The sequence below is a fragment of the Heloderma suspectum genome, chromosome 4 (genome assembly GCF_057233095.1).
Source record: "Heloderma suspectum isolate Gila_16-S chromosome 4, 16-S_ref, whole genome shotgun sequence".
Classification (NCBI taxonomy): domain Eukaryota; kingdom Metazoa; phylum Chordata; class Lepidosauria; order Squamata; family Helodermatidae; genus Heloderma; species Heloderma suspectum.
Genome location: NC_139461.1, coordinates 78,244,072 through 78,496,835, shown reverse-complemented (window position 1 = coordinate 78,496,835; position 252,764 = coordinate 78,244,072). Strand labels below are relative to the sequence as shown.

The window sequence follows — 252,764 nt, the reverse complement described above, 5'->3', positions numbered from 1 at the left end:
AGGGCTTCTGCCCTGAAAGGTGGCCAAGTAATATTTTAGATAAATAAATAAATAAATACCACATTCACACATTATAGTGTGATCACATACAGCTAATACATGAAGCCAATTGTACAAGAAAGCAAAATAGCCATAGCCATAGGACAAGCTCCTAATACACCTACTGTGATACCATCATCATCAGAGCGGCTCTGCTAATCCGGTAAACACAGCTTTGCGTGAGAGTTCAGTGACACTGGTAAGACGCTAAATGCCTTTGTAGCATCAGCACTCTCTTTTTGCCCTGTTGTTAGTCAGCAGTATTAAAGGACACATATCCTGTTCCCATTTTCAAGTGCCACTCCCCTATTCATTTCCTTAAGACCTCATTTATTAATTTGCCAAAGTGTAGCATGCTGACAGCCTGCCTCTCTGCACTCATGACACAATAATTAATCAACATGATAACTGAAAGGACTGGAGCAGGTGAAAAGAACAATGCGGACTACGGAGGTTTGACAAGGTTTGCCCACTACTACCTGTACATCCCTCTTTCAGCGGGTTGGTATTTCCTCCAGAAAGGAACCTCTGCCAGATTCTTTAGCATGATGGCAAAGACACTCTGTTTTGATCTTGATCTTGCTGTTGCTTGTGCTAAACCCCAGATAGGAACTTTCCTTTGCCCTGTTGCTAATCCCTTTCTCTACCGAAACTAATCAAACAGGAAGGCATTTTTTCTTTCAAAACAAGGTGATTCTAAAGCATGGGATCTATATTAATGCCATATACAGCATATATTTATTTTATTTCATTTACATCATTTCTGCTTTGCTTTTCTGTTGGCAAATCTCCAAAGGGAGCTAGCAATAATGATAAAAAAAAAACAATATCAGCTACTGCATGCCATTTTAAAAAGTGCACACAACAGAAGTATGGGCAGCAGTAAATGAGTCAGCTGGCATTTTCTCCACTGAAATAAATAACCGAAATTACTAAAATTTGCCCTTCACATCTTAAGGGTATTCCTGATAGGAAAGCCTAATTTTATTTCTTCACTATTTTCCAACTGAATATTTTTCTTGTGGTCACAATATTCACTTCTTCGTGTATTAAATTATCTGTTTAATCACAACATTCATAGATAAATATTTCCATTGCAGTGGTTCTCAATCCTGCCCCCTCCCGCCCGTTGGAACACTCAAATATTGCTGGGTGTCTTGGTGGACCACTTAATAAATTTCTTTTGTTCTACAAATCAAATCCTATATATAACTCATATTTTAATAACTGCAATGTGGTGGATATACCTGCTTTGGTGCGCAATGTTCTGTGAAGTTGGGAGTAATGTTGGTTAGCTTTAACCTCAGGTCAGGTTTAGCACTGATCCTGCTTCTGCATTTTGGAAGTATAGTTAGGGCCAGCCCAAGACACTTTGCTGCCTGAGATTAAGACAAGATGGTGCTCCCCCCCATGCCATGTAGAAAAGCCGATGAATTTTACTTCCTCCACCACACATGATGGCCATTGCAGAGGCATGCACAGTTCTGTCCTTCAGCACCTCACAACTGCTCCCCACCTTCCAGCATCTGATGCTTGAGATCCCCGTCTCACTCTGCCGAATGGTAGGGCCATCCCTGGTTCCACAGACCACCTGAGTGGACCACAGTTTGAGAACCTCTGTTCTAGAGGAAGTAAATAATGTTGACATGACAGGGCCAAACTGCACATTCTGTGGGAGAGTCATGATTGGAAACTCAACTGTCACCTAGTGGTAGTCGTGCCATCAAGCTCCAAAACAGATGGAGAGAAGAGCAGCAGGGCTATTCCATCACCTTTGCTGAGAGACCAGCTGCCTTTGGCTCTCCCCAAATGTCACCAAGCTGCAGCCATTCCATCAGGCTACCTATACCGTTTCCATTCCAGGTGGTTGTGATCAAAATGGTAACTTAAAAGAACTAGTCCCTGGGCTTGCTTTTTCCTCCTCCCTCCCCATCCTTTTCTTCTTGTGTATTTTGCCTTTTAGAATGTAAGCATGAGAGCAGGGACTGTCTTACTACTGATCTTTGTAAGCTACTCTGGGATTCTTCTCAGCTAAAGATTTAGCTAAAGATGCTTTAAATAAAGTTATATCCTTGTTCTTTTTGAACAAGGATATAACTTGTTCAAAAAGAACAGAAGGAACAGAAAGGGAGGTGGGGTTGCACTGTATGTGAAAAATACATATCTTTGCACAGAAATACAGGAGGATGAGCTTGGTAGCCCCATCGAAAGCATCTCGATCAAAATAAATGGAGCAAAGAATAAAAGGAACCTGGTGGTCGGAGTCTACTACTGGCCACCCAATCAAGGAGAAGATGAGGACGAAACTTTTGAAAAGCAAATTGCCAATGTTTCAAGGAAGCATGATATAGTAGTAATGGGGGACCTCAATTTCCCCGATATTTGTTGGGAGACAAATTCTGCAAAACATGGCCCCTCCAGGAAATTCCTGACTTGTGTGGCGGATAACTTCCTCCTACAGAAAGCAGAGGAAGGAACTAGAGGATCGGCTATCCTTGACTTGATCTTAACCAACAGAGATGACTTAGTGGATGAAGTAGCAGTTACAGGAACTCTGGGGGAAAGTGACCATGTTATACTTGAGTTCTTGGTTCTAAGGGAAGCAAAAGCCGAGTGTAGTCAAACGCGTACCCTGGATTTTAGGAAAGCTGATTTTAATAAACTCTGAACAATGATAATTATTTATTTATTTATTTATTTATTTATATTTCATTTCTATACCGCCCAATAGCTGAAGCTCTCTGGGCAGTTCACAAAAGTAAGGTCCCATGGCAAGCGACTCTAACAAGAAAAGGAGTCCAAGATGGGTGGGAGCTTTTAAAAAAGGAAATTCTCAGGGCACAATTACAAACAATTCCAACAAGAAGAAAAGGTGGAAGACAACAGAAGAAGCCAATGTGGCTTCACAAAAAGCTTAGAGATGACCTGAAATCAAAAAAGCACACATATAGGAAGTGGAAGGAAGGCCAAGCGACAAAGGAAGAGTACAGGCAGGTGGCTCAGAATTGCAGGGATGGCGTCAGGAACGCTAAAGCCAAGAACGAGCTGAGGTTAGCGACGGATGCTAAAAGCAACAAAAAGGCTTTCTTTAGCTACATGCATACTAAAAGGAAGAGGAAAGAAATGGTGATTCAGCTATTAAATAAGGATGGCAAAATGATAACAGATGACAAAGAAAAGGCAGAGGTGCTCAATTCCTACTTTGGCTCAGTCCTCTCCCCAAAGAGGGTCTATGACCCCCCTGGCAAAGGCGAAGTACAGGCTGAAGGGGCAGCATTGCAGCATGAGTTCGATAGGCATATGGTCAAGGAACACCTAATTACTTTGAATGAGTTCAAATCTCCAGGGCCAGATGAACTGCATCCTAGAGTAATAAAGGAACTGGCAGAAGAATTCTCACAACCACTGTGTACTCTCTTTGAGCAATCATGGAGGATGGGTGAAGTGCCAGATGACTGGAGGAGGGCTAATGTTGTCCCTATCCTCAAAAAGGGTAAAAAGGAGGAACCTGGGAACTACAGACCAGTCAGTCTGACATCAGTCCCTGGGAAAATTATGGAGCAGATGATAAAGCAATCCATCTGTAAGCACCTTGAAAACAATGCACTGATTACTCGAAGCCAACATGGATTTGTCGAGAACAAATCCTGCCAGACAAATCTGATCTCATTTTTTGATCAAGTAACCTCCCTTGTGGACTGTGGGAATGCTGTAGACATAATATACCTCGACTTCAGCAAAGCTTTCGACAAAGTGCCCCATGATATCCTGATGAGCAAACTAGCTCAAAGTGGGCTCAATGAAACAACAATCCGGTGGATCCTCAGTTGGCTACAGAATTCAACTCAAAGAGTGCTTATCAATGGGACCTTCTCAAACTGGGGAGAGGTAACGAGCGGGGTACTGCACGGCTCAGTCCTGGGCCCGGTGCTCGTCAACATTTTTATTAATGACTTGGAGGAGGAGGTGCAGGGAATGCTGATCAGATTTGCAGATGACACAAAATTGGGCGGGATAGCTAATACTTTGGAAGACAGAAATCAAATTCAAAGTGATCTGGATAGATTGGAGCGCTGGGCAGAAAAAAACAGAATGAAATTTAACAGGGATAACTGCCAAGTTCTGCACCTAGGAAAAAGAAACTAAATGCACAGTTACAACATGGGGGATACCTGGCTCAACAACACTCCAAGGAAGAAGGATCTTGCAATTGTAGATCACAAGCTGAATATGAGCCAACAATGTGATGTGGCTGCAAAAAAAGTAAATGCTATTTTGGGCTGCATTAACAGAAGCATAGCTTCCAAATCCCGAGAAGTACTGGTTCCCCTCTACTCAGCACTGAATACTGAATACTCAGCACTGAAGGCCTCATCTGGAGTACTGTGTCCAGTTCTGAGCACCACATTTTAAGAAGGAAGCAGACAAACTGGAGAGATTTCAAAGGAGGGCAACAAAGATGATCAGGGGACTGGGAACAAAGCTGTATGAGGAGAGACTGAAAGAACTGGGCATGTTTAGCCTTGAGAAGAGAAGACTGAGGGGAGATATGATAGCGCTCTTCAAGTACTTGAAAGGTTGTCCCAGACAGGAAGGCCAGGATCTCTTCTTGATCATCCCAGAGTGCAGGACACGGAATAATGGGCTCAAGTTACAGGAAGCCAGATTCCGGCTGAACATCAGGAAAAACGTCCTGACTGTTAGAGCAATATGACAATGGAACCAATTACCTAGGGAGATAGTGGGCTCTCCCACACTGGAGGCATTCAAGATGAGGCTAGACAGCCATCTGTCAGGGATGCTCTGACTTGGATTCCTGCATTGAGCAGGGGGTTGGACTCGATGGCCTTGTAGACCCTACCAATCCTACTATTCTATGATTCTATGAAATCATCTGTTTAGTAAAATAATTCTGGGTCACCTAAAGAGGTGATATAATTCTATTCCCATGCACTGTTTCCCTGATCAAAATCCCACTCCCTGCCAAAGCTGCTATTTCCTCTGCTGGGGGCCTAGGAACGGGGAGAGGGAGCTTTTCTACACAAGGCTGTTAACCTGCTGCTAATCTGCTGCATCTGCTTTTGGTTTTGTCACAGAACTGAGATCTGAGCACCACACGAGGAGCATTTCTTTTCCTGCTTTTCTGCTATATAATGGCTAGGTGACACTGTGGCATGGCGGAATAGCAGAAATATACAACAGGAAATCCCACTCTCTTCCACATTCACAATTAAATGCTGCATTTTTCCTGCTCTAAAAAACTCCCCCAAAGCGCTGGTTAGACACAGAAGTTAAACTGGATGGTCACGACTTCATCTAAGGAACCCATAAATAACCCCCGTAAACAATCGTGAGTAGGGGATGATGAGTGCACGATAAATGCCTCATGCAGAAAAGCCGAGGTGTTTGTATTCTGCATGTCCTTTTCCCCCAGTAAGATTCTTAGCAACATTAGGTATGGGGTGGGGATTTCAGTCAGGAAAAGTGTAGGAGGAAAGTGTTAAATATCCTGCCCCCCTCAGTGCCACTGCCTCTAGCCAATTACCCATATCCCCTGCCTTGCCCTTAACCTTTTAAAAAAAGATGTCAAGCGGTTGGATCAGAGATCTCCAGTAGTTGAAAGAAATACAAAATGAAATGCTGACATTGGGAATGGACCACCATCAGAAGGGCTGTTCAACCCTCTTCCTTCCTGCCTTTTGTTTTTCAAAATATTCCTGCCACCTCAGGCCACCTTTCTCTTTAGAAGAAAAATACAGAGTGTCCTCAGATATTTTCCTCTGTGGGTAGAAAAGTAGCTCGGAAGAGGGGTGATCTTAAGCAGAACAGATATCAGGACAGGTAAGGATTAAGCAGCCCCTCCCACTGTCTGCCATTCATTCCCAATTTCAGCCTTAACAAAAAAGGTTGAAGGATGCAGTCAGATGTAGTGTCTGAGAAAGAAGGCAAGGAGGCTTTTGACTCAAGCTTATTTAAGCATTAACAGCCCTAACCCAGCTGTTGCCTGTGGATAATGCTGTCACTTGAATGTTCAGAAAATTACCATGCTTGGATGCACACGTTTAATATATTTAATTGAGGAAGAGTCCTTCAAGTTTGGGGCTTACAAAGGGAAATGAAGATTTGTATCTGTCCCACCCCTAAATTATATGCTATGCTTCATTATTTTCCCAAGCACATGTGGCAAAACCTTTTAGACTGCAAAACTATATTTTTCAGGGTCTTGCCAGTATGGAGAATCACTCTAGGCAATAATGGATTTGGGTATCATTTATTAGGACCAAACTAGGTATATCACAAGAGATCTGTAAGCAGTATTTTGGATAGTTTGTGGTAGTTCTGTTTGTTAGGTCAAAGCAAACATGAAGGGCTGCTGATTTGACACAGGGTGGGGTGGCGGTTGAGGAGTTTAGACCTTTCAAATTACCCCCCCCCAAGTTTCTATTGTTACTGTATAATGCACCTATTCCCTACTCACACCCACTGTGAAGCCAATAGCAGCTTTGTGTGATGTGAGTGTGTGTGAAAGAGATTTAGATCAGGGCAACAGCCTGGGGAAAACAGTTAAGCGCGCGTGCACACACACACTGATCAAATCAGCAGCCCCTGTGTTCAACTAAAATAAACAAGACAAATAAATGTGGGGAATCCTGATTGCAAAAACCCTGCATTATGTCTAATTTGTTGTAAGAGAGTTTCAAAGGTATTCTTTAGCTTCCACCAAAGGACAGACACCTGATTCTTATGAAAGAAACCCAAACTGGTTATTTTGGGATGTACCGCAATGCCTGGACGACAGTAACTCTAGATGCAATGAAGGGTGACATAAGTGTTGGCTGAGACACAGCCTTAGACAATACACTCTGCCCAAAATGAAATAACTGCCATTTTTAACAAAGTGGGGCTATTTACAAAAAATGTCAAGAGACAAACAATCATATAACAGCAACCCCTCCCCCCAATCATCCCCTCCCCCTCAATCATGAAAAAGGCAAGCAAGCTTGTGTCTGTGCTAGGGCCTTCGAAGGATTACTGTTGAAACCCACAAACGAACCACAAAACCTTTTTGTGTATGTACCTGATGCACTGAAAAGCAACAGCATACATGCAGCAGAAGACAGAGAAAACTCTAACCACATGATTCTGCTTGTGCACAGAATTCCAGGCCCCTCCATAAATTCCTTCCCAAATTCAAAACTGTCTGTGTGAAGAAAGGTATGGTTGAGAATGTAGTTATGCTGCTCTACTCCTCACTTTAGTCAAATGTTTGAAGAGGGCAGATGAACAAGCAGCAAGAACAAGGAAGAAGAGCAGCAGGGGTAGACAATTTTCTCTATGACATACCGAATGCATTAAAATAATTTCCACTGATTCACGGAGGCGTCATACCTCAGATTTAATATTGGCAGTATACAGTGTAAACGCTTTTGGCCTAGACGACACCTAAAACATTTAGAGCACAATCCTATGCACGTTTAGACAGAAGAAAGTCCTACAACCTCCAGCTTAGGCATTGTAGGATTTTTTTTCCCCTGTCTAAACATGCATAGGATTACATTCCTAGATTATTATAATAACAGCTCAATAGGTGCTTACATTCAAAGTGCTCATATTGACTTGTAAAGTCCTATATGGCTTGGGACCCAGCTACCTGAATGACTGCTTGTTCCTACATGAACTTGCCAGCATGTTACTCATCATTTGGGACCCTTTTCTGGGTCCCCGCCCCACCACCTTTGGAGGTGCAATCGCTGATTGAAGAGGGGGCCTTCTGGGTTCAGGCTCTTGCTTGTGGTGACTTGGAAAATTATATGAAGAGTGTTGGTCGTCTGCACTCTATAAAGAGTACATTGTAACAGATGCATCATCTCTTGTCTCATAAATATTTAAGACACAATAAACAGCGAGTTTCATTACTGCAGGCCTGTGTGGCAGATTATGAGGCTAAAAATGAAAGACCAAGTGACTTGAACTACACAGAAGCTTCAGCACAATGGTTGTTTATGGGTTGCTTGAAAATAAAATATTCTGATTTGTTAAGAAGACAAAGGGGGAAGAATCCCATTTAGAAATTTATGGCTAACTTTAAAAAGGTGATAAGATTATCTTGATTAAAAAGTATTTTTATATATTTACTTATTTATTCAGAAGTTAATTCTAGCCCAACTGAAAGTAAAGGCTAGATAACCCTAAAAACCCAACGGAAGCATGGCGGAAGTGGCATAGTGGAGCCAGGGCTCACAGGGATGCTAATGTTGTCTACCACCCCGCTCAGGCTTCCTTGTTCCCCTCTGAGTTTAGCTCCAATCCTCACAGTAGCTTGAGGGAAATGAATTTTCCAGCTATCAATATATATGTCCCTTGTTGTAATGCGAAGTATTTTGAGGTGGTCATTAGGGATATATGACATCGTGGCCATCCAGAAGCCACCCCGGAGCTTATCACAGGAAAACTGGATTTCCTGAGACTGCTTAAAGTTCGATTATTTTCCTTAAGTCAGGTTCTCTGTAGTATAGTTGCTGTGTGCCCCAACCTCCGCATTTACCTCGGGTATGCTAACCCTGCCCAGGGGTGTGCCTTTCACCATGACCCTGGTCAAGGGGTGTTTCCTGTGTGTTTCCCATCCATGCACAAAGCAATTAGTGTCTACTAAGAAGTAACTTCCATTGTGGTCACTGAGGCTTGTCTCCTGAATGTGCAGATCAGAATTTACAGAGGTCCCTCCCCCCCCAATGAAATAGCACATTTTAAAGCACTAATTCCCTAAAGACAGGGGAGGAAACCTCCCAGGATTTTATCAAAGGAGAAAGCGGGGGGGGGGGAGCCTCTCTTATTGGTTGAGCAGCCCCTGCCAGTGAGATAACTTTCATTGCAAAACCCCACCCAGACATATGTTCTGTGAAGTGACTTTTACTGGTGCGATACACTCACTTGTGGAGCCCTGCGCGGAGCAAAGCCGATGCCTTGAAAACTCCTGGTAAGTTATGATTGGCTTCTCCTTCCGTTGTTGTAGAAAACCCCCCTTGGTCTTGAACAGGCAATTAAGACCCATTAGCTTTACAAAACACCTGCTGCTGGTGGAGATGAAAACTGCTAGAACAGGTTTGTTGTTGTGGATTAATACAGCTGCCTGCAATTTTGGACTATCCTTGGAGGTTTGGCTGTGGAGACTACAATGATGAGTGCCTGCACTTCCAAATTCACCACTCCACCACTGCATGGAAGATCATCTAACCTCATAATGTCAGCTTGATCTGGCCATCCAAATAAATAGCCTTTCTGCATTTTTAAAAATGTTTTAGTCTGTTAAGAGTCTTCAGGGAAAGGGTTCCATAACTTGTAAAGCAGCTACCAAGAATACTTACTGATCAGCTACTGTATGCATTCAGTTCACAAATGACATCATTAGAAACATGCACTGTATTCATCCAGGGCTGAACCCTCCAGGTTTAAGGGGACCCTGAGGAAAGTGTGTTATATCAGGTGGCTGAGATGGAGGCACTCGCAGCCAGAAGGAGCAGCAGGTGACTATAGAGGTGATAGCCTCAAGGTGGCAGATCAGGAAGTAGAACTGGCTGGGACAGCAACATACTTAGTTAATACTGCTGTACAGCGCAATGCTATACATGTCTACTCAGAAGTAAATACCATTGACTTCAGTGCGACTTTCTCCCAGGTAAGTAGGTATAGGATTGTAGCTGTATAGGATTGCAGCTGCAGAGGATTCAGTGATATTCATTCACTGAAAGGATATTATAACTCTCTTCTCCTTCAAAAATGGCTATTCTGGAAAGGACAGCAAAAATATGAGCTACTTTATTAAAGACTAAAACTTTTGATTGGACCTCCATTAACTACGTTGACCTTGAGTGTAAATACTTGTGATGTATTTACGCATCAAAAGCAAAATAGGTACTTTAGGTAGAACAAGCTTCCTTGTGCTGTTCTTCACGAGGCTACTCAGGCACATGAAGATGTTATGTTTTCAACAGTATGCAGTTATCGGCTTCTGTACTGAAGCTGTGACTAATCTAGCTAGGGGAAATTCTTTAATTGAGGATATGTGTCCAGAATAGTAATGATTAATATTTAAATTTATTATAATTTCCCCCCATACTGACAAGTTATTGAATATTGCTTTTTCTCTTGGTGTACTTTTTTATATTTTATGAATAGTGCTGGCCCTATCATCAGGTAGAGTGAGGCAACTGCCTCACACAACAGGTCCTGGAAAGCTGTGGTGGCAGCCATCCAAGCTGTTCCTTCTGGGCACCGTAGACATTTCCCTCTCTTGGAGAACAGCGCTGTGTGTGCTATGTCTTCTGTCCTGCACCCCTAAACTAGCTTGCTTCTCTCAGTGGAAGCCACAATTTTGTTGCCATGCCAGTATTGAACTAAGATTCACCTGCCAATCCAGTTAGCTTCTATATGTGGAATGGCGGGGGCACCATCTTATCCTTTGCCTTAGGCAGCAAAATGGCTTGGGCTAGCCGTATGTGTGTGTGTATAAAGTATGTGTATCCATTGGCAACTGGCCGAACAGAACACAAGATCACTTTTACTTGGGGGTGCCCAAGGAAGGCTGTAATATGGTGGTAATTTTTCAGGCATACCAAGCATGGACTAAACTTGAATGACTGATTTAGGGGCTGAAAGACTCTAGTATCTCTTGATTTCATTATCTCATCACTGAGTCTTTCAGTCTACCCCTTGCACTACTGTAATGATTCAGAAGGTCTATTTAGAAGCAATTACTGCAATTTAAGAAAGCAACATTGCAGGCTGATCTCTGGATTCAGGAACAGAAGACTGAGCCAAAGGCTGTGTAATAATGCAGTCATCCATAGATCCCAAAAATATTTTTTAAATTATTTTCTAGCCTAATGGGTGTCCTTCCCAAATCCCCAATGCAATTCATCTAAAGCAGGGGTGTTGAACCTCTTTCAGCCTGAGGGCTGAATTCCATTTTGGAGAATTCTCTGGGGCCACATACCAGTGGTGGGGCTGAAGGCAAAAGGGAGTGGGCCAAAAACACCAGCATATTTTAGATTAAACTCTTACTGCCAGTAACTAAGCTTTAGGAGAGACATTTTGCCAAGAACGACGGCCTGTTTCCCACCATGAGACTGAGACCAGGCCCAGGCACCATGTCCCAGGTATCCACCTGGAATGGTGCATTATCTGCCAGCTCCTTGGCCCTGTTGCTCAAGGCCCTGCTCAGCCCCTGTTAATTGAGAAATAGATAAGAGCTGGGTCTGGTGGGAAGATCCTGCCTCTTCTGGACGAAGGTGGTCCCTTTGGGGGCTGAGCTGGTAATTGGCTAAGGGAAATCTGCCCTGGGTTACTGGGCCTGGGCCTTAAAAGGAGGTTGAGGGAGCGGTGTGGTGTCTCCCTTCGTCATGGTGGTTTTGGACCTGCTGTCGGCTGGATGCTATCCTGTGGCCCGTACCTAGGTATGTGAAAGGACAGGCTAGCTAGTGTGGTTATTTTGCTTGGGGGTACGGTATAAAGGCGCTCTGTGTAGGCTTTGGTTTTCCTTGCAAGTTTTCAGCTTTGTAATCCTCTATACAACATACCACCTTTAATTCTCCCCTTCCCTCTATCCCTTCCCCTATAATAAACAGTTATCCATCTCCAAGTTGGTGTGATCCTTTCTGTTCAACCTCCGTGCTAAATTCAGTGTCTCTTGTCAGGAGAGGGAGGTTACTGGGTGTCTTTTGGGGCTTGAGGCCAGGTTTGGCCTGGCCTACCTTGCAGGGACATTGGGGTTAGCTCCAGTGTTCTTTGCACATTTCAAGATCTTAAAATGGGGGGGGGGGGACTACACAAAAGCTGGGAAACCACAAACGATCAGTGGTTGGGGAAAAGAGAGTATGGCCCTCTGAGAAACCTCAGAGAGCTGGATTGGCCCCTGAGGTTCTTCACCCCTGATCTAAAGATAGCAGAGGAGGTGTGCATAGGGCCCTGAAACAATAGTACAACACATATGACCGCACTAGTACCCTAATCCTAATAGTTCACTGAATGCTCAGTCTTTTATCTGTCTGCTTAAGAGGTAAGTACCACTGTATCGGATTGCCGTCTGAACGTCCGTATCACTTTTTTAAGGCATCTGTAATATTTGTTTATGCTGTAATACAAAGCACAGTGTAAGGTGTATCATCCGAACTGTCAACCCCGTCATAATGGAAAATGGTTGTTTTTTATCTGCTACTGTCTTAAACTGTTTCTTTGACTGGGATTATTATTTACGGGTTATTGTCTTTTATTTTTTAAACCACGTTGTGTGTCCACAGACAGAAAAGTGGAGTAAAAAGATAAAATCAAAACCAAATCGAACCAATGGGAACTGGTGTAAGTATACTGCATCAAGATCTAAGATTGGATACTACTTGTTGCCTGCAACCTGTAGTGTTGCTTTTCTCTTGATCTACAGTGAAGAGATTAAATGCACTTTATATTAATGCAGGAAAAGGGCTATAAAAGTATTAACAGGCAGTAACACTAACAGCAACATTAAAATGGTGTTTGGAGTATATCACGTTTGTTTTCATGTATTGGAAATGTGGCTTGCAATGGTACAAATCTTCAGAAGTGTTTGGTACACCTGGATCCTAACTGTGCCAAACATAGTTAACTAAAGAGCTCTCGTACATTGCAGCGAACTCCATAGATAATTTACAGCACTTGGGTGTCTATATGGTAATTCCATGCTTCTTGTTCTGCTAAATTGTAAACCATTTGAAAAGTTGTGGTTATGAAGCAGTGCACAAATATAATAAATAATCAAATGATCCTTTGCTCAATGATTTGGGACTATATCCCTTTTCCTGTGACATTCCATTTCTTGATTTATTTATTGCTGTTATATCTCAGCTTTCCTCTAAGGAGCTCAATGATGGTACATAGTTTCCCCCTGCCATGTTATCCTCACAACAGTCTTGTGAAGTAGGCTAGGCTGATAGTGACAGGCCCAAGGTCACACAGTGAGCTTCATAGCTGAGTGGAAATTTGAACCTGGATTTTCCCAGTCCGAGGGCTTCTTCCCATGGAGCTTTTATCCTGCTACTCACGGAAGTTTGCTGGCCCTTTAGATGATGTTGTGAACCTCCAGGGTGTCTCCTGCACTAAATGACCTTGATTCTGTTTTAAATAGATTGGAGATAATGAGTTATCAAATCATCCTGTTACGTTCCGCTTGAGTTCCCTCCGTGAAAAAGGAAAAGCCGCAAGAAGAGGAGCTAGACCAATGAAACATATGGAAGACTCAGTTAAGGGGGAGAAGGAGGAGGAAAGGGGAGGGGAAGGAAGAAAGCACATGTAAAGGGAGTCCGCTGTGATCCTGCATTTAAAATGGAAGCAGAAAGCCCCATTTTAAATGCAGGATTTTAGGCTGGTGTAGAGATGCTCTTAGTCTGATACTGTAACCAGACCACCACACTAGCTTACATCAGGCGTTTGGAAACTCTTTCAGCCCGTGGGACAACTTCAGTTCCAGAGAAGCTCTCGGGTTACTTTCCAGTGGCAGGTAGGGCTGAAGGTACAAGGGTTGGGTCCCCAAATGCAAAACGTACCAGCGTATTGTAGCTTAAATGCATACAATTGCACAGTAAGCCTTACTAAACTCAGTGGGATTCACTTCTAAAGAAACATGCATAGGATTGGGCTGAATGTCACACATAGGAGGGACAATACAGTTTGCTTTCAATGGATATGTCCAGAGTACAGCTCTGCCATTACAGAGGGGGAACTAGATCACCTCAGGTGGCAGATTTTGGAGTACCCAGCTGTCATGCTCCCATTTTTGGTTGATGGAGGACAAAGGATAGCAAATTACTTGAGGAGTCAAGTAGGAGGACAATATGTGGAAGTAGTATCTCTTTAGATTTTACCTCTCTCCTGGCTGGCTAAAAATATACCCCAACATTTATACATTTTGAGAAAAGTTTTGTATTATTTATAGCTCAGCCAATTCTGTCTGAAGGCAGTCACACGAAGCTTCATATGTTGAAGAAATTAGAAGTTCTTGAGATTAGTTTTGTATTTTCATAATAAATGAAGGCAACCCATTTCAAGCATCTTTGGAATATTCTTAACAGCATTGATCTTTTTGTAAATAAATAACATTTTAAATGGCTGCAGTAGAAAGCAACACTTTCCAAAATGTTCAGCTAGCTTTTAACAAAATTACCACAACTTTTTGTTGCTGAATTTTAAACCCACAATCCTTATTGCCTGAAACCTTTTATCTGTTCATTACAAAGCAGACATTAGCAGTACCATTACTTATGACTAAATTGCTAAGGATCATTGCTTAAGGCTGCAATCCTATACACCAGGGGTAGGCAACATGGTGCCTATGGGCACCAATGTGCTCTCATTTCTTGGCACCCACCAAGGTGCCCTATCCCTCGCTCCCCCCCTTTTTTTTATTAACACATTTTCTTACCGACAGTTAGGACTGCTGTGACATAGGTCTCTGTTGGTGCTAAAAACTGTGGGTTCAAGGGAGTTTAGTGTGTTGGGGCTCAGACCCCACCTCTGCCTTGAACTCAGTCTTTTGGACAGGTTACTTGTCCTCCCATGGCTGCCATTTTGTGGTGGTGCCCAGGATAGTTTTTCAAATTGCCAAATGTGCCCATGGCCCAAAAAGCTTGCCTATCCCTACTATACACACTTACCTGGGAGTAAGTCTCATTGAACTCCATGTGATATGTACTGATGCACTGAAAAGCAATAGTATACAGCACATATGCAGCAGAAGATAGAGAAACCTGTAGCCACATGATTCTGCTTGTGCACTGCATTCCTAGCCCCTCCATAAACTCCTTCCCAAATTCAACATGGTCAGTGTGAAGAAAGGTGTGGTTGAGAATGCATTTACGCTGCCTTACTCCTCACTCTGGTCATACGCTTGAAGAGGGCAGATGAGCAAGTAGCAACAGCACAGAAGACGAGCAGAATGGTCAGAAAGTTCTGGGGAATCGGATTGGCAGTGGGCCCTGTGCAAGGAGGAGGGCCTCAGCAGGTGCCTGATGGTGCTGAACCCCAGCAAAGTCCCCATGTGCAGTAGTCCATTCTGACAATGAATGGGATGTGGACTGGTCATGTACAAATCACCAAAAAAGAGGAAATGCATCGCCAAAAAAAGGACAGTGCTATACATGCTAATTTGTATGTATAGATGCAAAAATGTAGAAACAATTATTGTTAGAAACACAGCACTTCTCACCATAGTGTGGACGATTGTGACCAGGTGACCTGTGTGCCTGCCTGTTCAACCTGCTGCCCAGGCGCCAACTGCTGATGGACAGCCGTTCTTATAGTTTATCTTTAAACTGGAATTGGATAGGACAGCCCTTCAAATAGAGGACACCGTTAAATAGAGGATGGTCTTCTTGCAGTACTTTAAACTGAGGACTGCCCTCTGTAAAAGAGGGCACCTGTCATCTATACACTGAAAATCGCTAAAGCCTTTGGTCCTACATAACTTAACATTTATTCTTGGTGTTTGTTTTTGTAGAAAACAGACCAGACCCAAATGATTATATATTTTTTTCTGTAAGATTATTCTTGTGTTTGTGGCGTCCGCCGTTTAAGTGCCAGCAGTGCCAGCAAAGATGCATATCTTGTAGGACTGAGATTCAAGATTTTTAGAGTGTGTGCTTAGATATTGTCAGTGGCATTTAACAACCACATGGAGCCTTTGCAAGCACAAGTGTCAATTTGCATGGCAAAACTTGAGACATATTATCCTTAAATGCCTATCTGAAGGGAGTGATTTTAAGCACATTTGTTGTGGAGTAAATCCTACTGAACTGAATGGGACTCACCTCTGGGGAAGCATGCATAGGATCACATATGCTATTAATATGATTTACATGAATTAATAATCAGACACAACCATATAATTACAGATTACAGGGCATAAAACTGGGATTACATATAATTTAGAAAAAAAGAGAAATTATGGAAAAATATTTCCCATATCTGATTGTTTATTATTTTGGAAAGGTGTGTAATCCAAAAGTTAAAATGCACACACGTTATGCCAGAATCGATGTCATCATACATTTGGCTTAAAATCATTAGGTTGGATCCAGATAGGCAGTGCACTCCTATACATGTCAACTTAGCCCGATCGAGTTCAATGGAATTTAGTCGCTGTTAAGAGTATGTATATAAGACTGCACCCTTAGTCTGAATCCAATCCTTAGCAATTAGGAGGAAAATGTGTCTTTTTGTTTTCTATATTTGTAAAATAAACTGTAATCACATTTTTACATTGAATTTGGATCAAGCGTTGGCCTCATGATCTATTTTGAAGTCCAAGATTTGTCCTTGAAAGTATAATGGGAGATTACCTTTGAACAGGTGTTGAGTACCTTACCTGCTCCACTAGTAGCTCTAAGACATTTGACATTAGCCTGGTGGGTTTCATGACAAGGGGAAGAGAAATTATGAACAAAGTCTCAACTTCTTCCTTCTCCACTGCAACAATGCTCATGGAAATTTAAATTTAACATACTATGAAGTGGGGGTTTGGGCATTTTTATGGCAAGTCTCATGGGATTCTGTGTTTCATGAACCCATATATTAGCGGGATACTTGGATCAATTGCTATAAGCACAGCATGAGAACGATGAGCTATGATGCCCACAGCCACCAGGTTGCCTATTCAAGCCCCAGCTGCAACTTGTCATGTTGTCCAAACCTGGGCAGCAGGGGTTGTTTGAGGGTTAAACAACCCTCAAATAACCCATGGTCTGTTGTAGGGTTATTTGAGGGTTGTTTAACCCTCCAACAAGCCCTGCCTCTCAGTTCAGACACAACCAACCATGGCAACCCCCTGCTGGGGGCTGAATATTCAAAATGGCTGCCCGCACATGCTGCCACCCACCATGGTTTAAATAAGCCACGGTGAGTTGCAGCACGTGCAGGCAGCCATTTGGAATGGCCGCCTTTCCTTTTGTGTTTTGTTGTGTAACCATTAAATAAGACACGCTGGGCTGCGGTGATAATTGTGCGAACCAGACCATCACCGCAGCACAATCCTGATTTATTTAAGGACAAATTATACATAAGTCAAACATACATTGAGAGCCAGTGTGGTGTAGTGTCTAGAGTGCTGGACAAGGAGTCGGGAGACCTGGGTTCTAGTCCCCACTCGGCCATGAAGCTCACTGGGTAACTTTGGGCCAGTCACAGACTTTCAGCCCAACCCACCTCACACAGTTGTTGTGAGGATAAAATGGAAGAGGAGGAAGATTATGTATGCCGCCTTGGGTTTCTTGAGGAAAAAAGGTAGAATAAAAATAAATACATCAAGGTTTGTTTTTTAAACTGAAATTTTATTGAATGCTTGGAAATATATTACAATTGTTTTCCAATGGACACAATACATTGAACATCTCATCATACTTCTGCAGTCTTGACCATACCCAACTAAGAGAAATGATGATTTTAATATTTTTATTTATACTGACGACTTCACATGTTTATGTTGCTCACTGTGTCAGAAATCCTTCTGGAATTGGTGGAATTTACTTCTGAGCAAACACGCATAGGAGGATTGGCTAGTAGGTCTGTCAATGGCTATTATAATAAGTACGCTATTTGGATGGAACCTCCATGTTCAGCAGCGGTATACCTGATGCTGGCGAGGAACAACCTGCATTTGCCTTCATGCCCTGCCTGCAAGCTTCCCAGAAGCATCTGATTACCCATTGTTGGAAACACAAAAATGCATGGGATGGATGGACCATCCATCCATCCCTCTCTCGATGCTTATATTAAGACTAACCTCCGCCGTTTAAAACAATGTTTTGAAAAAGCTGCTTTAAAAACCCTTTTTTTAAAAAAACAACTTTTTTTTTTTTTAAAGAAGCAACCTCTTACTCCCACCCCCTGGAGGAGCAAACGGGAACTCACAACGGGGTCCCGCCCACGATTTCTCCTCTTGGAAGCGCGGGCGGCCGCTCCAAGCAGGTGTCCACCCAGGGCTCAGGGCGACGGCTTCGATGCCGGCAACGCGCAGGCTCGCGCAGCCCCGCGCAGGCGCGCTAGCGGCAAGCCCTTGCCTGAAGGGCTGCGGCGTCCCTCCTCGGCGGCTGCGGGAGCGCGGAGGGCGGTTGAGCCGCGGAAGGCTGACGCCGCCTGAAAGGGCGGGAAGGAGCGCGCCTGCCTGCGCTTTGTCGTTGCCGCCGCCTTTTCTGCTCGCTCCCGTCCTTCACGCACGGAGGCGAAGCACGGTGCGGGCGAAGGACGGAGCCTGCTGGGCGGGTTCCCCACCTGCCCGCGGCTATGGCCGGCTCCGAGCCGGACGGCGGCGGCGGCGGCGGCGGCGGCACCGGTGAGGCGCCGCCGCCTATCGAGGACTCCGAGTTGGCGCTGGCCGGGATCAACATGCTGCTCAACAACGGCTTCCGGGAGTCTGACCAGCTCTTCAGGAAATACAGGTACTCGCCGGCTGCCGGTGGCGGGTCTGCTTTTGAGCCGGGGTGATCTGCTCGCCCCGGAACCCTGTTTCCATGGCCTGCGCGTCATCGTAAAGTCGCAGGAGCGAGAGCATCATTGAGCCTAGTGCAGAGTGCCTTTCTGCTTAAGCGCAATGAGTTCCGCAGAATTATTAGTGCTAGTAGCATAAGAAGGCCCGTGCCGCAAGGACGTTGCAGCTTAAATTGGGGGTAGAGGGAAAGGCATCTATGGAAGGGATTGATACTCAACCCAGGTTTAGCCCCTCCCTCCAGGTGGCTCTGTTTTTGGAATTTAACGCTTGATTGGCTGTTTCTTTTGGGGACATGACGTGAGAAGCGCTCCACCTGCTTCTTTTTCTGCTGTTACCCTGGCATGAGCACTTGGCTTTGATAATCTATTGTTCTTCCTTTGCTGCCTTCGCTGTTATTATCCTCATTGCTCCACCTAGGTCTTAATTGGGGCTAGAATTGGGGTTCACCCTGGAACCTCCTTTTAATGTCAGCACTGAGCCCTTGAATGTTTGAAGTAACATGTTCAGATTGGTCTACCCTTCCTACATCCAGCACTCACTCATCTGGAGTTGGGCTTCCAAATTACATGAATGTCTGCTGCTTCATTTATTGCTATCCTGCACTTCCTAGACAAACTCACACCCTTCCATTATGCCTTACTTTACTTGGGAAAACTCCCATCATTGCCACCTTCCCATTCTATCTACTCTTTTCACTAATGCATCTTTGGATCTCCTTTTTTTTCTTCAGTACACATGTGCTGAAACTCTCTTCGGCCCATGTGGTTGTATCATAGAATGGATATATACTCTGAGGGCTAGCCAATTATTAGCCAGATTCTGACTTCCAATAACTGATAAGCATCTGATCTCTTCCTTTCTTATGCTATCTTTTTAAATTCCTCTTCTGTGTCCTATCCTTTTCTTTGAATGTGTGCACCTAGCCCATTGCCGCACCCAAATGTACAGTAATGCGATGTAGCTAGTGGTGAAGCAGTGAAGCCACTTTGCACATCCTTGAAGGTGCTCTGTAGTTTTGAAGGGTTCAGAACTTGGCTTTGGCTTTAAAAGCAGGTCCTGGGGCTGACCTCTGACCAGCTAAGCATTGTTTTAAAGGGTGGGCGGGGGGGGGGGTTGCTCCTTTTGTAAACAAAGCGCATCATCCACCTAGTACTGTTGCTGGGAAAACTTCATTCATTTATTTGGGGCTTCTATAAAAGTTCCTTTGGAGTGGATAGAGATCACACAGTGGCAATTCTGTTATGGAATGTGCCCAGTGTGATGCTTCATGGTAATTCAGAGTTATCGTAGTAATATCTGTGGAGAACAAATACTTCTCTTTTTGAAAGTAATGTTATTTCCATACTTGGGTCCTTTGCAGCCTTCCTGCAATCACCTGGAAGCAGCATTACAACAATGGTTCTACACAGTACTTATTATAGTGCTATATTAACCTGCAAAGCCCTTCCCTCCTGATCAAGATCTTTCTGTAATGTTTATTCACAAGCAAAGGACCCTTCTGATATTAATTAAAAGCTTTCTGCTTTCATGCGCCACCCCTTTTCTGCCTCCCTTTGAGTGCAGCAGTGGGATTACTGATAAATAGGCATACTTTATTGGTTCACCTTTTCAGTATCTGTTTCCTGTTGTGTGTGTGTGTGTGTGTGTGTGTATACGCGTGTGAATTACCAGTTTCTTCTTATTTTTTATTTCATGTCAACATACAAAGGGGATGTTATGAGAGGAAACTGGCAATTAAAGCACCTTCTACCTCCTGCGTGAACAGGAGCTGACACTTTGGGGCAGTTAACAGGCCAGTCAGTAATCCAGCAGCTGTACTTGGCAGGAAGTAAAAAAGAAAAGAAAAAAAGGAGCAGAACCTGTAAGCAGGGTGCTTTTAATTAAAGGCACAGGAGTTCTGAAAATCCTCAGTAGCACTTTGCGTGTTCACATCGGACAGTCTGGTGTTGCGGCTGGGGTTTAAATAATTAAAAAATAGTCACAAATCATATCTGAGAAACGGAAAGACAATACAGTTCACTGTACAAAACAGTGGTTTCCCCTACAACATTGTGTCTATCATCCATGAACAAAAGATGGCAACTCTGGAGAAAATGAGTAAGGTTTTGGAAACAATTTCAGTATATATGCTATATAACTTCTCTTGCCGACAGATTACATAGTCTCCTGCAGAGGAGTCATAGCTCAGTGGTAGAGCATTTGCTTTGCATGCAGAAGGTCCCAAGTTCAGGCCCTGGCACCTTCAGGTACGGCAAGGAAGGAATCCTGCTTGGAGTCCCGGAGAGCTGCTGCCAGTCAGTGTTGGCAATACTGGACCAATGGTCTGACTCAAAAAGGCAGATTCCTATCTGTCCTTGTAACCTTGGCCACCCTCTGTGTGCTATGCTTCCTTGCCCCTCAGAACTTGGCATATGACAAAACTGTCCATCACTTAACAGTTCAAACATTTTTAATAGAACCTTTGAATAACAGTATTAAATGAAATAGGTTGGCATAATAATCCAGGGTACCACTTCACAAACACCAACGTAATGAACCCCCTTCATCCAAACATTTTGGTATAGGGGAGACTAACATAGTTCAGTACAGGGCATATTCAGTATACTATATCTTCTGTAGTTTATATTTATTCCTAAATAGTCCTGCTTTCTTCTTCATATGCTCTTAAATTATACTTTTATGCTCCATCCCATCTCCTCACCCCCTCATGGGAAAATGGAGATTCTGCAATGCAGCTTTTCTCCTGATCCTTCCAAAAAAAATCCACTCCTGGGAAACCATTAGTTCTTCTCTCACTATAGCCAGTGGCATCTACTTCTTCACTTGGCCATAAATGAATGCAGTGTGCCCTGTAGTTGACCTTCCTTACTTAGCCTCTCTGCATGAACTTCTCTGAAACAAGACACCAACCCTACCCCCCTGTTTCTCCTCTTGATCTTGCAACTATCTTTGGGTGGGCTGCCTTTTTCGCTCACTGCACAGTCAGGCCACAATTGTTTATTCATTTTCTTACCTGTCTGCATTTCTTACTTTCATCCCAGTTCACTTGTCTTCCCACCACTAAATACCTGCTGGACTTCAGGTACAGCTGCTCCCTACCATATAATGTCTAAAATGAGAATTGTTGGGAACTTCCAGACTGTCTGGCAGTGGCAGCCTGGAAGAGATGGAAACTGTTGCCTCTAATCCTGGGTGTGTGTAGGGAGGAGGGGCAAATGGTGGTTCAGTGGTGAGAGGAAGGCACTCTGCACTTGCTCAGAGGCATGCATTGAGACCGCTCCCAGTAATAAAAATATATTTATTTGGCTCTGGCTGAATTCTCCCTCTGTTCACTAGTGAGTATCCACAGGGTTCAGGAAATATTGACTGACACCATTGATTGGACACCCTCCAGGTACTTTATTTAGCTAGCAGTATTGCCATGTCTTGCTCATGAGATTCCCCCATAGCCAAGAAGAAAGTCCAAGAGATGCTGCCATTGGTGACCATTAACCCCCTTCATTGTTCTCATATCTGCTCCCCCTCCCCCCTTGGGGATCAATTCAGTGAAATGACTTCTTGATACCAAAACCTTTCTAGCTCCCCCCCCCCCAACTCTACCTTGCCCTACAAATCTGTCTGATAAAAATCTGGACTCTCCTCTCCTTTGTGTGGCAGATTTTCAGGTGTTTCTCATAGAATCATAGGGTTGAAAGGGGCCTACAAGACCATCGAGTCCAACCCCTTGCTCAGTGCAGGAAGTCTGATTCCCAGGCGGTACTAACTAGTACTAACTAGGACTGGCCCTGCTTAGCTTCCGAGATCAGACAAGATCAGGCGCATCCAACCCTTTGCTCAATGATAATCATTTGAAGTAGTATTTCTTATCACACTGGTATTTCCTGCACAGTTGTTCCCTATCGTTATTACACTCACATTACTTCCCTTTCCTGCAGCTTTAGAGCAGTGTGAGTTGGGTTCCCGGGCATCCTCCAGCTCATAATTTTATTGGTACACAGAATTACACACTTCATACCATTCTCTGAGTCAGAAGTGCCTTTTTTGCCTTTCTTCATATTTGGGACATTGGAGCAGAAGCGCTTTTTCTGCCTCATCACTTCTGGATTGGGAGTGATGCCATGGAATGGAGAAGGAATGGTCACAAGGTTCCTTTTTAAACTTCCTTTGTTTACCATTGATCTAGCATTGACTTAGTTGATGATGATTTCTTTCCCATTCTATAATGTAATGCCTGGCTCATAGTATTTCCTCTGATATCATCAGTCATTCTTATTACCTGCCATATTTTGCACTGGGGAAGCTTTCAGTCATTTCTGCTCATTGACAGTGTCTGCCCTATTCCTGCAACCCTGTTTAGTGCTCCCATGTTGCACCTGGGTAAAGAGGCCTGTGATCAGCCATTTGCCACCTGCATAAATTGCCATGTCATCTCTACTGCTCTGATCCCATTTCCCACCTCCCCTCCCTATTCACTCTCCAATCTTTCATCTAACCCTCTTATTGGTGAATTCATTTTCTCCTCTTTCCTTCCTCCCCCTCCACCAGCATGACTAAGATTGTATCAGTGTAGTTTCTTTTATTCTTCTTGGATACTGATGAAGAGAGAGACAGGCTTAAACACAAAGGCTATGTATCTTGTTAATGAGACTGTTCCCTTGCATTCTGCAAGCATTTGCTGGAAGGGTGCTGTTGTCTTCTATTACGCTCCTTCCTTCGCTTTCAGTTGGTAGAGCAGATTATCTGCTTAGTTGGCTTTCCCCTTACCCATCTCCCCCCCCCCCCCGATGACTCTTTTCCAATATAGGATTACACAGATATTTTTTGCTAATCAGAGTAAGTTTTTGTACATGTCCTAAAATGTGAAGAAATATATCCTTATATGCTTGAAAGCGCATTCTGCTGATGTAAATGAGATTTCCTTTGGAGTAAATGTTCATAAGAGCACTGTTTGTCCTTCCTGTTTCTGAGTTCCTCTTTGTAGCACATAGACGAGCAAAAAATTCAGTTGTCAGACCTCCGTCCCATTCAGACTTTATTTTTTATGTGCATTACATTTATATCCAACCTCTCTTTGATCATGGAACATCAGGTTCCTGCTTGCCTGGACTCTGAAATTCACAGCTCACTTCATCAAGCACCAACCCTCGCTGCTTTTAAGTAGAAGTCAAAGACCTTTTTATTCTTGCTAGAGTTGACTGGGATCTGATTTCATAGCTAATCTCATTATTGCTGCTGACTTAATATCTTATTATGGCTTTTATTCTGTGTTACATTGTTTATAAATGTAATCATTTTATTGTTATGAGCTGTCTTGACAATCAGGCAGAATAGAAATTACCCCCCCCCCCGCCGAATCAATCTCAAGGCATATCTAGTATACCATATTTACCAAATCAGTTTTTATGCCATAACTGGATTGCAAAGAATGTGTGTGTGCAAGGGAGAAAGCTGGGAGAGTATGACTTGTAAAAGCAAATCATTGTTGTTTGCACCCAGACCTTTTGGGTGGATACCATCTGGACCTGGTGATTTTTGTTCATTCTTGGACCTTGTTAATTTTTTATTTGTCTGTAATGCCTCAGTTCTTCAGATTTCCTTTTTAAAATGTCCAGGCATGGATATCTGCCCTATAACTTCTACAGTTAACATAGATGCAAATAACTCTATCTCCTTATCCTCCTCTTAGCATGCTTCTCTAGCAGGATTCCTACTTTGAATGTACTTAAATATTATTTTATTGTTGGTTTTATTGTTTTTAGCAATATGTTCAAATTCTTTCTCTCTCTCTGCGTTCCTTGTCTGGTTGCACTTTTGCTGAAATTCTTGCTCCTTTTTGATTTCCTTATTTGGGGAAGACTTGCATTTTCTGAATGAAGCCTTCTTGCCTCTAATAACTTCCTTGACGCTGTTCGTTAATCACACTGGCATCCTCTTGGACTTGATGGTACTGCTCCTGATCTTCAATATATGTTCTAGCTCAGCTTCTATTTTTGTGGTTTTGAATAACCTACAAGCTTTGTAGAACGATATGACACACTTGGCTTCCCCTTCAACTTCCTTTTTACCACTCCCCTTATCTTGGAGAAGCTTCCTCTTTTGAAGTCAAATGTGACTGTGTTGGGCTTTCTTGGCAACGGTCCACTTATAAATGTATGTATGTCGTGAGTAGCATCTTGTTTGAATTAATGATCATGTTAAAGCTAATCCGGAATCTAGTAATTGGAAAGGGAAATAAAAAATCTTGGGGGGCAGGTTTCAATTACTGCCGATTCTTGGTTAGTTAAGAACATAAGAAGGACCATGCTGGATCAGACCAAAGGTCCATCTAGTCCAGCATTCTGTTCATCAGTGGCCAATCAGCTGTCCACCAGGAACCCATGAGCAGGACATAAGTGCAACAGCACTTCCTAGTTGTAAAAAGGTGTTAACCACTTTCAGCACTTGCTAGTTGTGTGGTTGTACTGAAGATGGAATTCAAGTTCTTCTGAAAACATACTTTGAGTCCCTACTCTCTTTTTATTAGTGCTTTTTTAACCTGGAGGTTTCTGACAAATACTCTGGATATAAAGTGTATATCAAAATGCTGAGTGGAAAGCAAAGGAGGAAGATGAGTAATGAAGAATCTGTATATAGAAGCATATGCTCAATCCAATAGTATAATAATAATTGCAAGCATCTTAGAGGCTGGGAAAGCACTATTACTTGAATAAATCTTTCTCATGTTGCAATGCAGTGTGCAGCAGTCATGAGAAAGGAAAATTCTCTGTTAGAAATCATTAGGGCGAGTATCAAAAATAAAACTGCCAATATTAACACCTTTATAGAAATTTGTGGTGCGACTACACTTGGAATACTCTGCATAAATCAGGTTGCTGCATCTCAGAAAGAGTTTGAATAGGACAACCAAAACAACGTGATTCACTCATAGGTGGCTGTAGTTACTGCTGCAGCTACATTCTTTCAGGCACTGATGGCCTGAGATGAGAGGCTTATAATCTTTCATGGGAGTAGTAGGAAAAGAGCAGTGATTCTTGGGAAGTTCAATAGAGGAGGGAAACAGCGTCTGGAAGACAAACATTTTTTTAAAAGTGAGGAACCATTAAGGGTGCAATCCTAAGCATGTTTAGACAGGAAAAAGTCCTAAAACTCCCAGAATTCCCCATCTAGCAAGGAGTTGTGGAACTTCTTTTCTGTCTAAACATGCATAGGATTGTGCCCTAAATTATCTTAACCAGAGAGCATGAAACTACAATTTGTTTATAGTTCCGTATTTCCTCCATAGGCATAATGGAAGAAGCCAAATTTGAGCCCTCTGCTTCTATGAAACATGAACATTGGCTGCTCTGTGGATGAGGAATCTTAGGTGACGAACCTAGGAGGGACTTCTTAGGGTTAGATATAAGGTCGTTCAGGAGCAGTCCATTGAATTCATAAAAAATGTTTATAGGCAATTATCAGAGGTAAGTTGCTTACTAACTGACTAAGGATGCAATCCTATGGCTGCTAGTCAGCGGCTAGATGACCATAGGATAAGTCGGTTCCCTGAGAACTGACCTCCACTACCTCCCGCACTGCGTAGGCAGTGCAGATCGGCCCCATGCTCCATGCTTGTAAGAGCAGCGTGGAGTGGGGAAGACGGGGTGTTCCTGGGGGTGAGGCGAGGAAGTGCCAGTATGACGAATCCTATGTCTCATCTGGCCGCCGCTTCCTGTGCTCCGAGGTCCTGTGGCTAGACAGCTGAAATCAGCTGTCTAGCTGCAAAAGTGGGGCGGGGGGACTGAGGAGGAAATCTCTCACCCTGCACTGTATAGGTGGTCATCCCCAGAGTCGGAGGTGATTGTCAATCCTGATAAGATTGCTCCCTAAATGATTTAAATGTGACACTGGTCGTATGTAATCCCATAAGTGTAGAAGCTTTTTCATTTCTATACGTATACATATTATATATAATTTATCTAATATTATAGCAACATTAACTATTTGAATTAGTGTTAGTGCCATAATGACCATAAATTCTTCTTATTGGGATATGTTTTATCAGTAGTAGAATCTTGGTTTTTATTCTGGTTGGTTTTGTGTTGTGTTACGTTGTACTGATATCTTTGGTTAAGCAATAAAATCTGATGATTGTGCATTTTACCATTTTTGGTGTACATGATCATAAAATGAGAACTTTCCTTTCACATGTTAACCCACTAGTTATATACTCCATGCTGAGAGTTAAGAACTGTAGTGTAAATTCTTCCATAGAAAAGAGGTGCCCTTACAGCATGAAGACTTTGGGTTAGATCCAGACTTAGTCAGACTTAGAGTAGACCCATTGAAATCAATGGGACTTAATAGTAGTCACTGAGTTGGCCTAATGAAGGTATTGCCCTAATATAGATTTCAAAATTATCTATGTTTTTCCTGAAATTGTCTTGTATTAACAACCACATAGAATCATAGAAAAGGAGGGTTGGACGGGCCTACAAGACCACTGAGTCCAACCCCCTGATCAATGCAGGAATCCAAGTCAAAGCATCCCTGACAAGTGGCTGTCCAGCTTCATCTTGAATGCCTCCAGTGTGGGAGAGCCGACCACCTCCCTAGGTAATTGATTCCATTGTCGTATTCCTATAACAGTCAGGATGTTTTCCTGATGTTCAGCCAGAATCTGGCTTCCTGTAACTTGAGCCCATTATTCCGTGTCCTGCATTCTGGGATGATCCAGACGAGATGCTGGCCTTCCTCTCTGTGACAACCTTTCAAGTACTTGAAGAATGCTATCATATCTCCCCTCAACTGTTCTCAAGGCTAAACATGCCCAGTTCTTTCAGTCTCTCCTTATAGGGCTTTGTTTTGAGTTCCTGATCAACTTCATTGCCCTCCTCTGAACCCTCTCCAGTGTGTCTGCATCCTTCTTAAAGTGTGGTGCCCGGAACTGGACACAGTACTCAAGATGAGGCCTAACCAGTGCTGAGTAGAGGGAGACTTGTACTTCATGGTATTTGGAAGCTATACTTCTATTAATGCAGCCCAAAATAGCATTTGCCTTTTTTGCAGCCACATCACATTGTTGGTTCATATTCAGCTTGTGATCTACAACAATTGCAAGATTCTTCTCACTTGTAGTGTTGTTGAGCCCATCTTGTAACTGTGCATTTGGTTTCTTTTTCCTAGGTGTAGAACTTGGCATTTATGCATGTTAAATTTCATTCTGTTTTTTTCTGCCCAGCGCTCCAGCCTATCAAGATCACTTTGAATTTGATTTCTGTCTTCCAGGGAATTAGCTATCTTGCCCAATTTTGTGTCATCTGCAGATTTGATCAGCATTCCCTGCACCTCCTCCTCCAAGTCATTAATAAAAATGTTGAAGAGCACTGGGCCCAGGACTGAGCCCTGCAGTACCCTGCTTGTTACCTCTCCCCAGTTTGAGAAGATCCCATTGATAAGCACTCTTTGAGTTGAATTCTTTAGCCAACTGTGGATCCATCTGACAGTTCTTTCATCTAGCCCACTTTGAGCTAGTTTGCTTATCAGGGTATCATGGGGCACTTTGTTGAAAGCTTTGCTGAAGTCGAGATATATTATGTCTACAGCATTCCCACGGTCCACAAGGGAGGTTACCTGATCAAAAAATTAGATCAGATTTATCTGGCAGGATTTGTTCTCGACAAATCCATGTTGGCTTCGAGTAATCAGTGCATTGTTTTCAAGGTGCCTACAGATGGATTGCTTTATCATCTGCTCCAGAATTTTCTCAGGGATTGATGTCAGACTGTGTGGTCTGTACTTCCCAGGTTCTTCCCTTTGGCCCTTTTTGAAGATAGGGACAACATTAGCCCTCCTCCTGTCGTCTGGCACTTCACCCATCCTCCATGATTGCTCAAAGAGAATAGACAGTGGTTCTGAGAGTTCTTCTGCCAGTTCCTTTATTACTCTAGGATGTAGTTCATCTGGCTCTGGAGATTTGAACTCATTCAAAGTAATTAGGTGTTCCTTGACCATATGCCTATCGAACTCAAGCTGCAATCCTGCCCCTTCAGCCTGTACTTTGCCTTTGCCAGGGGGGTCATAGACCCTCTTTGGGGAGAGGACTGAGCCAAAGTAGGAGCTGAGCACTTCTGCCTTTTCTTTGTCATCTGTTATCGTTTTGCCATCCTTATTTAATAGTTGAACCATCATTTCTTTCCTCTGTGTTTTACTATGCATGTATCAGAAGAAAGCCTTTTTGTTGCTTTTATCATCCGTCGCTAACCTCAGCTCGTTCTCAGCTGTAGCCTTCCTGACGCTATCCCTGCAATTCTGTGCTACCTGCCTGTACTCTTCCTTTGTCGCTTGGCTTTCCTTCCACGTATGTGTGCTTTTTTGTTTTCAGGTAATCTCTAAGCTTTTTGTGGCTTCTTCTGTTGTCTCCTACCTTTTTTTCTTGTTGGAATTGTTTGTAATTGTGTGTTTAGAATTTCCTTTTTAAAAAACTCCCACCCATCTTGGACTCCTTTTCTCATTAGAGTGGCTCGCCGTGGGACCGTACTTATCATTGTTCTGAGTTTATTAAAATTGGCTTTCCTAAAACCCAGGGTATGCATTTGGCTACACTTGGCTTTTGTTTCCTTTACAACGAAGAACTCAAATATAACATGGTCGCTTTCCCCCTGAGTTCCTGTAACTGCTACTTTATCCACTAAGTCATCTCTGCTGGTTAGGATCAAGTCAAGGATAGGGAGGAAGTTATCCGCCACACAAGTCAGGAATTTCCTGGAGGGGCCATGTTTTGCGGAATTTGTGTCCCAACAAATATCGGGGAAATTGAAGTCCCCCATTACTACTACATCTTGGTTCCTTGAAACATTGGCAATTTGCTTTTCAAAAGTTTCGTTCTCGTCTTCTCCTTGATTGGGTGGCCGATAGTAGACTCCGACCACCAGGTTCCTTTTATTCTTTGCTCCATTTATTTTAACCCACATGCTCTCGATGGGGCTACCAAGCCCATCCTCCTGTATTTCTGTGCAGTGATATGTATTTTTCACATATAGTGCAACTCCACCTCCCTTTCTGTTCCTCCGGTTCTTTTTGAACAAGTTATATCCTTCAATTGCTGTATTCTAGTCATGAGAGTCATCCCATCAAGTTTGAGTTACACCTATCAAGTCATAATTTCCCTCCTGTATTAAGAGTTCATACTGTTTGTTTCCCATACTCTGGGCATTAGTATATAGACATCGAAGACCATGTGGTTTATAGTCTGGCTTTTTTCCTACATGTTTCTGAAGACTATTATTGGGCTCTATTCGAGCTGTTCTCTCTGTTGCGGTGCATGAGCCTTCGTCCATGGTTACCCCTAACTTTACGTCTCCCTTCCCTGTAGGATTCAGTTTAAAGCCCTCCTGATGAAGTTCTTTGTGCTGTGAATAATACTATACATTGTTGTTGTTCAGTCGTGTCCAACTCTTCGTGACCCCATGGACGATAGCACACCAGGCCTTCCTGTCCTGCGCTCTCTCCCGGAGCATGCTCAAGTCCATATTCATTGCATCATTGATGCTATCTAGCTATCTCATCCTCTGCCGTCCCCTTCTCCTTTTGCCTTCAGTCTTTCCCAGCATCAAGGTCTTTTCCAGAGAGTTTTCTCTTCGCATTAGGTGGCCAAAATATTTGAGCGTCAGCTTCAGTATCTGTCCTTCCAATGAGCAGTCAGGGTTGATTTCCTTTAGGACTGACTGATTTGACCTCCTTGCAGTCCAGGGGACTCGTAAGAGTCTTCTCCAGCACCACAGTTCGAAAGCATCAATTCTTGGGCGCTCAGCCTTCCTTATAGTCCAGCTCTCACAGCCATACGTTGCTACTGGGAAAACCATAGCTTTGATTATACGGACCTTTGTGGGCAAGGTGATGTCTCTGCGTCTTACTATGCTGTCTAGGTTTGCCGTAGCTTTCCTCCCAAGGAGCAAGCGTCTTTTAATTTCATGGCTACAGTCACCGTCTGCAGTGATCTTGGAGCCCAAGAAAGTAAAATCTGTCACTGCTTCCATTTCTTCCCCTTCTATATGCCAGGAAGTGATGGGGCCAGATGCCATGATCTTCGTTTTTTTAATGTTGAGTTTCAAACCAGCTTTTGCACTCTCCTCTTTCACCCTCAACAAGAGGCTCTTTAGATCCTCTTCACTTTCTGCCATTAGGGTGGTATCATCTGCGTATCTGAGGTTGTTGATAGTTGTCCTGGCAATCTTAATTCCGACCTGTGATTCATCCAACCCGGCGTTTCTCATGATGTACTCTGCATATCAGTTAAATAAACTGGGCGACAATATGCAGCCTTGTCGTACTCCTTTCCCAATTTTGAACCAATCGGTTGTTCCACGTCCGGTTCTTACTGTTGCTTCTTGACCCTCGTACAGGTTTCTCAGGAGACAGGTAAGGTGGTCTGGTACTCCCATCTCTTTCAGAATTTGCCACAGTTTGTTGTGATCCACACAATCAAAGGCTTTAGCATAGTCAATGAAGCAGAAATAGATGTTTTTCTGGAATTCTCTTGCTTTCTCCATGATCCAGCGAATGTTGGCGATTTGATCTCTAGTTCCTCTGCCTCTTCGAAACCCAGCTTGTACTTCCGGTAGTTCTCGGTTCACATGCTGCTGAAGCCTAGCTTGTAGGATTTTGAGCATAACCTTGCTGGCATGTGAGATGAGCGCAATTGTGTGGTAGTTTGAACACTCTTTGGCATTGCCCTTCTTTGGAATTGGAATGTAAACTGACCTTTTCCAGTCTTGTGGCCACTGTTGAGTGTTCCAAATTTGTTGGCATATTGAGTGCAGCACTTTAACAGCATCATCTTTTAGGATCTTAAATAGCTCGGCTGGAATACTGTCATCTCCGCCAGCTTTGTTGTTACTAATGCTTCCTAAGGCCCACTTGACTTCACTCTCTAGGATGTCCAGCTCAAGTTCAGTGACGCAACTATCAGGGACATTAAGACCTTTCCTGTATAGTTCTTCTGTGTATTCTTTCCACCTCTTCTTAATCTCATCTGCTTCTGTTAGGTCCCTGCCTTCTTTGTCCTTTATCATACCCGTCTTTGCACAAAACGTTCCCTTGAGATCTCCAATTTTCTTGAAGAGATCTCTAGTCTTTCCCATTCTGTTGTTTTCCTCGATTTCTTTGCATTGTTCATTTAAGAAGGCCCTCTTGTCTCTCCTTGCTATTCTCTGGAACTCTGCATTCAGTTGGATATATCTTCCCCTTTCTCCCTTGCTTCTCACTTCCCTTCTTTCCTCAGCTACTTGTAAAGCCTCATCAGACAGCCACTTTGCTTTCTTGCATTTCTTTTTCTTTGGGATGGATTGAGTTGCTGCCTCCTGAACAATGTTACGGACCTCCGTCCATAGTTCCTCAGGCACTCTGTCTATCAGGTCTAATCCCTTAAATCTATTCCTCACCTCCACTGTATATTCAATATGATATGATTTAGGTCATACCTGAATCGTTTAGTGGTTTTCCCTACGTTCTTCAATTTAAGCCGAAATTTTGCAAGAAGCAGTTCATGATCTGAGCCACAGTCAGCTCCAGGTCTTGTTTTTACTGACTGTATAGAGCTTCTCCATCTTTGGCTGCAAAGGACATAATCAATCTGATTTCGATATTGACCATCGGGTGATGTCCATGTGTAGAGTCGCCTCTTGTGCTGTTGGAAAAGAGTGTTTGCTATGATCAGCGTGTTCTCTTGGCAAAACTCTATTAGCCTTTGTCCTGCTTCATTTTGTACACCCAGGCCATGCTTGCCTGTTATCCTGGTGATTTCTTGATTTCCTACTTTAGCATTCCAATCCCCTATGATGAAGAGGACATCTTTTTTTGGTGTTAGTACAAGAAGGTGTTGTAGGTCTTCATAGAACCGATCAACCTCAGCTTCTTCAGCCTCAGTGGTTGGGGCATAGACTTGAATTACTGTGATGTTGAATGGTTTGCCTTGGATTCCTTCTGAGATCATTCTATCGTTTTTAAGATTGTACCCCAGTACTGCTTTTCCCACCCTTCTGTTGACTATGAGTGCTACTCCATTTCTTCTAAGGGATTCTTGCCCACAGTAGTAGATATGATGGTCACCTGAATTAAATTCACCCATGCCTGTCCATTTTAGTTCGCTGATTCCCAAGATGTCGATGTTCAGTCTTGCCATCTCATGTTTGACCACCTGCAGCTTACCTTGATTCATTGATCTGACATTCCAGGTTCCTAAACAATATTGTTCTTTACAGCATTGGATTTTCTTTTCACCACCAGACACATCCACAGCTGAGTGTCCTTTCAGCTTTAGCCCAGCCGCTTCACTCTTTCTGGCGCTACTTGGAAATTCCCTCTGCTCTTCCCCAGTAGTATATTGGACACCTTCTGACCTGAGGGGCTCATCTTCCGGCGTCATCTCTTTTAACCTTGTGATACGTTTCATGGGGTTTTCTTGGCAAGAATCCTGGAGTGGGTTGCCATTTCCTTCTCCAGTGGACCACATTTTGTCAGAACTCTCCTCCATGACCTGTCCATCTTGGGTGGCCCTGCACGGAATAGCTTATGGCTTCACTGAGTAACGGAAGCCCCTTTGCCACAACAAGGCAGTGATCCATGAAGGGGAATACTATACTTACTATACTTAAAGTCAAGGACACCAAGAGTAGCAAGCTAGCACCTTGCATATTAACATCTGACCAATGGAAGTATGGCAAAGAAACTTCAGGTGCTTGGCCTGCAATGAAATCTCTAACTTGGATCATGAAAACATAATCTCTTCCCTGATGTCAAGAGCGGGAGGAGGATTTGTCAATGTCAGCATGATACACGTAATTTTTCAGTAATCGACAAAAGACTGATATAGGGGGAGGACAAGAATGGTGGGCATCTTATAATCTCTGCCTTTGTAGATCAAAATTAACAGTGGCTTAGTTCCAACTATTGTAAGGCTTATAGGCAATTTTTCCTTCTCAGCAAACTCAAAGAGAGACTCATAGAAATGGTAAAACAGCCCAGTGAAAATCTAGGGTGATTTGAACTTTCTTTCTGCCACCAAAAGTAAAAAGGTAAAAAGGTAGAATCTGTTTTTTAAAGCATCCCTGGATGCTGGTAAAAGAGCAAGTAGTAAACTTATTATGGCCATAATGCAAAAGGTAACGTGTGTACACATGTTTTGTCCTGTCCCAGAGTTCTATGACCAGTTTGGCAATTGTGTGGGATAGTTTTTAAAATTGTAAATTGAAGCAAATAATGAGTGCGCGCAAGTCGCTCAATGCTATGGAAGAATTGCACTGACAATTAGGTATAACTCTATACCGCTAATATGAGCCTTCCTTTGGGAGTCCTCCCTATTTCTCAAGTCTCAAAACTGCTTTTTGAAGAATGGATTGGAATGTGAGCATAAAATGATCATGTAGGCCTAGTATCCTGGGTTGGAAGTTTTGTCAGAGCCAAAGCAATTATGCCTTTTTCACCATAGACTTATTAACCAATCCACTACATAAGAAAATAAGAAGAGTCATGTTGGAACAGACTAAGGGTCCATCTAGTCCACCGTTCTGTTCACACAATGGCCAACCATCTGTCAACCAGGAACCCACAAGCAGGGTATGAGTGCAACAGCACCCTCCCACCCGTGTTCCCCAGAACTGGTGTACATAGGCTCTCTGCTGCAGGTACTGGAGGTAGCACGTAGACTTCAAGAATAGCAGCCACTGATAGCCTTTTCCTCCAGGTATTTGTCCAACCCCCTTTTAAAGCCATCCAAATTGGTGGCCATCACTACATCCTGTGGTAACAAGTTCCATAGTTTAATTATGCACTGTGTGAAGAAGGACTTTCTTCTACTACCTACCTGCTACTCTTCTAACCTGCAAAATTCTCTACAGTAACCTTTCTCAACCTGGTGTCCCAATACATCTGGAGGGCTTTAATTCCCAGTTTAGCTGCCTGGGGGATCCTGGGAATTGTATTCCAACACTTCTGGCGGGCACCAGGTCGGGAAAGGCTGCTTTAAAGTCCGTATAGTTCTGCATTCACACAACAGCCTTGTCACTGATAGAGTGCTAGTGTCCTATCTTTTCAGCAGATAATTCTCTTCCCCAGATTTCATGCACCATAGAAAGTGCTTTACTGAAGCTGGTTTGTGCCCTTACTGTGTTGTTTATTCAGGCATGTAGGAATTTTCAAAACTAGTAGGCAATGAGCTTTCACATTGTACACCTTCTTTGCTAGCCCTCTGAGCTATTTGTTTCTGCCAAGAGGTTAGTACATTCATTTTGATTGCTTGTCTCCAACAAATAATGCCTAATTAAAATTTTTGTTCTCAAAACAGTGAAAGGGTTATTCTGGATTTTGTTCCAAGTTGGTGAGAACAGAATGTAATAGTTAATGATTTCAGTGAATAATAAACACCCGAGTAAATGTAGACAATGGTGCAGTTTATATCATTGTAGTAGCAGTAGCGTTGATTAAGAGTGATTCTTATGTCCACCAGCCAATGAAATTATGCTTTTATTTTAGACTAGAACCATGAGATAGATTGGTCTGGGCTAGAACTACTTGGACTAGAAATGAAATCATTTAGCTCTTTGAACTGTAACTGTTCTGAACACCCAGTCATAGCACATTTATAACCTGCAGATGGAACTTGATACGCCATATAGATGTTTTTTAAAACTCTTAATAAATCTACACTTAGAGAGGAGCTACAGCGGCTTCACAACTCTTTGAACTAATGGAAAGGAAAAGAAATAAAGCTAGGCTAACATTTCTGGTTCTGTGTCTTACCGTCCCTGTATTCATGTTTGGTTGGTGTTTGATTAGCAGGCATGTGGATTTTCTGTGTTTGTGTGGACTACCATGTTAATTTCAATGGAGAACACATTTCTTTCCTCATGTGTACTTGGTTACATGAGTCTGCTTCTTTTATTGGAATTAATGGGGGAGCTCATATGAGTTAAGGGGCTATGTAAATGATTGGAATCCATGTGTCCATAAGAAGCAGTGGTATCATGATGGCTGTCATCAGACCATATCTGGACCTTGGCTTGCAAGCTCTTGCACAATCCTCTGTGAGTGCTTCCAGACTCCTCCTGGTGCTGCCAACTAAAAGGCATTGTATAGTGATTCCCCCTTCCCTCTTTACTGGTTTGTTTTTCTGGTAAGCAAGGGTTACAGATATGAGGGTTATAAATGGAAGAAGTTGTCATCTGAATCCCTTCTAAAATTCTGTGTGCTTGTGGCACGATGACTGCTCAATAAAAGCCTCATTTGGAAGCACCCTGTTACGTTTCCTCTGTTACTGCCTGTTGAAGATCTTAGGCTAATATGAGCCCCCCCCCCCCCATCCAAAGGCTGGTAAATATGCATCCAAGGAAGAGAAGGAAAGGAAGGGGAAGCCTCCTTCCCCAAATAAGGATAATCTGTGGTCAGTATGTACCTTATGGGCAGGACTGGCAGAGGATCTTGTCTACCTTTAGAGAACTTTCTGTTTAGAATATGTTGATAAAGATAACTGCTACTCTATAGTCTATAACTTCTCAACTTTTGGTCAAATCAGTAAAATGGCTGCTTGGCAACACTAGGTAGAAGTAAAAATTGAATCCATATTTCCCAAATTTAAATCAGAAGAATCAGCAGTTTTAATCCATTGTAACAAAAAACAGCAAAGACTTGTTGCAAGTTAAAGGGTAACACATTTATTATGGTGCGGTGGCTTAGTGGTTAAGACGCTGAACTGCAGACTGGAAGGTCGGCAGGTCAGCAGTTCGAGACCCGAGTGCTGCGTGACGGAGTGAGCTCCCGTCTTCAGTCCCAGCTCCTGCCAACCTAGCAGTTCGAAAGCAAGAAATTGCAAGTAGATAAATAGGTACCGCCTCGGCGGGAAAGGTAACAGCGTTCCGTACACCTCGGTGTTCAGTCATGCCGGCCACATGACCACGGAAGCGTCTTCGGACAGCGCTGGCTCTTCGGCTTAGAAACGGGGATGAGCACCACACCCTAGAGTCGGACACGACTGGTTGGGGACACCTTTACCTTTACCTTAAGCTTGCATGGACTGCAGTCCACTTTATCAGAAGGATGCAGATTTTTTGCAGAACTGGCTTTCCAATTACAAAACTGCAGAAGCTTTCACTTGTTCCCATTTCTGTGGCAATCAGGAAAACTTTATTACAATGCCTTCATCTTGTCATTAAATCTTTATGTGAAAAAGGATTACAAAAGATTGGATGTCATTGAATATTCTTAGTGTATAAAATTTTGAGCATCACTTGAACTGTCTTAAAAACAGAACAACCTAGAAGAATATTGTTCCCTTTAATAGTGAACTCAGCTGGTGAGTGATCACAGGATTGTAGCCAAATAGGGCCACTCACAAATGAGAGGAAGGTATCAGAATGCTCCAAGTGAACCCCATGTCTTGCAGAAATGTCAAAAAATTTTCGGGAAAAACCCTAAAGGGGCAGAACTACTCCTGAACTACTCAGTGGGGACCAAATGTGCTGAGGGTCTGAGAGAATGGGGAAGGGGAATGGAGTGGAATGCAGTATCCTGCAAAAGGCTATTGCTGGATGGATGGAACACTGAACAGGAGCACTCCATACTGTAACATCTTGTTGCAGATCCCATGTATGTTGCTAATACTACCACAGTTCTATATAAGTTGTTTCTATAAGAAATCATCCTACCTTCAAATATCTTTACATTTTTGGTAAAGTAAAATATATAGCAAGAGTACCACCAGTGCTTTAATATTCTAATGTTTCCTATATATTACTGTGTTTCCTTCTCTCCTCCCCTTTCCTCTTTTTCTTCTTCTTGCAGGAGAGGATTAGGGAATATGGAATTGCTCTTTTTCTAGCCACTAAATCCCATTATGAGAATCTTTAGTTCAAAGGCATGCCTTATCAGGAAAATAGTATTGAGTGTAAACCATCAAAAAGGCTAGAAATGATAAAGGCATTAATATCAGCTGCTTTCTCAGAAACCCTTCTGGTAGCAATGGGAAAAATCAACTGACAGAACGCATCTTTAAAAAGAGACCACCGGCCCACAATTTTGGGGAAATGTGGGGAAAGATACAGAATACTAAGTGCTTGGGGTGATGAAATTATACAAGAACAGAAGACTGTATAGAGTATAGAACAGGAACCAATTGAGGAATTGTTGTGTGTTTGAATGAAATGCAGACAGTTGAGGGGAGCAACAGTAGACGTTGACTATAATCAATCATATTATAGTTCCTTGGAGGAAAAAAGGTGGGATAGAAATGCAATAAATAAATATATAATGGCTGATTTATGAGTCTTCACAGTGGCATGATTGCGTCTTCCATACTGCTGAATTCCCTATCATTCTGATAATGTTTGAATTATAGACGTGCAGGAGTTAAGATGGAGGGGGTCAAATGACTTTCAGCCATTATAAGCTCTTTACATTCAAAATGCTGCTAAAATCCAGATCATTTGTCCAAACAGTCTGAAATTTCACATGGAGCATCTAGGTGTTTGAATGTCATGATCAGACAGTTCTGTTGAGAAATGGCTGAAGTACAGCAGTTCAAAATGTTCACCTTGTCCATTTTTCTTCTCTCCAACCCTTCTTGTCCAGGCATAGTGTAACTATTTAAAATGCATCCTTTAAAGGCACTCAGAATTCAAGGGATTAGGACAGGTCTTTCGAGCTTGTCTGGAAGATATGATTTAGATACATTCTGTACCTAAATATATCCAGTTTAGGTATATGAATTTTCATAGACTTGTGTATACATTTGAAGCAATGAAGATGACCTCTCAAGCTGCTTTTATTCTTGCTGATTGTTGTGTGTCCTAATTAAGTTCCTGAAAAAAATTGTTCTTGAGGCTAATTAAAATTCAAGTGATCCCTTGTGGAATAGATGTTTCCTTTTGGCAATTTTTTGGCAATTAAATATTTTGTTCAAGCCTGAGCAGAAAATATTTAATTGGCTGTTTAATGTAACGTATGTAGCACTACTATTTCTTTCTTTGTTCATATCTTGGTTATTCTGATATCGGTTTGTCATGTAATATTTAAATGTATTATCTTCTGACACATACATGATGACATGAAACTAGAGAGTTAAGATTACAGGGACCATCTAGTTTTGAGCCACAGTTCTTCAATGCCTGTAAAAGTTAAGGCAAACTGGCTTAAGTGATGAGAGTGAGTCACAGGTTTCTCCTTTTTTGCCTTAAGCAGGTATAAAATTATGTGTTCACTTATTGATTCTAGTGTGGTCTAGGGTAAACCTGGTCTTGGACTTCATCTGGTTTCAAATGGTAGCTTTGCAGGTCAGTGTTCTGATCAATAAAATAAGAAAAAATAATACTTACCGCATAGGGTTACTGAGAGAGAACAAAGCAGTGCTGGGTGGGCTGGAAACATTGAGCTGGAAAGAAGATGGAGGAGCAGGGTAGCTGGCAGAGATGGGATAGACATGTTACAGGCTTGTGAGGAATCATGGGAAGGTGGGAAGAAATGATTTGGTAATTTCTGCCCCCCAAGAGTGCAGTAGCATAAGATTGCTGAGGTTCAGGAAGCTACTCATCCAGGTTTGGAACTCAGCAGTCTAGTGCTATAGAATGTTGCTTCTGCATGCTAACTTCCTAGGTGACTAGGAAAGTGCTCCTCTAGTCCCAGTCCCAACTGGTAAGTCCCCTTTTTCAAAATCTTTCTCTTCCTGTGGAGAGTTTGGGTGGGGGGGAAATGCATACCTCATATGTATGAAGTTTTACTTCTTTTTTTAAATAATTATCTTTCTCAGTATGAGGTGGGGTGTCTATCAAGTATGCAGAAACCCCTATTTTGTCTGTGAACGGCCCTGTTTTGCTGCCCTATGGACAGGCATGGAAACATAAAATGTCCTATTAGAAAGAGTGATTAGGTAGAGGCACAAAAGGAATGTAAGAAGAGCCTTGTTGTATCGGACCAAAGGCCTATCTTGGGTGGGGAACTATTCCAACCCTGGGGCCAGATTGACTCCTAGGAAATCCACCAGGGGCCAGATGACATCAGGAGCTGGTCCTCCCCCTACCTGATGGTGATGTCATCTAAGTCCCATTCTCATCTCCAATCACATCTCCAATCACTGATCAGATATAAGAGCAAGCTTTCTCTTGCTAGCCCTAGCTTTCTCTAGCACTGATAAATGGGGATTAAAGTGCTAAACAATGGCAAATGGGTGTGATGTTAGGAAGGGTCTGTGCCTGTTTAGGAAGCCTTGCAGGTTGGATCAGAGACCATGGCAGACCAGAGGTTCCCTGTCTCTGGAATCTCTAGGCCAGCATCCTGTTTCCCTCAGTGGCCAACCAGATGCCTCTGGGAAGCACACAAGCAGGACATGAGGGCAATAGCCCTCTCCTGCTGATGTTCCCCAGCAACTGGTATTCACAGTCATGCTTGCCTCTGACCCTGGAGGAGACATATAGCAGTCATGGGTAGCAGCCATTGATAAGCCTTATCTTTCATGAATTTGAATTTGTCTAGTCCCCTTTTAAGACATCTAAGTTGGTGGCCATCACCATATCTTGTAGCTGCAAGAGGCAGAGGCCTGAGTGCAAAAGGGTATGTGGAAAGTATGGGATAAAAAGAAAAGGAGGTAGCCAAAAACATAAAACAGGGCCTAGGCACATACAAGTTACTGCACTGAATATCTAAGAAGTACAGACAAGACTGGATAGTTTTCAACAGTATCCTTCTGACAGCAGAATGGACACCACTGGTGGATTGAATTGGGAGACCCTATGAAGCACATTTGGGGAGTGTGCAGGGGACCTGCGTAGGGGGAGAGGGGAAGGGAAACTCCTTTTATGCAAGTGGAAGTTCACTTGTACAACACTGGATGTAGCCCACGATCTTGATTCTCCTTGAGAATTGATGGTGTTTGAGACTCATAAGCATCTGGTGATTTCCATCACTTAGAAATCCTGGTGGGTATCAGTAGAACAGCTTTGGCCTGGTTCTGTTTCTTTAGGTGCACACGGAGGGAGTTTAGGAGCTGTTAGCCCTATGCTATGGAAATATTGTGGTATTTTACAGAGCTCTATATTATCAGATGATTTTCTAAAGTATATTTTTGGCAATGTTCGCATCTCCTCCTTGTGCCATTAAACCTCCTGCAATACTTAATTACAAGGCACTTCTAAAACAAATGAAAATCAACTTCCGTTTGTTCTGATGTTGTTACTCAGTGTGTTCCTTGTCCTAAAGTCACCTCTGACGGTGTATGTTTTGGTTCTTTGTGATCTTACCTTACCGCACACTACGTTACGAAAGTATCTCAATCAGGGCAGGCTATACCAGTGGCAAGCACCCACTTGTGCTAGATGGCAGGTGCTGGAGTATCATTAACAGCAGATGAGTTGTGCAATTGTCTTGGACAATATCTGCTTGGGGAACCGTGATTTAGTCCCTCTCTATCAGATAGTCCCTGATCAGCACTCATAAAGGTAATTGGGCTGCCCATTTCATAGGAGATGCACATGTGAAATCAGTCGAGCACAGATCAAGATGGAAGTGGACTAATTTAATGCCACACATTTGTGCATATGCAGGAGGATCCTATCCAGTGAGAAAGTCACATTCCCTGCACACATCGATCTTGCTAGAGAGAGGTGGCTGGTTTTGTAGCACTGTGTGATTAACAGAATTTTTTGTATTAAGGATTTAGTTGGATACTGTGGAGCTTTTTTTACAGTATGTCCAATAGCTGGACAACTTCTCCTTGGAAATAAACTTGTGCAAAGCAGATAAATGCTAACTATACATAAGAAATAGCCTGAAAAAGCTTCATAGCCACAGTCCCGCATGTAGTTATGGATGCGTAATCCATTGAAATCAATGACACAGCCTGGTTCTAACTACATTTACTAAGAAGCTACTGAAAGTAACTGTGTAAACAACACTGGGTGCTAAACAGCCCAATGCTAACTGTTAAGTGCATATAATAAATATCTGGATATGGGAACTATGATACTCTATAAAGGTCACCATGGTGACTGTTCAACACCATAGAATTTCTTTTAGTTTGTGGTAATTGAGACCCTGATCTCCTAGCTGTTCTGTGAATAGATTGTCTATGGCCTTTGTTTCTAGTTCATGGGTAAACTTATGCAATAGAGAGGCACCTTTATTATAAGTCTTCTTAAGCACATGGATAAGAAGATAAAGAATTATAGAAGTCTTTCACTTTTATTTCTAATATTAACTTTCTTTAATGTAATACTGTTGTATACTTGTGTAATTAAAAATTAGGGCTGTAGTCTACCAAAGCTAGAACTCCAGAGTGACTCCGGCCGCTTGCGCTGTTGAAGAAGCAAGTCAGTTTTCAATCTGAAATATATTTTGCTTCAGCAGTGTGACTAAGGTGGGAATGTCAAAGAAACCTGATTCTGGCTGCAGACCTGATTTTCTCATGTGTTTCTATGCAGGCATATGCCTGCAACATGGGTAGGGCTAAGTGTGGGGTGAGACATGGGTGAGCACGCAAGCCCCAGTCCCAAATGTCCCTATATGCCCCTCTGAGTTAATACCTTTACATGTTCAGCACAAAGATCTGAAAAGGAGCAGGGAGTGTGATCACGGGAGCTTTGTAAGCAAATTCAAGTCCCTTTTCAGAAATTCATGCATGAAGATCTTTAACTTAGGTGGACATGTCAAGATTTTTGGCAGTAGCCTTGCATGCTCGCCCACATTCCATCCCCAGTTTAGCCCTACATGTGTTACAGGTGAACACCTTCATAGAGTTACTGGTTTTGCTTAGTTGGATTGCTACCTAGAGCATTACCCTATTTGCACTAAATTCATGTAGTAATTAATTTCAGTTAGTCCACGCTAAACGCATGATGTGTTCTTTATTTTTAAATGAGTTGAATTTGATGCTGGGAATTTTGCAAATGCAGCAGATATACTTTTTAAAACTAAGCATACTGTTTAAAAGTGAAACATAATTTTGTATCTGGAATAGTTATTTCATAGAAAGGTCTTTATTGTGATCCATGTTTTGATCTGTCACAGTGTACTGAAAATTAAGGAACAATGCTGCTGTCTTTTCTCCCAAAATACTTAAAAATATTGGGTGTAATTCATTGGCATTATTCAAAGATGTTTTATCAAATTATTTGACTTCTTTTCTAAGTAGTAGTAAGGAATGTTGCATACATATAGTAACTTTGCCCCCCCCCCCTCTTTTTACAGAAACCATAGTCCATTAATGAGTTTTGGAGCCAGCTTTGTCAGTTTTTTGGTAAGTGAGCACAAAATATTCCTATAGTCATCTGTATTTCATTTCTTTAGGACAATACAGTATATGTGATGCAGAATATATATTTGTATTTATATTATTGCCACTATTTATGAAAGTGAGTGGCTTTAAACTTGTTTTTTACAGATGCCTGTAAATGCAGCATCTCAATTTATGCAAAAGAATGTGCACTATAATTCATAATTTAGGCCTGTGAGCAAGACACTAGCCATAGTTTGCAGATTTGGACATCATGGCAAACTATCCTTGGAGAAAATGAAGTGAAGGGGGAGGAGGGTCTGGTTCATGATGAGTGAACCAGGCCTTTGTTTTTTCTCTTATCGTGTTAGTCATCCAGATGGAACTGTAGTAGTATTAGCAAAAAGTCATCTTGAAGCACATAAGCACATATCCTTTTCCCTCCCACAGGATCCAAATGCCAAATCAAGGAAAGGGATAAAAAGATCAGTGTAGGAATCCTTATGCAACTCCTGCACTAGTCTGAGGAGTGGAGTTAGAGTACTGGCATTGTTCCCAGGAGTTTTGATTATGCTGTACACTGTATTGTGTTCAAACCTTTCTCTGAGGGGTGTTTACGCTGCCTTCTCTCTTCCCATGGTCCGGCATTTCTGCACACTTGCATGAATCCTGCTGTTGGAAAAGAGATGGTCAAGACTGAAGACTGGGCTGGGTCCAGGCTTGGTCATACTGAGAGCCAGTTTGCATAGGCTCTTCGGTTATGTGAGGGTTGATTCCTGCTCCAGCCGCCCACGTTCGGACAACATGAGAAGCTGCACCTGGGTGGGTGATTAGGCTGATGCTGCCTGGCATGTGCTGAGGCTTAAACAAACCACCACGTTTAATTCACAGGCCTGTTTAACCCACGGTGATTGTATGAACTAGGTCTTAGAGTACATGTATTGAAATCAGTGGAACTTTTTTTTAAATACCTTTTATTCTATTTTTTATCTTTATAAATGAAATAAACAGTACCAACAACCTAGTCATTATCTACAGTTTCCAACAATACAGTATTCTTAGGAGGACACAGCAATAACGAAAAAGAAAAAAAAGAACAGAAGAAGGAAAAGGAAGAAAGCAAGAAAGAAAAAGAAAAAAATATAAAAATTACTTAAAAGGTTTAAATTTAAACTACATTACACACAAACTTCAAGTATCATTCTACTTAAAAGTTATACCTATAACATTGCCAGTATTACAGTTCAGTACAGCATAGATAATCAACCTTACATTTCAATATCATATCTTCAGTGTTATAGCAAGGGAGCAAGCCTACAATTAATTTCCAATAACCATATATTGCCCTTCAGTTAACATATAATACTAAAGCTTAACAATTTAATCAGCCAAAATATTGTTAATCAAAGTCTCATAATAATGATAGTAATAATAATAATAAGGAAGGAAATTAAAAAGGATAAGTAATAATAATAACAACTTTATGCTATCTATATTTTAGATAGTGTCATTTCTAAATCTGTGTATGAATGTATACATATCTATACACACACAAACAGGAATTTTATTATACAGTATATCATGTCCAATGTAAAAAAAGAAGTAAGAAAAAGAGAGAGAAAAAAAGAAGATATATGTAAACAGTCCTCTGGACTGGCATACTGCCTGGATCTTATAACCCAAATAATAATAATAATTGAAAGTTAGTCATGATCAACTTAATTCCCATTGATTTCAGTGCATCTACTCCAAGTATAACTAAACCTGGACCCAACCCACTGTTTTGTTTTAGCTGGAGTGTTCTGTGCCTCCTACAGCCCCAGTGCCTACCCCACTCCTCACCACCAGGGTTCCTACTCCACAATTTGATCATCTAGGTCTTGCCGTGAACAGGACTGTTATTTTTTACGTATGTACTTAAACTTGCAATCCTAAGCATCAGGGCTGGCAGCAAGGATAGGCAGGTTGGGCACCTGCTGAAGTCCCACACTCCAGCAGGGGCCCACTAACAAGAGCCCCCTGGACTTGCTCCTCCTCCTCACCATTGCAACCTGCATTTTCATCTACCTTTTGCTCTGACCCAGACAACAGTGGTGGTAAGAAGGAGGAGCAGTAGATCCCACTGCCTACTTGCTCACAGATTCTCTACTTGTCAAGCAAGCGATAGCAGTGATGAGAAAGAGGGTCAGGAGCACTAGCAGCTGGTGACAGTGGCTGTGAGAAGATAGATTCACTGAAGGAGGGGGCCCATTGAGAGTGTCTTGCCCAAGGGCCCTCAAAAACCTGGAGTCGGCACTGCTAAGTATACATACTTAGTGACCAGCTGCACTCCTTATTTCTATCTAACTTAGCAGTAAGATGCAATGAGCAATAGTATTTTAGATTAAAAAAAAAAAGAATAAGCAAGCCCAGCCTAGTAGTGGGAAGGTCTGTCAACAGCTGTTAGCCATGTTAGCCACTCAATTGAACCTCAGTGTATAAGGCAGCATATCCTCTGACTACTAGATGCTGGAATAAACAAGATGGTCATTGCCTCAATCTGCTTGTGAGCTTTAAAAGGCATCTGGCTGGCTTTTGGAAGCAGGGTAGTGGGCTAGACAGGGTGGGCAACTGGTAGGCCAAACCATCTGGAGGGCCACAAATCCCATCAGCCCTACCCAGCATAGCTAATAGTGAGGGATTATGGGAGTTGTAGCCCTCCAGATCTTTGGCATACAAGTTGGTCATCCCTGGACTAGATGGACATTGGTCTGATCTGGCAAGGCAAGCTGTACTGAATTCAATGGGGATTCACTTCTAAGGCAGGCTTCCCCAACCTGATGTAACCCAATGCATCTGGAGGGCAACTCCCATCCTCCCCAGCCAGCATGGATAGTTAGGGTATGCTGGGAGTTGTAGTCCAACACATCTGGAGGGCACCTGGTAGGGGAAGGCTGTTCTAAGTGTTGACATCTGGCCTGTAGCTGCCATGTGCTGTATCCAGTATTGGTCCTACTTAGCGTTAACCCATTGAAATGAATGGGACTCAAGTTAGACTAACATTGGATACAACCCTGTGCCTTCAGAGAATGCACTTCTTTTAAACTACATCAATAGGCTGCTGTCTTCTGAAGTAGCCCCACATACACAAATAGATGTTTCCGTTTCTCTCACTGGAAGGGAAAGGGGAAAGGAAAGCCAAAGTCCTGTGGCCTTGGAGCGTTTACTGCTGATAGCTGCTGATGTGGGAGTATCTGAGAATTAAATATGCTGATATTTGGGTTATAGTCACTTTATGTTATTTGCATTGGAAGTATTTGAATCTTGGTCAGTTTTGTACTCAGTGATACAGTATCCAACTACTTAATCTGAAAAAGGTGGTTCATTGGTAGTGGGTAACGTACACATTTTCTAACTTTTGTCTTCATGTTAGCTATACTGATTACTTTTAATCTTACCACGGATCATCATCTGAAAATTCACACATACGTTAAGTGACTGGTCATGCTGTGGTGATAATTGCCACCCTGTTAGACTGTGACCTGTTCCTCTATTCATATACTAAAGTTGTTGTTGGTTACTGAAATACTAAAGCAAGTGATAGTAGGTTGCTATTGTGGCATGAGATTTTGTAGGCAAGAGGCTTCTTTGGGTTGTATCCAATAGTGTCATTTGGCCAGTGGAAGGGAAGCACTGACAGGATGCATTTCCTTGTGGAGTGTTGGGGGGACCCTCTTGAGCAGACTTGAGATGTTCACAGGAGGCTCCAGGGGGGAGGAGAGGACGGGAAGTCCTGTTATGTAAGCAGACCTCAACTTGCATGAGAGTTGCAAATTGCAGACAGGCCACTTAACAAGATCAGCCTTGGATGGCCTTCTCTCTGTTCCATTAGCCAGGACAGCTAGGCTGGTGAGGACAAGGGAGAGGGCCTTCTCTGTGGTGGCCCCCACTCTGTAGAACTCCCTCCCTAGGGAACTTCGCCATGCCCCCTCTTTAATGACCTTCCGCCACGCATTAAAAATGTGGTTGTTCAGGCAGGCATTTGGGGTGGGTTAGGGTATTTTTAGAAATATGATGTTTTTAATGTAGAATTTTATTTTAACTGTTTTATTGTTGTACATCGCCCAGAGTGGCTGGGTGACCAGCCAGATGGGCGATTAATAAATTTAACAAACAAACAGACAAATAAATAAAGAGTTAGATTCAGCCCTTCTTTGGGATGCCACTGATGATCAAGCATCCAATTAAATAGCCTCTTGCCTATGAAAGCTCATGCCACAATAAATGATAGCTTTTAAGGTGCTGTAAAATGTTTGTTTCACATATATTGTGAAAACAGCATAGGGCTTTGTGGAACCTTTCCCACGTCAAAGTGGCAATTCCTGGGTTGTTTAACCCAGGAATTGTGGGGACAAGTGGAGTGTGCAAGCCGTTTCTGCTTTTAATTAACAACCCCGTAACACCCCATTCCTGGGTTGTTTCATGACATGCAAACCCCAGAACTCTGGGTTGTTTATGGGTTAAACAACCCAGAGTTAACCCAACAACAAATTGTTGGGTTAATTCTGGGTTGTTTAACTCATAATCAATCCAAGATTTCAGGGTTTGCACATCACGAAACAAAAGCAGAAATGGCTCGCGTTCGTCTTGCGCACTCTGCTCATACCTGCAATTAAACAATTTTTGCTGTGATGCGTGAACCAGGTTGTATGTTGTGTGTGTGTGTGTGTGTGTGTTGTAGTAGTAGTAGTAGTCCCAATTTCCTTCCATTGTTGAAATTACACAGGAAGCTGAGAAGTACAGGGATATGTCTTGTGTGGACAAATCCCACTTACAACTATGTTGTTGACACCTTATACATATATATTTTTTGTAAACCTTAATGTTTGTTAGTATCCCATCAGTATTATAAACTAGTACATAGGAACCTATGAAGAGTCATGCTGGATCAGGCAAAGGGTCCGTCTATTCCAGCATTCTGTTTACACAGTGGCCAGCTGCCCACAGAAAACCCACAAGTAGGGCATAAGCGTAACAGCACCCTCCTGCCCAACCTCCCCAGCAACTGGGGTACATAGGCATACTGCCTTGATACTGGAGGTAGTACATAGACATCAGGACTAATAGCTATTAATAGCTTTATCCATGAATTTGTCCAGTCCACCTCTAAAGCCATCCAAACTGGTGCCTATCACTATATCTTCTGGAAGTGAATTCCATAGTTTACGCACTGTGAGAAGAAATTCTTCCTTTTATCTGTCCTGAGTCTCCCACCAATCAGCTTCACGAGATGTCCCCAGGTTCTAGTATTATGAGGGAGTATGTCAAGGGAAAGGCTTAGTACAATACCTTTTTTCCTTCAGTACCTCTTCTTGCATTTTGAGGGCACAGTTGGAAATATACTTTTCTCCAACCTTGCTTATCTGAGCTGGATTGCTGAACAAGTGTAACATCCCAGCACAGCACTGTTGTACCTTGAAAAGCTTCTGCTTAGTTACTGTTCTAAATATAGCTGCAGTACTTGGCATGCCTGTGTCATTCAAAACTTCCATTAGAAAAAGCATTGGGAAACTTGCGACATGAAAGTGGAGGTGCATTTATCCTATCCAAAAGTAAAGGGATTCTGCCCATGTTATTTATTTATTTACAATATTTATATACTGCTCCAAATCAAAGATTTTGGAGCGGTGACTAACAAGATAAAAGAATAAAACACCATATTAAAACAGTTACAACATTAAAAAGAAACAGATTCTGAACTTAATAAACTGGGCTGGTCACTCAAGGAAGGCCTCGAAATAACAGTGTCTTCAGGAGGTGCCGAAAGCAAAACAACGTTGGCGCCTGCCTGACCTCCAAAGGCAGGGAGTTCCACAGGAAGGGGGCCACTACACTGAAGGCTCTTTTCCTGGTGAACTCCAGCTGAGCCATGGGTCCATGTGGAACCACCAGGAACATGCTCTCTGCTGACCTTGGTGACCTGGCAGGTTGGTAAAGAAGAAGGTTCTCTCTCAGGTATCCTGGTCCCAAGTTGTTCAGGGCTTTGTACACTAGTACTACTACCTTAAACCTGGCTTGGTAGCAAATAGGCAGCTAGTGCAGTTCCCTCAGCTAAGGAGTTACATGCTGAAAAGGGGCAGCTCCCGACAATAGCTGAGCTGCTGCATTCTGCACTAGCTCCAGCTTCTGGATCAGCCTCAAGGGCAGCCACACATAGAGTGCATTGCAGTAATCTAGTCTTGAGGTTACTAATGCCTGTACCACTGTGGCCAAGCTATTCCTGTCAAGGAGAGGCCACAGCTGGTGAACCAGCTAAAGGTTGTAAAAGGCACTCCGTGCTGCAGCAGCCACTTCAGCCTCCAGTGACAATGATGGATGTAGGAGTACTACCAGACTATGAACCTGATCTTTCAGTGGGAGCGCAACCCCATCCAAAATAGGCAATGAGCCTATCTCCCAAACCCGGATACCACTCACCCATAGGGCTTCTGTCTTGCCAGGATTCAGCTTCAGTTTACTGGCCCTCATCCAGCCCATTACTGAATCTAGATACTGATCCAGGACTTGCACAGCCTCTCCTGATTCAGATTTCACAGGGAGATAGAGCTGTGTGTCATCAGCATACTGATGGCATTTAGCTCCAAATCCCCTAATGACCGCTCCCAGCGGCTTCTTATAGATGTTAAACAGCATTGGGGACAAGATGGTACCCTGAGGCACCCCGTAGCTCAGTGGCCAAGGACTAGTCACCCAGTGTTACTCTCTGAAAGTTATAATTTGACTTTGAGGCATAGTCATTAATATGGATATGTTTTTTTTTTTAAAATTGGAGAATCTCTACAGATACTGCTGTAGCTTGTAACAGTAACTGAAAGAATTTATGGAACTTAATTCTCTTTTTAGCTAATACAGTATGACATCATTTTTAATTCAACTCTATATGAAGCATCCAGTTATGTTAGGAGAAGCAAAGACAGGGACTTAGTGAATTTCTGCTTTTCCTTGTCTTGATGCGTATTAAGTTACATTCACCATGTTTATAGAGTGAGGAGGCAGCAACCTTTGTATTTCAGATGTATTTTATCACACGTTATTTTATTTATCGTATTTTAATTTGTGTATGTGTTACGCCGGCACTTTTCCAGCTGCACTGGCTGCCGGTCCATTTCTCGACCTGATTCAGAGTGCTGGTATTAACATTCAAAGCCCTTAACGGCTTGGGGCCAGGTTATCTGAAGGATCGCCTCCTCCAATATGTGCCTGCCCAGACATTAAGATCATCCTCAGCAGTCCTTCTCCATGAGCCCCTGCCAAAGGAAGTGAGGTGGGTGGCTACTAGGAGGAGGGCCTTTTCTGCTGTGCCACCCTGGCTGTGGAATGAGCTCCCTAATGAGGTTAGCTTGGCACCTACATTGTATTTGTTCCGGTGCCTGGTGAAGACCTTTTTATTTTCCCAGGCATTGTAGCTTTCTAGTCTTTTAGCTTTGCTGTTTTAAATCTATATTTTAAATCTCTGCATTGCTGCTAGGTTGTATTCTGTTTTTATTCTGGTTGTATTGTTATATTGTGGTTTTAATGCTTTAATATTTTATATTGTTTTACTGTGTGCATTTTGGTTTTAATTTTTGTGAACCTCCCAGAGAGCTTCGGCTGTTGGGCGGTATAGAAATAAATAAATAAATAAATAAAATTAAAATAAACCTGGGAAGTATAGCAAGGAGTTAGCTTTTAGGAGGTACACTTTCTCTGTCAGGAATTATAATTCAGGTTTGTTGAAATGAAACTGTTAAAATAATTCCATAAGAATTCTGTCAGTCCATCAAAACTAAAAGCCAAATATGAATATTCTATATATTGAGATGCTACTATAACTTCATGCTGTATTGGTAACCTGTAAACAGTTATTATATCAGTCGTACCCGAGAAGAAAAGAACGGAGCTATAATTTCTAGCAGACTGGGTCCCATATTCTAGAATTTTAAAATGTGGTGCATAGTAAAATGTCTTCCATTATATATGAAGTTGAAGAGTGCAGTTTTCTAAACACTGTGGCCCCATTCCAATAGTCTAACTTTTAAAAATAATAATAGCAGTCTCCTGATGCCAGCTGATGTAGCATTTGAGCTAACTATAAGTAATATGCTAAAAGCGTCATTTTTTGATGATGCACTGGAATGGACAACTTGTTAAGCACTAAGGGCTCCATTGGGATTATCATGCATTCAAGCCAGTTCTTGGTATCTTAATTACATATATCTTGTGTATTAGTTATGAATATGGTGGATGTCAAATGACAATTGAGATGTTCTTGCTCTACAGCAGTCTTCTCCAGCCTGATGCCCTCCAGGTGTGTTGGATTACAGCTTCCATCATTGCTGGCTAGCACGACCAAGCTGCTCTGTAGTATCTTTACTTGGGAAATAGTTGCTCTAACAGTGAATCACCTCTCTTGAGAAATTGTCTCATACGGATTTAGACATCCTAAGTGTTGAAAACCAAGGAGATGAGATTCATCTGTCCTGGCTCCTTAGCATTTTCTTGTTGCATTTTGAAACCACTAGGCCAAAGGAAGTCTATACTATTGAACACTGCTTAGGCTGCAAACATAAGCGTTCAAGATTTATAATTATGGGGCACTGTTAATTGTGATCTCGACAATTAGATTATGTGTGTAATGATTAGAAGAAAGTCTTCAGTTAATTTTATACTGTTCCATTGGGAAGCGTTCATCCTACTTCCCTTCTACGCTGCCTTGTTCAGTGCATGACAATAAAGACAGCATGTCCTAATTTTTTAAGTTAACGTCCCATCTTGTCTGTCAGTAGGGATGTACGAAAGTGACTTACCTTTCACGGATTCTGTTGATGGGGGGGGAGGCGTTCCGTCCTTCTCCCCGGAAGCCTGGCCGGGGGGGAGGTGCTCCGTTCCTCCCCCCGGAATCCTTGAACAGCCGGCTGTGCTCCGCAGCAGCTCTGCGGAGCAGCCGGCCAGGCCAGGCCACAGCCGTCCGCAGCCGCATTTCCAGCTGCGGAGGGCTCTGGGTAAAAAACAAACAACCCCCCCCGTGTATGCAAATGGCGGCGGCTACAGCCGCCGCCATTTGTGTTCCTTGTTTTTACCATCTTAATCTACGTAAATATTTATGTAGACAATGACGGCGAAAATAAAGGGGAATGCAAATAGCGTAGCGGGCGCTTTTTGCGTCCCTTTTTGATTCCCCGTTTTAGCCTACGTAAATCTTTACGTAGGCTAAAATGGTGAATCAGAAGGGGACGCAAATAGCGCTTGCTACGCTATTAGGGTTCCCCTTTATTTTCGCTGTCATAGTCTACGTAAATATTTACGTAGATTAAGATGGCAAAAAGAAGGAACGCAAATGGCGGCGGCCGTAGCCGCCGCCATTTGTGTATGCGGTTTGTTTGTTTTTTTTAACCCACCCAACCATGATAGGCTACGTAAAGATTTATGTAGCCTATCACGTCTTTTTTTTTTTTTTTTTACACAAGCCTGGAAATGGTGGCGGTGGCAGCCGGTTGGAAGACTGGCCGCCGCCGCCCGGAAGATCTGCCCCAGGTGAGTCTCGTCCCGGGCGAGATCCGTGTGGGGGAGGCAGGCCATTCCGCCACAGATTTCAGTGGGCCGAATGCACTGGCATTCGGCCTCACCGAGATCCGTGGCAGAATTCTCTGACATCCCTATCTGTCAGTGGCTTTTAAATGCAGTGCTCTTGTGTGAGATGGTTATTTCTTAGATAGTGAGCTTATTTCAAGTGCTTATAAAACAGTTTATATAACATCCTTAGTCTGTGAAACAGTAAGCAGGTTTACATCAGCACATCACTTTACGATTCAGTGGTCTTTCTTTTTATATTTTAACAGAATGCCATGATGACTTTTGAAGAAGAAAAAATGCAGTTGGCATGTGACGACTTAAAAGCTACCGAAAAACTGTGTGAGAGTGAAGAAGCAGGAGTTATAGAAACAATAAAAAATAAAATTAAGAAGAATGTAAGTGCAGCACTGCTAATACGTGAATGAACGCGTACTGTGCTTATATGGCAAATGCTTCCTAGATATCTATCCTCAGGGGCTTTTTAGCTTATAATACATGTTTACATGACTTTCTCAGATTCACTTTTGTTGCTTTCAATCATGACCTCCTGCTAATTAACTCAAAGTGGCATACATGGTTCTCTTACCCTCACAATAATCCTGTAGGTTAAGCTCAAAGAGTGACTGGTCCAAGATCACCCAGTGAGCTTAATGGCTGAGTAGACTTGAAACTTAGTCCTTCCAGTCCTGGTCCTACATCCTCTCTCCACAACGCTACACTGGCTTCTAGTTTCAGATCTGAACCATTGCTCTGATTTACTGCGTTGTGGAATTTTCAAGATGCCTGACTGGTGTTCACTCAAATATACATCTTTTTCCAAGCTTTGTCCTTGTACTTCACTACTCCAGGCAGGGGATACCAAAGCTAGTTGTCTCAACTTCCAAGTACAGACAAGTTCTTGTAATTGATGGACAGCATCCTGGGTCCTGGTTGTCCAGACCAAATGTAGCATGATTCGGCTATTCACTGTAAAAAAAGCTTTCTTTTAAGCAAGACTAGCCATTTCTTTGGTGTGTATTAGCTGCCTGTTGGTAGATAACTGGCTTTTTTTCTTTTTGTGAAGTTTGTTCCCTGTTCCTGGTTCCATGTCTGCCTCCTTTCAATTTGCTAGGCATCCAGAGTCATTGATAGTGGTGGCTGATACCTCCAAATGGTATCTACAAGCCCCTAGCTCTGATAAGTGAATTCTATAATAGTTTCCCTTGGCTTATCCTACCTGCTTCACACCACCTCTGCCCATGGAAGCCCCTCCCCCATGATCAAAGGTAGTATTGTTCTTCTGAATTCCAGGTACTGGGGACAGGTGAAGAGAGCTGTCCACCCTGCTCCCCCCAATGTTTTCTGCTATTATATCAGTAGCTTTGGATTGACTCCTGCTGGCAGTAGAATGCTGTACTAGGTGAGGGCAACTTGCCTGAAACCACAAACTGAGCAGAGAGGGTGGCTTCTGAGCCCCAAATATCAGAGCCCCCAAAGTAATTTGCTCTTCAGTTCCCCCCCACAATCAATTCCTCTCTACCCCCCTCATGAATTAAATCCTTATTGTCTTTCATAACCCCTTGCCTAGTTCTTCAGTGCAGCCCAATCCTCTTTTCCACTGCCTTCATTTTAGAGGCAAGACTTGGAGAGCAAAGAAAGTGTGAAGGGCAGCTGTTATCGGCAGCTGCCATCAATTACTAAACTGGCTTTTAACACCCACTTTTAATATTGCTTCAACCTATTGGTGCCCTCTTCAGTGGTTCTAATCATGTATAAGTTCTACGTATGAGGAGAGCTTTAGTACCCTGGAAAATCCGGGCTCTAAATCTTGAGGAGAACCTCCACAGATAGAAGAAGCCCTCCACTGCACACAAGTTGCCCTCTAAGTGTAGAGGGCGATGAGAGTGGCAACGAGAGTGTGCTTGCCCCTACTCCATGCACGCAGTTTGTGCATGATTAGAACGACTGAGCATGACTTGAGTTGCAGATTCGTACAGACATTTGCAGCATCATGACTCAACAGCTATGTGTGGGTCTCGGCTTACCTTCAGAGCTTGGCTACTCGTTCTAAACAGACTCTTAAAATTCAAAATGACATTTAAGAAGCTAACTTTTTTTTGTACTTAACAAATAATTATGATTAGTATATTACTCTCTCAACCATTAAAAGCTGATAATGTGTTTCCACTTCAGTTACCACCACCTGTTATATACATGTAGTCAGCATGTCTCCTCTGCTAAAGGAGAATGATTAATTTTGGCTAGTATCCCATTGGTACTGCTTATCTTTGCTAGTTCAGTAGAACTAGTGCAGTTCACTGTGTAGTCTATAAATAATTTAAGCTTTGGTTCCCTTTGAGAATACACTGCATTATTAATGTTGAGTGTATAAAGTCTGGGCAGTTCGTTTAGATTTGCTATTCCATATATTTTCTAATGGGAAAATGAGGAGTAGGTCTCTTATTTTTCAGTTCCCAGTGAGCTACTGCATCTCTACATAGCATGTTGGCTTTAGCAGAGCTGTGGGGTTGGGGATAGGGAACCAACAGACTCCCATATTAAGCAGCCTGTTCTTCTCAGGATATTACATTTTTGTAGAAGACCATAACCCCCTCTGACATTTAAAGAAAGAGGTGATATATTCTATGTGTGGCCCTCCAGATGTTGCTGGACTACCACTCCCATCAGCCCTTGCCATTGGATATGCTGGCTAGAGCTGATGGGAGTTGCAGTTCAACAACATCTAGAGGGCCAAACATTCTGCACCCATGTACTATTGCAAATTAAAATATGAAGTGGACTGCGGTTTTATTTAAAGGGTATTCTCTTGTATTGCTACTAACTCTGTGGTATTTGATACTTCACAGTTCTTTCTATGGTGCCACAGAATGACAAAATGATGTCAAACTAAGCTGGCAAACTCCAGAGTGACACGGATGGGGCGTATGCTTGCTTCATGTTTCTACCGTACTGTTTAGGGGTCTACATTAGAATTGTGACTCCCACTCCCTATATGAAAGAGGATGCTTTCAATAGTGAACTTGTTTTGTAACAAGTGGGAAATGCACAATATTTGCTGTTTCAAAACATATCAACAAAGTTTTATCCATGTGATATGAAATTGTCTTTAGAAATGGGTATAGTTCCAATGTTCTAGGATTTCTACACATTTTTGTTTGTTTAACTTAACCTGATGGGAAACATTTCTGTGATCTTTGTACAGCCCCACACTGCTTCTGCACACACAGAATACTGTTTTGGCAAACTTCTAAAGCTACACTAGGCTTTTAGCTGGTGTCCTGTCCCCTTAATCTGTGGACACGGTCAAGCGGTGTGGCTTCTACCTTCCCGCCCAGTTCTCTTTTGAATGCCACATGGGAATATCTTTAGAACCTTGCTGCATTCACTAGAGCTTTGTGGGGGGAAACCTATTTTAGTTTTTTTTATTCATTCTTTCTCTTTGCTTAATGTTTCTTCTTCTTTGATCGACTAGGAGCTGCATTACAAGGGAGTACACATTGCCTGTGTTAGGAGAATTTAAGATGCATATGATGTTTCCAGTTTTCTCCCATGGTTTTCAAACAGGTTGATGGCCGAAAGACTGCCCCATCCATGATTGATCGACTCCAGAGACAGATCATTGTAGCTGACTGTCAAGTTTACCTTGCTGTGCTCTCTTTTGTAAAACAAGAATTATCAGGTCAGCTCTGGCTTCTAATATTAATGTCTTAATTTTTTCATGGCATTTGGTTGGAAATTTTGTTGCATTGACTGGGTTCGGATGATCAGACAGGGAAAAGAAGCCACCGTTGGTCTCCCCCCATGAGTGCCAGTTGTGCGATTGCGGTATTCCTAATTACCCATGACATGGCGCAGGTTAGTGTGTTATCCGAACCTGGCAAGGTGTGCAGCAGGGTGGCTTCTAACTCCCCTGCAACCCATGGCTTATTGTAGAGGTTGTGGGGTGTTTAGAAGTCACCACTGCTGTGCACCTTGCTGGGTTCAGACATCATGTTAACCTGTGCTGCGTAGTAGGTAATTAGGGTAATCACATGACTGGCAATCACAGGGCCAAACGCAGCCTTTGAGTTCCCTAGGTTTTTCTTTCTCTTATGTGGGAAGAAAGTACTACATTTTGTTGATCAATTTTACTTGAAGGTGACCTTAAAACTACAGTTTACCTTCTAGTACCTTCCGGTAAAGACAGCCTGGCAAAAGGAAAATAAACCTTTCCCTTTCCTTTGGATAATGTAGCTTGCTTTGTGTATGGTTTCAGTACATCTGTTACATTTCAGTAACAGGCTATTTTTATGGGTTGTTGGTCTCTGTTAACATTGTTGGTAGAAAAAGAAACATACTGATATTAATGAATTGCTGTAGTAACAGTGGTTCTGTGTCAAGACAGTGTTTTACATTACTGTCACCTTAGATATTGGGAACAGCTTAAATACATCTAGTCCATGAACATATATCAGTCCATGAACGCTTATGCCATAATAAGTGTGTTTGTTTTTAAGGAGCCAGAACACTCTTTGAAGCTTTACCTTGTGTTTTTTTGTAAGTTAGTATTTTATCTCATAAAGCAGAAAACCTACGTAAGGTTGTTCTGAAGCATACCCCACGTTCCTTATCTGTGGCTGTGCGGTTCAAGGTGGTGAAAGGAGTGTTATAACAGGCTTGCATGCTAGATATTCTTCCTTTTCTGACCTGATATGTTCTTGTATACTGGTTTTGGGTCTCCTGGCACAGCATTAGGTCAGATCCTCTAGAAGGTGATGAAAGTCTCCTCCATAATAATACCATATACTTACAAACTGCTTAATTCCTTTTATCTTTTCTGGTTTAAAAATCACATATTGGCTTTGAACATGTATATGACTTGGAAAGCTCCTTTGTGTTGTAAGTTTGCCTTGTCTTTGGCTCTAACAAACAAGTTATATTCAGTAAAAGAATCTTGTGGCACCTTAAAGACTAACACATTTATTCTGGCATTGGTTTTCCTGGACACTGTTCACTTCATCACATGCATGAAGTGTTAAATTGGCAGATCTATATAAAGATGCTAGGGAGTGTGGGGGGGACAAACAGTGTTGTCAGAGGGAACTGAAATGCAAAAAAGTACTCAGTGATAATTACCGTAACAGTTGCTATTCACAAAAAGGTGTTGGGTAATAACACTGACCTCATTGTATTGGTGAGCTGATTAACGTATGTAGTGTGATTAAAAAACAACAACCCTTTGACCTTATTCAAACCACGGGAAATACAGTTGAATCTCTTCATGAATTGTACTTCAGCAATTTCACATTCATAGGGGCCACGGTGGCTTAGTGGTTAAGACGCTGAACTGCAAACCGGAAGGTCGGCAGGACAGCAGTTCGAGACCCGAGTGCCATGTGACAGAGTGAGCTCCTGTCTTCGGTCCCAGCTTCTGCCAACATAGCAGTTCGAAAGCAAGAAATTGCAAGTAGATAAATAGGTACCGCTTTGGCGGGAAAGGTAACAGCGTTCCGTGCACCTCGGTGTTCAGTCATGCTGGCCACATGACCACGGAAGCGTCTTCGGACAGCGCTGGCTCTTCGGCTTAGAAATGGAGATGAGCACCACACCCTAGAGTCGGACACGACTGGTTGGGGACACCTTTTAATTTCACATTGGCATCTGTTTTTGTTCAAGAATGGCCACCTTAAGTTCATTCACAAATGACTATAGTCTGGGATTCTTACTCTATAGTTGCTCTGTTTGAAAAAGCTTTTCTTTCTGACTGAAATCTTTTTTCCCCCCTCAGCTTATATAAAAGGTGGGTGGATCCTTAGAAAAGCTTGGAAAATCTACAATAAGTGCTATACAGACATTAATACACTTCAGGAATTATACCAGAAGAAGATAAATCGGGAATCCTTGACTTCTGATGCTGCAAATGATAATCATGTTGCTGCAGAAGATGTAACGGAGGATTCGCTAAACAGACTGAAAGGTGCTGTTAGCTTTGGATATGGACTTTTTCATCTTTGCATATCCATGGTGCCCCCAAACCTGCTCAAAATCATCAACCTGCTGGGTTTTCCTGGAGACCGCCTACAGGGCCTTTCTTCACTGATGTATGCAAGTGAAAGTAAGGACATGAAGGCCCCTTTAGCTACGTGAGTAGCTATATTGCAATGCTTTGGTAATAACTTAGTACTGAAAGTAAGTGAACTGCAAGCCAAAATACGTGAGAAAACAGTCTTGGTTTCTTGTTTTTGTTTTAAATGGAAACATCAGCAGGGAGAGTGGCTGTAGCTCAATGGTAGAGCAGATGCTTTGCATGCAGAAGGTCTCAGGTTCAATCCCCGGCATCTCTAGGTAGGGCTACAAAAGAATCCTGCCTGAAACCCTGGAGAGGCTCTGCCGGCCAGTGTTGACAATTACTGGGCTAGATGGATTAAGGGTCTGACTCAGTATAAGGCATCTTCCTAAAATTAGGAGCAGCTTGATGTGCCATGGCTTATGACACTGAAGACTAATAAGAGGACTTGAATTCATAGTGGAGGGTTATTGTATCCTCTAATGATTTTTAGTGAATACAAATTCTTACACTTGAGATGAATGCTAATGAAACAAACAATTTGTAAGCTGTTGCTAATTTTAAACATTTTACTAGTCTTCAATAACTTGGTACAGAATTTCTAATTTAAGATGAGGATTTGTAAAAACTTTTGTATGCTTCTATGTGTACCAGTGGTGGAACACCCTGCTTGAAACATGAATGGTTTGAGTCAGAGCCCTGTTGTGGTCTGCAGCTGACATATGGAACTCCTGCATTTAGACTTCTCTGTTCATTTCAGTGGAGGAGGGGGTACTTATGCACACACAATTACTTTACACAATTGGAGCCTCCCTTTTCCTTTCAAATGAATGTGGGTAACCCTGTGGCAAAGGACCTCTGTTTTGCTGATTCTGCAGCTGCAAAAAATCTCTGGCTTGGGGTAGAATACTCTGAATGCAGCCTGCATCTTATATCAACTAATGCAAACCAGTTGAAATCAATAAACTGTACACCTTTAATGTTTGTAGGAATACTCTTTTCGTTGTTAAGAAGAGTTCAGTCAGCACTTAGTGTTAAATGTGTAATTGGAGCTTTTTTTTCCTGCTTTAGATTACAGCTATAAACCTTGAGTAAATTTCTAACTTGTTTCTGTTTTGGTGCTGGTAATGTGATTTAACCTGTTAACTCACATTATAGTCAGAATGCGCAACGGGTTTTTCTGGGAAATTGGATACCCCTTTTCTTAGTATCAGAACTCCAGATTTAGAAATCAAAGAACAGTGCTATGTTCTTCCATTCTACTTTAGTTGAATAAAGGTAATCTTACTTACTCCCCCCCTCCCATGTTTGGATACAATGGGTTGTATTCAATGTTAGTCCTACTTAGACTAACATGGAATACAACCCTACATCTCAATCCTGAATTCTGGGTGTACTCCAGCTCACTTCAGTAGCGGGGGAGCTTTGGTATGTGCTAGGGGATGCATAGTGAGGGCTTCCCCTTCCTCCGAAATGAAGATGAAGGCCAGCTATTGCAGGACATCTGTCTCCATATCGAAGTACACATTTCCCTTTTTGCACTATTCTGTTAATGAAGTGTGAAGGGGTGTGTGTGTTAATCTATCTCAGCTTTGTCCCCCAGAGTTTCTGTAGAACAGCATGCTAGACCTGGGGGATGGGGGGGGGGTGGAGTTGCAGTAGTATCTCCCTCACCAGGTGCCCTGGCCCACAGTCTACTGGGTTTGAGTGTGTATATTTAAAAGTGGGTGCTTGGGACAGAATAGGGATTCTGTTGATGTACCGCCCACCCCGTTGCCCAACAGTCTCCCTTCCTGAGCTAGCCGGCGTAATCTCGGCGGTGGTGATGGAGTCCCCCCGGCTTGTTCTGCTGGGAGACTTCAACATCCATGCTGAGGCTGCCCTGTCGGGATGACCATGGGGCTGTCCCAAGTGGTTTCTGGCCCCACTCATACAGCAGGTCACACTCTAGACCTAGTTTTCTATGCTGCACAGGATGACAGTGATCTCGGTGTGGAGGGACTTTCTGTTGTTCTGTTGTCATGGACAAAGCACTACCTGGTGGGGTTTAGACTCACTGGAACTCAGTGCCTCTGCAGGGGTGGGGGACCAATTAAGCTGGTCCGCCCCAGGATGCTGATGGATCTGGATGGTTTCCTGACAGCTCTTGGGGATTTTCCTGCTGCCTCGGCAGGCGATTCTGTTGAAGCCCTGGCTGATCTCTAGAATGGGGAAATGGCTAGGGTGGTGGACATGATTGCTTTTGAGCGTCCCCTCGTATGGAGTGGAGCCAAACCAGCACCCTGGTTCTCTAGGGAACTGGCAGTGATGAAGCGAATGAGACGGATACTAGAGTGACGTTGGCGGAAAACTTGGAACGAATCCGATCAAACATGGGCTAGAGCTTATTTGAAAGCCTACTCCGTGGCAGTGAGGGCAGCAAAGCAGTCTTTCTTTTCTGCCACCATTGCATCTGCAGAGAGCCGGCCAGCGGAGCTGTTCTGAGTGGCCAGGGGCCTTCTACGTCCTGGCCCATGTGATAAACATTCTGACCACTCGATAGCCCGCTGTGAACGACTTGCTCAGCACTTTGCTGATAAAATCGGTCAGATCCATTTTGACTTGGATGCTGTAGTTGATGCAGATCCTGTGGATGTCACTTTGGCTCCTGCTTGTTCAGTGTTGATGGATTCTTTTCAATTTGTGCAGCCCAAGGATGTGGACAGGATCCTTGGAGTGGTGAGAGCCATCACATGTATGCTGGATCCTTGCCCCTCCTGGCTTATTAAAGAGGCCAGAGGAGGACTGGCTGAGTGGATAACGGGAGTGGTTAATGCCTCTTTGGAACAAGGTATTGTTCCATTATGCTTAAAAGAGGTGGTTGTGAGACCTCTGTTGAAGAAGCCTTCCCTGAATCCCACCATACTAGATAACCATCGTCCAGTCTCTAACGTACCATTTTGGGGCAAGGTATTAGAATGTGTGGTGACCTCCCAGCTCCAGGGGTTCCTGGATGAAACGGATTATCTAGATCCATTTCAATCTGGTTTCAGGCCTGGGTATGGGACGGAGACAGCTTTGGTCGCCTTGGTGGATGACCTATGCCGGGAACTGGACAGGGGGAGTGTGTCCCTGTTAGTTCTGCTGGACCTCTCAGTGGCTTTTGATACCATCGACCATGGTATTCTTCTGGGACGCCTTGCTGGGATGGGACTTAGGGGTACTGTTTTACAGTGGCTCCATTCGTTCCTAGCGGGGCGAACGCAGAAGGTGCTGTTGGGGGATGCCTGTTTGACTTCATGGCCGTTAGCTTGTGGGGTCCCTCAGGCTTCTGTTCTGTCCCCCATGCTATTTAATGTCTACATGAAACTGCTGGGAGAGGTTATCCGGAGTTTTGGAGTTCGGTGCCACCAATATGCTGATGATGCCCAGCTCTTCTACTCCCTTCCACCAGATTCCAAGGAAGCTGTTTCTGTCCTTAACCAGTGTTTGGCATCAGTAATGAACTGGATGAGGAAGAACAAATTGAAACTTAATCCAGACAAGACAGAGGTGCTCCTGGTCAGTCAAAAGGCAGATCAGGGAATAGGGATTCAGCCTGTGTTGGATGGGGTTACACTCCCCCTGAAGACTCAGGTTCGCAGTTTGGGGGTGCTCCTGGATTCAGCCCTAAGCCTGGTTGCTCAGGTTTCAGCGGTGGCCAGGAGTGCTTTTGCACAGTTAAAACTAGTGCGCCAACTGCGCCCGTTCCTGGAGATATCGGCTCTGGCCATGGTGACACATGCCTTAGTTACATCCTGTTTGGATTACTGCAACGCACTCTACTGCAATCCTGTTTGGATTACCGCAACAGCCTATGAAGAGTGTTCGGAAACTGCGGTTGGTTCAAAGAGCTGCTGCCAGACTGTTGACTGGGGCTGGTTACAGGGAGTATACAACTCCCTTGTTAAAACAGCTTCACTGGCTTCCAGTCTGTTTCCAGGCACAATTCAAAGTGCTGGCTATGTCCTATAAAGCCTTATACAGCTCCAGTCCAGGTTGTCTGAAAGACCATATCCTCCCTTATGAACCTGCCTGTGTCCTTAGATCTTCTGGGGAGGCCCTTCTCTCAGTCCAACCACTGTCATGTTTGGTGGGAACCTGGGAGAAGGCCTTCTCAGTGGCTGCCCCACGGCTATGGAATACCCTTCCCAGGGAGGCTAGGGTGGCTCCCTCCTTGATGTGTTTCCAGAGGCAGGCTAAAACATTCTTGTTCCAGTAGGCCTTTAGGACATAGCTGGTACCTGGGGGTAAGCTGCTAAAATGCTTTTTAATGTTTTAATATAATTTTAATTGTATTGTTTACATTTTATTTTAACTTTTGTATATTCTCATATGTTTTAATTCTGTGTGTTTTAATTTTTGTAAGCTGCTTTGTGTCCCAGTACTGGGAGAAAGTTGGGGTATAAATATAATAACAATAATAACAACAACAACAACAACAACAACAACAATAATAATAATAATAATAATGAAGTCCTATGTGCAAGATGTTGCCTTCGGCTGCAGTCATAGACCTTCCTGTGCACAGCTGGAGGAGTATGAATGTTTTTTACCGTAGCCAATCATGTGGCTGACTTTCAAACCACTTTTAAATTGAGTGGCGGGGAGGGAGGGGATGATTTGCTTGTTCCAGTGGGTGTTCAATAGCAATACAAATGTCTGAAACACCTCTAGTAGCATGTATACTATTCTGCCTGTGTGTGGTGTTGTAGGACTGTGACCTTAAAAGTAGGGATGTACAAAAGTCACTTACCTTTTCAAAGGGTGACATTCGCGGTGGGGGGGGGAGGCGCACCATCCCTCCCCCTGAAATTCTCTCCAGCCGGCTCCACTCCACGGCGATTCCACGGAGCTGCCGGCCGGGGCTGCCCGCAGCCGGACATCTGGCCACTGGGCAGCCTGCACAGGGATGCAAATGGCGGCTGCCGTAGCTGCTGCCATTTGCATCCCTGTATTTTGCCGTGATAGGCTACGTAAATATTTACGTAACCTATCACAGCAAAAAACAACAACAGCGAACGCAAATGGCGGTGGCTACGGCGGCCACCATTTGCGTTCCCCCTTTTTTTTTTGGCCGTAACAGGCTACGTAACGTAGCCTATTACGGCAAAAGAGATGGGCGCAAATGGCGGCCACTACGCCATTTGCGCCCCTCTTTTTTGCCGTAATAGGCTACGTATAGGCCGTAGCTGCCATTTGTGTTCCCTTTTTTTTGCCGTGATAGGCTACGTAAATACTTACGCAGCCTATCCTGGCTTCTGCAGGGACGCAAATGGCGTCCCTGCATTAGCCGTGATAGGCTACGTAAGTATTTACGTAGCCTATCACAGCTATAATGAAGTGAATGGTGGCCGCAGCAGAGGCCACCATTCGCAAAGTTGCACAAACGGCAGCAGGTAGGTGTCCCATTTTGCGTGCCTTTCGCGGGGTGGGGGGTGCGGGGGGGCTTCGTTCCGCCACGGGTTTCGGGGGGAATACACTGGCATTCGGCCTCACTGAGATCCGTGGCGGAATTCTCTGACATCCCTACCTAAAAGACATTTTGTTTTTAAGGGATTTACTATTCCAAATATCCACTCTTCTTGCTGTGATTAAGGTGTAAATTAAGGTATTAACATAATACTGGCCTAACATATATGAGACAGAGAGAAGAGTTGGGTATCTAATCTTGTGTTAGCGTTGCCTAATTACAGAACTAGTTCGTGCCATTATCTTTTTGTGTGTGTCCTTTCAGATTAGCCTTGCTGTGGTACCATACTGTGGTTCGTCCTTTTTTTGCTTTGGATGGCAGTGATACTAAAGCTGGATTGCAAGAGGCTAAAGAGATTCTTCAGAAAAAAGAAGCTGCTTATCCAAACTCATCTCTCTTTATGTTCTTCAAGGGAAGAATACAGCGTTTAGAGGTACTGTAAGCTTTCTCTGTAGTGATCCGGTAAGATTAATTGAATCTAAAATATTTCAATGAAATACTGTCAGTTCTACAGGAAAAGGTGTTTAAAAAACAAAACAAAAAACAAGCCACCCAATTAATGGCTTTGTCTTGTTAACCTTAATGTAGCCAGGAGGATAAGATTTGGGGGTGTGGGGGAAGGGGTGAACCATGAGACTGAGTTTCATTTTTTCTATGAAAAAATAGAAACTTTTTACAGCACGTTTTTAGCTGTAATGTGCCCATGGGTGGGCAAAATGTGTAGGCAGTTTTGGATTTCAAAATAGTGTTTCATTTGGCAAAATGAGAGTAGTTCTATCTGGCTATTGTTCTATTGGCAGCATTAGTTCCTGTCGGTCTAGTGTCTTCCTGCCCCCTTGTGGGAGAAGAAATGAGTTGCTCTGAAATTGTACATAAGTAACAAGCATTAAATGACACCAGCGTGACTCAACTTACTGCTGGTAATTCGATTGTATCATATGAGACAAAACAATGGTCTTTTGTTAGTGTTTTATAATGAACTACTAGTTATTGAAATATTAATGAGCATATGCTCATCTAGTGTACATGGACAAAATGTAATATGTGAAGCATTGTAAGAACTTACTACCTAGTTGGATGTGAAAGTAGAATGCAGATTGAGGTACCTAACAATGGGGAAAGGGACTGGAGAAGAGGATTAGGAATGCTCTTGTTCATGTGAATATAGCCCTGTTGCTGCTTCGTGTGTGTGTGTGTGTGTGTATGAATGTTTCATGCATAGCTGTCTTCTGCCCTTCATCCCAACTGTACATATTGCTTTGCTTTACTGGGATGGCTCTGATGGATATGATCACTATTTATTGGATCAATAATTAAAAAGCTATAATTCTCAGCATATGTATTATGTCCGAAACTGACATAGGCTCGAAGTGTCACTGTCCCTCTAGCTTACACGTTTTAACTGCTCCGGTCAGAGGGTTTGAAAGCCTTTGGCTAGACAGATGACTGCTTAGGGAGAAGAGGTATATCCTAGAATCTGAATTCAGAGGTGCATGGCAACTTTTACTAAATTAAACTGCGTGTTTTTATGCCATGGGATTTCAAATGATGCCTTGATGCAGACTCGTTGAATGATATTGCAGGCTTTTGCTGCAAATGGGGACAACTCTTGTTCATTATACTTGTATACTCTTGCATTCTTTGTTACTTATAGGATTTAGAGTTCTGTCACAAATCTGTACTTCCTTTAACAACCAAAATAATACATTGTTTTGTCATAGAACATGAAGCAAAATCACCCGCACTAAATTAAAATATGTTAATGACACTTACTGTTTTTTGGACAGTAGAAGTACATACAACTAGTAGGGCTGTCCTGGAAATGTTTAAATTTTGCCTTTAAAAAAAATAGTGCATGTACTCAACCCTGGATCACATTCACTGATGAGTGAGTGGCATCCTCTGCAGGCCTTGTGCTCAGGGAACTATGTGGGGAACTCGCCTTCCTCCCTTTTATGTATTGAATTCCAAAATGGTGGTTGTGAGCAGCATAAGGGACTGAAACAGTTTCCTGTAAGGATCCCCAGGGAGTGTCGCTAGCAGCATCATTGCTGGCTGTAAGAGTGGGGCAGATGGGTCAGGGGCACTGTGGCATCATTGTGTGTTGCAGGGGTGTGTGCTGGGGCTGTCGCTGTCATCAGTTAATTGGTTCCCTCAGTATGGCATTTGAGCCTGCAGCCCATGGGGGGCAGTTTTTCAGGGATGTTTCAGGGATGCTGGGGGGATCTGCTGTTCATATATCACTTGGGGATTTTCCAAATGGTATGTTGTCTCCTTTGCAGGCTGAGTGGGTACAGTGTACAGCAGGGATGGGCAGAAGGTAGATCTGGATCTTCTGATAGATATCTGGATTATTTGATCAGCAAAGATTTCTGACTTCCAGTTGTTTAACTATGGCCACAACAAAATGGCTCCTCTCCTGCCCTAAACCATACTGTTAAAATGAAGAAAACTTGGGGTAACCAGAAGTGGAAGGACTGTGAGCTGAGTCCAGTTCTGGTACTGAGAACAAATTCTGTGAGCTCAGAATTCTTCAATACTAAGCGTATGTCTTTTTCACCTGGCTTCGGTCAGTGGATCTTGGGCTTCTAGTAAAAAACAAAATGCTTCCCATAAGCCTAAAGTCTTCCCAGCCCTGGTATATGGTACCTGATCAGCCAGTGTAGTGTAATTGGTGTGTTACAGAAGAGTGAACTCTTCTAGCTGTTGCTTATATCAGTGTAGCATTGTGACCTGGCTGTCTTGGAGACATGAGGACAAAAAAAGTAGTAGACTGGAGTACTGAATGGTTCACATTAATTTGAATAACCAGTGGGTTGTCTGACAGATAATCATTGTAGTTATGTTTCCTCACTTCTACACGGTTTTAGAGAGCTTTGAATTGCAGTGCTAGAATTTGTATTTATTCACATTCGCATTTTGATGATAGACCCTTTTTTCCCCTTCTTCGTAGTGTCAAATCAACAGTGCCTTGACCTCCTTTCATACTGCTTTGGAACTTGCAGCTGATCAGAGAGAGATTCAGCATGTCTGCCTATATGAAATCGGTATATAATAATACTAATATCTTTTCTTCTTTCTACTGTGTTTAACCACCGCTACTAATATCTAAACAAGATTGTGTTAACAGTACACATTATATGAAGAACCTTGCATTTTCTTTATATGGAAGCCATGTAAATAACTTCATGATCTTTACCTAGTGAAATTGCCCCTTTCGTTGTTCACAATTCATTAGTATACCATGCCTAATGATCTATTGGTGCATAAAGATTCTTTGAAATATTTGTTTATATCCTTCAACTAACTTGCATACCTCAAAAGTTAAAAATTAATGTTCAACTGTAGCTTTGACTGTATTTCCCAAGTAAGTGTGTGAATAGCATTGCATTATTAAACGACAAATACACCTCCCCCCCCCCCCCCCCGTTTTGAAAGGATGTTTTATGTATTAACTTCTTTTGGAACATAGACTGTTTTGGATACAATTAAAATTAGAGTTGTTTGATTTCAAAGAATATACATTGATACATTCTTTATCAAATGTTTGAAAGTGTAACGTTACCGTAGTTTTGTGGAGTCCTTCAGGCAGAAATCATACAGGTTTTACCTAGATCAGTGAAGGGCAACATGCTGTCTACCTGGAGATGCTTCCATCTGTTTCTGAAATGGTCTATGGATACACAAGGGGCCTGTGCTGTTTGTATGCTAAGGGATCAGGACTTGTTCAGGCATGGAAAGATACTTGTTCCTTTTTCAGATTTGATTTAGCTGTGTGTAAACCATGTATAATCCATTTCCTTTCTGCATTTAAAAATGTTTTGCTTGTTTTTACAGGCTGGTGTAGCATGATAGAAATGAATTTCAAGGATGCATTTGAATCCTTTGAGCGTCTTAAAAATGAATCAAGATGGTCCCAATGCTATTATGCCTATTTAACAGCAGGGAAGTATCACTACATTAGGATTGTTGTGTTGTGAGTGGATGGATGGATGGATGGATGAATGAATGAATGAATGAATGAATGAATGCATTGATTGGTGCAGCAAGAAAACTTACCCACAGATTTACAAATCACAACAAATTTAACAGTGGCAAATGTACATTGTGTATATCTTTCTGTTTATTGTTAGAACAAACTTGTGGGCCTGCATTGTTCTACCTGCACGATGTCTTGTATCTGCATTTCCATGTACATTATTCATTTATAAGGTGGCTAAGGTTTTCTAGGTGCTCTACCAAGATAAAAATCAATGCACAACTGGCTTGCAGGTTTGTTGTTGTTCAGTCATTAAGTCGTGTCCGACTCTTTGTGACCCCAAGGACCATAGCACGCCAGGCCTTCCTGTCCTCCGCTCTCTCCTGGAGTGTGCTCAAGTTCATATTCATTGCATCGGTGATGCTATCTAGCCATCTCATCCTCTGCCGTCCCCTTCTCCTTTTGCCTTCAATCTTTCCCAGCATCAGAGTCTTTTCCAGGGAGTTTTCTCTTCGCATTAGGTGGCCAAAATATTTGAGCTTCAGCTTCAGTATCTGTCCTTCCAATGAACAGTCAGGGTTGATTTCCTTTAGGACTGACTGATTTGACCTCCTTGCAGTCCAGGGGACTCGTAAGAGTCTTCTCCAGCACCACAGTTCGAAAGCATCAATTCTTCAGCGCTCAGCCTTCCTTATAGTCCAGCTCTCACAGCCATACGTTACTACTGGGAAAACCATAGCTTTGATTATACGAACCTTTGTTGGCAAGGTGATGTCTCTGCTTCTAATAAATGTTATACAAAGAGTATGGGGAGAGAAGAGGCAAATTCATGCACCAACTCTTCATAAAGTTGTGCTATAAATGGCCACTGAGAGGAAACAGGATCACTGAGAGAAACTCTGCAATCCTAAATGGAGTTGAATGTGGGGGAGCACAATGAAGTGGCCAGGGCAGACAATTGTCTTAAGATAATTGGAAGAAACTTTTTTTTTTTTTTACTTTATTACAGTGTGTCAAGGAGCCACCGGTGATGTGCATGGTGCACAGAATGTTTTCAAGGAAGTTCAGAAACTCTTTAAAAGAAAAAACAATCAAATAGAGCAGTTTTCAGTAAAAAAGGTCAGTTAACATAAACTGGGTGGGCTCTGGCTAGTATCCTATTGTGCCTGTGTGCTTGCAGGAGTGACCGCTCACACAATGGGGCTGTTGCGCTTTTAAAATGAACGCAAATGCTAGTTTCTGGAACAAGGTTGGTCTGCAGAACTTGCAGAAGGGAGCTCTGCTTACCTGTCCTGATCCTGAAACGAGTGTTTCCACTGGTTTCCAACTTATTTTTAGAAGTGTGAAAGCCCCGTTACACAAACGGTCACTCCTGTGAGTGCAATGGGACCAGCAGAGGCAGAGCAGTTCTGTTGGATACGGCCCTTAGTATAATAATTATTACTGCCATCTATACTGCCTCTCTAAAATGTTGAGTAGTGAGTAGTCAAAAAAGTGATCCAGTCAAAGAAGTGGGCACAATAACCCTTGTTTTTTAGATAGGATCTGAAAACCAGCTCAGTTTTGGCATCAGGTAGCTTTGGGTGGAGGGAAGAGTGTAGTTGAGTGAGGCAAATGATTTAACAGCTAGTGCACCATGGGTCTCCACATAGAAGTCTGGGTTTGACCCACAAACTGTCCTTTGTTGACAACTAGTTAGGAGGTTTTTTTCTCTCTGCAAGCCAGGTTGTGATTCTTACAGTGCAGCCCTAAATGGAGTTGGAGGGAGGAGTACAAAGTGGTGGCCAGGGCAGGAGGTGTGGGGAGGGGGGCTTTTTATTTTTTTTGTCCTGTGCAGTCCTTAGTTTTTACCTCCTCCCCCCATTGGTTTCAGTGGGGAGGCAATTAATTCTGCCAGGCTGGTGGCTCTCTGGCAGATGAAAGGGCTCTGTATCCAAGGCCACCCCTTCCTCTCCCCTTCTCTGAGAGCACGTTTTGGGGCTTATTTTTGGAGGTAACATTGCTGGTACAGTTATACCCATGGACAGCACTGCAAATGTAACTGGGGCCTACAAGGTGGACGTGGCCCCCTGCTGGTGAAGCTCCTGTCCTCACTAATGGAGAGGACCTCCACCCTGACTAACTCCCCCTTGGATGACTGTCCAAAGCAGAATTGCTCATAGGTAGCAACCTGATCAAGAAAATGGGTGAGCACAATGTAAATGCTCTTTCTTGGTATTTCACTGTTTGCATAAGCAATGTGGATTTTATTGCAGACATGAGGATTTTCATGAGCTTGCAGGCTTTGAGACTCTTCATGTTATAATATTCTTACATAGTTCATACAGGGAAGTGCTTTCAACTCTAAATCCACAAGATCTGCATTCCATATACATAATTATGAAAGTTGCAGTTGGCTGTAGCTCTCCAGTGTATGTATCCAAGGTTGACATTTTGTGTGTGTGCAATCACCGCACGTTGCAAATGTGGATTTCACATGAATTCCTACACAAAGAGCTTTCTACGTAGAAATTGTATAATATGTGAAGCAGGCTTCAATTGCATCATTCCTTCCACTTCTGAGTTTGGGTAGTTGAGTGCCTATTGGTTTGGAAGTGAAATGGTACCACCACCAAATAAGGTAGTGGCTTGTACATAGTCAGGGAGACTCTTTAGGTATGCAGTAGTATCTTTTTTTTTAATTAAGAGATTTATTTGTAAGTCTTGTGAGCGTCCAGGATGGGATGTTGAGGGCATAGAAATAAGAAAAAACTAGAATAACTGTGTGTACATGGAACTCCTGAGTTCACATTGAAAGCCAGAGACAGGAACTCCTGTATTTGTTGCTGCCTTTTGTTTGCGGAAGGGATGATATGTGGTTGCCCAGTCGTAACTATGCTACAGTCCTTGATTTCTCCTTTTCTCTGATTTTCTCCCTGATGGAGGCAAAAAGGGTTTAAAGAAACTGGAAGACAATGAGTCTAGAAATTAGTCCTAGAATGTTGAATGTGTTATGGTATCTTTCAGGTGAGGATTAGTTTCTGTGTTTTTGGTGGAGGGAGAATGCGTGCCAGAGGTTAAACTGTCCTCCTCACACTATACTCGTTCCCTGTACTCCCAGCTATATAGCAATCAGTTACACAGTTTCAGGGCTAGCGGCCCTCCCTGATCCTGAGCCTTTTAGTGCTATGTAAGAAGGTTGAAAGGGAGTGGAAACTTTGAAGGGTGTTGTCCTCTGTGAGTCCCAAACAGCTCTGCAAGGTTCCTGTTCAGCCTGGTTGGAGGTCTGAATGGGAACATGATGTTGTGGGTCTCCACTTGTCTTTTAAAATTGCTGTTCTTCAAGATGAATTTTTAAAAATTTTATGGTTTCCCCAATTGTATATTTCTAAAGCCTTTATTTACATGATTGTGTTGAAAGCAATTACCCTTGGCTTAGAGTGAAAAGAAAATAACAATTTTTACTGTTTGCAGGCAGATAGGTTTAGGAAGCAGAAACCAACCAAACAGCTCTGTGTACTGGCATCCATTGAAGTATTGTATTTATGGAAAGCTCTTCCAAACTGTTCCTTCACCAACCTACAGCACATGAGTCAAGGTACAAGATGTTTCTTATGTCTTATTTTTTTGCACCCAGTGTTGTTTCTTCCATACGACTGCACATTTTCCCATCGATTTTCTGTCAGCACTGCTAGGAGTTTGTGCCAATTTGAAGGCAGAAACTGGTTTATTCATCTAATGATTGGCATGCTATAAACTATTGTGTTTAAAATAGTAAGCACTAGGAACTGGATAATAACTATAAACCAGATTGTGAAGTTTTGAGTAACGTCCTATGACTACCTTCTAGAAAATATAGTTGGCAGTACCTTAAGTCCATATTTTTATTGTAGCTAATGGTTTTGGTGATATGGTTTGTTTACATTTTTCCAAAATACCAGTCATGCAGTTGTGGGAATACAGGCTTTGCCTCCATCAGCATGAGCACCATGCTGTAGAAGTGGTAGAGGGGATGGATGGATGGATAGATAGATATGAAAGTAAGATTATAGATAGCTAATCTTGTTCTTGGATTTTAAACATACATAGCAGCTTTACAGTGGGATTTTTTCACTATCTTTGGGAGTTAGAAAAACAAAACACAACCATAGTAAGGACCCTTTCACCTTGAACTATCACAAAACAATTCAGGAACAAAAAAAAGTGGGCAACATGAAAAATACATACCCATTTGCCACCTGAGAATTGGGTGGTGAGTTGTGGGGGCATACATTTTGAGTCAGCCCTAATTCACAAGAACGCAAACTGGCATAACTTTATATGCTAGCTCTTAATTAAAACAAACAGCTTTTAATTCAGAAATACCCAAACTGTGTTGTAGCTGGCTTCTCAGAATAAGAGAGGACTGTTTCAGCTTTGCTCCCCCCCCCAAAAAAAAAACCCCAACTACAACACCTACTCAAGATAGTAACAACGGCTGGTCATCTTTGAGCCTGTGGAAGATAGGGAGACTGAAGATGTCAAAGGGAAGTTGCTTGGGCTTGTAGACTGTGTTAATGCACCCAAAGGGACTCAAAGTATAAAAGATACAGAAAAACCAGACACAGAAATACTGTATTTTTTTTAAACTATTGATCAACAAATTGTACTTCATTGGTAAGGTTATGTGCACTGTGTGTGTGTGTGTGTGTGTGTGTGTATGTATGTATACCCAGGCTGCAAACTAACTCCTGGATGAGTCAGTCAGTCAGTCAAGAAGGTGGAAATGTGCACAGCAAATAATGGGAAGACAGTGGATTAGCACACTTTGTCCAGATGTTGTTTGAACTAGAAAGAAATCTAAAAAAACAAGGAATTGGGGTGGCTTTAAAGCCTCCTCAGCTTTAAGGCCTACCTCAGGTTTGAGAATCATAGTTCTAGCATGGGGGATGAGGAGGAGTAGGCTCAATATATAGCTTAAAAACTATACATTTCAACCTATTCTTCGCTTTGTGTCCTGATAAAGCTTGCCAAGAAGTTGATGATTCTACTGTTGTTGGTTTGAAGAACTTGCTGCTTGGAGCCATACATAAATGCTTAGGAAATGCTGAAGATGCTGTTCAGGTAAGTCTTAATAAGAGCAGAGCAAAAAAAGAAAAGAAAAAGGTAAATTATCTTGGTATCTCTTTAAGAGTGAATTTTGTGAATTAGCAAGAAAACATATTCTCAGTACTGGTGATATAACAAATGAGTATTCAGAGTTACATAAAATGAAATATTTAAAGTGGGGGTGAACAACTAGCCAGCACAGCAGATGGTGTAGGCCAAAACATCTGGAGGGTCACAAGTTTCCTACCCGTCATTAGAGAATGGACACTAGCGAGCTGCTTCTCTCATTTATAGTAGAGAGAGAAGATCTGACTGGACCCAAAAAATGAAGAGGAAAATAGAGTATTTGTTTCAGAAATGAGAACATAACCAGGATATTTTCATCTAACATACTGCTGGTGCCATTCTGCTGCCTGGGTCTCTAGAAATGGTATTCCTTAACGAACATTAGCAGTGCAGTCCAGTTGTTTTCCTCTTTATCTGTTTGGATTCCTGCAGTGCGTTGTATGTGGGGCTACCTTTGAAGATGGTTCAGAAGCTTCAGTTAGTTCAAAACAGAGCTGCTAGGTTGCTAACTGGGACTGGCTATGATCATGCAATGCCAGTGCTATGTCAGCTGCATTGGCTTCCAATCTGTTTCTGAGCCCAGTTCAAAGTGTTGGTGTCAACCTTTAAACCACTAAACGGCTTGGGACCAAAGTATCTAAAGGAACGGTCTCCTCTGGTATGTACCTGCTCGGATCCTTAGGTAATCTTTGGAGGCCGTCTTCCGGGTGCCCCTGCCAAAGAAAGCTAGGCAGGTGGCTACAAGAGAGAGGGCCTTCCCAGTTTTGGCACCCCACTTTTGGAATACCCTCCCAAAAGAGGTTCTCCTGGCACCTGTGTTGTTATCTTTTTGGTGCCGGGCAAAGACCTTTCTTTTCTCTTAGGCATTTTAGAGATCTAGTTCTAGATTTTTATGGCTGTTTTATCGAACCTTGTGCTGTTCTTTGTATTGTATTCTTTTAAATATTTGTGTGGTATTTTACATGTTTGTATGGCATTTCAGTCATTTAACTGTTTGTAATCGGCCCAGAGAACATCAGTTATTAGGTAGATTAAACATAAATATATATTTTTTTAAAATCTAAGCACCTCTCAGACAGCACATCTTCTGGAATGTGGGTTCCATTCTTCTTCCCTTTCCTTGACCTCTTCTGCTTGCCTGCTTCTCAGTCCATTGAAATGTACTGCAGCTGCAATGGATACACTTGGCTGCCAGGCAATTTCCCAATAGTAGGACCTCTTCTCTCTTGCCTACCCCTCCCCACCGATGGGAAATTGAAATTCTGGAGAAATCTGCTGGGACAGAGAGCTTGCTTGCTGTCTGTTCTTTTCAACCAGAACAAGGTGCTCAAAGAAAACATCAGGAGAGGGGAGTATCTGGACAGCTTAGACTACTCTGGAAGACCTAACCCTAATCCATTCCTATTTTAAAGGATCAGTGATACCACTAGCAATTTCTTCCAATGTATTTTTTTATTTGGTGCATTGATCAGTTTAGAAAACTAACTGGCAAATTAAGAGGTTTTCTAGTTGGAGGTTGTTACAAACTGTAACGAGAAACTTTGTGGCTGTTGCAAAGATTTATTTTGTTTTTGGAAACTGCTGTGTGTTGAAAATGTTAATTTTCTTTTGCAGTTCTTTCAGCGAGCCCTTAAAGATGAATTGTGCCGCCAAAACAACTTGTATATTCAGCCATATGCTTGCTATGAACTTGGTTGTCTTTTATTAGAAGACCCACAGGTAACAGTGTGAGACATTTTGCTTGGGATTTGGGGTTAAGTGCTGCTTACTGCTTCGTATATAAGCATAATATGGTTACAAATGAACTGGAATGTGCATTTTTTTCTTCTTGCCTCCTTTTTTTGTGCTGTTTATAGGGCACATTCCTGTATTCTGAGGCTTGTGTTAAGATCAGATTTGCAACGTAATGCTTTCATAATTCAAGTAGCAATTGGCCCTATATGAATTCCTGATTGTGTGGTTTTTCAAGGTCCTGTTTGCCAATCTCTTTATCAAACAAAACAAGGGTGGTTAGATCATATATTGATCATGTGTACCCATAACATATTAGTATGAATATCCCATTTAATCAGTACAGTAAAATCAGAGTCCATCTAATAGTGTTCATTTGTTCAGTCACTGCAGCATCATAGGTGTAAAAGGTTGCTTGTTGATGTTCAGTCATTAAGTCGTGTCCGACTCCTTGTGACCCCATGGACCATAGCACGCCAGGCCTTCCTGTCCTCCGCTCTCTCCTGGAGTGTGCTCAAATTCATATTCATTGCGTCGGTGATGCTATCTAGCCATCTCATCATCTGCCGTCCCCTTCTCCTTTTGCCTTCAATCTGCGTTAAATGATGCACAGGTTGCCCTAATGATATTATCAGATCAGCTTGAATAAACTGTGGATGGAATTGCAATGTAAGGTCTATCCATTCCTTTTGTCAGATTGCACTCTTCCTGTCTGCAAATGCCACCATACTGCACTATATTGACTTCTGCACTATATTAACTTTTGAGGCCCAATTTAGAAAATAAGCAGGCATTCAATAGAAAGTTACGGAATCTTGCATGCTGTAGACAGTTTAATTTGGATTGCTGGGCCCTATACCTGCAGTATTAGCATGCCAGCGTAGTTTAAGTTGATGGCATGCTAATGCTGCAGGTAGAGGGTGATGCTCGAATTAAAACAAAATCAAGTTGGCTACATTCTGCCCTTCTTGGATAAGTCTTTGATTTTGATTTTAATGCCCAGCATTACTTCAAAACCAGGTATTAGCTGGTTACAAATGTGGCTTGGATTCTCTCCTGCTTTCCTCCAGCACATCTAAGGAGGGAAACAGAGCTGTGGTTAGCATCACAGGTGAGGTCAAGAAGTAGAGGCTGAGCAGCAGCTTAGATAAGTTCTAAGTAAAAACTGGAGATATTCATACTCTCCCCCTCCCCCACTTCTTGCATTTCTCTTTATTGCCATATTTAAAGAGAGAGTCTTAAAATAGCTTCTAATTAATCCTCTTCAGACATGCATCTAGGGAATGGACTTATTGCTATCCAGCAGGTTCATGAAAGGGCAGCACGAGCTTGTTCTGAACACACATAAAATAGAACACAAAAAACCACTGGCATGGAGATGATGGATGTATCAGCATTTCTTATTCATCTTTTCATTTATTTTGATCCCTCTGAAAAGAAGGAAGGACTCTGTCCCATTTTTATACCCTTAAGACACATCAGTCATGTGGGCAATGGGTTGCAAAGATCTGCTGTCTAGAATATGTTAAGGGTGTATATTAGCAACATTATTTGAAACGGCTGTATGTAGCTCAGTGGTAGAGCACATGCTTTGCATGTGGAAGGTGGAGCATTTTCAGGTATGGCTGGGAAAGACTGCCACCTGAAACTCTGGAGTTCTGCTGCCAGTCAGTGTTAAATAATCTTTAGAAATGACTGATACAAATGAGTATTTTTGTAAAAATATTAATGCTGCACCCATTAATTAATTGTTTTAAATTGATTTAAGCATTGGGTAATGGAGGATAGGACTTCTGGCTAAAACTCTTGTCTCATCATAAAGTTGAACCTCATATTTCAGGTATAGCATGGATTTTTTCTGATTTTTTTGTTTACAGATTTGTTCATCTTTTATTTGGAAGTTGTTGGCGTTGTTAAAAGGGACAGATTCCATGTATTTTGAGATACCTGAAATTTCCTGAGCAATGCTACTCAGTAACCTATGTAGCTACCTACATTGTGGTAGTAAATATTTTCCAAGTTGATCTTCATCAGGTTCTTCATATCAGAACCTGAATTCTTACTAGACCATTATAATTAAAGCGTTTTTTTTTGAAGATGCATAAAAATTTATAAAATGATACTTTGCTTCCTCCTGCAGACAGTCCCAAGAGGCAAAACCTTACTGCTTCAAGCAAAGGTAAAATTCAAAATGAATTTTCTGTTTCCGTAAGAAGGGGCTTCCTTTCCGCTGCAGGATGGCCTGCAGGAGTGAGGTTATTATAGTCAGTCAGTATGGGAAGTAAAGAGAAACCTGTAATCACATCCTTACTAATCCACGTTGTCTTTTGAGGGTTTGTAACCATGTTAGAAAAAACAAAATACCATAGCTGGCTGGGGAATGCTGGGAGCTGTAGGAATGTTTTCATCTAAACATGTATAGGATTGCGCCCTAAATGTTTTGTACCATCCTTCATAAGTTCCCCCCTTTTGTGTAACATGGATCAGGTTGATAAAATTGTGTTTTTCCTTGCAGGAGGAATTCACAGGGTATGATTTTGAGAACAGATTGCATGTCCGCATACATGCAGCATTAGCCTCTCTGAGAGAAGTGGTCCCCCAGTGACAAACCAGAACACTCAGCTCTTCCTTGCATACAGTTTAACAAAGCTGTTGGGAAAACCGGCTTCTCTCCGGAAAAACCACCTGTGCCAGAGACCCTTTCCACAACATGTAGAGCTGGCGACCGAAAAATGTTACAGTCTCAACAACTAAGGATAGAATTAACCAGAAAGGTTAAGTGACCTTGGGCTCAGTCCAGTGGAAAGTTCTCCTGCACAAGCCCTATTTAAATAAGTGGGAGCTAGAAGTTGTAGTTGTGTCCTACCCCTGTGGTTCACTGGGGTTTGTGCTGGAGAACTGCCCTGTCCATAGAAGTCCTTGTGTTCTAATGCTTTTGGGTTGTCTTTTTTGTTCTGTTTGTTTGTTTTTAGCTAAGCCGACCATCTTAGCCTGTGATTGTACAAATGAGCCTATAAATAAGCACACTTTGATTTCCTAAAATGATATTGGCTCAGTTTCTGCAAATAGTGTCTCTGCAGATAGATTTATTTATTCTTTTATAGAGGGGAACCACCTGTTCATTTGAAATGTTACTGTGTAATTAATTGTTTCAGACTGTACATAGGCAGAAACGGATATAATCTTATTCAGAAGCCAACAAAAACAGAGCTGGAAAGAAGCAGGCCTGGCGGACTCGCAGCACAACAAACCTGTTCAAGTTTTCTTGATCGTTCAGACATCTGTAAATAACAGAACCTGCCCTCATATTTATGTTGAATTGTGAGAATATTTAGAAACTTTCTTCTATTTTTCAGCCAAATGTTTATTTTTTAAATCCTTAATTATTGTGCTAGGCATCTTGTACCTTTCAATGGCACTGTGGTCTAATAGCCTTGCTGTTGCAAGGTCTTTACAAATTTATCCCTCATGTTGCTAAAACTTATGTTAAATATAACAAGAGTTATGTGGCATTCCAAAGCTGTGGTGTCACTTATCTTTATTCCAGTTTTAGAGATTTTAAAGTAGCATAACAATGTAGAATTGCACTCACTTTTTCTGACTTTTAAAATGGTCACACATTATCTTAGTGTTATCTTTTTAATGGGTATGGTTTTTTAAAAAAAAACACAGTTTTTTGAATAGCGGTCTTTCCTAAATACCTGGCAGTTGTATAGCTCTGTGAAGCTGGCGTAGTTTACTTGCTCTTTCAAAGTTGTAATGCCTTACTTTCACTCCTGGTATCTTATCTATTGATCTATCTAGCTGTCTAAACTTTGATTCTGGCAAATCTGGCTCTGCAAAATGCTGTTATCTTGTTTGCACTTCACCTGAGTTGACTGGCTCCAGTGTGCTCATGGCACACTGAGAGTGTAAATTCATTGGCTTTCATTCATTCATTGTAATGTAAATGTAATTTACATTGTAATTTACAATGAATGTAAATTCATTGGCTCAGTAGGTTTCCAGAGAGCACATGGAGTTACATGCAAGCAGGGGTTTCTCCATTCACTTCGAGCATTGGGTGATACCCTGTATGGCGCAGCACATATAGAGCATTCCCCAACATGAATAGGCCCACTCCTTGGGCTGCCACATGTGGACTGGAACTACCAAGTACACACTAGAGCTGCTGGACCAGAGCTGCTCTCTTTGCTCCCAGGTGCTAAAAAGCACTTCATGGTTGCTGAATCTGCAACATTCTAAAAAGAGGTTGAATGGTAGGACATATAAGACAGTTTTAATTCTATAGTCACACAGTGAGTTATAATCAGTGGTGTCGTTCTGCCATTGGAAGGGAACCGCTGGTAGAATGGAATTCCCCCTTCTCTCTGTGAGCCCCCCAGATTTGCTCTGGAGGGTTGGGGGACTGTCTGGAGAAGATTTGGGGTACATGCAGGGGGGAGGGGAGGATGGGGAAGTCCCATTGCACAAGTGGAACCACTCAGGTAAGGATTGGATCCAGCCCTATATACCGTGAATACATTTCAGTCTTGACTGTCACACTGAGCCTTGATTTTCTTGCTTTGGGTGAGTCCCATTTCTAAACTGGCAGCTTCCTGATTTTCGTTGCATTTTACAGACATGGTGTCTGCTGTCATGTTGGCATACGTATGAAAACATGGCATGACTGTGTGTGTATGTGTGAAAATTGAAGAATGTGCGATACTGCTTCTGGACTTAGTGTGCAGTGATCTGTTGGGACACTCGCAATACACTTTCACACTATGTAAACCAGGAGTTGTAAAAGAGGAATGGGACAGAGAATGAATAATAGCAATGCTAGAGCAGGAGTCTGTATTTGCCTTGCAACAGAATTGTTTCTCCCCTAGTGGTCACACTGGAAGCCAGTGGGCATAGAACAGAGCAGCAGCAGCACCTGTTTCCCTGTACAACATGACGACACAAGGGACTCAGAGTGCAGATTGCAAGAGCAGCCATCTTGCATCTGAAAAATGTAAGCAAACCTAGGAGGGGATTTAATCCTTGGACAAGTGCGAGAGGGTAAAAATGCTATATACCTGTGTGGAAGTAGTTTTGATCACTAATTGTGATTTATAAATAGACATAATATACTTGAATTATTTTTCTGCTACAGTTCCTTATTGGTGCAAGCAGTTGTACCCTACCTGCAATCTTTCTTTTAGACACGAACCGCTGATGTTAAACCAGGTCAACATTGTAGACTGCAATAGAAGTAAGCTATTTTACATACACGTGTACCAGCTTAAATGACTTGTTGATTACGCACCAGTAAATGTGTGAGCAAGGTTATTAAAGTTACAAAACTGTTGTACTGTGACTTTGGGGCCTTAGGAGGGCCTCCTCAGAAGTAATCAGAGTATAGATAAAGCCGTAGTGACATGAACTTGGGCCTGTTCCTATCACCAGGCCTGTTCTGGAATGCATTAATCTTGCGAGGAAATTAACCTCGCCTTGTACATTGACAATGGCTCAGTGCCACTTCCAGCTGTGTATTTCCTCCACTCTCACCCCTCCCATGCACACCTCATAGAAGAAACCTCTATCCTGTAATTGTCAAAGATTTTTATATTAGATTATGCCAGTGATGAGAACAATCTCAACTGCATTTTATGTAATTGGAATATGTTTTTATACTTTATACCTCGGAGGCATGGTCTAATAGCAATAACAGATTAAGCGTTCTCATTGGTTAACATATACGTATGTATGTATCTTAAGAATTTACCAGGTCAGGTATATTTTTGTTGTTGTTGATACCTTTTTATTGCATTATGACTTCAAGTGAATAACTTGAATTTTTACATGTCACTTTAGATGTTTACTGTGGTGTGCTATAAATGTCATTAATTTACAGAACTTGTAATTTTTTTATATTTCTGCCAAGTACAATTAAGAACAAGATTTGGGTTTTTCCCTCTTTGTAATTATCCTTTAGTTAAGTAGCTTCCTAAAGATAAATATGTCAAATTTTTCAAGGGCACCTGGACATTGATCAAACCAACCGGTGTAACTTATGGCCAGACTTGATGTTATGCAGGTGTGTCTCCCAATAGTTTTTGTCCAATGCAGCTGCAGGGGCTCTGAATTTGATCAGAACAGGGATAGGGAGGTGTTTAATCTTCTCTTGATCATTATTCCCTCCTCATCCCAGTGCTTTTTCTCTCTGTCATGGGAAGCAATACCTGAGCATCTCTCCCCTCCCTGCCATAGGTGGGAAAGCAGCATGGGGAAGTGTTTTGTTTTGGAGAAGGAGTTTAGTCCCCCTAGTGCTCTGATCAGATCTGGAGCTCTGCCCCCATAATTGCATTAAAGTAAAAACAACTGTGGGGAGACACTCCCTGTGTTAGGTCTAGGTTAAACTTTGGGCCTAGTTCTCCACCGAGGTGGTAAGCCTGTGTCTGGCCTGTACTGCTTCAGTCTACAGGTGGGGGCTCACATGACTGAATGCTTCACTACATTTTTAAAAAAAAATCCCTCCACATAGAAAACTAGCTTGTCAGGAAAACATTTGTAACATAGAACGTTTTCCCCGATAACTAGCTTTCTAAGTACATGCCAAATTCTGGTTTATGTTCTTAATAAGAACTAGGCCCAAGTCTTCTCGGCTGCAGCTACCCAAGCATCTGTTCTTCCATCATGTTAGTTTCTCCAAATTTTGCATATGCATTATATGTACCATATTCATCTTGGAGCTGATTCACACTTAGCTATGAATATCAGTGTACAAAATACATGTGGTGGTCACATGCATTTAAATTGCTGTTTTTTTCAAATATATATGAACACAGGGGCTGAGCCTTTCACTCTAGCCTCTTTGATGTATCCTGCAGGGCAGGGGTGAGCAGCTGTAGGAGGTGTGGGGACTAGGGATGGTGGAGAATTTCTCCCCGAAACTTTGGGGGGCCGAGCGCCAACGTGTTCGGCCCCCCGAACAGTTTTCGGGTAGAAATCCTCTGAACCCCCCCGCCCCCCCCCGGGACGGGACTTACCTTCGCTGAATGTCCCTACCGGTGGCGGGTCCGGCCGGCGGTTCGGCGGGTGTTCATGCGGGGCGGGAGCGGCAGCCGGTCTTTCGACCGGCGGCTGCCGCCGCCATTGCAATAAAAGAAAACAAAAAAAAAACGCCCCCTGATAGGCTACGTGACGATTCACGTAGCCTAGCACGGCTAGATTTGCAAAGTCAGCCGTGATAGGCTACGTCAATCGTCACGTAGCCTATCACGGGTGACTTAAAAAAAAAAAACGCGTACGGATAATGGCGGCCCCCATAGCGAGCCGCCATTCCCGTTCCTTATTTGGTCGCTGTAGTCTACGTAAAGATTTATGTAGACTACGGCGAAAATAAGGGCAACGCTATTTGCGTTGCCCTTATTTCCGCCGTAGTCTACGTAAGCATTTACGTAGACTACAGCGACTAAATAAGGAACGCGAATGGCAGCTCCCTATGGGGGCCGTCATTAGCGTACGTGTCTTTTTTTTTTAAGTCACCCGTGATGGGCTACGTGACTTTGCAGATCTAGCTGTGATAGGCTACGTTAATCGTCACGTAGCCTATCAGGTTTTTTTTTTTTTAAACTTTCGCGTTCGCGGCCGGGCGAGGCGGGAAGCCTCCTCCCCGGCCTGAATTTCGGCTGGGGCGAGGCGGGAAGCCTCCCCCCCCCCCGGCCTGAACTTCACAGGGGGAGCAGCGAAGCGCCTCCCCCCCACCGCGAACGTCCTTTGACGACAGGTAAGGGACTTTCGTCCACCCCTAATGGGGACCATTTTTGCCCCCCTGGTGTCTGTTCCTGCCCCCTAGTGGTTTGTTGCTGAAATTTGGTGGGACACCACTCCATAGCACTAAAAGGGTTAAATTTAGCTTGTTTGAAAACAAGCTAAATTTGACCCTTTTAGCACCCTGTAGCACTAAATTAACCATTTGGGGGGTGTGCACACACACACACACACACACACACGCGCTAGCCACTGCTGAATTTGGCAGGGGGTGGGCGGGGGCAGCCAGCTATTTAAAGGTATATGTGTCATGCACAATTAATGTGCTTCTGTGTGTATTATATACTTGGATATGGATGTACAGTTCAGTGTATGAATCAGCTTCCAGTTATGGCTTGGACAAGAGTATTTCATGTGTACTTGAAAGACCTCCATTCTGTTTTTTTCCTGTGCAAAATACTGTACTTTGTTCTATTTAAAAGATGTGTTCAGTTTTTCTCTGATGCAGACACTCTCTGTTCTGCCACTAACTTTCAATGTTTTGTTTCTTATTCTCTCCACATTTGTTCTTAAATAAAATCGGTAGTACCTTGGTCTGACTTGGCCTCTTTCTTTAAGAATACCATCCTGATGTGTCCCTTAATACTAACATATCTGTGTATTAGGAGGGTTGTTTGATCAAACAAATAGACAGGCGCGAAGAACCTTAACAAATTTTGAGAGGGACGGGGGGGGGGGCGGGAGAGTGTGTGTTACTGGTGTTCGTGGTTCCTTTCACCCAATACATTTCTAACACGATTTAAATGTCCATGTATGAAAATCTGAGTGCCCTGTGCGATAAAATGTAGGCATGCTCATACTACCCACTGTGCACAACACGGGTTTGGGTATAGGCAAGGGTGCGCTCGTTTCTCTTCAATGCGCAAAAGAGAGAGGCATGTAATGTACGACACTCGGGAAATCCGTCACGTGTGAAGCAGGTGTTGGTCCTGCTCGTATACCGTTATGTAAAGGACACGATCTAGCCGCAGGTAGGCCTACTGTCTTCAGCGGAGAAGCTAAAGCAGCTGCTCAGCTGTTCTCTGGGGGACAACGGGGCTATGACGGCTGCGGGTGGGTCGCGCGAGGACGCGCACACAGACGAACAGGGTACTTCAGCGGGGGCCACGCCAGCTTGCTTTGGCGCTAGCCGCCCGGGGGTCCACGCTGGCCTTTGTGACCTCATAAATGCGTGCGCTCTAGCCCGCCCACCAGGAGCCTCTCGATATAAAAGCCCCGCCGGGCCCTTCCCCGGCTCCAGAGGAGGCTCCAGCGAGGGGCGAGGAGGGAGCGTTTGCGCAGCCGACGAGCGACATAACGACAGGAAAGGTCGGGGGCTTTTTCACAGCGGCGGCGATTCGGGGGCGAGAGAGCCCCCTTGTGGCTCGCGGGGGCCGAGAGGAGGGGGCGTTTCCCTGTGCGCGCGTGCATGGGCGGCAGCGGAGGGTCCCGCAGAGCGCGGGAAAGGCGTCGGGGCCTCCCCGGGGGCAGCAGCTTGCGGTCCAAGGCAGCGGCTTGGGAAGGCGCCTAGTGGCCCGGCGGGGCGCTCCGCTGGCGCTGTTGGTCGGCTACCGCGGGGGGAAGGGGGTGCGACGTAGCCCGCAGCTGAGTAGAACCCCCGCGCTTCTGATCAGAGGCCCCTTCGGGGGCTCAGGGTGGAATATCAACATCGTGTCGCTGATCTGCACGTTACTTACGAGGAATCGGACAAAAGCGCGGGGTGGGAAGCCTTGGGGACGTAAGAAGAGCCATGCTGGATCAGTGGCCACGCCAGCTGCCCCACGGGAAACTTACAAGCAGGACATGAGCCCACGGTCCCTGGCAGCTAGTGTACATAGGCATGGAAAGGAAAGGTTCCTCCTGTGCAAGCACCGGGTCATTACTGCCCGCTAGAGGGACGCTGCTTGCGGTGGCGTTTTCGTGGCAGACTGTAGCGGGGTGGTTTGCCACTGCCTTCCCCAGTCGTGACTACTTTTCCCCCAGCAAGCTGGGTGCTCATTTTACCCACCTCAGAAGGATGGAAGGCTGAGTCGACCTGAGCCGGCTACCTGAGACCCGGCTTTCGCTGGGATCGAACTCAGGTCGTGCTGCCTACCACTCTGCGCCACCTCGGATACCCGAGGTAGTATCCCATGTTAGTCCTGCATAGAGTATACCCATTGAAATGACTCAGTCTAATCTGTAGGACTGACATTAGATACTACAGCTTAATAACTTTAGAGCAGAGGTGGGGGAAACCTTGCTTTGGTTGAGGGGTGCAATGCCATGGGGTAACTATGTGGGTGGAGGGTGAGGGCCAGAGCCAAACCCCCATTTTCTTTCATACACTTTCTGTCACCCTCTTTTCTCTTTATCCCTGCCCAGCAGGCTGCCAAAGGAGGGACAGATTGCTCTTGCCAGAGGTCTGAACTGTTTGTTTGCAGAGGACTTGTGAAATTAAGCTGAGGACCATATTTTGCCCTCATAACTTATCTATGTTTACATGTATTTGTTACATTTTCATCCCACCTTTTCTCCAAGGAGCCCAAGGCGGTGTACATGAACTACCTCTTCTCCATTTTATCCTCACAACAATCCTGTGAGGTAGGCCAGGCAGTGACTGTCCCAAAGTCACCCAGTGAGCTTCATGGCTGAGTGGGGACTAGAACCCCGATCCCCCGAGTCCCAGTCTAACACTTTAAGGACTACACCACACTGGCTCTCAACATGGTGCTTTTAAAAGAACGATTGGGGCACAATTTCAAAGGATTGCTCCTAAGGGAAAATTCTCCGAGGAGTTCAAAACAGATTAGTAAATCATGATGTTTCAGAAATACTCTAGCTGTGATTTTATGAACACAGTATATGCTCACCCTGAAGAGATTTTATCCATTGTGGCTATAAAGGACTTTGTTCCCACATAAAAGCTGAAAATGCTCAAAGACATGCAATTCGTAAGTGGGTGCGAGAGTGACAATGCCCTACGGTCACGATCTCTCCTCTCAGTGTATGGCAGCCTTGCCCAAACTGATGCCTTCCAGAAGTTTTGGACTTCAACTCCCATTAGCCTTGGTCAGCATGGCCAGTGGTCAGGAATGTTGGGAGGTATACTACAAAACAATCTGGAAGGCTTGTGTATGGTGGCACAGTCATTAACAGGCCTATCCTATCCATGTTGACTTGCAAATAAGTCCTAGAGTGTTCACTGGAATTTATTCTTTAAAAAAGGCCTAGGAATGCAGCCTAAGTAGTGAAAGATTGGCTTTGGGATTGTGATTAAAACCTTCAGCTTAATGTGAAAACTTATGAACTAGACCAGGTATTTGATGGGTGGTTTCTGGATACATTTGGAGTGCGTTTCTATCAGGATGCCTGTCAGCCTCTGAACTCGGAGGCTGACGGGCATCCTATGCAGAGCGGGAGGAGCACAGAGGCAATCTTCGCCTCCATGCTCCTCCCGCTCTGCATTTTTTGCTGTATGGGCTTTTTTGCCCTTCTAGCTCGGGCTCTGTGGAGCAAGAAGGAAGGTGGTTGGGGAGGCCAGACAAATCTGTAAGCTGGCCTCCCCAGTCCCCTCCCTGCCCACAGAACTACCCCCTTTCCCTCATCTCCGAGGTCATGTTTGTGACCTTAGAGAGGCAGCCTGTGCGGTTCTCTCTGCACCGGCTGCAAGGGGGTGGGGATGGGGAGCTCGGACTCCTGGGTCCGAGATCAGAGGGCTGTCTCCAGCCTCAGATCCAGGAATCCAAACTATCCTGTGCCCCCCCCACCCCAGATGCCATCTAGGGGTCATAAGATTGCTCTCTAAAGCTGTGTATGGTTAACTCGCGTTGTAGAGACTTCTTTTCTGGAAGCCAGTGGTGTAGTGGCACATTTTGAAATGCGGGTGCTCATCATGACAGCCCCCATAGCCATGCCCACACTGTGTGTGTGTGTGTGTGTGTGTGTATAAATATTATAAAATATTTGTGTATGTGTGTGTGTAAAGACCCCAGCTCAAAATTTCCAGGAGTTTCTTTTCATAGCACCAGGGAGAAACATTTTATCTCAAAGTCAGCTAATGGGTCTCAGTTGCCTCTTCAGGGCCAAGCCACCCCAAAACAATTTTCATTACAACAAGGACAGCTCAAAACAATATATTGTTGCTGGGAAAATCTATTCCCCCACCCGCCCAAACCTGATGTCATTGTCCCTGCTAATCAAAAAGGCCCTGTGCTTTGACCCTGGGAGTCCTAGCTCCACTACACCACTGCTGCAAGCTGGACATGGTATGTCCTGGTGCAACCCATCCTCTTTGGAATCAGCAACTAAAATTGCCCTTCCACGACTGTTTTGCCACCACCTACCTTCCTTCCTATGGGGTGAGCATCAAGCAGTCTTCCCCAGCCTGGCTCCCTCCAGATTTTTTGGACGACTTCCAGCGTTCCTGAACGTTGTCCATTCTGGCGGGAGCTGATGGGACTTGAAGTCCAGAACATTGGGAGGGCACCAGGTTGGGGAAGGCTGGCATGAAGGATGGCCTCGTTAAAGATTTTCACATGTTAGGCTTCCCCTACCCCAACCCATGGACACATTCACGGAGGAGAAGGTGATCAGTGGCTACTAGTCCTGATGGCTACATGCTACCTCCAGTATCAGAGGCAGTATACCTATGTGCACCTATGGGCTGGGGAACATGGGCGGGAGGGTGCTGTTGCACTCATGGTTTCCCACAGGCAGCTGGTTGGCCACTGTGTAAACCGAAAGCTGGACTAGATGGACCCTTGATCTGATCTGGCGTGGCTCTTCTTATGCTCTGAACACCCCCCCCTCCACTGAGCAGCTCTGAATAACGAGTGTTGTGCTGCCCAAGAATCCGCTCTGATCATATGAGACCTATTTTGAATAGGCTTAATGCCACCACCACCCTGAACATCCAGGATAGGAATGTCAACGTCCTTCTTCATCCAGTTTCTTTTCCTTCTAGTGGTGAAACTGCAGTTTCATCTTCAACCGACGACAATGCATACTGCAAAGCCCAGGATGGTGGTTCCTTATGGCCTCAAGACTCTGCTTGAGGGTGTGAGCAGAGCAGTTCTCAAAGCCAGTCCCTCCAACATCACTGAGTTTGCTGCTGTCTATTTCAGGGAGCTGATAGTTTTTCGAGAAGGTTTGCTTTTGCTTAAAAAAAAATACAGTTAACTCTTTAAGTTCATAGAGCAATTCACTGACCATTCGTGCTGGTGTTATCACCCCATTTTCTCCATTGTGTAAATTGCTAGCAAACCCCGCCCCCCCTTTGAGTCTGCGTGAAATCTGATATTTGGAATGTAAATTAATTGGCTTTTTCAACTTTTCTTTCCAGAGCACCCTAATTTGGACATTAAAGATCTGGTGAGAGAATTCCATGCCACTAGAGGTATGAAATTAAATGACTTGTAGGCAGAGCTACACATTATGTAGTTTCATGACTAATCTGTATTTGGACTTTTCAGAAACATACAATGCTGTAACTCTGGCATGGGCAAGCAGTGGTACTAAGTAATGCTAGACCCTGGGCTTAATGGTCCAGTGCACCCCCCCCCCCTTTACAGAGCTGTGTGTATTACTTCAGTTGTGAAGCACACAACTAACATTCAGGTCCCAATGCTCTGCCTGTTTAAAACAGACAGAAACATGCTGGCTGGGGCATGCTTCTTGTAGGAAAGAAGTCCTACAAGAGTTGTAGGACTTCTTTCTGTCTAAACGGGCAAAGGATTATGCCCTTATTCTCTCTCATCTGCCTCCGCCATTCCATACTTTACCTTTGCTTCTACATTCCTAATACGTTAGAGCAAACAACTGTTTGCTGCCCTGATTTATATATATGTATTCTGAGCACGTGCAGCTTCACATTTTCATCTCCCTTAAATCTTAGCACCATCATTAGTACAGGAGTAACATGGAGTTTGCTTCTCCTGCCCTGATGCTAAGCACCTTTACTTGGGAATAGGCATCATTTTATTGTAGAAAAGCACAATATATGTTTTAAGTAAAAATTAAAAAATGAGCACCCTGTGTATATGGCCAGCCAGCTGCCCCCCGACCATAATACGCCTTTACACATAAGAAGGAAGGAAACTGCAACGAGCAGCATCAGCCCAGGTGGGCCCTGGCATATCTCTGCCCACCCTGGTGCTGATGCGAGGTCTGTTTGCCACTGCCCCCTCGCCTGCCACTCTCATTTGGTCACCCCTGGGCTCCAGGGCTGTAGACCTTGGCCCTTCACCACTGTGGGGCAAGAGGGGCTTCTTAGCTGTTCGCCCTTGCACCAATTTCCCACCAGAAATCCTTGCTTATCTTCTTCTCAGAAGGAGTCAAAACGGCTGGGGTGAGAGTGATTTTTTTGGCAGAAGGATGGCATGGAGGCAAAGCGTCTAGAGTACCGTCTTCTGCCGCGCCATTCTTCAGCTTAGATTGGACCCTCAATGGTTACATTGCATATATTTTTAAGGCTCTAAAAATTTCAGATAATGCCTTGTTCTGTTCCAAATGATGGCTCCCCCCAGCACCTACTTTTTTAACCCCAGGCAAAGAGCTTTTTTGGCTGCTGCTGCTTGTTTTATTTTAACTGATACGTTTAAAGCTGTGCTGTAAACGTGTCCTTTTCCATGTTTTGACTGATTTATTTGTCTCTCCTTTTAAAATTATGTTTAAATTATGGTTGTTGCTGCTTTTAAATTCTTTTTTGTTTTGCGTTTTTATTGGTTTCCATGTATTTGTTTTTATTATGTATGTCGCCCTGAGCTTTTCAGCTATAGGGCAATTAATAAATTGCATTTCGAGTTGGAGACTCTGCTGAATAGAGTCAGCCCCCCCCCCATCAAAGTTCTTTCATAGGTGCGCTTTTGTTTATGAGGGTTAGGGAAGCACTGCATTGGGTAACTTGTTAAATTTTGTTAATCTGATGTTTGTGGTAGGTTTAGATTATGCCTGAAAAACCAAAGTCAACATGTATTTTTGTGAATTAAATGTAGCAAAGAAATGCTGTGATCCTTGAAAGAAGGCTGGGTCATAGTCAGCATGTGAGCCCTAGTGCAGTTCCTGGAATACCTACATCTGCGTGGTTGTAAGCTGACTTCTGTTCAGGCCAAAGCCTGTTCCCTATGCCCAGGGCTGGAGTCCAGGGTAGGCATGGTTGGGCACCTACCGAGGGCCCACAGCCCAACAGGGTCCCACTGACAAGAGGTCCTTGGACTTGCTCTGCATTCCCACCATTGCAACCTGCTTGTTCACTTGTCTCTTACTCTGGCCCAGGCAACGGAGGTGGGGAGGAGGAGCAGCAACTGATGCCACTGCTTATTTGCTTCCTGGCTCTCTTCCTTCCAAGCACCCAAGCAGTGACAATGATGAGAAAGAGGACGAGGAGCAATAGCGGCTGGTGACAATGGTGGTGAGAAGGCAGACTCTCTGAGGGAGGGAAGCCACTGAGGGGGTCTTGCCCAAGGGCCCTCGAAAACTTGGACCCTGTAGTGCCTATGCCACTGGGACAAGGTTGAGAGACAGATTGGGGAATGAGTCAGCGGAATGATGATATGGTGCCTACCTCCAGTGCCAGAGGCAGTATGTACACCAGTTGCTGGGGAACCTGGGCGGGAGGGAGCTGTTGCACTCATGTCCTGCTTGTGAGTTCCTGGTCAACGGCTGGTTGGCCACTTTGTGAACAGAATGCTGGACTAGATGGACTCTTGGTCTGATCCAGCAGGGCTCTTCTTATTTTCTTATGTACTGGCTTTTGGATGGGGTGGGAACAGTGCAATAGGTTTCTTACAGTGCATTGCTATTTTGCTAGAATTGTCCTGTCTCAGTCATAGCACTTTGGATCATTTGTTATGAGAATGTAGAGGGGTTGGTAAATAAAAGAAAATAAGGCTTTTATATTTCAACTCGGGCAGAAATTGTACCGTAGCACCATGAAAGATTCTGATGTAAACAAGAGTATATGCTATGCCGTTAGTGTTTTGATTTGTATTAGCTGGGATCCCAAGGGCTTCATGCCTATGCTCGGATCCTTCCTTCCTTCCTTCCTTCCTTCCTTCCTTCCTTCCTTCCTTCGGATTCCCCCTTAAAACTGCAGCCCTTCCTACTGCATCACAGGCTGTTTCACAGGGTTTCCTGAGTTTCTGGGCCAGTTGGAGAGTAGGGAAGTCACAGAGGGATGTAGCGGTAAGAGAATGCTTCAGAAGTTCCACAGTATGTACAGATATTCTGTTCATAGCTCTTTGAATGCCTTCCATTGTCAGACAAAAGTTGTAAGAAAGGGATCTCTACATTTTGCTTAGGCCAGCCTTCACAATCTGACGTCCTCCAGATGTTTCGGACGATACCTCCCAGCATCCCTGACCATTGTCCATGCTGGCTGACAGGGATGGGAGTTGAAGTCCCAAATATCTGGAATACACCAGGATGGGGAAGGTTGCTTTACAGTATAATCATACTATAAAAATCACAGCACTGAGAAGTAGCTGAAGTTTTATGTGCAATTACCAGTCTGAAATCTTCACATAGGATATCTATCTTTAAGGTAAAAGGAGGGTTGGATCCACACTTAGTTATTCTTGGTGTAGATACATTGAAACCAATGAGACTTAAGGTAGTCATGAAACTTCAGTCACATTTAAATCAACGGGTGCACTCTAACCCCTAATAGATAAGGCAACATCTTTCATTGAACCAACCTTACTTGAAGTCAGACGGTGCACACTACTGAGCCTTTGTCTCCGCTGACTCATGAACCAGTGACTTAACATGTTTGTGGGTTTGGGGAAATATTCTTACAGGGTAGTCCCCGCCTTTTGGATAGAAATTACCTTTCCTACTATGCACCTTACATTTTCCTTGTCTGCCTTTTACATGCTGGACCAAAAGGTTCCCTTTAATTGCTAATATCGATATTTCTTCCTTCTATCACAATGGGTTTAGCTTTTCCCCTTCTTCATCTTCTACTGCATCGCTTCTTATAGGAAACATCTGCCCGAAGAACCATATGCAGTTGATTTAGCACTTAACAGTGTAATCCTATGCATGTCTACTCAGAAGTAAGTCCCACTGAGTTTAATGGGACTTACTCCCAGGTCAGTGGGGCTAGGATTGCAGCCCATGTGTGAAAATGGAAGCATGGAAAGTATTATGTGAGTAGTGGGAAGCACAGTTTTTGCTGTGCTACGTTCATTGACTTTTCATGTTTGCTCATTTGCCACTTGGACTAACTAGCAAGGGAGAGAACAGTTTCCATCAGGTCTTGGACGGATGGATCTGTCAATCTTATTCCTGCTCAGATTGTCAGGTTTTCGGGCTTATGCTTATTCCATCTCGTTTCTGCATAAGTTTTTGACTTTTAAGTTTTAAAAGTCTGCACTGAAATTTGCACATTTAGTGTGGTCATCTCCCCAAAATATATATATTTCTGTGTGCGTTTTTCAAATATTTTCCACTGATGTAATGCAGTTTCTCTAATATGCACATATTGTGTGCACTTTCCACTGGCATGCTCACATTGGATGTGCATTTCTTCCCCAGATGAACTGTGTCACCAAGTTTGGAAAACTGTGGATTTTGTATGCAGCTCTATCTTGGCTTGCTTTTTGGCTCAGGAGGAGCAAATTTGGCAAATTTGAATAAAAATCCCAGCAAGACAGATTTCTCACCCATCCCTAGTCTTTGAATCACCAGATAAAAATACATGATCATACAAACCTCCAAGGTTGAAGTGCCTTTAGGGCTGATGCAGTAGAAACAGCAGCCACACAAAGGGTGTTTCCTGTGACTCTGTGTCGCTCTACATGGCAAATCATTCTGTGCTCCACCTTGGCATGCAGGTTGGGGGATTTTCTTCAGGCAGTCACAAATGTCCTCATCTCCAAATGTGTCCCTGATCCATGTGGTGAGCCGTAGTCCACAAGCAATTTGTCCTATGGGCATGCAACCTCAAGGGGAGTAATGGTAGTGGCCTCCACGTGGTGGCTATTAAGTGTGCAGCAGCCATGAGATCAGGTCAGGTCCCCCGGGCTGGTGACTGTCACCTGGTAGAGTTATAGCGCTGAAAGTGACCTTAGAGTTCATCTAGTCCAACCCCCTCTGTCCAATGCGGGATGCAACTACAGCATCCCTCACAGATGGCCGTCCAATTTATGCAAGCACCTCCTGTGAAGATGTGCCCATCTCCTCCTGAGGGAGTCTGTTCCACTGTTGAGCAACTCTCACTGGTAGGAAGTTTCCCCTGATGTTTAACTGAAATTTGCTTCCTTGCAATCTCTACCCTTTGGTTCTAGTCCTGCCTTTTGGAGCAACAGAGAACCGGTCTGCTCTATGTTCTGCATAAGAACCCTTCAGACATTTGAAGATGATGATCACGTCTCCCTTTAATCTTCTCCAGATTAAACATACACAGCTCTTTCAACGTTTTCTCATAGGATTTGATTTCAAGAGCCCTTACCATCCTGGTAGCCCTTTTCTATACATGCTATGGTTTGTCTACATCCTTCTTAAAACCTGACACCTCAAACTAGAGACAGTACTCCAGATGTTTCCTGACCAGCCCTGAGTAGAGTGAAGTGGAACTATGACTTCTTGTGATCTGGACACTATGCTTCTGTTTAAGCACCATAAGATTGCATTAGCTTTCTTTTTTAGCAGCCACATCGCAATGCTGGCTCATGTTCAGCTTATGATCAAATAAAACACCTAGATTCTTTTCACTTCCACTACTGCCACACCCAGTCTCCCCATCCCATATTTGAGCCTTTGATTTTTTGCACCAAAATAGAGGACAATATATTTGGCTCTATTGAAATTCATCTTGTTGTTTTTGGCCCAGTGTTCCATCCTGTCATGATCATTTTAAATCTTGTTTCTGCCTTCTGTGGTGTTAATTACCCCTTCCAGCTTTGTGTCATCTTCAAATTTGATAGCCATCCCTTTTACCCCTTTGTTTAAGTCATTATAAAAATGTTGAGCAGCACAGGGCCTAGGGCTGTTCCCCCCAGCACTTTGCTTGAGACCTTCCTCTAGGTTGACACAGAGCTGCTAATGAGCCCTTATTGGGTATGATTGTTCAGCCAACTCTGGCTCCATCTAACAGTAGTATTGTCTAACCCACATTTTACCACCTTGTCCACAAGGATCTCATGGGAGACTTGTCAAATGAAATGCTTTGCTTCAATCAAGATATACTGTGTCTACCGCATTCCTATGACCTATCAAACTGTCAAAAAGGGAGATGAAGTTGGTTTGACATGACTTATTCTTGATCAGCTCACGTTGGCTCCTAGTAATCAATGCATTCTTTTCTAGATGCTGACAAACTGGTCGCTTAATAATCTGTTCTAGAATTTTGCCTGGTATTGATGTTGGACTAACCGGTCTGTAGTCTCCTGGTAACAGTACACAAAGTGATAATTTGTTTGTTGAAGGGGAAAAGATTCTGTTAGTCCCATTTATAATGTGTAGAAATCTTGATTTATAGAAGGTGATGCTCAACAGACATTCCGTAAGGAACATAGGGAAGCTGCCTCATACTGAGTCAGACTGTTGTCTCGCTCAATATTGTCTGGCAGCAACTCTGCAGGATTTTAGACAGGTGTCTTTCCCAGCCCTGTCTGGCAGCGATGGGGATTGAAGCTGGGTCCTTCTCCTAGAAATGTTGTCTAGGACTGTTAGAAATGGATCAGTGTTGTCTGGGACAATACTGTTTCAGCTATTATGCTCTCAGCATTTCCTAGTCTGTATTTGAAAGGCTGCTTTCAGACAATCAGGTGCTGTGTGAATGGTTGCATATAAGCTCTCTGTGTACTGGCTGGAGTCAAAGCTCCTCCCACCTTTCTCTTCAAAGTGGGAGTGTGATAAGGCCAATGTTACTGCATGACCAGTCGTCACAAAAAAACAGTGCCCCATTTACAACTGTGAGATTATAAGTGGCTGCTCTGTGGCACTTGGATGTATGGGACAACCTCTAGTTTCACAAGCCAGCCATGGCCACTGGTGTTAGCTAGTTGCTTGACTCTCCAAATGATTGATGAATAAGAGCATTCAGCTTTCAGATTAGACTTGGGGGCCAGTGATTTTGAACAACGCTACATTTTCTGTGCTTTAAGGCAGCCTTCCCAACCTGGTACCCTCCAGATGTTTTGGACCCCGGCTCCCATGATCTCTCCCCATTGGCCATGCTGGCTGGGGTTGATGGGGATTGTAGTCCAAAACATATGTCAGTGGTGAGGGGATGTCTGCTTTAAGGAGAAAGCCTTTTAACTTGCTTCCTCTTCCGTCTCCTGCAGTGGAGGGATGGGCTGAAGGAACAGCCACGGCGGCCCCAATGCCCCGTCCCAAACGGGCTGATGTTGGAGATGCATTTCGGTCAGACTTAGACACAACTCCAGTTTCTGATGAACCCAGACGGAAGGAGAAATCAACTGACACAGAAGAGGACCAGATAAACGAAGAGCCTCAGCGTGAACTGAGCACCAAGACGACCCAGTACCCATCAACTGTTGATGAATTTGTAGAAAAGGCTGTGGACGAAAAGGGAGCTGGACTCGCCTACGTCCCAGCCGATCCAGCCCAGCTAGCAGCGCAGATGCTAGGTAACGTTGAAATGGTTGCTTCCGAGCCTGAATTGAAGGATGTGGCAATCTCTGTGCAGACCCTTCCTACGCTATCTCACAGTGCAGAGAATATTGCAGCTACCCCGGCTCCTGCCCCTACCCCCGAACCTGTCCTGGCAGAAGCAGCTGCTGAAGAAGAAGCAGCAGAACCCGAAACTGCCGCAGCGGAAGCAGAGCCCGAACCTGCCCCTGCAGAAGCAGAGCCCGAACCTGCCCCTGCAGAAGCAGAGCCTGAACCTGCCCCTGCAGCTTCTGCCCAGTCTCTCAGGGTGAGGTCAGCCACTCAGAGCCAGACCTCCGTTCCTGGGGAAGCAGTTACCTCGGGCAGCCAGGCTGAGCTACCACCCGCTGACCTAGTAGAGCAAGCTTCCTCCGAGGCCCCCTTGCAGGAAGAACCACCCCCGCCAGCACCACCACCTCCTCCTGATAATGGCCCCTTGCAGGCTGAGCCTGGCCCAGGCGAAATCGAGCTCACATCAGACATACATATCACCCCCATGGGTGAGGATGATCCCGAGGCCGGTGGAGAGCCGCCGCCGCCACCTTACGTAGAGCAGTTTCCACAGCATATAGTCATCCCTTTCGTAGACACGGTAGCATGTCTCTTAGATCCGCTAACAGCTTCACTAAATGCAGGCCAGTTTACTAGTATTCTAGATCCATCTGCAGATGATGCAGAATGTGACCCTGACATGATGGATACTACAGAGCAACTGAGATCAGCTGACCCAGGTTTTATTATGTCAGGTAAGAAAGTCAAGATATTTCTGAAACCTGCCTATTCCGTGTTGTAGTGATACTGTAGCTCCGTAAGTAACAAGCTGCTCCATCTCTTCAAGTGCAGTTGCACTGGTGGGAGCCCAGCTGAAACCGGGAGGGCAGGAGTGGGCAGCTCGCGGCCTTCTGGCGCTTGTGGCCTACAGCTCTTCTTCTTCGCCATTGGCTAGGGCTGATGGGAGTTGTAGGCCAAAACACATGGAAGGCCACAAGCTGCCCACCCCTGCGCTAGGGCTCATGCCAGGAGAGGGCCTTGAGGACTGGAGCCATGATTATTTAAATGCAACTACCCATGCCAGTGCAGTGTTGAGGTAAATGATTCGTCATGCTTGTGTCAGGGTCGCACAGCACTTGCCTAGCTCCAATGTGCATATGTGGAATTTTTGCCCATAGGTTGCTTCCAGGTGTGTGGTTGATTGTGAGTAAGCCCCATCACTTGCCTTGCGTGAATGTTCCCTGCCCCAGTTCCCTGCCCACGTCTTGTATTATTTCCTGTAAACAGATTGGGCGGGACAGGACAACACTCGGCAAGGGAGCGATGGGGCGTGATGTATGACATCTTTTGGCCTTCCTTTAAACCGTGATTAGCCTTTCTCACAGTAGATGACACATCTCGAACCAAAATTGCATACATGCTCATGGCAGCAAAAGGAGAGTGATGTGACTGACTGTGACTTAGTTGTTTGTTTATCAAGCTTCAGACTTTCTGACACGGCATTAACATCGGGTTTTTGCATTTAAAAGAAATGGTGGTGGTTGCCTGCGCTGTCCCATTAGTCCGGTCTTCTCCAGATTGACTAGAGAGTGGACTACTCACTTCGTACTAAGACTCACAGGGGTTGTTGCAGCCGGAGGCTCGGCTCTCCTTCACGACATGACCTCTCCTGCTGCTTGCCCTTCTTTGGTAAGAAGTGTGTAGCCCAGCCCTGTTCTCAGCTGGCGAAGTTCTCCTAACTCCTCTTCTTTTCCATTGACTTGGTCTACGATTGCACGGTCGCCCTAGAGAGACATCCCATTAGAGAGGTAGGTAGGTAAGATATAAATGCATGTTACAGAGGAGAGGGAGCTGAAGGGGTAAAGGGGCACAAAACCTTGGCATGGCTGGACAGGAGGAGCAACGATGTAGAGGTAGAAAGACTTGTAGTTGACGAAGTATTTTCAAACTCCAATCTTTGGGGCACCCAGAACTGTAAATAAAAATTTTAAAATCCTAAATCAATCTAAAGACAAAATAAAAATGCCCAGCTTGAGATATCAAGCTGCAAATCTGGTGCTTTGGATTTATTTCAGCGTTTTAAACAGCTAGCTGCTAGGGTTGGAGTCAGACAGCCACTTTCGCCCTTCCTACAGTTTTTGCAGGAATGCAGGGGCGAGAAGGCAGAGGTGTAAAGTTGCTTAAGGGGGTTCAGTGTGTTCTGGGCTCTGTGGCTATCATGCTTTGGGCAAGGCTGGAAAAATCTAGCTTTCTGAAGCTGTGCTGGCAGTGGGAGTTCATGTATGCTGAATCCCTCCCAACAATTTATTTCAACTAGAAATTTGGTGCCTACACACCATTAACCACTGGGAGTGGGGGGAAAGCGCTGGATCCACCCCTATCTAATCAGCCAAACAGGAACTTAGAAAAGCACCTTTTCAGTCTGAACTCCAGCTGCAGCACTGCTGCTTTTCCTACATTTCAGCCATGTCAGGGTCCCTTCATTTGCCTCGAAGGCCTCTCTCCTCTCTGTAACATACTTTCTCTTGCAGCATAAAGTTGTGTGTAAGGATATGCAATATGACTGCAATTCGTACATCCTAGTCGATGGTCTTTCATGCCAGCAAATTTTCTTTAAATTTTTATTTTATAGCCATGGCAACAAGCGAACCAGGACAGCCACCACCATATTCTAATGTGTGGACTCTCTATTGTCTAACTGATTTGAAACAACAAGGTCGTAAGTCACCACCACCACCCCTTCCACCTGTTGGAACTGGTGCTCCTGTTCCCCAGGCAACCCTATTCATATCTAGTGGTAAGGACCAACCGCAGTATCTACAGCCGCAGATGATACAACACGGTCAACCACCACAAGTGTCCTCTCCAACTTATGTGATGATGGAAGATGGGAAGAAGGGAAATGCACCACCTTTCATTTTAGTGGGCTCTTCTGTTCAGAATAAACAGGACTGGAAACCCATCCCTGGCCATGCTGTCCTCACACAGCCGGACGCTGCTGGTACTGTGAGGAGGTTCGCGACAATACCTGTGCCAGTCGCCAGGGCAGCAGATCCGAAAATGGCCAACCCCAATTTTAACTCAGCACAGGATAGCGGCAGGCCTCCAACTCCAGTTTTTCTTTCAGTTGCCATACCACTGGAAGATGTGATGAATGGGAAGAAAGGCTCAGGAGCTGGGGATAAAGCACCCTTTGCAGGCAGCTATGGTATAGCAGGCGAGATCACATTTACTACTGCCTCGGTACGCAGGACAGAATAGCAAACAGGTAAGCAGGTGAATTCACACGTGCTTATTATTTCAGTAGAGAGGAAGGAGCTTTATACAGCTTTAAATAAGCATGTATGTAAATACATAGAGGGTTGGATCCAGATTTAAGCAGGATCACCTGCGCTGGTCGATGTCCCTGCCCTCTCCTTTCCATGACAGCCCCTCCAGCCCCTGAAAATGCTACACAGAGAGTCAGGTGAACTTTGGTGGTGGTGGGGAGGGGAGGGGACCCTCCGTGAATAGAGCCCTTCCTCTTGTGGAAGGCAGATTCTGGATCCAGCCCAGAGATCATAGTGGGTGTGTTGAAGTGGCCTAAATAGAGGGGTATTCTGTAGCAGGCTACATTCTTGGCAGTTTGCAACAGTCATTCTGGGATCAGAAAGACTTGTTCTAACGGTACAGGACAAAGAATTATGCACAGTGTACCCCTGAAGTGATTTTAAGGATCTCCCTCTTGAATAGCACCCGTAACTTAATTTAAAATGGCTCTGTGTTCTAAAAGGTGATTGGTGTGACAGGAAGATACCTCTGTGGCATGCTATTTTCTTAGTGTTTTCATTTTGGGAGCTGTGAAGAACAAGTCTGTAGACTCTTGGTTGTTGTCGTTTAAAGCTATGGTGCAGCCACTGGGGGGATCTACAATAATGTTGGTGCAATACACACGCATATGTATGGATGACAGCTGACAGCCCTTAACTTGGAACTAAATTCCTACTGATTTCAGTAGGATGTTTTCTTCGGTGATGGCTCCAATCCAATAGTGTGTTTGCCCTTCCTTAAGGCTGCGGTCCTATACTCAGTCACTTGGGGTTAAGCCCCACTGAACCCAATGGGACTTACTCCTGCATAGGCATGTCTAGGGTTGCACTGCTAATCCCATTCATTGGCTGTTTGGCAGGGAAGCAAAAGTTCGAAGATGGACTGCAAAGCCCCCCTCTCTCGCTCCACCAACCGTCACAAGGATTTTAGCTTTAAAAAGAAGCGCTTAGCACATGGAGAGGGTAATTGCACACGCAGTGCTGAGTTGTGCACAAATGTAATTAGACAGCCTCCTACATAAGCCCATATAACATTACTAGCCTGCTTGAAATGTTACTAGCTTGCTCTGTTTAGCAGAGTAGGGATGGGGTGTTACACCTCTACCCCAGCAGCCCTCTGTATTTCTGTGATGAGTGGGGGGAGAGCCTTCCTCTGGCAGCCCAGTCGCTTTCTATGCTGGGGACACTGTCAGGGAACACAGCCTCTCCTCCAGCAGTCTGCTCTCTTGCCTCCATTGAATTGCATGCACTTCTCACCCACATGAAGTTCCTTGTCGCCTAAATACAAAGCTGCAGATAGACGCATACGCCTGGAAGTTTCCGAGACATCGTGCTCCTAGCTGGAGTGCGATGCAGGTGTTTTAAACCTGGGATTTACAACTGAATTGTTTTGATGAGAGTGTCTCTTTTCAGAGGCATGTGGTGAATAAATTGTTATTCCTAAAATGTTAGAAGTATTTGACAAGGACTGAAGAGATACTGCTGGTTTCATTTAGAACATGAAGTTGGCCAGCTTCTGAGAGAGAGAGCTTTGTAGCTTGCAAACCTCCCTACTGAATCTTTTGCCATTGCCTTCCTTTTCTTTGATGTGTACTGCTCATTATCGGAGCGCAGTATGGGTTAGAACTACAATGAAGGGACACAGAATAATTGACATAAAATTTCTAGGTTGCAGTATTAATGAACACTTCCCTTAGTACAGAGAGATTTTCCTGCTGCTATCACATGTGAAAGATAAAAATAGAGTCTTTTTGTAAAACTGCAAGTGGGGCATAGTAATTTATAGGTTTTCTACCAGATTTGCTAAGAAACATAGTTCAATTCCATTCTTAAACAGGTTTTTCAGTGGGAACCAAGTTTAATAATCCATTAAATCAAGGGTAGGCAAGGGTTGATGTAGTCCAAAACACCTGGAGGGCACCAGGTTGCCTGTTCGGCACTAGGTTGCCTGTTCGGCACCAGGTTGCCTGTTCCTTCATTAACAGAAGATCGGGGAGGGAGAAGTAGCACTAATGGCAAGAAGAAGAAAAAAAGAGAATGTGTCTCTGGTGCTGGAGGAAGAAGTGCTTTATTTGATATAAATGTGCTTTTATATCAAATAAAACACTTCTTCCTCTAGCACAGGAGACACGTTCCCCTTTTTTCTTCTTACTCCTTCATTAAACTTTGTCTTGGTTACTTCCAGAAATCTTGGCCAGTTATCTTTGCCTGTTTGAAAAACCAACTTCAGAACTGCTGCACTCCTTTTACTCTGTATTATGTTTTGTACAAAACCGCTTTTCCCCAATGTGGTGCCCTCAGGATGTGTTGAGCTATAACTTCCATCATCCCCAGCCAGCATGGCCATTGGACATGCTGGCTGGAGACTATGGGAGCTGAAGTCCACCCAGTCTGGGAGATGCTGTGTTGAGGATGGCTGGTGTAAAAGGACAGGTCCCATGCTGTTGAGGATCGATTATTCAGTATACTAGGGTGTGGAAAAGTATCCAAAAAAGGGAGGAGTAAAATTAACTGAATGGGGGAAGAGTGCTAGTGATTCCAAAACAGCGGATGGGTTCCCACTAGAACCCATGGTCTAGAAGGGGCAAATGCAACTTCGGTGGCAGCAGATAAGACCAATTTAACCACAAGGTGCTCAGAGCTGCTGCTGGTTGGAGGGTGGCCTTCTAGCCTGGTGGTCCTCCGTATGTAGATGCAGTGTATTAAAACAGGTATATGTTAGATGACAGTCACAGTTCTCCTTTTAGCAATCCATTGAATTGTTAAACCAAGAGAATTTCTACACAAGGCTTTTATTGCACGCTAGTGAAAGGTCACTCTCAGAAGTTTGCAGGCCCTTTACACAACACCGTCAATCTCCAGGGTGTCTGTTTCTGACCTTTATCCAATTTTTTGAAAGATTGGAGATAACCCAATAAGGAACTTTATCCAATATATCGGCTGTAATTGCACAGTTCCACTGTAACCACAGCACCATCTAATGGCTGTAAAATGAAACATATAGAACTCGCCGAGAAAGGAATTCCCCGATTTGAGGCATATGTCTGCCCGTGTAAAGGAGCCAATGTTAATCCCACAAAGAATCTGGAAGCAGAAGCCCTGGTAAGGATGTGGGATTTTAGCCTTGCGTGGTGAAGCTCCAAGTGGCCGAACAAGTAGCTTATATATAGTACTATATGTAAAAGGCTTAATTTGGTCTCACCATTTGGGAAATCAAGCCATGAAGAGATGCAGCTTACAAATGTAGTTATAAGCAACACATATCCTTGGAAGTAGTTCTCAACTATCTGGGTGGGGGGGTCCTCCAGCCTTTGTGTCCAAATGATGCCAGCGGGCGAGGCCACACCCCATGATGTCATTCAGTCTTCAACAAAAGCACACTCCCCGGCCAGGGGAAGTGGCACCCAAGCTGCACCGAGGCACCAGCTGGCGAAGTGTTAAAGGTTGCTGACTGAAAGGGGAAGGGATGAGCATATGGGAGGCAGTGCGCTCACTCAGTGATGCCTGGCCATGGTAATTCCTGGGTTAAACAATCAAGGAACTGCTATGTGTGAACCAGGTCAGTGTAAGACGGCTCCTTCTATCCTTCTGCGAGAGGTGGCTTACAGCTTGTACAACCGCATTTGTTATTGTAGCGAAGGGTAAGCTTTACTGCATAAGATCTAATGATAAATTTACTGAGTTGGTGTTTTTTTCTCCCAGATTGAGAAGCGGTGCTGTCCAACATTTCACCCCAGAATGGAAACCTGCATCTTTAATTTAAAAATTGATTAACTAGTACAAGCAATAAAGCAATGCAAGCAATCTCAACCTAAAGGCTTTTCAGTGTGTGTGCGCGTGCGCATTCACACAATATTGATTTTTAGAGTTTAAGAGTGGTAGCCGAGTAATAGGTAACTAAAATTGGGACCTTTTCCTTACTTTGGCCCTTTGTCCAAATGGATAGTTTAAAATAGGTTGCTAGTAAAAACGTATCTAAGGCCAAAATGAAATGGCCTTTTCTTTATCAAGGTATACTCCTCAACCTGAGGACAATATATACCCACTAAGTTATTATTAGGCTCCTTAGAAGGCCTACAGCCAGATGTCTTTTAGCCTGTGGGCCTAACATGATACGCTGGGAGACATATACCCAGTGTGAAACAGCAAAAACGTAAAATACAAATAGTGTATTACGTTCAGAGTTACCCTTTTCAGCCATGAGAATAAGTCCCAGTTGGCCCTTAATAACAGGAAGGGACATTGAAAACAACACAGTTGTGCATGGAGGACTGAAACAGAGCTAGTAGCTGGTACACTCCCAACTTTGTTGGACTACAACTCCCATCATCCCCAGCCAGCACAGCCAGCTTGGGAAAGGCTGCAGGAGGGGAAACTTTGTTTGTGTTCTATCGAAGACAATGAGTCAAACACCACCAGCCACAGGACAGTTTCAAGCTTTTATTTAATAGCAATTAAATTATTTAGTTACCACTATACTTCCAAACAGCAATTAAATTATACAAGAGTAGCAAGCCCTCTGGCGTTTATGTACTCACGTTTTATACAAATATATAATCCCATAAAGTTTAATGCACCCCAAGCAAAGGGGTAAATCTGCTGCGTACAGTAGTCTCAGAGCTGCCTTACTGGCCTTTGAAATGCACACAACTTCCTTCAATGTACACAATCTTCCTTCAAGGGTTTGCGTCTGACAGCAAATGCTCAGGTGCATTTGAAGAATCCCACCCCTTTGCTTCAGATCACCCACCCCCTCCTCTGATAGTGCTGAGCACCTCTTAGTGCATTGCAGGTTTAAAAAAAATACTTCATCTTCGGTTAGATTAAACTTTCAAAGCTTTAAATGGCTCTTAATTCCTTAAAGATATGAGCATTGTAAGAAAACATGAAAGCGCAAATTCAAAACACTGCACTAAACATGGAAGAGACACTGCTGAGTAATGTTGCCAGTTAACCCTACTCACTATCTAGGGATGAATGGGAAGGGCAGACTGGTGCAGAGATAGTAACATTTTTTTATATTCACTATCCATAATCCAGTATTTTATGAAGTAATGGAATGTCACCTTCAGAAAAAGTTGAGTAATTCTTTCCTAAGAGTGGCATGCCCGTATCTGGCTTCAAGCCATAGTAGTATTGCATTTCATGAGTGTGCTTTTGATATTGCTGTCTCATAAGAGGTCTTAAATTTCCATTATTCCAGCAGAGGTATCAGGAATCAAGAAGAAAAAACAGAAAGGTGTTCTGTATTCCATTTGACCTGGAACTGAACATTAGTTGCCTCCATCAGCAAATTTGGGTAACGCGCTCTCTCTCTGCCTGAAGTACAGCACCTGTAACTGATGTGTGTCTGTGTGCATAGTGCAATATAGGAAGTATGACAAAAACAACTCTCAACAACAATCTTGTGCCACCATAGTCGCTGTAGAAGCTGCATAATAGTACATTCAATTAAACTTGTCAGTTTTTTTTCTAAGAGTATAGGAACAAGGGGAAACACTGAAAACTCATTAAGACTTAGTTGTGTTAGCCTCAGACCTTCCAATGCATTTTAATAAATATCAGGCAAGCTGAAATAGTTTCTGTCCCAGTAGTTCCCAGAGTAAATCCAGTCATGTCCACCAGTGTAGGGATTAGGACCTTGATGGAACCACCTGAAACGAGAAAAAAAGAGAACATGCTTATGAAAAGTGTGCGTGCGGGTGTGCATATGTATGTACAGATATATATTCCATTCAAGAGATATTTGAGCTACCATATGTTCTGGTATAGTAGAAGTTCAGTACAATTATCTTCCTTATCATGTATCTACCATAAGAAAGGCTTCTTGAACTACTGTTTTCTCTGCTCGTTACTTTTGATCAGAGAGAAACAAATGGCAAGGAAAGAGAAAAGGGAACGTTTAATGGTGTTTATTTTCAATGAAAAATATACAAGAGAGGCAACAGTGTACTGCAGAAAACATAAAAGGTCTTATTTCAGAAATCTTGTAGCCAGGGTTTTTTTTTTGCGGGGGAGGCTTGTCAGTAAGAAGGCTGCCAGCCCTCCTTTCCGCTCACTTGCTCAGAGAGCCAGTGGGTGAGGAGAAAATAACATCATGCCAGGGGATGGCAGTGGGCCCAGAGGGGCCTTGGCAACTGCCCAGGAATTATGACCCCAGATGCTGGGTCTCCTTGCAACTTCGCATATACTGATCCAGCTTTCAAAACTCGCAATTTAATTGAAGTAACCACCAAAAAGGTCCTGCAGGAGAACTGAGCTTCCACTCTAAGTATTCCACTGTGAAAACAAACGTAGTTTCAGTCACTGCTGTAAAGAAAGTGTCCGTTATGAAAAGAAGGTGACATGATAGTGAAGATAAGTAATTCTCAGAAGATACAGTAGGAGGCAGCATTAGACAGCATTGTTGCTACAACACTATAACCTCCTTGCAATTGTTCTGAAAACAATGTCCTGGTTCAGATAAACTTTCCTGGCTTCATAAACCATGACAAGCCGAGAACAAGCATCAGGGCTGAGCATTACTCCCTTGCTTCTCTGATCCCCTCATATGCTGGCTTTGCTGCTTCATTCCTGGCTTGTATTGTGTCAGAGTTCCCTGTTATGTCCAAACAAGGGTTCACTGACTTAATACAAGTTCCCCAATTCCAATATAACCAGGAATGAAGTGCCATGATGGGATGGGAGGGGCAAAGGAGGAAAGCTCGGTCCCGAGACTCATTATGAAGCCAGGAAGGATTGGCCCAAACCAGTGCAATAAGAATAGGCTACTAGAAGTAGAAGCTAAAGGCATGCTTATTAGAAATAGTCCAATATTGTTGGATGCATTTAGTGCTCTACTATGCCTCCTGCAGATTTATATGATAATTATAAAAATAAAAATATGTTGAGATTTTTAACTCTACCATCCCTCCTCTGGTGAAGCATTATTGTGTATGCAACCACACAGCCATGCTTTGAGGAATGTTCGATTTTGCCTCTGGATTTGGTGCACACAGAAATTGACCATGTGACAATTAAGAAGGATCCAAGTGGTGAGGAGGAAATTATCATATGAAGATTTGGATTCCTTCCATGATAGTATAAACTCATCCTTAAACTACCAAAAGCTAATTATTTAAACAGTCTAACAATTATGATACTGAAAAAGAAAACAAGCATTTGCTTTCCTTCTCAGGTAAATCTTAAGAAAACCTGTAGGTTAACATGCAAGGTCTACTTAAATATAAGTGCAGCAGGTTTCCAGAACTGCTAAAAATCTGACCCCCTGCTGCCACCCCCCTGCAAAAAAACAAACCCAGTAATTTCAGCTGAATTGGAAAGAGACAGAATTTTGATAAGAGGACCCAGTTCATATTTGGAGCATCACTTATTCTTGTTTATAGGAACTGGACACAACTTTACGCCCTTAAAACACAAAAGTCAAGTAAACAAAGGCAAAAAAAAATAACAGAAAAGATCAAACCTGGGAGCCTGGGCGGGCCACTGGCTGACTTTTGGAAAAAGACAAAACATAATGCAACTTACAGTGACAAAGACATTTCAATTAGCAAACCATGAAGGAAACCACAAAGACTATTATTGCCTGTTGGTACCTAGCTCATGTCCTCCATTGTGTGTTATATTTCAATGAAGGCAACATTCCAAAGCATGCATAAAAGCTATTATGCACAGACTGTTCAATAGGTCCCAAATACACAGTAACTCTCTAGGTCTGGAGAAAAAGGAACTCCTTAGAAACTTCCAAAGTTAATTCCTAATGTATGGTTCTGCTTCTTCAAAATGGAGATGTACCTGATTACTAAGAGAAGCCATGTCTGGCGGCAACTCGGTGAAGGTACTCAGTAAAAGTGTCCTGAGACGGGTGTTCAAATCCCCACCTGATCTGAACACCTGGGGGAAAATGTAAAATCCTCATCCTATTTCCTTGACAGTGCTAATTTGTATTGCTGGAACCCAGAACTAGTGTGCATATATTGTGTGTGTGTGTGTGTACGTGTGCATGCATACATACACACACCCTTACACTTTTAGTGCCAGTAAGAGCTAAAACACTTATTGTAAACGCCATGCAGACACCAATGGCAGCTTACCCCTGCTGCGGTTGTACGGTATAGTACCAGCCATCACATTGTTCTGATGCCTGGCTTGGAACTCCAAGCCTGGAACTCCAAGCCAGGGTAAGATGCCTCTGAGAACTAACAGCGCTGCATATAATAGTCTGCCCCAAGGTAGCCTGTACTACGTGTCGTTATGTAGTGAAGGTGAGGACAAGTCATCACACAGAGGCTACTTCCAGCAGTCTCTGCATGATGTTTGTACTGTATATCTAGGTAGCACTCAGAATGATTTAGAAACAATCATGTAAAAATACACTACTATAGACATACAAGTGTAATTCAAAGTAATATGTGATACAGTTTATGTATGTGTCTAGAGGAGTTGCCTATATATAGTTCATTTTAAATAATAATAGCAAAAATAACAATATAATATGTTTAATGTAATAACACAATGTTTCAGCTGCCTAAAACAAAGGGAAAAAGTCAATGAACCTTTACAATTCATTTTTTGTGAATTGAATTCTTCCGTCTCATCTGTAGTTCCAGCATCACCAGCTCACTCTTCACATTATAAGTTAGAACAAAACACTGGAATAGGCAGGACTTTTAAGAACATCAAAAACTGACATCTCTAAAACTCTCTGCTAATTTAATGCAGAGTGGGGCAGGAAGTTTGTTTGCAGGAATACTCCAGCAACAAGAACTCTCTCCCAGTTATATCTGGGAATCCATTTTGTCTCGGTTCATATCAGTGCTCTTGGCCCTTTGCCAGTGAGGACAAAAGAAGCCCAGAACACAGTCAAGCATTCATGTCTCCATGCAAATCAACAATGCATCGTTGTCCTAGCCACACACTGCTTTTTGTAAAGGCTTACTTGTGTCCCATTCTGAATTTTACCATGTACTGAACAGTGCAGTGCAAAGTTCACATTTTTGAAAGTGATAATGATTTGATATATTTCCCTATTCAAAAACTGGAAGCCCACTTGGTGCCTTCAACCAGAAAAGTAAGGAATGGGAGGTGGTCTGATAGGAAATGTTGACTCCTTCAGGAAATTATTATTTTGCCATGTGGCAGGCCTCTTCTCCCAGGCTACAAGTACTGAAATGCCTTAAAAGCAGCTCAAGTTGCAACGTTTAGAAGTCAAAATGAATTTTTGATGCAAAAGAGGGCAATTTCACAATTTGCTTTTCAAGCCCAGAAACCAACAGCACAGAGCCTTATGACACTGACTTCAGCTGTTTTGGTATAGAAGCAATTCATCCTATCACATTCTTTGCACAATAGACCAGGGTTATTAGGGTCCATTAACCTCTTATTTGCAAGTGATTAGAAGGTTGAAGGAACAGTAATGTTGCCCCTGTCCCAATCTAAACATTTCCCATTATGTTTATGAATTTGAACTAAAAGCTGAATGTCTTCAGAGCTGAATTATTGTCCCTCTTAGCTTGCCCATAAAATATACTCTCTTTTAGGCAAACCTATTTTACATTCTGTAGTTACTAGATGAACTCATTTCACTGAAGGGTGTTTTTCTCCATTGCGAAAGAAAGGGATTTAAATCTCTTGATTATGAGATACTTGCATACGCTAGGATGCTTCAAGATGAGACTTTTATTGTGCAGTTGGCCTCATCCTCTTCCATTTATAATCCTTTTGCATTTTCCCACCTTTTCTTCTTTTTAACCTCTTCCCCCCCAAAAAAATATGTTAAGAGAGGGAAAGATGGAATAGCTGCAATGCCTTTTGAGTGGTAGCACTAAGAGCTGCCCATCTGGAAGCACCCTATTAAAAAAACTACACACAACCAATGGAGCAACTGCAATGTTAAAGCATGACCACATTTTAATGTTCTGCCATTATAAAGCATGAACACTGTATTCTTTATAAAACTGATATTTTTCCTGTCAATAGGAAATTTGGCACAGAGAGCCTCCTTGGTGAGATAGAAGCTGCTCAGATTTCAAATAAACTTAATAATATGGCTGTTGCAGCAGTTTAAATGTTTTGTGTATAGTGATTTTCCCTATTTTAAGATACGTTGTTTACCAGTTGGCAAAAAAAATTGTCATAAAGTTCTCTTTTTGTAGGGTGTAATGTCTTCACGACCATCATTCCTAGTTGTGAAAACATCCACAATAAAGACATCTAATAACTATGAGTTATTGTGCTGCAAAGTACATTCAGTATGATACCAATGTCAAAGAAGCACAGGCAAGTATTGACTGTAGCACATAAACATTATCTGGGCATAATGTGTTCTTACTGCATCCAACATTTACCTTCTTTGTACTGTGTACATAAGAGTGTGTGCCCATTTCCTTCAAGTTGGTGTAACATCGAATGTACTTTACACGCATAAGAATTCATAGTTACTAGATGTCTGTGTTCTGGATATTTTCACAAGCATGAACTATGGTTTAAGTGCCTTTTCAGAATGAGAATGTGGGCTCTATTTCATGAGATAACTTTGCTACTGTCTTTTAGCTTCCCCTGAGCTTTCAAAACCAACTGAGTCTACAAAGATGTGAAAACTTATACCGGTGTGTGCATATGCAATGACAATGCTTATTTGTAACAGACAAGAAATCCGAACCCTAAATATCCATGGGATACTGGTGTGGGTATTACATGATGCACATGAGGACTTCCGTGTACAAGCACTATGACTCATGAATTTAAATAAATAAAACGCAGACTCAAAACATTTTATGAATATGATTTCCAGCGGTAAAACTTCAAGGCAGAACTGTACCAAAATTCTTTTCAGCCAAATTGTGATACCTGTACAGTTGTGTTGTTTTTCTCTCCACCAACACAGAGTATGTGCTTGAGCTGCAACAACATCCAACAGGGAAGCTATGCATTTTCCATGGGAACTCCATAACTTTCAATGGAGCATTGCTGGACTGACGTAGGAATTCAGAAATATCCTTCTTAGCATGTTTATCTATTATCAATATTTATATACCACCTTACCTACTAAAAACCCATCGAGGCGCAGTTCACCTGGCACCAGGGACGTTGCTAGGCACTGAAAAGATTTCGGGTCCAATCTTCCCATTGACATTAATACAAAGTCTTTTTCTAAGCTTACTTGCCATGCGGAGGGTCAATTATGGGGCAGGGGGGCACAGTGCACAGGGAAGGGGTATTAACCCTTCTTCAGCTGCAATTCTCCTGGATGGCAATTAAGCCGAGAAAAAACACTTTTCCGTTGGCACCAATGGACATTTAGGGCTCTGGGGAAAAGAGCTGGGGGAGTGGGAAATAGATTCAACCCCATGGCCCGAGGCCTAACAACACCCCGGCCTGGCACTATGTGCATAGTAATTCTGGGTTCCCACTAGTGACCTAAAAAGTGCTAAGTATTTCCATAGGCCCCATAGTGACCGAACTGAAAATAACTGATTTGAGTAACCTATAAAGAAAGTCTAATTCCACTCCTGAAAAACAGAGGGGCTAATGCTGAACCCAAGGACTTATGGAAGCTTAACAAGAACAAGCATCCTATAACAAGGAACTAATGACTGAGTTGAGCACAACTACATGGTTCATCATCGATGTTATATTAAAGGCTCCACTTGAAAATGATTCCAATAGCCAGAGTACAGAATTCCATAAGCAGTAAACCTGGACTTCCTTTGTGACCACCAATGTATTAGACAACAGGCTCACGCATACATAATGGCAGCAAATTGTGGATTAATTAACCCAAGATTTGCTGTGGCACGAGCCAGGTGCATTCTACAGCCTTTTTGGATATTCAGTCTCCAATTGGGCCAATTTAATTTTACCTGCTAATTGTAGGTTAACTGTGGGTTGTTTAACACATGATTAACCTATAGTGTCCAGGTTCGGACATCATGTAGCAATCTCCGATTGGCCCGATCAGAGGTTGAATATTCCAAATGGCCATGGAATTAACCCATTATTTGACGTTGTTACATGTGAACCGGGTCAACATCTTAAGACAAGACCCTGAAGTTTAAAGAGATGTAGAATGGCCAGCAAACATTTCTCAACCATTTTTATTCAAGAGCTCTACCCCTCGTTTACTGACCTTGTCTTCCAGTCTTGATTGGAAGATTTAGACCTGTTTTTACGAGCAGCTCTTTGTTTTTCTTCAAGCCTTTTCTTTTCTTCACTGGCTACATCTATCAAGAACCAAAAAAGGGCTGTATCAAATTATAACATATTGAAGAGTACTTAAGTAGCTGCAATTTTTAATGCCATTTTTGTTAGCACAACTAGTATATCTCATGCTTTTTGAGCATTTTATGCATAGGACTGTAACTATATAGTAGATTGCTCAATATAGCAGATTGCTGATGATGTAAGATGTCTCAAGCTCCCCAAAAATGGGGCTAGGCAAGTTATTAAATATGATGACAGGTACATTATAATTGAGACCCAAAATACACATTACTTTGAAGATGTAGTAAGCTATGTCTTTCTTTCTTACTCTCATGCAGGAATGGGTAACATGTGGTCAGTGGGCCATATGCAGCTACCCATTTTAAAACAAAAACAAGCTCACTTCAACCCTTGTAGTCCTATGCTGCTGTGGTTCGCTGCTGAATTTCACCAGTAATATTTCTGCTTTTTAAAAAAATGGGGGAGGCAGGGGGCAAAAATGCCCCCCAGATCTCCCACAGTTGTCCACCCCTAGGTGCAGGAGCCCCAGTCCAGCCTGGGAGGCTAGTGTGGGAGTTGTGGGGGGGGGGGGCTTTAATTCCTTGGCCCCCAACTATGCCACTTTTTGGCAGTGACAATTACAGGGCCAGGGCCTCTGAACCAAATCTAGACCAGAGCAGGGAGCAAAGGTTAAAGCCACCCTATCCCCCAAACTAAGGTCCCAATCTGGATCAAGGACCCTGTGCTTACTTTAGCATAAGTAAGACAGAAATAGCTGTTAGCTACAGTTCATAACGTGTAGCTTCTTGTTATTTGCAGCATTTTTACATAGCCTTTCCTCCTGTAACTTTACCAACAGAACAGCTTCTGTGCTGTCAATATATTGTGAGCATACAGTTGCATCAGGGAATGTCTGAACAATTTTGATGGCATAAGAACATAAGAGCCATGCTGGATCAGACCACGGGTCCATCTAGTCTAGCATTCTGTTCACACAGTGGCCAACCAGCTGTTTGATTGGGAACCCACGAGCAGGACGCAAGTGCAACAGCACCCTCCCACCCATGTTCCCCAGCAACTGGTATAAATAGGCTCACTGCCTCTGGTACTAGAGGTAGCACGTAGCCATCAGGACTAGTAGCCGTTGATCTCCTTCTCCGTGAATGTGTCCATGGGTTGGGGTAGGGGAAGCCTAACATGTGAAAACCTTTAACAAGGCAATCCTTCATGCCAGCCTTCCCCAACCTGGTGCCCTCCAGATGTTCTGGACTTCAAAAGCCTGATAGCCTTTTCCTCCAGGAATTTGTCTACCCTCCTTTTAAAGCCATCCAAATTGGTGGCCATCAGTACATCCTGTGGTAGCGAATTCCATAGTTTAACTATATGCTGTGTGAAGAAGTTTATCTGTCAGTTTATCAGACCTTTTATCTGTCCTGAATCTCCCACCAATCAGCTTCATAGCCAGGATTCAAGTAGTTTGAGAGAGAGAGAGAAATGTCTCCCTATCCACATCCTCCACACGATGCATAATTTTGTAGACCTCTCTCACGTCTCCCCTTACCCTCCTTTTTTCCAAGCTAAACAATCCCAGCTGTTGTAACCTTCTCTCAAAGGGGAGATGCTCCAGTCCCTTGATCATTTTAGTTGCCCTTTTCTGTACTTTTTCCAGCTCTACAGTGTTTTTTTTTAGGTGTGGTGACCAGAACTGTACACAGTATTCCAAGTGTGGTCACACCACAGATTTGTATAAAGGCAGTATGATACTGGCAGTTTTATTCTCAATTCTTTCTAACTATGCCTAACATGGAGTTTGCCGTTTTTACAGCAGCTGCACACTGGGTTGACATTTTCATCAAGCTGTCCACCACAGCCCCCAGATCTCTTCCTTCCTTGGTCAGTCACCGCTAGCTCAGATCCCATCAGGCTATACTTGAAGTTGGGATTTTTTGCCCCAATGTGCATCACTTTACGCTTGCTTACGTTGAACTGCATTTGCCATTTAGATGCCCATTCTCCCAGTTTGGAGAGATCCTTTTGCAGCTCTTCTCAATCTTTTTTTGTTTTAACCACCCTAAATAATTTGGCGTCATCTGCAAACTTGGCCACTTCACTGCTCACTCCTACTTCCAGATCATTTATGAACAGGTTGAAAAGCATTGGTCCTAATACAGATCCCTGTGGGACCCCGCTATTCACTTCCCTCCATTGGGAGAATTTACCATATATTCCTACTCTCTGCTTTCTGTTCTTGAACCAGTTGCTGATCCATAAGAGGGCCTGTCCTCGTATTCCATGACTGCTAAGTTTGCTCAGGAGTCTTCGTCAAAAGCCCTTTGGAAGTCCAATTAAACCATGTCTACCGCATCACCCCAGTCTACATGTTTACTGGCATTCTCAAACTCTAAAAGGTTAGTGAGACAGGACTTAACCTTTGTTGATTCTTTTTCAGCAGGGCTTGTCCTTCTAGATGCTTACTAATTTTATCTTTAATAATGCCTTCAACCAATTTACCCGGAACACACATTAAGCTAACCAGCCTGTAATTTCCTGGATCCCTTTTTAAAAACTGGTGTTGCGCCGTCTTCCAGTCCTCTGGTATAGAGGCTGATCTTAGGGACATGTTGCGTATTTTGGTTAGAAGATCAGCAATTTCATATTTGAGTTCTTTGAGAACTCTAGGATGGATACCATCTCAGCCTAGTGATTTGTTTGCTTTCAATTTATCAGTAAAGTTGAAAATTTCATCTTTTGTCACCACTATTTGCCTCATTCCTCAGACTCCCTTCCTGAAAACATCAGTTCAGCCACAGGTATCTGTCCTATATCTTCTGCAGTGAATATGGAGAAAAGAATTCATTCAGCTTTTCTTCAATCTCCTTGTCCTCCTTCAGTACTCCTTTAACTCCATTGTCATCCAATGGTCTAACCGCCTCCCTAGCTGGTTTTCTGCTTCTGATATATTTAAAGAATTCTTTATTGTTGTCTTTGTTGTTGTTTATTCATTCAGTTGCTTCCGACTCTTCGTGACTTCATGGACCAGCCCACGCCAGAGCTTCCTGTCGGCCATCGCCACCCCCAGCTCCCCCAAGGTTGAGTCCGTCACCTCCTGAATACCATCCATCCATCTTGCCCTTGGTCAGCCCCTCTTCCTTTTGCCTTCCACTTTCCCTAGCATCAGCATCTTCTCCAGGGTATCCTGTCTTCTCATTATGTGGCCACAGTACTTCACTTTTGTCTTTGATATTGTTAGTGATATGCTCTTCAAAATGCTTTTTTGCATTTCCTGTTGTCTTCTTGCATTACCTCTGTGCAAGCTTGTGCTGCCTTTTGTTTTCCTTACTTGGGCAAGACTTCTTTTTTCTGAAGGAAGCTCTCTTTTCTCTAATAGCTCCCTTAACACTGCTCATTAACCATGCCGGCAACCTCTCAGACTTGGTGCTACCTTTCCTAACCTGCGGTATACATTTTAGCTGGGCTTCTATTATTGTGATTTTGAATAATCCCCAAGCATTTTGAAGGGATTTAATCTTCTTGACTCCCCCTTTCAACTTCCTTTTCACCAGTTCCCTCATTTTAGAGAAGCTTCCTCTTCTGAAGACAAATGTGACTGTGTTGGACTTCCTGGGCAATTTCCCACTTAAATATATATTAAATCTGATAGCACTGTGATCACTGTTTCCAGGTGGTTCAACAACCTTTACATCTTGCACTAGGTCCTGGGCAACACCACTTAGGATTAAGCCCTCCCCTCTGGTCAGTTCCATGACCAACTGTTGTAGGGCACAATTGCTTAGGGCACTGAGAAATTTAGTCTCTTTTTTTGGTGACTGGAACCTGAATTTATCAAGTCAATGTGGGGGTAACTGAAGTCACCCGTTATTACAACACTTCCTTGTTTGATTTCGTTTTCCATCTCAAGGTCACTCTGAGCATTCTGGTCTGGGGGACGACAACATGTTCCTAGCACTAAATTAGTTTTGGAGCCTGATATTGTCACCCACAGTGCTTCTGTGGGAGAGTCTACCCCTTTCAGGTGCTCTACACTGCTCGACACGATGCCCTCTTTGACGTACAGGGCACCACCTCCCCCGGTACGCCCTTCCCTGACCTTGCTATATAGTTTATATCCAGAGGTGGCTGTATCCCACTGGTTCTCCTAGTTCCACCAGGTTTCTGTAATGTCCACTACATCCAGGTTCTCCTTTAAAACCAGGCACTCCAGCTCTCCCATTTTAGCTTGGAGGCTTCTAGCATTTGCATAGAAACATCTATACATGGTGTCCCTCCCCAGATGCCTCTGGCGTGTGCATCTTTGCTATGAGACTTTGGCCCCTTTGATTGGCTGCTATGTACTCCTGGCTTATTTCCTCCCCTTCTACATTTCGGCAATCAAAAACATTTTCATCCCTTTGGGGTGATTTAACTGGAACTGGATGCTTCCCAGCTCCTGTTGGCTTTCCCCCAGAGTTTAGTTTAAAAGCTGCTCTGCCACCCTTCTTATGTTTAGCACCAGCAGTCTGGTTCCATTTTGGTTCAAGTGGAGTCCATCCCTCTTGTACAGGCCCAGCTTGTCACAAAATGTTCCCCAGTGCCTAACAAATCTGAACCCCCCCTCCCTGCACCACCATCTCATCCATGCATTGAGACTCCTCAGCTTCGCCTGTCTAGCTGGCCCTGTGCATGGAACAGGTAGCATTTCAGAGAAAGCCACCTTGGTGGGCCTGGATTTCAACCTCCTACCTAGCAACCTAAATTTGGCTTCCAGGACCTCACAACTACATTTTCCCACATCGTTAGTACCAACATGGACCACGACCACTGACTCCACCCCAGCAGTATCTACTAGGCTATCTAGGCGCATGATATCTGCAACTTTTGCACCAGGCAGGCAATTCACCATGTGGTCTACATACCCATCACAAACCCAGCTGTCTATGTATCTAATGATCGAATCTCCCATTACCACAAGCCCCCCTTCCCCTGGAGGCACACCCTCAGTCCGAGAGGATATTTGTTCATCTTCCGAGGAATGGGTCCCTCCCATTCTTGCTCCGAATGATGCCTTCCTTCCCTGAGACCCACATTCTCCATGATAGCAGAGGAATTGTCACCCTGGGAGTGGGTCACAGCTAACAGGTCCCTGAAGGTCTCAGCTGCTGTACCATCATTGCTACAATAAACAAGCCACTGATAAAGTTGATCATCATGAAAAAGGAGATGCTAGATCTTACAGCAAAGCAGAAACCTTCCTTCATGTAAATCAAACATCAAACTAAGGACACTGAAAATGAGCTGCCTTGTTGACTGCACTGTGGAAAAGCCAGATATAAATATTTTAATGAAAAAGTATTCCAAATATTTCCTAATTGGCACCATAGGCTGTTCTTTATATCACTAATACAGGCATTCCTCTATGAGGGGTTCCATAAAACATGGTTGCAAAAACAAATCTATACATGAAAGGTATGCCCTATAAAACACAGCACTTGGATATGGACATTTTAATAATTGTACATACACATGTTTTTTTTTAAATTACCTATTTCACCATTTTCCATTGCTCTTATATCTGGCCTTAACCTGCAGTCGGTTTTAGGAATAACACTTTCCATTTCTTGATCCAATTCATTCAAAGCCATAGCAAAGGTAGTGAAGTTGTACATCTAAAAAAAAATAAACAAGTACTTTTTTAATGTTCTATTGTTTTATGAAGAGTATCCGCTAATAGGCTTACACACTCTCAAAGGAAGTATCCAATAGAGTTCCTCAGGGATCAGTCCTGGGGCCTTTTTATTCAATGTTTTCATTAAAGTGACCTTGGGGAAGGAAGTAGGAACATGTTCAGGAAATACACTGGTAGCATCAAGTTATCAAAGACACCTCTTAAAGAAAAAGACCGACATTGTGCAGGATGAATAAGAACTAGAATAACAGAAAATGAAACAGAATGAACTTCAAATCATATGAAGCATTCAGCTGTACACTGAAGGCAGATTTGTGTTATCTTCTGGCAGCTCATTAACTGAAAGCAAAAGATACGGAAAGATCTCAGAACTTGATCACCAAAAGATGGCTATAGGCTGCCAATGGAATGGCAAGCATTTACTAATACGGATAGGAACTAATTGGTACTTTTGAATAAGTCACTTAGCCTTCTGGTAAACCTCTATGTCAGTCTTCCCCAACCTGGTGGTCTCCAGATGTGTTGGACTGCAACTCCCATAGTTCTCAGCCAGGATGGCCAATGGCTATTATGGCTGGGAATTGCAGTCAACACATCTGGAAGGCATCAGACGAAGGAAGACTCCTCAGCTGCTGTTTGTTATTTTTAAGAAAGGTAGGTTAGGGAAGGCTGCTCTGGTTTTTATGACTAGTTAGGAAATCTAAGAAAAGCAATTGAAAAGGGACAGCCAACCTTTTGGGCAAGCATGCCACAAATCAGTATTTGATAGTGCAACTCTAGTGTGCACTGCTGAACATATGTGAGGGAGTTAAAGGAGGAAGGAGAGTGTCTTTGTTAAAGACTGCTGCTATTCTATGCTGATATTTATTCACTTACTTACTTACAAACAATATTGATATACTGCTCCACATCAGAAGATTTTGGAGCAGTGAACAACACAATAAAAGAATAAAACAGCAGGTTAAAAGAATTAAAACATTTTTTAAAAAGACAAACCCCAACAAAGTGGAATTTAACAAACCATAGCTGGTCATGCAAGGAAGGCCTCTTGAAATAACGTCCTTAGGAGGCACCAGAAGGAACACAATGTTGGCGCCTGCCTGACCTCTAAAGGCAGGGAATTCCACAGGAAGGGGGCTACCACACTGAAGGCCATAGGTCCATGTGGAACCACCAGGAACATGACCTCTGATGACCTCAGTGACCGGGCAGGTTGGTAAAAAAGGAGGTGCTGTCTCAGGTATCCTGGTCCCAAGTTGTTTAGGGTTTTGTACACTAGTACTAATAACTTAAACCTCGCCTGGCAGCAAATAGGCAGCCAGTGCAGTTCCCTGAGCAGAGGAGTAATACGCTGAAAAGGGGCAGCTCCAGACAGCAGCTGAGCTGCTGCATTCTGTACTAGCTCCAGCTTCCGGACTAGCCTTAAGGGCAGCCCCACATAGAGTGCATTACAATAATCCAGTCTTAAGATTATTAATGCCTGTACCACTGTGGCCAAGCTATCCCTGTCCAGGAGAGGCTGTACCTGGCAAACCAGTCGAAGCAGGTAAAAGGCATTCCGAGCCGCCGTGACCACTTGGGCCTCCAGTGACAATGATGGATCTAGGAGCACCCCCAGACTACGGACCTGATCTTTCAGAGGGAGTGCAACCCCATCCAGAACAGGCAATAAGCCAGATCCGGGAACCACTCACCCACAGGGCTTCTGTCTTGCCAGGATTCAGCTTCAGTTTATTGGCCCTCATCCAGCCCATTACTGAGTTAGGCACTGATTCAGGACTTACATAGCATCTCCTGATTCAGATGTCACAGGGAGATAGAGCTGCGTGTCATCAGCATACTGATGGCATTTAGCTCCAAATCCCCTAATGACTGCTCCCAGCAGTTTCATATAGATGTTAAACAACATTGGGGACAAGATGGTACCCTGCGGCACCCCGTAGCTCAATTGGCAAGGGGCCGAGGACTAGTCACCCAATGTTACTCTCTGAAATCGACCCCAAAGGTAGGACTGGAACCACTGTAACCCAGTACCTCCAATAGCCATCCCACGGCGTTGATCCAGGAGGATACCATGGTCGATGGTATCAAAAGCCAATGAGAGATGGAGCAGAATTAACAGGGTTGCACTCTATGATTCTCCCTGTCCCTCTCTCGATAAAGGTCATCCATCAGGGCAACCAAGGCTGATTCAGTCCTGTAACCAGGACGAAACCCAGATTGAAATGGGTCTAGATAATCGGTATCCTCCAAGGGTGCCTGCAGTTGGTCTGCCATGACCCTCTCAAGTACCTTCCCTAGAAAAGGCGTATTTGCGACTGCACGGTAGTTGTCTAATACCCCAGAGTGGGCTTCTTCAGGAGTGGCCGCACTACTGCCTCCTTAACGACAGCAGGGACCATCCCTTCCTGTAGGGAAGCATTTATCACTCCCTGGACCCACCCAGTCATACCCCCTCAGCTAGCTTTTATTAGCCAGGAGGGACAGGGATCAAGAGGGCACATGGTCAGTCACATTATTGCAAGCATCTTGTCCACATCATCAGGCTGTAACAACTGGAACTGATCCCACAAAATCGGGCACCTTGACTGGTACTGCACTAACAACAGCATCAAGTTCGCTGTGGAGACAAACGATTTCGTCCTCAAAGTGCAATGCAAAAAGGTCACAGCGGGTCCTCGGTGGGGCCAGGACCCCATTTACTGGGGAAGATGTTAACTGCTAGACCACCTGGAAGAGCTCCGCTGGATGGCTACTTGAGGACGCAATGGAGAAAGCAAAATAAACCTTCTTTGCTGCCCGCACTGCCACGCAGTAGGCAAGATTATGCACTCTAGCGCATGCGCGGTCGTCTTCACTTCGAGTCTTGCGCCATTTGCGCTCTAGCTGACGTCCAGCCTGTTTCATCGACCACAGCTCCCCCATAATACCAGGGAGCAGAACGGGCTCCACAGTGCCGGAGAGGGCATTCAGGTGCAATCAAGTTGATGGCCCTGCGCATCTCACTGTTCCACAGCGAGGCTAGGGCCTCGGCTGGATCACGAGCTCTCTCCGCTGGAAAATCCCCAAGAGCATTCAGAAATCCATTGGATTCCATCAGTCTCCTGGGGCAGACCATTCAAATAGGTCCTCCACCCCCACGGGAGAAAAGTAATGCCGAAAGTTCAAATCTCACCAGGAAATGGTCTGACCATGACAATGGGGTTACTTGGAACCCCCCAATCTTCAGACTACCCATCTCACAAGTTGGAGCAAAAACCAAATCAAGGGTATGCCGTGCTTCATGTGTTGGGCTGATGACATACTGAGACAGCCCCATGGTTGTCATGGAGGCCACGAAGTCCTGAGCTGGAACTCCAGAGACAGCCTCAGCATGGAAGTTGAAGTCACCCAGAACTACCGCCCTGGGTTCCTCCAACACCACACTTGTGACTGCCTCCGTCAGCTCAGTCAGGGCGGATGCTGGGCAGCAGGGTGGGCGGTACACCAGCAGCATCCCCAATCTGTCTCTATGGGCCAACACAAGGTGCAACCGCTCAAGGCCCACTCCAAGATGGAGTGGTCTCCTGGTGACAGAGATGGAGGTTCTATGAACCACGGCAACTCCGCCCCGCCCCAGCCCTCCAACCTATGTTGTGCTGGGGGGGCGGTCCATGGTTCATAGAACCTCCATCTCTAGAAATAGAGATGGCTAAAAATTAGTGTCTAGAAATTAGAAGGATTTCTAGCCATTAGAGATCTAAAATTCTGGATTAGTGTTCCTAAAACAAAAAAAAACAATGGTCACAATTTCATTTTATGGATCCAATATAAGGGTCTCTTTCCTTTTACATTTGAATACATGTTCCCAGGCAAGAGACAACAAGAACAGTTTAACCAACGTTACTGAACCTAAAAGCTAGAAGACAGTAATTAAAAATTAAAAGGGAATTATATGTCTATGGGGAAAGGGGATAGCCTTGCTCATGCCTGCTATTTAAAGAGAAAAGGCTATCAAACCATATTCTGTTTAACTAGAGCCTATAAAGATGCTATCAACAGAGCTACCACAGGATGAGCTCCTGATATGACTCAGATGGATGGGAGGCCCATTTTGTTCCTCTACTGCACTGGTAATTGCAGTGTTATATATATACTCATGGGAGACAATGAAGAACCATCAGCTGAGAAAAGAACCACACCTGAAAAATGTAAAAATGCACACTGATTGGTAAAAAACATAATGCTCTCAATGTTACACTTAGCAACCTCATTAGTAAAAGAGATGCTAGCTGAAGTGCTAGCTGGGGGCAGGGGTGAGAGAGAGCAAGAGAATCAAATTTAACTGCTGAAACGAAATTGTAAACCTAGCACTGGGTTTACTGAGATGGTGGCATAAACTGGATCAAAGATACCCGTATTCATTCCATGATCCAATCTGCACATCTATCCATGGGTTGTTTAAACCATGGGTAGTCCTGAATGAGCAGCAACAAGTGTGCATGCTAGTTCCCGCCCACCTGCTCCCACTGAGTGAAACCACCTAGGAGCACTCTGTCCCTGGGCCGTTGATCGTGATGTGGGTTGTTGCAAGAGAGGCAACCCAGTTGTAACTCTGGGTTGTTACGCTCTGCCCAGCTGCAGTGGGCGGGATCAGATAGCAAGAAGAAGCTCACTCCTGCTTCACTCAAAACAGCCTAGGGTTTGAAAAAAATGAGGGTTGTTGTGTTATGTGAACTGAATCATTCTCTCTCTCTCTCTCTCTCTCTCTCACTCATATATACGCACATGCACACGCGCACACCTAAAACAAAAGAAAAATAGAACATGTAAAAATCCTTGAGAGACAGCAGCAAAGTGACAAAACACACAGACTTTTAGTCAAAGTTCTTCCTCACCTGTGTCGAGTTTGAAGGTCTTGGAACTATCCTCCATAACAACACACTTCCAGGAATAACACATACACTTTCAGAATCGGGCAAGGGCATCTCATCCGGTTCATCAGAACTACCCAACTACAAGAAGAATGTGTGTGAAGGCCAGCACATTAAACCCAGAAACTGCAAAGCAATACCTCACAGTAGCTCTAAGTAGATCAAAAGAGGCAAATGCATAGGCACAAACAGACACACATAACCAGACTTTTAAAAAAAGAGATATTTTTACAGATACAAGACCAAAATGAATGCTTTGGGCATCATGGGAGATAACAATAATTCCTGAATACTTCGCAATTCTCTCTCTCTCTCTCTCTCAGAGGCATGTCCAAATTCTGAGATATGTCATGTGTTTGGGTCACCACAAAACAGTCTTGTATTTAACTACTCACCTTGTTAACGCTGGCAAAAGGGAATTCTATCAAGCAGGCTGATGGAGCAGCAGGCTGGTGGAAGACGAGGAGGAGGAATGGGTCACTCCATCCCTCCTCCGCCAGCCTGCTCGATTTCTGTACTCGCCATGAATGAAAGCAGTCCTCTTCCTCTGCAGCCAGCAGGGAAATGTAGCAGGTTGGCCAAGGAGGGAGGGAATATTCCATCTCTCATCCATCAGCCTGTTTGTTTTCTGTGCTGGCTATAGATGAAGGCAAGCCCCTTCCTCCATGCCCTGTATGGAAACCTTAGGTTAGCTCTATCCCTGCTCCATGAACCTGATGTGTTTCTCTACTGGCTGTGGCTGCAAGGTATGCCCCTTCTACTATAGCCAGGACAGAAACCAAGCAGACTGGCAGATGAGTGACAAAGAGAAGGCCTTTGGTTTTTTACTAGCCACCTAGCAGCCTCTTGATATTTTTTTCCAGGCTACTATATTTTCTGGCTTTATATACACGTCCTAGAGCAGTATCCAGCAATGTTGCCCATGCACTAGCGGGACCCACCACTAGCTTAACAGGAAGCTAGCAGTTCCTGACGCAACCAGAAATGAGCTGAAATGCTCGTTTCCGGGCTTGCTTTAGGAAGTGCCAGTTTCCAGTCGCACTGGTGGTTGGTCCCACAGGCACAACAGAATGAGCGGAGGTGCAGCAGCAGTATCGGATACTGTCCCTGGAAGGCATATTTAATGAATTAAATTCTTACCATGTTCTAAAAGCATCGGCCAATTTTGGAAGCAAAATGTTATGTTCAAGATGTTGAAAAATGCTGCACTTAGTACTGTACTTGTTTATTCTTTCTAATCATGTATTAAAGTACAGACAACCAACTTGCGCACAAAATGCTCCAATAAGAGGAACACCTTTTAGCTGTTTCACGAGGATATCTTTCAGCCTCTTTAAATGGTGATTATTTAATTTTCCATCTTTTTTCCAATAGAAATTGAGGCAGATTCCCAGGCAGTCTCCCATCTGGGCACAGGCAAGAACTGCTTAACTTCAACAAGGTGGTTGTATCATGTGCCTTCAGACCATTGCCACAGCTCAGCGGTGTAACAATTAAATTGAGTAAATGACAGAAGTAGGGACTGAATGTATTGTATAGGTATAATGGATCCTGTGATGAATTTCTGCGTGACCCTGCTTGTGAGCTTCCATAGACATCTTGCTGGCAGAACAGAATGCTGGACTAAATGGACTTTTGATCTGATCATGCAAGTCAGTTCATATGTTTTAAAATTTCAGCTCATAAACTATGGGTGGGGATAGAGAATGTGCTACAGACTGCCTAGGGCAGCGTGGGGAACAGTTTGTTGGTGAGTGGGGGCTGATGATCCTTCCACCAGGCCCTCCATGGGCCAGATGATATCAGGGGGCAGGTTCACACCCCCTGACATCCTCTGGTTCCCGACTGGAGCTCCTCTAGCTGGCACTTTGGTCAGGGAAGCAAGAAAGAAGTCTAGACTTCAATGCCAATTCCGAACCAAAGAACCATCTACAGCAATAACATTACATTGTATACAAAACAAAAAGTTGTTGAAAGGAAGAGGACTGTTACCACCGCGAGGTAAAGCTTCGTTTTGTTGTTTTCTTTATGTCCCTTTCTACCATGAACTTATCTTTTTCCTGTTTATTAATTAGCTTTTAAGGTCTTCTTTACTGCTCCTAGGATACCTATGCTATAGATGTGTCTGATATTTTGGCCTCAGTGTGTGGTTATTGGCTGAAATTCTGCTCCTGTCCAATCTACTTATTTTTCCGCAATACATTTATTTTTTCTTGTGTTTACGATTTGTTCCTTCCCTCCCTCACCACCTGATTCACAGTTGTTGGTCCTTCCATTTCCTCTTCTGCTAGAAATTTAGATGTGCTTTCATTCTTCCCATCCTCCCACCACATCTCACTTGGGGGGGAGGGGTCTGTTTAGCCTGTCCATTTTTAGTTTACTCTTGGATTTTATCTTTGTTGAATTACTGTAATTCTTCAGTTGTTTGCACTTCTCAAATCAGAGGCTTTTTATTTCTGTCTTTTTTCATTTTTCTCTTCAAGTTACTTTGATCATCTCATTATTCACCTGCTCGCTCTTCACTGGTTAAGTTATTCCATATTCACCTCAAGATTTGAATGAGTCTTATCTTTCTCCTTCATTACCTTTTTGTTCCTAGGGTTCTTTCTTGCTTTCGAAACTGCAGATTTCTATCTCTATCTCATTTGCATGTCTTTTCTGCTGCTTTTAAAATGCTCTGCTGTTGAGTATTGCACAGCACCTAATTCTCATAGGAAGCTACTAAATATTAGCTTTGTGTTAACTCTGAAATTGGACATCTCAAAATTCCAAGGTAGATTTGTTGCTCTTGATGAAATGCAATGGGAGTACACATGCATATCTTTCCTTCCTGGCCTTTCATATCATCTGGTCAAAAGTATGGTATGAACAGAAAGGTTTTATATGGTAAAATGCATCTATAGTTTCTAGTAGAAGCTGGAGTTGGATACCATTTTGCCCCACTTCTGGCTGCCAGCTATAAAGAATCATATAACTAGTTTCATATGCCGAACAGCACTTTATACTTCTGTTTCTCAAACAGCCCTTTCTCATGTCTCTTGGACAGCTGCTTTTGAAATTGAGGAGCCTACTACTTAAATCAAATTTCACTTGGAATGTGCAAGCCCTTTCTTGGGTACGGCTACAATAGTTCTCTCAATCCTGGCCTATATAATTATCCTTACACCAAGATCTTGTCCGTGTAAAGGAAAAACAGCCCTAGATTACAGCTAAAATTTAGCAGGCCTAGTTTGCCTGCAATTTCTGTTACACTCTACAGCAGCCCTTAAACTGACCTGCTCCAAAGCAAACTGTTTACAAAGTTGCAGCCTTAATCTTGAAAATCAGAGATGGAAAAAAAATGAATGCACAATGCACTCTTGGCAAGCTGCTTGGCTCAAGAGCATGCAGAGACAGCTCACCTTAGTATCTGGCAGAATATGGTGCATTCACTTTAAGAAACTCAGCCTACAATGGAAGAAGTTATGGTTTGGAGACATGACAGGACAATTTAGCATGTGATTCTGCCATGAGGGCAGCAGTATTAACCAAGATGAATTAGCAACACCACCTAATGATTCCCATTGATTCTAGTGTGTTCAGTAAAATTCCCGTTTTTGAAGAGTGGTGTGTGTGTGCACACACATCTTTGGGTCACTTCTGCCAAGCCGGGCTATAACTAAGGTTCAAAGGTTCATGGGCGCCAAAGAGATGTGTCCAAAGAGGAAATTCATTAATAACTCAGTAATATAAATTAAGCTGTAGCAAAACATTTAGCTTCTATACTGGCAAGAAAAAGAGTCAGATAAAGGCTGACAGTTCAAATGTTTCTGAAAGGATTTAGAAGTACCTCGACTTCATCAAATACTACTATCTTACTTTGCTTTCCTTGTAAATTCTGACTACATATATTGCTATAAGCAAAAGAAAGCCCTCACATCTTAAGCATATTGTATTATACATTTTGCTCCACAACGATCTTCTGTATAACCAGATTTTGCAAGCTAGGTAAGAGGCGCATATGAATGCTATGTTTTTCTTTTCTTCCCCAAGCCTGTTCCCCTGGGCTCTCCACAGGTGCAGCCTCAAAGACAGTAGTAATTCTCCAGAGCCTTTCCATACTCCTGATAATAAGTACTGAAAGCTGACTGCAGATAGCAATCAAGTGAATCACTACTGGAGCATTTAGAATGAAGATAGTCTGAAGTTATAAACATTAAACATGTAGTGTAATTGGTAAGACATGAAAGTATAAACAGTCCAAGTAAAAGATTCAGCCAACAGTTAAGCATGTGCTTAAATCTGTCCTACTGAAAGCAAGGGGACTTAATTCTTAACTTTGGTTGGATAATACACTATGGGTTTAGATGAATAAAAATAAGTTTACTTTTAAGTATTTCTAAAAGTTCGAGATTCTTTCTGTCATGGGTTTGATCAACCCAATAGCATGCATGATCTGCGATCATCTATAGGATATTGCAGCGCCCCATCTTCCAAGAAATAATTCCATTAACTTTTAATGACAAGCTATCTCCCCCCAACAGAATGGGAAAGACTAGAGATCTCTTCAAGAAAATTGGAGATCTCAAGGGAACGTTTTGTGCAAAGACGGGCATGATAAAGGACAAAGAAGGCAGGGACCTAACAGAAGCAAATGAGATTAAGAAGAGGTGGAAAGAATACACAGAAGAACTATACAGGAAAGATCTGAATGTCCCTGATAGCCATGATAGTGCGGTCACTGAACTTGAGCCGGACATCCTAGAGAGTGAAGTCAAGTGGGCCTTAGGAAGCATTAGTAACAACAAAGCTAGCGGAGATGACAGTATTCCAGCCGAGCTATTTAAAATCCTAAAAGATGATGCTGTTAAAGTGCTGCATTCAATATGTCAACAAATCTGGAACACTCAACAGTGGCCACAAGACTGGAAAAGGTCAGTTTACATTCCAGTTCCAAAGAAGGGCAACGCCAAAGAGTGTTCAAACTACCGCACAATTGCGCTCATTTCACATGCCAGCAAGGTGATGCTCAAAATCCTACAAGCTAGGCTTCAGCAGTATGCGAACCGAGAACTACCGGAAGTACAAGCTGGGTTTCGAAGAGGCAGAGGAACTAGAGATCAAATCGCCAACATTCGCATCATGGAGAAAGCAAGAGAATTCCAGAAAAACGTCTATTTCTGCTTCATTGCCTACGCTAAAGCCTTTGATTGTGTGGATCACAACAAACTGTGGCAAATACTTAAAGTGATGGGAGTACCAGACCACCTTACCTGTCTCCTGAGAAACCTGTACGAGGGTCAAGAAGCAACAGTAAGAACCAGACATGGAACAACCGATTGGTTCAAAATTGGGAAAGGAGTACGACAAGGCTGCATATTGTCACCCTGCTTATTTAACTTATATGCAGAGTACATCATGAGAAATGCCAGGTTGGATGAATCAGAGGTCGGAATTAAGATTGCCGGGAGAATTATCAACAACCTCCGATATGCAGACGATACCACCCTAATGGCAGAAAGCGAAGAGGATCTCAAGAGCCTCTTGTTGAGGGTGAAAGAGGAGAGTGCAAAAGCTGGTTTGAAACTCAACATTAAAAAAACTAAGATCATGGCATCTGGCCCCATCACTTCCTGGCATATAGAAGGGGAAGAAATGGAAGCAGTGACAGATTTTACTTTCTTGGGCTCCAAGATCACCGCAGACGGTGACTGTAGCCATGAAATTAAAAGACACTTGCTCCTGGGGAGGAAAGCTATGGCCAACCTAGACAGCATAGTAAGAAGCAGAGACATCACCTTGCCGACAAAGGTCCGTCTAATCAAAGCTATGGTTTTCCCAGTAGTAATGTATGGCTGTGAGAGCTGGACTATAAGGAAGGCTGAGCGCCGAAGAATTGATGCTTTCGAACTGTGGTGCTGGAGAAGACTCTTACGAGTGCCCTGGACTGCAAGGAGGTCAAATCAGTCCATCCTAAAGGAAATCAACCCTGAGTGCTCATTGGAAGGACAGATAATGAAGCTGAAGCTCCAATATTTTGGCCACCTAATGCGAAGAGAAAACTCCCTGGAAAAGACCCTGATGCTGGGAAAGACTGAAGGCCAAAGGAGAAGGGGACGGCAGAGGATGAGATGGCTAGATAGCATCACGGATGCAATGAATATGAACTTGAGCACGCTCCGGGAGAGAGCGCAGGACAGGCAGGCCTGGCGTGCTATGGTCCATGGGGTCACGAAGAGTCGGACACGACTGAACGACTGAACAACATCTCCCCCATTGGTCCTGTTTACAGGAGAAAAAAGCACTGCAAATGCAATAGAGTTAAAGAGCTTTTGTACATTGGAGGATACGAGTTGTAGCCATGTCCAGAAAACAAAATATAAGCCCAGTGCAGACAATCACTTGAGTCTTCATATAAACTATGGTTCTAAAGCCAAGAATGAATATCAGGACTGCGCATTCCTCCCTTGCCCCATCCCTTCTTCTGTTGCGCACTATCTTTGATGTAAAGATTCCGACTTGTATTAAGGAAGACTTCCCTGTTACATCTGAACTGTTAGTATCAGTTAACAAACTAGGAAAATAAATGAGAAGATGGGTAGAATAAAAGGAGGACACCAGGGTTTAGGAAGCCTCTAACAATAGTCTGAACTCTCCCAAACTGGGAACTAAAATATGTGAAGCCTCAGACGAAAAGCTTTTGGGATTTTTGGAAGTTTTGAGAAAGAAAGAAGTTTGTGTCAGTATTTCTGCACACTATCTTCAGGTCTTTAGTTCAGGACAAGATGCATACACTTCTGGGGCTCTTAATTTTGAACAAACCTCCCTGTTGCTAATCTATCTTTAATATTTATACCTGTTTACCTTTTAATATGAATACCTGTTTATTGTTTTTCTTCTCTTCTGTGTTTTTCTTGTCATTCTTTTTGTAAGCTTCAAATGTAGTAAGATCGACACTGTACAAACACTCAGTCCATTTTCCATATAGTGCACAAAGTTTCTTTTTGCTGTCAAAAACCCCAGAAAACAACTAATTTTAGAAAGAGTGGAAGTATTTTGGCTTATTCAGGTTCATAATCTATACAAAAATTAAGACAGCAGTCAACTCTCAGAAGCTAACCAGTCTTCTAAGTACTCTGCATGAATTACACTAGAAAACATTTCAGGCCTTTTGAAAATGTATTCCTCCCATGCAGTCTCGAAATATAAGCAGAAAGGGCTTATTACCTTTTATCTTGAATGAAGCCTTCAACTTTGTGTAATTCCTTTCCAAAAAGTCCACAGGGCTTGAAATTTAACATACATTTTTCACCGGTTCTGTGGAAAAAGTATTAAGTTGCAGCTTAAGTTTCTCATAGCTTATACTCAAGTATCCTACATGAGCGCCTTGGCTTTTTGAGATTTACTACTAGGATAATTTTTTGAAAATAAAGAAAAAGGGTCCTCTATTCAATATTCAGCGCATCCACTGGATTTCTGACCAATGTGAAGCAGTAACATAATACTCCCTGACATGGCCAAGGAAGTAACTAACTTCCATTTGCACTTTCCAGCCATGGTTTGTGCCCAAGCAAGTGACAGATCAGACCAGTTCATATTACCTAACAACACAAAATCCTTTTAGGCACCTTTACTTGTTGTTAAGTACGCCCTGAAATTAGAGTACCCATTTTATAGATGTCGTAAGTGGAGCATGCTGCACTTTCAAGCTAAGTAGCAAGTTAGATTTCCAGCTTACTTGTGATTGGTTATTTCCATATTCCCATATTGCTCAATCCAAAGCTTGCCCACAATAATATTATGCACACAACATGTAGGATTTGTCCATGTGTATGCTTCATTGTGTCTGAGGGAAAAGCACAGAAATTGTTAGATTCACATTCTTTTAAAAAGACATTTACTATTAAAACCCATCTTGAGAAAAGGTTTCTAGATCTGCATGTTAATCCATTCTCTGCCATTGGCAATAAATCAAGGAATGCAGAATGTACTGGCCACATAAACACAAGCAAAAGGAGATGTTGATTTTATACACTCCCCGATATAGCAACTTCAGCACACTCCACTCCAGCTGACGGAAGCGAGAAGTTTCCCTGTCAAGCACAATACCCCATGATCCCAAAGAAGTCTTAATGCTAGGATATTTCTAAATTAGGTCATTTTCAAACCAAGCACATTGCCTGCTCTGTGTAACCTGTCAAATGCAGGCGACTCAGTTTAGGCAGTCAGGGTGTGAGAGATGGGAGAATAATACCAAAACTCTTATTGTAGTTATCCCAACATAAAGCCACACAGACCGTACTAATATCTATGTTCACATAATGAAAGCTACACTTAACCCGTCTAAGTCTGCAGCACATAGTGCTCTCAGCCTGGAACCATTTGGAAGACATCCCCTAACAGAAACATAGAAAGCTGCCTTTTATCAGGTCAGACTATGGGAAATTGCCCAGTATTGTCTCTTCCAACTGGTACCGGTTTTCCAGGGTCTCGGGCAAAGCTCTTCCGCATCACCTGCTACCTGATCGTCTTAACTGAAGATGCCAACGCTCGAACCTGGAACTTCCTGCCTGCAAACAATGTGCTTCACCACTGAAATGTGCTCTGCTGAATCCCGCCGCAAGAGTGAATGGTAGCTCTCACTTCAGGTCTAGCTCAAGACTTGACGAGACATTTATCAGTTTAATTCTATGGGTATTTTCTACACAGAGCAGAAGCATGAATGCTGCAATTCCACGGAAACACAGAACAGTAGGCAAAATAGAAATTACTCAATTTTCCCTAATTTAGATAATATAGACATATCAAAGCATTGAGCTCTTGGTGCAGAATTTGGATTAGATTGGCACAACGACAAAGCTGTTGTTTCGGCAGAGCGCCTACTGCCCTGGATGCCCGTCTCATGGTTTTTCTATATAATTTATCTAAACAGGCATTTCAGCACTAACCTTGTCTGTAGGTCATACGCTCAAGAGACAGGGCAGAATATTCACCATACCCGAGATGGCTGAGTGTTGCATTGCCTGGCTGAGTTTGCCTATGACTACAAAGAATGAACTGCAGGGAGTCAGCCCTTCCAGCCCGGCTATGCTGGCCTACCTGGAGCTGGAGGGTGAAGCCAGCTGAACTGGGCAGAGAGCCTCACACCCATTCTGAGGATAGTTGCTCCTATTGCTTCCACTGAAGACTCAAAGAAACTTTTCAGAGGCTGCAGCAGAAATGATTTCAGTGACTTCCCCGTCTCACGCATGGAGCCAACATGCATGAGACAGCAGAAATGAAGGGGGCTTTCCCTAGGGCGGGCGGGCCAACTGGCTGCCAGTTTATTGAGGCCAAATATTCCAAAAATGCCACTGTACAGATGGCTGCTTACCTTATTAAAATTTGCCTATGGCGCCATTTTTCGCACAGACAAGAGCAAATTGCCCTCTGGCCCTGCAGCAATCGGAAGCTAACCTAGCACCATAGCAATTAACAATGCTTCTCATGTTGACCATCAGCTACAACTACTGATACCTCTGCCTAATGTGTTGAATGCCAGACAAGGATCACAGAAACGGAGTTTCAAAGCTTTATTTAGCCAAACAGCTCAATAGGAGATGTTGGGCCAGTCACCCACACTCAGCCTAATCCATGTACACATTTGGTAGTAGGTTAAAATGGAGGGAGGGGGCCTGGACCATGTACCTCACGCTAAGCTCCTTAGGGAGAGGTCAGAATAAAAATGTAAGAAAATTATTAATTACAATTTTTAATACGATCAATGCCATTGTTTCACAGTAACAGCCTTCTAATTTGTTGTTGTTTTTAATCATTAGTGTAAGTATTAAACCTGTTGATGGGTATCTTCTTTGCTGCTCCTGTAACATTAACGATTTAGCAATACTTGATCAAATCTCTGGCAAGTCAGTTAATTCCCTTCCCTAACTCCCCCATCTCCTGGTCCTAGTATGGAAGCCACCTATTCTAAGTTATATGGCATGAAAGAGAATCTCTCCAGCACACTTAAGACCAGCTGAATATAGCCAGCTGCTCCACACAGGCTCCAAAGGCAGCATCGTGGACAGCTGAGCTTCGGAGTGCCGTATCTTCTTGCATAAGCTCAGTCCAGCTTACAGATGCAACTCAGTCTGCCTGAACTTTGGTAAGACCCCACCCTCTCTTGCTGTCTTAGATCAGCCTATCTAAGCTCTAGTTCTCAACATCTCCTGACAGCCAGATGTGTGTAGGATGCCTTCCTTTCTCACCTTTACTTGTCTTCCATGACTGGTTGGTCCCATCTCTGCCAACTGTGTGTGTGTGTGTGTGTGGGGGGGGGAGTCGTGTTTTTTAGTATAGCTTACATCAGTCTCCCCCAACCTGGTGTCCTCCAAGGCTGGCTGGGGGATGCTGGGAACCGTAGCACAACGCATCTGGAAGGCACCAGGTTGGGGAAGGCTGGTTTATACAGTATGGCAGTATAAATGCTACTAGCATTTTGTCTAAGGCAGTTGAAAATTGCTTGACCAACTTACTCAAGAAGTTTTAGAGTTATTATTCCCTTAGGTTCTGCTTCAACACTCTTTCCCCAGAACTTGAGTTTAGGGTAAATGGAACCGTGAAAGACAAAGTCGTTATTCAGTCCTTCAGCATAAAAAGCACTGACTGGTGGGTGATGACTAACTTGCTCCGAGATGAGTCTGAATCCAAGATCCTCTCTAAACAAGAAAGAAAGTTATAATTGAGCAATATTTGTCTATAAAAAGAGATAAAAAGGCCACATCAGTTTTGCAAATACCATGCGTGTGTATGTGTGTGTGTGTGTCTTGAATAAAATCTTAAATATTACACAAACATGTAGTTTCATATAATGCAGTTATGTTTTCCTAACACAATAGGTGGGAATTAGGGCTGGCCCTACCACTACACAGACGGATGCGTCTGCTACAGGCAGCAGATCGGCAAGAAAGGGACTGGCAGGGCTTTCTGCAGCAGCCACTGCCCTCCCATCTCCCATTGTGCCGTGTGCCCCCCTTCCCTTACAGGAGCTGCGGGTCTTGCGAAAGTTCAAGCAGCCCCACAAAAGTTGGGGCAAGCTCTCACGAGAGTTCAGCCGAGCCCTGCACCTGGGAAGGGGCGTGAGGCAGCCAATGTGGTGGCTGGCAGGCAGTGGCAGCAATGCTTGCTCTTGCCTCAGGCGGTGAGATACCTTGGGCCAGGGCTGGTGGTAATAGTCTCAATGGACTGTCCAGAACAGACATTACTCTTCACATCACATTACATTCACTGCCAAGTAAAGCATCTACCATGCTGTCAACCATGCACCAGCTAGTTTCACCCAGCTGGTTCATGTCCAAGTAGGAATAGTTGGATCAGCTCAGTAAGCCAGTCAGTTATATGCACTGTGTATTTATTACCTGACCAGTTCATATGTCTCTCCAAGTAATGGGTTGAATGGCTTTCCTGTACGTTCCCACTGAGAGGCAACAGCTGATACAGCAAAGGCAGCTACACACTGTTGAAAAAGTAATGACACGTCTATCTATACCGCCTTAAAGTCGAAAGATCTTAAAATTGTGTCTTTTGAAGCATTAATTCTCATAAGCAGGTGGTAAATAATATTACAGTAGTGCAGCAGCACAAACTAACCTTTCGGGGGGGGAGAGGGAGAGAGAATATAGATTACCATCACTTTTTAAAAAAGTTAAGCTGTGGTGCTTAAAGCCAACCTAGCAGGTCAGATATTCAATAGCTAGCTTTCTTTAACACCACTGTGGAAGTCAAACTAATTTTATTTCAGCAAGCCTGAGGCTCACAAGAATGTTCTAGATGCTTTAAAAATAAACAGCCCTCTTCTTTTTCTGCCTAGACAAATAGGGCAGTATCCAATGTTGCCTTCGCACCTCCACTGATTATGCAGCAGGACTCGCTGCCAGCGCAATGGGAAGCTATGCTTCTAGAGTAACCCCAGAAATGAGCTGAAATGCTAGTTTCCGGAACGAGACAGGTCAGCAGAGCCCCCTTTTGTGCTGACCTGTTCTGTTCCAGAAACTAGTGTTTTGGCTCATTTCCAGGATTGCTCTAGGAAGCGCTGTCTCCCCATGGCACCATTGGTGGGTCCCACTGGCACACAGGCAGCGTTGGATACTGCCCACAGCATACACAGACATAAAATACCACATGCATTTCTTCAAAGCAGAAGTACCTGCATTCTTTCAACTGGGTCCGAAAGGGAGCTGGCTTTATGAATTAAGTATGTATGCTCCATGTATTCTGTCAGTCGCTGAAGGAAACTCAGTGGCTCATTAAAAATTACTGGCATGGTGATCTTGGACAGCTCCTAGTAGAATTTTAAAAGCAGGGTTAAAATGTACACAAATTTACATGTACTACTACATTACTAACTTTGTGAGCGGTTTGTGTCTACTGTAAAATACAGCTAAACTATTAGGAGAGGGACAGATTGGGGAAGAGAGCAATTTGAAGGGAAGTAAGCAGCCTCCTACATAACAGCCTACTTTTAAAAATTTAAACAAGATTCAGTGGTATTAGACTCAAGAGACCCAGCTTCAAACTCCCACTCAGCCATAAAGCTCAGAGGGTGAATCTTCACATTAGAAGCAGCTGGGCTAACACTTCACTTTGCAAACCTCAACTGGCTTGAATACAATGAATTGCAAATTTCATGGGTAAATAAATGAAAGGAAAACTGCCTAAAATGTGGCATGTTCTAGTACAGTTTTTAAAATGGTAATATAAAAAAGGAAAAATTCTGAGATATTTAATTGGACATTTTTATGGCTGAATCCTATAAGCAGAATGTAGAACCAGCAGCTCATGAGTTAGATCTGTGTGCCTCAAGCCTGGCATGAGAGCACAGCAGGTACCTTTTATGTTACCACTAGCACCCAACCCATAATACTTGCACTGCACTGAAGCTTGCCTGAGTGACACAGCTACACCACGCTCGGGCTTATGGCTTTGGCAGGGCCAGGACAAGGATGAGGCCAAGACAAAGAACTCTTTGGGTCACCACAGAAGCATGGCTGTCAGTGGTGCTGCATTCCTTTAAAAGCAAGCAGAATGGAAATTTCTATATCAAAAAAAAATGTGGGACTGCTCTGCTTATTTGCCAAGCAGAGAACACTGAATGCCTGTTGTGTTCCATGTGAATGTAAAAGCTTGCATACAACATTGCAAAGATTGATTGGCCCTAATAAAAAGGTATCATTTTACTGTCTTTTGGAACAAAGGACCAATATGGCTACCTGTTTTTAACATTCTTTGGAGACTGAATAAAAGCATGGAGGGTGTGCATATGTGCGTGCATGTGTGAAAGAGAGAATGAATGTATATAGACAGCCAAGTATGTAAACAGTTTTACATACTTAATTGAAAACCTTTACAGCAGCCATTTAATGCAAGCCATGTTATCCCAATCTTAAGCATGGGGGTGGGAGAAATAGCATGTTGCCCAAGTCTACCCAGGAAGTACATGGCTAAGCAGATATTTGAACTTCCAGTTCATAGCTCATGTTTTTCACTTTTATGGTCCACCTTGAATGAGCAACTACAACTCTCATCACCCCTGATCATTGGCCATGCTGGCTGGAGCTGATGGAAGTTGGAGCCCAACAGAGTTTGGAGGGCCACAGGTTCCCCCCACTCCTGGTTTAAAGTAATCCAAACTATTAATTACTGATGTTCAATTGAAGTTAAAATATCTCTAGTATTCGTAAGAACCTGGCAAAGAATTGGGGTAGGGAGGTGTGCAAAGTTTGAAGATGCTCCTTTGTGTTGCAGCATTTCAGTACCATCGTTTATTCGTAAGATGCATTTCTGCCTCATTTTCTTGTGGATTAGGGGCACTGCACAGAATAAGTGGTAATATCATTTTATAAAAAGATATATTATAACCATCAGTGAGTAAGAGGAAACTCACTGAAAGAGAAACATGCTTTCCATGACAGAGCCAATATCACCAGCTGCTCATGGCAGTGACTCAAACTCTGGTTTCTACTGCAGTTTATATGTTCCAGCTTCACTTTTAAGAGATGGCGTCCTATGCATAGGAGGATCTCAGAATTTGTGCTTAGGTTCCTAGCATGTTTCCCTGATTGCAGCACTTTTCACTATCCCAACCCTCCCAAAACAAAACAAAACAAACCAGTATCTTTGAAGAGATTAGAAAGGACTTGGTAAAAAAAACTCAGGAAAATTTCAACACAACCGTCTGCTTTTCCTTATTAGACCACACTTTCTATGGAAGAAGATCAGATTATTAGAACTTGTCAATGACATTTGCAAATCGCTAGGTACATTGTAGAAAGTGAAAGGATTTGGTCTAGGAGCAGTTTTGCCTGTAACGATAAGCCAGGGTTGGTAATGGGATGCATGCACAAAACTTCCATCTGTGCATAAACCTTCTGTCCATGGTGTGTTTATAGATATGTGCGAACTGGGACCTCTGGCTTATCTCTCCCTAAATAAGCCAGAGTCATAAGCCAACAACTAACCATGGCTTATGACCTTGGACTGTTAGGAAAGAGACAAGCCAGAACTCCCAGTTTGCATGTAACGATAAACCATGTGGTTTGTTTAGCCATTCCTGAATGCAGCAGGAGCAAAGAAGCAGCGTGCATCAGCACACAGCTCATAAACGATAAGCCAGGGTTCCTTGAGAACCTTGGCTTATTGTTATGGGGAAACCGGGCCACACACACTTCAGAAAAACATTACATAGTTAATCATTATTCTTTTACACCAGGAAAGACTCAGTCACACAATATATTCTGCATTGAGCAGGGGGTTGGACTTGATGGCCTTGTAGGCCCCTTCCAATCCTACTATTCTATGATTCTATTCATTATAAATACTGTCTTTTATACCAGGGAAGACTCAGTCAAACACAATGTTCATTATAAAGACTGTGTATAGATATTTTATCATAAGCCAAGATTCACCTACCATTCCAATGCACTTTCTTAAGATGCTCCAAATACTGAAATCATTTCTAGAAAACATTGGAGAGGGCAAGCTTGTCCTAGATTGGGGTGAGGGCAAGAGAGCAAGCTTTTTAGTCCTGAATAATATGCTTCCAGATTAAGTATTTTTAGAGTGTAGAATATACATTACACTGCCAGAACTGACCTCTGAACAACGGCCTAGCTACACTACTACTAATAGCCAACTTCTAGCAGCAACTACTCCACACCACCACACCACGTACATTTGTAGCTAAATAGAGCACACACTGTTTACTTTTTTTGCCACAAACCACAGTTAAGTACCCCACATGCAAACCTTCCAAACGTGCTGAGCAGTAGCAAGTAAAAATTGCTGCTTTGTTTTGTAGGTAACCAGTTCAGACAACCTATGGGCCAGGAGCATTGTCACACATTGGAGTAGCAAATAGACTAACATAAGCAGGTTGTCATGGAGACTGGTCCTCAATATAATTTTTTTTTTAAGGATAAGAATTACTATAATGTGGGTGACACTTTATCAATATACAAAATTGTTTTATTAAAGAGGCAAGTCACACAAGATCTATGGTTAAAAAGCCCAGCATTTTGTAATGAGTAAACACAGCCCAAATTGTACAGCAATATTTTAAAACAGGACTACAAACAAAAGTACAGCTGTGTATAGGGGATAATTTCTGAAGGACAATGGGAGTGACATCCTGCTTAATCCTGGTAATTTGGTTAACTATATGAGTATATTGAGGCGTTTACCTGTGGGGTGGGGGAAATTTCTTGACTAAGTAGCTGCCTCCCCTAGTCCAGGGATGGGGAACTTCCAACCCATGGGCCAAATACGGCCTATGGAGGTTCCCCATCTGGCCCACAGAGTTTTCCTTTCCAAGCCGCACCCCCTCCCCAGTCCTCACCCCTCTCCACAGGGAAAGGAATCCCCTCTGTTATCTATGATCAACCATGTTGCCTTTCTCCAGGCAGAGAGGGGCATGGAGTTCCACCCCCCTGACATCATCCAGCCCACTGGATTGATCCACCGAGGGAGCAGGGGGAATCCAGCCCAGATCAATTACAGTTTGACACCCCTGTCCAAGTCTCATACAATACAATGGCATAATGAAGCTGACTAGACTGGATCACAAGCAGCTCCTGGTGTAGTCAAATTTCCACCAAAGGAAAACTAAGTGTTTTTGAATGGCAAGACTTTACTGAAGATAGCTTTGGATGGCTCTCTTCCCCGCCAGCTCTTAAAAAAAAAAAAATAACGTGAGTGTGTGAACGCTAATTTGTCAATTTTTTTTTTCAAAAGCTCCAAAACCAGTTCTAAAATGGAAGAAAAGATTTTTCATGGTCATCTACCAATAGGTTTCTGCAGCAGTTACACCAGGATGTTGATGGGTATTGATGGTCAGTAGTAGTCAGACCTCTGCAAGGTAATTGCAACCTTCTCCAATTATTCCTTAAAGCACAGAACCCTACAAAACCAGTTTGATTAGAGCCCATAATGGAACAGAAAAAGTGAACATGCATATCACAGCCAGTAACTGTTCTATAGTTCCACAGTACGACCCTCTGAAAAGTTCTCTTTGAATACAGCCTGTATTGCAGTGATGTAGGCATAACACCCATTTTCAGTTTTTCAGCATTTAGCCTTTAAAAACATCTACTACCAAGTTAATACAAATTATTAATTTTTAATCTTAGGTCTGGGCATGCAGTTCCAAGTTCAAATCCTTGTCCGCCCATCAAGCTCACAGATGAACTTGTGGGAAATCATTACTAGCCTATCTCACAGGATTATGAAATTAAGGTGGGTAATAATATATTGCAACTTGCCATAAGCCCTTACAATATAGTAGGGAAGACAAAGTTGCATTTATCCAATACTAATAGCGCAAAATACATTCATTATTTCTGCATCAGGCCAACATAGTCACTGAATGTCCATGAAAAACAAAACACATTTAACATATAAGCCCGCATGACAATTTTAAACAAAAAATATGAGTATAATTTTGAACGCATATGGTTGTGTACTGAGAGATACCACCATTCCAAACATAATTTGCTGTTATATTTTTAGTCAGTTGACCTGTGGAATCCCAGTCAAAATCCAGTATTTTCTCCAATGACAGAGTAGTGGTGTTTTATAAAACACAGTCTTGTATTTTATAATGCATGTGCTTCATGTTATTGATTCTCCACAAATACCCAAATGAACGGCCTGTGACTGACTGACATTTTACACTTAGAAACACAATTGGAGAAAATTATTCCTCACCATCCTGATAAGGTAACAACCCTAGTAGTACAGTGTGCTGTCCTCAAGCTACACGGAGGCAGTTCAAACTACATCTATGCCTACCCCAAACAAAACCTTGCCAAAGTCCTATTCCCTCTCAGTCTTAGAAAACAGTCCAAATTCCACAGCACATGTTCCCACCCCCCAGAGATAGGCAGGAAGTCAGGCCTTCTTGTCCAAGCAAAGTTGGGTTGGGGAGTGTTTTTCTGGGTTTACTGCCATACTTGTACAGCTGCTTCTAAGCCTCCACTAAAAAAAGAAAAGGGAACTGTGGTGCGGTGGAAACTCAGTCTACACTCCTTAATCTTCCCTGCTTGGAGGGGGCACTTTCTTGTGGCACCTTGGACCACACCTGGTAAGCATGAGTATGAGGCCAGAGTAGGGGAATTATTATCTTTTTACTCCACCCCCTTAAGATGTAGTCCTGATGCCTTTAGGACCCAGCAGCAAACTTCCCCAACCTGTTGCGAGCTCACAGTATCTTTATGAAGGAAGGCCTTCAAGAGGGTCTTTACTAAGCAGTCCAGTCATACAGCTCTAAGCCTCACCAACTGGCTTCCTGTGTTTTGTTTTCTCTCTTCTCTAATTAAGGTGTTGCTTGCTTACACCTCATTGCTGGGATTACAGTCCAACCTTCTGACAATTCTCTCCTATATCCTGAGTCAAGCAGTTTGACTCACTCTGCACACTCCGCTCAATTAGTGCCTCTGTGCACCGCTGTGGATCATGCATGTTCAAATGTTAGTGTTTCATTATGTGACATTTCATGTCCCCCATTTTATAGCACAGAAGCCCAAGCCCAAGCAGGAGAAAGCCGATGCAGTAGAAAGCGTAAGAGAAGTTAGTTTCCTGCAGTTTCTGATTATTAATATTAGATTGCATATGTCCGAAGAGGAAAGAAACTACTGCTTCCCAATAGACAGACAGAAGTGACCTATTAAGCATACTTTCAAAACTGCATCCTTGCATAGGAACAGGATAACATGCTTCAGCAGCCACATTCTTAGGGATTATCATTCAAATTAAAAGAAAATGTTTTCCATGTTATGTACTGCATTAACCACATCTAACAAGACAGTATCTTGTTACATCTATACTACATAGTTAAAAACCAATTTGACATCACAGCTGTCCCCAAAGAACTCCATGAAGACACTGAGAATTCTTGCTTGAGACCCTCAGTCCTTTCAAAACACCCATAGTTCAACAGTCCCTGGGTGAAAGCCACAAAGGTTAAACCAGGTTTTAAGCGTGAAGTATAGACATGCTGTAAATACCACTTTACTCTGTGCTGTGTTTAAGTTAACTTTAGGGGATTTCTATCCCCTCCGTTTAGAGTTTCTACTTTTATTTTACAGTTAGCTAAGTTAAGAGTACTATATCTGGAAAGGAAGTAGTGGTCACTTCACAGGGCAGGCCTGCATCCAATTAACATTTTGACTCTACTTGACAGGAGACAGGAAGGTCCCTTTATTAGGACAAGTGCCCAGTCCAGGATATCTGAAAGAGAATTCACAAGTGAGACAAACGTTCTCCATTTCAGAAACAACTTGCATGACTCTGAAGCTCAAATTAAGAAGATACCTTCCTACACTTATTTGTAATTGCAGATCAGCAATATTATTTATTGGTATCTCAGGGCCAGTTTTAAATGCCATTTTTTCCCCAAATCAGTAGTGCAGAAAAATGTTTTACTGTTAGCAACTGCTTTCTTCAGCTATCCGTTAGAATGGATGGGATGGAAAGATGCTGACGAAGGAAAAGTTTACTTATAAATTTTGCTTGACTATGTATTTTGCTTTATATTATTGTACTACTTTTGTGCTTACGCTGCTTTAATACCAAAAACAATTTATGAAACTCACCACAACAGCTAACTATGAGTCTACAAATTTCAGCAGTGTTTCACTGAATGAAGAGGGAGAGTTATTAAAAGAAAGTGGGGCTTCAGCTTCAAGAAGCATATTCTTTCACAAGTTATTTGCAGAAGGCAAGCTGGCAATTGTATCTAAACTTATCAGTGCTTTGAGATGAAGAACTGGTACTACTCTTACCACTACAATTCAGAAGGGGTGACACGTGGCTATCTAAAGCATAAACACTTTCCACTGAATTATTATAACAAGCATCAAGTTTATTTTGCAGTAGTTCTTTCCTCTTTATTTTTATGGCCCCCAAAACAAAATTGTAATCATCTTCAAAACAAGCCAAGAGAAAACAGGAGTTTTGGTAAGCCAAATATATTTTTTTAGACTAGATTAAATTGACAAAGGACTGTAAATTAAATTAGACCTGGAGCACATTCTAGCACATTGGCCTACAGATTGACCTATGAGTTCTCAGTTAACAGTATTGCCTCTGAGAGGAACTCAAGAGGTGGCTTTAGGCAAGCCACTCTCTCAGCCTCTATCTACCACATGGAAAGACAGCGTTATTTTAAAGAGCCAGCCATGCCCTTTTCCGGGATACTCCATTCCATTGCCCACCCTGCCCACCCCTGGGTTTCCATTTTCCCTCCTCTCCAATGGTCAGTCAGCACTGCTTGGTTACTGAGCAAGCTCAGTCTTGCTTAGGTTTCCCCCCCCCCTCTAAACAGTACTTGGGCTTCTATAAATCTTGGGGTTACTCCAGAGCTGAAGCAATTTCAGTGTGCTTATGCCAGAGTTGACTTACTCATTCTATTACACTTCAAAAGAATTCTGAAGTTTCATCAAGGTTTCACTGTAAACTTTCAGCCAGCCTCTTAGTTTCATTTAAAATACAATGGCACAGTGACCAGTGGCACAAAGAAAGCACTGCATAGGTCCGTGGTCCCCCTGCCCATCTTTATTTCAGAACTGAAAACAGTGTAAGCCTAAACATGAGAACCCAGAAGTGAACATGTCAGATGAAACTACAACTCCATCCCAAGACCAGTTCCCCCTACTCCTATGTTCTTACCATTAAAGCCACATACTGCATGCAAAACATTCCCAATCCCAAATGTTGGCCAGGTGTCTCTTTTGTATGCAATGTAAACAGAACTGCAGTTCAAGTGTCATGATAGATATTTATTTACAACTTTCACCAGAAAAGTATATTTCTACATATAACATAACATATACGTTTCCTCCTCCTCACATATACAAATTATAAATACAAAAAACCCCAAACAATGGTCAAACATTGTCCACATACATTTATGTTACAACTGTAGTGTAATTGTATGACAAGACAAGCAAACAGTATAAGAATCCCAAGACAACTAGAAACACTGAATAGCTTTTTCCCCTGAGGAAGTTTGCACTAAGGCAAAATTTAGGTTTGTTTTTCCCATAGGGGTTTGACAATTTGCATCAATATATTTGCAGACACCAATTCCCTAAGTGGTGCCAGGTGCCAGGTCAGGTATCACAATATAGTTTCCAAAAAGATGCCAGCCAGAAATTTAAGGATAAAAATACACTTCAGTTTTATTTCTCAAGGAACGACCCCCCCACACACCTCTAGTGTTTTAAAAATGTTATCCAAAAGCCCATTAAAAGCCAGCCCCAAATTCATTCTTTAATTATAAAAGAAAAAGTACAGGACAGTAAAGTGCAGGGGGCAAGATTAGAGATACGAAAAGCTAGTGATCAAAAAGTCTAATGAGAGACATCTGTAGTGGAAAGTGAAGAAATGTCAGGGGATTGGGGAACAAATAAGAGCTTGGAGGCTCTCATCATCTCTTGTTTACAATTTTGGCAATACAGTTTTACAACAAGCCTTGTGGAAACCTGCCAAATTTACTGTTTGTTTCTTATACTTAAAGCTATCCTGAGTGTATCATTCCTTCCTAGCTTAAAAAAAAGAAGCAAACGTTGTCACCATTTGACAGAGGATCCTAACTATTCTTTTCAACATTTTGCAGACAAACAGGATGGATGCAGAGCAAACTGCATAACAGGACTATCCTCTCTAATGTGAGCAAGGATGTGGGAGTCTAAGAAAAAAAATGCTTTCATGATAATTAAACAAGGCAGAGCTGGCGGGGGGTGGGGTGGGGTGTCCTGAGTGCTTATTTACTTAGACTAGATTGTATCTAAAAAGTTTAAAAACATTTTTCCAGTTCTACTAAAATTCTTACTGAAGCATTGACAGTTTCATTCCGCACATGTGCTATGACCACATTTCCCTTTGAACAACATGCATTAAATTGAGCCAAGCAGCAAACATTCAGATGATAATACAAATGAGGGAGCAACATATTTAAATGAAACATGGTGGAATACATTCCTATTTTCAACCATTAAGAAAAATGGCCAAGTGCCAGCTATAGATTAGATTTAAGCCATGTTTAAACTGGAAGCAAAAATAAATGTACACATATTAAATTCTCCCTGCACTGAAACCTGAGAACTGAGGTATTTGTTACATGTAACTGAGAATCTATTGTCCTCCTTTACATGTAAAATGTTACGAACAGATGAAACAGAAATATGTGGCATGCCAATGCAGAATGATTTTTTGCTTTTAATTCTTTTGTTTGAAATCTATACTGAAATATCTTGCTAACAGTAGCACAGAATGAATGATGATGTGAAGGAGATCAAGTAACTGGAAACTTTAAAAAGCAGTAAGAGGCACACATTAAAAAAACATGAAGAAACGAGAGACCAGTAGGGATTTCAATGAGACAAATTTCAATGAGTTAGAAACATTCACTGTTAAGAATGCATGTATTTAGTTTGCATCATGCTGTAGTCACAATGTTGTAGCTCACTTAATATTCCCTCCCGCAACGTTAACAATAAGAAGATGCTCATGTTAAAGGACTGCTGTTCCACCACTGTTCAAGGGAAAATGCAGAAGTATCCCTGATTAACTTTTAAAGATACCAGATGGACTTTGTCTAGCACAGCAATAAAGGTTACAGTCTCTCCAGACACTAGGCAAAAGCCTACCTGTGTTTTTTGATGCCATTTGATAGAGTCTCTCCACTTTTACAGGCTTTTTCTTCAGACATGTCAGACGTTATAGTGTCACTAGAATCCACACTGTCTTCTAATGAGTAAGTGGTCACAGTTTCAAAGCCACTCAATGATTTTTCGGATTCTGAATCTGCAAGACAGGTGAACGGCAATGAAGCAAACTTCAAGGCTAGCCTTTCACAGGCTAATGGACACTGCTGTCGCTCAGGGCACTGAAACCTAAGTAGCCTAGCTATGCAGTACTGATGACAGCATTTGTCCAGTGAAAACTTAGCACTAGCGGAGGTTGAGTCTCTGGCAGAACAGGAGTGAGCAAATTGTTCAGCACTAGGGATTCTAGAGTGACGATGAATGTAAGCAGGGACAGACAGGTACAGAGTATCAGCAAACATTTCACCCATTCCTAAACTTAGGCCTGGTGCAAATGCAACATGCACCAATCCTCCCCAACCGTACTTAAGGGAACATAGACAGAACACATGATAGTATGTGTTTTCCCCTTCCCAGCTCTCCTCTCAGGGTTGTATTCAATGTTAGTCTAATGCAAGTCTCATTCATTTCAATGGTCTACTCTAAGTAGGACTAACATTTGATACAACCCAGAATCATTCAATCCCCATTGCCCTTCGTTCCTGTTCTAGGTAACCATGGCCCATTGTTTGCACTAGCCACAGTGCATTTTAGGCAGTATTTAAAACTTGTTTAGCATCAGGATGTAAGAAAAGGTTGCCCATTTCATGTAGTCTGAGAAAATGGTTGTAGCAACTTTTTTTCTTCTTTGTCATTTGAGAAATCACCCTTTAACTGTATGTGTGGCATTTCACAGAATAGGTCAGTCCCGTGTTACCAACTGGATATTCAAAATTAGGTATCTCCTGGCTTAAACGTTTTCAACATATGGGCTATCACCTTTTCAGAGCCAATCTGCTGCAGCAATGAAGGACAGAAACACAGCTAGACACATTAAAGCAAATATACTCTTCAAGAACAAGTCATCCAATCTAATGTTTAAGGACATTTTTTCTCAGGTCAAAGAGGGAGGAGGAGCCTTCATGAGGGAGGTTTTCAGCAGGGCTGGCAGAGCAGCCCTGCTCTCCCTCAGCTCAGCCTGCTGAAATGGCTGCTGGGGTGTCAGCTGAGGGAGAAGAAGCCAAAACTTCTTTGAATCATGTGCTCAGGATTTCACTATTGGCCAGATATAGCTGGAACTACTACAAGGTCTATTCCATTACTTTCCTTGGCCAAAATGGGCAGCTGAGCAACTGGGTAATGGCTGACTATTCAGGACTGATTATATTCCATGCTTTAAAACAGGAGAGATCAAAATCCTGCCATCTGTATGTGCGCGCGAGTGTATGTGTGCGTGCGTATTCAAATTTTCATATTTGCTAATGATAGGAAGAAGTAAGGAGCTATCTAGGGAAGAGGACATTTTTAGCCATGTAGTTGCTGGGCAGGCTGCTCTATTGGGCACAAGTCAAGATTTAAGAAGCTAATTATGGAGCACAGGAAACCATTTTAGGCAGCAGAAGAGATTTTAGGGATGCAGTATCCCTGCCCTACAGACAGACATACCAAGTTGGCACCAGCTTTGCTTTTTTAAAAAAGGTGGTTATTGTGGATAAAAGTTTGTAATAGAGGACTCTTATCCACAAAAGAAGGAAGACAGAACAAGGTAGCTTGTGTAATTTAGACAAGTCCTTAAAACATGGGATTTTAATGGTACCAAATGACCTGCCAACTATAAAGTCAGTCACATTAATTAATTAGAACTGTAGCTAGCAAGGCTCATATACACAGAGTTTCAAGTGATAACAAGTGGCCTAAATTAGCACTTTTCCCACAGAGCCAAGCTTATTTTTAAAAGGTTTGGCTTTATTAGTCTAAGACTGTTTTGGTGTGCTAATTCTAGGTCCCGTTTATAAAAGAAAAAAATATCCCGTTATTTTCTTTGGCTCAAGAAATTTGTATATGCCTCAATAATTGCATTACAATCTAGACTACTGGATGCAGCATTCCAGTTTGTGCTTGGACATGAATCTTAAGCTTTACAAAGAAATATGAGGAATTATACTTCTCTGCAAACAGCAGCATTAAACACTTGGGAGTCCAAATCCTCACCCCTTAAAGGAGGCACAAATATTGTCATGCATGTAGTTTTCCAGGGTAGCTTTAGATGTGATTTTAGGATACAAATTCAGACATTTTGTCTAAGAGCAGTATCCTACGCTGCCCATGTGTCAGGTCAGCGAAGCTTGTAGAAGAGAACTCCACTGCCCTTTCCTGTTCTGGAAACAAGCATTTCCGCTAGTTTCTGGGGTTCCTTAATGAAGAGCTAATTCCCTGTTGTGCCAGCGGTGGAGCCTGCTGGTGCAATAAAAAGAGTGGGAGCGCAGTGCCAGTATTGGATGCTGCCCTTAGCAATCTATATTACATTTGTATGCATCCTAACAAAACCTATATCCCAGAGAATCCTCTTTTTCTCTACTAGAATGGCTTTCAGAGGTGTGCTTCATTTCTTCCCTCTGAGATGGACACATCTGATGATTAATTTTTCAACATTTTATTTCTGCACAGTAGAAGACACTTAAGGCAGGGGTAGGAAGAAAGTAAACTGGGGTCTACATGGGAAACTGTCTTATACTGAGTCAAACTATTGGTCCATCTAGCCAGTACTGGCTGGTAGCAGCTCTCTAAGGTTTCAGGCAGGGTTTCCTTCCTGGCGCTACCTGGAGGTGCCGGGGATCGAACCTGGGACCTTCTGCATGCAAAGCAGCTGCTCTACCACTGCACTACAGTAACTCCCTATTGGTAGATCTTTGTGCGATTTAATATAAATCTTTTGGTAGATTTCTGCATGATTTAAAGTAGATCTACTGTTAGATCTCTGTGTGATTTACAGTAGATCATCAAGCGTTTCTGACTCAACTGCTTAACAATAGCAACAGCAAAATTATTTTTTCCCACCTAAATTAGTCTACTGAAATGAAGAACATTTGGGGGTAGACTTTTGTGTGACAGTGATGTCACCTCAATTCAGTTTTGGTACTGAAAACAAATTCCTGGACTCATAACATGCTCAGAGTCATACTGTTCCTTAATTCTAAGTGTATGTCTTTTGCATCTGGATTTGCTTGGTGGATCTTGGGACTCTAGTAAAAAAAAAATTAGATCTGACAAGCCTGAAATTTGTCTACTTCTGACTTAAGGTACAAATACATACATCAAAAGCAGCTGTTGTCTTTGGGGTTGTACAAATGGAGTTAGATTGGCATTTTTAGTGAGACATGCATGTTGTGGAAGGTAATCATGAACAAAGCAGGAAGTTACTAGAGAGACCTCAGCCACCTTCATAACATCTTCTCACTGTTTGGTGAGAAGCAGCAATAGGTTAAAGGCACACAGGCACGGGCTAGCCAAACACCACCATTTTTGATGTCTGATCTTGGCAATGGGTTTTGTGACTTTATGATATATGGAAGTAACACATCTCCAATTCTTTAGTTACTTATAAAAGCTTCCAAAGGGGAAGCCCTATTCAGTCCCATTCTTTCTGCATGTAGATTTCAACCCTCACAGCACCCTTCATGTTCAGAGAACAGGTCTTTCCTTCCATCATTACACCTCCCCCCCCCCCATGCAATTAACTCAAAGAGATCTGGTTCTTGTTTGCTGGTGCAGATACATTGGACAAGTAGTTGTCTGGGCTATGTCTATTCTAAGGTAACTTTGAACCCTTAGCCAGTTGCATGGTTTCAACAGCGTAGCAGCAACAGTGTTTGAACACCTGGTTTATTACAGTGATTTCTCCTTATGCCTTACCTCAGTCCAATTAAATTTAACTTAATGCATTTCAGTAATACAACCTAGTAGTTTTATATAATACTCAGTTTTTATAAATGGAATGTGAGTATTTAAGAATGTACTGCCCCTGAGCCTGTACCAATCACATTTTAGCTTTTGAATCTTACTCCTCTAAAATCCATTTTCATTAACTTGTCCTTGTCCACACTTAATAAATGGGAAAGAGGCCAGATGGCAATGAGCCCAGGAGTAAGCATGGTTCTTGTAGGATTTAAGCTGGGCTATATGTAAGGATTAGAGACACATTCCTCATGGAGAACAGAACTCATGGCTCTAGCTCCAGTTGTAGTTGTTCATACTCATCTCTTGTCACCTTTGTCCTTTGACATATTCTTCCCTTCTACAGTCAAAATTCATACTGCAAGCTCCTTTCGTTAGGGTGGTCATGTTTGCTTGTTTCTCCAAAATGACGATGCATATATATTAAATGTACCACCACAACTTGAACCTGGACTTAAAAAGCTCACGTTTTGACATGGTTTTAGTTTTCTATATCACACACTTACCTGAAACAGCATCATAGAACTGTTCCTCACTAAGGATGCTCAAAGGTGGTGACCCTTTGACTAGTGACTGCTCTAATTCATGATGTTCAGTGGCTAATGTTTCTAGAGCTTCAGATAAGATCTTGTTTTTCTCTTGCTCATGCTCCAGTTTCAGATTCCTCACCTATAAGTAGAAACACATATGAATAAAATCTCATCTCTCTCAAGAATGTGAGACTAAAAGCTATTTCAAGAATAGGCTCCAGTTTGCAACTGAACCATGTCAACAGGCTCTTAGAACTAGATTAAAAACGCAAGGCTAATTCTGCGCTGGTGGATTTGTCTTGCCATTTTAAAGTATTACAAAACAGAAAAGCTTAAGAAAAGGACATGTCTAAGTCAAAATAGGCAACTAAATTTAAGGCATTAGAAAAGATAAAATAAGCTTACTAAGTTACAGTTCATGTCATCTTTGTATAATTCGCAGAACTGCTAGTGTGAACGCGACGTAACACCACATGACAAACTGCCCTGCAGCACCTTAAAGATGAATATTAAAGATTTAGGCATGAAGTCTTCTCATATAGCTCCTAGTCTACAAAAGAGTTTTACCACATGGGGTACACAAGCAGAGACATTTGGCGCATTAGCAACCTGAAAGAAAAAAAACCTATCTCTAGTTTACAAAAACTTCCTTGCTTGGTCACTGTGGGGAGAATCTTGACTATGGACTAAATTGTTTGCCAGTTTTAGACTGGGTCACACTCCAACGTAAAGATCGCTTTTACAGTTTGGGCTGGTTTTCCTGGATGCCGCTATGTGTAGGAGAGCTTTCTGCTAGCTTGAGCTAGTATACCCTCCCCTAGATAGTAAGGACACAGCCACTGCCATTCATAGCATGGTCAGCTTCCAGCTTGATTAATGTAATCACATGGGGTTACCACTGACTACAGTTTGGAAAGCTCAGCTAGTCCTGAAGGCAGCTGCCTAGCTATTGACAACTGGAAGCATATTATGCTATCATTGTAATGATCTCCACTTGGTTGGCAGTTGAGTTTCAAGGCTCTGGTCAAGATGTTGGTACCAACCTTTAAAGCTCTAAATGGCTGACTTCACAGAACACCTTCCAGTATATAAATCTGCCAACGTGCTGTGGCCTATAGGGTGATTCTGCTTAAAATCCCTTTACATGCAAATTCAAACTTGCATGGCACAGAACAGGGGTACAGAACTTCAGGCCTGCAGGTCAAATCTGGCCCTCCAGAGGTTCTAAGCTGGCCCTCCAGGGTTCTTCTGATGGCCCCACCCCCTTCCCCCAAACAGTGGTCATGTGGCTTCCTGGCTTTCCCACAGTTTCCCCTCCACTCTAAAAAATATGAAATGCCTCTCCTAAGGCTTAGTTACTGGCCACAAGAGCTTTAAGATAAAATATGGTGGTGGTTTTGTTATTCTGCCCCTGCTCCCTTCACTTTCAGCCCCGCCCACCACTGGAATGTGGCTCCCAAGAGCTTCTCTGAAATGGAATTCGGTCCTTAGGCTGCAAGAGGTTCTGTACCCCTGGCCAAATGCAGGACCTTCTTTGGTGGTGCATTCCTTGGGAGGGTGTTCCACAACAGTGAGCCACCAGTCCTTTAAGAATCTGGTAGTACTAATTCACTCTGTCCCTACATATTGTAAGAATTCAGGAACAGCTGCGGGGAAGTATGGCAGGACTGTACCCATGATAAAGGTCAAAGACAAGTCTTATTTATTTGTAGTCCTATATTTCCATTTCATTCTGTGAGGGAAGCAAGGGCAAGAGAGCTTTGGGTAGGTATCTTTGTATACTATAGCTCAGAAGTAGTGAACCATAAATACATGTGCAGGATTGATGAACCCCAATATGAGAGATTAAGCAAAAAGTTCCACCCTAATCTTCTTCTGTGACAGATTAGTCATGGTCATTAAATTAATTAACCCTTACATTATCATTTCCTATTTAGCATTGTGTCTTTGTTTTTTAAGTGCAGCCAAAATTGGCATTATTATTAAACTCCTTGTAGCCTTATTCATCACCACCGATATACCAGTATACCTCCCTAAACTTGGCTTTTACTGCTAAGGCTGAAAGTGTGCTATAATACAGTCAAATGTGTTGTATCTTTTTGTAAATAATAAAGATGGCCTGGATCACCAAACTGATCGAAATACCAACATTAACCTATTGAATGATCAACGTTGCACTTAAAATAAAAGGAGCTTTAGATCCAAACACATTGTAAGTTCTAACATAAGGCAGCTTGATAGAAGCTTGGGAGTTTAATAAGCCTTGTGAAAACTTTTCTATTTTGCGTAAGTGCATAAGGTATATTTTACATAAATTTATAATCAAAAAAATTATACACATTATCTGTACAGCCAAGAATATTGTGTCACTGTGTTTTTAATACTGGAAGCACAATCAATTATGCATGTCCCATTTGTCACCTCCTCCACAGCACCAGATAAATGATACAAACAAAGCTAAGAAACCCTAGTTCTGAGCATAGAAACATGCAAATTAAGCATTCTTGCATATGATTTCCTATTCTGCATAACTTTATGTTGCTTTCAAGATTAAAAATTTTCAAAAATGTTTATTTAAAAAACATAGACCCTGCCTTCATGTTTATAAAATATCCTCAGGGCAGGTTACAATAGATATATTAATTTGAAAGTATACTTTATATAAGCCATAGTAGTACAACTAAAAACAAAATTAAAAAACACAGCAGCACATAAAGCCAGAAAAAAACCCAGAGACAAAACACCTGCTATTGATTAAAAGCTCAGAAAAAATAGGATGGTCTTAACCCAGTGCCTAAGTGATAATAACAATGACACTAGATTAACTTTCCAAAGCCAGAAAAAGCCCTCTGTCTGGACAACACTCACCTAATTTCTGAATATGGAATTTTCAGAAGTATTGGGAGAGTCAGAGGAGGAAAATAAAAGGGACTGTTGCTAGACAGGCTACAGGAATGCAAGTTTCAGAAGAGCAGCCATGGGGGAGGGGATACACTGCGAGAAGCACAATTCTTGGGCAACACTAGTCACACATCTTTAGTTTTTCTTCTGAAGCTAAGGTGTATTAAACAAAATGGCCTTTAATGGATCGAATGGGTGTGTTTTTGGAAGATTCTCTAGCAAAGATAATATGAAGAGCCAGATTTATGGGCAGGTGACCCACCTGTCAGCCAAGGTATCCACTCAACAGCTGAAATGTTAGTACAAACAGTCTGTCTCCACGCTTGTAAACCTGACAACACTAAACTGGATGGACACAAACAGTTAATTTTTATTGTTTTGTGGGGAAATGTTCAACAGTGCCTCTTCAACTAACAGTGTAAGTGAGTGTGATCAGACCCATATGGGCATATTTATATTAAATGACAACAGCAAAGCATGTATGCAAACTGTGCATGAAATCGTGAAATGGGCTACAAATGCAATAAAAAATAAGACATTCACAAGTTGAACAAATGGGCGAGGCACTGAAGATGCTCCTCACCTTAGGTGCCATCTGGTTTAGGGCCAACCCTGCACCCATAAGACAGTATCCTACTACACGCCCACATCTTTCAGGGACCTTGCCAAGTGTCATGAAGAGACATCTTCACAGCACACAATGCTCATGCTTATTTACAGCTGGGATAAAAAGCCCTAGGGAATGCAATAAATTGGGATAACAAACATATTAGAGATTGCGTCACCACTCGAGTTCCTTCCCTGAAATATATATATATTTAATATTCTACAGTAGATATGAGGTAAGCTGGAAATTTGTATCTGAACTTGAGATTTTCCTATATAAACTCTTAATGCCTACTGTCAGTCCTTCCAGTGTGCTATAAACACCAGCCTTCTGTCCTAGAATAATGTGGGAGGAGAGAATACTATAATAAGCAACATTAAAAAAAAAAAAGAATTAGTAAAACTTTGGACAGAAGTCCAAAGCCATTGGTGCAATGTCATTTGCGTACTGCTGGATTTTTACTACCCCACGTTTTACAATATTTCATAAGCAAAAAGACAAAACCAGAGACAGCGAGGCCCCCACCTTCAAGGAGCTTACAGTCTAAAAAGAGACAGTGGAATACAGAGGGAGGGAAGGGTAGCAAGGGATGAATGAGAAGAAATATAGTTATACATTCCTAAACTTCATTACAGTTAAGAGTGATGATTAAGGGGCTTAGCTTCATGGGAAGAAATGGATTTTGAACAAAGAGAAGTGGCATAACAGAGGGAAGAAAGATAAGCACTTCACTGACTGTCTGGCCACTAATTAGCCAAGGTATTCAAATGGAAGGTTCATTTTTGTGCACATGACAGACTTGACTATTAGAAGGTCATATTCGACATGTACTTTCCAGTCATAGAGCAAAAGACTCCCCTTGCACTGCAATTTCCATTAGCATTTCCATGTACGAAACTTAAGCAGCCCACATGTACATTTTTCCCATGTGTGGAAAATACAGTATGAAAGATGTGTATGTACATAACTACGAGAGCTCCTTGCCAATTGAGGCTTCACATCACATACACATATCTTAAGACTTGTGTGCATTCATTGTACATACTCGTATGGGAGTTATACAACTTCCTACACTGAAATCAGAAGTGCCTCACAAGTGAAGGGTCTCTGAGACAGAATTCTCCCAAGAATATAAGAAGAGCTCTGCTAGACCAGACCAAAACACCTATCTAATCCAGCATCCGGTTTCTCACAGCCCCATCTGGCAGCTGGCCAGCAATTGCTAGTAAGTCCACAAGCAAGGCCTGAAGTTTCTCCTGCTGTTTGTTTGCCACCCAGCAATTGATTTTCAAGGGATACTGCCTCAGAAACTGGAGGTTCTAACTAAGTATCAGAGCAAGCAGCCCATCAGTAGACTAGCTTCAGTCAGTGATATAAATAAGAGAAGCCAACATGAAACTTTGGTTTAAAAGTGTTTGCCAGAAAACTACAGCGGAAACTATATACCAGGGATGGGAAATGTATAGCCCTCCAAATATTGGACTGCAATGCCCATCATCCTTCACCATCGGCTATACTAACTAGGGCTGATGGGAACTGCAGTCCAACAACATCTGGAGGCTCACATATTCCCCACCCCTGCTATGGGTTAAGAAGAACCACTGCAACAAAAAGCAGCAATTACTTCAACTTTCTTTTAAATTTTCCTTTTTAAATATCCAGGTAATTGAACGAAGTTATTTCTACTGAAAAATAAATGCTGCAACAAACACATACAAATTATGAAGATTTAGGGTGCAATCCTATACACGTTAGAACAGAAAAAAAGTCCTAAAACTCCCAGCATTCCCCAGCTCACCATGCTGACTGGGGAATGCTGGGAGTTGTAGAACTGTTTTACTGTTTAAATGTGCATAAGGATTGCACCCTAAGGCTCCAATTCTAGACACTTCTACTTGTAAGAACCTCTAAAATCAGCAGGACTTGCTTCAAAAGGATATCAGTTTTCTAGGTTACCATTTCACTTCCTCTCTGTGATCTGAGTGAAATTAAACAGACAGCTTTCAAGCATTAGCTTCAGTGTTCCTATTTTATTCCTTCAAAATACAAATTATCTGTTTTAAGATCTGCATATATTGCATTTTTAAAGCTAGTGCATATTCTTAGATATGCTTTATAGTGCTGTCAAATGACAGTATGTTTACCTATTATCTATGCACCATTATAGGGATACAACTGAAAAATCAATGTCAATATTGAACCTCTTTAAAACATTTTCCAGTTATCTTTGAAGATAGATGTACAGTATCAATTTCCGTGATACTGTAAAGCAGCCTTCCCCAACATTGTGTTTTTGACAGGTTTTGGATTCCAACTCCCATCAGCATCAGCTAGCATGGTTAATGACCAGGGATGATGGGAGTTGTAGTCCAAAACATCTGGAGGGCACTAAATTGGGGAAGGCTGCAATATTGTGTATAGCAGCATCACAGGCTATACCTTTGCTAGTACTCAATTTGTTTAGTTATTTATTTAGTTTATGAGTTGTCCTATAACCGAAGCTCTCAGTGCGACATACTGAACATAATAAAAGCAAAACCAGTAACACCAATGATAAAACCAAAAATAAGAACCATTAAGTAGTACTATTTTAAAAGCAGCAACAAAATCCAGCATTTAAAAAAGCCAAATAACTGAGCAGCTCAAAACATAGACAAGATGAAACATCAAAAGCAAAGCAAGCAGCAGTTAAAAATACTTCTAAAAGTATTTGCATCTGATTGCTCAGCTTTAACCAAATGAAAACTCTTGGCTTGAACATCAGTCACCCCCCCCCCCCGCACTACCACCTTTTTGCTTTGTTTAGCATCTTGCCAGATGAAGAGCTCTGCAGAACTCAAAGGCTTGCGTGATATTTTGCAACCTCTGAGTGAGCCTAATAAAGGTGATACGGATTTTAGATTTTCTTCTTCCATTTTAAAAATAGGATCCGCCCCCCGCCTCTAAAAAAAATGTCACACTCATTCCTTAAGACTGGCCAAGTGTGAATGCACAATGGCCCAAAGGGTTGTTTTAAAAGCTCACTGCTCCAGCGCAGGAAAGAGGAATTCATTCCAATGTCAAAAGGGATTCCAGAAGAAAGCTTCTTTAACTTCCGGGCAGAAATCAAAGCCTATTTAAGAAGCTACTAAGGGTCAGCTTTAGCACGAGTTACCAGGTGAAGCGATGGCAGGAACAGATTTTTAAGGTCTAGGAGCCTTGTCCCGCCGCGTCCTTCCAGCAGCGCCAGCCCCGAAGTCTGGCTCCTGTCCTTTCGCCCTCCATCGCTCCGCCTCAGAGTGCTTCTCCACCGATGCCAACTACCACACAGCACAGGAGGAAGGGCACACGCTCCGCGCGCCCAGGCAGACCTGCCTGCCCGCCAGCCTGCCTGCCTGCCTGCCTGCTCCAGCTAGCGCGTTGTGCTCTCCACGCAGAAACACCCACGCGGCAAGATCCTAGCGAGCTGCTGGCCAGCGCTGCCCGGCCAGCGCCGCTTCTCTCCTCCAGCTCCGCCAGGGCGTCACTGACCTCGCGCGCTGCCCTGCAAGGTCTGCGCCGCCGCTCCCCAGCCACCTTCTCGTCCTCCCAGCCAGCTCCGAATCGCCGCCGCTCTATCGCCGCTGCACCACCACCACCTCTCCGCGGGCTTATCGCGAGAGCCGAGCCGGTTCGCCGGGCCCGCCGCAGCAGACTCGCGGCTGTCGGGCAGGAGGGGAGGAGACAAGCCGTGCCCCGGCCCAAGTTCTTGCGGTGAAGCCGCCAACGAAGGGCGGCGGCGGCGGCGGCGATGTACGCGGGCGTCGAGCCCCGTTCGTTCGGATAGATGCTGGGCGGGCAAGTTCTTGCAAGCGAAGCTCTTGACGCGGCGGCGAGGCGTTTGCCTGTCGGGCGCCCCCGGGCGGCCCCTGCTCCGGGCTCCCCGCTCCCCTTGGAGTTGGCAAAGCCACACGCAGGAGTCGGAGATGGGGGGGGGCGCCGTCCGTTCTCAAACGGACCACCCTGCAAGGGGCCGAGCAGCAGCCGGATGCACCGGGAAATAGGATCCCGAAAGCGGCCACCCCCGCGAAGCACATTCTGGCTGGGTCCTAAAGAGAGCGGTGCATCCAGCGTGCAAGATACATGGAGACATCCTGGTTTCTGCAACGACAACACTCCTCCCTTACATGAAGGGGCACATGAAGGTTTATTCAGGACTGCAGCCTCAAGTACCCTTTTTAACCCCTAGGGACGTGAGTGAGCCCCAGTGAACACGGTGGAGGCTTACTTCTGAGTAAACATTCAAAGTTTGGAGCTGTTAGAAGCACTTTCCTGTCTGCTATTGAATCAATCCCTCCCCACCTCCCCACCGCTGTTTAGCATAACCACAATACATGTTTCAAAGGTGGCAGGATGTTAACTACCACGTTCAGGCTTCTTTGCAGCATTCCTGTCTTCTCAACAGTTCCAAGGCAGGCATAAATTCAACAGTAAAGCTTCTCATCCTACATCTCCAGGCCAGGAAATGCTGGGCTGGTGGACTGAAGACCCAAACTGTTAGACACAGGTGGCTGGTCAGAAAGAAGGCAGTGTTTCTGTGCTCACAACTTCAGAAATAAAGGCGGTTGGAGCACATTAGCCCCAATTCCAACATTCTGTGGTGGGGCTGTTGTCAAAACACACATATGCTTCTTGTTGGGGGTTCCACACAGTTGAGGCAACATCCGAATCCCATTCCCACATAAATGCATTGGGCCACACACAAACCAGTGTCCCCCACACTGGACACCACAAGTACTTTGTACTGGCATGGATACTCAGCACACCTATGTGGGAATGTATGTAACTCGAATGTAGCCTCAGCAGTGTGGATCCCCCAACAGGTAGTTTTGTAGCACTGACACCAGCTGAAGAACTGAATTAGTACCACAAACAGTGGTACAAAGCCTAGTTCCCCTGGCTGTGCAGCATAATCCTAAGCAAGTTTTCTTGGAAGTAAGTCCCATGACAGTCAACGGGGCTTGTTCCCCAGTGAGTGAACTTAGAATTGCAGCCTACGTTACCTAGCTGAGTATTTATTGTCTCTGTGAAGTCAATGTGGGTGAACCAGTTTTCTTTGAAAAAACTTAAGTCTCATGCTTCATTCAGAATTTTTATTTTTTTTATTTTTTTTTATTCATTTTGTACAATAGATAAGAAATGCTCAATGGGGGTTTTCTTTTTCTGAAAAGAAGCCAACAACAACAACAACTAAACAATAGCATTTTCCACAGGATTCACATGGCCCGTGCATTCAGGAATGGGCTTAATAGCTGCATGAGCTATGAGAAGTTCTCCTTTGTTAAATGACCTCTGAAGTTGTTTTAATGAAGGGAAAGAAATCAGGGAAAGGTGTCCATGTGTAATCAATACTTCTGATAATGGGAATGGATGGCAGAGGCTAGGTTTGGTGCAAAGGAATCCTAAGCAGTATAGGACCAGAACCCCATGCCTTTTAATTTGACCCTGATCACATCTATATTTAGTGTAGCACTTTAATATATGCAATTCTTAGAAAGATTATATACAAGTGTAAGCATGATAACTTTCCCCAAGTGCGTCCTGCTTAACGTTGCTAGAAACTCATAGGCTCTGACATTTAACAGGTGGAAATAGGAACACACTCCGGGAGAGAGCGGAGGAAAGGAAGGCCTGGTGTGCTATGGTCCATGGGGTCATGAAGAGTCGGACACGACTTAACGACTGAACAACAACGGAACACTCCTATCCCTGAGCGGATGAGGCTAGGGTATGGTCTGATTTACAATGGCAGCACCAACACCAGTCAAAATCAAATATGCCCAAGCAGGAAGTCGAAAATAAATATATATGCAAGCAAATGGCTCTAAATGACGAGCAGTGAGATAAGACACAGAGTACAAGGTCAAGAGAAGTAGATAATACACATATGTGCTACATTGCATTTACATCATTTATAGAACATTAATCCTATTTTACAGCTGAGGCACTCTGATTGGGTTAGTCAATTATTGATGTTCCTCAGTCAGCAAAGCCACAATAATTACTAAGTAGAAAAACAGCTCTTCTAAGCATATGCAGAATGTTTCTCTTACTACTGAACAAATGCAGTATCCACAAAGACATGAGAGCAGGCCTTACAAAATGATGGCATACCTCCCACACAGATTAAAACCCCAGCATCTCATTTTTTAGAAAGCAGTACTGCTTCATTGCCAGAGAATACATACATTCTGTTCCCCTCCCTCTCTGCACAATTCATTTCTCATTTTATCCTTCAGCTTCTGTCAGCAACTCTTTACAAAACTCCAAAACAGTTTTTCCTCACAACCCCCACGCCCGTCTTTCTTTTTTCTCCCAGCCCTGACTTGTTTGGGCCCAAACCTCACTACTGCTTAGCCCAGGAGTCCATTTTCAAGAGCTGGGGTTTACCAGCACATTCATCACACCTCCTTTTGGATTATCTCTTCTACCAGCTTTATGTGGATGTTAAACTAGATTAGTGGTACCCGTATTGATCCCTGACAAACGCAATAATCCAATTGCCAAAGAGCTAAAATCTCAGCCCCACCAGCCACCTTCTATGTCTGACTGGACAGAAAAAAGATCAAAACCCAAATGGCTTTGACAGCACTTTTCAAGTACTGTCACTTCCCATACCCAGATTCTTTCCGCTTCCCATCCTCAATTCGTATAGATTTTACTTAGCACTCTAGCTGGCCTCCCCAATCTGAGTGAGCAGGAAGGGAGGGGGAATAATAAAATACCAACCAGTTGGTTCTTATATAAAACCACCCCAATAAGAATGTATATTTGGGTGATCAATCATTATTTGTATCACCAAAAAGTAAAATACAGTAAAAACATCATAGTTGCAGGGTGAGGTTTTCCCTGAGACAGGCTCTGAAAATTATGGCTGTCCAAGCTAAATCAGGACAGTTGGAAAGTAAGGAAATTTAGACACAGTGCACCAAATAAAAATGAGTCTGTGCCTAGATAGCAAAAGCCTAAGGTTGCCGATTGTGAAAAAAGAAAATAAAACAGAAGTTTTCCCAAGCATGCACAAGATTTACCGAGCTTCACTTGCATATGTAACAGGGTACTATTTTAATTCTGTGTCATGTGAACTATCCATAATTAAATCCCAATATAGGATTTCAATACAAAGCAAGGTAATCTTCCTAAACAAAGTTAAACCTGTTGATCCTGACCCCCTATAGCTTTACTGCCCCAAATAAATTTTGTAACATATAAATCTGCAGTCATGAAACAGCAACTCTATGGGGCTGTTTGGATGTAACGGTGGTGACCACCAGCAATTCATGAGTTAACCCACGAATTGTGTGGATGTGCACTGCGCCTGAGCTGCACCTTCTTTCTAGGAAAAACCCTCAAACCATTTGAGGGTTGTTACCATGACATCCGAACCTAGGAACCTGCGGTTGTTTGTGGGTTAAACAACCCCAAGCTAACCCAAGAACAAGGGTTCAGATGTCACAGTTACTGGAAACAGGAAGTAGCTTGTGTGCAGCTTACAAGCAGTGTGTGCCCCACAATTTGTGGGTTATTTAATAAACCCACAAATTGCTGCCAGACGCTGCCATTATATCCAAACAGGGTCTATCGGTTTGAGGTTCTAGACTTTGGACAGTCTCTTAGGGAGCAATCCTACTGGGATAGGCGGCTGCCTCTGAACTCAGAGGCGACCGCCTATCCAATGAAGGGCAGGAGAGGCACGGAGGGGATCGTCCCCTCCGTGCTTCAGCTACCCTGCATTTGCAGCTAGACAGCTGATTTCAGCTGTCTAGCCAGAGGAAGTCAGAGGGGTGGAAGCTGTGGCTGGACAACACGTTGGATGTGTCATACCAGTATTTCCGAGTTCCCTGCCCTGGCACGACCCCAGGAACACCCCGCTTTCGCTGCTCTGCACCTCTTCCTAGTGCGGAGCTGTTCCGTGCTGCCTATGAGGCAGTTCATGAGGGGGTGAAGGTCGGTTCTCAGGAAACCGACCTCACAGTGTGGGCTCTGAGGTCAGTTCCCAGGAACCAACCTATCCTATGGCCGTCTAGCCACTTACTAGCGGCAATAGGATTGCGCCCTTAGGCTACTTCCAAATCAGAATTCTTTGTTGTATTTCAGTTTTTGTTCCTCACTCCCACTCCTGGTACAAATCCCACACAGAGATATTTTAATACTCACATTCCTTTAAATAATCATTTCATAATAATTGTGCTTCACTTGGACTGTGTATTTACTCAAACATGTTACATATTTGCAGTGGTGCAGCTAGGGCTGGACTTTGGGGCTGAAGTATACAGCCCCCAAATGACCAGCCAGAGAGCATCAGATGATCAGGACAGCAGAAGCAAAGTCCCATTTTATTCCTGCAGTCATGATATTCCTATGATTTAAGTGAGTTTAAAAGGCAAAACTGAACATGCATGGAGTATTTTTTAAAATCAGGGTTAGAAAACCATTTTTGTTGTCGCTGTTCTAACACATCAGGAATGTAGAAGCAGTTATAAAGCACGGAATGGTGGTTGGGGGGCTAAGATAAAAGTTAGTTCTTAAGCTTCACATCTGAAGTAATACACATGGCCATCTAAACAGGGGCCTCATAAGACCATTAAATCCATGGTCAAAAATTACCAACCCATACCACTGCATATTTGCAGATGCATTTTTAACAGTTATTTGTTTACCGCCCCCCCCCCCCACACACACATGCACACACTGTTCCTGAACTCAAGTGTAATAGGGCAAGATACAAACTTACATTTTCACTACTCATTACTAATTTTTCAGAGCCTACAATGAGTTCACTGTGTGGATTGCATTGCCATCTAACTGGTGCTGCAAGTCACGGTCAGCCCAAGCTTCCTCATTTGCAAATACACATTGCTAAAGGAAAACCAAAACTGAACAGAGATCTGCCATCAGAAGAATGACCAATCCACTCATGATTACCTTAGAATAAAACTATCTCCATAAAAATGACAACTTGAATGGTACCATCACGCTTGTAATACTTCTGGTCACTACATGTGAAAAAGAATAACAGAGCTGGAAAAGATGGAGAAAAAGGCAACCCACATGATCAGGGGGCTGGAGCAACTCTGTTGATATTCCTATGAGGAGCTTGCAATGTTTGGAGCTATTTAGTTTAGTAAAAAAGAAACTAAAAGTGGGTATATGACAAGAAGGTGATAAAATTTTGCATGGTGTGGAAAAAGTGGAGAGGGAGAAGTTTTTCTCCCTCTCATAATACTAGAACCTAGAGTGATCTAATGAAGCTCTAATTGGTAGAAGATTCAGGACAGATTCAGACAGCGCATAGTTAAACAATGGAATTTGCTACCACAAGATGTGATGGCCACCAACTCTGGGCAATATTCAACGGTTAAATAGCGCTAGCAGAGCTCTCTCAAATCTTTCTGTTGTGCAAGTGGTTTCACAACTGCTTATGCAACTGCCCGCCAAAATGCATTTGCACAACCATGCTTGTGCAAACATAACTTTAGTTGGATTTTCCTCTTGCATATGGTTTGGAACCTAGTTTGGAATGTCATTTGCGCTAGCGGAATGACACAGTTGGATACTGCCCTCTGATGGCTTCAGAAGGGGATTAGACAAATTCATGGAGGATAAGGCTATCAATGGCTACTAGTCATGATGGTTATATGCTACCTCCAGGATCAGAGGCAGCATACTTCTGAATATACCAGTTGCTGAAGAACAGTAGCAGGAGAGGGCTATTGCCCTCGCATCCTGCTTGTGGGCTTCTCATATGCATCCGTTGGCCACTGTGGAAAACAGAATGCTTGCACACCCAATTATACTGTAGTTTACCTTGAAAACAAATGGTTACTAGAGCTTAAACTGATTTATAGTAACTAGTAGATTTTTTTAACCGACTCCTTCTTGTAAGCCCTCTGGAAGTAGGTTGCATCCCACTATCTCTCTTCAGTTTCTAATTCTGCCTATTATCCAATTTCATCTGTCTTGTACAGTTCCATTATCAACATACCCCTCTGCATTCCTCTTTGTCAGAACATTTTGGGTGTTTTCCTAGGCTATATACTTAAGTGAGGTTAGATTTAATGTTTGAAGTCCAGTATTTGAAATGAGGGTACATTAAATATTTTTAGTCCAAACCAACAAATATTACTCAGCAACCAGAACCCAAGAATAGAATGAAAGAACCCATCCAAATTGTGTTCTTGCACTGTTCTATAAATAACTGCTATTGTTCTGATCCACAGTATGTATACCATATAGAAATTCTTACCCCTTCTTGCTTGGTGAAGAGTTTGAGACAGTTACTTAGGGCTTCACAAGTTTCTCTTGACGTTTCAGAGACTTCTTCAGCTTTACTGAGAAATGAAGTAGGCATGCCTTTAAAAAAAACACAGGTAGCATTTGTGTCACTAATTACTTCCACCTGTTATTACTGTTTGTGCCTGTATAGTAAATGTACAATGTACAGTTAAAATGTATGATTAAACTAGCTCACAGAAGCAAAACCGAGAGGCTCAATCCACAGGCCTTATTTTAAAACAGGGGTGGGCCATAACTCCCATCAGTCCCAGCCAGCACAGGCAACGGTAAGGAACGATGGGAGTTGTAAGCCAAAATATCTGGACGGCCATAAATTGCCCATCCCTGTTCTAAACAGTCACGCAGGATATGTTTGATTTCTGTGGTTTGAGTAGATGGAATTTCTAATTAGGAAACAGCTAACTAGCTTCTGCTCCAATAAAGGATGTAAGATCTACTGGCCTCAACTAGGAGAAAGTTGCTATCTGAGAAGAAAAAAATGTAATCACATAATATTAGAATAACCAAGACAGTGCTTACGACAGGCCACCTAACTGAACAATAAGATTGCTACTGGACAAACCGGAATGATTTTATTTACCACATTAGCAGTAATATGGTACTGTTAGTTCTACATACTAACTGGATGGGGCATTATCACACAATCCCAAGTTTGTGCCTTTGAACCAACTGCTAAAATAAATAAATACATAAATAAGTAAGAATTCTAAAATCTTCTCGCCAAGGCTATGGATAGTTTCAGTAGGGATTTGCTTGTGTACTTATGACCTCAAAATCCATTTTTCACATATAAAGCTTTAGCTAGAATTCCCAGCTAAAGTCTGAAAATTCAAACTAATGTTCTGCCCCTTCCACTTTTATCTAGATTGTGAGCTACCTGGCTAGTGGTATATCCATTTTGGAAAAAAATGCCTATTAAATTGTATCAGAATACACCAGTTACACTACTTGTAATCATTGGGACGCCAAAGAACAAACGTTCTATTGAGAATGCAATCAAATGACTGCACCTATTAGTACGACCTAGTTGAAGTATTTGAGCATACACAATGGCAAATGTCCCATATTCACTGAGAAATTGGTTAAGACTGTTTTTTGCCAATTGGATTGAAAAGTATTTCGAAACAGCAAAAGAGTTCCTTATTGATTAAAAGAAAATTACCTTGAGTGGTGTCATATGTCTTAATCATGGAGAGGAACCCAGAAATCTCCTTATCCAGCCTTTGTTGGCATGACTGTGCAATCTGGAAAAAAACCCACCAGGGCTATTCAGTGTGTTGAGCAAAAGGTTCACAAAAAGGTGGAGAAGAGACTGGCCAGAGCCGGAAACTGGAGAGGAGCAGAGGGGGCGAGGGAAGGGAGAACTGGCAAGAGGAGGCGGCGGGAACACTGATGAGGTAATCAGACCCAACACATACTCCGCCAAGCCATCAAGAGAATAATTTGATTAGAGCTCCGTGGAAACAGCACAAAGCCCCAGGCTACAGTGATGATAAGCCGGGTCTTTAAGGGCTGTGGAAACAGGAAAAGGCGAAGATGCGATTGGGGAAACATTGCAACAAAGTTGCAAACAAAGTGAAGCCGATAGTGTGAAGTCGATAGCGAAACACACCCCTAAAGGTTTTTTTTTTAATCCAGTTGAACATGGGTAACTGTTTAAGATGACCTGTATCAAAATATAACTTTGGGCCAAATCAGGTGAGACACTGGAGATCTGCGATTGCATTTCCCCAACCGAAGGGCTTAAAAAAAAAAGGCAGCTATGGGGGCAACTAAACATTTTCTCTGATGGGACAAATAGCAGCTTTGGGGGTAGAGATCTACATTGGGAAAATGGCAAGGGTTCTGCCCCTTATGCCAAGATCATTATTCAAATTACACTCCCACTTTGACTGTTTAATTTTTTTCTTTAAACAGACAGGAGATCTGATCACAGATCACCAGTGTTTTATCTGTTTGGCCCTCTATTTTCAAAAATAAAGCGGCTTTTCTTATTATCTACATGTGAATATGACAAAATGACACGTGCAGGAGTTACCCCAGCAATGTTTTAAAATCAAAATCTTATTATGATTTTATTTGTAAGAGGCCAGTATATAAACACATTCAAGAGTAGTGGTAATGCATTAAAAATTTGGCCACAGTGTATATCAGAAACAATTTCTTGACTTTTCTTTTTGTTATTTAAGACTTGCTGTTGGGTTGATGCTAAAGAGATAAAATAGGTGAAAGGACTTGTTAAAATGCAATCCTATGCATGTTTAGACAGAAAAAAGTCGTACAACTCCCAGCATGTCCCAGCCAGGTATGCTGGCTGGAGCATGCTGGAAGTTGTAGGACATTTTTCTGTCTAAACATGTGTAGGATTGTGCCCTTACTTGACCAGCATAGTGACATATGAAAATGTTTACATTTCCTGTGTAACTCAAAAGCCTGCATAATATTTTGGATATATTATAGATCAGTGCAAGAAAGGTATCATAAGTATTTGTTATCTTTCAAGCCATATATACTTCCCTTTGCAGTGCTAGCTTCACTTAAGTTGCAATCCTATCCACACTTATCTAGGAGTAAGTCTCATTGAACTCAATGAGATGTACTCCTCCTGAGTAGGCATGCCTAGGACTACACTGATAATTAGCTAATAAATTAATCCTGAGGTTGCCTCAGCGATCAGCCATGATGATTACTCTTTTTAATAAAGTCTGTTATTTTATTATGAACTTTGACTTATTCCCTTGGATATATTGGGAAAGTAAAGATTACACAAGACATCAATTTCTGAACTAAAGCTCTCTACTGCCAAAAATATATCTTTTAGTTTCCAAGTACAATAGTTTCAAGGTGACACAGCTGATACTCAAATTTCAGAGCAAAAATTTTTAAGGCACTGATGAAGCAAGGTAGATTGAGCAGAATTATTCACTAGTTGCCATGAAATGAGCAATATGCTGTAAGGTTTCCCCAGAAACAATGGACAACAGTACAACATGTACTGGCACAGAACTAGGCCATGTCTTGAGTTATGTACCATGTATGGGTATTGAAAGATCTGTGCACTACAAAGAAAGGGAATGGGAGTGGGGTAGAGAAGAGGAGGACAACAACAACAGGAAAGAAAACGGTTTAAAATTAATCCAAGAGACTAAGACAGCAGAGAGAAAGCAGTAAAGCATGCAAAATTTAAAGCAAATGGAGTTCTGTGTAGAGACAAAGAGGTCAAGAAGCCAAGGAGTTATACTTAAACATGTCTAGCTAATAAAGTCCACTATATCAGAGGAACAAATATTAAAGGGTTATAGTATATTTTGCTTAGTACCCCTTTCTCTGGTTGTCTGAACTTTGCTATGCAGCCATTACTTACTGCTGAATAACTGACCTTATGGTTAACCCATACTTGATAAAATAGCAGCTTTTTATATTTAGTAAAGACCAAACATAGACCATCTTCTAGTACCTGTTTATTCACCGCAAAATCAATTTATCATTAATTATGAGCAGATGCAGTTGTGCAGATTCAAAAGCAACCAATTCAGTCTCTACTCCAATTATTATTAATTATTATTTTTGATAATAATATCCTGCCTTTTTCCTCTTGTAAGGAATCCAAGGCAGCTTACATGGTCTTCCTTCTCTCCATATTATCCTCATAACCACCCTGTGAAGTAGGTTAGGCTGAGAGCCCAAAATCACCCAGTGAGCTTCATGGCCAATTGGGGACTAGAACCCGAATCTCCTGAGTCCCAGTTCAGTCCTCTAGCCACTATACCATGCTGACTCCCATCCAATCCTCTATCCTAGACAATAAACTGGATAATATACAGCTGAATTATTTATTCCATGACCAGGAATGCTGCAAGCACAGCATATACAATGATCTGAAGTTAACAGAAATCCTGGCTCCACCCAACCCAGCAAATCCGCATGGACTGATAGGCAGTAAAAAAAACATGGCCCATTATTTCACTGCCTCCTCTGGAGCCTTGCCCTGGATTCTGGATTCTTCCGCTGTAATCATGAGGGAAGACTGACCCATCATTTCTTTTCTTACGAGTTTCCTTGCTGCTATTAGTTATATCAAGGCACTCCTTCCTATTTAAAGTAAAACCACATGGTAATTTTGTTACTATTTAGAGCCTAGTGAACTCATGGATGAAGCTGGCATAAAAGGAATTAAGTAAAAAAGACTGATGGAACTTTTAGGGATATCAAAATCCTAATTTTATTCTTATATTCCTATGAATATCTAACCTGCCATTAGAGGTATTTCTTCAAATTTGCCATTTGCTTTTCCAAAGAAAATGTAGAATAGTACAAAAACAATTCTTAGAGTCTAGAAAAATAATAGGGTTGAGTTGTGCATATTTCTAGAGTTATTCCTAGGATGCTTCTTCTAGCATCAGAACCATGCTTTTGTCAGACTTCCTTATTTAATTTATATTCCAATGTGTTTCTTTTCCTTTTCTTAGGCTAAAAGGGCTTCCTAGAATCAGACATTTTCTCATAATCTTTACCCAGTCTGTCATATCACCCTTGCCAACCTAGTGCCTTGCAGAGGTGTTGGACTACAACTTCCATCATTCCCAGCCAGTATGGCTAATGGGTATGCTGGCTGGGGAAAATGGGAGTTGCACTCTTAACACCTCTGTAGGGTTCCAGGTTGGGGAAGGGCTGACCCAGGTCGTTAGAATTTCCAGAAGGGCAGCTGTGTTAGTCTCTTACAGCCAAAATAGAGTTTTGTGACACCTTAAAGGCCAACAAATGTATCATGGCACAAGCCTTCATGGACCAGAATCCACTTCATCAGATGCATGCGGTATTATCCTCAGCTGCCGGTATATATAAACATGGTTGGGGTGGGGCTGGGAAGTAAATAGCGAAGAAACAGAGATGAGATGCAGAAAGTACAGTGACAGTTACATGATTGACAGTGGACATTCACAAAACAGTTGCTGATGATAAGACATCCTGGCACTGGGTAAGCTAATTAATTCACGTAGAGTGATAAACAAACTAAGAAATCTTTATCCCAATTCAAACCAAGCTATGCATTCAAATAAAGCAGATGAGCTCCCTCTCCTGGCTAGAAGTAGTAAAAAACAATACTTCACTATGATTCCTCTGCACTTCTTTTACACAGTAAAGTTGCACTTATATATCCACTTACCTTGCAGCAAACTCCACCGAAGCCAATGGGACTTACTTTTGAACAGACATACACAGGATTGCACTTTTAAAAGTGTTTCTATGGAAGACATCCTGTGTTTTATTCAGTTTTCACATTGCATCAAAGTAATAACTTGTTCACAAGCTAGATGGCAGGAGTGGGCACCTTTGGCCCTCCAGATGATTTCCTGGTGAGAGATCAAGCCCGTAACACTACACCATAGTTCAGCTCTAATGGACTGCTAAGTAAAGGTGCTCCAGACCCTGGGATCTGTCACTGGGAACACCCCCCTTGGTGTTCTGATGGAGAGCACACCCAACAGGGATTAAGGGCCGCGGTCAGTGGTCCTTCAGATCCATCAGGCCTCTAAGAGGTAATATCCAGCACGCAAGAGCTGTGTCCACAACGTCACCAGTAGCCAATGTGCAGGTCAGCACACCACTGTAATATAACTGCTGTAGTCTACCCCCACTTAGAAGCAAGCCACTGTATTACCACTAAGTGTCAGTTCGGATAGGATGTTAAACTGTGGTAAGTTTAGCCAAACTATGGTTTCTTTATAAATCCAGCCCTGAGCCAGTTCACTAACCATTGTTTAGGAACAATCCAGGATCTGAAACCACTGCCTGAAGATGGTCTGTGAAACTGAGTTTACATTAACTAGTTTTTTTGCTGTTATGTTTGAGCTCAACTGAGTGCGTTATGCTAGTATTTCTCCTGCAGAGCTTTGGGAGAGTTCTACTGTGAGGTATAGGAGCGTCTTTCTTACTTTTAGGGCATCTTGTAACTCAGCAACTGATATTGTATCATCCTCTTCCTCATCATCGCTCAGTTGTTCTTGAGTACAGTAGTGTGTGCTGTATGCTGAATGCTCTTCTATTGTCTGTACCCAGTTCTGAAAAAGAAGACGAGAGAGAAGAAAGTATTTGTTACTGTTTACCATTTAATCAGCTTGGCCCTACACAGAACACAAAGTGTAATGGTTCTTATCCTGAGGCCTTACAATCACCAATAATGGACTAAACAGGGGTGCAAACGGATAGATGACAACGGACGAACTGGTGTGATGAGACTAGGGTTGTTCAATAATGGTTTGTTCTTTAAAAAGAGTGCATCTTGAGATAACATGTCTCTTCTGTTTTAAGACCAACAGAGCATGTGGCAAGCATAGATGGTATTTCTTAATTGAACCTTGTGGTCTATAAACAGTATATAAATTAATATATTCAAGAGCATAACACTTGTTTAATTTGTCCCCATCATTCCTCATATGCACATTCTGGAAAGTAAGCTTTGATCCTATGTGGACATGGAATGTATTCCATATTAGCTTTACCTGGTCTTCTACAAAAGGACTAGTTGAGGAAATTACAGTGGAGTTAAAAAATATTTAGACGAAGGTTCAGACAGTGTTAGAAGGATAAAGTTTAGTTATGGCCTCGCTTGCCCGTGAAGCATAAGGAATGGACAAAGCTACACTACACCATTCATCATGGCAATTCTATTTAAGCTACTTGATTTTTTAGTGGAGTGCTACAAGAAGTCAATACATTAGCTTGAAGAGATTATTCCCATCCAACCACGCAGTGATTTCATTCCTGATTCCAATCTACAAATCACCAAGTATTGGTTGAACTTTGGAGATGCTTACCTCTCTTGATTGCTGATTGGTCTTGGGAACTTTAAAACTGTGAATTGTATTATCAAAGCACTTGATAGAAAAGAGGCAACCATCCACACTTTTTACCTTCAACAGAAAGCAGAGACAGCAAGTTGGCGAGTTGAACAGTGTTTCAGACAAATTACATCTGTGAATGCGACTGAGTTATTGAGAAGACTTCATAGATTAAGTTCAACATTATATCAACATCCTCAGATTGTCTGGATCTTGCACACCTGTGCAGTTGCTGCTCTCCAACTGGAAAGCAAGTAACAAAACTATGAAGCAAAATGGGTTTTGTAAAGACAAAATGCAGTTGGTATTTATCTCTCACTAAAACCATACCCATTTGTTTATGTTAGAAACCTGTCTTTGGTAAAAGGAGATAAAAAGTAGCTTAAATTTGAATATCAATCAGGAAATGTAATTCCAAAGGAGTGTTTTTCTGAACTACAAAGAAACCCTAGTCACACTGTAGGGTTTCTTTGACTATTCGTGAGTGTATGTATACTGCAGTTCCTGGGGACAGTGGAGAACACATAATGAGGTACTGGTTGCAACATCTGGCATCCTAAGAATGTCAAATTTAAATAAATAGCACATTTCTAGTCAACTGTAACTCTAAATACAGACTTAAAACAGCATGAGCAATGTCTGGTGTTTCTTTGAAGTCAGGACAAAGTCCAGCCACCTGTCAGGGATGCTCTGACTTGGATTCCTGCATTGAGCAGGGGGTTGGACTCGATGGCCTTATAGGCCCCTTCCAACCCTACTATTCTATGATTCCACCAGGATTCCTATTGGTTATTGGGCAAGACCCTTTAATGTTCTTAATGGCTCCTTTCCCCTTCCCATAACTTGAAAATCAGAATACAAAAAAAGCATATATGCCAACATGCTTAGTTTTGCATACTGTACAGGCCACAGCACTTAACACACAAACCACCATTCACATGTTACTGCAGTGTTGGCAACCGCTTTGTTTGTGCTTCTCCCTTTGTTCCAGCCTCAGCACTGCGTGACTGTATTACAGTGTATATCTGGCAATGAATTCTTATTAGTTCCTCCTAGATGTCGTCACTATGACTAAAGGCAAAGGATAGCTAAAAGCTGAAATGTGCAAAGTATACTACTTTGTTTTTATAAGTTTATTATTGTGGATAGGGCATATTATAAAACTAGAAACTGCAGTATTCATCACCTGGTTATTAACTTTTTTAGAAACTAGGCCAATAGAAGAGCCATCCTAAAGGAAGGAAGGCCCTAGAAATATAGAGCCCCGATATGCCAACTTTTACCCTCCCCCAAACAAAGATCATCATCATCTATGTATAAATCTGTACAGAGCAGAGGATAAATATTTTTTCTCAACCCTTTAAAATATTTATACCCCAGCTTTCCTTATAAAGTTCAAGATGCTCACAAATAAATAAAATAATACAGTAAAACCAAAAGCCAGAACAAAACAATGCTGTGAGGTAGTTTTGGATAAAATCAATTTGTTCCAGATAACTTGGGCATTCCACACATATCCACAAACACTACCCCGTTTTGTTCACACACACACAGCAGATATTTCTGAGTGCCCAAGTTCACTTACTGTGCAAATAGCTTGTGTTAGGTGCTTGCATCCTTGGCGACGATTACTATTTCCAATATCAGCCCTTCAAAAGAGGCAAATCAAGTAGTTAATCAACAAAATCATAATCAATACTCCAGCTGTCAAAAAGCTTTGGGGAGATGCTCAATTTTACACTTACTGTTTTTGGTACCAGGAGAGGACCCCATGTTCCAATACTACCCAATACGGTTTCCACCCAAAAAATCTTGAACTCTTAAAGAAAAAGGAAAAACATACGATCCAACAGTTCAATAAAAACCAAGTTTGCCAAGCCTGGTAAGTTATGATAAGCAGCAAGAAGCAATGCTAAACAATGTAATGTTAAACAGTACATTCTTAATAGATTTAATTTCTCTCAGAGGCTGGAAGTTCTGAAACTGGCAATTCTGCTATTCGCTCTACTGTACTTGTATGATAGTAACGCTTACTTGCAAAGTCCAACTGTAGTCAAACTAAGGACAGAAAACACATATAGTCTAGTACATCATCACAAACAAGGTGTAGAACTGAATAATATTGACAGCAAGCTTTTTTAAGACAAAAAAAGGAAGGATTTACTCCATATCATGATGATTAAGCCAGGCTCTATGCAGAATACTTCTCACTCATAGTTTGAGAAAAAAATTATTCTCTCTCAGGAAAAGCCAGACATCTGTGAATTAGGATCTCTGGAGTCTGGAACCCATCCCATTGAAGTGGCAGGTTCCATGGGATGGAGCTTGCACCGTCCCATGGAACTGATGCCTTCCACGGAACTACAGCAGGGACTCACATCTCCATGTCAGCCCAATGCCACAGGCAACGAGCATAGGAAGAGTTGTCAGAGAGGATGAAGAGTGCTAGGCTCTAAGCCAGAGGCCTGCCCCTCTAAGGCCTTCCATTCTTCCTCAAGGAAGAGGCGGATCCTGGGAGGGATGATCTGGCCTTACAGGCATAAAAAGCTTCATCCAGTCCAGTCCTAGTCTTTGGGCCCCTTCACACTGAGCTTTTATCCTGCGATTGAGATTGCTCCTTCACGGAAGTTTGCAGGCTCTTTACATGATGCCATGATCATTCAAGGCGCCTCCTGCACTAAATGCCCTTTGTTCTGTTTTTAAATAGATCACAGATAATGAACTATCAAATTACCCCATTGTGTTCCGCTTCAGTTTCCTCCGTGAAAAGAGTAAAAGCAGCAAGAAGAGGAGCGAGATCAATGAAAGATAATGGAAGACTCAGATACGGGGAGAAGGAGGGGGAAGGGGGTGGGGGAAAAGGAAGCATGTGAAAAAGGGAATTGTTGTAATGCTGCATTTAAAACGGAAGCAGAAAGCCCCATTTTAAATGCAGGATTTTAGGCTGGTGTAGAGATGCCACTTGATTCACTTGGAGCTTTCCACAATGGTCTAATTACTGATCTGCCCAGCCCCATTGTGCCTTTTGGGCTTCTTGGAGAGGTCAGGAGGACAACAGCCTAGTACTTTTCAAACCTATCAATAAAACATATGCCTTCAGATGGGCGATTTTTCTAGAAATGCCTAACATCTAGCTCCATCCCCATTTGGATCTATAGCCACACAGCTCATGGTCGTATACAGGGAACTAAAACTGTAATGGATTCATTTGTTTTATTAATATAAACCAGTTCTGAAATGAAGGTTCAGAAAGCTTTAGCTGCTGAAATATACACAGCCTATGTGCAGGAGCCAAGTCCAAACCCTAACCTTGACAACCAGGGGCAGACAGATGTTTTGTTGTGCCCGACTTGCCTTTTAATGCAATGATGATGATGATGATGATGATGATGATGATGAAGAAACAGATGGGCCATACTGGGAAGTTTGGATAGTAGATAGGACCTTATACTGGAGAAAGGGGACAAGCTGACCTCTGGTGCTACCATCTATGCCTGTCCTCAAGAGCCACTGCTTCAGCAGAGCAGTTTAGGATCAGTCTGTTGGTGTTATGAATTCTGGTTTTCTTTTGACATTTTAGTACAGTGAATGAACCATCTCTTAGTTCTGTCTCTTTTCTAAGGCTTGAAGTAAAAGTATGACTAAATGAAACAAAAGATAAAAAAAAACTAGGCACCTTCCAGAGTAGTCCTTCATATCGTTTCAGAGGTTTGTTGATTACCTACAAAAGAATTGAGATATTAAACAAAGCCAATCCATGTTAATAGCAATTTTAATACATAATCTGTTGTACCCACCTTCCCAGTGCCCCCTTCAAGTATTTGTTTCATTTCTGCACCTTGGGCTAAAGCAAGGGGTGTTTGACCTGTTCAACAGAGGAGATAAATTTATTTCGGTAGATCTGAACCAGAATCAAAATGGGGACTACAGTAATAATAGATGTGTTTCACAGATAAGCCTGGCTCTTTAAGAAAAGCATAGGCTGCTCTCTTGGTTGCAGACATTTTTCAACAGGTGTTTACCCTAGGTCTCCCTTTAGGATGATTCCAAAATATTCTACCAGTATAGCCACACCCATTTTTTAATGTCAGAAACACATAGGCTCCCTCCTTTAAAAAAAAGAAAAGGAAGATAAGCAACAGTAGTACTTTCAGCAAGATCAAAATGTATCTGGCAGAACTGATTAAGCATATGGGCTCTGTAAGAACTACAACAGGATTAGAGGGTATTTATTTTCATCAACATCTGGCAGTTATTTTCTGGCAACTTAAGCCTAGATTAAAGTTTTGTAATTCAAAGCCAATTAATTACAGACTCTGCGCTACTAAGGACAGTATTGTAGTAGACCCAACTGGATAATATATATGTTTGCAGTTTGCACATTCGCTTTGCTTTTCAGGGGAAAGGGGACACTTGAACTCATTAAATAAAGCTGTATTACATACCATTTTTATTCTTTATTTTAGCGTCTGCTCCACATTTTAGGAGCTTCAAAGCACAGTGCTTGTGGGCACGATATGCTGCACAATGTAATGGTGTATTGCCCATCTGATCAGTGCAGCTGATGTCAGGAGGGTTTGACCTGTTTAACTAGAGAGAGTGATTGAAACATTTATTACGCACACAAAACTTCATTAGTTATCTTTCCTGAGACAAAATGGGCAGCCGATCTGGATTAGGAGACAAGGATCTTAACCTCCTTGTCATTCCACCAGCTGGGATCTGCCTTCCCCACGTATCTCATCTATTTTGATTTAGTCAACTAATATTTAGCATTATGGCTCTAAAAAATAATGGTAATATTGTGTATACCAGTGCTGTGAGTTTTCCAGTCTCTCCTTCTCGTGCAGCTCCTAGGAGGAGTTCCTCAAGTTTTCTTTCTTGAGTCCTTTCCACAGCTAAGTATAAATAATTAATTAAAATAACATCCTCCCAAAGGAAAGTTTCTTTTACTGCTAGATTCCAACAAAATGACAATCAGTTTTTGGGGTCCCCTTCCCCACCCCGAGCAGCAGGTAACAGATTTACTCTTCCCTATGCTTGAAGCTTGTTAATCTCCCGAACAATATAGACCAGCTCAGTGGTAGAGTACATATTTCACATACATAAAGCCCCAGATTCAGTCCCCAGCATTATCAGTTAAAAGGACTAGTTGGCAGGGTCCGGAAAGTCTCATGCAGAGATCCCATTGCAATTTTGGTTATCTGGGCAAGCAGCCTGAGCTGGCCCTGCTTTCATGCCTATATGATGGCCAAGGAAACAGGTTTATATGTAATCAAATATATGCAAATTATCCCCACCAACACCACCATGCCCATACAGCCATAATGTTCAGCTTGAAATACTTGATTATAATGTTTACTTGCGTCAGTAGCATCTAGCACTGCTTACAGAGAAATTCAATGGCAAATCCCAACAAAATCTATTTAAGTTTGAAGTTAAGGACAACTGAAATTCCAAAACAAAAAAATGCAAAACTCAGCAATTCCTACCATCGGTAACCTGCAAAATAGTATTAAGTGTATGCTGCAATACTGAGTAGTAAGAGAACAAATATCTACTCTCAAGTTCTCAGCCATCAGTTAGACACTGCATTACAGTTCTGAGATTATGCTATAATTACTAAAATTGTGTTAGGTTTTATATTGTGCGACAGGATATATTTCTACTAGTGTAGAAAGCCCTAAACAACTTGGGACCAGGATACCTGAGACAGCGCCTCCTTCTTTACCCACCTGCCCGGTCACTGAGGTCATCAGACGGCATGTTCCTGGTGGTTCCACATGGACCTGTGGCCCAGTTGGAGTCCACCAGGAAAAGAGCCTTCAGTGTGGTAGTCCCCTTTCTGTGGAATTCCCTGCCTTTAGAGGTCAGGCAGGCGCCAACATTGTGTTCCTTCCAGTGCCTCCTGAAGACGCTGTTATTTCAAGAGGCCTTCCTTGCATGACCAGCCGTGGTTTGTTAAATTCCACTTTATTGGGGTTTGTCTTTTTAAAAAAGTGTTAACTCTTTTAACCTGCTGTTTTATTCTTTTACTGTGTTGTTCACCGCTCCAAAATCTTCTGATGTGGAGCAGTATATAAATATTGTAAATAAATAAATAACATAAAATTGCAGAGGTTTAAAGCATGTACTGTATGATGTAATTCAGGGGTTTCTTGTAGGGTGCCCTATAGCAGGAAAGTTTAATAAGACTCACATTTCTTGAATATGCCCCCCCCCCCCACACACACACTTCTTGAATACACATACAAAAGACTATCTATTGGAACAGTTAGTAATTGCATTACTCATGCAGAGACCTAACCTTTCATGAGCTGGACTATTAGGTATATAGAATTTAGATAAAGTCTATATTTTGTGGCAAAAATAATACACATTGAATAACCTCAAATATTTCTTGCCACAAAATATGGACTTTCTTTGAATTTGATATATCTAGTAGTCCAAGAGGTTGTGATGGCTTAGTCCTCTGCATAAGCAACACAATCTTAATATATAGGCTCCTGTATGTGTATATGATTAAAAATCATCTTTAAGCAGGTATTAGAATTTATTCTGATGGTATTGGAAGAGATGGGCCCAAACTCATGGAAGCAAAAAATGCAACCTGCTGTCATGAGGTAGGGATTCTCTACCACCTTTCTTTTAATCCAAGGATATGATAGAGCTAATGTAATATTGCTTTAAAGTCTTAAGGGCACTGAGATGCAATCTCAGGTGGCTGGGATTAAGGTTTGTCAATCTAACAACTTCTATGCCTCCTTTATTCCTTCATACCTAGGTCTCCTAAAATGCTTGGTAGATCTACCAAACATTAAAATGAGGGTAGCCTTTACTCGGGCAAGATTAAATGTTCTTCCTTTGGCAGATTGGGTGGGTCAGCATAAAGGGGTTCCTAAGAAGAACAGAATATGTGGTTGCAATTCTGTATCAGTCAAAGATATTATTCATGTACTTCTAGAATGCTCTATCTATAATGATCTTAGAACCAAATATACTCATCCATTGTTAAAATAATTGAATGGAAGGTCATCTCTTGTAAAGATTTGCTTTCTATTGTCTAATGCTGACAAATATGAATCATTCGGAACATCTAAATTTCTTGTCAGCGTTTTACAGATGCACGTTACAAAGTTTAAAGGCTGTAAGGAAAATTATTCAATTTTTGAGGGTCTATTAGTAGTTTTAAATTGTATAATGATCTTTTTTCTCCTGTAACTGTGTATAATAGCAAATTGCTAAGATACAATAAACTGTTGTTGTATGTGTATTCAAGAAATGCTTGTGTGTACACAGTCAAGAAATGTGAGTCTTTTTAAGCAACTCGGGAACTTTATGTATAGGGTACCCTGCAAAAAATCTCTGAGTTACCCCATACAGTATATGCTTTAAACTTCTGCTGCTTTGTGCAGAAAGGCGTCCTATCACACAATATAAAATCTAACAGTGTTAGTGGAGCTTTCTCCAGCTGTCCCCAAAGTGCTTCCATGTCAAATATCTTCTGACTACATCATAAGGAAAATGGTTGAAACCAATGCTATTTTGTATGAGAATGTGTCTTAACAAATAACATACTGGAAGATTTTATATTTTAGGAGAGCTTTCCCCAGACCCCCTTTTTTACACAAAAGACACATTTGCTCACCTCATCTAGGCCCAGGCAGTTCTCTTTTCTTCCCTTTCCCTGTTTCCTCTCCTATTGTACTACCCATCCCAGCAGGCAATGCTGCAAGCCCTATTTATTACAGGTGGTACTGTATCTAAGACTATGATGTGTGTAACAAGGGCCTCTTCTCAACAGGGAACTAGTAGAGAGAACCATAACAAAATTTGGCTGCAGTTGCTGAAGACAGACCAACCAAGGTAAGCGGCCCTACTGGATCAGACCAGTATCCATCTAGTGCAACACTGTGTTTTGGACAATGGCCTGCCAGATGCTTCTGAGAACCATACATGGGACACGATGGCAACTGCTATTCCCTTCTGTTTGTCTCCTAGCAATTGGTCATCAGAGGAATATGGAGGTTCGATTTGGCTATCATGGCTAATAGCCATTGACAGACCTCTCCTCTGCAATGAATTTCTCCAGTCCTCCTTTAGTATCATCTAAGCTAGTGACCAATGCCACCAATATTGCGGCAGCAGATTCCATAGATTTGCTGCCGGAGTGTGAAAACATTCCATTTTAGGAAGGCCTTAAGTTAGTGATTTTCATGAACTTTGGGTGACAGATTTTTACTGTTGATTTTATCTTTCTGGTTTTGCTGCTCTGTTTCTTCTTGTAAGTAACGTCTTACTGTATTTCTTGGTTTATTAGCTGCATTGAACTTTTTGGAAAGGTGAGATATAAAATAAAATTGTGTGTTTGTTTCTCATTTTTTAAAACCTGTGGAAGCTTTTGTAAGCACAAGTGTCTATGAGAAGAACATTAGTACTCACAAACTATCCTAGCTTAGTCTAGTTTTCTTCCCTGCACATGGAACCCTTTTGTGTGTGTGTGTGTGCGCGCGCGCGCGCTGTGCAGGAGCATTCTATCATGTGAAAACTGACATCTATATTAGCAAATGCTTAGGTAATGAAATCACAGTTTCCACAAACTGGATATAAATAACAAAAGCTACGTAAGAAATATACATTGCATGGTAATGAATGCATAACATTAAGATGCTATAGAAGCTGCTGAAGCTACCTGGTGGAGATGACTGAAATATACATATCCTTGCACACAAGAAGGTAATGTGCGTTTGATACCAGTGGCCTGCATACAGAGTCATATCAAAGAATAAGAAGAATGTGGAACACACCTCTAATTTCCCTGGATGATTAAAAATATTCCATCCCCACAATTTATGCAAGCATCAAAATCATAGTGTGCTTTGGCTATTAGACCTCTTCAGGCATTCACTGTGAGGAACGTAGCAGGGCCCTGTGTGCAAGCCCCATACCTCCACTGTCCCCGTTCCCAGAGACGTGCGCACATTCAGTGTAAAAGTCTGAAGGGAGATTATAAGTGCGATAAAGCAGGCTCCCACCATTTTTCTTAGAGCAGACATGAGAAGTAAGAGGAGGAGCGATTGGAGATGGGTAACTCTGAGGGTGATTGTGATGAAAATGAAGATTTGTAACATATTCAAGTGTACCTGTTGTGAGTTTTACAAGACACTATATCACAAATAAGAATGTTGGTCACTTACCCATAAAAGGGATTACTTTGTGCATGTAAAACAGTACATCAGGTGGGTCTTATGCACCACCTAGTGGTCAAAGGCAAAATTGCTGCTCCAATTAAGTCTTTTAACTGTCTTTCCTGCCTTTGAAGCTCAGTTTCCAATGACAAGCTGAGGAAGTACTAGAATCAGTGAGAACAGCGAAACACAAACAAGAAAAACAGGACATCTCGCACTCACTGCAGACAGGGCTTAGAAAGAAACCAAGTGCGACAAAAAAAGAAAATTAATCACCTCCAGCAGGAACAGCCATAACAGAATCTGAATCTAGGGTGTGGCCCTGATGTACGGTTTTACATGCACAAAAAAATCCCTTTTATGGGTAAGTGACCAATGGTATTTTCTCTTGTGCATGTAAACAGTACATCAGGTGGGACGTACCAAAGCCTGACCCATGTAGTAGCTCCTTAATGACTGGGAAGGACGTGTTGCAAGACACGCCTTCCAAAAGGCCGCTTCTGCAGAGGCATATACATCAATCTTGTAATGTTTAACAAATGTGCTAGGATTTGCTCATGTAGCTGCCCTACAAATCAATGCAGCAGAGCACTGAAGAAAAAAGCTGCCAATGTTGCAGCTGCTCTGGTAGAATGGGCAAAAATTTGGGTAGGTGGAGACATCTTCAGGAAGGAATGGGCTAGGGAAATACACACCTTTAGCCACCTACTCAGAGCGGCATTAGAAACCTTCCATCCCAAGGAAGCTGGATGGAATGAAACAAACAGGGAATATGACTGCTGAAAAGTTTTGGTTCTGCTGATATAGGCCTTCAGGGCCCTCCTGACAACAAGGGAATGCCATTTCTTTTCTGAGGGGTGCACAAGGGAAGGACAAAAAGTGGGAAGATTTAGCTCTTGTTGACAATGAAAAGGAAACAGAACTTTAGGATGGAAAAAAGGGGTTAGGATGGAGCACCACTCTATCTTTATGGAATACACATAGGTGTTTATCCACAGTGTGGGCATTAAGTTCCGAGATCCTTCTGGCTGATGTTACAGCCACCAAGAATAAAACCTTGAAAGAGAGCAGTCAGAGAGATACTGATTTCCGGGGCTCGAAGGGTGGCATCTGAAGTCCTGAAAGTACTTTATGGAGATGCCAGGAAGGGAAACGATGTTGAACTGGAGGTGACTTTGAAAAAGCTCTGCACAGGAACTGTTTAAAAAAAGGATGAGAGCCCATGGACCTATCTGGGTTTTTTGATAGAACAGTAGATAGCATGAAAGCCTGATGCTTAAGCACATTAGGCTTGAGATCCATAGCCAAACCATCTTGCAGAAATGCTAAAAGGTCTGAGACTGTCTTTTTGAGACCCAAATCCTTTTCCTAGTACATCAAGTGGAGAATATCTTCCACATACTCTGGTAAATCCTGAGGGTAGATGGTCTCCAAGAGGCCAATATAATCTCGATTACTGTGGGGGAGAGGCCTGCTTTGGCAAAACGTTTTTGTTTGATTTCCAGACAAGTTAACTGAAGCCACACAGGGTTTTGGTGGAGGAGATGGCCTTGAGGTAACAGGTTGTCCTGCAGGGAGAGGGGCCAAGGAAGATCAATCTGCTACTAGATCAATCAGGTTGGGAAACCTGGGTCTTTGTGGCCACAAAGGAAGCTACTAGAATGAGTCTCATCTTTTCTTCCTTCACCTCCACAGAACCCTGGAGAGAAGAGGGAGCAGTGGAAAAGCATAAAGAAGCCCAGTCAACCATGGACATCCCTCAGGGCATTGCTCATCTCTGCTGCTGGAGATGCATAATGGGAGAAGAACCATCTGGAAACAAAGCCCTGTGAAGAGAGACTGAAAGAACTGGGCATGTTTAGCCTTGAGAAGACTGAGGGGAGATAATGATAGCGCTCTTCAAGTACTTGAAAGGTTGTCCCAGAGAGGAAGGCAAGGATCTCTTCTTGATCATCCCAGAGTGCAGGACATGGAATAATGGGCTCAAGTTATAGGAAGCCAGATTCCGGCTGAACATCAGGAAAAACATCTTGACTGTTAGAGCAATACGACAATGGAACCAATGACCTAGGGAGGTGGTGGGCTCTCCCACACTGGAGGCATTCAAGACGAGGCTGGACAGCCATCTGTCAGGGATGCTCTGACTTGGATTCCTGCATTGAGCAGGGGGCTGGACTCGATGGCCTTGTAGGCCCCTTCCAACCCTACTATTCTATGATTCTAACCTACTGATTGCCTTCTGATGCAAACAGGAACACCTGGACTCTCATGAAACAGGAGACTATCTCTTCAAAGACTTCTGGGTGAAGCATCCATTCTCCTTGGTTTAGCCATTTCCTGCTTAGCCAGTCAGCCTGAGTATCTGCTTAGGTATTCCACAGAGGGATTCTAGGTGATGTTCTGCCCAAAGAAAGAGGGAGCCTGCCTCTGCCTAGAGGTCTGGAGATTTGATTTCTCCCTGATGGCTGATGTGTGCCTTTGGCTGTGACTTTGTCTGCCTGGATGAAGACCCATCTGAGAGAAAGTACTTGCATGAAGTGTTGAACCGCTAGCCTGGTCACCTGGAGTTCTAGTAGGTTGACAGGAAGCCACGACTCCCTTGAGGACCAGGTTCCTTGAACCATCCTCCCCTTGCACAGAGCTCCCAAACCAGAAAGGCTGGCATCTGATGTAATCACTGTTTTGGGGGGATCCTGGAGAGGCACCCAAGTTAAAAGACTTAACTGGAGCAGCGATTTTGCCTTTGACCACTAGGTGGGGCATAAGACATGCACAAGAGAAAAAAACAGTCTCTATGTTCAACATGGAGAGCAAAGACTATTTTTGAAGCTCAATGGATTTTATTAAGTTTTGTTGTTGTTCAGTCGTTCAGTTGTGTCTGACTCTTCGTGACCCCATGGACCATAGCACACCAGGCCTTCCTGTCCTGTGCTCTCTCCCGGAGCGTGCTCAAGTCCATATTCATTGCATCAGTGATGCTATCTAGCCATCTCATCCTCTGCCGTCCCCTTCTCCTTTTGCCTTCAGTCTTTCCCAGCATCAGGGTCTTTTCCAGAGAGTTTTCTCTTCTCATTAGGTGGCCAAAATATTGGAGCTTCAGCTTCAGTATCTGTCCTTCCAATGAGCAGTCAGGGTTTATTTCCTTTAGGATGGACTGATTTGACCTTGCAGTCCAGGGGACTCGTAAGAGTCTTCTCCAGCACCACAGTTCGAAAGCATCAATTCTTGGGTGCTCAGCCTTCCTTATAGTCCAGCTCTCACAGCCATACGTTACTACTGGGAAAACCATAGCTTTGATTATACGGACCTTTGTCAGCAAGGTGATGTCTCTGCTTCTTATTATGTTGTCTAGGTTTGCCATAGCTTTCCTCCCAAGGAGCAAGTGTCTTTTAATTTCATAATAATTTATATAATATAATATTTATATAATAATGTAATAACAATTAAACTTATTCAGTTTACTATGTGTCATACATCAGCTATATGTTATAGTATGATTAGTTTGCTTGAGTTCATTGAGTTGGATCCAGAAGTAGTGGTTAGGAGAGTTCTACTCACGCTGAAGGAAGGGGGTGTGGAGACTATCTTCACAATTCCTCCTTCTCCCTGCAGCTCCCTGTGCTTCCTGAAAAGCTGCTCTGGAAGCGTGGGAGAACCTCCACAACAGCTCGAGAGACAATGACACACACATTTCTACACAAAATGGTGTAAGTTTCAAGTGTGTACCATATGACGTAATGCAGAGGTTTTTTTGTGGGTGCCCTATAGCCTATCCCCCACACACACTTTCAGCTGCTGCGCCTGCTTCACTGTGACAATAGAGCACCCACCTGAGCCACAGATCCCCAGTGTGCCACTGATGAACATGTAACACAGCAACCTGATTTAAATGAGATGCTGGCTCCATGGAACACCACATGGTTACATTTTTCTTGCACATCCAGTTTCATGGTTAAATCAGGCCTATGTTCCTTATGTATCATGAGATAGTAAAGAGTCAAGATTATTAGGTTAACCACAGATGCAGACATTGCTGTTTTGCATTCACATGCTTTCTAAAGTCACTGTGCGAGTGGTTTTTTGCCACTGAAAATAAAATTTGGATTCATTTCATACAAAACAAGCAGAAGCAGGGAAGCCACCGGAAGGTACACCTGCATGGCAAACTGCTGGCACACAGAGGTTTGCCATGTGGAGCGGCCCCTGCCAAGGAGTTTTCTCCATGTCATCAACGGATTTCTGGTGTTAGAGAGATCATGCTACACATATCTTCAATGCAGACATGGTTTCAAGCAGCCTCTGTCAGTGAGAAGTGCTTAGTCATCTTGGTAAAATATTATATAAGGATGAGAGATTACCACTTTTCATACTGAATGATGAAACCCAGCTAGAAACTGCAGCTGTAAAGCACCTTTCCTGGAACTTCAGTTCCAATTATCTAAAGTACACAGATGGTATAGAATGGATACCTTCCAGCATCTCTCTTATTTCTTTATCATGTGTAACATCTTTTGCGGTTTGCCCATTCCCGTTAACAATGGAAGTATCAGCCTCATATTCCAAAAGCAGCATAACCACCTCCTGAAAGACAAATTTAGTATTCATTATTTATAGAGACTTCTCAGCTTTTATCTGGTTTAGTTTTGCTCCGCACATTTGTCTTGGAAAGTAAATATCGTGAAGTAATTAACCAGAACACATTTTGGCAGGCTAACAGCAAAAAGAAAAGTTTAAATCAGAAAGTTGACAAATAAAGTATCTGTAATAAATGGAAAAGTCATGGGGAACAAGGGTGTACCCCTGCATTTAAATTAGATATGCTAGGCAGAACATGTTCATTTTACCTTGCGCCCAGTAAAGGCTGCACGATGCAATGGAGTGTCTCCCATATCATTTAGCACATTTACTTCAGCACCAGCCTAGAAAGAGAGATCGTTCAGTGGTGTTTGGCATCCAGGTCAATATTTTACAAAAATAGAACTTGTAGTGATCAGTCACTAGGAGACATTATTTCAGTCTTTTCTTCTTTGAAAAGCGTATTTAAGGTAAGTGGGCCTTTTGATATTCTAAACAGTTGAGGACTACCCAAATCAAAGCACCTACAGAGATTTTTAATTGAAGGTCTAGATTATGGCTTTTCACGCTATTGCTTTCAATGGACTTTCTTCCACGTGGAATTTGTTTTGTTGAGGAATAGTAAGAGGCTGTTTTAGGAGGACTATAGAAAAAAATTAGTAAAAAAATGTGAATTTAGCCAGCATAGTTAAAACTATATTTGCTCCATGCTGCACCCACTTGGAATTAAAACTTTTCAAAAGGAAAGCAGTTTGACCAATTTCTTTTTCCTATGTTCATTTGCTATTGTCTTGGTAGCCAAGCTAACTAATTTAGTCTTAAATTGAGCCCTTCTGTGTTTGGGAAGGTAACATTTCCAGTGTGTCAGGCTACCTCATCACCACCTCTAATCCAGTTTGTTCAAATTGGCTCCAGCTTAATTTTTCTCTCAAAAGGGTTACAATGAGGTCACAACAAACTACACATGCAGCAGAACTAAACGGCTTACACGGTTTTAACAATGACCCAGCTGTACAGAATTCAAAATTACAGTTAGGAGGCCTGATTCTATTCCTGACTCCTGCCAATGGTTCTTGGGCTAATAGTTTCAACTCAACAACTTATTTTTCAAACTCTGGCACCAGTGTTCCTTATTTTAGAGCACTAGGGTTAATGCAAAAAGATCTTTAACGGAATGAGCGCTCTTTGGATCAAGAGTCAAGTTGTGTCACTTATGCTCTATAAACTTTTAAATCAGTTTGAAACATGGTCTCTTGTATTCCCCAATAGTTGCTACCAGTATTAAGATGCACTGCTTGTATACAGCCAAGGTGGCCATGTTGACCATAAGTAAAATTCTAAAGTCCATTACTGTCATACCTTCACTAGACTAACCAAGAGATCATAAAAAATGTACAAGCATTCAAGATGTCCAGATCCCTTCATCAGGCAAGATGTTACAAAAAGTAGGCTGGAGGTGGAGGAATAGGGGAGAAAGAAAATGCCTTGATGGTGAAGTCACATGGTCTGCATGTTCAGAGTTCCAGAATGGAATGGAGGAGGAAGGGCCTGCAGACATTCAAATTAGGCTATGTAGGTAATATGATAGTTACAGGAAAAACCTGGTGCTGCCCCTGGAGCTGCTGGGACAAAGAAAGAGAAAAATGTTGGATCCTCTATTTTTGAAAATATAAAATCCAGCCCCCACCTCACACCCTGCTTTTCATGATTTCTTGCCTGATGAAGAGATCCGGAGATCTTGAACATGTGAACATTTGTTGTGAACTTTTGGTTGGCCTAATAAAGGTATTACACTAACATGGATTTTGGAATGTTGCTTCATATATATCATTTGTGCACATACATATGATAGTTCTGTTGTATTACTGGGAGTATATGACAGAATTCTTTACACACTGAAATCAGTGTATATCAGTCCTATGCGGGCATGACATCCAACAAGTGGATAATGGGTGTGCTGAAGGGGTGGAACCAGTTCTCCCCCACCTTCTGCCAGGTACACAGAGTAAGTGTCTGCAAACAGCTTTCATGCTTTCAGTGACACTAACATTTCAGCTTTTTGAACTTCCAAAGAAGTTCTTTAGTGATTATCTTTGGATACTGGATGTTCAACTAGGAAGTCTCTTGGGGGGAAAAATGCTGCTTTTTATTTCACAGAAATATTAATATACTAAAAGATAACAAGCTAAAAGTTCTACCTTCAGCAAATCCTTGACAACGCTGATATGCCCAAAATAGCATGCGAGATGAAGAGGTGTCCAGCCCAAGTTAGATTTGCTTCTGCCTAAAGGTACAATGTAAAATGTGACAAATCCATACTTCAGATCCCTTCCTGCAACCAAAAGCTCTTGTGTCCAAGAAAACTGCAAAGGATCTTTCATGACTCTATACTCCTTATTTATTTATTTATTTATTGCATTTATACCCCGCCTTTCTCCCTCTCGCAAGGAACTCAAGGCAGCTTACATTATCCTCCTCCTCACCGTTGTATCCTCACAACAACAACCCTGTGAGGTAGGTTGGGCTGAGAGTCTGTGACTGGCCCAAAGTCACCCAGTGAGCTTCCATGGCCAAGTGGGGACTAGAACCCGGATCTCCCGGCTCCCAGTCCATCACTCTCACCACTACACTACACTGGCTCTCATCAACTTGACATGTTCTCAGTGATGTCTGATAGGAATTCAGTTCTTGTTACTCTAAGTGAGAGCTAGTTGGTACAGTGTAAACTTCCCCAACCTGGTGCCCCCAGATACGTTGGACTACAACTTCCATTTGTAGTCAAACATGTTGTAGTCAAACATGTCTGAAGAGCGCCAGGTTGGGGAAGGTTTGTATATTGGTTGGAGTGTCAAACAAGGACCTGGAAAACCTGGGTTCCCGACTCAGTTCATTGGCTGTCACTATCTTTCAGCTTAACCTACCTCTCAGGGTTGTTGTATACCATCTTGATCTCCTTGGAGAAGGGCAAGATAAAAATGTGTTGCCTTTAGTTTCTCCAATGTTAGAGCAATACAATGTGAACCTTGTGTGCTAGACAAAGGAGTAGTTTTGGGTGAAGAAGTATGATATAGGAAAAAGTACTTCTGTATGCTAATCGTGCCTGTGCTGAATTTTAGGATACATGCTTATTTTGCTTTCATGAGTTAATCCTTTTCTTCAGCAGTATGTCTCCAGGATTTTGGCTTAGGGCATCAAGTGTTTTCACATACTTTTATGCAAAGCATACAGGAATAAAGAGCGAGGACTCAACATTAACAGCCAACATGAGACTATTCGGCATACCAGAATTCAAAAGGAGTTCGTAAAGACTTTTTAAGATGGCTCTCTCAAAGTTAGGCAACAACTGAGCAAAATCAAAGGGAATGAAGTTTAAGTCAAGATACGCTGTGAGCCAGTTCAGATGACACGACAATCCATCATGGGTTAATTAACCCTTGAGGGACCGTGGTATATGCTTTCCACCATTATGAATATGCAAGTCCCAACTGGTGGTTGCCTTGGCTTATTGTGTCATGTGAACAGAGCCAGGAAGCGTTATTCAAGGGTTAAACAACCCTCGCATAACCCTAAAATAGACTGTGAGTTATGCAAGGGTTGCACATGACATGACCAGCCACAGCAACCCCCAGTTGGGGGTTGCATATTCATAATGGTGGATGGGATGCGCCACCACCCCTTGAGGGTTAATTAACTAGATGGTCCCTCGTTTATGGAATGCTCTTCTCAAAGAAGCTCGTCTGGTGTAGACACTGCCATCTTTTCAGCACTAGGCAAAGACTTACTTATTTTCCCACACATTTGGACATTAAGGGATGGCCTAATTGTTGTGGGCTGCTGTTGTGGCGTTCATTCTAGGATTGCTGGGAGTGGGGGAGAAGAGAAATCTTGTGTATTGTGGATGAACACCTTTCATATTGTATTGTTTTTAGATTTTGTTTTATGCTGTTTATTCTTATTTGTATTATTGTGCTGATTATGGTTTATATTGATCTTGGTGGGGCGGGTTTGGTTATATTAATTATGCACTTCTGTATTTGTGTGTTGAAGTCGCTTTGAGACTGCTTTTTGCATTGGGAAGCGATGCATACATTTAATAAACACTACTACTACTGCTAGTACTACTAAATAGATGTGAGCGAAGAGGCCTAAGCTTCTAGCCTAAGCTTCTCCTCAGCTAATTTTCTATATCCAAAGAATAAAAAAAAAGTGGAGAGGACCATTAAATTATGTGAGCATGCACGTGCAGCCTGAAGAGAATCAGCCCAAACATAGGTTTACCACCTCAGCAAGAACTAGGCATTTGTGAGGACAGAAGAGAAGAAACAGGCTAAAAGCAGCTGTGTTAGCTTAGCATTTGTCTGATGGAGTAGATCATAATCCATCGATGTATTTCTTCAAATCATAGTTGATACTTTTGCAAGCAGTCAAGCAGAGCTGGCAGGTGTCTTGAGGCCTTTCAATCACCTGTTCTAAAACATGTCTTTTCCCACAGTTAAGAAGACATACATTGTGCTGTGATACGATATCTGGCCTGCAATTTTCAAAATTCACTGCTTGCTATATACCAATGTAGTTATTCAAGACGTGCCCAAAGACTATTCCTGTAGGCACAAGAGACCATCTATAATGAAGCCTTGATATCAACACTTCCAAATGCCCCAGGTATTGACTGAAAGGTAATCCATTCTAACCTTTGCAGTTGATATTAAAGGTAACCTCTCCTTTGTCCATGGTTTTCAATAGTTGCTGGACTTCTTCACTTTTTCCATTTCTAGCATTATGGAGAAGCTGTTGTTCTGCTTCCGTGTTCATCTCTGCTAAGATACAGATATGATTTTATTTTATTTATTTATTTGACTAATTTGTATCTCAACTTTCCACTAAACGAAGTGGTGCGCAAGACAAAAAGTAGGACAAAAAGTAAGAACTGAATTAGAATACAGTAACAGCATGGCAGATAATTAAGACATCAGAGTTGGCTAAAATATCAAGACTAATTAAAAGTCTGCCCAAGCAGAGTCGTCTTCACCTGACAATGGAAGCCACATGAACTACAAGTTCTTCTAAACCAGCATTAACCAAGAGCAACGAGCCAATACTTGCATGGAATCATTTTTAATATGGTAAGCTAAATTTGTTTTTATAAAGCCCCGTTTGCATGTCCTTTCACATGCACATCACAATTTGCCCAATTTGTCTTGCAGGGAGCAGTTTTGTGCTTCTCCAGAAGCAATTCTAGTAACTGGGAGAACTTCTTCAGGTTTCAGGAACAGCTGAAACAAGGGTTTTCAAATGCTCTGGCAAGTTTGTAGGATATCAGTGCACAGTGCTATAGATCTCATCAGTTATCTAAATGCCCATTTCAAATAATTTTGCTGGTTGTTTCCCCTACATTTTGACCAACTTTGTCCAGCCAAAAACAGTTGTATTTAGCTGCAATTATATGAATGAATTCACAAGCAGTCATGCAATCGTATGGACTATCCCTGAACAATAATAGCTATGCGACAATAATAGTAGGCCTATACTTTCATTTTATGGGTTTGGTCTGGTATATTGCTAATAAAATGCTATTTGTTATTTCACCACTGCAAGTTCATCAGAAATGCAATCTGTCCTATTAAAATGATCATCTACAGAGTGACAATCTTGTTAGATTTGCTGAAGAAACACAGAAAGGTTTACTCTCGTCATTCCATTTAGAATCAGCATGACCAGGATGATTACCATTTAAATTAAGCATGTTTGTTTGGTTGTTAATTAAAGTTCTCAGTTGTGGAAGAGTGTCATCATGTGTTCAACACAGAAGACGTAAGCATGTCACATTTATGTAGTTACTTCAAGTGAACTGGCAACATATTTACTTGGAAGAAATGTCCCGTTGGTTCAACAGAATGCACAAGTACTCACAATAGCTGGCTTAATTATTTTCTTTAGATTATATAGGGAGGCTTTCTAATACATGAGGGGCTAGAAGTGCTGCTACTTTATAACATTAGAAGAGCCAGGCTGGATCAGACCAAGGGTCCATCTAGTCCAGCTTTCTGTTCACCCACAACCAGCTGAGACATGAGAGCAATAGCACCCTCCCACACATGTTCTCCAACAACTGGTGTACATTGGCATACTGCCTCTGATACCGGAGGTAGCATATAGCCATCAGGGCTGGTAACCACTGATAATCTTCTCCATGAACTTGTCTAATCCTCTTTTAAGGCCATCACTACATCTTGAAATATTGTCAGTTGATTTTATTACATATAACCATAGGTTCATAGAATCATAGAATAGTAGGGTTGGAAGGGGCCTATAAGACCATTGAGTCCAACCCCCTGCTCAATGCAGGAATCCAAGTCAGAGCATCCTTGACAGATGGCTGTCCAGCCTCGTCTTGAATGCCTCCAGTGTGGGAGAGCCCACCACCTCCCCAGGTGGTCATTGTCGTATTGCTCTAACAGTCAGGAAGTTTTTCCTGATGTTCAGCCAGAATCTGGCTCCTTGTAACTTGAGCCCATTATTCTGTGTCCTGCATTCTGTGGTGATCGAGAAGAGATCCTGGCCTTACTCTCTGGGACAACCTTTCAAGTACTTGAAGAGCACAATCATATCTCCCCTCAGTCTTCTCTTCTCCAGGCTAAACATTCTTTCCATCTCTCTTCATAGGGCTTTGTTTCCAGTCCCCTGACCATCTTTGTTGCCCTCCTCTGAACCCTCTCCAGCTTGTCTGCATCCTTCTGAAAATGAGGTGCCCAGAACTGGACACAGTACTCCAGATGAGGCCTAACCAGTGCTGAGTAGAGGGGAACTAGTACTTCACAGGATTTGGAAGCTATGCTTCTATTAATGCAGCCCAAAATAGCATTTGCCTTTTTTGCAGCCACATCACATTGTTGGCTCATATTCAGCTTGTGATCGACAACAATTCCAAGATCCTTCTTGCTTGTAGTGTGGTTGAGCCAAGTATCCCCCATCTTGTAACTGTGCATTTGGTTTCTTTTTCCTAGGTGCAGAACTTGGCATTTATCCCTGTTAAATGTCATTCTGTTGTTTTCTGCCCAGCGCTCCAGTCTATCCAGATCACTTTGAATTTTGTTTCTGTCTTCCAAAGTATTAGCTATCCCGCCCAATTTTGTGTCATCTGCAAATCTGATCAGCATTCCCTGCACCTCCTCCTCCAAGCCATTAATAAAAATGTTGAAGAGCACTGGGCCCAGGACTGAGCCCTGCGGTACCCCTCTCGTTACCTCTCCCCAGTTTGAGAAGATCCCATTGATAAGCACTCTTTGAGTCCAATTCTGTAGCCAACTGTGAATCCACCTGATAGTTGTTTGATCTAGCCTAGTTTGCTAATCAGGATATCATGGGGCACTTTGTCCACAAACACAAAAAAGAGACAAGTCATGGAAAGGAAAAGGTTGAACAAGTCACTCAGATCAGTTCATCATGTGCACAATCTACAGCAACAGTTTTTAGGTTCTTTGCTCTTATCTTCTTAGCAGCCATTGCAAATAAGGCTATTTGATTAGTTACATAAAGATTCAGACCTTACACATCTGCTCGGCCAAAGTTCTGTCAGACATTTCTTCCAGCAAAGGTACAAGAAAACTTTTTCTGGGACTGGCATAAAGTTCACAAATACATATTATATACATAATGGATAATATCCTCTATTTGTGGAGTCCCAGATATACAAAGGCATTGAAATATGGTAACATTTATATGCTGTTGAGTGTAATAAAGTTCCTGACTATTCACAAGACAACAGAAGTTTTAAGCAGGAAGTTTGTTTAGTGGTTTTTGATAAGACACACATAATCACAAGATGCTCAACAGAACAGCTACACAGGCAGCATCCTTCCAAAGAGCCAAAGGGCAGACTACACTTACTTTTTTAAAGTAACAGAAACACATCACAAGACAGAACAAGTTCATACCATCCAACTGCCAGGCTTTTCAAAAAAGATCTAGCAGAGACATCATAAGGAATAATCTGTCTGATTCTAAAGAATTACTTGCATTAGCAGCATTTAAGCAAGGCGTTGTTACAAAAAACAGTCAACAGACCCATGGGCTTTAGTACAAAGTCAAGATGGCAGCATTTCTTTAAAAGCCTTTAAGGTGACATATACCACTGAACTCTAGTTGCTGTGGGGCAGGGCTGTTGCCCTCATGCCCTGCAGTGGGCTTGTATTTATTTATTAGATTTGTATACCGCCCAACTGGCAAATGCCCTCAGGTGGTTTACAAATAAACATCTGACTGGCCACTGTGAGAAGCAAGTTGCTGGGCAAGATGGACCTTTGGTCTGACATGCACTTTCCCCAAACCTATTGTACTTGCCAGGATCACCCCAACCCAACCCAGCAGACAAGGGTGCCCATAAGCCTGCAGCTTCTGAGGGGCAATTGCTGTCACTTATTCAAGACTGACCCATACAGCAAGGGTAAAAATACATATGTAGCAAGTTAAGGGATACTGAGCCCAAATGGACTATACCTATAAATACTAGAGCAATCGGTAAAGCCTCTTAAGAATGCAGTCAAGATGGTAGAATTTCTTTAAAAGCTAGATGTGGATTTCTATGGACCTAGCTATCGACTGGTAAACTCTTTGGGAGTTTCGTCAGTGTTTGCCCAGTGACCTTCAGATCTATCAGAGAGTTCCTATACATTGTTCTAAAATAGATCACATTGACTACTTTATCTTTAAAGCTTGAGAGTTCAGGGTTGCTATATAATCTAGATCATGCTGGCTCTGCAACTACCATATGTCTAGGAAATGGCTCAATTTTTTTTCCTTTTAAATGGTAAGAGACCCCACTGCATAGCATTAAGGGCGAGGGTTTGCAGAGCTAAGGACTGAAAAACAAGACAGTAAATTGATCAATTTCTGTGCTCAACAATAATCTCATTTTTAAAAAGACACATTGCCACTGCATTTTCATCCTTTCCTTTGTAACTAGAACTAAGGTTTGGTTTTTAGCATTAGATGTTTTAGCCAAGACCAGTGGTGCAGCGGTAAGTCTTGAAGTGCAGGAGCTCATCATGACAATGTGTGGATACACATCCACACGCACACCAAACAGCAGCGGTACATAGAAGAAGACACAATGTATTACAATCAGCATAACTACAATCCTATGCACAGTTATCTGGGAGTAAGTGTCACTGAAGTCAGGGTGCTTACAAGTTGAACCTGTCCAGTCTTAAGTAAAACACATGGAACTTTAACAAAAGATCTTTAGCCAGCTGAAATACAACCTTTTAAGTTTTAGCTGAAAATGCAAACAATCTTACAAATAAGTGTTACCATTTAAACTGCTGGCTTAAAGTAGGAAACCTGAAAGACGCATCTAGCCTCTGCTTGATTGTTTTCCTTGTTCTCTGACTTCCAATATTCTAATCTGGCACGAACTAGTTAAGCTTGAAATCCTCATTCAACTTGCCAGAACAAGATCTGCCAATTAACCTGGCACTCCTGGCATATGATGTCACCAGTCCTGCTCCAAAAAAAGTTCCAGTTCTGCTCCTCCAGCATTCCCTTTCAACTAACAACTGGCTGAGACATTGGATTTTGCTAACATCCTGTGACCAGACTTAACCACAGTGAGGTTGCATGTGATCCAATTCTAGAGTGGACATTGTGCATTTTTTGTTTTCGTAAGCAAGGAAGCTGGCCTTGCTGCTGCAGACTTAGTCCCATTTATACATGTATATGTTAAATATGTATTTGCACTTTTAAAAAGGAGATTCCATGGATTTAGTAGTATTGTCTTCTGTTAAAATTTTGATCTGTTTCTATTTTATGCTGCCTAATTGTGTTTTATAGTTTTCTGTGAGTTGCTTTGGGTGTATAAAAATACAGAAAGGTGGGATATTATTTACATAATAATAATAATAATAATAATAAAAAATACCATGGAAACAACCAATGAAACTGAATGAGAGTTATGTAACTTCCACTCTATCACTCTATGCACTTTCTGTTATGTGACCAATTAAATAACGCCTTTAATTTCAAAATATGCCTTGGGGCATGTACACTCCCAGATCAGCACTGTAATGCATGACTGAATTCATGAGAAATATCCTGGAGAAATGCAGACATGGTTTCTCAGTAACCCATCCCAAAACTTTCTGGGCGGCATGACAGAATGAATTCAGCTGTTCAACTTGCACAACCCGAATGGGTCTCTATGCCTATTACTGTTGTCTGTGTGGGCCAACAGAAAATTGTGCATGGTGCTTCAGCCAGCTCGTCTGGACTAAATGAATCCACAAAACAACATTGTCAACACAAATGCACAATGTCATTGTCTCCTAAACTGGGACTCTGCAAATATACCCTACAATTGGAAAACAATCAAATACACATTCACTTACAGTCTCATCCTAAGTATTCTTATGCAGAAACCCTGCTGCATTTAATCCAGGCACGCAGAACCTCTTTCAGCCTGAGGGCCAAATTCCATTTTGGAGAATTTCTCAGGGGCTGCATTCCAGTGGTGGGTGGGGCCAAAGGGGAAAAGGGTGGGGCCAAAATAACAAAGATATCAGCATATTATAGCTTAAAGCTCTCACTGCCAGTAACGAAGCCTCAGGAGAGGCATTTCAACCCTTTTGAATGCTGGAAAAACTGCACAAAACCCAGAAAATTACCAAATGATTGGTGGTTAGGAGAAAGAGGTGGGGTCATCAGGGTACCCCAGGGGGGCAATTTGGCCCCCAGGACTGAAGGTCTGCACCCCTGATTTAATGGAACAGGGACTTTTTAGTACAGATTCTTGCTTTCTCAATTTCATAAACAAGTCAAATGTCTCAAAACCATTTCATTGAATAGCCAATTGTCATTCTTTTGCAATATATGACAAATATGTTCCGTTTGTTTGGTCAGAGTTCTGCAGGAATTGGTTTTATTAGGATTCACCTGAAAGCTGGTCCTTTTCTTATGCTGCTCATGATAAAGTACAGTATTTACTTTACGTTGAGGATTCAGCTTTGGCTTTTGAACTGAATCATGAACTTGCACTAGCCAAGTCTAATGTATCTAGTGAGTTCACAGCCATGGTGCTATCTAATCACAGATGCGAGATATAATGAAGTGGTGGGAAGAACACTATACCCTTACTGTAGCATATTTGCCAAAAGGGGAGGAGAAAAAGCGACTACACAAGTTGCTTCCCTCTTTCAGGGGGAGGAGGGAACACTGGCAGACAGAATTGCAAAGAGCTCTAAAAGTTGGGTATGTCAAAAGACTGCTGCAGGGTCTGCCTTACATCACTATAGGATGTTTCATCATCTGCCTAACTCCATGAAATGTTGCAGTTCAATGCTGGGCATGGTGACAACAAATGCTGATTCTTCTGACTGCAGTATGCTGAAATTCCCTTTGCGTTATTCAGCAATTGCATCTGCTGTGTAGTTAAGTCCAGGGAGATAATTTTTGCTGAAATCTGAAAATTTCACATCCATCTCCTAACCTTTTGCTTGGAGCATCCTACAGCCCAAATCTGAAACAGTAGGAATCTAGTTCAACTTCGTCCTAGTGAATGGTACCAACTTTTCAGCTGCATTTTGTTATCTTAAGGTGCAATCCTATGCATGTTCCAGCTGGCTGGGGCATGCTGGAAGTTGTAGGCCTTTTTTCTGTCTAAACATGCATAGAATTGTGCCCTTAAGCTTTTTAAGTAACCTATATCCCTTCCCATTTGTAAAATGCACATTTAAGGAGCTGGCATTTATAGATAAGGAGGGGCTAGGAATGCTGCTGTTGTAAGCTAAATAAGAGGCATCTTACATGAATCTCCTATAACCAAAACTTTTGTGCTTATGTCTTTGTACGTCTCTATTGGTGCTTCCAGATAAGGCTTTTATTGTACACCCTGCCTCATTCACAGAATTTTATGGGTGATCCAGGCAACACTGTATTTAATTTGTGGCCCTCCCATCTTTTCCCACTGCTTCTCCTGTCCTTTCTCTTACCAGTAAAAAATATGTTAAGGAAGAAAGGACAGAATAACTGCGCAATGCCTTTTGATTGTTAGTGCTAGAAGCTTTATGCCTAGAAGCACCCAACTTAAGGAACAACTTATTACCCAAAAGCAAGGGTATGCAAATCTGGGGAATTACTGTGTTGGGTGGCATGGTGACTGAACTATAATGTGGTAGCAAAGAAGAATTGAGATCTCTCCTGAACTGAGAACATGTAACAACCATAATAATTACACAAATGCTAATATAAAGGTAGGTATACTTAATTCAGGTGGAATTTGCCCTATTATTTCAGGAGAGGAAATCTGAACAATGTAGGTCTCATTTAAACCTTTTTTTAAGGAACCCGCCTAAGGAACCTGTCAGACCATTGGTTCATCAAGCCCAGTACTGCTGAAACTGACTGACAGCTGCTCTCCGGGGTTTCAGGCAGGAGCTTTTCCAGCCCTCCCTGGAGCTGCCAGGGATTGAACCTGAGACCTTCTGCATGTAAAGCATGTGCTCTACCACTGATCTACAGCCCCAGGTTATTGTGTGTTAGGATACTGTAAACCTCAAATATAGTATTCAATCAATTTGGGATAGGATCTACATCAAATTATGACAGTTCAGTCAATGTAGTTGTGTGATTTAAAACATGTTCTTAGATACATGATAACCTAATACTAGACCCTGATGCTGAGAAAGACTGAAGGCAAAAGGAGAAGGGGACGGCAGAGGATGAGATGGCTAGATAGCATCACTTATGCAGTGAATATGGACTTGAGCATGCTCCGGGAGAGAGCGCAGGACAGGAAGGCCTGGCGTGCTATGGTCCATGGGGTCACGAAGAGTCGGACACAACTGAACGACTGAAAAACAACAAACCTAATAGTAATGAATCAAACAGACAAAAATCTTAGCTCTCCTTCTGAGCCAATCACCTGAGAAACTCCAATGAATTACAACACTACTTTAGCTTAAACAGTAAGAAAAATTCAGAGCAGCAAGACATTTTCAGCAACAAAAATAGGAAAAGTTTGGAATCTCTTTCCTTAGCTGTTTTTATGCAACTAGGTCTGTCACCACCACTTTAGGTAAGCTATTTTGCTTTACAGGAGAACATGTTCCCTTCTAGCAAGAATTTTCATTTAAATTGCCTTTTGCTTTTCTTGTATGTGTATTTCAACAAGCAACTGACACTGGTGAGTATATACACTGTATCTGACAACTATCCCTACTTTCTATCTTACTCAAAAGTCCTATGCAGATATTATAACATGCATGTCGTTGGACAAGGGACATGCATTTTTATTTGAAGCACACATTTGGTTAATTCTCACATTCAAATGTTCCCACATTCATCACAGGTGTGTTTGTGGCAACTTCATCTTCACACTGTCTCCTTAGAAATGCTGATAGTTTTTACTGTACGCTGCCTTTAGGTAGAATAAGAGTTGTAATAAAGTGTACATTTTTACTATATGCACATGCATTTTTAAGTTAGCTTGTATGCACACGCACAATAACAAATGCTTGCACAAGCTTGCACAGAGCTAAAGGCGCCTGATACTATCATGAATGACAGCACCCAGCATCGCTTGCAGACTACATGCTTTTAATGGGATTGTTGCAGCCTTGTTTTATGCCAGTGACAAGTTCAGCAACTGAAGCTTTTTGCTGCGGTCGGGCAAGGTCCACTACATTCCTTGAGTTATGCCACTGTTCCAAGAGTTTTTCTGGAACTCCTGTTCCAGAAAAGTAGTTGGACAACCCTTAAACTTTTCAACAATCCCTCTGTAGCCCTTTACAGTATTCCCAAAGCACCAGGTCCGAACAAATTCTGCAAACTCAGCACGAAAGATGAAGCCAGTCACACGAGACGCCGGCGACTAGCAAGGAAATTTCTCCCTCTCAGGCACGAGAAATTGTAGAAGTGTTCTCTTCATTTCTAGGCAAAGTCTTCAGGATCCTCTGCGCCCGTCGAGAAGGACCAGAAGCGCACGCTGCTGCGCTGTTACGCACAACCCAGAGGCCGCTAAGCAAGCGGCAAAGCGAGCTTGTCACTTCGACCACGCGTACGCGCGGGCGCTGCCAGCCAGCTCCTGGCCGCACTATACACTGGCTTGGGCGGTGGGGAGCATTGCTCTGCTGAACTGGGCGCCATGCCCTGGGCGAGGAGGAGGACGGAAACCGTATTAACCGGTTCCAGGAAGACGCTCTCATCCCATATGTCGTTGCCGACGCAAATCGTCTCAGAGCGAAAATCTCCACGCTCCGCGCGCAGCCCACCCAACCACCATGTGCGCGCGTGGCTCTTTTGGCGACGCGTTGCGCTTGCCAGCCTCGCGCGCGTGATATATATACACACACACACACACTCACTCACTCTCCACCCTCTCTCTCACCGCTTCAGGCGCCGCCGCCAGGCCAGCAGCAGTTCCGCTCGGCCAACCAAGGCCCCTTCTGCAAAGGCGCCTCCGCTCGCGTCCCATACCCTCCCCTTTGCCCCGCCCCTCCTGTTCTTTTATGGTTCGCGCCCCTCCCCGCGCGCGCACGTGACGGCACGCCGGGAGCATTCCTCGCCCGCCCCCGCCCCCCTCCCCGCCGGCCTGACCAGATAGACGCGACTCTCCGAGGGAGCCGCCGGGGAGACCCGTGGTCAAGGCGGAGCTCCTCCCAGCGGCACAGCCGTGCAAGGCCCTCAGCGCTGCTCCGGTGCCTTGTCCCCCTTGAGCGGCCTTTCCCCGCCTGGCGCCCTGCAGATGTGTTGGGCTACAATCCCCAGCCAGCACGACAGCTGGCTGGGGGCGCTGGGAGTTGTAGTCCAACACATCTGGAGGGCGCCAGGGTGGGCAAGGCTGCCCTTCAGAGTTAATCGTTCCAGTTCGAGGAAATAGAGAAGGCATCAAGCTCATTCGCACGGGACGGGCCTGGTTCCCCAAAGAAGCTCCGGGCTGGCCTTGTTTGGAAGGGCAGAATGTCCTGCAAAGTGGCCTTTTAAACGGTTCGCCGACAGCGACGTTAGCCGGGTCTCAACCTGAGCTAGGCTCGCAAGCAAGGCTTAACGCTGGGATCTGTTTAAAAGCCGCGGTTCAGGCCCAAGGGCTTGAGCAGCTCGACCAGGATCCATGTTCGCTCATGCAAGCACAATTGAGTTTAGTGGGTGTCGTCAGGTGCGCGCTTGCTTTCTAGCAGTTATAACCTTATCAGTCACTTCATTATCTCCATTACTTTTCTTATTCCCCCCTCCCATGACATATTTTCACATACTGTCTAGGTAATATTCAAAGGCCTGCTTTAATGAGATGAGATGCCTCTTACTCTCTATAATCTCATATTAAAACCGTACTACAGTCTCGGTGTGTGTATGTGTAGATTTTTGTATGTTTTTTTCTCTCCAAAGCATCTTGAAGAAAGATCTTGAGGACATTAATAAAAACAAAATTATGATCTAGAATATTAATATTGAACAGTAAGAGTTCATTTATAGAGTTTTGAAATTAACTTGTAAAAACTTGTCAGCGTGGGAAGAGTTTTTCTTCAGTAGTACTATAGTATGCCAAGTGGAGGCTGGAGGTTCTGATTTCGGTCGGGCTGCGCATCCATGCTGGGTTTCAGTCAGAACCAGCCAGAACTCTAAAGGAGCTATCCAAGGTGCAGAACCCATTTTGGGAGTAGGTTTCAGCACTTTGGATAGCTCCTTTGGAGTTCTGGCTGGTTTTGACTGAAACCCAGAATGGATTTACAGCCCGGCCGAAATTGGAGCCACCGGCCTCCACTGAGTGTGCTTGAGTCTATCTCAGTAGATGCTCAATTCTATGCAGAGTTAGGAACTCCTAAACCCAGTGAAATAGATTTGGACTGCAAGACTCATTTCTTCAGCGAAGTCTGTAGTAAGATTATGAATTAGGCAGGTGAGGGTTGCCTTCACAATTACAAAGTTAAGCAAAAACAACAAAGTCTTGCTGTACCTTAAACGCTAACAGATATATTATGCCATGGACTGAAGAGACCTCTTCATTAAATGCAAGGCTACTCTCAGACAAAAAGAGTTCAAGCAAAACATTTCAGCTACATGTATTACTAAATTCAGAGTACCAGCAAGCGGCGAGGGAGAGAGATGTACAGTTAGTTTTTATCAAGGCGTTATCCTGGAAACATTTATACAAGTAAGACTGCAGTCCTATATAAATTTACCTGGGAGTAAGCTGAATTGAACTCAGTGGGACTTATTTTTTAGTAGACATGCATAGGATTGTTGCGTAAGTTTACCTTATACACGGCTCCTTTGATTTCTTCAAGATTTCAGTTTCCTTGCCTCTGGAACAAGATTATTTACCCTAAAATTGTCAAAAGTACCATTTTATGCTCCTGGCATTTTTAGATTACTCATGGATAAAGCTGTTTTTACTGTTCTAGTTATTGTAGTTCTATACATTCAGTTTTGCAAAGTTACTAAGAAATAACAGTATACTGAGCAAATTTAATTTCCCACAAAGTTTATGGATAATAGCATTTTTTCTGTATAGCTCATAACAACAATATATGCCAGCAGAACTACATCATTAGCAATTTGATTTCACCAAATAACTTTACAACGGTAGTACTACTGAAGAAAAACTCTTCCCACGCTGACAAGTTTTTACAAGTTAATTTCCAAACTCTATAAATGAACCCTTACTGTGCAATATTAATAAATATTCTATATCATAATTTTGTTTTTATTAATGTCCTCAAGATCTTTCTTCAAGATGCTTTGGAGAGAAAAAACATACACAAATCTACAAATGCACACACACACACATACACACACACATACTGTAGTACGGTTTTAATATGAGATTATAGAGAATAAGAGGCATCTCATCTCATTAAAGCAGGCCTTTGAATATTACCTAGACAGTATGTGAAAATATGTCATTTGGGGAGGAAAAAAATAAGAAAAGTAATGGAGATGATAAACTGACTGATAAGATTACAACTGCTAGAAAAATAAATGGAACAGAGGGTGAGCAGATTAAACATTGACACTAAACTTTTAAATGTTTAATATATCTTTCTACCTGTTGTCTGTCTTAGTGTGGGAAGAAGACACTGCTGCATAGATTGAAATAAATCCCAAACTGGTTGCATAATTTTGCTCCTCATTCCTAATGTGCAGTTTCTGTAGTATTCCATAGCTGGCAAACTTCAGCGTCACCTTGTGGCTTTAGTACCTGAGGATAATTTTGCAATAGTTCCATGATATTGCTGAAATTGTCAAATGGAGTAGAAGTGTTGCTAGTAGATATGTACCTCAATAATGTGTCAGGGTGTTGAAACACAATAATTTCCATTTCCCATTAAATAAAGTACTGCAAAGTAGGTCAGGAGAAAAATGTTCAAGAGTAGGCTGAAATATCTCTTGCAAGACATGTTTAACCTGTAGCAACTATTGAGAAACCAGGGTGATGCAGAAGAAGGTGTAATAAGTGTAGGTGGTTTTTATTAATAATGTTTTATTTTTGTTACTGAAATATAGTAACTCTAACACTGTAAAAACAGCACCACATAAAAACTACTAAACAATAGCATGTTAGGAACATTATGAAAAACTATAGAGAACATATATTTATATAGTACTGATGTTGCCTGTGTAGAGGGGGGAATCTACATGGCAAAGATTTCTGAAGCGTTTTGTGGTTATATCTGGATTTTCATGAAACTGCTTTAGTCCGTCACCAGCACATGAAGCAAGAAAAGTGGAGTATACACTACCTCAAACCCCGCTTTCATGGGTCACAGGGCACTTGAGACCGCCATACTTTGGGGCTGGGTGGGCAGAGTCCAGCGAGTTGAACTGAACGTCATCAACCGCATAGGTGCTCCTCAGCCAATGAGAGAGGCTGGTTCCCTGCCCGGGTCCACGCTCCCATGCTCAGAGAAGTTTAATCAAAGCACTTAATTAAGCCTCTGTAGTTTACCCAACACCTCTCCCCTCTCATCCACTACTGGGATATTGTGAAAGGTTAAAAGAGCACTACTGTGATATTATGAATGGTTGAAACAGGCACACATTGTGAATGGGTAAAGCAAGCTACTGCGCTATTGTGAATGGGGAAACAGCGCTACAGCAATATTGTGAATGGTTAAAACAGGCAACACATTGTGAATGGGTAAAGCAGGCTATTGTGTCACTGTGAACGGGAAAACAGCATTACTGCAATATTGTGAATAGGAAAACAGTGCTACTGTGAAGTACTAGGAAAAGGAAATGCGTGTCCAAAACCACCCTGCTATGAATGGGGAAAAAGAGGGAAGGGCAGGGGGAACAGTCCCTTGACGGTCACTGCCCAGTCACAGAAACCCTAGGCACATCCAGGATTGAATGCTGGGGGATGGGGCACATTGCAGCAGAACGTGCATTTAAGGAAAACAATGCAACTGTTTTAAGGAAAACAATTGTTTCAAGGAAAACAATGACTGCAAAAATGTGCTGTTTCCAGGGGGAGGCTGCAGAGTTGTTGCAGACTGGCAACAGCGTCATCTGTCATGAACACCCCCAATGTATTCTCGTTCCACACTAAATTGGCTGCATAGACTGGGCCGAGTTCTGCTTACCAACTTCTGAACAAGGATATCAGACAAATGGAAAAGGTACAGAGAAGGGGAACAGAAACTATCAAGGACATTGAATGCCTTCGATATGAGAAAAGCATGCAGCCCAATTCTATGCATGTTTACTTGGAAGTAAGAGCCACTGAGCACCATGAGGCTTCCTCTCATGCATGAGTATATACAATGAAAGTTTCAACAAAACAAAATGATAGCATGCTTGGCCTATGCAACTTACCATCATCAGAATTAGATCACATAGTCTGATCAAGTTAAGTAAGGCTGTATGTTTCATATTCTTCCCTTTCTTGTTGAGTCAGGCCCAACTCAGTTGTTACTTGCACTGTTTCCATTATCTTTATGCTTACTTGCTGGCTCAACACTTGATAAAATCAAGCTTTTGCAACACACACACACACACTTCCTACGTTAGCATTACTATTCTAAATACATGTTGGTTGTGATCCTATAACCCTCACAACTATTACGTTGAATAAATGGGATACACTATCTTATTTTATGCAGACTTAAAGATACATAAACCCATAGATCTTGATGGGCTTAGGTATACCTAAATCTGCATAAGATGGGGCTGTAATTGTGTTTAAGAGAGCCAGTGTGGTGTAGAAGTTAAGAGTGTTGGAGTGGAACTGAGGAGATGTGGGTTCAAGAATCCTTTTGGACATGAAGCTCACTGGCTGACTTTGGGCCAGTCACTAATTCTCAGCCTAACATACCTCACAGGGTTGTTGTGAGGATAAAATGGAGAGAAGGGGGATCATGTAAGATGCTTTGGATTCCCTTAAAGAGGGGAAAAGGCAGGCTATAAATGTAATAATAAATAAATATTAAGATGGGGTATTGCTTTCTTCTTAAGACACTTTTACAATTCAGACTTCAGCCAGTTTAACTATTATGACTACTAGCAATGAAATTGTTTTTTTTAAATGACCAAGATTTCATCCTCCCAAGAACAATAATTCCTGAAGTTCCTTCAGAAAGAGTTGTGAGATCTGTTTATGGAGCTGCCATCGTCACAAGTTTGGGGCAGCTGTAACATGTGTAGGTATGGTTCTCACAAATGGTGCTTTTGCTTGAGACTGGCAGGCTCCCAGAACAATCAGCTGGGTGCTGTTTTCTCCTATGAAGTTGCTGTTAGAATGTTTCTAGAGATTCAGAGAGAAGTAAATGTGTTAGGGTGCAATCCTATCGACTACACCCTCGATGATTGGAAGCCCCTGAACCTGGAGGCTTCCGATCTTCCAAAGCAGGATGAGAAGACAGTCAGAGATGATCTTCTCCACCCTGCCCTACCAGCTTGCATATTTCTTGACAGCACTCCAGACAGACAGGGAAGGAGGCTGGCAGAGGCTCAGGAAAACTCATGTCCTATCGTCTCCAGTCTCCCCCACTCCCTGGAATGCCCCCTTTCCCCGCTCTCCGAGGTCGATTTTCTGACCTTGGAGGACAGCTGGCACAGTTCTTTCCACACCAGCTGCAAGGGGGCGGGAGAAGGGGATCAGATCCCCGACTCCCCCCTCCAAGGTCGGAGTGCTGTCTTGGACCAACCTTGGAGGGGGGAATCCCTAATATCATATGGCCCCTCAGACAATGTCTAGGGGCCATTGGATTGCTCCTTTAGTCTTTAAGGTGTCACAAGACTCATGGCTGTTTTTCCTCATGTTTCTTGTTTCTTATGTTTTCCCATTCCATTCAAAATAGAACTTTTTCACCTCCTGTTATGGTCAGATCTGTGGACTCAACACAGGATTAGCACACCTCACCATAGGGGAGATGCTGATCTTTTCTGGACATGGTGATGAAGTGTAGGGAGCAGGCAGGGCTGGCTTATCTATTAGGCACAGTGCCTAAGTCCTATGAAACTCCCAAGGAGTTTCCTATGAAACTCGCCTACAAAAAAGTTTGGAGCCTACAAAAAGATTCAATTGAATTAAAGCAAATTATTGTTTGATTTAGCAGTTTATTCATACAGCTATGATATGTCTTAAGCAAATGTAAATTAGACATTATCTTTCTGGCTCTTTTTATTAGCAAAACCCCAGAGTACATCTTCAAATTTCATTTGTTGCAAAAGCTCATTCTAATTGAGTGTAGTGCAAGTAAAGATAGTTGTTTCTGTCCCATGGTTGACCTAAGACAGTTATACATATACAGTTATACATATACAGTTATACATATATACAGTTTATACAATTCAACTTTGAAAAACAGCACTCCCCTTCACAACATATTCCAAAAATGGCAAGGTAACACCCTAACACATTCTAAAAGCAATGCTGACATTTGGAAAACATGTCACCAACTGGACCATTATTTGTGCAATGATGATTTCTGCCACAGATTTCCTGTCTGCATACATATATGAGAACAACAGAAATTAATCTGTGAATGTATGTTTGAGATCTGATGGATAGCTATCTATTAATACCCTTGCTCTACAGGGCACTTCATCACTGAACAGACCTATCCACAAAAAAATCTAAACCTCTCATTGAGTGCAGCTGTCTGCCCATCTCAATGATAAGTTTATCCATTAAAGGATAGAAGGACTGTGTGTGGAATTTGTCATTGGCACTCAAACCTGATCCAGTATTATCCATGCTGGGTTCATTTTTAAAAAAGGTTCTCAGTCATCTGCGTTGTTGTGCAGTCTCCTTGTAGACGAACGGTGTGAGTTCCTTTGCAGCAGCATTCTCATTGGCTAAGCAGGGCTTTCAGAATTTAGCCTTGCCGAATTTTGTTAAGGGTGGGTGTAGCCATATGTCCTGTCCTACAGTGTTCCACACCTTCTGAAATTAATAGGGGAAAAAAGAAGAAAACTACCTGGCAATTTTTTCCCCTCTAGGAGACAAGGAATAGGACCTCTTTAGGCCACCATAGCAACGTTTCTGATTAGCTCTGCTATGTAAAGCAATTGGTGGCAACAGCACAGGTCAGGAGGAGAGGAAAACCTGTTATGTTTAAATGAAAAGATATGGATGTGAGGGAGTATCTAGGGTCTCTGGACTATTGTTTTGGGGTTCCCTGTGGATATTTTGGAGGTTAGACTCTTCCCAGGGCTATGCCCCATTAGCCCAAGATAATAGACGCACCACCCCTGTGAACACAGCCATGATTATGGGACCTATATAATGTAAACATTTATCTATAGATCTATATTGGGGTACTACAATTATGAGAATGCCTCGGGCCTCCAAAGACAGTAATCTGACCCAGGGAAGAGGGTGTATGAATGTAGTTTTAAAAGGGTTTTTTAAAGCAATCCTGCCGGCCGGGGGAGAGCCAAAGGTGAAGCAACTGCCTTAACCAAAGCCTTGCTGATGGAAGGGAAGAGTGGAGAGGCGGATTTTCCCTTTATCTCCCCCGACCCCAAGGGCAAAACAATTTCCCTCCTGTTGATTCCAATGTTTTGGGGACATGTCAGGGGTATGAGGTGGGGGCTTTGGATCCTGTGGAATATTGATGGAACGTTCCTTCCTGTACTCTCCAGCTTCAGAGTTACGCAGTTATGATTGCAGTGGCAGTCATGCAGGAGGCTTGTGAGGTTGGATTTCCCTCTCTGAGGGCATACCTCTCTCTCTCTCTCTCTGCCCTCTGAGGGGGAGAACTGAAAAATCCTATGATTCCTGGGACACCCTGCCAGGGACCATAGGATTGCAGCCTAAATGTGCTCAACATCACCACCTTCTACTCTATAAACAGCCATCTCCATAGGTTATATTTCTCAGATTATCTCCAGCAATAGGAATCTTATGAAATTGAACCCAGCTTGCTTTCGAACAATACTTGGAAGGCAGGTCCACCTACCAAATGTTATTTTTAAAGCTCTCACATAATTAAAACCATCAAGTAATATGCTCAAAAGAAACAAATCATGAAGGATGACTTATTACAGAATAAAATACACATTCCTTAGTCATCAGAATGGCATACCCTTAACGTTTCCTACTGTAAATTTATAACCTGCTGTCATATTACATCAGATCTGAGGAAAGAAGTGTTCCTTATTCTGTTTCCACAAATGTGTGCACATTACATAGACTGCAGTTCTTCTCTGAGGGCTCCTCAGTTCTATCATTACCCCTTCCTTTAGGAAGTCACAGGTGAATGTCAAAACATTAGATAATCAGATATTATTTCAAGTATCTGAACTGTCAGTTAAAGCAGCTATATAGGTGTGTAAATAGGAAAATACTCCTCTTGTCATTTCACAACATTTCTGTAAATAAAGGAAATATTAAATCTTCAGCACAAGTTATTAAAAAAAGATTAAACCATATAAATATGGTAAAAGGCAACATAGTTCTTTGAACAAGAATGCAGGAAAAATGTATTCCTACCATTCTTTTTTGTAAAGGCTTGTGACATATCTCATTTCAGCTACAGTGGAAATAACTAGAGGCATTTTGGGACTGGGGGAAATGGCTTCTAGGGGGGAAGGCATGACTTCCAGGTGGGCTGAAGACTTTCATATATTTTGTTTTAGAAGTTAGGTGCTGCTGATTTAAGCTGGCCCATGTGCAGTGTTAGTGGATCAATGGTTTAGCTACCCAGGCTGATGACTGCTGGTATGAATGGGTCAATTAATGTGATAAATTGCTTTTCAATGTGATGGTGCACATGTGGAACTCATCCATGGGTAAGCACTTTATGTGTCACTGCCATCATGTCTGTTTTGGTCCACAACTGGTGGCTCTTATGTAATTGCTTCCAATGATGTTTAGGGCTGCTGCTGGGCTCACAGTCTGCCAGAGATCACGTAGCGAGACAGACTGTACAAACTCATGCTGATTGTCCAAAATAGTGCCTCCGTTCTGGAGGTTTAACATGCAGGGTTGAAGCAGACATGATAGTGGCCACAGGTAAAGGGCTTACCGTCTAAATATTCCACATGCAATGTATCACATTTAAATGCACCTGACAGCTGCGTCTGTCCATTTACATATAGCACTAGTGGACATGTTGCTGGCATGGAGACACCACACACGAATGAGCATCGACAGTATGTAGTAAGTGAATTTAAACATGATGGAATGCTCACACAAGGACTATTCCACTGACCGTTGTCATATTTGTTTTGCCTGTGAAGCCATGTGATAACTACAACTGCAATTTCCCTTTGGAGCTGTCGGTCAAGCAAATTGTAGAGGCCATATGTGTACCACTGCTATGTGGGGGGGGGGGGGTTATTTAGAATCTCCATGTAGGTTGTGAGCTGGCCAGTAGTTCTGTGTTCTGGTACCATCTCCTGGTAGCTATAACATGTTGCTTATCACATGAACTGCTCCAATTAGGTGGAGAGTTTCCAAGCCACCACCAAGAACATCACCCCTTCTCTCATGGCCTTCCACCATCTGGTGAAGCTGTTTCCGTTCTGGCAGGCATTTGAACTGCTGGAGGTTTTTTTTTTTTTCACTGATTCCTGTTTTTAAGCTGTTAATCTGCTACCCCTATTTGTTTTCATTGAACTGGGTAGACATGGTTTATTTATACTTTGTAAATTTTAATCGTTTCAGGGCACCCTGAAAATTGCATCACAGTGAAAGGCCGGCATATAAATACTTTTAACACATAAATCCTAAGGCACATACATACCTGGACTTCTCATTTATTAAGCCCCCCCCCCCGCAGTTTACCTTACAGCGTTGAAAACAAATAAATAATGCATCCTAAACATTCATTAAAAGTAGATTCTGTTGACCCAAGGAGCCTGCTTGCAAAAAGTCAAGTCATTAGAACAGCACGTCCCTTTGTTTAGAATTAGGGTAGCAGTTTATGAAGAGCACAGTCCTGGGAATGTCTGCTCATAAGTAAGGCCCACCGAGTTCAATGGAATTTACTCCCTAGTAAGTGTGTGTAAGACTTGAGTCTTAACGACAAATTCCTTTTACGCTGCTGCTCGCCACACTGGGATGATATAACACCTTCTGCCGAGTCACAGACCGGCTCTGTGCAATTCAAGAGCGCATCCATGATTTTATCATCGGAAGCTGGTCCTGGAAAAGACGCCGCCTTTCTCCGCCCATCCCTCCCTAAGCTCCACATGACGTCGCTCTCCTTTTGCTTACTTCTCCCCGCGTCTCTGCTCCCAGCCACCTCCGTTTCCTACAACTCTGTACGTAAATGGTTTTCACACTTCGTATAATATATTTTAATGGTTTTTAACCTCTGTAACCCACCCAGAGAGCTTCGGCTATTGGGCGGAAGCGGAACGCAGTAAATGAAATGAAATGAAATGAAGCCCGCCCGAGGACCCACACGGCTTCGATCTCACCACGACGCATGCGTTGACTGCTTGCCGCCTCGTCATTGGAGGGATGAGCCCCCGCCTTTCCGCGCCGTAATGGCGGCCACCGACCCGGAAACGGCCCGGAGACGAGTGAGTCCGTGGCCCCCTGCGGCCGGGAAGGGAGAGGGGCTGGAAGGATTTGCTTCAGCTTGTAGCGCGATAACAGCAGGAAGGGGCTGATGCGGGAAATAGAGAGGCTGAAGACGGGGTTTGTTCACATGTTAAAATCGTCAGAGGAGCCGTGTTGGGTCAGACCAAAAGCCCGTGCAGTAACCAGATGGATACTTCCAGGAAACCCGCAAGCAGGGAATGGAGGCAGCAACTGTCCCCTGTTGTTTGCCCCCGCGAGGCTCAACACCTGGTTTTCAGAGGCAGACTGCATTTGAATATGGAAGCTCTATTTAGGCATCATTGCTAGTAGCTGTTGATAGGCTTTTCCTCTGTGATCTTGTCTGATCCCCGTCGAAAGGTGACTTCCGGCAGTTGGTGTGGCAAGGAATTCCATAAATGAATTATTTGTGTGAGCGTGTGTACGTTCTGTTCTTGGTGGAGATGATTGCGCAATATGTTCATGTAAAGTCGTGTCCGACTCTTCGTGACCCCATAGCATGCCAGGCCTTCCTGTCCTCCGCTCTCTCCCGGAGTGTGTAAATGTGTATTATCTTTCTTTGAAGAAAAATCCTACTAAACATGTACTCGGGTTCTTGTACTCTGTGCTGCTACATGCCTAACATGTAGAAATTAGAATCCTATGCATGTTTAGACGGAAAAAAGCCCTACAACATCCAGTATGCCACAACCAGCTAGCACTTTTTCTGTCTAAACATGGATAGGATTCCATCCTAAGGCTGTAATCCTATACCCACTTACCTGGGGAAAAGCCCCATTGAACTCAGGGGGATTTACTGCTGAGTAGACATGTATAGGATCACTGTAAGGTGAAAGCTCCAGATTAAGATGCTCCTGGTTCATTGGTGGCATTAAGACATCCTCTCTCACCTTCAGTCTGCCATCTGCAGTAAGGTGTGGTTGGCTCAATTAAGTTAGAAATGCATGCTGTTCAGTTGAAATCAGTTGTATTTTATTTACTCCTGCTTTCTGGATGCCACTCATGCACTTGATGTCTGCTTTAGCCCTAAAGGCATTGCAGATCAGTCCTGATTATTTACTTATAATACATGTTCGTAATAGCTTGATCTTAAGGATTCACTTTGCTGTGGGGGCAAGCAGTCTGCTTTGCACTGATTTAGCTAAAGTGTCATAACTATGCCTCATTAGTTATTAAAGATCTTTTAGGTCTGTTATTTCACAAAATCTATGTTAAACCACTGCTTTAATGTAGGGACATTGGGGATGTTTCTTAATGCCCCAAGGCTTCTAAAGAAAGGTCCAACATTTATGAAAGGTCCATCGTTGAATAGGTGTGAGGAATCAGCACCTGAGCAGTATCACTAAAACTGTGGTTGGTTCTAGCATCCATACAGGCAGGACAAGTTGTGCCTTTCTCTTGGTTTCGAGACCTTACAAGTAAACTTAGGAGTGATTGTAAAACTGCAGAGATTGTAAAAATCCATAGTGTCCCCCCCCCCCCCCTGCAGTGCTAAGCAAACGGAAGTGATCCTGGAGAAGAGTTGCTGCTTTATATAACCCATTCTTAGATTAGACAAAATGTGTTTGTAAATGCACTGAATGTAGAAAGAACACAGGATATTTAGATACTGGTGTATATGTGTCATGCCTTACAGTAGCAAGTTTTCCCATGTGAATGTTAGTGTGCAGGGTAAAATAATGTAATATCCTTTTCTTTCAGATAGAAGAAATTGAAGCCCTGTCTGCTATATATGGCGATGAATGGTGTGCTGTTGATGAAGATGAGAAAATATTCTGCATTAAGATTAGCGATTGTTTGGAACAGCCAAAGTGGACTCTCTGTCTGCAGGTGGGTTTGTTACATAATTTGGCTTAGAATTTGCAACTGGATAGTCCCAGTAGGGCATTTTTTAGCATAGAGTACTATTTTGTGAGGCCAAATCTGGTCTTTGATAGTTTTTTTTGTATTTTAAAATGTTGCTGTCTGAATTTCTACCTCGATAATTTTATCTGGGAAGGTAGATTATATCCATGAACCAAAGTATTGTGACATCTATGACCTTGGAGAGAGAAGGAGTTGTTTGAGTCTCTCCCCCCTCGCCCCTTACAATTAGTTCAAGCAATAAAAGTCAAATTCCACTTGGCTGATGTAAGTCCCTTGTATGTTAGATCATGGCCTTTATCTTATTATTTTTTAAAATTGACACCAATCCATATCCTCACTTAGCATATGTAGATTTTGCACAGGAGAACTGGCTGAACTGGAAGTACTGCAGTATATTCTCTTCTGAAGAGAAGTTCTAGCCTGTCATGTTCACAGTTACTCCTGATTTTTTTTCTACCTCAAGTAGAATATTGTACTTTCTATTTCTGAAACGTAGGCCCTATCCAGAGCTTGATGCACACTTGCAAGCAAGGGCTGTACCATTTTCTAGTTCAATTAAGGAGATGGGATAATTTCCGCTCAGGTGAAGATGTGTGCACCGGTTTCCACATGCATGGTTGGGCTTGTTCCCTTTTGCTTTCTAACAATAACTCCATATGTTGCATTGCATTGCAAACAGCATTTGAAGTGCCCTTGAGTTTCAAAAGTGTTGTTTTCATATAACATGCACAAATGCTGTTAAGGGGGGGCAAAAAGATTCTGATAGCCTTCATTTATTGCCATGTACCCCAGATTGTGGCCTGTTAATTGCAGCTATATAACTTTAAATTTTTTTTTTTCTTTCTTGTAAGTTAGAATTTTCTGTTTCCAATGTATTTTAATGTTAGCAAGCCAGTTCTGGGGTTGTGATTTCCTAATGTTTGCTTCTGTTGTACATATAGTGCTACTAAAGTAGAACAAAATCAAATTTCTTGTATGTTATGGGAGCACCAGAGTGGAGCTGTTAGGGAGTTGACTAACATCCTGATTCTGTTTGTGTTCATGCATAAGTAAGTCCCACTTTGTTCAGTGTATATATAGGATTGTAGGCAAGACTGTGTATATTCTTGTTGTTTAGTACCTTAAGAATGTTTTAAAACTGTTCTGCATTGGTATATTTTTTCAGCTAGTTTTGAAAACTACTTGGCTAATTTACTTTTAAAATCTTTCAGGTGATTCTGCCTCCTGAATATCCAACAGCAGCACCACCTATTTATCAATTTAAGTAAGTGATAGTGCTGTTCAGGAATATCAAGTGTTCATGCATTTTTTTCAAGTCATCATTATCTCATGATACTATACAACATGTAATGACTTGTTAGCTGTAGTTTAAATAAGGGAGAGGCATCTTAATTCTGATTGCAGCTTTCTGCCCAATCATCCACATCCATCCTGTGTCAGAAATTACTGCAGTCTCATAGGGGCTGAGACTCTGAAGTGTGTATCTGAAGCAGAGCCATTGTGAGAGCAATGGGGAGTTGTAGGCTTGGAAAATCCCAGGACATTTCTGTGGTTGAAATCAGTGTTGGCTGACCAAAACATTGCTTCTTATGCAGGGTTTGCACATGGAGAAAAGTGCATCGCAACTCTTTAAAATGTGAGTGTTCTGTAGCTCTGTCATCCCCAGTCTATGCTTCTGACACGACCAACTTCCCATGTGAATTGTCTTCCTTGCTCTGCTTCACCTGGGTTGGCAATAAGCTGACTGTGTGTTTGGGATTAGAGTAGAAATCAAGGAAGTTTCCTTTGTGGCATTTCCCCCCTCTTAGCTTCGGTTTATTTCCAGTTCTTCTGCCAAAATTCTACAAAGAAGGAAGTTGCAAGTATATGGCAGGTGGGGCTGGTGCAATACAGAAATTGCTGTGCTTCTGCTGAGTCTTCTCCTAGTTCTTCCCCCTTGTGTTTCCTGATAATGGATATTGTTCCAACATGAAGAGGGAGAGGGAGGTAGGATTGCTACATGGTCTTATTTTGCCAGAGCTTCTAAAATGCATAATCTTAACTTCCTGCTTTTACAGTGCAATCCTATACATGTCTTCTCAGAAGTAAGCCCCATTATGTACAGTGTGACTTACTCTCAGGTAAGTGTGCACAGGATTGCAGCCTTAGGGTGCAATCCTATCAAGATAGGCAGCCGCCTCCAAACTCGGAGGCGACCGCCTATCCAAAGCAAGGCAGGAGAGGCAGGGGGGGATCATTCCCTCCGTGCCTCTTCTGCCCTGCTATTTTCCACTAGACAGCCTTTTTTGGCTGTCTAGCTGCGGGGGGCCGACCAGGAGAGCAGGCTGCGTGTACAACACATAGGATGTGTCGTACACGCAGCTCCGCTCTCCCAGCCCTGGAACGCCCCCAGCCCCGCCCCTTTTCAGTTGGTCTGTGCTCCTCTTCCGAGCACGGAGGACGGGGCTTCTCCACAGTGCCTCCAAGGCATCGTGGACGTTGGGGGAGGTCGGTTTTCCAGGAACCGACCTCTGAGTGCGGCCTCCGAGGTTGGGTCCTGGAAAAGAGCCTATCCTATGGCCCTGTCTAGTGTCTAGTGGCCATAGGATTGCTCCCTTAGTATCTTAAAGTAGAAAATGGTTTAAAAAGTGCTATATAATCTAGCATGTTCATTTTTATTCTAGTGCTCCATGGCTTCTAGGACAAGAGTATGAGGAACTGGCAAATAATCTGGAAGAAATCTATATGTAAGTGGTACATATCCCTAGACTACTTTAATGTACACTTATATTTTAAAAATCTAAATACTGTCATAAAGTGTTCTATGCCTAATTCCAGCACGTGGCAGTAATGTGGGAAAAGTATAATGAAGCAGGACTGTTTTGGGAAATCCAAATCTTTGGACCTTATACAAAGGAAGATGCCTCGTTCTAGTATTTATAAATACTGTGATCAGGAGAGTTACACTTAAAAACAATGGATAGAATTCAAAGAATTATTTTAGATATGCTACATTTTCCCCCAGCAGCAAGGCCTCAGGCCATATCTCAAACTGCTTTTGAAAGCTCCCTTAATATTAAGTGGTGACAACTTCATGTGACACAGGGGCAGGGGGCTGCCATTTGAGAAACAAGTTCAAAGCCCCCTTGGCATGTGGAATCAGTTGTATGGTTCTTTGAATCCTGCCCAGTCTTAAAATGTTACTTGGAATACACCTTTAGTTTCTGATAAGGAAGAATTCAGACTCATTTTTGAGAAGAAAACATTCATCAGGGAGAATCTGTTGCTTTCTACAAAAGGAACTGTAGGCTTAGCCCAGAGAGAGGATTCCACTGAAATTACTGGAGCTTATGGTAAGGAAGGCTGAGCGAAGGAAGATAGATGCTTTTGAACTGTGGTGTTGGAGGAAAATTCTGGGAGTGCCTTGGACTGCAAGAAGATCAAACCAGTCCATACTCCAGGAAATAGAGCCAGACTGCTCACCTGAGGGAATGATATTAAAGGCAAAACTGAGGTACTTTGGCCACATAATGAGAAGACAGGATACCCTGGAGAAGATGCTGATGCTAGGGAAAGTAGAAGGCAAAAGGAGGAGGGGCAGACCAAGGGCAAGATGGATGGATAATATTCTGGAGGTGACGGACTCGACCTTGGGGGAGCTGGGCGTGGCGACGGCCGACAGGAAGCTCTGGCGTGGGCTGGTCCATGAAGTCACGAAGAGTCGGAAGCGACTGACCGAATAAACAACAAAATGGTCTTAACTCTGCACTTAATGGGGGGCGCAATTGGGATAGGCGGCTGCCTCCAAACTTGGAGGTGACTGCTTATCCAGGGCAGAAGCAGCGCGGAGGGGATCATCCCCTCCATGCTTCAGCCACCCTGCATTCGCAGGGTAAGGCACCTAGTGATTTCAGCAGCATGGCCTTCCCTATGGGAAGAGGGGGAGTCAGAACTGCCCCAACCTGAGCCTTCTGATACAGTTCGTGGAAAGGCAGTGACATCACAACTCTGATGAGCCAGACACTGCTCATAGGCACTGGAAGTGTGCTACTTGCTATGGGATAAAGACTGAGTAGGTCTTCCATCCTGTATAACAAAAGAGGGTGATGGGTGTATTTGCTGGAAACAGAAGTCCTACTCTTTTAAAAATCTCTTACTCTTTTAACAAAATATGACTTTTTACATGTTAATGACTGTCTTAAAGACAGGTGTCAAGGTGGGGTTCAACAATGGGAGCATACTGCAGGTAGTTGATTAGGTAACTTACCAGATATCACTCTTGCTATCCAGCCCATTCATGTTTTGCTGAATTTTACCCCTGCCTTTGCCTTTGGAGAATGCATTTTAGGAACTCCATTAGAAACTGAATTGCTTGATCTAGTCTTGCATGATGCTCTCAACCCCATTCCTGTGCCTTTCTCCCACCTTTGCTGAGGTTGGGGATGAGGACGCCTGGCTTTTTGGCTGTGCCTCAAAATGGAGTAAGTACTGTTCACTCAAAAGAGAGCTGCTTCATAACAACAGCCAATGTATCTCCTGTTGATCTCCTGTCAAGAAATTATTGGCATTATCTTATATGATACGGCACAAGGATTGTATCTAATGATAGTCTAACTTGTCCCATTCATTTCAGTGGGTCTGCTCTAAGTAGGACTAACATTAGATACAACCCAAACGCTTCGAAAAAAAAACCTGTGTTTGTGAGAAGGGAAAAATCAGTCATAGCTTATTTTTTTTTCCTGGGACAGGAAAAGATAGATGAGCATTTGTGAGGGTCAGCAATCTGATCTGCAGTAAAGATGGCGATTTTTCATGAAGCTAAGAATTGGCTTCTCCTCCTTTGAAATTCAAGCAGATGACATAGAAACTCTGAAGTAGTACTTTCACAGATCTACCCAATTAATATTCAAAAGGCCTACAGTGGACACACATATATGCTGAATTTTTGTGGCATTCAAATAAAATCCTGTCATTTTGACCTCCCCTCAGTGATGTATCTGTGCAAATTATTCATGATGTTGAGAATGTGGATAGGGAGACCTCTCTGTCTCTGTGTCTGTCTGTCTCTGTGTCTGTCTGTCTGTCTCTGTGTCTGCCTGCCTGCCTGCTAGGGATGTACGAAAGTGACTTACCTTTAACGAAATTTGATTCGAGGTGGGGGGGAGGCGCTCCGTCCCTCCCCCCCCCCGAAATTCTGCTGGGGGGAGGTGCTCTGTCCCTCCCCCCCCAAATTCTGGCCGGGGGGGAGGCGCTCTGTCCCCCCCCCGAATCCTGGCCGGCTGGGTGCGCAAATGGCGGCGGCTGTAGCCACTGCCATTTGCGTCCCTGCAGTCAGCCGTGATAGGCTACATAAATGTTTACGTAGCCTATCACGGCTGATTTAAAAGAGAAAAAAACACGCGTACGCAAATGGTGGTGCCCATGGGCCATGATTTTTTTCCCTTTAAATCAGCCGTGATAGGCTACGTAAACATTTACGTAGCCTGTCACGGTATTTTTTAAAAATCTAGCCGTGATAGGCTACGTAAGTCTTTACGTAGCCTATCACGTTGTTTTTTTGTGTTTTTTTTTACTGGTAATGGCGGTGGTTGCAGCCGGTCGGAAGACTGGCTGCCGCTGCTGAACCGCCGCTGGAGCCGCCGCCGCCAGGAGGATTCGCCCAAGGTAAGTCCTGTCCCGGGGTGGGGCGGGGGGGGGGCAGCAGACCGTTTCGCCACCAATTTTGGGGGGCTGAATGTGCTGGCATTCGGCCTCCCCGAGATTCGTGGCGAAATTCTCTGACATCCCTACTGCCTGCCTGCCTGCCTGCCTGTCTGTCATAATACTAGAACCCAGGGTCATCCCATGAAGCTGATTGGTGGGAGATTCAGGACAGATAAAAGGAATATTTCTTCACACAGTGCATAGTTTAACTATGGAATTTGCTACCTTGAGATGTAGTGATGGCCACCAACTCGGGTGGCTTTAAAAGGGGTTAGATAAATTACTGGAGGAGAGATCTTTCAATAGCTACTAGGCTTGCGGACTATGTGGTATCTCCAGTACCAGAGGCAGTGTGCACCAGTTGCTGGGGAACATGGGCGGGAGGGTGCTGTCGCACACGTGTCCTACTTGTGGTTTCCTGGCAGACAGCTAGTTGGCCACTGTGGGAATAGAATGCTGGATTAGATGGACCTTTCGTCTGATCCAGCATGGCTCTTTTTATGTTCGTATGTTCTTATCTGTTTTGAAAAGACAATTACCAACTCAAAGCTGGGTGAAGACCATGCTTTTTCATCTTGTTATGGTCATGCAAGTGCATCTTAAGGGCACAGCGTGCCCAGGGCATGTGCTTTTTGGCTAGTTGGCACTATGCATACATGTAAATAAACAAGATAAAGTAGTCTATGATCAGGTCCATTTTGTTAAGTGACATTCCAAAATACTTGGATCTTGTTGAGTATTAGCAGAGGATGTTTCCAAGAGGATCAGCGTTGAAGATATAAATACCCCACTGGTTAGCCTGTAAGTCCAATACAGTAAGGCTGAAAGACACTTACTGTGGAGTAAGCCAAGTTGAACAGAGTTGGACTTACTTCTGACTAAACGTGCATAGCATTGCACTGCTGTACTACTTCTATTCAAGATCTTAAGAAAAATACAGAGACCTCTATATTTTCCTGGAATGGGAGTGGTTTATTATTGCATATTTAAGGCTCCTAAATGACATCGTAGCCTATAATGTTTTCATAATGGGCACATCAAATGTTGCCCCCATACTAGCAGAAACCACTACTAGTGCAATGAGAAGCAATAGTTGCTGAAGTATTTTGAGATGAGTGGAAATGCTTGTTTCTGCAACAGGGCAAGTCAGCACTGCTCACGGAAGGGGGCTTCACTGCCCTGTACTGTTCTGGAAAAAAGTGTTCCTTCTCAGTTCTGGGGTTGCTTTAGGAAGTACTCATTCCTGTTGCACTAGTGGCTGGTCCCACAGGTGCTATGGAATGAGTGGAGGTATGGCAGCAGTATTGGAAATTGCCCAATATATATATTCTTTCGGTTTATGATATTTCTTTTAAAATTTTATGATGTCATAATTTGCATGATTTTTTAGACAGAATCTTGGTGAAAGTATCCTTTATCTTTGGGTGGAGAAGATACGGGAAGTTTTGACTGAAAAATCACAGTCATATGATTCAGGTAATGTGCCAAACATTGTGTGATTAACTTTGATTGTTTACTATAATACAGTATTAAGTACTTTAAGGCTGCAATCCGGATAGGCGGCCACCTCCAAACTTGGAGACGGCCACCTATCCAATGCAGGGCAGGAGCAGCACGGAGGGGATCATGCTTCAGCCGCCCTGCATTTGCAGCTATACAGCCGAAATCGGCTGTCTAGCTGTGGGAAGTTGGAGCGGGGTGGGAGGGCGGACGCTGGACGATGCATAGGAAGCGTCGGAATGGCACTTCTGCCCTCCCCACCCTGCCCCCAGGAGTGCCCCATTTTCTCTGCTCCATGCTCTTCTTACAAACATGGCGTGCGGGTCCGGTCCACGCTGCCTATGAGGCAGCACGGGAGGGGGTGGAGGTCATATTTCAGGGAACCGACCTATCCTGTGGCTGTCTAGCCACTGATTAGAGGCCATAGGATTGCACCCTAACCTAGTAATTAAAGACCCTGGTGTCAGTGATAGATTTGACTGCTATTGAGCCAGTTTCTCCTTGTAGGTATGGTGTCGGGGTACCTCTGGGAACACCCAGGATCATCCTCAACAATTTTCTTGAAAGAATTACATATTGAAGGGAATTTTCAAACTCCATATTTCTCCTCCATAGGAGAAAAGTGGTATAAGTTTTGAAGATCTTACCAACTTTAGGAAGATCTTACCAACTTTAGGTCAGTGACAAATGTTCCTTTCCTCAGCCAGGTCGTTGAGTGGATGGTTGCCAACCAGCTGTAGATTCTCTTGGATGAGAGACTGATTATCTGGATCCATTTCAGTTGGAGTTCAGGCTGGGTTTTGGCACTGACTCGACCTAGGTCACCCTGTATGATTAATTATGTCAGGACAAACACAGGGGGAGTGTGGCCTTGTTGATTCTCTTTGATATCTAGGCAGCTTTTGATACCATCGACCATGGTATCTTTCTGGGGCAATTGTCTGAGTTGGGAGTGGGCTGGTGGTGCGTACTGCATTGCAGTGGTTTCGCTCCTACTTGGATGGTTGGTTCTGGAATGTGGTGCTTGTGCGACATTGCTTGACCCCGTGGATTCTCCAGTATGGGGTTCTGCAGGGGTCAGTTTTGTCCCTCATGCTATTTAACATCTAAATGAAACCAGTGAGTGGGGTCATCGTGGGTTTTGTAGTGCATTGCCATCAGTATGTTGATGACATGCAGCACTGTTTTCATCCTCATCAAGTGAGGCTGTGGATGTGCTAGATTGGTGCCTGGCTGCGACGATGGACTGGATGAGGACTAATAAACTGACGTTCAATCCAGACAAGACTGAGATGCTGTTAGTGGGTGGTTCTTCTGACCTGATAGAGGGTGTTCAATCTGTTCTGGATGGGGTTGCACTCCCCCGAAGGAGCAGGTTTATAGCTTGGAGGTTCTCCTGGAGTCATTGTTGTTACTTGAGGCTCAGGTGGCCTCAGTGGCACAGAGTTCCTTCTACCAACTTCAGTTGGTAGCCCAGCTATGCCCCTATCTGGACAGGGATAACATGGCTTCAGTAGTCTATGCTCTGGTAACCTCCTAGCTAGATTACTGCAATGCCCTCTACATGGGGCTGCCTTTGAAGATGGTTCAGAAGCTGCAGCTTGTGCAAAGTGTGGCAGGTGGATTAATTATGGGGACCAGAAGGGCTGAACACATAACAGTAATTCTGTCTTGTTTGCATTGGCTGCCTGTATGTTTCCGAGCCCAATTCAAGGTGCTGGTTTTGATCTATAAAGCCTTACTTGGCTTGGGACTGCAATACCTGATAGAGCACGCATTTACTATTCTCATCATCTGAGGCCCTCCTCCAAGGGAGGCTCAGAGGGTGGCAACAAGGGAGAGGGCCTTCTCAGCGGTAGCCCCTCAGTTGTGGAATGCTCTCCCCACTGAGGTCTTCCTGCACCAACATTGTCATCTTTTCAGTGCCAGGTTAAGAGTGTCTTCTACTCCCAGGCATTCGGCAGCATATGATGGGTTTTTAAATGTCAGAATTGTTTTATCAGGTCCTGGTATCTTATTGTAACTGTTTTTTAGAAGTTTTAAATTGTTTTAAATTTTTGTACGTTAAAGTTTTTGTTATGTTTTTGCTTTGTAATTTTTGTGAACAGCCCAGAGAGCTTTAGTTATTGGGAAGTATAGAAATGAAATAAAATAAATCAACAAAACAGGAATCACGGCTATAATCTAGTAGGTGGTTAAAGATCTCATCTGATGGTAAAGTTCAAACCAGGAAAACACAAACACATATTCAATACAAAACATTTTTGCTAATTGTAATGCATTTTACTATGTCCTAATTAATTTCTTATGCTGGACATGATCTTAAAAAATTAGATACTGTCTCATCAGTAGAGCAACACAATTGGAATATACTGGTGTGTAGTCCAGAATTTCAGTTATTCCATATAAATTGCAATTTATCATCCTGACACAGCAAATGAATAGAGATATTTCACTATGGTGGTTCATACTTCGTTTCCCCCCTCTGAAAGACATCACATTTAAGGAGGCTTTAAAAAAGTTCAGATGAGAATATTTAGATATCCAAAGCTTAGATTGAGTTTTTTAAATGTGATTTGCTGTATTATTTTTTAAAAAATGTTTGGCATCTATTGGTATGGCTTTGGAAACTGCAGGGTATAAATTTCTGGAATCCTTTACAAAGCATTATTTGTACCTGGTCATGTATCTAGACCTGCCAACATTTAATTGGAACTAGCCATGCCCACGTTTAGTAGACCAGCATGTCACCTTGAGGTTCAACTTCATCACAGGTCCAAAATGTTTATATATGATTTTGATATTTATAATTATTCCTTCTGTTTTCTGAATGAGCTTTTTAAAAAAGTAAACATTGTTCTGTTTATCAAAGTAGATTTATATTTATCAAACTCCTTATTCAAGTTACGCTTTGGAATTTATTCAATGTGGAAATTACATTTTACTACTAATTTCTCCACAGTTGCTACCGTTTCAAATAGTTTTAAGCTGTGAAGAAAGCCTATTAAAATAGGTCTTGCTCTTATACCAGCAGGGCCAGATGTTAAAAAAATAACGGAGGAAACTGATGTGGAGTATGAAGATTTTTCACTGGAGAATCAACCACTCCAGGAATGTACAGCTGTAACACTGAATTTTGATCTGTCTGAAAGCCAAGAAGGTAGAATAGCCTCTGCTGTCTTATGTTTTAATTCTTACTTTTTGTGTATTACTTAAATTTTGAGCCTATATAATGAAGAAGAGCCAAGTACATTGAAAACAATATGAAGATGTTATCAATTACTTTGTCCTCCTCTAATTGAACCTTTGTTAGTTACCTGCAGAATGCTGTTGTGCATAACATAGAAGTAATATGATCCTTTGGTTAAGAAGTGTACCTTACAAAGTACAATTGGTGGAGCAAATAGAGCTCGATGTGTATTTAAAATACACAATCTCAATGTGTATTTAAAAATATGAAAACTATCAAAACTTTTAAAAATCAAAAGGGATGAATTAGACTATAAAAATGAAATGGTGTATCCCTTGTTGAGTCAACAGATGAATTTTAAAAAGACTGAGGTTTCAAGAATCATCCAGTTTGCCTTCAGACCCAGAAAGTAGTTATGGGGATTCCTCTGAGGTCTCTGAGAATAACAGAACATTGCAAATAGTAGTTGCACATAGTATTGGTCGTTCATCTTAGCCAACAAACATCTGTTTTCCACTTTCCATGTAAAACAGGATTAAATGCATGGAACCAACCTTTAGTAAGCTATAGAAAAGGAAAACATTAAAAGTTGATGCGTGGCACAATAAGAGATCAGGATAAGGATTTAAAGAGAGGGGTGACATCGATGATCACAATTGCAAGAGAGAGGGCAAGTTTAATTTAGCAGGGGCATTCTGAATCTGCTAGAGAGGTGGTATGGTAGCCTATCCATATACAAAATCTGATATCTTAAATTTGCAGGTGAAGAGTTACCTCCAATTTTTCATGGAACCCCATTAACAGACCGGAGAAGCACTTTCCAGGCACACTTAGCACCTATTGTGAGCCCCAGACAGGTTGGTAAAACTTGCTTTCAGCCAGCCATTTCATTATTTTGTCTACTCTTGGTTATATACATGGGATCAGGATATTTTCATATGGATGAATTTAACACCTCCCCCCCTTATCGTGGTTAAAAATACTTTCACTCTCAAGTTATTGGCATCCTGTCACCCATTCCATGGTATTTTATTGGTTTTAAATTTACCTGGATTGTTAAGGCAATTGTATTTTGAAGTAAAACAAGAGATGACAGGTAACTTTATGGATCTATGGGGCTACATTTCTAGTTTGAAATTGGCTGGTGGGCTACACTGAAAAAATGTGCAACTCTGGAATAAGTTACTGCAGAAGTCCTGTAGGTATTATCTAGCCCAAGGATGGGCAGAAGCTGGATCTGGACCTATTGGTAGATCTTTGGTTGATTTGCAGAAGATCAGCAAGGATTTCTGACTCTCAATTATTTAACAATAGCAACAAAATGACTTCCTGCCCTGAATTACACTGCTGAAATGAAGAAAGCTTGGGGTAACCAGGAATGCATTTATGTTTGGAGGAAGGACTGTGAGGACATTTAGTTCTGGTACTCAAAGCAGGGCTCAGAATTTTGTAATCCCAAGTGTATGTCTTGTGCACTAGGCTCTGAGTGGTGGATCTCAGGATTCTAGTAAGAAAACAACATAGAGTCCACAAGCCTAATGTTTGCCAGCTCCTGATTTAGTCCGCCTCAGCTTTTGTCTGAAAAAGCCAAGTTGCCTTGCAGTATGAATACAGACCCACTTTGCCTGGCTTCAGAAATGGCCAGCTTGATGCTGCTGGAAGTTCACAGGGAGGGTATTTGGGAGACTTCCATTCCCTGTTGTTTGGCACTGGCATCTGGTAAGCAGTGTCATGTTGGTTCCGGGTATTTCACTTTGGCTCTCATGGCTCATAACATTCCCCCCAGGATGAGTGACCTCATGGGTGAGCTGGAAAGAATCCTTGGACTGAAAACACAGGCATATTTTTTCACTCACTCTTACTCCCTATTCCTGCTTCCTCCAGCAACAGCAGCAGGTTTGTTTCTTGTAGTGAATTACTTGAGGGAAACGGATATGTGAGTATGTGACGTGGGTCCCTCGGCCTTGCCAGTTCTGCCGTGGCAACAAGGCCAACATAGTGACTTCTGTCCCTACTTCTGTAGCTAGCTCCCTCTGGCTACCATGCCATTCTTCAAATGCCTTTGGGTCAGTCACGTCACTTGGACCTGTAAATAATGGTTTGTTTCGTGAGACAGAAATCTTGCAAGTACATTTGATCCCAACAAGTGGAAATTAATAAAAAGCAATCTTAATCTGTAACTCCTTGCAGAACACACATCATGGCCAAGCTACAGTTTGGCCGTCAGCAATGTGTTGTAGAGCTATTGTGGCCTCTCCTCCTCTTTGACTCATACTGTTTCCCTCCCTGGTTCATGGTAACCACGGCTTGTCATGATGTTTGAATGGACAAACCATGGTTATTGCTAACCAGAGTTTATTGTTGGAGCACCACTTCCATCATCTATCACATTGGCCATGTTGGGTGGGGCTGATGGGTGTTGGAGTCCAACAACATCTGGAGGGCCACAGGTTCTCCACCCCTGCTATACACACTTACTTTGGAGTAAGTCCTATTGAACTCAGTGGGACTTCTTGAGTAGGCAAGCATAGGATTGTGCTTTTAATGCATACGTTGTTGTTGTTGTTCAGTCGTTCAGTCATGTTCGACTCTTCGTGACCCGATGGACCATAGCATGCCAGGCCTTCCTGTCCTGCGCTCTCTCCCGGAGTGTGCTCAAGTTCATATTCATTGCATCGGTGATGCTATCTAGCCATCTCATCCCCTGCCGTCCCCTTCTCCTTTTGCCTTCAGTCTTTCCCAGCATCAGGGTCTTTCCCAGAGAGTTTTCTCTTCGCATTAGGTGGCCAAAATATTTCAGCTTCAGCTTCAGTATCTGTCCTTCCAATGAGCACTCAGGGTTGATTTCCTTTAGGATGGACTGATTTGACCTCCTTGCAGTCCAGGGGACTCGTAAGAGTCTTCTCCAGCACCACAGTTCGAAAGCATCAATTCTTCGGTGCTCAGCCTTCCTTATAGTCCAGCTCTCACAGCCATACGTTACTACTGGGAAAACCATAGCTTTGATTAAACGGACCTTTGTTGGCAAGGTGATGACTCTGCTTCTTACTATGCTGTCTAGGTTGGCCATAGCTTTCCTCCCCAGGAGCAAGCGTCTTTTAATTTCATGGCTACAGTCACCGTCTGCGGTGATCTTGGAGCCCAAGAAAGTAAAATCTGTCACTGCTTCCATTTCTTCCCCTTCTATATGCCAGGAAGTGATGGGGCCAGATGCCATGATCTAATGCATACATACCAAGTTATAAACACAGTTCATTATTTGCACTGCTCTCCTTTGGTGCTTTTTCCCCTTAGAAAGGTGTGTGCATGTGTATATAATATTATATATATTGTGTGTGTGTGTGTGTGTGTGTGTACATGACTGATTTGGGAAAATGTTTTCAAAGCAAAATTCTCTTTGGAGATGCTGTGAACTGTTTCTTGAGGAATTCTGCAGCAGTGGTTCTCTCTCCAGCATAGTAAGTGAATTTGCTGTTAAATAATGGGAATACAGCAAAGATAAATATTGAAGATGTATTTTGATAACTCTAGAGATATTATTTTTTTCCCTTTTGAATTAAAAGCTATTTGCTTGCCAGGCATGTTTTCTCAAGCTCTCACAGCTTTAATAATGTTTTGCTTAAAGTGGTATTAATTATGCATTGTTTATTAAAACAGTTTCATTATCGCTGCATTTATCTAGTACAGGGAAACACAAGCCATCTGATAAGAATAGAATAATAGTTACTATGTTTAAGGAGATACAGGAAAAAGGACAACTAATAAATTACCATTTAATTCTTTATTGAGCTCTTACTGCCTACGGTGCAGATAATAGATTAAATGTGTAAAGGAGATTTTGGAAAAGCCTTGCTTATTTCCAGAGGTTAACACCTTAAATTCTGTAACTTATTGGGAAGAAAGCAACCAAAGTTGAAAACATGTAAGTTCTGTTGATTTCAGTTTTGGGGAGGAAAGATATTACAGGACATAGGAACTAGTGTAGAGTCCAGAGGGTTGGATTGAGATTTAAAACAGATATACAGAAATCAGTGGGGGTTTATTTATTTATTATAAATAATCCCCAGGAGCAGATTTTCTGTGAGCTGCAGAAGGAAGGGGGAGGCAGGAAAGATCAATTATGTGAACTCTGTTCTGTTCATGGAAAGAAGCCAAGGCTAGATTTTTTTAAATACCCAATTTTTCAGCCAGGTTCAGCTTTCAAAATAGCCAACAACTAAAACCTATATAAAATTATATTAGGGATATGTTAGTGTGTGGGAGTAGGATGGAGGTGGCAGCAGTTAGTGATCAAGTTCTAGGCTGTTCCCTCCAAGGAACTGCAGATGAGTTTGGAGGTTGGCTGATGGTAAAGATGCCAACCCCCAGAAACAGCCCTCTTGTAACCTGGGCAGTCTGCTGCTCTGTTCTTTCCTCTCTCAGCCCAGTCTATGGTCCTTGGAGCCCAGGATGGAGTAACGCCTGTCCACAGGGATTCCCCATCTGACTCACTGGTTTCTTCCTAGGCCCACCTCCCTTCACCAGCAGGGGAAAGATCTTCTCCCCATTCAGCAGCTGATTGGAGATAAGAGCTTTTCTCTGCTGGGTAGAGGGGTGAGTCCATGGTTGGAAGCTGCTGAGTGATCCAGTCCTGCTTGCTTCTGAAGCTTGTCCTTTAGGGGCTTATCCTGCTTACTTTTGAGTAGCCATGCTGCTTATGCAGGGACTTGGTATTTGGGATGTTATTTGAAAGTGCTGCTGAGTGATTTAATCCTGCTTACTTCCGAGTAGGCATGCAGAAGCCTTGTACAGCTTACTTCAGAGTAGGGTTAAAATTGGCAATAATCACATTTTAGTCCTGCCCACAGTTGGGATGTGGCCCCCGAGATCTTTTCCAGATTGGAATTTGGCCCTCAGGCTTAAAAGGGTTCTCCACCCTTGTTGGAGCCCCAACATTTATGGATCTGTTGCTGTTCTGGGAAGCGTTGGGGGCAAGAACAGTCTTTGTTGCACATGTAGAGTTTTGTGGTTATTATGTTCCTTGACTGTTCTGAGGGCTGTATTTAAGCAGATCAATCTATCTCACATGGAAATTGGTGTTTTTCATCTCTGTGTTGTTTTTTTCCCTGCTAGGCTGTTGTCCTAAGTACTATTTCTCAGAAGTATGCACCATCAAATCCAGTGTCATTTACTTCCAAGTAAACATGTTTATGATATTTGTGTCTTGAATAATTTCTTGTACTTTTTTATAATATGGGAGTATATACGCAAAAGTATACATACTGTATTATAGTCTGAACGAATGTTTCATTTAATTACATTCAAATATTTAGGATTAACAATGGCTAATCAGACTTCTGCAAGACCTTAAAGTGAAGCATATAAATCTTTATAACTAGGTGAAAAAATTTTTTTCTTCCAAGGTGAAAAATGTTCTTGCCGAGTTGTACAAGAATAAGAAAATAGCCAATGCAACTCACAACATATATGCATACAGGTGAGTAGCCAGTTTTCAGTGGTAATTATTGCAAAGGAGTGAGCAAAATAAAAATTTGCTTAAGCAGGATTTCTTTCTGCTTTCTGCAATTTCCTATCACCAGGATCCAAACTCTTCAGATACAGTAGAATTGCATGTAGTTATTCATAGATTTTAGAGCATTTGAGTAAAAGCGTGAGTCCCATAAAGAAGCAAAACTCTTGAGGTATGTTGTGTGGGCTAGCAGCAAATGAGTAAGAATAAGTGAGATGCTGTTGGTGGGTGGTTCTTCTGACCAGATGAAGGGTGCTCAACCTGTTCTGGATGGGGTTGCACTCCCCTGGAGGAGCAGGTTCGTAGCTTGGGGGTTCTCCTTGAGCCACCTTTGTCACTTGAGGCTCAGGTGGCCTCAGTGGCATGGAGTGCCTTCTACCAACTTCGGCTGGTGGCCCAGCTACACCCCTGTCTGGACAGGGATAACCTGGCTTCAGTTGTCTATGCGCTGGTATCCTCCAAGTTAGATTACTGCAATGCACTCTATGTGGGGCTGCCTTTGACGATGGTTCAGGAGCTGCAGCTCATGCAAAATGCGGCAGCCCGATTGATAACAGGGACCAGAAGGTCCAAACATATAAGACTGACTCTGGCCCGCTTGCACTGGCTGCCTGTATGTTTCCGAGCCCGATTCAAGATGCTGGTTTTAACCTGTAAAGCCTTACATGGCTTGGGACCACAATATCTGACGGAGCACCTCTCCCAACACAAACCTACCCGTAAGGCCCTCCTCCGGCTGCCTACTCCGAGGGAAGCTCGGAAGATGACGACAAGGGAGAGGGCCTTCTCAGTGGTGGCCCCAAAATTATGGAATGGTCTCCCTAATTAGACCCATCTGGCACCAACATTGTTATCTTTTCAGCGCCAGGTTAAGACCTTACTTTTCTCCAGGCATTTGGAAGTATATGATAAGTTTTAATTGATCCTGGAATGGCTTATGGTTATAGTTTGCTTTGACATTACTTGTTTAAAGTTGTTTTAGATATATGTTCTTGTGTATATTGTCTGTTCATGTGTTTTTTATGGAATTGGCTTTTAAAATCTGTATATTGTATTTTAAAATGTTTTTAATCTTTGTAAACAGCCCAGAGAGCTTTAGCTATTGGGCAGTTTAGAAATGTAATAAATAAATAAGTGATGTTGTTATTATTTGGCACTTTTCTTTATTTTTAGGATACACTGTGAAGACAAGCAGACTTTCTTACAGGATTGTGAAGATGATGGAGAGACAGCTGCGGGTGGTCGTCTTCTCCATCTCATGCAGGTAAAATAAACCAGTTGGAAAGAGCATTTTTCATTGTTTGAATCTATAGCACTAAAATGACCTATTCTACAAATATCTATCAGTAGGTATATATACAGCCCATTTTAAAAAGTTACTTTCTGCCAGGAGTATTTTGACAAATGATGGTCAGATGATGAAAATATATACAGAAATGTAGCGAAACAATTTTACTATGCAGACACTATTTAGTGGAAAGGTAAGTTTCAGGATGTAGATTATGAGAACAGAACTACATATTAGCACACACAGGGGCACTGAAAATGAAATGGCAATTCATGTCCAACTTTCTCTCCTTTTCTCCTTAAGATTCTGTTATTGTGCAGTGACTTTTCATGCCCATGCTACACTTCATTGGCTGGTGAGGCTAAAGAGTTTCAGAATATGGTGATACTGCATCACATAGTGAGTTGTATTAATTAGACAAACCTTCCACAACTTGGGTTCATCCAGATGTTGTGGACCACAACTCCTCAGCATGGCCAGTGGTCAGGGATTATAGGATTTGTAGGCCAAACCTCTGGAAGGACCAGGTTGGGGCAGGCTTCTCTAGACTGGTGAGAACTGAAGGGGAAGAGGAGAGAACTAGACTCAGGTGTGTTTTAGCAAGAGTGAAAATTGAAGTGACAAATATCTGAACAATCATTTTTGCCTGTTTTTCTGTCTTTCTCTCTGGTGTTCAAAGATAATGATAAACTATGGTTTAGCATTACATGAATGAGTTTTGGGCTTATCAGTTCCTCCCACCTCTCTCCTCCTGCAGCACAGCTGTGAGGATCAGTTCAGAAATGTCTTCTTCTGTTTTTAACTAACCTCAGTTTGTGTTATGTCTGAATGTAGACAAACTGTAGTTAGTCTTAACTATGGTTTACTGAAGCAAGCCACCTTCAAACTAACTTATGAAGTTGGCCCCTTTTAACCAGTAGAGTTGGCTGGTGCAATAAAGTAGTATTCCCCCCCTCCCCCCGCCGCCGCCCCAATATATTCCTGAGAGTATTTGGGTTGAGTTAATGCTTGTTGTATATAGAAGAGTGAGTCCAGACAGTCACAACTCAGCTTCCATATATTAATACATATGTGTGTTTTTATGTAGATCCTAAATGTCTGCAATGTTTTGGTTGTGGTGTCCCGCTGGTATGGCGGTATCCTGCTAGGACCAGATCGTTTTAAACATATCAACAATTGTGCCAGAAATATACTTGTGGAGCAAAACTACACTAATTCATCTGTAAGTTTATCCTAACATAATGATAGCAATGGTTCCTTCCTGATAATATGTTTGCTTTATGTTTACTCATAAGGTGGAGCTGAGATGCACACATAATATCATTAATATCGCTGCGAGCACTCTCTAGAATGACATGCACGTATGTCAGCTTTTAAAACAATTTTCTATTTTAGAAGGTATGTCCACACAACATTTAAACTTCTCCAAGTTTAGAAGTAGTTTGGTGTAAGAGATGTCTCTGGAGAAAATGGTGTTTGGGAGAATACGATTTCACGTTTTAAAGAAGCTTTTACCCCAAATCCCCAAACTTTTTTCAACTTGTGGGAAAGTTAAAGAGCAACATGGAAGTTCTGTGTGATAACTTCTGAGGAGGACTAAAAACAAAAATAAAACCAGATGTGCATGCCTTTGGTTGCCTGCTGTGAGTTCTTAAACTTTTTGTCTTGCTTCCTTGGTGTCAGTGGTGTGCTTGGTGCATGATTTCTGCCTGGTGATGCAAGGCAGTGTCCAACAGGAAGAATAGGAGTTTGTTAATGGGTAGTGAAGAGCAGCAGTAACTTTGGAATGGGACACAGAGGGGCTATGAGCTTGGTATGGAGCAACAAAGCTGAGATGTAAAGTAAAAGGAGAGGAGGCAGGGGGTGTAGAGGTGAAGTGTTTGAAATGTAAAGACTACAGAAAGTGGCAGGGGATCTTGTTTTTTAGGAGTCTAACTTCCAGAATAAGGTCCAAGTAATTTTTGAAACTGGGTATAAAATCTGTCAATTTCATGTTCATATGAAACTAACAGTCTTTTGCAACAGTTGCTAAGTTGCTTGGTATGCATCCAGTGCCTAAAATATTGGAGGGCCCTGCAGTACAGCTTGATCTATGGAAATGTTACATGTGTTCCTTATCCAATTTTCTTGATCTTGGTTACAAAATATGGGGTGGATGACATATATTGACCCCAACATTATGCATTTTTTGAAGGGGTATTGATCGGGAATAACACCAGTGTGTCAGTGAAAGTACAGTGTAATTGATTTACTAGACATCATTAATATAATGTCTGGTTTTCTGTGGTGAAAAGTAACAAAGTGACCCATTGTATTGTCTATCATTCAAACCTAGAAAAAACAGTGTTCATATATAGAGCTAAACTGTAGTAAGTTGAATTGGAATCCTTTCTATAATGTCACTAGTAATTATAAACTTTTCCCATCATTTTACAGCCAACTCTATCCACTGGAAAATAATCTCAATACTATACAAGTGTAAAGTTTTCAGAATGCTTTGTGAAGCAGGGGTATATTAAACTTGAACAAAGTATTAATTTTAGGTCATTAACTTTGAAACTTTGAACACTGCTAGCAGTGTTCAGAAAACCAAGGTAGTCAGTGCAGAAAAAGAAGTAATTATGAACTCATGTTGATTTGATTTTTTTCCCCTTCTCCTCTCTAGGAAAATTTATCTAAGCAGCTAGGGAAGAACAAAAGAACAAGGAAAGACAAGAAGAAAATGGAACATTAATTTATTTTTCAAAATCGCACAGCCATGTTTTATCTTCCACCTGTTCGTATGCAATTAACCCAGTTGTTCAGTTGCTGAAAGGAATTTCTTAAGTTCTAAATATTTTCTCTCAAAGACATTTGGCAATAATTGGAATAAATGCTTCATAGCAGCAGACCCATAAACCTTTTCAGTCTGTTGAGTGCCTCAGCTGCTCAGGAATTGAGGTCTTAAACAAATGAGTTTCCCTATGTATTCAGTTATTTAATTTATTAAAAAATCATTAAACAAGAAAAGGCATACTTTCACTATACTCTCTTTATCCTTATCCTCTGTGGGAGAGTTTCTGATAACATATGGCAGTAAGAATCCATTGCACCAAACAGGAATTTTGAATGCCCTTGAAAATATACCTTCATGCCTGCTATCTGTACTGCAATGTCAGTTCTGGTCTGTACTGCAATTTCTGGTCCCAGTTTTCTTATTGGCAAGGTTCTATGCTATTGTCAGGCTCTTATAAATGATATTGACCTTAGGCATTGTGCTATTGAAAATGATGGGATGTAAAAGTGCTTAATCCTGGCTGAATCATGTGTATGAATTTGATTCAGATCTCTTGTTTATACGAAATGGACAAATACGATAGCATCTTTGTCCTCCCCTGAAGGACATTCAGAGTTACAACTTCACCTTAGCGCTCCCAGGACATTGGCAACCACAGGCAAAACCAATCACTTGTATCTGAGGTAGAGAAGTCTCAAGTGCCTAAGGATAAGGTGGGGATGGAAACTTTTGAAATGCAATTACCTTAGTTATGCAAGATCCTTGCTTTGTTACTGATCAACTTTTTAAAACATATTTAATTAATCTTATCAGATTTGACACAACCCCCCCATCCCCATATATTTCAAATTGAAATACAACTGTGAGGCATTTTTTATGCCTTTGATAAGTTTTTTCCTAAATGTTAAAAGCCTTTCGTATTGTGGGTTTTACAAAGTGATACTGCTGTTGTTTGTCCACACACACGAGAAATTAACTTGATGGCACCTGACACAGCAGCTTCATGTGCCCATTTACTTGTGGATAGTAAAATCTCTTACTCTGAATTTATTAGTTTTATTTTTTAAAAAATTTATGATCCAATTCTGTAAAGTGTCATACGCACAATCATATTGAATGGATTGGATTAGATTTGGTTTATTTATGGCACTTTTGACAAAATCAAAGAAAAGCAATCTTGATATCTGTCAACTACAAGAATATAAAACCACCTCTGACGGTAACGCCATTTTAAAAATGCGTTAAAAGTTTTTGGGTTTTTTTACTATTGACACTGAATGGGTAAAACTGTTCTAACAATTTAAGAAAAACAGAGCTTGCAAATAACTATTTCTAGAATCAATACTGAAAAGTATAGAAGAAATGTAGCACCCTACAAAGTGTATTACAAAGCAATTCACTTCTGGAATTCTAATACGTGTGTACATTGAAAGTATTGTAATGGCTGCTAATTTACAGTGCAATCCATAGTGGGGTCAGGGGAGCAAAGCGTTTGATCTGCTGCCTCATCCAAAACATAGCTGCCTTGTGCCTTGGCCAGCCCAAGTATGGGGATGGTGTATTTTGCCTGGTAGTGCAGGGTTGGTTTTTTAAAATTTCCCCTCCTGTTCGTTACAGTGGAAGGGAAAATTCCTACCCCATGGCGCGTTTTCGATATGCCATGTCCCTTCTGGAATACTCCATTTCAAGGCCTTTTGTTGGCTACCAGAACACTGCCAGTAGAGGCGGAGCTACTCTTGTCAAGTAAGGGGCACCTCTCCTAATCTCTTCCACTAGCTAGATCTCGGGGTTATGATTGCTCTGTTATCTTTTTCTTGATTGATTACTGATGACCAGGGATGTTCCCTTAATGGTCAAGCTTTCCACTAGTGGGTGGGTTTTCTAAGATCAGTGCTGTGTGGATTCCTCTGTGTAGACAGAGGTGCAGTTTTGAACTGGAATGTAGCTGGCAGGAGAAACAAGTCTGATTTAGGGCTTGTGAAAAGGAACTGTGACACAGTGGTGAGTATTCAACAGCATACTGTGTGTTTTGGAGAATGGATGTTGCCTGTGCTGTCTGCCTAGGTGTCCATCTGCTCAGGGGTTCAGAGTGTCAGGCTAGGATGACCCTGGTTCAGATCACCATTTGGCTTTGGGCCAATCATTGTTTCTCAGCCAAACCTACCTCACAGGGTTGTTGTGAGGATAAAATGAGGAATCCACGTACCCTGCCCTGAGCTCCTTGGAGGGTGGGAGGAATAAAAACGTCTTAAAAATAAATAAATAAATGGTTATACTCAAAAGGAAACAAAGCCCCACTGCTCAAAACATGTAACTGTATTTTAGTTAACGTATTACAGTTATTGCAGTTGTTTTCTGTATCTTATCTCAGGTGCAACTCATATAGTATATAAGGACTTCAGGCAATAGAAGTCCATACTTACTTCACCACAGGTCCTGAGCTTGATTCCTCAGTGCAAAGGGGTTCTTGACCGGCCCAGGATTCCCCTCATGTGGAGGATCCCTAGGTCTGTACTTCAGTATTTGAGTGTCACATAGTGCGGTTGGTGGGGCATGTAGCCAACAGGCATGTTGGCAGCAAAGGTCGGGTCTCGCCAGTGCAATCTCATAACCCCTCATGAGTGCTTTTCAAGGTGTGTGGGGTGTGGTCCTCAGATATGGTGTTCAGCCTGTTCTGCATAGGGTTAGACTCCCCCTTAAGGAGTTTGGGGACCATGTTTCTATCAAATAGTGTGTTTCCCTGCGAGTAATCTGTTGGGGTCCACATGCTGGTGTGGACAGAACCAATGGTGGGTGGGGTTAGAGCCAATGGACACATAATAGTTGGGGCAGAGCCAAAAGGGTTGGATCCAGCTCTCACCGCACATGTAGTGTGGTCTGCATGTAGATATGAAGGTGAGAATATGGCTCTAAAGTGAAACAATTTGACATTTCCTGCATATGTCCCTAACTCTGGAGCGGAACTGTAGCCAACTTGTAGCTGAGGTAGAAAAGGGAAGGTTTCTTCTAAGCTGGAGAGCCCAACCTGCCTAGTAAAGGGACACTTGGATTGGAGGGTAAGGAGCTTGTGTCTCATCCAACTGCTCAAATTTCTTACTGGAGGTCTGGCTCTGAGAACCCTATCAGTATAGTCAACCGGGCAGCCATCATTTCCCCCCAAGAATTCCCCTGGTAGCGATGCTGCATCATGATATACATTGTGTCCAGCAGCATTCTGCTTGAAGCATTGGCAAGCCTTTTATTTGTGTTAAGAAAAAGAAAGAACTCCAGCCACCTTGTCTTTAAGAATTTTCAGGGAGTGTGTGTTTCAATTTGCCTACCTCCTGAAAGTTGTCAAATATCCTCCACGCACACTTTTGTAGGGGACAAACAATCCTGTATAAGTGTGTGTGTTTAATCAAAATAACATCTTTAATCAAAAGATTTCTGAGGATTTAAGAAGTAGGGCACAGTCATCAATCAGTAACCATGATTAAAAGAAAAAGGAATTCTAGAGCTATGTTTTTAAAAGTTATAGAAATTGTTCCCAAAGGAGCAGACACATTTCCTTGCAAGAATATATAAATGCAGAGACTTGTTTTCAAAAGACCATATTTTTACTAATAGAGGAAGAGGATTACAAGTGTAATCCTGTACATGTCTACCTAGAAGTAAGTGCGCCTTATTCCCAGGTAAGTCTGTATAGGATTGCAGCCAAAGTATCCTAGCAGATCCTCCTATATCTTATTAGAGTACACTTACCCCAGATTTTACTTTAGTGGAGAGGAAACCCCCCCACAACACTGAGTCTTACACTGTGCTGTTTGTGGTTGCTGTCTCCTAGGATGCTAGCCCTTTTGGAAAGGAATCAGTTTTGTAGGCAGTATTTCTATTTTTGTATGGCAAGTAGCTGAGAACAGGGTTAGATGATACAGCATTTTTGTTGTTAAAGCAGCTGACTAATTCTGGTGGTTGTAAAGAAGAATTTTATACCATGCAGGCACACCAAATAATTAGTTCTATGAACTCTTGGATCTAAATTGCATGTTCTGCAGGGGATCTATGTGTGTGTGTGTGTGTGTGTGTGAGAGAGAGAGAGAGAGAGAGAGAGAGAGAGTGTACTGGGATGTATTGGCTGAGATGTAGAGGGTGGAGGGTTAGAATCTGGTGTGAGTGGGGGCAGGTCATGAATGAAGAGGGTCATATTACAAAACTAACTACAGCACAAGTTAGTGGGTGCCAGAAACAATCAATGAACCGTAAAGCATTTTGAGCTATGTTAGCTCTTAATCCGAAGGACACTGACTAGCTCAATAAGCTCCCTGCACGGTCGCCATGAGGAGATATGTAACAGCTATATTCTCCAGTGATTTATGTCTACTGAAAATCTTTTTTGATGGCATTACTATATTTACTCTGCTAGTAACTAACTTAATTTACTCAAATCTATTATCTTTGCCTCCCCTATCCCCCTTCTTTAGTTGTCTCTTCTCTTTATTAAAATATACATTGTAAGCACTTAAGAGCAGAGACCTCTTCTGTGTGTATACATGTGTGTGTGTGGGGGGGGGTTGGGTTGGGGCTGGTTTTTTTTTCAGCCTGTTCCTTTTCATTTATTTAAAACATTTGTATACTGCTCTTCATCCAGTAGATTCCAAGGTTGATGAACAGCAAATATATAATTAAACACTAAAATACAGACTAAAACCATAAGACAGACAATAAAATGAGGTAGCAATTAAAACATTCAGCAAGCTAAGGAATTTCTCAAAATGCCTGGGAAGATGGCTTAACCTGGCGTCAAAAAGAATGTAATCTACACACCTCGTCAGGGATGGCATTCTATAACTAGGCCACCACCACTGAAAAAGCCCTTCATTGCAAAGTACACTTCCAACACAGAAGACTCTTGGAGAAAAGCTTCAGCAGAAAATTTCAAAAGATGGACAGGCTGGTACAGGAAGAGTAAAACACGATATACATTGATCATAGTGCAATCTAATATTGTTGTGAGTTTAGCCATCATAATAATTGTGAATGAGTTGTCAAGATCTTTAATAAAAGAACCTTAACAGAATTTACAATGGCTGGGGATTGTTTTTCTGATGACCTGGCATCCAGGTTTCTGATGGTGACATCCCTCACAGCTGGAGGGAAGTGGAGATATAAATTTGGACCCAGATTACAATTTAAATTTGGTGGACAGTGAGAACACTGAATCTGGGATGTAGAGTTGGCACAGGGCTGCACAATTGCTTTCCAGGAATTGGATGTTGGATTAGCAGAGTTTCTGCCTGCTGTAGGAGCCTGCTTGTTTGCTTCCAGTGTGCTCTGCTTGCATATTTATAAATAAAACAAATAATGTAGGAACCCCAAAAATCTTCAGTGTGCTCATTCACCCAAAGGAACTAAATCCTGTTGTGCACTTCTCACCATAGCACAAGTAACGATAGAAAGGCTTTCAAAGGTTTGTTGATGGGAGCACATTTAAATGCTCCCACTTCCTCACAAGATCACAGGCAGTTCATGCACACTGAAGGCCCTATGTTGCCATCAGACTTTGTCCTTGGTCATGCGTATTGTTTTATTTGGATTAGTCCACAGCTCTCATTAACGAGAGTTTGCATAACTCACTGCTTGTCCTTTGGAAAGAATTCATCATCTGTGTTTAACAAATATTTACTGTATGTATGGTTTTTTTTTTACACATTTGGGATGAAATTAAATCTGTTATTATACCAGTCTACATCTGCAAGCTTCTGATCTTACAAAATAAAATGAACATATTAAAAGTACTGCATTTGGATTTGTTTCTTTCCAGTAGATGTCAGTAGAATGATGCGATATTTAAAACTTGTACTGATCTATTGGCTGATGAAGACTTCAGCTTGAAAGTTAATTTGTTTTTCAGAGTCTGCACAAGTTGCTTAAATATTATGAAATCCATCCACTGCTATAACGTGTGTTCTGGCTTTAGGTAAATTCCATACCTACATACTCACTTTTTAGCACAGAAACTATTTTGATCTACTCTCTTCCACCCAGAATAGTCCATGTGATTCAGATTAGAATGTGTCCCAAACTGAGAGCATAAGCAAAATGTATCACACCAAAGATTCCACTATGGAACACATTCTTGAATTAAGTGTGTTTACCCTTGACCTGGTTTTAAATAGATCACACTTTACAGAGAAAGTGGTCCATTTTAAGGGTTTGACCAGATTGGTGTAGTATAGACCTAGTACTGTTCTGAAGCTTTCACCAGCATTCAGGTGAATTCAGAGGGATTGGGTGTGGGAGAAGAATGCAAAGTTATTTTCAGGCGGCAGGGGAAAGTGATGTTTGGGGAAGAAGAGAGCTTACTGGTAAAAATGGGGGCTGCCATCTTTTCTCCCTACCAGTGTCTCCCTGAAATGACACTACATCATGATGTAGCTTTGTTCTAATTGAGACGGGGGCAGGGGGAGGAACTCTGTGTCCCAGCTAACTGCTGGCTTCAGTTGCTCTATGCCACTTGATGTGCTGAGGAAATGTGTTAAAAGAAGAAAGGTTAAAACAAAAGGATGCTGCCGCCTCCATTTCTGTCCGACAGTTGTCCCAAAAACGTTGTGGCTTTCTCACCCACCCCCTCAAAGTCACTAAAAATGTCATCCTACTTTTTTGGCCTGCAAAAGTGGCAGGGTATTCTTGGTTCAGTCCTAAATGTACACTGGGAATGCCATCAGGTTTCTTACCTGAATCACCCAAAGCACTTGAGCAGGGGTGGGGACACAATTTCTGTGGAAGGCCACAGGCCCTAGGACATAATCTGTTCAGGGCTACATGGTAGTGGGTTGGGCCAGAGCCAAAGGCAGGCAGAGCTGCTTCCCCCAACACACAGACATTTTGCTTTAGTGCCAGGACTGGCCATACTGGAGTGAGTGAGGCAGAGTGAGGCAGCTGCCGCTGAAGGAAGTGCTGGGGGAAAGAACTCTGTGTGCCATGCAGCCTGCTCTGTGTCCCCTAAGCTAGCTTGCTGCCCTCAGGTTCGGTGAAGGATGCTATCCCGTCATTGGTGTTGAAGTAAGGTTCAACTGCCAGTCTAGTCAGCTTCTGTATGTGGAATGGGGGTGAAGAGCTGCCATCTTGTCCTTTGGCTCAGGCAGCCAAATGTCTTGAGCTGGCCCTATTCAGGTCCAGTTGTTTTTAAATGTAGTTGTCTGTCTTGTGCCCTCTGGGAGAGGGTTGGGGAAAAGTCTAAGCTAGCAATCCTATAGAGCTATATGAATCCACAAAGAGCAGTATTTGCAATTGGAGGCATCTTTTGAAGTTTCTGCTGCAGTCACTCATTTAGCTGACCATCCTTTAGTTAAAAACTGGCTTAGCCCTTCAGCCACGCAAGCAGTTGTGTAGAACTTCCACACACCTTTGGCTGCGTGTGCAGTTCTTCCCCATGTGGCCACACAGCAGAACAGCCAAGGCCCTAAATCAGCCTTCCCCAACCTGGGTCTCTCCAGCTGTTTTGGCCTACAGCTCCCTTCAGCCCGAGCTAGCATGGCCAATGGTGTTTAGACTGCAGCCATTTTGTTCAGTAACACTAGGATCTATTTGCCAATAATTCTTTGCACTGAGCAATGGCTTAACGTGGTGTGTTGGTGGGGTGGGGTGGGGCGAATATCCAGCACACCTATTTCATCTCGAAATCAGTGCATTCTGAGCAATAGCTGTTTTCATTTCACAGGAACAAAATGAGAACCATGGAAAAGAAAACTGATCGAAAGTGCTCGAGAAAAAATCTTGAAACGTATATATTTGGCCAGAATATTAATCTTTAAAATATATGAATATGCCCCGTGAGACTGAAGGAAAGGTTCTGCCATCTCTTATTATCTGGTCTAGTAGGCTGAATACATGAATAATTCAGCTAGGAAAGTTTTTTTTCCTGGTGATGCATCACCAAGGCAGACTAAACTATTAAGATACCATCAAGAAACACTGGAAAGGGGAATCCAGTCTCAATTGGTTTAGTGGCTGTGGCAGTAATAGTGAATAAATCAGATTTCTGTCACTTAACCGTTAACTCCTGAGTAGCTGTCAGATATCTTCTGCTGGTATCTGCAGCACAAATGGTAACACAGATGTTTGATTTGGAGGCATAAATTAGCATGTCATTTCCAGAGGGGGACTGGTTCCATGTGATGATGGCTCACCAGCTGGAGTGTGCTTGGCCCTTGGGAAGTTTCAAATTCAACAGCAAATCGGACAATTTTCCAGGTGAACAGGAGCCATAGAAACACAAAACACAGCTAGTTAAAGGGAGGGGACTCAGATCCCACATATTCAAAAGCACACCCTTTAACTTCAAAATAACACCTCCGGCCTAACTCACCCACTCATAACCATGAATTCCAAGGGTGAGACAAAAGCTGTTGATAAAAGTACAGAAGCAAGTGCAGTAGAAAAAAGAAAAAAAAAGGCACTGGTTGGAGAAGGATGGTCTCTACTAGGGGTACACAACCTGCCACCCAGTGGTCACATGCACTCCCCAGGTGCTATCTGCTACCACCCTAACCGTTATTCTCACAATACCAATTGATAGGTGATAGGGCAAGGGAAGCTCCAGGTAAGAGAGGGTCTTGGGCAAAGTGCTGTCTGCTGGGTCTCTTCTTCCCATCAGTGGGCCCTGGTGGACTTATCTGCAAGTGGTGGAAAGTGGCCAGCAGTGTTCTGAGTGGCACTGAGTGGCTGGGTCTAACCACTATTTTAATTTCCTACAATCCCCCTTGGAGCAATGCTCTCTGAGGGGTGCTGTGGGAAATCTAAAGGGCAGTTAGACGAAGCCTGGGAACAAACCTAAAGGGGTTCCAGGGCAGGTGTCAGTGGTGGACCTGGGCAGGGCACCAAGCCCCTTGCAGCTGTCAGGTACTGATACCAGCCCTGAATGGATGGACCAAACAACTTCAGTAGTTTGAATGGTTGGGTAAACAGGAAGTAATCACACCAATTTCTGCTTCTGGGAAATAACCATAATAAACTTGCCATCCTTAGGGAAGCCCAACTGGTATAGACCTGGCTTGTTCAGACGGCTTTGTTCTCTTATTTGGTTATATTTAAAAAATATTTTATGATTGCTTTTGATGTTATATTCTTAGTGATCTTAGAGGAGTTGTTGGACTGAAAGGTAGGATCAAAATATTTTAATAAATAAAATAAGTGGAGCCCTTTAAAAGAAAAATAAGTTGTTCTCTTGAGTAAAGCTAACCCTCTGCAGAGCCCTACCAGCTGACTATTTGTTGTCCTTTCATTTTTTTCTTTGAAGGATGCCAAGCATAGGCATGATTCTTTAAAAAAAAATATGAATGGGGCAAACAGGATAATTTATAGCAAGACTTCTCTGCCTTTTGCATAAAATGTAATCAGCTCTTATGGCTGTAAGTAGAACTCAAAGGGAAACGGCTTCCACTGTCTCTAAAAAATAAAAATAGTCTGCATGCAGCCTTAGTTTTATGTGCCGAACTTTAAATAACAACACCAGTCTTGTACACTGAGAATGAATGTTTACTACTCTCTGTAAATCAGTCTGTTTTAAATTATTTCAGATGAGGCTGTCAGAGGTGAAAGTTCATAGAATCATAACAACCTAGGTTATGCATAAAAAGGTGGAGTATCCAGGGCTGCCCATGCTCCAGCAAGACTCACCATTGGCATAATGGGAAGTTAGCACTTCCTAAAGCAAATGAGCTGAAATGTTCATTTCCGGTCAGCTTGCTGAGCCAGCCTCCCTTGACTTATCCTGTTCCAGAAATGAGTATTTCAGCTCATTTCTGCAGTTGCTTTAGGAAGTCCTGGCTTCCTGTTGCACCACCGGTGGGTCCCACTGATACAACATACTCAGTGGTTGTGCAGCGACAGCACTGGATATTGCCCAGGGTAATATTTTCAATATCACAGCCTATTTGGGACCACATTTTCCATCATAATAGCCATCTCATTTTCAATATTTCTCTTTCTTCCAAACATATGTGACAATTTGAAGAATTTCAAATACATTTTACGCTTTGAACTTGAAATGTGCCAGAATATAAAGCGCTAGGGAAATACCCTTCACTGGGCAATGCTTCCAGTGTGGAAGCTCTGTATCTGAGTGCATCATTCTGGCCACTAGATGTCAATGTTGTTCTACAGTAGATTGCACAGCTGCAAATAGGGGGACATATGGTTTCCTTTCAGCATCCAATTGCAATATAGAGATATCATCCTTTACAGGACACTTGTGAATTAAGCAGGAATGACAAATTAAGTTATACAAACAGGACACATGTACGAATCTGGGCATATCATGCTTTCTAAGTGGTAAGACACTGCTCCAGGATATTAATCTCAATTCTTTAAGATTTAAGGCCATGGCTGGATTTAATTTTTCTGCAACCCTCTCTTTGCAGGAATATTTTGCTGTTTAAAAAGACTACCTACAACTGATGACAAAAAGTGCTGAATAGAAAAGGCCTATATATAGCAAGGGTAGGGAACATGTGGCCCTCTAGATGTTATTGGACTACAAGTCCCATCATGTCTGGCCATTGGCCATGCTGGTTGGGGCAGATGGAAGCTGGAGTCCAACAACATCTGGAAGGTCATAGGTCCCCCACCCCTGATGTGGAGCAAAGTGCCATCACCACGCTGATGATAAACATCTCTATCTCCCTGTGACATCTGAATGTCCTGGATCAGTGCCTGGACTCAGTGATGGGCTGGTTGAAGGTCAGTAAACTGAAGCTGAATCCTGGCAAAATGGAAGCCCTGTGAGTGAGTGAGTGAGTGGTTGCCAGTCAGTGCAGTTCCCTCAACAAAGGTGTTATGTACTGAAAAGAGGCAGCTCCCCAAAACAGCCAAGCTGCTGTATTCTGAACTAGGTGTCACTTTTGGTCCAACTTAAGGGCAGCCCCACATACAGCATGCAGCAGTAATCCAGTCTTGAAGTTATCAGCACATGTACCATACCTGGCATACCAGTCAAAGCTAGTAAAAGAAACTCTGAGCTCCCATGCCAACTTGGACTTCCAGCAACAGAGATGGGTCTAGGAGTGCCCCAGACTCTGAACCTGATCTTTTGGAGGGAGTGTAACCTCATCTCCTAGACTTGGGAATCACTCACCCACAGGGCTTCTGTCTTGCCAGGATTCAGTTTCAATTTATTGGTCCTCATCCAGCCCATCACTGCACCCAGTCAATGATCCAGGACTTGTACAACCTCACCTGATTCAGATGTCACAGGGAAACAGAGCTGTGTGTCTTCAGCATACTGATCGCACTTACCTCCAATCCCCTAATAACGCATTGCAGAAGATGGTTGCCTAGTCAGCCAGTTTGTGAGCACAACTACCCTGTTCCCCCCGTCACATTATCTAGTACTGGCCCAAGACCTGAAGTGGAGCCCAAATGGCGCCCTCGCCACAAGGGCCAACACTTTGCTGTCCAGCCTGGACATCGTTTCATCATATATATCAGGGGTGGGGAACCTATGCCCCTCCAGAGTTGTTGAACTCCAGCTCTCATCAGCCAGAGGCAGCATGGCCAATGGCTAGGGATGATGGAAGTTGTAGTCAACATCTGGAGGACCACAGGTTCCCCTGTTCTAGAAGTTCCCTGTAGAAGAGGGAGCTAAAGCGTTAACTTCATGTTTTTACAGTTGCTACTCCATATATTTATGTTCTGTTTCTAATTAACTCAAAGACATGAGGGGCTTGCAATGGTAACAATATTGTGTCTAAATGTGGAAACCCTGACTTCATTATGGACAAGTCACTTTCTCTCACCTGAACCTACCTCTCAGGGTACTTGTGAAGATAGCCATGAGCATCCCAGAAGAAGGGCAAGATACAAATATGACAAAAATTGGAGGATATGAAGGACAAAGAAAAGGATATGGACATTATTCTACTTAAAGGAATTTGCAAAATTTAGATGTGTAAATTATCTGAACATATCTGGCTCATGAAAGATTTTTAAGATGAACTTTGGTTTCAAAGAAATTAAAAACTAGTTTGTCATGTGACCCATGAGGCTTCTATTAGGGGGCGGGAAAGAGTCTGGAGACCCACTGCATATAGAAATCAGAGTACTGTGGCACCTTAGAGACTAACACATTTATTAAGTCATAAGCTGCCATGGACTCAAGTCCTCTTCATCAGATGCATGAAGATGCATCTTCATCAGATGCATGGCAGGTATAATTATGTACTCATGACTGTAGAGAGAAAAATGTGTAAGTAACAAGGTCAGAGGGAAATGCAATTCAAAAAGTATGAACTGTGACACCTCAGATAAAAACCCATTATCTCAGTTCAGGCTACAGGTGATAGAACTGCCCTTCTTCAAAAGCTGCAATTCAGTAGTTTCACACTTTGAAGTTCCTTTGTTCAAGAATGGCCACTTTAAGATCAGTAACAGAATATTCTGGGAGTCTGAAATGTTTTCCCACTGGTTACTGAATATTGCCCATTCTGATGTCATATTTGTGTCCATTTATTCTTTTGTGTAGAGATTGGCCTGCTTGTCCTATGTGGAATGTAAAAGACCATTGCTAGCAGATGATCTTGTAGGGCCCTGAGGCCCCCCCCTTTTTTTTTTACTAATTCACGATCCCACTTCTAGTCACCACTTGTGGGGTTCCCTTTACCCGAGGGGAGGAGGGGTCAGAGGGGTCTCCCTCCCTCCCTTCTTATAACCAGTACCTATGCTCCTGCACTGGTGAGGTTCTCCCCCAAATCCTTTTTTTCTACACACACCCTGGTTGACTACAGAACCCCTTGCCACCAGGTCTGCCTTTCCTAGTCACCAGGTCAGGTGCTTTGGTCAGTGTCTCTCCTCACCCTGCCACCTTTAGGCTCTCACCCACAACCCTCACAAGTTGGTGTATTGTGATGCTTCACCGCTCTCCCAGTTGCTTCCACCAATAACCAATAAGTGCTGCTTTCTTCCTTTTTGGTAGCACAGACCAAGCAGTCAGCACGTGGGGGTTCTTCCACGAAACCCTTCTTAATAACTAAAAAGGGAAGTGTCTTTTAAAATTGAAAACAAAGAAGGATTATTTGGTACAACAGAATTGGAAATAGGGACTGGGTTGGGATGAGGAAAGGATATCAGGAATGATGATTACAATAAGGCAACACTACAAACTGCACAATATAACTCTTATTTTTAGTTCTATATTCAAGACCTTTCACACCCTCTCTCACCCTACCTGTCACACTCTCCCACTCTTATCTCTCAATCTAATCCCTGATTTATCTAGTTGTTCCCAACCTATTTTACTCCCCGACTTATCTCTTTCACAGAAGCAATCACTCCGCCTCTTATGCGCAAGCTCTCCTCCAATCACACCGCATTCCATTCTCACTCAGCCACTCCCCCTTTCTTCCACTTGCCAGACTGTCATTCTTGCCCCCACTCTGCCAAGCCCCGCCTCACACTCACCTGTCAATCATTCCAGATACATACCAGCCACCATACATATATACAAACCTTTACTATTTACATATTGTACATGTGGAATTGCCACAGATAGCATATATCATATTGTAAGAAGAGCAGGTGAATGGCTGCTGTTATTAAGTCCTGTAATAGTGTTGACTGCCTAGATATAGGTCAGAGTTGGCCTCTTGGTTTGTTGCTGGGTCGGGTCCCTATGTTTGTATCTTTGTTATGTGGCCTGTCATTGCTGATGACTTTTAGATTAGAGGATTGTCTGTAAGCAAGGACACCCAAGGCCTGTAAGAGGGACATATAATTTTACAGGTTGGGCTGTAAATTGTTTGTGATAAATTAGAATGGTTTTAGCTTAGAGCTATAAGTGAAAAGTAATGTTCTGTCATTTTCTTTTCTGGGTCTGTCCTGTAGTGGATTATTCCAGAGGACACAGAAATAACCCAGTTGCCAGAGTTGAGGGGGCCCTGGGCACAATGTCCTCTGGGGGGGCACTGCACAATCCTTAGGGCATCACTTCCCTGGTCTCCCTGCCCCCCTCAATCTTTCTTTCCTTTGCTCCTCCCCCTGGCAGTCTTTGTCTCTCTGATTTTCCTCTGGTACGCTCTCTCTCTCTCTCTCCCCACTCTTTCTCACTCCCTCAGAACTCTCTCTTTCTCTGCTCTTACACCCCACCCCGAGTTTGTTCTCTCTCTCTCTCTCTCTCTCTCTCTGAGCTTTTCTACAGGAGGCTATTAATTGGCTGTTAATCCACTGTATCCACTTTTGGTTTCATTGCAGAATTGAGGTCTGAGCATTACACGAGGAGCATTTTCTTGCCGGCTTTTTTGCTACATAACCTCTAGGTGGCACTGTGGTAAAGTACAAATACAGAAGAGGAAATTGTACTTTCTTTCACTTTCACTATTAAATGCCACATTTTCCCTACTCTAAAAAAACTTGTGGAAAGTGCTGGTTAGGCACAGAAGCAAAACTGGAGGGTCATGACATCATCTAAAGAACCCAGAAACAACTGTGAGTAGGGAATGAAAAGCACATGATAAATACTTCATGTAGAAAAGCTCTGTCTCTGTCTTTGCTCTTTCTATCCCCACCCCCATGCTTTGCTCGCCCTGCTTTCTAGGCAGTAGAAAGTCTGTCTGTCTGTCTGTCTGTCTTTCTTTCTTTCTTTCTTTCTTTCTTTCTTTCAACTTTCAGAACAGTTTGGGTGTGCTGCAGAGCAAAGCTGCAGTCACGTTCAGCATCTTGATTTCCCCAGAGTGCCGGGCATGACTTCAGCTTCCTCCGCAGTGTGCCTGACCTCTTCTGAAAGATTTTTCGTTTTATTTTTTTAAAAGTGTGGATGTGTTGACTACATTTGGGGTCCCTCCGGTGGCAGTGCCACTTAAGTAAGCCAGTGGTCCTCAAGATTCATCTGAGAATGTGGAGATGCCTGCTTGCAGCCCAGCTCAGGGGTGTTCACCTTAAAAGAAAACCAGTAAAGCTCCATCACTCCAGAAACCTTAAACTCTTTGCTATTTGTTTAGTTATCAGTTAGTTAACAGAATTGTTTTGTGCTTGACGTTCTTTCTAGGAACATATACAAATACGGGATCAAATTCATTGCTTGGGCATTACCACGTACATTTTGTTGCATTCTACCCTACCTCAATTATGCATTTTCTTCCCCTATGCACCATGAGGAACCCCTACTAAGCTCAATAGGCATTCACAGTATGTGCTGATATTATGCTGTCATCTTTGCTGGATCAAGTTGCTAATTGTTTGGGCAGATGCCTTTGCTTTATTACATACAGTAGCAAAATGTTATTGGTTCTACAGCAATATGCCTTCCCTAAATTCATACCATTTGGATATCCCCATTACCTATACTTACACACACACACACACACACACACACACACGTATTTTCCTGATAGTGTAATTATTTTAAGAACTGGGTTTTAAAAAGTCACTGTTACAAAAGGACCTTACAAGGCAACACTCAGCCCATGGTGCGTTAAAATGGCTGACAAGAAAGACTAACATAACCTTAACTGTACTGGCATGAACAACATCCCACTGTAATAATTCATTTAGAATGATGACACCTGAGACCTAATTTAAAAGTCCTAGATGAATACTGTTCTCACATTCAAGCCTCAAGGCTGCTGCAAACATACCTGTGAAATTCTAAGAACTATCGTGAGCCTAATTGAATTGGACTTAAATGGACCGTTGAGGTGGCCGCGCAGAGCTCCGGGGAATTTATATTGTCTATACTGTATCAGAATCACAGCTTGAACTGAATAACTGGTTACATTCAATCATGTTACTGTAACTCATGCTTGAGGTAAAGGGGAAACCTTTAGCTATCAGCAAGGCTGTATGGAAAACAATTTCAAATCACTTTAAACCCAGTTGGCAACTACTTTGCCAATTACAGAGCCCATTGGGAGAGGTGTGTGTGCTAGGGCTCAGGACTAAATGATTTATGTCAAGCGCCCCAGTCTCTGAGGCATATGTAGGAACCTGCCGAGGAGGTGCTTGTGTAGCTAATTATTTCTCCTAAGAATACTTTAGCAAAGGTAATTTGTGCTTGCAGATGAGTCACACGCTGAACAAAAAGACAAGGGAAAAAACAGAGGCTGTAGCAAAATGGTGTACTAGGAGATAAAAGGGAGAGGAAGAGGATTCTTTGAAATACTTCAAAGTCGAATGTAAAAATTAGGAGCCAATGTTTAGATCTGCCTTGGAAAAAGGGGATTCAAGAGCAATGTGAAAAGCATTTTAATTATAACACATGAATTTAGAGTTTAGTTTAAAATACTGGTAAGGCCTCTTTCCCAAATGACATTCGTATTGTGGTCATTAATGGCAAGGAAGAAAAAGTATTATAAATCCAGAGCAGCTAGCTGACAGGAGCGCCCTAGCGGCCTCTTTTAGTACACTCCAATAGCCAACTCAAGACACAGATGAAAGGATTCTTTTCAAGGCTTTAATCCTTTTACAACTTAATGACTCTTTCAGATGCTAATCACCAGCGACTAAGCAATGAACAGCAGAGTAGCCTATGCTCTGGGTAGGCAGTTGGTCTCCGTTTGAAGGTGAATCACAGGAAGACCCTGAACTTATGGGCTAGGGAGAGATCCTCCCTCTTTCCCTTGGGTCCACGGGAGGTGGCCATTGCTTGCATGCCAAACGGCCGCTACACCTCCTTTCTGTGCCCTCCATCGTTCGTCGCTCCCTGCGTCTGCGTCGAGCATCTAACAAGCCTCGTTCCCGCACTTTCTTACTGCTGGGATCACTATCTATCTCAGGAATGTCGGCAGGAGGAATCTCTGCCAGCTGCTGTGCCTGTGAGGGATGAGCTGGCTCCTCTCCCATGGATTGCTGATCCTCCTCAGAATCAGAACTGCTCTGGGGTTCTATCGGCTCAGTTTCCACCCTGACACTAATGCAATATTGGCCAGAGCACATTTCTGGATTAAAGGGAGGGATTTTGCTTTGTACACACCTAATTTTAGGAGTTTGCTATCTTGTACTGGAAAACTCTTTATTGCTTCCTCCCCCCCAGTTGGCACCAGAGATAAGTGTTAAAAGCTGCTCCGCCTGGTTCTTTCTTCTTTTTAGCACCAAATCCAACTGTACAAATGCAACTTCCAACAGCTGTCATGTTGCTAAAGTAGTCAGTTCTTGAGATTCACTTAATACAATTAATATTTCAAATGTATATAATGTTCTTTTTAAGTGCTAAAATTGCTTGAGATGTATAATCACTATAATAATTACAATAATCCTGTAAAGTAGACCTTTACAATTAACCACACAGTGAAGGCAGCAAGGGATTGGGTGAAGTTGTGAGATAACATTTTTCCCAAGGTCACTTAGGGTGCAGTCCTTTCCAGATAGGCAGCCTCCTCCAAACTCAGAGGTGACTGCCTATCCAAAGCAGGGCAGGAGAAGCATGGAGGGGATTGTTCCTTCCATGTTTCTTCTGCCTTGCATTTTCGGCTAGACAGCCAATTGTGGCTGTCTAGCTGCAGGAGGGTGGAGCGGGGGAGGAGGCTGCTGTACGACACATTGGATGTGTCGTACAGGCATTTCCACCCTCCCTGCCCCACAGCGCCCCCAGACATACCCCTTTTTGGCTGCGAGCGCGGAGGATGGGGCTGTTCCGCACTGCCTCTAAGGCAGTGTGGAAGAGGGGGGAGGTTGGTTCCCGGAAAACAGGATATCCTATGGCCATCTAGCTGCTGTCTAGCGGCCATAGGATTGCTCCCTTAGTGTACCCATGACAGGGGTAAGATTTGTTAACCAGATACTCTTAGGCCAACATTTCATAAACGCTGGGTGAAACACAATTGTGTAAGTCCACTGGCAGAATGGCATCCACCAGTGGAGCAGATTCCCCCTCCCCCATTCAGCCCCCTTGCGACCTTCCCAACTCTGCTTTGGAGGGTTGGGGGACTTTCCAGAACAGATTTTTGGGTGTTTGGGGGACTGCAGGTGGGAGGATAAGACAGGAGAGGTCCATTGCATGAGTGGAAGTCTGCTCATGTGACATTAGATAGCCACTACACTATATCGCAAACTGGTCCTCAATAATTTGTTCTTGAATTTCAGGTAACAAAATAATAAAAAGCTCTAGTTATACAATAACACCATAAATAAATGATTTGACTTACTTCTAGAATGTATTAAACATAACCACTTGCCATACCCTGATACAGAACTTAAAATGAGATGAGGCACAAAATAGCTTCAAAAGAGGGAGCTAATGGACTTTTCTACATGAGACATTTATCGTGCGCTCATTATTCCTGAATCCATGGTTGTTTACAGGTGCTTTAGACAACAACATGACCCTCCAGTTTTGCTTCTGTATCTAAAGAGCACTTTCGGGAAGGTTTTTTAGACCAGGGAAAATGCACTATTTAATTGTGAAAGCAGAAGAAAATGCTTTTTCTCACTTGTGTATTTGCACTATTCTACTATACCACAGTGCCAGCTAGAGGTTATGTAGTGGAAAAGCAGGAAAGAAAATAATCTTCATGCAGTGCTCAGATATCAATTCTGTGACATGAAAGTAGATAAAGCAGATTAACAGCCTCATGTAAAAAAGCTCATAGAGGTACATCCCCCCCCCCAATAATCACATTATAAAAAGCTGTGGATGAAGGTCTTAGGAGGATCTCGGAATTAAAGCTGCTTGTACTCTAAAAAAGAAATCTCAAAAATAATGTTCTGAAATACTGTGCTCTATCAGTTGTGAACCCATTAGAAAGGATCAGGGCTGGCCCTACTATTAGGCAGAGTGAGGCAGTAACCTCAGGTGGCAGATGGTGGCAGGCAGCAGCAAGGTGTTGGAGGAGAGAGCTGTGGGTAACGTGGCCTTCCCTGTGCCCCCTAAGCTAGCCTGTCACCTTCAGGTGCAGTGGAGGATGCTGTCCCATCCTCAGTATTGTTCAACTGCCAGCCCACTTGGATTTTGTACAAGGAATAGGAGGGGGTGCCATTTGAGAGCTAGTGTGGTGTAGTGGCTCGAGTGTTGGACTGGAAGTTGGGAAATCCGGGTTCTAGCCCCCACTCGGCCTGGGAAACTCGCTGGGTGACTTTGGGGCAGTCACAGACTCTTAGCGCAACCTACCTTACAGGGTTGTTGTTGTGAGGATAAAATGGAGTGTAGGAGGAATATGTACACCACCTTGGGTTCCTTAAGGAGGAAAAAAGGTGGGATCTAAATGTAATGAATTAATTAATTAATTAATTTTGTTCTTTGCCTCAGGCAGCAAACTATTTGGGGGCAGCCCTAGAAAGGATAGTGAAGTTTCAGCTGTCATTGGTACTCTGCACAATGTCTCTAAGAGCCTGTACCCAATTCCTGAAAAACAACGAAACAAGTGATACAAAAAAGAGATCTTGCATACCATAGACAATGAGAGGCAGAAGGTTCGAATAAGCAACCTCACAATCAAGGGGACATAAGAGGTTTGTTTACTATCAGTTTGTGTATTATTGATAACCCTGTGCTGGGTTGATCAATGCTTAAATTATGGAGGGGGGGGAGTTTGGGGACTCGTTATGAAATCCTAGTGCCTCAATCCATGACTCACCCTAATTTTCCAAATTATGCCCCTCTGCATCCTTCTAAAACCAAGAGCTAAGTGGGTCATCATGAAAGGTGAGGGGTCTGAGCCTTCTGCCTCCCCCCCCCCACTTGCACACTGGAATTCATTCAGGGCAAATCATTAATGATGTGTGAAAGTTCCTTGAAAAAGAGCACACCAGCCATTTTGTTCAGAAAATACTGCTCTGAGCTTAACATTTCCTTCTATGGCATTTGCCTTGCCTGCGAATGCAATACAAGTTGGGAGCTTTTACTGTTGCATAGGCTAGAAGCTCAGCAAGTATAATTATGTAACATCTCCCAAATCAATACGAGGACATTAATTGTCAAACTGAGGATTTGTCCTGCATAAGAGCCAAAACGCATTTGATATCAACTTAGAATTGTCATTTTTTTTTAACTAAAGATTTAGCATAGCTGCTGCCAGCAAAATCATATCTGACCCTGAAGAATACAATTGCAATTCTCCCACTTGGAGAATATTGAAAGTCAGATAAGCAGTAGGGGTTGAAAAGCACTTCAGGCAGTCCCATTAAAAAGCACAGGCACACCAAATGCACATAGTTAACCTTAGGAAAAAAGCAGAGAATCAGGTGATGCACAAACAGCAATTGTCGCTACATAGGTTGTAGCAATAAATAAATAAATAACAATGCCAGGGAAGCTGTAAAGTGAATTCCTTTGTAATAATATAGGCCACAGAAAGAGTTCAAGCAGCATTTGTTTTTCTCATGCTACAGTAAACATCAACTGCAGATAAAATAAGGTTGCATACAGTACACATGGTAACGCTAAAGGGCAGTGAAGGCAAACATTTGTGCTTTTAGGAAATTCTATAGATTAGGATCCAGAGCACCTTCAATTGAACTTAAGAGCCCCAAAGGGAGTGAGAAGAGGGGCTAGTGTCAAGGGTTGGGCACTTGCCAAGGGTGCACACTCCAGGAGGGGCCCACTGACAACCACCACCTGGAGTTGCTGCTCCTCTTCGTTTTTGCAACCTGCTGGTCCCCCTGTCTCTCGCTTTGGACTAGGCAACGGTGATGGTGGAGAAGGACGAGCGGTAGATGCCCCCACCTACTCTCGCTCACTGGCTCTCTGCCTGTCTAGCAAGCAAGTGGGAGCAGTGATGAGAAAGAGGATAAGGCAATAGCAGCTGATGACAAGGGCAGTGAAAAGATAGACTGAGGGGGCCCCATTGAGGGTGTCATGCCCAAGGGGCCTCCACAACCTGGCTCAGGCACAGTTGAGGAGCACTACAAGGGATCACCTCTTAAGCCAGTGAGGGAGTTTCCTCAATTCCTGTTGGCGGACTGGCTATACACACAGCGCTTCCAAGCTGCTGTTTGCATGGTGCTCTTAATGCTGTGTGCTGTCATTCAGTTAGAAAAAATGCATCATGCTTTGTTGGGCAGAGATAGGAAAGTTGCAGGGATGAGACAGGATATCAACTTTCTCTTTGTATGGCATCAAGCCCATCACTTAATTTTTTTAAAAAGGTGATTTATGTCTGTGGTTTGTTGATCTTTTCAGAACTTTCTTTTGCATGTTTCCCCTTCATTGTCTTCCAGACCTTCCCCTTTGCATGACTGAGCAATGCTGATCACAAGGGCCAAGCAGATTGAAAACACATGTGGGCTACACAGTGAATGTTACCTTTGATCTTGAGCTATTCCTCCATGGGAGCCTTTAATTTTCTGTAAGCAAAAGAATTTCGAATGGAATGTACTTTGCCTGGGGCAAAATGTATGGACATATATTAGATGTGTTTTCATTTCAATGAGTTTGTAGAATAGTATGTTCATTGGTTTTGCTATACATCTGGAAATTTTTAAACTCAGCATTGGAATTTTCTCCCTAATGACAGCACCTAACCATGACTTCTGTGAAAAGGCACAAAAGGTGGCACAAAAGCCTCATTCACCATAGGTTTGGATGAACTGCTACAGGCTAGAATACGGGAGATCATGCAGGAGAGGTTGACAGTATGTTTACCCCTCATGCCAGCATTATCACTGTATTCTAAGTCTTATAGAGACCAGCAACACCGCCAGCACATTCTTTCTACATAGATTGTATATGCAGGGATAACTGCATCCCACTGATTTTCATGATCCAGTAGGTTCCCCATGCATCCACCATGTCTGTATTCTCTTATATAGGGTGCTTCCAGATGGACAGCTCCTAGTGCTACCATTCAAAAGAGATTGTGCAGCTAGTCTGTCTTTTCCTCCCTAATAGATTTATTGTGGAAAGAAAAAAGAAAGAAGTTGGTGGGGAAATATGGGATGGTTAGTGGAAGGCATTGACCTTGTTCACACATAACGCTTAAGCCATCATGGGTTAATTAACCTGTAGGGCTTTGCAGTGTGTGCTGGCTGTGATTTTGAGTATGCAAGCTGCAGCTGGCACGCGCTGTGGCTTGTTGTGTCATGCAAACCTGGGCAGCATGGGTTATGCGAGGGTTACACAACCCTTGCATAACCCTCATTGCTTAGCATTATGTGCGAACTGGCCCATTGTGTGCTTCCAGACAGAGGGCTCCTACTGCCACCATTGAGTAGGTATTGTGCAGCAATCCCATCCTTTTTCTTGAATGGTTTTTCTGTAGCAAGGGAAAAGATGGAAGAAGTGGTTTGAAAACATGGGAGGATAATGAGAGGAAGATGATGACATCTGGACTCCCCACCCCACCCCGGTAAAATTTCATGAATGAGACAGGGTGATTGCATGATAAAAGCCGTATCTGGAAGCATCCATTGTGCAGGTATTCCATCTTTTCCTCTTTAAGGGATACTCTGTGATAAGAAAAAAGATGGAAGGAGCAGTAGGAAAACATGGGAGGGTTACAAATGGAAGATGTCAACATCTGGACTCATTGGGAAATACATTGATAAAGTAATTGCTATGATTAATGTGTATGGGCATAATAACAATTCTCTGGTTATGTTTCATGAATGTTTTAGCAAACTGGTTAATATATCTTATGATTATTTGAATGTGGGCAGAAAACTTCAATGAGATTGTGGCTCCTTTGCTGGATAGGAGTACGCCTGCTCCTAAGAAGCAAACGGTGGTGAGATTTATACTTCAGGCTTATATGGCTGGACTCTGTTGGTCTGATTGATGCTTGGAGAATTTTGCATCCTGGCAAGAGAGACTACACCTTTATTTCACCTGTTCATCATCATTGCTTTCAATTAGATTATGTTTTGGTTTCTACATTTTTGATACATCAAATAAATGTTTGTAAGCTTGATACACTAGTAATCTCAGACCATGCCCCAGTATGCTTGGTGCTGCAATTTTCAGATTGGCCAGGGCCCCATGGTCTCTGGTGCTTTAATGTTTCTTTTCTTAATGATGACATTTTAAAAATCAGATCTCTGCTGAGTTACTCCAGTATTTTAAGATTAATGAGGATACTGTTGAATTTAGCACTGTTGAGTGGGAAGCTGGTAAAGATTTAATACAAGACCAAATTATTGCCTATGCTTCCTATGGGGGCGGGGGAATCAACAATTCAACAAATTTCTCTAAATAAGAAGTTGAAATTTCTTATAACCCAGTTTTCCATTTGCCCAACTGCACAACTTTATCAGGAGCTGCAGAATGTTAAATATGCATTGAATAATATTCTTTCACAGCAGGAAGAATTTGCCTTAATCTGTTTATTACAGGCATATTGGGAAAATGGACAACGTCCCAGTAAGATCCTGGCATATTGTCTTAACAGCAAAAACATCAAAATGTTATTTCAGCTATTAAAGATGTGAGTGATATGATATATATCTCTCCCATAGGTATAAACTCACAATTTTTAAAGTTTGATTTTGATTTGTACAGAGCAGATAGTGAAACATCGGAGCAGGATATGGATGCTTTTCCCCCTCATTTTGATCTTCCATGTTTAGATTCCTCACAATGACAGTTACTCCTGGCTCCTTTGCATATAAAGGAAATTATGAAAGCAATTATGAATACTGGGAAATCACCTGGACTGGACAGGTTTCCAATTGAGCGGTATAAAACATTTTCCAGCATGTACCTCCAAAGCTTTATCATCTTTTTAACCATCTTTTTGAATCGGGGTTTCTTTCCTCATCGTTAAATGATGCTTATATTCAGTGATTCCTACGTCTGGCAAGGATCATACTTATCGTGCTAACTAGCTACCTATTTTATTAATTAACATAGA

The 252,764-nt window shown here is 42.6% G+C and overlaps 4 protein-coding genes and 1 pseudogene across 16 annotated transcripts; 4 read left to right on the top strand and 1 right to left on the bottom strand.

The window, feature by feature from the left end:
• Positions 1-18,117: 18,117 nt before the first annotated feature.
• On the top strand, positions 18,118-82,072 carry TTC39C (tetratricopeptide repeat domain 39C). The gene is made up of 14 exons (XM_084849692.1): positions 18,118-18,497; positions 42,749-42,797; positions 52,631-52,759; positions 55,929-56,043; positions 58,132-58,486; positions 64,166-64,334; positions 66,855-66,948; positions 67,739-67,843; positions 68,887-68,999; positions 71,334-71,457; positions 72,865-72,962; positions 74,628-74,732; positions 76,885-76,923; positions 77,260-82,072. The coding sequence occupies exons 1-14, from the start codon at positions 18,343-18,345 to the stop codon at positions 77,347-77,349; spliced, it is 1,740 nt and encodes a 579-aa protein (XP_084705818.1). The 5' UTR covers positions 18,118-18,342; the 3' UTR covers positions 77,350-82,072.
• Positions 60,301-64,038, top strand: LOC146347040 (uncharacterized; annotated as a pseudogene).
• A 1,707-nt stretch (positions 82,073-83,779) lies between the features above and the next one.
• CABYR (calcium binding tyrosine phosphorylation regulated) lies at positions 83,780-103,478 on the top strand. Of its 3 annotated transcripts, none has more exons than XM_084849691.1 (6): positions 83,780-83,849; positions 87,466-87,648; positions 87,844-87,897; positions 94,790-95,095; positions 97,741-98,376; positions 102,119-102,228. In XM_084849691.1, exons 2-5 carry the CDS (start codon positions 87,501-87,503, stop codon positions 98,367-98,369), a joined length of 1,137 nt encoding a protein of 378 aa, XP_084705817.1. In that variant the 5' UTR covers positions 83,780-83,849; positions 87,466-87,500; the 3' UTR covers positions 98,370-98,376; positions 102,119-102,228. The 3 variants fall into 3 exon arrangements, with proteins under 3 accessions (XP_084705817.1, XP_084705815.1, XP_084705816.1); XM_084849689.1 differs by having other exon boundaries at positions 94,790-95,863; positions 102,119-102,224; XM_084849690.1 differs by lacking the exon at positions 83,780-83,849 and having other exon boundaries at positions 87,426-87,648; positions 94,790-95,863; positions 98,236-98,376; positions 102,119-103,478.
• Positions 102,837-196,691, bottom strand: OSBPL1A (oxysterol binding protein like 1A). Of its 5 annotated transcripts, none has more exons than XM_084849683.1 (28): positions 196,580-196,691; positions 186,913-187,038; positions 184,420-184,505; positions 182,491-182,565; positions 182,116-182,227; positions 173,271-173,356; positions 172,904-173,048; positions 172,256-172,323; positions 172,135-172,179; positions 170,204-170,277; positions 170,044-170,107; positions 168,435-168,530; positions 167,553-167,678; positions 162,779-162,860; positions 161,567-161,673; positions 147,771-147,933; positions 143,374-143,530; positions 136,139-136,214; positions 133,377-133,511; positions 132,589-132,686; positions 131,707-131,889; positions 128,931-129,038; positions 128,420-128,509; positions 128,073-128,199; positions 121,178-121,294; positions 116,157-116,280; positions 110,544-110,637; positions 102,837-104,070 (listed from the first exon to the last, which is right to left on the bottom strand). In XM_084849683.1, exons 1-28 carry the CDS (start codon positions 196,683-196,685, stop codon positions 103,968-103,970), a joined length of 2,973 nt encoding a protein of 990 aa, XP_084705809.1. In that variant the 5' UTR covers positions 196,686-196,691; the 3' UTR covers positions 102,837-103,967. The 5 variants fall into 5 exon arrangements, with proteins under 5 accessions (XP_084705809.1, XP_084705813.1, XP_084705811.1 ...); XM_084849687.1 differs by having other exon boundaries at positions 196,599-196,691; XM_084849685.1 differs by having other exon boundaries at positions 186,913-187,035; positions 196,599-196,691.
• Positions 196,692-207,135: 10,444 nt separating this feature from the next.
• Positions 207,136-234,073, top strand: IMPACT (impact RWD domain protein). Of its 7 annotated transcripts, none has more exons than XM_084849681.1 (12): positions 207,136-207,187; positions 208,908-209,036; positions 210,284-210,336; positions 210,668-210,708; positions 211,736-211,798; positions 216,145-216,230; positions 219,289-219,414; positions 220,207-220,301; positions 224,847-224,920; positions 226,127-226,217; positions 227,329-227,463; positions 228,907-229,139. In XM_084849681.1, exons 4-12 carry the CDS (start codon positions 210,677-210,679, stop codon positions 228,973-228,975), a joined length of 771 nt encoding a protein of 256 aa, XP_084705807.1. In that variant the 5' UTR covers positions 207,136-207,187; positions 208,908-209,036; positions 210,284-210,336; positions 210,668-210,676; the 3' UTR covers positions 228,976-229,139. The 7 variants fall into 7 exon arrangements, with proteins under 7 accessions (XP_084705807.1, XP_084705805.1, XP_084705808.1 ...); XM_084849679.1 differs by having other exon boundaries at positions 219,286-219,414; XM_084849682.1 differs by having other exon boundaries at positions 207,136-207,566.
• The last annotated feature ends 18,691 nt before the right edge of the window (positions 234,074-252,764 follow it).

Excerpts from the sequence above, each read along its gene's own strand:
- CABYR (XM_084849689.1), top strand. The coding sequence starts at position 87,501 with ATGCATACTGCAAAGCCCAGGATGGTGGTTCCTTATGGCCTCAAGACT. Across the intron at positions 87,898-94,789 it reads AGAATTCCATGCCACTAGAG|TGGAGGGATGGGCTGAAGGA; the intron begins GTATGAAATTAA and ends CGTCTCCTGCAG. Across the intron at positions 95,864-97,740 it reads CCCAGGTTTTATTATGTCAG|CCATGGCAACAAGCGAACCA; the intron begins GTAAGAAAGTCA and ends TTTATTTTATAG.
- IMPACT (XM_084849675.1), top strand. The coding sequence starts at position 207,152 with ATGGCGGCCACCGACCCGGAAACGGCCCGGAGACGA. Across the intron at positions 207,188-208,907 it reads CGGAAACGGCCCGGAGACGA|ATAGAAGAAATTGAAGCCCT; the intron begins GTGAGTCCGTGG and ends CTTTTCTTTCAG. Across the intron at positions 224,921-226,126 it reads CACAACATATATGCATACAG|GATACACTGTGAAGACAAGC; the intron begins GTGAGTAGCCAG and ends CTTTATTTTTAG.
- TTC39C (XM_084849692.1), top strand. The coding sequence starts at position 18,343 with ATGGCCGGCTCCGAGCCGGACGGCGGCGGCGGCGGCGGCGGCGGCACC. Across the intron at positions 18,498-42,748 it reads CAGCTCTTCAGGAAATACAG|AAACCATAGTCCATTAATGA; the intron begins GTACTCGCCGGC and ends CTCTTTTTACAG. Across the intron at positions 76,924-77,259 it reads CCTTACTGCTTCAAGCAAAG|GAGGAATTCACAGGGTATGA; the intron begins GTAAAATTCAAA and ends TTTTCCTTGCAG.
- OSBPL1A (XM_084849683.1), bottom strand. The coding sequence starts at position 196,685 with ATGGGACGCGAGCGGAGGCGCCTTTGCAGAAGGGGCCTTGGTTGGCCG. Across the intron at positions 143,531-147,770 it reads GTTCTATGATGCTGTTTCAG|ATTCAGAATCCGAAAAATCA; the intron begins GTAAGTGTGTGA and ends CCTGTCTTGCAG. Across the intron at positions 110,638-116,156 it reads AATGGAAAATGGTGAAATAG|ATGTAGCCAGTGAAGAAAAG; the intron begins GTAATTTAAAAA and ends GGTTCTTGATAG.